The sequence below is a fragment of the Homo sapiens genome, chromosome X (genome assembly GCF_000001405.40).
Source record: "Homo sapiens chromosome X, GRCh38.p14 Primary Assembly".
Taxonomy (NCBI): domain Eukaryota; kingdom Metazoa; phylum Chordata; class Mammalia; order Primates; family Hominidae; genus Homo; species Homo sapiens.
Window position 1 is genome coordinate 72,573,482 of NC_000023.11, and position 288,358 is coordinate 72,861,839.

The 288,358-nt window shown below is 40.3% G+C and overlaps 4 protein-coding genes, 2 long non-coding RNA genes, 1 other non-coding gene and 3 pseudogenes across 22 annotated transcripts, besides 6 other annotated features; 4 read left to right on the forward strand and 6 right to left on the reverse strand.

Annotated features, from left to right (window-relative positions):
* On the reverse strand, positions 5,333-140,825 carry PHKA1 (phosphorylase kinase regulatory subunit alpha 1). Of its 8 annotated transcripts, none has more exons than XM_047442160.1 (33): positions 140,570-140,825; positions 140,322-140,460; positions 139,298-139,456; positions 131,717-131,764; positions 122,227-122,395; positions 111,017-111,099; positions 102,589-102,669; positions 93,894-93,992; positions 92,670-92,816; positions 84,107-84,160; positions 82,639-82,761; positions 79,954-80,049; positions 79,063-79,170; positions 76,909-76,987; positions 70,881-71,015; positions 62,796-62,905; positions 61,674-61,818; positions 53,490-53,568; positions 49,628-49,794; positions 47,244-47,420; positions 45,733-45,824; positions 45,229-45,368; positions 37,547-37,703; positions 36,143-36,222; positions 32,060-32,138; positions 31,790-31,919; positions 29,638-29,739; positions 28,677-28,792; positions 28,510-28,548; positions 19,623-19,793; positions 10,768-10,821; positions 8,917-9,117; positions 5,333-7,694 (listed from the first exon to the last, which is right to left on the reverse strand). In XM_047442160.1, the coding sequence occupies exons 2-33, from the start codon at positions 140,397-140,399 to the stop codon at positions 7,521-7,523; spliced, it is 3,672 nt and encodes a 1,223-aa protein (XP_047298116.1). In that variant the 5' UTR covers positions 140,400-140,460; positions 140,570-140,825; the 3' UTR covers positions 5,333-7,520. The 8 variants fall into 8 exon arrangements, with proteins under 8 accessions (XP_047298116.1, NP_001417997.1, NP_001427716.1 ...); NM_001431068.1 differs by adding an exon at positions 26,335-26,385 and having other exon boundaries at positions 140,322-140,825; NM_001440787.1 differs by lacking the exon at positions 28,510-28,548.
* On the forward strand, positions 86,976-88,256 carry MATR3P1 (MATR3 pseudogene 1; annotated as a pseudogene).
* Positions 115,468-138,867, forward strand: PHKA1-AS1 (PHKA1 antisense RNA 1). Its single transcript, NR_110391.1, has 5 exons — positions 115,468-115,521; positions 123,678-123,717; positions 134,368-134,435; positions 135,950-135,994; positions 138,476-138,867. It is a non-coding gene; the product is annotated as a PHKA1 antisense RNA 1 (long non-coding RNA).
* Positions 140,129-141,113: an enhancer, noted in NCBI's record as "H3K27ac-H3K4me1 hESC enhancer chrX:71933452-71934442 (GRCh37/hg19 assembly coordinates)". NCBI's record gives its function as "activates a minimal SCP1, AML or CMV promoter by ChIP-STARR-seq in primed H9 embryonic stem cells {active_cell/tissue: H9 hESC(primed)}" and the evidence as "EXISTENCE:reporter gene assay evidence [ECO:0000049][PMID:30033119]".
* Positions 140,806-140,955: a silencer, noted in NCBI's record as "silent region_20904". NCBI's record gives its function as "represses an Ori minimal core promoter by ATAC-STARR-seq in GM12878 lymphoblastoid cells {active_cell/tissue: GM12878}" and the evidence as "EXISTENCE:reporter gene assay evidence [ECO:0000049][PMID:35858748]".
* Positions 141,114-142,102: an enhancer, noted in NCBI's record as "H3K27ac-H3K4me1 hESC enhancer chrX:71934443-71935431 (GRCh37/hg19 assembly coordinates)". NCBI's record gives its function as "activates a minimal SCP1, AML or CMV promoter by ChIP-STARR-seq in primed H9 embryonic stem cells {active_cell/tissue: H9 hESC(primed)}" and the evidence as "EXISTENCE:reporter gene assay evidence [ECO:0000049][PMID:30033119]".
* On the reverse strand, positions 152,641-152,856 carry LOC124905290 (small nucleolar RNA U3). Its single transcript, XR_007068448.1, has one exon. It is a non-coding gene; the product is annotated as a small nucleolar RNA U3 (small nucleolar RNA).
* On the reverse strand, positions 154,300-155,353 carry CAPZA1P3 (CAPZA1 pseudogene 3; annotated as a pseudogene).
* Positions 158,932-159,431: an enhancer, noted in NCBI's record as "H3K27ac hESC enhancer chrX:71952237-71952736 (GRCh37/hg19 assembly coordinates)". NCBI's record gives its function as "activates a minimal SCP1, AML or CMV promoter by ChIP-STARR-seq in primed H9 embryonic stem cells {active_cell/tissue: H9 hESC(primed)}" and the evidence as "EXISTENCE:reporter gene assay evidence [ECO:0000049][PMID:30033119]".
* Positions 159,550-160,326: an enhancer, noted in NCBI's record as "OCT4-NANOG-H3K27ac hESC enhancer chrX:71952855-71953631 (GRCh37/hg19 assembly coordinates)". NCBI's record gives its function as "activates a minimal SCP1, AML or CMV promoter by ChIP-STARR-seq in naive H9 embryonic stem cells {active_cell/tissue: H9 hESC(naive)}" and the evidence as "EXISTENCE:reporter gene assay evidence [ECO:0000049][PMID:30033119]".
* RNU1-112P (RNA, U1 small nuclear 112, pseudogene) lies at positions 167,225-167,388 on the reverse strand (annotated as a pseudogene).
* DMRTC1B (DMRT like family C1B) lies at positions 203,409-275,322 on the forward strand. 7 transcript variants are annotated; one of them, NR_170369.1, is made up of 8 exons: positions 203,409-203,767; positions 217,200-217,387; positions 217,553-217,681; positions 271,561-271,718; positions 272,018-272,076; positions 272,391-272,524; positions 273,649-273,796; positions 274,782-275,322. NR_170369.1 is itself a non-coding variant. In NM_001386972.1 (7 exons), the coding sequence occupies exons 2-7, from the start codon at positions 271,655-271,657 to the stop codon at positions 274,892-274,894; spliced, it is 579 nt and encodes a 192-aa protein (NP_001373901.1). In that variant the 5' UTR covers positions 203,409-203,767; positions 271,561-271,654; the 3' UTR covers positions 274,895-275,322. The 7 variants fall into 7 exon arrangements, 5 of the variants coding, with proteins under 5 accessions (NP_001373901.1, XP_047298375.1, NP_001074320.1 ...); NM_001386972.1 differs by lacking the exons at positions 217,200-217,387; positions 217,553-217,681 and adding an exon at positions 273,404-273,464; XM_047442419.1 differs by lacking the exon at positions 203,409-203,767 and adding an exon at positions 273,404-273,464 and having other exon boundaries at positions 215,917-217,681.
* Positions 203,592-205,614, forward strand: FAM226B (family with sequence similarity 226 member B). The gene has a single exon (NR_026594.1). It is a non-coding gene; the product is annotated as a family with sequence similarity 226 member B (long non-coding RNA).
* On the reverse strand, positions 208,384-209,179 carry FAM236B (family with sequence similarity 236 member B). Of its 2 annotated transcripts, none has more exons than NM_001348073.1 (3): positions 209,044-209,179; positions 208,691-208,854; positions 208,384-208,536 (listed from the first exon to the last, which is right to left on the reverse strand). In NM_001348073.1, the coding sequence occupies exons 1-3, from the start codon at positions 209,077-209,079 to the stop codon at positions 208,509-208,511; spliced, it is 228 nt and encodes a 75-aa protein (NP_001335002.1). In that variant the 5' UTR covers positions 209,080-209,179; the 3' UTR covers positions 208,384-208,508. The 2 variants fall into 2 exon arrangements, with proteins under 2 accessions (NP_001335002.1, NP_001335001.1); NM_001348072.1 differs by having other exon boundaries at positions 208,691-208,866.
* Positions 233,944-234,729, reverse strand: FAM236D (family with sequence similarity 236 member D). 2 transcript variants are annotated; one of them, NM_001348202.1, is made up of 3 exons: positions 234,594-234,729; positions 234,249-234,412; positions 233,944-234,094 (listed from the first exon to the last, which is right to left on the reverse strand). In NM_001348202.1, exons 1-3 carry the CDS (start codon positions 234,627-234,629, stop codon positions 234,067-234,069), a joined length of 228 nt encoding a protein of 75 aa, NP_001335131.1. In that variant the 5' UTR covers positions 234,630-234,729; the 3' UTR covers positions 233,944-234,066. The 2 variants fall into 2 exon arrangements, with proteins under 2 accessions (NP_001335131.1, NP_001335132.1); NM_001348203.1 differs by having other exon boundaries at positions 234,249-234,424.
* Positions 234,040-234,540: an enhancer, noted in NCBI's record as "H3K4me1 hESC enhancer chrX:72027355-72027855 (GRCh37/hg19 assembly coordinates)". NCBI's record gives its function as "activates a minimal SCP1, AML or CMV promoter by ChIP-STARR-seq in primed H9 embryonic stem cells {active_cell/tissue: H9 hESC(primed)}" and the evidence as "EXISTENCE:reporter gene assay evidence [ECO:0000049][PMID:30033119]".
* Positions 275,323-288,358: the final 13,036 nt, after the last annotated feature.

The window sequence follows — 288,358 nt, forward strand, 5'->3', positions numbered from 1 at the left end:
CATTTCTTTTCATCATTAACTATCCATGTCCACATGAGAGTTAACAATCTCAATAATTTACTCTGGCAAATCTGATAGTACTTTCCCAAGAGACTGGCTGGTGCAGTGGAAATTGCTTGGTAGATTCCGATCAAGCAATGATGTCAAATGTAACTCCTTGAACATTCATGTGGTAGGAAGGTTGCAAGCAGTGGTGTTTGGAAACTGCAGCTCTTCTCCTCCTACCTCCTCTTGTTTCTGCAGCTAAACATAGATTAGGGAAATATTTTAGGTTTGGTGTGAGGGTCCAGTTTAAGACTATCTGAGGCGGTTTTAGAATTACCATCAGCATTTGGAGGTTCCTGGAGGCCCCTATGATCTGATACAAGCTGGCCAGTGCTCAGGATCTTAATTCTCATGGCAACCTAAACTGACTGACTAACACCACTGGGACAACCTAATATCCTTACTATATTTAAAGTCTGGCTTGCTTTTTAGACTTTAAACATTTATTGAAGATTGTGACATGCACATTGGCCATATTATCTCATTTCATCCTTGCAACAGTCCTATAAAGGAGGTTGCAATACACCCATTTTACAGATGCAGTTTAGAGAAACAACATTCAAAATCACATACTTAACAAGCAGATAAGTAGGAATTCAAAATTAGGTCAGCCTGACACTGAAGCCTTTGAACATTCCCTTTATTATATAAACTTGATTCGTCCAGGATGACTTTGTGTTATGATATAACTTTGTTCACCCTCCATTTTGTATCCCTTCAATACTTATTCTGAAAATCTTGGGGGTGTTTTGGTGATGTGCTCTGTAACTAGAATGTAAGATCTTATGTTTCTTTAATTTATGTCTTCCCATAGTAACTAGTTAAAAGCTCTGCAGTCATTCATTCATCAAACATTTATCTGATATTAAGTGTACAGTACAGCTGAGGATTCAAAGGTAAATTATGATGTGATCTCTGCTCTCAAGGAATTTGCATTCTTTTTTTTTTTTTTTTTTTTTTTGAGACAGAGGAGTCTTGCTCTGTCGCCCAGGCTGGAGTGCCGTGGCGCGATCTCCTCTCGCTGCAAGCTCCGCCTCCCGGGTTCATGCCATTCTCCTGCCTCAGCCTGTCCAAGTAGCTGGGACTACAGGCGCCCGCCACCACGCCCAGCTAATTTTTTTATTTTTAGTAGAGACGGGGTTTCACCGTGGTCTCTATCTCCTGACCTCGTGATCCGCCCGCCTCGGCCTCCCAAAGTGCTGGGATTACAAGTGTGAGCCACCGCGCCCAGCCAGAATTTGCATTCTTATACAGAAGATGGGGCAAGTACACAAGAAACCAAAGGCAATGCAGAGTCAATGAATGTAGGATGCTTAGCCTACTTAATAAATAAGCATTAAGTACTAAATAACTGGCATTTAATAAATGGTAACTAGAATTCATCTTTGATGGCATTTGAGAGGGTCTTAGGAGGTGGGCAAGATTTTGCTTGGTGAAGATGGGAGCCAGGAGAGGGCATGCTGACTAGAATGAACAGCATAAACAGTAACACAAAAGGGAAAATTTCTAGTCGAGTTTAGCTAAAAGGGCCAGATCATGAAGAACATTGAATACCAGGCTAAAGAGAATAGACTACATTCTGTGGGAAATGGGAAAACATATTTAGACAGAAATAGTAAGGAAAAAAGATTTCTATAGCAGCAGTGTGTAGGAAAGATTAGTCATTAAAAGGCTAGGGGCAGTTAGAGTGCCACAATGGTCCAAATAAGAAGTGATAATGATTTTAAACTAGGGTGGGGGCAATGGGAACAAAGGAGAAATAATGTACAGGGTAGGTTCAACAGGACTTTTTTATTACTTGGATATTGGTGAGAGGGAGGAAGATGGAAAAGGGTTGCTGAAAACTCTTAAATGTAAACTCTGGGTAAAGAAAAGACTAGAGGTAGCAATATAAGAAAGAGGGCAATCGGGAGGAAGAACTCATACAGTAGGGCAGAATAGACATAGATTCTGATTTTAAAAGTGTTGAAAAGTGTTTCAGAAATTAGTGGGTTAAACAATTGCAGTGATACACACACACACACTTTTCCATATAAAGAGGAGAAAACTGAAGTCATAAGAGTGGCTGAGCTAGGCAAGGGATGTGGCTTTCTCCACTGGGATGCCTAACAGTCATATCCAACAACATTTTCAAAACCAAGCTCCCAATTTCCCCACCCAAGTTCTTTCCACTCCTTTTCTATCTTTCATAGCTCAGTAAAGATATCAACATCTATCCAGTTGCCTAAGTCAGAAACCTGGGAGTTATTTGTGTTTCTTCCTTTCCTTCACCTGCAGATCCAGTCCATCAGAAATTTCCATTGGTTCTATGTCCAAGACATGCCTTAAATACATTCACTTCTCTCACTCTGTACTGCCACCACTCTAGTCTGGATACTATTATCTCTCACTTAGACTTTCTGCAGTATCAACCTGGGCGTTGCTTCCATTCTTGCTGCCTTACAACCCATTATCTTTGCAGCCACCAGAGTGAACCTCCAAAAAAAAGTAAATCAGATCATGTCACAAAACCTGCCCCAGACTCTGGTGAAGACCTCTGAGCTAGGAAGAAGAGTGTCATTTTTGGAAATGCCTGTGTGTAAGAGTTTAGAGGAGAAAAAGATGTCAGAAAGAAGACAAGGAATGGTCAAAGACCCCTTTTTGTCATTAGAAATTCACTGGTGCCCTATGGAACAAAACAAAACAGGAGGTGGGGAGGAAGCCAGATTGTGGGGGTTTAAGAAGTGAAGCCAACACAGTTAAGTGTAGCTTCCTCTTTGAAAAAATGTGATTGTGAAAGGAAGGAGTTAGTCTAACAGCTTGAGGGGACGTCGGAGCCCAGAAATTTTTTTAAGATAAGAGAAAACTGCACATGTTTATAGACAGGAGAAGCTACAGGAGTTGACTGAAAGGTGAGATCATGATGACGGGCAACATAAGGAGAAATGAGACTTGTTCTGGGCCTTCAGGGATAGGCAGCGGAAAGAGGGCAGGAGATAGACTGGCCAACTGATACCCTAAATTCTGGACTCTTCTTGGATGACATGAAAAGGTATTGTTTCATGTGTCCTTTCTGATCTAGTAACAAATAGCTGAATGGCTCTAAACTGGAAACACTATCCAAGTACCCCATGCAATGTGGCAAGATGATTCAGCTATGGAGAAAGATAAATTGTTGCACAATGCTCTGGAATTGGCAACCTATTCCTGCAGCTAATCTCAAAGGGCGGCTAGACGCTTGCTCATGGTTAAGAAAGAGCACACATCATGCCACAGGTCCCTCACCTCAATTTTCCACATTCGTAACACCCATATGGTTCTTAAACTGGGAAGAAAACCCTTCTCAATGCACTTTATTTGCAGTTGGAGGACTTGAGGTCACAGGAAGTAGGTTGAATCTTGGCTTCAAAGCTTGCTAGGGTGGTGACCCAGGGCAAGTTACTTGACTCACTTTCCTCAATCATTATTGCTAAAAGTAACATTCGAACCGGTAAGTTCAGGTTGGGCTGTGCCATATTTTTTTGGTGCTTTCCCCTGCTTTTCCCCAGAAGGGGAGGCAAACACATTACAAGGGCACCACCCTTCAGTGAATGAGCAGAGTCTTCTCTGCTCATTTCACTATCTGTCCAGTGACACTTCAACTGTCTTCAACTGACCCTTGTCACACCACCCCCTTAATGTCATTTTCCTTGGAGAGTGTCATTGTTGAGAATGTGATCGCTAGCGTCAGACTGCATGGGTTCAACTTCCAGCTCTATCACTTATTAGATGATTGATTTGGGGCAATTTACTTAAACCCTCAGTGCCTCAGGTAGCTTACTTGTAAGATGGCAGTATCTATCTTACATGGCAATTGTGAAGATAAAATGGCTCACGCTAAGTGCCTATATAACAATGGCATTTGGTATGTGCTCAAATATTGGTTATTTAAGAGCCATTATGCCAAATATTTCTATATTTGGTGGGGAAGGGAGTTTCCCCCTACTGTCATCCTTACCCCCATACCACTACTGCACAAGTACTACTAGTGGTTTGAGAATAAGTTCTTGGTTTTTTGGCTTAGCCTTAAAAGAAATCACACATCTGCTAAATATAGGGTGACCATATCTTTCAAACTGAGACATTTTTTGAGAGTGACACAGTGCTATTGATAATTATGCCAGTAAAACAGGCATAAATGGGGGCTGCCCTGGACAAACCAACACCTGAGGTTACTCAAGTTAAAAAGGAAATGAATGTCTACCAAATATAAGAATAAAAATTGATGGCTGTATTTTTTTAAAATTAAATAAATAAAAAGGAAATGAAGACTACATGTGGAAAATAATCTCCACTGCATTAGTGCAGACACTAGGTACTTGGTAAGTAGAAAAAGGAATGGCAGAGGTTTTGCCAGCTGTGGTGAAGAACAACTTTTGCCCCACCAGTTGTGTAAGATTCCCAGAATGTAGTAAAATTTCATTAACCAGGATGGAACTGTAGAGACAATGTTCATCCTTGCTGGATAAATCCTGTTATAGAAAAGGCTAATGAATAGTATAAACAAACAAGATTCTGCCAAATATTTTTAATATTTAGAAAAACAAGTTGTTTTAAAATACCCTTCATTAGGGAAGAAGCACCATTTGTACACAATTGAAAGGCTGAGTAAAAATGTTTTACTCATTCATCAGAAAATGTTCCCTACAGGCCAGGCGCGGTGGCTCACGAGTGTAATCCCAGCACTTTGGGAGGCTGAGGCAGGCGGATCACCTGAGATCAGGAGTTTGAGACCAGACTGGCCAACATGGTGAAACCCCGTCTCTACTAGAAATACAAAAAAAATTAGCTGGGTGTGGTGGCGCATGCCTGTAATCCCAGCTACTCGGGAGGCTGAGACAGGAGAATCGCTTGAATCCGGGAGGCAGCGGTTGCAGTGAGCCGAGATCACCCCACTGCACTCCAGCCTGGGCGATAGAGCAAGACTCCGTCTTAAAAAAAAAAAAAAAGAAAAGAAAAGAAAAGAAAAGAAAAGAAAAGAAAAGAAAAGAAAAGAAAAGAAAAGAAAAGAAAATGTTCCCTACAGATGTCAATAAGCCCGCTTGAATTTAGTAAGCCTTGTTTGAGTGGGTATGTATTTGAATGATTAAACTGCATTTCTTTACATATATTATCTAACATATTATGAAATGTATAATATATTATATATGTATTAATATATTAATATTATTCTACTTCAACCCAATGAATGAGCTTTGACTGTACTGTATAATTAAGCAGAGTATGTAGAATAAAGCCATGAAATAAACTCCAATCACAAAAACACATGTGAAGTTTTGCACATTGGCACCAGACATGATTTAATTGGAAATTCTTATTATTTATTCTATTTTCAAAACATAAGTGCTTTTTTAAAAAAAGTCTAACATGTCTTTTTAGTACCACACACTTAAAATGAACAAAAAACAAGTCGAGTTTTCTTAAAAGTTGCTTTAAAAGTTAAATACCACTGTATGGGGACCATAATGACACAATTTCGTAAACTCAGAGAAATGCAGCCCTTCGAGTAAGTTCAGGCAAATGAGTGTGGGAAGGAGTGGATCTTTTGCCTGTGGCACTACAGATATACTCCCTGAGATTGGGGTACACTTACAACCAGTGAAAAGACAAATAGTTTCAGAACAGGTTGTAAACTTTCTTTAAAAGTGACCAGAAAATAATGTAGTCAGAAAGCTACTTACTGTGTGTTTCCATTTGCTCTGAGAGAAGTGCTGAAAAGGTTTGCTGTCCTCTCTTTGTTTCTACTATCTGTATTCTATCACCCTACTATATGCTTACTTATTCATTATATTCATAAGATTGTCACTGGTTCTGCAAGAATTGTTCAGAGAGTCTCTCATCCCCACCCTCACCATTCCCAATATTGGGGAAAAACTTTAGAAATCCAAGATAAAGGAGGGGGTTGAAGTAGGAAGTTATCTAAGTGCAAAAAGGGAAGTTAACAGAGTCTCTGCACAATTCAGAAGAAGGAGAGTTAGAAGAAACATTTGTCAAGCAAGGCTACCTACATATGGGATGAAGGAAGAGGACTGAAGCTATTCTTCCACCAATCTGTGTGTGTCAATCTGAGTCCACAGTCACATCCCTTCTCTCACATGCAACATTCTTACTCAGTCCATCAAATGTAGATACAGATTGATATACAGACACATCAAAACTGCTTACATTCAGAAAAATTCCCATGTATGCTTATACACACACACACACACACACACACATACACACACAAATATGTGTCTTTATAAGAAACAGACATATGCCCACAGATACCATGATATACAGGGATATGTACACTAGAATTAGGAAGTGAAAATATATATGAAAGAGTTTAAGAATAGATGGGGGGATAGGGTGTCAGGGAGTTGAGTTGGATGTAGTAGAAAGTAGGTGAGTGAGACAGAGACCAGGAGCACATGAAAAGAATGCTAAGTAGAGCACCTATAGACTGGACTGCTGTATTTATCTTTGCTGAATACAGACGCTTCAAATTATTGTCTGTGTTGTGTATTGGCCCATTTTTCAAAGGCAGGGATTAAGCGCATAAGGCTGTCTTCAGGGAACTAAGCCACCTCTGATTCCCTCTCTGTTCCCTATGTATAAGACATTGTCCAGGCATCGTCTCTTCTTTCCCTTCCTCTCTGGAATTGGGCTCCGGGCTCCATTTCTGGGTTATTCTGCATTTTCTGCTGCAAATACAACTCTGAGTACCAACAATCTTTATAAAATGTGATTTCAAGTGTTAGTTCAGAAATTCTTAAATATGCATGCTGTACTTGCATTTTTTTGATATTTCACCAAAGTGAGAGAGGCATTATGTGTGCAGACACAGAGAGGGCAACAGTAGAGACAATGATTCTACATAGAAACAATTTTAAATTATCACTCAGTGTGAAGCAACCTGTAAGTAAGGAAGAAAACCATGATCCAGTACTCTCTTTTCCTAAGAAAAGGCACGTAGAATAGGTAATTCTAATTTATAGCAGCATAAATATTTAACAATTTAGAGTTTACTCATTTGAAATAATGTCCCAAAGTACCCACCACTCATATACACAATAAAATCACAAAAAAGAAAAACCAAGCTTTAGGAATAAGTTATTATTAACACTTGCTCCCCAAACAGGAGTTAGAAAACTATATTGGTAACAGATCTAGAGAATAAAAACACATGCAAACTTTTATGAATGATGAAAGAAATAAAGCCAATCATGACAGGCCTGGCTGAGTGTTCATTATACTCATAAGATTGTCACTGGTTCTGCAAGGTGAGCCTCCAGGTAAGTGTTCACTTCTTCTACAGTAGTTAGTTTATCGAAAAAGTTCTCTCTTCTTGGGAAGGATGGGACAGAAAGGGGCAGGGTTGGAGTGATTAGGCAATAACATTTTAGTTCCATGCACAATCAACCGAGGCAGGGACCAGCTGTCAAAAGGCTCCCAGAAGCCAGGAACCAAAGCCCTCATTGCATGGCACAGATGCTGTGGGGCAGGAACTCCTGCACGTAGGTGGCGGCTGCCTTGGAGAGGTAGGTCATGGTGCCAAACCTGCCACTGGGTGCACTGTCATACAGAAGAGTACAGATGCCAGATGCGGGATCCTTTGCCAACATGGTATCATCTGCGCCAAGGGTTTTCTGTTTGGTTTTTAAGGGTAGAAGAACATAGGGGAAAGGAAAAATTACCAATCTTACTAAGTAAAGTCCTGATTAGCATAATTCAGAACCTCCTCCCCAACACCAATTAGTTGGGCCCTAGACTGTTTATCCAGGAAGAAATAGGTTTATGGACAAAAGGGTGAATATGAGTTTGTATGCAGGCATTTTTCACTAGGTCCCCAAATCATGTAAATTATTTAAAAATTATTAATTGTTTAGAATTTTCCCCATTATGATCAATTTCTAAAAGTTAAATATAATCATTCATCTATTGAGTCATACCTATTAATAGACAAATGTTAACACAAATCACCGTAGTAGAGCTTTGGTCTGACTCCTTCTAGTACTACTAATTTCAGCTTGTATTCTTTTATCCTGCATTTGATCATGATTTCTTTCTAAGGCGACTTAATTCAAATAGACTAAGTTTTCTGAGGCTAGAGGTCTATGCCTAAAAGGGAACACATTTTTAGATACATGGACTGACAGCAATCCATAATTTTTAAAATTAGAATCTTCTTAGAAAGCCCTGGATATTTTTCTTTTGCATCTCCTCCCAGTGGCTAACAGAATGAAAACAGCTATTATATGTTTTGAAAATTTTTTTACTGCCAACAGTGCCTGTCCTTCACTTATGTGCTCCTACTGTTAATACGGGCAACATTTGGGACACTTTCAATAGTTTGTATTTTTGAATGTGGATAATTTCCTGGAAGAAGATTTATTAAGAAAATAAGAAAAATGTAGGAGTAAAAGTTTCACTTTCTTATTTTCCTATAGGTGAATAGCAAAAGCAAAGTAAAACTAAAACCAAATCTCTTTTCCTCAATAGTTCAGAAAGGATATGCCATCCAATAGTTTCTTATTAAGTCCTTAAAGCTACAAAAAGCACTGTGATCAGAAATTTGAAATATGATGCTAATGGTATGCTTCAGGGCCTTTCAGGGAAAAGCATAAAGCCTCCTGAGTTCCAGGCAACTTTACCCTCTAACACAAACCAAAAACACATGGTGAAAGACAGAGGTCTTCCTGCGGCCTACTTCTTTTGCAAACAGAGCTCAGAGCCGCTACAAAGGGGGCCCAAAAAAGAAGTATGAGGAAGAGGGCACAAGAAAGTGACCGTGGCTCCTCAAAGACCTCTGAATGTCATCAGGTTGGAGTAAAAACATTTCTCTATTGAGAAAACAACAGGTTTGCCTACCTGTTCTTGAAGGAACAAGTCATTGGCAATATGCACTATTTTTTCCACAGCAATGATGCTTCCGATGCTATGAATTTCAATATCTGCCAGCATGGTGAGGACAAGGATGGCTTCAACCAGCAGCTGACGGTACTCTGGCTGAGGTACACGATTCAGGACAGACTCCACATGAACAGAGAATTTAATCTCACCTGGAGTCATCTGTGATAGAGAAAAAGAAAATCACTTCCTAAGAGTCCATCATCCAAGAAACATCAATCACCTGCTCTGAAAGGCAGTAAAAACACTGTAGCCATGAGCATTGATTCAGCCCCCTTCAAAATAACTGAGTGAGTAAACTGCTTCAATCTTTTTGGAGGGCAATCTGGCAACGCATAACAAGAGCTATAAGAGTGTCCATGCCCTCTAACCCATAATCCTATTTCTGAGAGTTCATCCTAAGATAGTAATTCAAAAGAGGAAGAAAGCTCCATATAGAAGAGTACTTATAGTAGCTTTAGTCACAAGTGTAAAACTAGAGGTAACCTAAACATGGGAACGGCATATCATGGCATAGCAACTTCATGAGTTTTTACATGACTGTTTATTAAAATCTGATCACTGTAAATAAAGGAAAAACTGAGGTAAAACTTAAAATTGTATGTATAATACATAAAAATTAGAATTATGTAAAACATCCATATACTATTAGATTAAAAAGGGCATTAAGAAATGTAAAGTTATTTTGGGGTGAAGGGGATTGAGAAGTATACTTTGGTAAACTTGTATTGAGTATATCCTCTAGGGAGGCAATGTAGATTTGGAGTATAAAGACTTGGGTTCAAGTCTTATCTTTGTTACTTACTAGTTATACAACCTTAGACAATTAATCTCTAAATTTGTTTCCTTATCCATAAATTAGGAATGATAATTCCTTCTTTACCTATTTTACATAATGGTGTTTAAGGCCAAATTTAAAAATGTAAAAATAATGTTTGAAGACTCTTAAAGGTACTATTCAGGTATGTATTATTAATTATATGAACATTTCACTCTTGCGTAAAGGTAGAGAAAAGACAAATGGGGGACATGGCATTCTTGATTAGAGAAAAGGCCTGTAGGCAATAGTGAAGCCCTGAAGCATAACATTAGCTTTCTGTACCTGTCCCCCAAGATGCTATCTGAAACAACCCCAGCATTTTTGAGAACTTTCTACTATTGAATCTTACTACTTCAATCATGCTAACACTAGCTCCTTTGTTGACTCTGTGTAAAAGCTAGTTTTTATAATTTCTGTGTAGTTTGGACAAAAAGGAAAATATAAAAGCATCTGATAATCTATGTCTGTGGTTCATGGTAATATTTTCCAACCACGGTTATATATTAGAATCATTCTATAGATTAAAAAAAATACAGATGCTCACGTCCCATCCCTGGAGATTCTAATCCACTAAATTGGAAATTGGAACCCGGGTTACCCCAACATATAGTTGTAGCTAACAACCACTGGTTTATGTTCTAATGGTCTACAAACATCCTACTAGAGAAAGGTAGGAATGTGAAGGACGGGAGACATGAGAAGTCATGCATTCATAGATTTTGATCCCTCTGCCTTGTCTAACCCTCACAACGCTCACATAAGCCGGCCTAACTTAATCAACCATTAAAAGAATTTGTCTTCATATAAAGTAATCCATACTTATTCTATAATATTCTCTTTCCATTAAAAAAATTGTCTTTTCTTCAAATGCATTTCATGTTCAGTTGATTTATAAAAGCATGGATCTGTCACTTTGAAAAGTAAGTGATCACTGGGATACTTTAGCCAGCAAAGTTATCAGTCACATAAATGTGCAAGAAAGAGACTCTTACCTCTCTAGTGGTAGAGGAAGGAAGGACAAACCCTTCAACAGAAAGTCCGTGACACTGCAAAACAGAAAAAAAACCATATCACCAAAAACCATATCACCAAGGATAGACAAACAACGGGGAGGCTATGAGGAGACGCTGTATTTCTAAGTGTGCCTCATGTGGTATATGCTGAGTAATCACAGACTAGCAAGGGGCTCTGCAGTCCAAGTGCCCTTGCCATGGAGTTGTGATGCCTAAGTGCCAAGATGCAGGATTGGACTATAGGAGACCTAAGGTTCATCCTCTACTTAGGGAAATGGAATGAGTAGGAAAGCTCTATCTTTTGGGATAGACTAGTCCCAAATATTCAGAGACTATCTGGAAAGATATCATACTAGGTCGCACGGCCATCACAAACAGGCCTTAGAAAAAATTTTAGGCCATAGGAAAAAACTCAAGACATGCATTTATTTATTTACTTATATTTTAGTGAGCAAAAGTTTTCCTTTTTTTTTTAACACTTGTTTTTTTTTTATTATTATACTTTAAGTTCTAGGGTACATGTGCACAACGTGCAGGTTTGTTACATATGTATACATGTGCCATGTGGGTGTGCTGTACCCGTTAACTCGTCATTTACATTAGGTATATCTCCTAATGCTCTCCCTCCCCCCTCCCCCCACCCCATGACAGGCCCCAGTGTGTGATGTTCCCCATCCTGTGTCCAAGTGTTCCCATTGTTCAATTCCCACCTATGAGTGAGAACACGCGGTGTTTGGTTTTCTGTCCTTGCGATAGTTTGGTGAGCACAAGTTTTATTTACACACTGTATCCATAAGCAGATGCATATATTCTTATACAAGTAATTTCCAAAAATGTGTAAGAAATTACTATCATTTGTTAATAAACCAAAACACATATTAAAATCAAGGGATTTTAGATACTTCATTTTGTGGTGTTCTAAGTACAAATGGTGCACACCTGATTTGAAACATATAAAAAGTATAAACTACAGCAGTCCAAAATGCAAGTATTAATTTCATGGCACTCCAACAGCTATAAAATTTTTTTAACTCAAAATGTATGCTTTTCACAAAATTCTATAAGAATTTTTCATCTGTGGATGTAGAGTTTGGATCACTTTTCAGAAATGGCAAGTGTGCAATTTTGCCATGTTATGATTGATTAATAAAAAAGATGTTTATAAAAAACCTTGGGTCTCCATTTCAAGATGGCCAAATAGGAACAGCTCCAGTCTGCAGCTCCCAGTGTGATCAATGCAGAAGACAGGTGATTTTTGCATTTCCAACTGAGGTACCTGGTTCATCTCATTAGGACTGGTTGGACAGTGGGTGCAGCCCACGGAGGGCAAGCCAAAACAGGGTGGGGCATCACCTCACCCGGGAAGCGCAAGGGGTTGGGGGATTTCCCTTTCCTAGCCAAGGGAAGCCGTGACAGACTGTACTTGGAAAATAGAGACACTCCCGCCCAAATACTGCACTTTTCCAGTGGTCTTAGCAAATAGCACACCAGGAGATTATATCCCATGCCTGGCTCACCAGGTCCCATGCCCACAGAGCCTTGCCCACTGCTAGCACAGCAGTCTGAGATCGAACTGCAAGGCAGCAGCCTGGCTGGTGGAGGGGTGTCCGCCATTGCTGAGGCGTGAGTAGGTAAACAAAGCTGCCTGGGAAGCTTGAACTGGGTAGAGCCCACCTCAGCTCAGCAAGGCCTGTTGCCTCTGTACATTCCACCTCTAGCGGGAGGGCATAGCTGAACAAAAGGCAGCAGAAACTTATGCAGACTTGAACGTCCCTGTCTGACAGCTCTCAAGAGAGCAGTGGTTCTCCCAGCACAGTGTTTGAGCTCTGAGAAAGGACAGACTGCCTCCTCTAGTGGGTCCCTGACCCTCGTGTAGCTTAACTGGGAGACACCTCCTACTAGGGGCTGAATGACACCACATACAGGCAGGGGCCCCCTGAGACGAAGCTTCCAGAGGAAGGATCAGGCAGAAGTATTTGCTGTTCTGCAGCCTCTGCTGGTGATAACCAGGCAAAGAGGGTCTGGAGGGGACCTCCAGCAAACTCCAACAGACCTGCAGCTGAGAGACCTGACTGCAAGAAGGAAAACTAACAAACAGAAAGGAATAGCATCAACATCAACAGAAAGGACATCCACACCAAAACCCCATCTGTAGGTCACCAACATCAAAGACCAAAGGTAGATAAAACCATAAAGATGGGGAGAAACCAGAGCAGAAAAGCTGAAAATTCTAAAACCCAGAGCGCCTCTTCTCCTCCAAAGGATCACAGCTCCTCACCAACAACGGAACAAAGCTGGATGGAGAATGACTTTGACAAGCTGACAGAAGTAGGCTTCAGAAGGTTGGTAACAACAAACTTCTCTGAGCTAAAGGAGGATGTTTGAACCCATCACAAGGAAGGTAAAAACCTTGAAAAAAGATTAGATGAATGGCTAACTAGAATAAACAGTGGAGAGAAGACCTTAAGTGACCTGATGGAGCTGCAAACCACGGCACAAGAACTACGTGACGCACGCACAAGCTTCAGTAACCAACTCAATCAAGCGGAAGAAAGGATATCAGTGACTGAAGACTGAATTAATGAAATAAAGCGAGAAGAGAAGTGTAGACAAAAAAGGGTAAAAAGAAACGAACAAAGCCTCCAAGAAATATGGGACTATGTGAAAAGACCAAACGTACGTCTGATTGGTGTACCTGAAAGTGACGGGGAGAATGGAACCAAGGTGGAAAACACTCTGCAGGATACTATCCAGGAGAACTTCCCCAAACTAGCAAGGCAGGCCAACATTCAAATTCAGGAAATAAAGAGAACAACACAAAGATACTTCTCAAAAAGAGCAACACCAAGACACATAATTGTCAGATTCACCCAGGTTGAAATGAAGGAAAAAAATATTAAGGGCAGCCAGAGAGAAAGGATGGGTTACCCACAAAGGGAAGCCCATCAAACTAAGAGCTGATCTCTCGGCAGAAACTCTACAAGCCAGAAGAGAGTGGGGGCCGATATTCAACATTCTTAAAGAAAAGAAATTTCAACGCAGAATTTCATATCCAGCCAAACTAAGCTTCATAAGTGAAGGAGAAATAAAATCCTTTAGAGACAAGCAAATGCTGAGAGATTCTGTCACCACCAGGCCTGCCTTACAAGAGCTCCTGAAGGAAGCAATAAACATGGAAAGGAACAACCGGTACCAGCCACTGCAAAAACATGCCAAATTGTAAAGACTATCAATGCTAAGAAGAAACTGCATCAACTAACGAGCAAAATCACTAGCTAACATCGTAATGACAGGATCAAATTTACACATAACAATATTAACCTTAATGTGAATGGGCTAAATGCTGCAATTAAAAGACACAGACTGGCAAAATGGATAAAGAGTCAAGACCCATCAGTGTGCTGTATTCAGGAGACCCATCTCTTGTGCAGAGACACACATAGGCTCAAAATAAAGGGATAGAAGAAGATCTCCCAAGCAAATGGAAAGCAAAAAAAAGCAGGGTTTTGCAATCCTAGTCTCTGATAAAACAGACTTTAAAGCAACAAAGATCAAAAAAGACAAAGAAGGCCATTCCATAATGGTAAAGGGATCAATTCAACAAGAAGAGCTAACTATCCTAATATATATGCACCCAATACAGGAGCACTCAGATTCATAAAGCAAGTCCTTAGAGACCTAGAAAGAGACTCAGACTCCCACACAATAATAATGGCAGACTTTAACACCCCATGTCAATATTAGACAGATCAATGAGACAGAAGGTTAACAAGGATATCCAGGACTTGAACTCAGCTCTGCACCAAGCACACCTAATAGACATCTACAGAACTCTCCACCCCAAACCAACGGAATATACATTCTTGTCAGCACCACATGGCACTTATTCTAAAATTGACCATATAGTTGGAAGTAAAGCACTTCTCAGCAAATGTAAAACAGAAATCACAACAAACTGTCTCTCAGACCACAGTGCAATCAAATTAGAACTCAGGATTAATAAACTAACTCAATACTGCACAACTACATGGAAACTGAACAACCTGCTCCTGAATGAATACTGGGTACATAACGAAATGACGGCAGAAATGAAGGTGTTCTTTGAAACCAATGAGAACAAAGACACAACATACCAGAATCTCTCGGACATTGAAAGCAGTGTGTAGAGGGAAATTTATAGCACTAAATGCCCACAAGAGAAAGCAGGAAAGATCTAAAATTGACACCCTAATATCACAATTAAAAGAACTAGAGAAACAAGAGCAAACAAATGCAAAAGCTAGCAGAAGGTAAGAAATAACTAAGATCAGAGCAGAATTGAAGGAGACAGAGACACAAAAAACCCTTCAAAAGATCAATGAATCCAGGAGCTGGTTTTTTGAAAAGATCAAAAAAATTGATAGACTGCTAGCTACACTAACAAAGAAGAAAAGAGAGAAGAATCAAATAGACACAATAAAAAATGATAAAGGGGATATCACCACCAATCCCACAGAAATACAAAATACCATCAGAGAATACTATAAACACCTCTATGCAAATAAACTAGAAAATCTAGAAGAAATGGATAAATTCCTGGACACACACACCCTCTCAAGACTAAACCAGGAAGAAACTGAATCTCTGAATAGACCAATAACAGGTTCTGAAATTGAGGCAATAATTAATAGCCTACCAACCAAAAAAAAGTCCAGGACCAGAGGGATTCACAGCCGAATTCTACCAGAGGTACAGAGAGGAGCTGGTACCATTCCTTCTGAAACTATTCCAATCAATAGAAAGACGGAATCCTCTCTAATTCAGTTTATGAGGCCAGCATCAGCCTGATACCAAAGCCTGGCAGAGACACAACAAAAAAAGAGAATGTTAGACCAATATCCCTGATGAACATCAATGGGAAAATCCTCAGTAAAATACTGGCAAACCGAATCCAGTAGCACATCAAAAAGCTTATCAACCATGATCGAGTCGGCTTCATCCCTGGGATGCAAGGCTGCTTCAACATATGCAAATCAATAAAAGTAATCCATCACATAAACAGAACCATCGACAAAAACCACATGATTAACTCAATAGATGCAGAAAAGGCCTTCAACAAAATTCAAAAGCCCTTCATGCTAAAAACTCTCAATAAATTAGGTATTGATGGAACATATCTCAAAATAATAAGAGCTATTTAAGACAAACCCACAGCCAACATCATACTGAATGGGCAAAAATTGGAAGCATTGCCTTTGAAAACTGGCACAAGACAGGGATGCCCTCTCTCACTATTCCTATTCAACATAGTGTTGGAAGTTCTGGACAGGGCAATCAGACAAGAGGAAGAAATAAAGGGTATTCAATTAGGAAAAGAGGAAGTCAAATTGTCCCTGTTTGCACATGACATGATTGTATATTTAGAAAACCCCATCGTCTCAGCCCAAAATCTCCTTAAGCTAATAAGCAACTTCAGCAAAGTCTCAGGATACAAAATCAATGTGCAAAATTCACAAGCATTCCTATATACTAATAATAAACAGAGATCCAAATCATGAGTGAACTCCCATTCACAATTGCTTCAAAGAGAATAAAATACCTAAGAATCCAACGTACAAGGGATGTGAAGGACCTCTTCAAGGAGAACTACAAACCACTGCTCAAGGAAATAAGAGAGGACACAAACAAATGGAAGAACATTCCATGCTCATGGATAGGAAGAACCAATATCATGAAAATGGCCATACTGCTCAAGATAATTTATAGATTCAATGCCATCCCCATCAAGCTACCAATGACTTTCTTCACAGAATTGGAAAAAAACTACTTTAAAGTTCATATGGAACCAAAAAAGAGCCCGCATTGCCAAGTCAATCCTAAGAAAAAGAAGAAAGCTGGAGGCATCACGCTACCTGACATCAAACTATACTACAAGGCTACAGTAACCAAAACAGCATGGTACTGGTACCAAAACAGAGATATAGACCAATGGGACAGAAGAGAGGCCTCAGAAATAACACTACACACCTACAACCATCTCATCTTTGACAAACCTGACAAAAACAAGAAATGGGGAAAGGATTCCCTATTTAATAAATGGTGCTGGGAAAACTGGCTAGCCATATGTAGAAAGCTGAAACTGGATCCCTTCTTTACACCTCATACAAAAATTAATTCAAGATGGATTAAAGACTTAAATGTTAGACCTAAAACCATAAAAGCCCTAGAAGAAAACCTAGGCAATAGGCATGTGCAAGGACTTCATCACTAAAACACCAAAAGCAATTGCAACAAAAGCCTAAATAGACAAATGGGATCTAATTAAACTAAAGAGCTTATGCATAGCAGAGGAAACTACCATCAGAGTGCACAGGCAACCTACAGAATGGGAGAAAATTTTTGCAATCTACCCATCTGACAAAGGGCTAATATCCAGAATCTACAAATAATTTAAACAAATTTACAAGAAAAAATGAAACAACCCCATCAAAAAGTGGGCAAAGGATATGAACAGACACTTCTCAAAAGAAGACATTTATGCAGGCAACAGACATGTGAAAAAATGCTCATCATAACTGGTCATCAGAGAAATGCAAATCAAAACCACAATGAGATACCATCTCACACCAGTTAGAATGGTGATCATTAAAAAGTCAGGAAACAACAAATGCTGGAGAGGATGTGGATAAATAGGAACGCTTTTACACTGTTGGTGGGAGTGTAAACTAGTTCAACCATTGTGGAAGACAGTGTGGTGATTCCTCAAGGATCTAGAACTAGAAATACCATTCGACCCAGCAATCCCATTACTAGGTATATACCCAAAGTATTATAAATCATGCTACTATAAAGATACATGCACATGTATGTTTATTGCGGCACTATTCACAATAGCAAAGACTTGGGACCAATGCAAATGCCCATCAATGATAGACTGGATTAAGAAAATGTGGCACATATATACCATGGAATACTATGCAGCCATAAAAAAGCATGAGTTCATGTCCTTTGCAGGGACATAGACGAAGCTGGAGACCATCATTCTGAGCAAACTATCACAAGGACAGAAAACCAAACACCACATGTTCTCAGTCATAGGTGGGAACTGAACAATGAGAACACTTGGTCACAGGGTGGGGAACATCACACACCAGGTCTGTCATGGGGTGGGGGGCGAGGGGAGGGATAGCATTGGGAGAAATACCTAATGTAAATGACGGGTTGATGGGTGCAGTGGGCCAGCATGGCACATGTATACCTATGTAACGAGCTTGCACATTGTGCTCATGTACCCTAGAACTTAAAGTATAATTAAAAAAAAAGAAAAAAAAACCTTTACAGAATTTAAAGAGTATTCACACAAATCAAATTTGTCATTCCTAGCACACCAATAGTTTTAGAATTTTAAAGTCATTTATAGAACTGGCTATTGTTCCATATTACAGTATTCAACAAAGCTATCTGTTACTGGGTATAACTCTAAATATCTTTATAACAAAGCTTTCAGAAATGCCAATTTTAATTACTGTACACTGCATGTTGTATATGAGAGATATTGGTTTATGAATGATTTAAAACAATATATTTTCATTTAAATTTTAAGTGCTTTTCTTTGAACATAAAGTCTTAATTTGAAAATGAAATCAAGACATGCATTTATCGGACATGTACTGTTACTACATTTGCTAGCTAAGCATCCCATCCCTTCATAAATACTCATACCCTGTTCTTGTTTTTACACAGTACTTATCATCTTTTAACATTCTAGATACTTTGCTTATTTACTGTTTATTATTTATAATTTGTTCCTCCCTAGTAGAATATAAGTTCAAGGAGAATGAAGATTATTATCTGTTTTGTTCTTTGCTGTATGAGCACATAGAACATTGCCATAATCCATGCATAACTGAAGAGATAAAATAATATTTGTCACCATTGTGCTATAGAAGTTAGCTGCAAAAAAAGCAAGTTATCAGTACTCTTTAAAGGAAGATTGCCAGAGCCCATAGTCTGAGGAACCAACTTTTACCTTTCCAAAAGATCACCTGATTCTGTCCTTGGAAGAATATCCATGCCCAAAGGGGAAAAAACATAACTGAAGGGTTTTAAGTCCTGGATGAAGTGATCTTCAGGTCCTTATTAAAGCCAGTGATGCAGAAAGTGGCACCTAAGAGACTATGAATGAGACCTATGCTGAGCATAATAGTGTTCTTGGCCCTCTAAAACTGTCACCACCATAATAGTGTGGCATGCCCTTAAATTTCTTTGGCCAAATAGGCCTTCAAAAGAAAAATAAATATTGGTCACATCAAAGAGTCTCCGAACTATTACCATCATTATGACTTTGCATTTATTTAGTAGTTTTCATCCAAGAAAAAATATAGGTAATAACTCCTAACACAAACTCCCCAAGTACTGCATTTGTTTTACTCTACTGATACTTGGTTTTACTCTACTGATACATTTGTTTTACTCTACTGATAGCACGTTGCTACAAATAACATTTACAACCCTCCACAGCTACAAAGAAAGTTAGCTCTTTAGTAACAAATTCGTTTGATTAGCAGCAAATGTATCACAATGTCCAACTATGGCCAGAAGCAGAGAGGTGATGATTTTAAAAGTCTAATTTAGAAACAAGACTATGGCAACAATAATAGAAAGAGACTAAATTATTAATAATGCCACAATAACAAATCAACTGTTTCATTTTTATGTTTTCTTCTTGGTTTTGTCTATCTGAGTTATGACTTTTACATAATTGCAGTGATTATATTAGTCATGTCATATCTCTGCCAAGGAGACTGAGAATTTCAAGGGGCAAAAATGAGACATCAACAATGTATTATGCTCACCTTCTGCAAAACTTTCCATACTTTCTGATAAAATCCAACTGGAACTCTATTCAGTGCCCCATCCAGCCTTCTTCGGCGTTGCCATTGACCTTGACGACTATCTTTAGATGACTGCTGATCATATGCACTAGGAAAGGACCCACTACTTGGAGTCATAGAGGTTCCAGGTGACTTGGAAGAGGAGAGGAAAGAACATAAATCAAAAGTTATCTCTGTTTCTATGATGAAGTCTTTGAACTTTTTTTTTTTTTGAGATGGAGTCTCGCTCTGTCGCCCAGGCTGGAGTGCAGTGGCGTGGCGCAATCTCGGCTCACTGCAAGCTCTGCCTCCCGGGTTCATGCCATTCTCCTGCCTCAGCCTCCCGAGTAGCTAGGACTACAGGCGCCTGCCACCATGCTCGGCTAACTTTTTGTATTTTTAGTAGAGACGGGGTTTCACCATGTTAGCCAGGATGGTCTTGATCTCCTGACCTCATGATCCACCCGCCTGGGCCTCCCAAAGTGCTGGGATTACAGGCGTGAGCCACCACACCCGGCCCAAGTCTTTGAACTTTATAGTGAACAATAAACCTACTCTGCAGAATTATAAACCAAATATTAAGTGAAGCAGCCAAGACAAAGAGGTTATAGTGAAGCTAGTAGACTTATATGTAGCTAGCAGTGCTGTACGCTGGTACAATCCTTTTTGAAAGCAATCTGGTGATACATGAGAAAAGTCATAAAAATACTGATGATTTGGGACATTCTTAGCTGTCTCTTGACCTGATTATCTCTGTTAAACTTCTAGCTCGTCCATGGTTTAGTTTGTTGCCCTCATGGGCCATAAGATGAGCCATAATAAATTTAAAATTGAAATCATACGAAGTATGTTCTCTAACCACAACAGAAGTCAGTAATCGAAATAAATTAAGGAAATTTACAAATGTGGAAATTAACACACTTCTAAATAATAAATGCATTAAGGAAAAAAATCACTAGCAAAATTAGAAAATAATGAAATGAATGAAAACGAAAGCACAACATAGCAAAACTTATGGGATGCAGCTAAAACAGCACTTAACGAACAATTTATGTTATAAATGCCTATATTAAAGAAAGGATAAATGTCTCAAATCAATAAACAAACTTTCCATTTGAAGACAATAAAGAAAGAAGAGCAAGCTAAATTGAAAGCAAGCAGAAGGAAGGAAATAATAAGGATTAGAGTGGAAAGAAATGAAATAGAGACTAGAAACACAATAGGGAAAGCATATGAATCCCCAATTTTTTCCTATGAAAATATCAACAAAATAGACAAATCATTAGATAGAAAGACCAAGAAAAAAAGGGGAAATAAAGACCTCAATTCTGACCTTCAGAAAGAAAAAGGATTATAAGGGCATACCATCCGCAGCCATATGCGGACAAATTACATAATCTCAATGAAACAGACAAATTCCTAGAAAGACACAAACTACCCAAACCAACTCATAAAGAAAGATAACATCTTAATAGAACTATTACAAACAAATATATCAAATTAGTAAGTACAAAACTTCCTTCAAAGTATGGGTTCTTGGCTCGTGGTGCATGGGCATATGGCTTGTGCCTGTATTCCCAGCTACTCGGGAGGCTGAGGCGGAAGGATTGCATGAGCCCCGGAGTTTGAGACCACCTTGGGTGATATCGTTAGACTCTGTCTCAAACGAACAAACAAACAAATAAACAAACGTTCCCACATAGTAGTAAAGCCCATGCACAGATGGATTAACTGGTTAATTCTACAAAACATTTAAAGAGGAATTATTACTAGCTCTTCACAATCTCTTCCAGAAAAGAGAAGGGAACACTTCCCAAGTCATTCTATGAGGCCAATATTACCCAGATACCAAAATCAGACAAAGATGTCACCAGAAAACTACAGTCCAATATCCTTTATGAATATAGATGCGAAAATCCTCCAGGAAATACTAGAAAACCAAATTCAGTGATATACTAAAAGGATTATACAACATGAAGTGGGACTGATTCCAGAAATTCAAGGCTGTTTTAACATCTGAACATCAATTAATGTAATACACTACATCAACAGAATAAAAGATAAAAAACGCATCATCTTAATAGATACAGAAAAAAACACATAACAAAATTCGACACACCTTCATGATAAAAACACTCAACAAACTAGGAACAGAAGGGAACCTCCTCAATCTAATAAAAGTTTAGATTTTTTTCCTACAACAACCCACAGCTAACATCATAATGAGTGGTTGAAGACTGAAGGCTTCCCCCCGAAGATCAGAACAAGACAAGAATGTCCACTCTTATCACTTGTATTCAACATTTTATGGGGGGCCTGAACCAGGGAGATTAAGTAAGAAAAGAAATAAAAGGCATCCAGATTGGAAAAGAAGAGGTAAAAACTATTTGCAGATGACATGATCTTGTATATAGAAATTCTAAGGAATTCACTAACAAGCAACTACAACTAATAAATGAGTTCAGTGAAGTTTCATGATATAAGATCAATAACAAAAATCAATTAAATTTTACTTGAGTAGACATTTCACCAAAGATGATATACAAATAGCCACCACACACATGTAAAGATGCTCAACATCACTAATCATCATGGAAATGCGGATCAAACCACAATGAGCTATCACCTCACACCTGTTAGGATGACCGTGGTTAAAAAAACACCCAAAGATAACAGGTATTGGTGAGAATGTGAAGACATTAGGACCCTTGTACACTGTTGCTGGGAATGTAAAATGCTGCAGCCGCTATGGAACACATTATGGAGGTTCCTCAAAAATTAAAAATAGAACTACCATATGATTCAGCAATCCCACTTCTGGATATTTATCCAAAAGAATTGAAGTCAGAATCTTGAAGAGATATTTGCATGCCCATGTTCAAATGCAGCATTATTCACAATAGTCAAGATATGAAAACAACCTAAATATATATTAACAACTGAATGGCAAAAGAAAATCTGGTAATACATAAAATGGAATATTATTCAGACTTTAAAAACGAAGGAAATTTTGCAAAATATGACAGTGTCGATGAACCTGCAGGATACTATGCTATGAGAAATAAGCCAGTCACAGAAGAACAAATTCTGTATGATTCCAGTTATGTAATGTATCTGAAACAGCCAAACTCATAGAAGCAGAGAGTAGAACGGTAGTTGTCAGGGGCTGGGTAGAGGGGAAAATGGGAACTTGCTATTCAATGGGTATAAAGTTTCAGTTATGTAAGATGAAAACGTTCTAGAGATCTACTGTACAACATCAAGCCTATAGTTAATGATACTATATTGTACACTTAAAAATTTTTTAAAGGATAGATCTCATGTTAAATGTCTTACTATAATAAAAAAATTAGTTGTATTTGTAAACAGCAGCAATGAACAATATTAAAATAAAATTAAGAAAACAATTCCATTAAAAAATAACGTTAAGAATAACAAAATATGTAGGAATAAATTTAACAAAAGAAGTCCAAAACAAATACTCTGAAAACTATAAAACATGTTGAAAAAAATTAAAGACCTAAATAAATTGAAATATAGTTCCATATTCATGGGTCAGAAGACTTAACATCATTAAGATGGCAATATTTCAAAAACTGATGTACAGACTGAACACAATCTCTATCAACATACCAGCTGGGATCTTTGCAGAAACTGACAAGCTGATCCTAACATTCATATTTAAAAAGAAGACTGAAGTTGGAGAGCTCACACTTCCTGATTTCAAAATTTACTCTAAAGCTATCAAAACTACAAAACTATCAAAACTGTGTCATATTGGTATAGGATGGACATATAGATCGATGGAATAGAACAGGGAGTTCAAAAATAAACCATTATATTTTGGTCAATTAATTTTCAACAAGGACGCCAAGATAATTAAATGAGGGAAAAATAGCCTTTTCAACAAATGGTGCTGGAACAGTGACATCCACATGCAAAAGAATGAAGTTGAACTCTACCTTATACCACACACAAAAATTAAGCCCATTGTGCAGAAAAGAGTTAAGACAGTAGGCCAGAACTGCTATTCTTGGAAAGGCTTGCTTACAAGGTTGGCCCTTGGCTGGCATTTAGAAACTTAGAAACTTGGATTCTGGGAGAGTTCTCACCATTCCCAGAACTAATAACAGTGGCTTACCATGCCTAAACTGTACAAACGCTATGGTTTATGTTGAACGTTTGCTTTCTTTCTGGGAGTCCAGAGTTTTGATACACGCCAGACAGAGGCTGTTTACGTGACCAGCCCTCAACAAGAACAATGGGTGCTGAGTCTTTATTAGGTTCCTTGGTTGGCAATGACATCTTGTCACAACTCATTGCAGGGTGACTCTACTGACAGAGTACTCTGGAAGCTTGTGTCTGTTTTCCCTAGACTTTGACCAATGACTCTTTTAAATTTTTTTTAACTTTTGTAGGTACATAGTAGGTTTATATATTTATGAGGTATATGAGACATTTTGTTACAGGCATACAATGCATAATAACCACATCAGGGTAAATGGGGTATCCATTATCTCAAGCAATTATCCTTCCTTTGTGTTACAAACAATCCAATTATACTTTTTATTATTTTAAAATGTACAATAAATTATTGTTGACTGTAGTTACACTGTGCCCAATGCATCTTGTACCCTTTAGGTGTAATAAACCGTAGCAGTGAGTATGACTATATGCTGAGATCTATGAGTCTTCCTAGTGAATCATTAAATCTGAGGGTGATCTTGGGGATCCCTCCATACATAATCATAGACCTAAATAAAACAGCTAACTCTATAAAACCCTTAGAACACAAATAGGAATAAATCTTTGTGACCTTGGGTTAGGCAAAGCCTTCTTAGATATGACACCAAAAACATCATGATTAACAAAAGAAAAAATAGACAAATTGGACTTTGTGGAAATCAAAAATTTTTGTTGTTTGAAGAATACTTAATGGTATTGAGTGAAAAGACAACCCACAGGATGGGAGAAATATTTGCAAATTTTATATCTTAAAAGGGACTTGTATCCAGAATATATAAAGAATCCTTGCAACTCAACAATAAAAAGACAAAAAAAATTAAAATAGGTACAAATGTGAATTGACATTTCTCTAAAGAAGATAAACAAATGGCCATTGGGCACATGAAAAGACACTCAGTATCATTAGCTATTAGGGCAATGCAAATCAAAACCACTACGAGATACCAGTTCACACCCATCAGGATGGCTATAATAAAAAAGACAATTGTAAGGGTTGGTGAAGATGTAAAGAAATTGGAACTCTCATACTCTGCTGGTGGGAATGTAAAATGGTGCAGCCCTTTTGGACATGTCTGGCAGTTCTTCAGAATGCGACACATAGTTACCATATGACCCAGGACTTCCACTCCTAGATATATATCCAAGAGAAGTGAAAACATATGTCCATACAAAAACTTGTGCATGAAGGTTCATTGTAGAATTATTCATAGCAGCCAAAAAGTGGAAACAATCCAGGTGTCCATCAACTGATGAATGGATAAATAAAATGTGGTACATTAATTTAGTAGGATATTATTCAGCAATGAAAAAAATAAACTTTTGATACATGCTAAAACATAATGAACTTTGAAAAACTTATACTAAGTAAAGGATAAAATACATTGGGCAAAGTGGTTAACAGTTTAAATTCAGAAATAAATATAAGATAGAAGATAATAGAAATATTTTCTGAGAAAATAACTTCTCACGTTTTAATTTGGGCCAAATGCCTAAATCACCAACCAATGCAATGTAAAAAAGAAAAGAGCCCCCAAACATTTCTACTGGCAAGTGACTATCGCACTGATCTATTGAGTAGATGAACTGCCATTTAATTATCTTCATTGTCTTGTTTATACCACCAAGATCCTAGGCTGTTGATTGTGAGGTCAAACCAGAAAGGGTATAGATCTGATAAAGTACAATTCAGACTGTTTTCCAAAGCCAAATATCAATCATTTTGAGTTTTTAAATTTTCTTCTATACCCCTGTCCTATGTTAGTGTGGATATGATAGAGTTGGCCAAGTCTTATTAGTTCATTACAGGGTATTTGATTTAGGTTAACCTAAATACTAATATTGTTTCGAATAATTTTCCATTTTTTGTTTGGTAATTGTCTAGCCTAAATCTCTTCAGCTTGAGAAATCTGAAATCATAGGCCATTATGAGTCTTTGATTTAAACCAAATAAATTTAATTAGAGGTCAGTCCTCCTAAATTGTAAGCTTCACGAGGGCAAAGACCACATCCATTTTGTTCACAGTGCCTGGCACAAAACTGGCACTCAATTAATATTTACTAAATGAATTCATAATCAGAAGAAAAGCTAACCCAGTGGCTTTCAAACTTAAAAATGCATCAGAATCATCTAAATAAAACAGATTACTGGGCCTCATCCGCAGTCTTTCTGACTCTGTGTACTTAGGGTGGGACCAAGAATTTATACTTAACCAATACTTAGCAAATTGAATTTTGTTTTCTGAAATCGCAAAGAGGTTGGAGTTGAACTCCCTTCCCTATGTTATTGGAAAATAAATGAAAAGATTCACCCCCATATATGAAATTGCTTTATACTTATTTTAATTCTTGATTAATTTTTTTTTTAATCAACCAGTATATGTCATGATTTATATAAGAGCATATTCAAAGCACATGTGAATGGCATATACGAGAAGATCACAGCAGTTACCATAAAAGACGGTGACATCAAATCTATACCCAGGGGATGACCACCATTGGACTATGAGAACAAATTGAGAAAATAAAATTTTAAAAGATATGAGGCCAGGAAACAATTATTTGTACTTTTAAGTCACTAGTGGAGTAAAAATACAGACTATTTCAGTATGTAGTCAGCACATAATCATTAAAAAGCTGATGAAATAGCTTTACCCTAGAAGCCATGGTGAAGGGAAAAGAAATAAAAATACCCTTATAATTTTTTTTTTCATAATCAGAAAAGAGGGCATTCTTGAGTGATAGGGAAAAAATGGCTTAGAACAATACAAAATACCAGACAGGCAGGTGAGGATGGAAGTTAATATTTAGAAATAAGAAAGTAATGCAAATTTAGGACTCTCAATCCTCTAAATTATAGTCCTAGTGATTTTGGCTCCCTTGAAAACCTATAGGTAGTGAATGTTTAGAAAAAACTTAAATGATGTAGCTGGGTAGATCAAGTCTCAACATCATATTAATGTAGCTGGGAACATGTACTTCAAGTTGTAAATATATAATGAACTTATAAGTAATACTGAGTGACTATCAACAATTATAAAATGTTTATCCAATAACTCTCAACCAAATCAAAGATTATTTACAGATAATGCCAATGTAACTAACTATTCAGTACTGAATGTAGTTCTTTCACGTTTCAAATAGGAAAATATTCAGATTATTCAAATTATTCGAGAAAACTGTAAAGTGAATACAAGGCCCTTTCTTACTCCATTTTCATACTTATTCTTGCATAAATATAAATGCCATAGGGTATTTGATGAGTGTACTCAAGTTACCTCAAATTAAGCTTCAAGCACTGGCTCATTGTCTTCCTAAATGGTTTCTAATTCCTTTTAAAAAAACCAAATAGCAAGGTGGTGGCATGCCTTAGTCCCAGCCACTCTGGTGACTGAGGTAGGAGGATTGCGTGAATCCAGGATTTTGTGCCTGTTAATAGCCACTGCACTCCAGCCTGGACAACATAGTGAGACCCCAGTGCTAAAAAGCTAAAAAAAAGAAACGAAAACTAAAAACAAAACTCCAAATTTCCATTTCACCACTCCTCTTCTGGGGGTTTCAATACTGCAAGCTATCATAATTCTATTCTGAAAACAGGAGTAGTTTTAAGCTTTTCATAAAATGTGCTTCTAGGAGAGGCCAAATCAGTAATTTCTCAACTTGGAGATCTTGAAACCACATGACTTCCTAGAGTTTTAAAAAGAAGCTATGGAAGCTTTTGTTAACTATTTCCTTGTATAAAGCAACCGCTCTCTATTCTCACCTGCAGGAAAAATTAAGAGGCTACAACATGGTATTTAGTGACTCCCACTATCTCCCAGACTGATTTAGATGTTTCTCCCTCTGTGTCCACAGCACCTTTTCTACATCTTGTTAAAGAAAAAATTATTCAATGATACTTGTTAAAGCACGGTAAGGAAGACTTTATTCAGGACCATTGTTAATAGGTACAGAACCATTGCAATGAGGTCTTGCAGTAAGGGAGAGAGATTGGGCTCCCCTCTGAATACAACATAATCAAGTGGGAATTTATAGCCAAGTGGTGGAAAATTACTAAGAGGGAAACATCAGAGGTAGGGAGGATTCTGGCTAAACCATCTTAACAGGATTTTTGCTGAAGACAGGCCAGGGTGATTGGACATCACCTGGGGGTGGTAGAAGATGAGGAGCCTGATCAGATGTCAAGGATGATAAGATATCGAGGATAGGAGTTTCTGGCTAAACTGACTTAGCAGGGTTCTCTTGCTAAAGCTGGATTTTACAAGGAAGTGCACAAATGGGCCTAGGAAAAGGTTGAGAAGCCCACCTAAACTCTGGCCAAGCAAAGACTCTTTGCTTGAAGTCTAAGTCTTGTTTTATAAAGAAAATTAATTCCAAAATTACATCAGTCCTAATAAGAGAAACTTCAATTTCTTATTATCAGATGCAAGTTACTTTCCTTCTAAAATTAACAAAGTACTTTGGTCCAGAAAAAGGAAAGCTATCTGCAAAATGACTGTTATAAAGGCGATTCAAACAATCTACTCCATGACTTGTTATCTTATTTGTAAAAAGGCCATGAGCTCATGCATGTTATACAGAACTAAAGGTAAGTTAAACCATGTTAAATGATCCCTAGTTGTTTCACCTGACTCTCAGCTGAGATTGACAGTCTACGAAATTCCACCTGAAACATAAATGGCTCAAATTAAACTCAGAATGTGAAACAAAATAAATGACCCAACAAAGTCTGATTCCAAAAGAATGTTCTGAAACATGGCAATATCCCAGCTAATCTCCCAGGTAGTATCTTACCTGCTTTATCTCACTTTTTAACTGCATGATCCCAGTTCGTTCTGTTTTGGTTGCTCCAACAGCACCAATCTCGTGGATAGAAATAGCAGGACTGACATTTGAATCAGTGGGACGAACTATGTAGTATGAGAGATTACAGAGAAAGAGAGAGGATAATAAGGTTCAATTTCTTCCCCATCACATTTAAAAAAAACTTTCATATATATCCTTATTTTTAACTTAATTTAAAAACTATAACCTTGCTATTTGAAATGTGGTCCATGGACCAACAGCATCAGTACCACCTACAAGTTTGTTAGTAGAATCTCAGGTCCCACCCCAGATCTACTGAATCAAAATGTGCATTTTAGCAAGATACCCTTCTTGAAACGCACTGCTTTTCAACTTTCTTTTACCACTCTAAGGTCTGACATCCATCCATCTGACCATATATATCTACTTACCCTAACCTTGAAAGTTGAGCATGAGAGATGACCACTTTTCATTTGCTCTGCTGCTTTAGGTACGCAATGCCAAATCCAACCAAAACCACAAATGTAGGTGGACTATTAATTTGTGAGTTTAAAGTTGAAGGGTTACATTAGAAGTACTGTAAGCAGCTATACACATAATACAATACTGTAAGAGCTACTGAATTATTGCCAATTAGAATACAAGAAAGTTTCAGATGATATGGGTTGCTAGTTGTCCTAAAGTGGAGGCTTAAGATAATGTGAGGGAATGCATTAAACAGTTAAAAATGAAACATGATAGTAATCAATCCACTTAGTTGATATACCATTTAAGGAAAAATATAGTGGTTTCCAAATCTTGTTCCAGAAGACAGCTTGGTTTCTGTTTTATATATTGGAGTTTATTTATTTGGGGAAAAAGGTTTCTGTGATGAAGGAAAAACATTTTAAAACCAATGAGACACTTAAACCAAACAGTATGAAATGAAAATGCAGTTATTCAATCTCACCGCTTCGTTCCACTCCAAACTCCTTGCCGCTGAGAATGTGATGCAGGAGATTCTTCATGGCCGAAGGACTGAGATTCATCAGGCCCTCTGTGGCTTCCTCAGCTAGTCAGCAGAAATGTTAGAACAGAAGGACTTCTAATTTGCCTGCCATGCCCTCTCTATATTTTCTCTATTTCTTTTCTTGCTTAGAATTTCTGAGTCACTTGATTGGAAGAACAGAATTACAAAATAAATTGATAGCACCCTACTGCTTAGGTATTCTTACTTCCATAGATTCTTAATTATTTAAGGACTGACTATCCAGTTTGTGGATTAGCGAGGTAATTGATTTCTTCTTCACCCTGCTTCCAGACCATTAGGGTACTTAGTAAAATCTTTATTTGAAGGTGGGAAGAATGAAAGAAGAACAATGGAACTGGAGGCCATTCAGAGAAAGACAATGAATGTATATATGCAGATAAACTAAAATAATTAAAACTTCTCAGCCTGGAAATAATAGAGACTTAAAAGAGATAGATTTGAATCCATGAAATTATGAATATATGAGGATAACTTGAACATGTTAATCAGCATCACACATTTATTAAAAGTAGACTACATGCAGGTCATCATTTTAAGTAACATTTGTGCAAGCAGGTATGACGACATGATACCTAATCTTGAGTCTGACTATCTCTTTGGGAGTGATGGAACATGAAAACAAGATAAACAATAAAACATTGCATATTCTATGTGCCAAATGAGAGGTATAGACAATAATTGCCTTTGAAATCAATGGAGACATCAATCTCCAAGGACTGGAACTGACAAAATTAGTGGGAAGTACTGTGGGAGTAGAAGATAAAGGCCAGACTGTTGAGGGTATTAAACATCAGACCCAGGGATCTTGACTTTATCCTATAAGGAATAAAGAGCCATGGTTTTCATGAATCCACAGGAAAACAAGAAATATAACAGGCTAAATTAAGGAAAAGTGAATATTCAGGGGCTTATCCCTTATTGAGGTTTATTATTGAGCAATCACACTCTCTCGCAAAAAAAAAAACAACATTATACTATATAATGTTTATCTATAACAATGTACTGAACTAGAAATCATTTGCAATCAGGTGGACTCAGACTCAAATTCCACTATTTACTAGCTATGTTGCTTCGGGGAAGTTAGTTAACCTTCTTGAGTTTCAGTTTCTTTATTGGTAAAAGTGACACAATAATACCTTCTTCTCCAGAGGATTCTTGAAAGGATTAAATGACACAATATATGTAAACTTAAAGCAAAAAGCACAGTATCTGGCATATGGTAGGTATAAAACAATTGTTAGCTCTCTTCTGTCAAAGGGTTACTTAAATATAAATTATCTCATGTGTTTGAGTTAGGTTTGACTCAAATTGATAAATTTAGCTACTTGTTAACAGCTTGATTAAAAGTCTTTTGGGGGAAATTTAACAGAAAGAATGGCTAAAATTGAGTTTTACAACTTTGATTTTATTTTTCTATGCCATCCCTATCTGTATTATTTTGCAATTCTTGTTGAAATCAAACAAATACTAATGGAATAAGGAGTCATGTCATAGGGGTCCATTGTTCCCCTTCACACTTTATACCATTTTGCCCTACAGCTTTCACAGGCTCCAACTATTCTTCTAACTAAAACTTTTATCTTGCCAAATACACCTATAGTTAATTTCAAAGAGAGTCTTGTCAGATAGATGTTAATGAAAATGTCATCTTCCTTTATTCAGTCATGATGGTGACTAGACAGAATACTGACACCATGATCCACTGATGTAGTGACTCATTCTTGGTGTACAGACGCTCCACTGCCTAAATCTTAACCCAACTCTGTCTGTCACACTCAAATACTCTCCAGAGTTAGAGAAATGAAGTTAGCAACGAGTGATAAGTCAAGAGGGATTTGGAGTGAAGAGCCCACAGGAGATGGCATTCTGAAGCTGCGAACTGATACACAAATGTGTCATCATATCAGCTCCTTGACTTGCATAAATAGTGACCAACAGGGGAACAAGGTTGCCATATCCAGCTTCTGAGCTATGGATAAAAATGTTTTAGCTTTCTTTCTTTCCTTATTCCAAACTCTATAAACTTACATCAAAAGTGAATTCCACCTAAAATAGTTACTGAATTAAGTACCTGAGCATCGAAGGGAGTGGGCCAGTTCTGTTGCCATAACTTGTATGATCAGACCAATTCGAAGTCGAAACATTTCAGCAAAGAGGCCAGGCTGGGTTCGCATATACATGGCTAGATATACCATTATTTCCTGCACACAGAGTAGATATAGACAAAAATAATGGCCTAGGTCTCACAATGCCTATTTTGTTGTCTTTGGAAATTGCTAGATCAATTGAAAACAAACTTTAAAATATCAGTCACCAGATTAGCCTTTACAATTCTTCTCACCTGTGTAAGGATTGAAATGCTCATATCCCCTTCACTGGCTTCATCTATCAGCTGAGTGAGCGCCTCATAGGGCAGAGGTCTAAGGAAAAAGACAGCAAAGAAAGACAATATTCTACAACCACTTAATCTTAAATATGTTGAAAAAATGAAGAAGCTTTATCCAAGTCCAAGTCACTGCCTCAACATTTCATCATTACCAATAGCATTCTGATTCTTTCAAACTTCAAAGCTCATTCATTGCCTCCTGAAACCACTCTGGCCCATATCAACTTAGAGGAGCTCTGCTCTCTTCTCTCTAAATCTGGATTCTCTTCCTCCTTCAAAATTTATTTAAAACTCACACCATGATGTTCTTCTAGACTAGTCTTTCATAGTTAGCTTTGAACATTTGACAAGTAACTATTATGGCTACAAAGTACTAAATTAATTTTAAGCTGTGCTTTTTTTGTAATACACAATGTTTCTACATATTTACAGGGTACATGTGATGTTTTGTTACATACATAGGATGTGTAATGATCAAGTCAGGGTATTTACGGTATCCATCACCTTGAGCATTTACTATTTCTTTTGGCTGGGAACATTTCAAGTCCTCTCTTCTAGTTATTTTGAAATATACAATACATTGTTGTTAACAATAGTCACCCTACTCTGCTACTGAACATTAGAATGTATTCCTTCTTTAACCAACATCTCTTCAGCATCCCACCCCTACAATGGAATACTAGCTGTGCCTTTTTGAAGCCATTTTATTACTTTACAATCACAGTTGACAGAGTTGTTTGATTTTCTATAGTTTCAATTCACACACATGCACACACACACACACACACACACACGTATACACACATCCTCACACACTTCTGATTCTCCTGCTGACACAAAGCACTCTGGGGCATGAACCATGCCATCTTCTTTGGATTACCTACAGTGTCACAAAACTGATACAAAAAAGATTGTTTTTCCAGAAGCAAGATTTTATGGATTGAATTATGTCCTCTCCTCAAATTCTTTTCTTTAAATTTTTTTTTAATTTTTAATTTTTGTGGGTCTATAGTGGTGTATATATTTCTGGGGTACATGAGATTTTTGATACAGGCATTCAACATATAATAATCAAATCAGGGTAAATGGGGTATCCATCTCATCAAGCATTTATCTTTTGTGTTACAAACAATCCAATTACACCCTTTCAGTTATTTTAAAACGCACAATTAAATTATTTTGACCATAGTCTCCCTATTGTGCTATCAAATACAAGATCTTATTCATTCTCTCCAACTACTTTTTGTACCCATTAACCATCTCCACCCCCAACGCCCATAAACCCTGCTACCCTTCCCAGTCTTTTGGTAACCATCATTCTACTTTCTATCTCCATGAGTTCAATTGTTTTGATTTTTAGTTCCCACAAATCAGTGAGAACATGTGAACTTTGTCTTTCTGTGTCTGACTTATTTCACTTAACATAATGACCTCCAGTTCCATCCATGTTGTTACAAATGACAGGATCTCATTTTTTTTGTGTCTGAATAGTACTCCCTTGTGTATATGTACCATATTTTCTTGATCTATTCATCTACTGATGGACACTTAGGTTGCTTCCAAATCTTGGTTATTGTGAATACTGATGAAATAAACACAGGAGTGCAGATATCTCATCAATATACCGATTTCCTTTCTTTGGGTATATACCTAGCAGTGGGATTGCTGGATCATATGGCAGCTCTATTTTTAGCTTTTTTCAGGAACCTCCAAATTGTTCTTCATAGTAGTTGTACTAATTACATTCCTACCAACAATATATGAGGGTTCCCTTTTCTCCACATCCTTGCCAGCATTTGTTATTGCCTGTCTTTTGGATAAAAGCCATTTTAACTGGGGTGAGATGATACTTCACTGTAGTTTTGATTTGCATTTCTCTGATGATCAATGATGTTGAGCACCTTTTCATATGCCTGTTTGCCATTTGTATGTCTTCTTTTGAGAAATGTCTATTCAGACCATTTGCCCATTTTTAAAACAGACTATTAGATTTTTTTCCCTATAGAATTGTTTGAGCTCCTTATACATTCTGGTTATTAATCCCTTATCAGATAGGTAGTTGGTAAATATTTTCTCCCATTGCACCTTTCCAATTTGCTTTAAATGCTGAATGACTGACTGTAGAATGGTCGATGCTGAGTTCTTCGGCAATTTCTCATGCAGTTTTAAGAGGATCAGCTTCAACAACTGCTCTCAATTGGTCGTTGTCAACTTTCAATAGCAGGCCACTATGCTCCTCATCTTCAAGGCTCTCATCTCCTTTGCAAAACTTCTTGAACCACCACTGCACTGTACATTTGTTAGCAGTTCCTAGGCCAAATGCCAGGCCTGTAATCCGGGACCTCAAAAACCTGCTTGGTGCTCTACCCCACTGTGGCCAACCTGGTACCTAAGCTGCAAGAAAAAGTCCCCTTTACTCTTCCCTCTCCTTTTCTTAAGCAGAAGGAGTCTCTCCCTATACCCACCACGGCTGGGCATGTGTTTGGTCACACTTGGAACCAGAATGTCTGGTCACTGTGCTGATTGTTCAGGTCCCAAGGGCTGTTTAGTCAGCACGTGATAAATCCTGCCAAAACTGGGTACTTCTCTTCAAAGTAGCAGGTTCCCTTCTGGTGCAAGGTATGTGTCAAAATGTCATCCAGGAGCTACGGACTGGAATGGGAGTCTGATGCCTCTGCCTGGTGCCCTATCCTACTGTGGCTGAGCTGGTATCCAACTTGCAAGATAAAGTCCTCTTTACTATTTCCTCTCCTCTCCTCAGTGGAAGGAAGGATTCTCTCCCAGAGTTGCACTATCTGGAGTTGGAAGAGGGGTGGCACAAGCACTCCTTTGCCCACTCTAGCTGATGTCTCACTAGGCCGCATGCACCCCAAGTCCATTGGCTTCGAGTCCAGCATAGCACAAGGATTTGCCCAGGAATTGCAGTCCTTGTGGCCTAGACTGCTTTTTGAGTCTATTTAGTACCCAGAGCACTTTAAGCCCGCGGTGGTGAAGCTTGCTGGAACTTTTGTTTCTCTAAGCCTTCATATGGGAGCTTGAACTGGAACTCAAGGGTAACAGAAATCATGGACATAAACCAGGAAGGAAGGAGTATGCAGACATCAGCAAAAGTATCCCTTCTGTAGCCAATGTAGTAAAAAAAATTTTGTAAACAAAAAACATGCTCTGGATAGAGTTTAACCAGGAAAAAATGAGGGAGAAATATTGACAAAAGTTTTTTTTTAACTACATTGGCTACAGAAGTAGAACTGGCAAGCAGGGGGGAATACCCTTTTTAAAAATTACTCCTAGTAGAAAAACAGATTCTTCAGATCATTTATGAATGAAGTTAGAATCTCTCTAAAAATATTTCTTGGAGATACAGACTGTTTGCAAGATTTAAATTTTGGCACTGGTGTGATATGAAATTAAACACATTTACTGCAGATGAATTTTACTGGCATGGCCAATGGCAAAAGGAAGACTCATGTATAAAGACTGAATTTTCCATCCCAGCCCCATCACTTGACTTACATCTCCCTCCAGGCCAAGCCTATCTTAGGGTACTGTTTCCAATTGGAGGCTGTGGCAGACCTCAGACAGTGGCACTCTGATTACAGGGTTCCTGGAGGGGTGCTACCTCACATTGCTCTGTAAGTAACCATTTTTCCTCTTTGACTATGACCTCCATCCCCTTTATTCCCCATGAGCAGCATGGAGTTTCATGGTCAGCCCTGTGCTCTAGCCACTTTCTTTCACTTGCTCTTTCCAGAGTATGGCTGACATTTTGTGGTTGCTAATTCAGGGTACCCTGTTTGTTTTGTTTTTTGAATGGCAGGTATGGAAAATCCAACAAGTAAAAAGAGTTTGAGTACTACTCTGTGAGTTTTCTCCTTCATTTACTCTTGCCCTACCATTACCAACATTCTTCCACTAGGTGTCTCTGATAGAGGTGAACATATGTAGGACATTATCATCCACTGACAGATTAGGGCAAGGGAATTCTAAGTCCACACCACTCCTTCTCAGAGAAGCCTGACCAAACCCAGCCATACTCACGCAGAGATAGTCTTTTCTCGAGGTTCTGGAGGAAGTCCTACTGTCAAATGTTTCTGGTGGGAGAGAAGGTCTGTGCAGGCCTAACAAGAGATAGCATAATATTATCGTTTCTGTAACACCTCAGGTTTCCACAAACATTTCTCTTTTCAGCTGAAAAACCTTTGCTCCTCTTTAACATAATGACACACTGAACTCTCTTCCTCAGAAAATACCATGAAGATCAGAAAAGAAGGATTTCTAGGAAGAAACAATGAGGTCTTTTCATCTATCTCCTAGAAAGTAGGAACTTTTTTGTTTGGTTGGTTTATGGGGTTTTTTTCTTTCTTTTTAAAAAATTTGTTTAAATTTTTAAGTTTTCAATTTTTATGGATAAATAAGAGTTATACATATTTATGGAGTACATGTGATATTTTCATACAAGCATACAACATGTAATGATCAAACCTGGGTAATTGAGACATCCATCACCTCAATATTTATCATTTCTTTGTGTTGGCAAGATTCCAAATCTGCTCTTCTAGTTACTTTGAGATTTACAACAAATTATTGTAAACTATAGTCACCCTATTGTGACACCAAATACTAGATCTTATTCCTTCAATCTAGTTGTATTTTCATGCCCATTAACTAAACTTTCTCTATCCCCCACTCCCGACTACCCTTCCCAGCTTCTAGTATCCATCATTCTACTCTCTACCTCTATGAGATCAACTTTTTAAGCTCGCACATATGAGTGAGAACATGTGGTATTTGTCTTTCTGTGCCTGGGTTATTTCACCTAACATAGTGCCCTCCAGTTCCATTCATGTTACTGTAAATGACAGGGTTTTACTATTTTTGATGCAGAATAATATCCAATTGTGTATATATACCACATTTTCTTTATCTGCTCATCTTCTGATGGACATTTAGGTTTATTCCATACCTTTGCTATTGGGAATAGTGCTACAATAAACATGGGAGTTGTAGATATCTCTCCCATATACTGATTTCCTTTCTTTTTGATATATACCCAGCAGTTGGACTGCTGGATCCCATGGTAGTTCTACTTTTAGTTTTTTGATGAACCTCCATAGTGTTTTACATAAGTAGCTATACTAAGTTCCATTCCCACTAATGGTGTATGGATGTTTCCCTTTCTAGGAGGTAGGAACCTAGTGTAAATTCATTCTTAAGATATAGAATTCTTAATATCATTATAAAGATGTTATGGTTTATAACATTTTATAAATCTACAATTCTTACTTGTCATTCACAAACTAAAAGAACTGAATATCAAATTTTATGTGGAAAAGACATCTCAAATGGTTAGAGGCTATGGTTGTTTTAAAAAACAATTATAGAAACCAATTTTTAAAAAGCACGCTTATTTAGATTTGGTATAAATTCAAGAATTTATAGTACCTCATCAAGTGCTTCCACTTTCTTCCTTAAGATCCCAGAAATGTATCGGATCAGGCCCCAGTGACGAATTTCTCCCACTTTGCCATACAGCTCGGTAAGAAGCTCTCTCACTGTAGCACTCCGTTCATTATACAATTCAGTGTTCCAGTCAGGTCCTCTAGAATTTTAACGACAGGACTACATCAGTTTTAAGTAAAGCTTCTGGCAATCATCTTTTCTTTCAGTGTTATAATGAACATGCCTGTTTTTGATAGGTCTCTCTCACTAGGAAATCAATGTAATTTACTAAGAATCCTTATAAAACTATGATTAACAGTCAGCTCTGAAAGCCAGTACCTACACAAGAATAAGTCTTAGTTTTAGCTGTGCTTTTGACAAAATGCATTCTTTTACCCTATTCATGGGCTTCAATATAGTTGAAATTAAAGACAAAGATTTAACAAATGAATTATTTCAAAAATCACTGTAAGGAAAGTCATATGACAAATTACCAACTAGGAAAAAATGTTTGCAATTCATAGGATAATTTCCCTTATATATAAAGAACTCCAACATGTAGATTTAAAAAATTAAAAACAAAAGAAAATCTGGCAAAACAAATACTGCTGGCAAAACAAATACTGCTGGCAAAACAAATAGATGGCTTTTAAAGATAGGAAAAGGTGCTCAACCTCACTCCTAGAAAAACTTTAACTTAGCACTATACCAAGATAACATTTTTAACCTATCAGATTGTCAAAAGTCCCTAAAGTTGATAACACTATTTTGGTGAGGCTTTGAGAAAACAGGCACCATCAATATGCTGCTGATCGGAATAAAAATTGGACAATTCCTTTGGAGAGCTATTTGGAAATATATATCAGTATTGAAAATATTTAAAAACAGCCTGGCAATTCCTAACATGGTTAAATGCAGAATTACCATATAATCCAGCATTTCCACTACTAGTTATACAGTCAATAGAAATAAAAACATATGTCCACATTAACTTGTACATGAATGTTTATACCAGCATTATTCATAATAGCCAAAAAGTAGAAAGAACCCAAATGTCCATCATCTGATGAATGGATAAATAAGATGTGTTATATTTATACAGGATATAATATCTGGCAATAAAAGAATGAAGTACTGATACATGTTACAACACGGATGAATCTTGAAAATATCATGTTAAATGAAAGAAGCCTGTCATAAAGGACCACATATTGCAAGACTCAATTTATATAAAATGTCCCAAGCAAACAAATCTATACAGACAGAATGTAGATTAGTGGCTGCCTAGGGCTGGGGGAATGGAGGGATTGGGGGTTGATGGATAAAGGAAGTGGGGCTTCTTTTTGGGGTAATGCAAATGTTCTAAAATGAGTAGTGGTGAAGAATGCACAACAATGTGAATACATTCAAAGCCATTTAATTGTACAGTTAAAAAATACCTATTTTTTGATCTATCAATTCGAGTTCTGGTTTACTTGCATGATAAATTTCACACACGTGAAATGCTGTATGCTATGAGGGTACTTGCCATAGCATTTTTGTGATTGTGAATTCTGGCAACAATTCAAATGTTCATCAATAAGAGGCTGGCTAAGTAAATTATGATATATTCAAATAATGGAATGACACAATTATTCAGAAAATATGAAGTAGATCTAGATTGTGGTAATATATTTTCAACAATAGCTGCAACAATTTCCTATCCAACCTACTCTTCTTACAATGTGACTCTCGCACTCCTCCCATGAAGAGATGAGTTCTGTGTTCCCTTCCCTTGAACCCAGGCATGCTTGTGATTAAGGCAAAAGTGACTTACCTAATTTCTGAGGCTAGGCTATACAAAGTAATAGAGCTCCCAGCTGGGACACTTACTAGTAGAACCTAGTCATCATGCTGTGAAGATGTGGAGAGACACATGAGGAGGTCATCTGTGGGTGTACCAGCTGTAGGTAACCTCAGCTGAGGTTCTAGCCAACAGCCAGTATCAACCCCTAGACATATGAGTGGGCAAGCATTGTGAAGATTCCAGCCCCAGAAATTGTTGACCAAAACTAAATGAGAGACCTCAGGTGAGAACTGCCTGGCTGAACACAGGCAAGTCCCAGAACTGTGAAAGATAATTTAAAAATTTTTAAATTTTTGTTATTTTAAGCTACTGAGTTTCAGAGTGATTTGTTATGAAGCAATAGATAATTGGAATATATATGTAGTTATCATCAAGATATATAGTTTTAGTGAAAGAAAGCAAGGTAGAGCTGTGTGTATACTATGCTACCTTTTGGATAAATAGGGGTAAAATTATCCCCATATATGTCTGTGTTTACCTACATATCCATAAATGTCCATGGGAGGATACACACACACACACACACACACACACACACAACACTGACTGCCCATGAGAAGGGGAACAGGGTATCTGGGGGAACAGAGATGGGAGAAAGACATTTTACCCTCTCACTGTATATTCTTTTGTACTTAAAAATTTTTGAACCATAGGAATATATCTATTCAATATATTAAATTAAAAAACATGAAATAAAATGTGCTATAGGAAGAGTCATTAATGGATGAAAAATATCAGTGAGCAAAAGTTTGAAGAGTAACCGTATATTTACGTAGTCTCAAAGTACATCTCTACAGGATACTTTTTTAATTACAAAAGATGACATAATAACTTTACAGTGTAGGTACATGGAAGAATCTACCTTAACCAAATGATCCAACCAAGCGATCAAAGTTTACAGTATCAGCAATGGGACTAATCAACACTATGATATGACACATGGAAAAGAACTTGGCATTACCTTAGTAATGTATAATCTGAATTTAATCATGACAAAACAACACATAAACTGAAATTGAGGGATATTCTGCAAAATAACTGGTTTGTATTCCTCACAAATGTTAACAACATGAAAAATGAAGACTCAGGAACTGTTCCAGATAAATGGAGACTCAAGACACCTGAGAACTCAATAAAATTCATGATTTTAGATGTTCTTTTCTATAAAGACACTATTGGGCTATATGACAAATCTTAATAGTATCTGTAGATAGTTAATAGTATTGGTTTAATGTTAAACAATTCCTTGACTTTGGCAATTATACTGTGCTTATGTAGGAGAGTTCATAATTTTTCAGAAATAAACACTGAATTATTTAGGGTTAGATGGGGATCGTGTCTGCCACTTACTCTCAAATGGTTCAGAAAAAAATAATATGCGTGTGTGATTGAGTATAGATGATGACATCAACGTGAAAGAGAGAGAGAGAGAGATTAAAAGCTCAGTGGAAACATCTGATGGATCTGAAGGAGGGCTATCCAGAATTTTTATTGTACTATCCTCACAACTTTTCTCCAAGTCTGACACTGTCAAATTTTAAAGATATGAAAAAAGTGCTATGAGATCTCAGAATCAGTGGAAGATTATTTTTACTATTACAGATTGGAGGAAGTTTCATGTGGGTGACAGATGACCTAGGCCTTGACAGAGAGAAATGCAAGAAGTAGAAATGGAGTGTGGTAAAGGAGAATATTCTAGGCAGAAGAAAAAATAAGAATCAAGGTATGAAGGTAGGCATGTAGAGGCTGTGCTTTGGGTATGATAAATAGACTGTTTTGGTGACAGCATTCACATTGTAAGGGAAGAGCAATGGTAAATAAAAGTTGAAAGTCAAATCATAGAGGATTTAGATTTGGCCAATGATTCCCTGTGGTAGTGTTGATGCTGTAGCGAGAGGCAGGGGATGGGGAGGAATTGAAGACAATGACACAATTTCAAGTCTGGGTTACTTGAAGGAATGATGATACCCAGAATAGAGTCAGGAAAGACAACAGCAGTAGGTTTGTAGTAAAGACAGTGAATTTGACTTTAGACATGTTCAATAGGAAGATATATATTTGAAAATAAATTCTACTCCAAATAAGACTATGTCACAACCTATTATAATAAAAATGTCAAAGATCAAAGACAAAGAGAGAATTCTGAAAGCAGTGAGAAAAAAGAAGCAAATAACATATAAGGGAATCTTAATAAGCCTAACGGCAGACTTCTCAGCAGAACCCTTATAGGCCAGGAGATAGTGAGATGAGGTATTCAACGTGCTGAAGGGAAAAAACTGCCAGCCAAGAATACTTCAGAAATGAAGAAGACATAGACTTTTCCAGACAAACAAAAGCTGAGGAAATATATAACCATCAGACCTGTTTTACAAGAAATGCTAAAGGGAGTTCTTCAAGATGAAAGAAAAAGACATTAATGAATAATATGAAAACATCTGAAGATATATGTCACTGAGTACACAGTCATATGAATACTCTATTAATCTAACGATGGTGTGTAAATTACTTACATCTTTAGTATGAAGGTTAAAAGACAAAACCATTAAAAATAGTAACTACAATAATTTGTTAGGGGATATGCAATATAAAAATTTTAAATTGTGACATCAAAAACTCAAAATGTTGGGAGGTTGAGTTAAAGAGATTTTTCTTCTCTTTTACTGTAATCATAGTTAAATTGTTAAGATTTTTTGTAAGCCTCATGGTAACCACAATGCAAAAACATATAATAGATATGCTAAAAATAAAAAGCAAAAAATCAAAACATATTATGAAGGAAAATCACTTAGCCATAAAGACAGATAGTAAGAGAGAAATAAAAAAGGAAGGAAGGAAGGAAAGAAGGAGGGGGGAAGGAAGGAAGGAAGGAAAGAAGGAGGGGGGGAAGGAAGGAAGGAAGGAAGGAAGGAAGGAAGGAAGGAAGGATTGATTCTACAAAACAACTGGAAAACAATTAATTAAATGGCAGTAGTAAGCCCTTACCTACCAATAATTACCTTTAATGTGAGTTGATTAAATTATCCCATTAAAAAGCAGAGTAGCTTAATGAATAAAAAAAGCCAAGAGCCAACTATATGCTGCTTAAAAGAGATTCACTCCACCTGTGAGGACATACATGGACTAAAAGTGAGCGGATGGAAAAAAGATATTCCATGCAAATGGAAAGCAAAAGACAACAGACGTAACTCTACTTGGATAAAACAGACTTTCAGGGCCAGGTGCTGTGGCTCACACCTGGAACTCCCAGCACTCTGGGAGGCTGAGGCAGAAGGATGGCTTGAGCCCAATAGTTTGAGACCAGCCTGGGCAACATGGCCAGACCCCAGCTCTGCAAAAAAAAATTAAAAATCAGCTGGCCATGGTGGCATGCACCTGTGGTCCCAGCTACTCAGGAAACTGAAGTTGGAGGGTCACTTGAGCCCAGGAGTTTGAGACTACAGTGAGCCATGTTCATGGCACTACACTCCAGCCTGGCTGACAGAGCAAGACTGTCTTAAAAAAATAGACTTTAAGTAAAACACTAAAAAGTGATATAGAAGGTCACCATATAATGATAAGGGGGATCAGTTAAGCAAGAGGATTCAACTATTGTAAATGTATATGCACCCAACATTGGAGCACCTAAGTATATAAAGCAAATATTAACATACCTAAAGGAAGAGATAGACTACAATACAATAATAGTACGGGCCTTCAACAGCCCATTTTCAGTAATGGACAGATCACATAGACAGAAAATCAACAAACAAACATTGGATTTAAACTGCACACTAGACCAAATGGACCTAATTGATATTTACAGAACATTCCATCCAAAAGCTACAGAATACACATTATTCTCAACTTTACATGGAACATTCTGCAGGGTAGATTATATACTAGGCTACAAACAAGTATTAATGAATTGAAGAAGATCAAAATCATATCAAGTATCTTTTCTGATCACAATGATATAAAACTAGAAATCAATAACAGGAGAAACCACAGAAACTTTACAAATACAAGGAAATTAAACATGCTCCTAAACAACCAAGGGGTCACTGAACAAATTAAGAAGGAAATTACAAAAATTTCTTTTGGCAAATGAAAAGGAAATGCAACATACCAAAAGATATGGGATACAGAAAATGCTATTCTAAGAGAGATGTTTATAGCAATGAATGCATATATCAAAAAGTATAAAGGTCTAAAATAAACAACATAATGTTACACCTAAAGTAACTAGAAAAACAAGAACAAACTAAACCCAAAATTAGTAAAAGGAAGAAACAATAAACATCAGAGTGGAAATAAATAAAACAGAGACTAAAAAAGCAATACAAATGATTAACAAAATGAGAAGTTGGTTTTTTTGAAAAGATAAACAAAAATCAACAAAGATTTGGCTAGACAAAGAAAAAAAGAAAGAATACCCAAATAAATAAAATGAGAGATGAAAAGGAGATATATAGCCTGGGTAACATAGTAAGACCTCATTTCTATAAATAATTAAAAAAACATTTAGCCGGACATGGTGGCACGCACCTGTGGTACCAGCTACTCAGGAGGCTGAGGTGGGAGGATCACTTGAGACTGGGCAGTGAAGGCTGCAGTGAGCCATGATGATGCCACTGCACTCCAGCCTGGGCAACAGAGCGAGACCTCACTTCAAAATCAAAAAAAGAAGATGAGATATAACTGATACCACAGAAATTAAAAGAATTGTTAGAAACTGTTATGAACAATTATATGCCAACAAGTAGGAAACCCTAGAAGAAACGGATAAATTTGTGAACACATACAATCTACCAAGATTGAAGTATGAAGAAACAGAAAATCTGAATAGATCAATAACAAAGGAGATTGAATCAGTAATAAAAAGTCTCCCATCAAAGGGAAGCCCAGGACCAGATGGTTTCACTGCTGAATTGTACCAAATATTTAGAGAACTAATACTAATTCTTTTCAAACTATTCCAAAAAATAAAAAAAATAAAAAAAAAAAAGGAAAAGGGGAGAGTTCTTCCGAACTCATTTTATGAGGCCAGCATTACCCTGATACCAAAACCAAACAAGGACACAACAAAAAAAGAAAACTAGAAGCCAGTGAGAATGCTCATCCTGTAATGATTATAAAACCCCCAATTTAGTCTCCTTTCCCTGGGCTCTCAAGCCTTTTTGGGAGCAAGCTGGGAACCTTCTTTGCTCTTCCTAGAAAGCCTTATTATGTGAGTAATAAATATTCCACACCTTCTTGGTATGTGTATGTCACCATCTATCTCAACATCCAAACCAAATTTAGGGGAAGAAAGTCCATCCTGCCTCTTCATGGTGACTACAACATGGAAAAGGAGGGAGAACAGATTATTTTTGTGTAAGCTTGTGGGGTTTAGGAGAGAGGAGTTCAATTTGGACATATTGAGTTTGTACTAATACAAAGTACCTAGCAGGATGCCTGACACATAGCAAACAAAAATGTTAGTTTCTTTCTCCTATAAACCTCTATATTCTTACTTTTCTTGAGTTAAAAACTTATCTGTACATTTGACCAAATAATGGAGGCTTAAAAATAACCTAATGACAGTAATATTTATCAGTTATTGATCACCCACCATGTGCCAGGCATTGTATTAGAGACTTCATGGATATTATATCTTAATCTTTACAATAACTCTATGAGGTATATATAATCCAAATTCTATAAATGAGGACAACTGAGGGTTTGAAGTCACATGATGGATAGGTTGTTAAACTATATTCAATTCCAGATCAGCGAAACTCCAAAAGCTGTGCTCTATTTATTATGCTATAATTCCTCTGATTATGAACATTAAACTAGATTGATAATATCCACCACTTACTTCATAGTATACAGCATATAGAGGATATCAGCTTGTTCCTGTAAGCTTGAGGTCTCCTTCAACTGTAAAACCAGTGCTTTAAAGTCCACCTCCCCAGACTGGTCTCTAGGAAGATGTATTTCTACACGAACAGAGGGAACCTTTAGTTTGAGAAATGATGACAAGAAATTAAGTTCACAAGTGCTCAACTTAAATAATGTCCTAGAATGAGTCATATTTTCACCTCTAAACCTTTTCCAAGGAATTCTTTAAATACTAATGAAAGGCAAAGCAAAAGTAATGAAACCTTCCAGATGTATAATACAGCAATCTAGTTTTCCCAAAGTCTGACCAGACAAACTTGCCCAATGTAAAAGTGAACTGAAAAGAACATGTATCTTCACCAGAATAGCATTTTGCGTACCACTAGTTAGTAACAAGAACCATAATGACTAGTCCTATTATTTCCCATAAAGATGGCAGTTTTTCAAAAAGCTAATAGAAATACCTCCTGCACAAATTTACCTGGTTCTCCTGTCGGGGATGAGGTGAATCAAGTAAGTTGAATGAAGGCCGGGAAGCCTGAAATAACTTCGTAGGAAGATACATGTGAACATCTGCAAAAATATGACATTTATGGGAAATATTAGGTAATTAGGAGACTAATAGAAATGCACAGTTGACTTCAACAATTAAGTCACATGTGAGTCAGTTCTTCATAGAACAAGAATGACAAATTTCTCCTTTCTTGGTAATATCAAAGAAAATAAATATGAATATAAGATAATTTAAATAATGTGCAATTAATAAGTATATTTTGAATTGAATTTCTAGAATTATAGCACTAGCTGGACATGTAAGATATTAAATTTACTAATGTGATTAATCCACGATGGTGCGTTCACTGATACTTTGATGGAATACGACATATAATAGAAAGAACTCAGTTGCATTTTCTATTTTCCGAACTTTTCTAGGTGAATATCTGGCTGCTAGTGGTTAAATTTCCCTAAGAATAAGTGAATGGATGATCCTATCTAGGGAATAAGAAAAATGTAGTTGCTGACCAACTTTGAGATATTCCTAAGATTTTTTACTTACAGTTCATTGTTGAAATACTTACCATCACTTCTAAGGAAAGATTTGTAATTTTCACCACTTTACAGATACAGAAAGAGAGATACAGAGCTCAAATAACTGTTCAAGCAAGTAAGTAGCAGAGCTGGGAATTAAGCCCAAGTTTTCTGGTTCACAATTGAGAAGTATAACAATAAATTTCATCTCTTCATATAAGCCCTTTCTCGAGGAAGCATACTCAGAGGGTATGCTGAGCTTTTCCCTATTATAAATGTTAAATGATTCCCAATGTTCATGTTTAATGTATTTGGTTAGTAATGGTCAATAAAGTTTTAGACAGCAAGAGCATGCATCTCAGTCATTCTCCTCATCTGTAAAATGTTAACATTCAGGTCTTCTAGGTGTGGCCAAGGAGCCCTTCTCTCCTTTCATATCCAGCTACTATAAAGACATTGAACACTCTTAGGAACTATGACTACTCCTGGCAATGTGTGGCAGAAGACACCCTCCACTGTGAATACAACTGAAGGAGGGTAGTGGCCATGGGGAGAAGAATGGCAAAGTTGTAAAGAATGAGTATTATATTTGACAAAACAGCTCTACATTGCTGGAACAACAAGAAAATTCCATAGAAGTAATTTTCCCAAAGGAAAAACCCTTTCTACCATTTCAAACTTTAATGTTATAGTTGAATATGCTCCATGTCTCTTGTTCTGCCTCTTCTTACCATGTTACCAGTTAAACCAGACTACATAGCACTACCTGCAGCATAACTATACACAATTCACTCATTTTACAAATATTTGAGTGTCTAATATGTTCTAGGTGCTGTCTGAGATGCGGGGGATAAAGCAGTGAAGAAAACTAAAGTTCCTGCTTACATTGTAATCAATGCCCGCCCCTATCCTGGGCTTCACGTCATCCTGTGCCTGACTCTGGTGAGTCACGGCATTACTCACTCTGTACATGCAGTTCCTTGGCCTTGGTCACCAAGGACATTAAGTCGCAGGTTGTTTGCACAGCAGCTTGGAACCGATCTAGCCCTCCCTTCTGTGAGGTAGGGGCTAGTTTAGGATGGGGAGCAGTGTGCGCCAAAAGGTGATCTAAATAACGAGCAACTTCATCACCACAGCGAGCTGCAAGGTTAGTGGGGGGAGGGGGAAGAGAAAAGAATGAAAATATTTTAGTTACTTTACAATCTACCCCAGCAAAGAGAATGATTGGCTCCTGTGCTCACAACACAGCACCAGAAGTAGGTTGTTTTTAGCTCATGGAGGAAAAGCTTGTGATCATGATATAACCTCATCACTTTAAGATCCAGTGACCATGGCCATTTACTAGGATCCACCTCCTCTTCAACTTGCTGAGACAAGGTCAGGGTTCTTGAAAGCAGTATGAGCTTGTTTTACATTGGAGCAAGCATTTAGCAATCTGTGTATTTGTGTGTGTGCATGTGATAGTAATGGTGGCAGGGATGGAGGAGGAACAGAACAGGGAGCTTCAGGTCACACTAATGTGAGGGGACTTTGGTGAGGAAGGGCCAGGAAAGGGCAAAAATCTTCTTAGTCACCTCGTTTGTTTACTCAGCAAATATTTGTTGGCTGCTATGTACCAGGCAGTGTACTAGGTGCTGACATTTCAGTGGTGAAGAGGATGGATATGGTCCCTATCTTCTTGGGCTCCCCTTCTCCCATATACCTTCTATAACATTATCTCTGAGTATGGGTAATGGAAAGAAAAACATACATATATCCTGTGGAAGCTTAATATTTCAGACTTTACATGAATATTCACAAGGTTTATAGTTAGAAAAACACACTATTCAGATCGATACCAAAGTCTGCTGTATCAGTCATGAGTCTTCTGGTTTTTGATGATATTTACTGATCTCTCCAGATGTCTTTCTGTGCTCTGATGTGACTAATGCGAACTAGTAGAGCTGTAAGAATGGAGCTCATATTCAGTGACATCCTAATGACAAAGATTGTAACCTTGAATACAATCTAGAGACTTGAGTGGAGGATTATGAAGAATATGGAGAGAAGCTCTTTACCCACAGAAGGGCTGGCAAGCAATAAATACATTCATTTTGAGAACACTGATGAGTAAACCCGGAACTAGGAAAGTGACTCAGAATGCCATAATGTCAAATTCAGTAACACGTATCATTAGAAATATATATTTTAGTAATCCAATGGAATGAGTACTACAGATAAAAATCACAACTACCCATAGAAGAGCAAACAATCTCAATATATGATCTTCTCATTTAATTTTCAAAGTATTTTATGCCAAGACATCATGACTTTTGTTATTACTGATAACAGTAAATAGCCTTGTATTTAATGTACTTTTCCAACAAAGAAATTCAACTGTTTTAGATCTTACAAAAACAAACACAGAATGAATGAAGTGGTGCTTAGTGAGTAAATGTCGGGCCCAAAAAAGAAAATAGTCCTTCTGACTGCTAATGTGTTGTCCTATTGTATGAGATTGTGCTGGCTGACCTCACTGAGGGCAGCAAATTTATTTTTTTCTTTTCTCCAACATACCACTCTTAAGATAAAGAAATTGGCTGCCTTAAGATACAGGCTAACAGTCAAATACCCAGACAATGAAAGCAGGCAAATCATATTTTAGAGGGCTAGACAAATAATTCTTTCTTATTGGCCCTTCTCTGTATGAAATTCAAGCAACATAATGCCTGCTCTGCCTAAGTCAGTATTTTAACACTGTAGGGTAGTGTTGCTCAGTCACTTTCAATGCATGCCCCTGCAATGCTTTCTCACTATATCACCTTTGTATTGCTAGAAGCCAATTAGAGTTTGACTTAGTTGTATTTGCCTAGTTTGTACTATGAAAATAACAGACATACTGAATAGGCTTTTTCAAACTACACAGACCTCCCCAGAGATTCCGATATGCTCCTCTAATATTATATGAAAAGGACTCTAATTAAATTTCATATTTTTATGCTTTTTAATGTCAAAAAGCAGTACTGTATATGTATTATTTTCCTACTTCATACTTGATTAATCATCTCTCACTCACCACTGCTTCTTCCCATGTCAAAATCACCAGCCACTTCAAATGCCTGGGAGAGGAATCTTCCCCAATCTTAGTAAGGGACTGTCCAACTCCATACTCCACAATTACCGCAGGAATATTAGACCAGAAACCAAAGGTAAGTAGAGGGAGGAAAAGTAAAGCCAAACAAAAGTAGAGATCTAGAGTGAGGATAGAACACTGTGAGACTGCTGGCAGCATAAATTATTAAGGATGGTGCTAAACAATATTTTGTAGTTTTGTCCAGCCAGGCCAGTGCTTTATGAAGCCTCCTTACCATGACTGGTTGAATCATAATCATTCATCCAGTTGCCAGATTCCAGGTAATCATAGTTGTCATCATAATCTTCACTGTACAGCTTACCCTCAGGTCCAGGGTCCATGAAGCTCAAGTGTGTGCAACAAGATGTTGTCAAAAACTCTGACAATTTACCTGTTTGAACCCTAAAAATTAGAGGAGGATAGAAAACAGAAAATCAGGGGTGATCCTTTTTAAACAACACAATCTTAGTGATAAAAGGACACCTAACATGTTTTGTTGGGGGATTACTAATGTGCATACATTAATATAAATTTTATAAAAATAAAATTTTACAGCACTCCTAGGCATGGTGTACATCTTAAATGGTTAGGGGACTGTATTAATAAAGGTTACAATTATGGATTAACAATCCACCAGCAGACCAGTTTTGCTCTCTTCTACTGCCATATATTACGTTGCTAACTATGCCAAACATCTGGTAAAAATTTGCATTGGCTACTGGAGAAGCCTGGAGAGAATGAAGATAAATCATCACAAACCCATCACTTCATTAAAAAAATACCCAAAGGTCATTTGAACATAAAGGATGGTACTTGACAATTCTGTAAATTATAGTAGACTGTAAGCCATATCGTCTCCTACTTATGAAGACAATTACAAAACCCAAAAGCAAAGTCAGCATTACCAAATTTCTAAAGAGGCCAACTTGAAGGGGCTATCAATGGCCACACCTTGGATAATTAAAATATTGAAATAATAACAGAAATGGATCATGGCATATTGAATAAAATAATAATCTATGAATCTGTGCTGATACTAAACTACAAAATAAAAGGGGGGAAGGGAAAGCTCTTTTTTTTAACATAAGAATTTCAACCAATAAATGTACACAGAATGATAGAAACACCATTTAATAACTCCAATAGTAATAAGTGAATTCACGCAAGGATCAACGGAAGCTAATACGATTTGATCAAAGACTGTTGGAGAAAGGATATGCAGAAACCTGGCAGATACCAGGTTGAACACTTTAACCAAGTGATCAAGGTTATCATCACCCAATAATGTCACAAACAAATCTCATGTGCCTCTGATATGATGCACTGAAAGAGACTGTAGTAAATTCTTATAATTGTATGTTTCCCTGGCATCTCTTTTGAATATAAGCTTAACTTTCTCATACCAGAAGCAGAGTTCAGGAATCTTTGACAGTTTCCAGTTCTACACCTCCCTCAGTTCCTCACTGTGGTCAGTCCACATATCTGCCTTATACAACTTCCTCCTGGTAACCACCTCCCTAAGGGACAGCTAAATATGATCTATTTGACTAGCCTCACTGATCCTCACATCCTACATGAACTATGCCAATATGCCACAGTGACCACCTCTCAGTCACAGTGTGACCTCCAGGAAGTCATGCCTACTTGCTTTAAACCCACCAATTAAAACTCCCCAAGGAATATCTGTTTGGATAATGCCCTGGACCTCAATAAAGGCATTGGCCCATGGGTCTCTCTTTTTCTCTCTCCACATGCTCCCTGACCTCAGTGTGTGTGGCCTCCAGGTATTCTGTGTACCTCACCTGCAGGACCTGTAAGTAATAAAATCTTTATTTCCATCTTGTGCCTCTCCTAACCATTGAAGGGGTGCTCTCCATCTTAAAGATCCTAACTTAAAACAAGGACCCAACATCACACAGGTAGTATTCCTGCCAAAAACATGTAGCCTGAATCTAATAATGAGAAACAACCAGCCAAATCCAAATTGTGAGATGTTCTGCAAAATAACTGACCTGCATTCTTCAAAAATGTAATGAAAACTCTCATGAAAGATTGACAAAAGGCTGGAGAACTCTTCTAGATTAAAAGATACCAAAGAGATATAACAACTAACTGCTAACATGTGATCTTTGATTGGATCCTGGATTGGTGGGAAAACAGCTATGATAAAACATTATTGGGATAATTGGGTAACTGTTCTTATTTCTCCTTCTACTTTATTTATTTATTTATTTCCAACTTTAATTTTAGGCTCAGGGGTACATGTGCAGATTTGTTACATGGGTAAACTGCATGTCACAGGGGTTTGGTGTACAAACTATTTCATCACCCATAGTAAGCACAGTATCCAATAGGTAGTTTGCAATCCTCACCTACCTCTCGCCCTCCATCCTCAAGAAGGTCCTGGTGTCTATTGTTTCCTTTTTTGTGTCCATGTCTACTCAATGTTTAGTTCCCACTTATAAGAGAGAACATGTGGTATGTGGTATTTGGTTTTCTGTTCCTGTGTTAATTTGCTTAGGATAATGGCCTCTATATGAATTCATGTTGCTGCAAAGGACATGATTTTGTTCTTTTTTATGGCACTGTAGTATTCCATGGTGCATTATATACCACATTTCCTTTAACAAGTCCACCATAGGTGGGCATCTAGGTTGATGCCCATCTTTATCTTTGCTATTGTGTCTAGTGCTGTGATGAACATATGCATGTGTCTCTATGGTATAATGATTTATATTCTTTTGGATATATATCCAGTAATGGGATTGCAGGGTAGAATGGTAGTTCTATTTTAAGTTGTTTGAGAAATCTCCAAACTGCTTTCCACAGTCTCCCAGGCTGGAGTGCAGTGGCACAATCCTGGCTCACTGCAACTTCCGCCTCCCAGGTTCAAGAGATTCTCATGTCTCAGCCTCCCAAGTAGCTAGGATTACAGGTATGCACCAACACGCCTGGCTAATTTTTGTATTTTTTGTAGAGAGAGGTTTTTGCCATGTTGGCCAGGCTGGTCTTGAACTCCTGGCTTCAAGTGATCTGCCCCCCTTGGCCTCCCAAACTAAGTGTGATGATTATATTATAGTTATATGTAAGAATGCACTTGTTCCTAGACAAAACAAAGAAAACTTAAGTATTTAGGGTTGAAGAGTTATGATGTCTATGGCTAATTATTTTAGCAAAAAAGCATGTGTGTACATGTGTGTATATATATGTATATATATATAAAACACATAGTATATGTAGTATGTACGTGTGTGTGTGTATATGCATATGTATGTGTATGGGAGGATGTAGGGAGGAAGAGAGAAAGGAAGGGGGGAAAGGCAGGAAGGGAGGGAAGGGAAGAAATAGAGAATGCACAGTGGGACAAAATGTTAATAACAGGTGAATCTTGAGAAAGGGTATATGGGTGTTCAGTAGTATTCTTGCAAATTTCTGTAAGCTGGAAATTTTTCAAAATAAAAACTTAAGTGGAAAAAGAAAAGAAAAGCAGCTGGAATCAAATAATCCAGTAGGCATTAAAAAAACAAAACAAAACAGGTTTTCTGATCCTTTGAGATCTAGGCAAAGAACAGGGTAGGAAAAACTTCCAACCTTCCTCTACAACATTAAATTCCTTGATTCAATCTATCAAACTCCTCTAAGTAGGATGGGATTATGTTATCGAAGATACAGTTAGCCCCCGCTTACTCCTGCAGGATATGTTCCAAGACCCCCTTGTGGATTCCTGAAACTGCAGATAGTACTGAACCTTATATATATACTGTGTTTTTTCTTATACATACATACCTATGATATAGTTTAATTTATAAATTAAGCATAGTAAGAGCTCAAAATAATAATGAAATAGAACAATTATAACAATATACTATAATAAAAGTTATGTGAACGTAGTCTCTCTCTCTGTCTCAAAATATCTTATTGTACTGTACTCACCTATTTGCAGACTACAGGTTGACCACGGGTAACTGAAATATCGGAGTCAAATTGTAGATAAGGGGGGACTATCATACACAGAAAGGCATCACAGGTATGCCACTACTATATCCAGCCCCTTAATTTCATTTCATTTCACTAAAGAGTGTATAGAGGTCACTTACCTTGCCCCACCAAAATACCCATCTTGCATTTTTCGGAGTGCTGCCAGGATACTTGAATTCAAGCTTGTTCCATCTTCATCTTGAAATGAACAGAATTTTAAAACAATCTTTGTGGTTTTAACTCTGAAGTAGGGAGAAATCTTGTAATTATTTCAAATCAACATTCTGGTGGTTACAATACAAATGAGACACTCCTCATTGACCATCCTGATTTTAACAATTCATCTGAGAGCCAACAACACTTAAGAATGGGTAAATGGTAAGGGATGATGACTGATAGATTTCCTCAAAGGCATTATCTTATTTGTCAGCATTATCTTATTTGTCAGAAGTACTTAGCACAGTGTCTGATGGCAGAACACTGAATGACTACTGAATGCTGATAATACCAGTAGCCACTACTTGTTGAATGTTATGTGCCAAGCACTGTGCTAAACATTTTATACACATTATCTCATATAAAGAACCTTGGCACATATGTCTGTGTATAGGCATAAAAAATATCTAGAAAGCTAACAATTACCTGATTTTATGTGGAAGTAATCATACTACATATACTCTTTCATGATCTGCTTTCTAACTTTACCTTTGTAATAGCTAAAAATAATTCTTACTAAATTTAGACTGTTTTATATTATAATCAACACTGTAATGAAGACCATTGTACCTACATCTTGATGCACTTATTCTATTATATCCTTAGGTTAAATTCTTACAAGTAGAACTATTAGGACAAATGAAACACTTACTAAGTAAATTTACAGAGACTGCCAAATTACCCACTATAAGAGTTGTGCCAATTATATTTCCACCAACAGTATAGAAAGACTTTTTCCTACACTTTTTTTTTTTTTTTTTTTTTTTTGAGACAGAGTCTCGCTCTGTTACCTAGGCTGGGGTGCAATGGCTTGATCTCGGCTCACTGCAAGCTCCGCCTCCCGGGTTCACGCCATTCTCCGGCCTCAGCCTCCCGAGTAGCTGGGACTACAGGCGCCCGCCACCACGCCTGGCTAATTTTTTGTATTTTTTTTGTTTTTTTTAGTAGAGACGGGGTTTCACTGTGTTAGCCAGGATGGTCTCAATCTCCTGATTTCGTGATCCACCTGCCTCGGCCTCCCACAGTGCTGGGATTACAGGCGTGAGCCACCGCGCCAGGCCTTTCCTACACTTTTAACAACAATGGGCAATAATCTTTTAAATTTTTCTTAATCTGATAGGTAAAACAAGAAGATATTGTTTTAATTTTATTGCCAATAAGATTATGCATATTTTCATGTATTTACTAAAAATCTGTATTTCTTTTATGAATTGCCTGATCATGTCCTTTTCCCATTTTTCCATTAGGTAGTTTATCTTTTTTCAATTGACTTTCAAGAGTTTTTCGTGTTTTGTGGATATTACCCTTTTCGCTCTCATATGTATGACAAATACTTTATCTAGTTTATTATTTTTCTTTCAACCGCATCCACAGTGCTTTTGATATAAAAGATTTCATTTTCATGTTTCAAAATCTGACAATATTTTATTTTTGTGTCTTGCAAAGGACAGCTCTCTTCAACCTAAGATAACAAAAATATTCCCATATATATATATATATATATTCCCATATAAATATATATATATATATTTTTTTTTTTCAAATGGAGTCTGCCTCTGTCATGCAGGCTGGAGTGCAGTGGTGCAATCTCGGCTCACTGCAACCTCCGCCTCCCGGGTTCAAGTGATTCTCCTGCCTCAGCCTCCCAAGTAACTGGGACTACAGGCGCGTGCCACCACACCTGGCTGTATTTTTAGTAGAGATGGGGTTTCACCATGTTGGCCAGGCTGCTCTCAAACTCCTGACCTCAAGTATCCTCCCGCCTCAGCCTCCCAAAGTGCTGGGATTATAGGTTTGAGCCACCCTGCCCAACCTCCCATATTTTTTTCTAAGACTCTCACAGGTTTATTGTTTATGTTTAGCTCTTTAATCTATTTAGAATGTATTTTTGCAAAAAAAGTAAAGTAGCAAGCCTAAATGAATTATTTTCCCAAATGTATTTATATTAAATTTTGTCTCTATTTGAAATTCTATCTTCATCATTGTTTTAATTACAATGGATCTTTCACTTTCTTTTTAAAAATCTGGTTATTCATTTACATTTTCTCTTACATATGAAATCAAGGTTCAGCTTGTTCATAAAAATTTATGTTTTTATTATTATTGGGAATTGCCTGAATTGATATAATGAAAGTGGGTAATTTCTCAATATTAACTATTTATGTCTAGGAACATGGTGTACCTCTCTACTAATTAAAATATTTTATTGTCTTCAATAGTTTTATAGTTTTTCTCATACACTTTTATAAGTGTTCCTATTCAGCTTATACTTGTATTCTTACTTTTCTAGAAAATCTGTCAATTTTATCTAGATGTACAAAATTGTAGTTGGTATTCTTTTACAGTGTTTAAAGTCTCCTCTATTTCTGTTGCTATATCTCCTTTGTCTTTCCTAACACTTTTACTACCTGTTTTTTTCTTTACTCTGAGTTCTACTTTACCAGATATTAATGTAGCTACTTCTGCTTTTTAAAATTAATGTTTACATGGTATATCTTTTTCCTTCCTTTTCTTTTCAGTCTACGTATATTGTGATATTTGAACTGATGTATTTAGGCTATTTAAAGTAATTATTGATATGTTAGGATTAAGTTTGCCATTTTATTGTTTTCTATTTGTACCTCTGTTCTTCATTTGTCTATTTTCTTCTTCCTGCCTTCTTATGGGTTACTTTTACATTTTTTAGAATGCCATTTTGATTTACCTATACTGGGTTTGACTGTTATCTCCTTCTATAGGTTTCTTAGTGGTTACTCCAGGCATTGTCTTATATATACAAACATGATGCATATATCACTCTTTACTAGTGTCAACATTATACCAATTAAAGTGATGTATAGAATCTTATCTCCCATTAAGGTCCTTACTTTTCCCCATTTATAATATACTTGCCTTGAATATTTCTTCTACATACTTTGAGAACTATATTAAGCAATGCTTATCAAGCATAATTTAGAAAATTGAAGTGGAAGGAGTTCGGGACCAGCCTGGCCAACATGGCGAAACCCCGTCTCTACTAAAAAAAATACAAAAACTTAGCCGGGCATGGTGGTGCATGCCTGTAATCCCAGCTACTGGGGAGGCTGAGGTAGGAGAATCACTTGAACCCGGAAGCTGGAGATTGCAGTGAGCTGAGATTGTGCCATTGCACTCCAGGCTGGGTGACAGAGAGAGACTCTGAAAAAGAAAAAGAAAAAGAAAAAGAAAAAGAAAAAGAGCGGGGGTGGGGGAGAGAGAGAGAGAGAGAGAGAGAGAAAGAAAGGGAAAATTGAAGTGGAGAAAGTCTATTGTATTTACTCATATTTTCACTCCTATTTTTATTTTTTCTTTTTGATGTTTCAAGATTCCATCTATTATTATTTCCTTTCTGTTTCAAGAACTTTCTTCAAACCATTCTTTTAGGGCAGATCTCCTGCTGACAAATTCACTTAGCTTTCCTACATCTGAGAATGTCTTTTTTCCTTTTATTCTTGAAGTACACTGGATAGGGCAAAATTCTTGGTTTAAAATTCTTTTTTTTTTCAGTACTTAAAAAATGTTGTGTCACTTCCCTCTGGTGTCCATGGTTTCTGATGATAAATTTGCTGTCATTCTGTTTGTTGCTTATAGAAATGGTATTGTTTCTTTCTGGCCACTTTCAAGATATTTCTTCTTTAATGTTCAAGAACTTTATTATTATGTGTTTTGACATGGATTTTACCATGTTTAAGATTTTCTCATTTTTTAAAAAATTTGTAGGTTTATGTCTTTTACCAATTTTTCAGTCATTATTAGTTGGAATGCTTTTTCTGATTTTCTCTCATACTTTTTCTCCTCTTTCTGAAACTTTTATAACATGAATGTTAGATCTTTTTAACGTGAATGTTAAAAAATGTTAAATCTTTTGTTATTAGTCCTACAGGTCTTTGAGGCTCTGTTCATATTTTTTCAGGTTTTTTTTTTTTTTTTTTTTTTTACTGTGTTGTTCAGAATGGGTGATTTCTACAGTTCTGTATTCAACTTCACTCTGTTGTCTCCATTCTGCTACTGGGCCTATCTAGTGAGTTGTCCATCTCAGTTATTATATTTTTCAGTCCTAAAACTTCCATTCAGTTCTTTGTATTTTCAGTTTCTTTGCTAAGACTTACATTCTACTTTGTCATTAGTTTCAAGTGTGATTGTAATTGTGTGTTAAAGTGTTTTTATGATAACTGTCTTAAAATCTTTGCATGATAACACCAACATTTGTTGATATCTGTTGATCACTGACACCACACTGGCTGAAGGGGGAGGAGCTCCTCTACTTTTGGGCGAGGATGAAAGTTTAAGCTCCCCACTAGCCCTTCTCTGATACTACTCCTAAGAGGGAGAGGGATGCCTCTTCAGAGCTGTGCAAGCGTGGAAGTCTAGAGTCCCCACTCAGTCTCTGCTGACAGGGGCATAAGTGGGGCCTAGTAAAATAGGGTCTAAAAGTTTTCTGTCTCTCTAGGTTGCTCCTTTCCTGTTCCTTCAGCTAGACAAAGCAGATTTTCCTTGGGTCTTTAAAAAAACCTGTTTTTCCTTTTTTTTTTTTCTTTTTGTATTTCTGAGATGTCAGCTTCTCTAGCTTCCAGTCCAGGACATATAAGGCCCAGGATATTTACTGCTCTGCTGTTCTTCAGGTCTTAAAGTCTCTAGCTGATCTGCCTGGTTTCCAACTTTCAGAGTTTTCTTATGTTTGTTTTATATATGTCAAGGATTTTTAGCTGCACTTAGCAGGAGGAATAGGGAGAAGTGAGTCTATGCCATCTTGTCTCAAAACTAAAAGTCACTTTTTAAAAGTAGAAGTATTTAAGGATATGAAATTTTCTAAATATGATTTTGACCAAATCTCATAAATTATAAGTAGTGGTATCATTTTTCATTTCTAAGAAGCATATAATTTCAAATTTGACTTTCTCTTTAATCTAATAATTATTTGGGAAAAAATATAATTCCTTTATAGTTAGATTCTTTTTAACTATTCTGTGTTAATTAGTTTTATGTCACGTATCTGGCAATATCGTTTGTATGATTTCTACTTTTTAACCATAAACATTCTTTGTGTGTTCTGCCTTTTTGGATACATAGTTATATATACACCCATAAATACAAAAATCAAGTTTGTTACTCCTCTATGTCTTTAATTATTTTGTATAATTGATCTGTGACATTCTGATAGAAGTATGTTGTTGTTTCCCATCATGAATATATAATAGTTTTGTGATATTGTCCCTAAGTTTTCTTAAATACTTGCTTTATACATTTAATTCACATTATTGAGTACATAAAATTTTATATATGTTATATCATGTTGGTGTACTATTTATCAATATAAAATATCCTTCTTATCCCATTTACTGATTTTTGCCTTGAATTTTATTTGCTATTTTTGATATTAATACTGCGACCACTGCTTTCTTGTCAGCATTTACATGATATATCTTTACATATTCTTTTCTTCCATCTTTTTTTATGATTTTATTTTAGGGATATCTATTGTAAATAGCATCCACCTGGATGCCATTTATGTATTATTTTTGCTCTTTTATGTATTACAGGAATCTTTGTCTGTAATATGAGAATTTAACTAATCCACATTTCAATGTGATCACTAATGTTTATTCTCTTTTCAGCAGCACAAAATTTTCACTGGCAAAAACACACTGTTGTTGGTAATGTTGCAGGGACTGAAAGATCTTGTTTGAGGCCTGGCTCTGTCACTTACTAGCTTTGTGACTTTGGATAATGAGTACCTGCCTGAATAAGAGTGTTGTAGAGATTTCAAAATAATTAATTGAAAACACTTAGCTCAGTGCCTGGCACAGAGAAAGTATTCAGTAAATATTACAGTTATTATTGCTATTGTTATTGTTGTTTTTGTTATGTGACCACATATCAAGTACCAAAAATGCTTGATTTAAGCCTAGATCTTTAGTTTTATTCTGCTTCCCAAGCTGTGGCTATGTATCTCATCCCAACTCTCAGGTATTTCAATTCTGAAATCTCTTTGTCACTACAAATTCATGTCCCTTTATAACTGGCTTCTTCATATAAAATGTCTCTGATTCTATCAATGCAGCAACATTTACCTAGTGCTATGATCTGAATGTGCCCCCAAATTCGTTTGTTGAAACTTAATCACCAATGTGATAGCATTAAGAAGTAGGCCATCTAGTGTGATTAAGTCATGAGTGTGCAGCCATCATGGATGGGATCGGGGCCCTTATAAAAGGGCTTAAGAGAGTGGGTTTGCTTCTTTTCTGTCCCTTCTACAATGTAAGAACACATGTGTGTCTGCTGCAGAGGATGAAGCAACAAGGCACCATCTTAGAAGGAGAGACTTCAGGTCCTTCCCAGACACCAAACCTGTCAGCACCTTGATCTTGGACTTCCTAGCTCCCAGAATAGTACAAAATAAAATTCTATTGTTTATAAATTACCAACTTTTTGGTATTTTGTTATAGCTATCTTAATTCATACCTTATATCTAGTTATCCAATATCTGAGTTGGGTGTTGCTTAAAATGACTCATATCTTTCTTTTTCATTCTACTTTTATTACCTCCAATCCAGTGTACTTTCTCTTCACCTCATATGTGGATTAGTTTCTTTGACATCAGTCTCTCCTCACTACAATGTGTACTGTCACCAATAGTCCCCAAACATCATTTTTATCATATTACTCCTTGCTCAAAACCTTTTGATAGTTTCAGACTTCTGAGAAAAATCTATATTAAATATCTTTGCTTATTTTCAAGGTCTTCATTATTGAACCCTACCTTACTTTTCCCATTTTGCTTATAATTATACTCCAACACACAAACTCCACTCTATTCAGGAGAACTTCATTCTCCTCTCACAGGTCAAGTTCATTCTTGCCTCTAGGGCTCACTCATGGTATTTTCCTCCTCACTTATAGTACCTTTCCTTCTGCTCTCCTGTCATCTGAATACTATCCATTCCAAAAAGCCTGGTTAAGTCCTACCTCAGTTGAGAAATTTTCTTTGTCAACTGGATCTCCTTCACTGTAAAATACTGACCTAATGGTTTAGTAATTCTTTATATATTGTCTTAAGTTGTTTCTATCATTCTTGCATATTAGCTTTTCGTCTCCAATTAGACTTTATACTTTCTGAAGACAATTCTGCAAATATAGTAGTTTTTAAATGGGTACTTGTGTTAACTGTCTTAAGTAATGAAGAAAGACAAAGAGAAGAAAGACTACCCTACTTCCTCAAATCCTGTGATATTGAAGCACTTTTGAGATGTGACCAAAATCCCTAACAGTCTGTCTGGATTTTGAATGATTAATAATAAGGGATTTTTCTTTAATGAAAAGGAATTCTATATACTTTGGCAGTACAAACAGGTCTTTGGAAGCAACAGGAGAAACACAGAAAGGAAGCAGTCGCTTCAGTATTGGCTCTAGTCCTCCAGGAACTGAGAGAATAATAAAGCCTTTCACCCAGTTTCAAGTAAGCAATGTCAGGAAATCCAGTCAAAAAAAAAAAAAAAAGAGGAAACGTAAGCCAAAAGCCTTTTGGCTTTTTCCCCTACTAGATTTTACAGCTTCCGTTAGGCTTTGGAAGAAGCAGCCTGGGAAATTATCTATAAAATCTTGATGTACCACTAGAGTAAGAAATATGCAGATACAGTATTACTGTCTTTAAAAATAATTGTATGAATAAAATTTCTGAAAATTGACCTAGAAACTAATTATCTAAAGTAACCACCAACCAAGTTTTAAATTATCCTCCACTACATTTTTTGAATTATAGCTCTCAAACTATCTGAAAACTATTCAATTATAGCTCTGAAATTACTCTTGTATGTTGATTTATGTATTACATATAGTCTGTCTTCACCTTCTAAAGCATAAGCTCCATGAGAACGGAAACCTCATCTGCCTTATTCACTCCATGTGTCCCCAGTGCTTAGAAAAGTGCTTGGCATAAAATAGGAGCCAATAAATACTGCTGAAAGAATAAATTATAAGAAGTAGCTCTCTAGAAACAACAAGATGTTGAAGGGCTAAATCTATGACTTATTTCCAAAATACATTCGTTCCTTGCCTCATGCAGCCCTTACCAAGCATGCTGTGTGAGATGGGGAAGGTGATGGTGGGCTGGCCTGTCATCCGCCAGCGGCTACAGAGGTAGGAGAGGTCTGTTCTAAGCATTTCCACTATCATCTTGTTGTCCAGAGCCAGGTAGAACTGTTGCTGGTCTATAAACTGAGACAAATAAAAATAATAGATTAGATTAATTTACTCTCACAATTATCAAGTAATATTTTAAACTACTCATATATTCAGAAGAGTATCCAAGATGTCACAGGGCAATGATACCCCCACATTTAATGTCTAATACATTCCAAAGTATCTGGGGTTAACTGGCACATATAATAATTTCTGACATTTTTACGGTATGCTGCAGTTTACGAAGTATTTTTAAGTATATAATTTTATTTAATCCTGTAACCCCCCAGTGAGGGCTTTTCTTCTTTTAATAGATGAAAAATAAGGCTAAGAGATGATACGTGGATTAGTGAAATCATATGGCTAGCAAATGACAAAGTCAGAAATAGAATCTATGATCCATTACTCTTTTGTTTATACCTACCTCAGCTGCACTATTTCAAATGTAAGATGACAAATGGGGAGTTTAAGCTTTCTTTCCAGAAAATAGTTTCTCCTCCCCATAAACACATACAATCAGGTTTGTTATTATCATGTAGCTAATAAACATCAGGCTAACAACGTGTTTAATAACAGCTAAAACAGTACCGACATTTTTGTTTAGAAGAGGATACTGAAGATTTCTATGAATGTAAAAAGGGCCCTTCCTCCAAACAAAGAAAACATAATTTAGTAGCTGAATAAAAAAGGTTGTATTTTGTTTATAAAGGACACATACAGTTTTATTTTTAACTTTTAAAAGTAAGGATTACTTTTATAAGTACTCTAGCATTTGTAAAATCCTTAGTTTCTGCAATACCCAGGGTTACTTTTGGCAGTTACAATCACTTAGTGAAACTCTGTGCTGGAAGTTCAATTCAGTTCAACTCTATAAATATTAACTGAGTAAGTTATGTGCAAGGCCTGGTGGAACTCTTTGACACTTATCCCAACTCCAGTAAATGCTTTATTTCTCCAATGATTTTCTTTTATTTCCATTCATCTCAATGCACATTCCAGTTTATTTCACCCACCTGTGGAGTGAAAGTAAAGATAGTTTTCCGAATGTCATAGAGTTTTGAAGTTCCAAGCACTCCCATGTGTCTGTAGGGTCGTCCACTGAGTTTCATTCTATTGTTGCATCCTGATACAGAATTGAGAAATGGTAAAAATATTTCTAGAGCACAAATCAAATCAGCAAACATTTTTACATATATATATATACACACACATACACAATGTATGTATATACATATAGACACACACACACATCCACTGTATTTCCTTGAATTTAAATTGTCTTCTTTTTACAGTTTAGCATTCTGAAATTGGAATCCAACCTATAATTGAGATCTATGTTAAATGTAGTTGAATTTCTTTTCGTCTTCCAAAAGGGAGTTATAAAATCAATACCTCTTACGATGAGAAAATAGTTTATTCACACACACATTTTTCTTTTATATCATAGGATAACACTGTTTATATTGTTCTGAAACTGTTTTACCCAAAACACGTATTAAATATGCTTTCATGTCAGTACTGACAGGACTACTACTTTTTTATTTTTTTGACTAGAACACATTTTTCTTGGGAATTTAATTTTTTTCATTTGCTTTACGTAAGTGTTATACTTATCAAATATGCCAGTTTTAGTGTTGCTTTACTCTTAGGGGGCTAGCATCAGAGAATTGTTAAAGCCTTGGTCATATTCCAGGGTCCATGCAGTAAAGCACACATTTTACCTGAGATTGATGTCACAACCAGGTTTTCCCACTACTCCTTACTTTTTGTTTCTATTTAATACTGCAAAATATACACAACATAAAATTTACCATTTACCATTTTAATAACCTTAAGTTCAGTGGCATTAAGTACATTTACATCATTGTGCAAACATCACCACCAACTATCTCCAAAACTCTTTCATCTTCCCAGACTGAAACTCTATTTATTGAACAGTAAGTAACTTTTCATGTCCTCTGCTTCCCAGCCTCTGGCAACCACTGTTCTACTTTGTATCTCTATGAATTCGGTATCTCATATAAATGGAATAATACAATATCTTTCCTTTTGTAACTAGCTTATTTCATTTAGCATAGTCTTCAAAGTTCATCTATGTGTAGCATATGTCAGAATCTCCTTCCTTTTTAAGGCTTAATAATATTCCATTTTGGGTATACATTTTGTGTATACATTGCATATTGTTTATCCATTCATTGATGGACATTTGGGTTGTTTCCACTTTTTGGCTATTGTGGGCAATGCTGCACATTGATGTAGAAAATGTTCAAGTTCCTATTTTTACTTCTTTTGGATATATACTCAGAAGTGTAATTGCTGGATTATATAGTAATTCTATGTTTAATTTGTTTGAGGGACTGCCATACTGTTTTCCATAGGGGCTGACACATTTTACATTCCCATCCACAGTACACAAGAGTTTTCATGTCTCCACATCCTCATGTTGGCTATTCAGGGTCCCTTGAGATTCCATATAAATTTTAGAACAATTTTTCTATTTTACAGAAATCATCATTTGGGCTCTTGATAGGGCTTGCATAGAATCTGTTGATAGCTTTGGGTTGTACTGGTATCTTAACAATATTATGTCTTCTAACCCACAAAGACAGCATGTCTTTCCATTTATTTGTCTCCTCTCTATTTCTTTTAGCAATGTTTTTCCATTTTCAGTGTACAAGTCTTTCACCTCTTTGGTTAAGCCTATTCTTAAGTATTTTATTCTTTTTGATGCTATTATAAATGGAACTGTTTTCTTAATTTCCTTGTCAAATTGTTCATTTTTAGTGTATAAAAATGTAACTGACTTTTGTGTGCTGATTCTGTATCCTATAAGTTTGCTGAATTTGTTTATTAGTTCTCACAGGTTTTTTTTGTTTTTGTTTTTGTTTTTTAAATAAAACCATGTCATGTGTGAATGGAGACCATTTTAATTTTTCTTTGCCAATTTGGATGTCTTTTATATCTTTTTCTTGTCTAACTGCTCTGGCTAGAACTTCCAATGATGGCCGACTGTGATGGTGTGTGCCTGTTGTCCCAGAGACTAAGGTGGGAGGATCCCTTGAGCGCAAGAGTTTGTGACCAGCCTGGGCAACACAGTGAGAGCTTCTCTCAAAAAAAAAAAAAAAAAAGCTATGTTGAATAGAAGTCTGGGTGTCTGTTTTATTTTTTTCTTTTGTCTTTTATTAATTTTATTAATTTACCAATTAATAACAAGTCATGGTTTTCTAAGTCATGTCTTCTTTTTTCAATGCTGAATACGGTGTATAAAGAATTGTAGAGGCTCTGGATGACATTATTTCCCTCCAGAGAAGATTCAGTTTATTTTAGTAGGCAGATACAGTATAAGCAGATCTTCTTAGCCCAATCAGGAATTAAGAAGATTGTGTTTTAGGATTTGTATTTGAGGCTTTCTAAGAACTCGTCTATTTATGGTTTTTCCTTACTCCTAAGGTGTAGTCCATTCTTTAGGGGTTTCAACTGAAAGCCCAAGGTGTTTATCACAGCCCCTTCCACATAGGAAGGTCCTGAAATGCAATTTTTGTCTCCGTAGAACAGTGAGACTTCCTGCTTAGTTTCTTGGCCCCTTACTTCATGCAAGCAAAACTTAAGAATCAGCAAATGCCTCAAAGGTAAACTGCACAGAGAATAGTGAGTTTATTCTTTGAGTGTCCCTTCTGTCCAAGGTTTTAGTTTCTCAAGTTCTGGCTGTTGTAATTACTCTCTGAAGCCTTCACTCACCTTCATTTTTAAAATTCAGCCATTCCAGTTATTGTTAGTATGACAGCCCAATACAAGCTATTTCATCACAGCTGGAAGCTGAAAGTCTACCTTTTTAGCTATGATACAATATACATAATTCTACCATTCTTGTTTATACACATTATAGTACTTCTAATTGTTGTTTTGCCACCACAGATTATAATGTAGTGAACATCCTTGAATATATGCCCTTGTGTACTTGTACGAATGTTATATAGGATAGATTCTGGGCTGGGTGCAGTGGTTCACGCCTGTAATTCCAGCACTTTGGGAAGGAGGCCAAGGTGGGCAGATCACAAGGTCAGGAGTTCGAGACCAGCCTGGCCAACATGGTGAAACCCCGTCTCTACTAAAAATACAAAAATTAGCCAGGCATGGTGGCAGGCACCTGTAATCCCAGCTACTTGGAAGGCTGAGGCAGGAGAATCAGCTGAACCTGGGAGGCGGTGGTTGCAGTGAGCCGAGATCGCGCCACTGCACTCCAGCCAGCCTGGGCAACAAGAGCAAGACTCCATCTTGGGGGGAGAAAAAGAAAAAGAAAAGGGTAGATTCCTAGAAGTAAGGTTGTTGGTCAAAGACATGTGCATTACATTTTTTTATAGGTAATGCCTACCTGCCTCTAATTTACACTACCAGGAGTGCTGAGAGTGTCCACATCTCCACATATTCATCAGCACTGGATATTGGCAATCTTACCTTTTTTTTGTAAAATTGATGGGCAAAAAATTACATAGCACTATTCTTTTATCTTACATTTTCACAATCATTGGTGAGGTTGAAACTATGATAACTTAAAAAATATAGTACTAGGAAAGAAGAAACAGTGATCAGCAGCACCAAAAAGTAAGATTAAAAGTATCCACACATGTGAGTGAGTATATGCATGTACAGTAAATTATAAAGGTGGAACTTCAAAACAACCTATATATGAACTATTCAATCAGTAGTGCTGGAACGATTGGTTACTTGGCAAAAAGTCAGATTTTTACCTCATTGGATAAACTAAAATTAATATTATAGCCTAAGACTTAAATGTAAAATTGTAACCATAAATAACAAAGAAAATGCAGTGAAAATGTATTTGACCTAGGGATGGGACTATCTTTCTAAGTGTAACAGCAAGGAAAGAATCCAAAAAAAGAGAAAATTTTACTACATAAAATATAAAACTTCTATACATGAAAAGCAGCACAAAATTAAAGGGCAAATAACAAAATAGCAAAATATTTCAATAACATGTGGAAGAGAAAGTGTCAGTATCCCTAATATATTTAAAAATACCTCATGGAAATCAGTAAGAAATCAACAAGTATCCAGTAGAAAAATGGCAAAAGAATATAAGGAGACGATTTGCAAAATTAACAGAAAAAGGCTATTTATGAAAATAACTTTTGAAGAAATTACGTTAATACAGCTATCAAACTGGATTGTAGGTGGCTACTTACCAAAATGTAACAGAGTTTATCATATACTGTTATTTTTCAAGAAAAACAGAATGCAAAATCCATTCTTAATGATATCATTTTTCTAAAAACATGTTTGTACTTATTTTATTTAAAATGATTGGAAACAAATATGCCAAAATAAAAGGTGGCTTCCTCTGAGTGGTGGAATTACAGGCGATTGTTATCTTTTTCCTTTGTGCTTGTCTGTTTTCCAGTTCCCTGCAGTCAATGCATACATACCAATTTGTAATCAGATAACTTACAACTTATGAAATTTGGAGAGAACCAGAATAGCATACCTATTCAGATAGAATTAGGAGATAAATTCATAATTCTTGAAGGACTGAAAAATATATCTGATAAAATGGATGTATCTAATATTTAAAGATTTGTACACAGGCAAGAAAATAATTATCTAAAAGAAAGTAACAGACTAGGAAATATATATAAGTCTCACTGATAAAAGCTTACCATAAAATATAAATAATTGATAAATATATACAGAAATGTGCAGACCCTATTAGATAAGCAAGCAATTGTAGACACATAGTTTCAAAAAAAGAGGTAAAGCAAAAATAGAAAAACGTACAGGTCCCTGGGAATTAAAGATAGAAAATTAAAATAATTTATACATACTAAAACCTACTTATCTAACAAAAATAAATAAAACTCCAATGTTAGTGGGGTAGTAAAAAAGAAAGGTATATTTTATATCTTAGTTATGTCACTATGAATTAGTTCGTCTTTGTAAATAATCATCTGGCAACATGTAACAAGAGCTAAAAAGCTGTTCACAAGCTTATCCAGAATCCCTTTACTGAGAATATACAATTAAGAAAACAGTGGTCTATACAAAGGCATTTATAGAAGGATAAAAATTCTTGAAAATATTCAGCTAATAATCAGGAAACAATTACTTTGATTTGATGAAATACTATATAGCTATTTCAATATGTGGAAATGCATCACGAGAGAATAAGTGAAAACAAACAGAACACAAGTGAATATAGGCATGTTAAAGATAACTATTAAAATGTATCTATATGCACTAAGATTAGAAAAGAATTAGCATTACATAAAGATTTGAACTTAATATTTTAAGTTCTTACTTTCACAAAGTTGATTAATCTCATAATTTAAAAAAATAAAAAAAATGTTTTGGAACTGACAATGAAATACTGAGCATTTGAGGGGAGAAAGAGAACTCCGTTTAGTTAACATATATAAACAAATACACCTGTTAAAGAAATAGCCCTTTTTCCTTCATGGAATTATGGTTGTCATTTGACGTACCCTTAGGGCAATTTTTTTATTGTGAAACTGTTGCAATAATAGAATTTTGAATAGTCACTCATCTGACTGATAAGTCATCAGATGTTGCCTCATCTATCACGCTTTTCCTGACTTCCCCAGGCAAATCTATCCCCTTTCTTCTGTGTTTTATATGTAACACCGTGGTCATAGCATTTATAAGATTGTACTGTGATTATTTAGTTGCATGGCTATGTCTTCCATAGCATCTAGCCCAGTGCCTGGTACATAATAAGTGAGCAATAAATGCTTATCAATGAATGAATGAAGCAAATGAAAGAACGTATCAGGAAGATAAATGTCCACTTGTCACTTGAGTCCTTGGAATGTTTGATCATCATTAAGTTTTTATTTCCTTTGGCTAGAAAATAAGAACTTAGTAAGAGGCCCAAGATGGAGTCTAGGTTTTGAAAAAGTAAATAGTAAGGAGATTGCTTCTATTTGTTGGAGAGACCTGATGTGAGGCAGGCAGATTCCATAAATGATGGCCCAGAGCTTAGAAGTTACCTGTTTCCCAGTAAGATATGCCGATTTAGAATAATAGATGCAATGAGGCAATGGGTAAAATTAACCTATTAACTTTTGAGTGAGAGCCAGAGAGAATCAGGTCAAAATCACCAACAGGACTTGCATAAACCCATTACTGCAGAGACTTCTAAGAGTTACAAAGAAGGTGACTGTAAGATCAACTAGTACTCAAGTGGGTAAGATGTTGGCTAAATAGGGAAATACCTTCCTTATCTCAAGGGATTTAGTGCTAGTGGACTAGTATCTGGAGACTAGAAGTGCATTATAGGTCTGGGGTGACAGGGAATGGCCAAAAAAAATAAAAACAGGAAGCAGGTTCTGGGAAGGGGTGAGGTATGTAACCCACCTAGCAAAGCATCCACCCAAATCAGCCTCAGAAGTTTCAGGAGCCTTGACTTGGTATTTACCTCAGTTAGGGTTGAGTAAATAGAGGGAACCAGGAGTATTTTATAATATTCAAGCTAATTTGTGGCTAGATTTTAGAAATTTATTAGGATCTGAGACATATTCAACAAATTTGTTAATTTCTTTGTGTATATATTTTAGTTTTTCATTATCTTTTTAAAGCAAAGTTTCTTTAGAAAATTCTAATCATGTTATATTTGAATTTTTAGGAAAGGGACATTCCTACATCATAGCTAAGATGGAAGAAAGAAATCCATATACTCCTAAAGCCAGAAGCCATGTTAATAGCTCCGGAATGCAAGGAGTTCAAGCCTTGTTGGCATTAAATATATGTTCCTAGAGACAGACAAAAGTCAGCTCTGACTCTTGGTCCTTTCCTCCTTGGTTGATTCCCTCTCAATTTAGACAAAGAAATTAAGTGACTGGAGTTACGTGCCAGAGAAAAGGGAAGGAGACTGGTTTTAAGCTGGGAATACTTGCCTTAACTGTAATTACTAACATACCATTCTTGGGTGATAAAAAAGTACACATACACACATACACGCACACACACACACGCGCGCACACACATATACAAACTAACTTCTGGGTTTGTAAGTGGCAATCCACTACCTAAGATCCAATCTTTTACAAATCTACTCCCTTGTGGTTTAAGATTGTATTACTTTTCTATTGGTTCTATAACAAATTACCACAAACTTGGTGGCTTAAAACAACACAGATTTATACTTCTACAGTTCTTGGCATCATGAGTCCAAAATGAGCATTATGGGACTAAAATCAAAACCAAAGTGTCAGCAGGGTTGATTCCTTCTGGAGGCTCCAGGGAAGAATCTATTCCTTGCCTCTTCCAGCTTCTAGATGATGTGGGCATTCCTTGGCTCATAGCCTTATCACTATAATCTCTTGCTTCTGTTGTCACATCTCCTACTTTTATAGTCTGGTCTTCCTCTGATTCCTTTTATAAGGACACTTGTGATTACATTTAGGGACCACCTGGGTAATCCAGGATAAGCTCCCTATCTCAAATGAGTCCATTTGGCCATATAAGTTAAGGTTTATAGGTTCCAGGAATTAGGACTTGTATATCTTTGGGGAGTCATTATTCAGTCTTCCACAAGAGTAGTTTAGAATTTCTTTTAGATAACAATATAGTAATTTGTTTAATGCAAAAAATCTATCACTAAGTTTAATATGTGAATTAATTAAAAAAATAAGTACTAATTAAAAATAAGTATTATATTAAGGAATCTTTTATATTATCAACTAGTTCATTAAATGACAAAGTATAAAAGACCTAAAAACAAGTTCCTTGGCTATCATTCCATATAAAATAAGCAAGTATTTGAAAAAGAGGTATAGGCTCCAAGAAAGGAGAGAACATGTTATTTAAGCACACACTTGGAATAAAGATACAATATTGGCTGATAATAGTCATGCCTTATGTACCCAAAGGGTTCATAAAACACACCTAAAATTATCAGGCCTGCTCAGAATAGAGAAGGTAAGAAAATTGGATTCTAGAGACTCTAAATTCCTTCTCAGATCCAGCTTAATAAAGCAATACACAATCATGAAGAAGAAAAAAGGATGGAAACCAGCCTATAATGAATAATGCTTTGATTCTAGCAGGCTAGCCAATCTCCTTACCTAGGCTGGAATAAATGTGGCTGAGAATACGAGCTGGTTGTACTCTGATGGGGTATACCTCAGCAATGGTCTCCACGTAAATTCCCTTGTCCTTCAAAATGGTCTTGATTTCTTCTGTTTCAGCTAGAATGGAGACTAGAGGAGACAAAGAAGATGAGGTCAACAGAAAATTTTATTTCAATAGCAACTTAACAATCTCTCAAGTTATATAATTTCTTTTAAAGAGAAAAAAAGGAAATGGGAGGAAATGAACAGTTATTGAGGAACTTTGATAAAATAAGTATCATGCTAAATAATATTATCTAAAAGGAAAAGGAAAATGAAAAGATCTCAAGACTAGAGCATTAGATTTTGCTTTTTGCCTAAATACTTATGTGCTCCTAGAGAATACCACACTCTTTTTATATCTAAGATTCCATGTTTAAATGGGAGAAAAATCCATCATGAGATTTGGTATAGCTTTGGTAAAAACTGATTCCCCGAGTTCTTTTGTATCAGTAAACCTAAGGTCAGAGCCAGGTATGTGGGGGTAATAAAGAACACCCTAATGACAAGAGTTGCCTATAGCTAGAGAATGATAGAAGGCATGGTGAATTGGGGATAACAATTTGAGTCATCAACATATAGAAGGTATTATAGTTGAAACTGTGTGTTTTTTAGGCAGCAGGTAGCGGGTGCTGGGGAGAGATGGGGGATGAAACTTCTCTAGATTCAGAGCCTGACAAGCCTGGACAGCTCTCTTTTCTTCCTCTTATACTCCTGTCACTGAAGTAGGAAGCCCAACTACAAGAGAGGAGGCTAGGCCAGCTTCCTGATTCTTTTTTCACTTTCGCTATATGGAACAGACACCTGGCTGGGGGCCAGTAATCCAATTGAGGCTTTAGCTGTCTTGACACTAAGCAACTGTGGCAAATGTGCCCTCTACTCCTGCTCCTCTAGTGCTGGTAGATGTGATGGATTGTTCACAGGAAAAAGAATGCACTGCTTGGCTTACCATTATTTTCTACATTGAGTTTTTGAAGCAAAGGCTTAGTTAACAAAGTGCTACTTTGCCTTCCTTTGCCATTATCCTTTGTGTATTTTTCTATCTTGGGAACCTCATGCTAATGGGCTGCTGTTGTCTGGGCCAGGATAGCAGGATATGTTGATCACAGAGTCCCCTGGACATAACACCATCTTGATTACTTCTAACTGAAAACATGAAAATAAAAGAGATTCTTCAGGGAAAAATATGCAGAGGAAGAATGATAGGGGGCTGAGGACAGTCCAGGAAAAAACATTTGGCAATTCATTCATTCATTAGTAAACATTTATTAAGTACCTCAATGGATGAGGTGCTATGCTAGTCACTAGGGATACAGAAATGGATAAATTAGTCTTTCCCTCAAGGAGCTCACAGTGTAACCGAAGTGGCATACACATGGATTGTAAAATGACCTGCTAGGTAAATAGAGATAAGTGCACAAAACTTTATGAGACCATCCAGGAGTGACACCTAGGTAGTGTGGGGTTGGGAGGAGTAGTATCAGGAAAGGCTTCTGCAAAGTGTTGATGCCTAAACTGAGTTTGAAATAATGAATAAGTTAGCTAGGAGAAACAAGGGATTAGGAAGGATATAGCCCTTCTAGGAAGAGAGTCCAGAATGAACTTATCAAGCACAGAGATGAAAAACAGCATGGCTGCATGTATAGAGGGAGGTGGGAAGAACCACATACACTTCAATATTGCTGTAGCATAATATACCTTGCATAGTGGCAAAAGAAATGGATCTGGAAAGATAGACAGGAGTTAGAGCATCGTGAAGGGCATATGCATCACTTGAAGGATTTTGTATTTCATCTTTGGGCCATGCTTTCCAAACTGCTTTCTACTGAGCCTTAGGATTCTTCATGGGAATTGGTTGTAAGAGTAGAGGGGACTGAAAGACAGTCAAGTGAACAATACTCTGGGGCCCCAGGAGTACCTTCAACCCAAGCAACTCATTTTTTTGTTTTATAAAATATTTAGAAAATTCTTATTTAGTGCCTCTTATGTGCTAGGCACTGCCATATGTTAAGGACATGATCCCTACATGGAAAAAATGAGACGGCTATAGAGTCCTCCTAGAGGCCTGAATAGAAGTTAACCTGCAACAGGATATGGTAAAGGTAAGGAAGAAATTGTTCCAGACAGAAGAAATAGCATGGGCAAAGGCTCAAGGGAACAGAAAACAAGGCAGAGCTAGGAATTATAAAAAGCCCTTTATAACAGGAACATGTAGCATAAAGGGGCAGTGATAAAAAATGAAGCTGGAGATGGGGTCGGGGCTAGATCTAAAGGGTCTTGTAAGTCATATTAAGGAGACTGCCAATGGGAAGCCCTTGTAGAGGCATAATCAGAGGAATACCATATTAATACCTGTACCTTAAAAATAGTACATTCAGATTGACAGAGAATAAACTGATAGACTGTAGTAAGACAGAGAGACCAGCTAAAAAGTTACTACAGGGCCAGGCGCTGTGGCTTACACCTGTAATCACAGCACTTTGGGAGGCAGAGGTGGGTGGATCACCTGAAGTCAGGAGTTCGAGACCAGCCTGGCCAACATGGTGAAACCTCATTTCTACTAAAAATAAAAAAAATTAGCCAGGTGTGGAGGTGCGTGCCTGTAATCCCAGCTACTCCGGAGGCTGAGGCAGGAGAATTGCTTGAACCCAGGAGGCAGAGGTTGCAGTGAGCTGAGATTGCGCCACTGCACTCCAGCCTAGGCGACAGAGTGACTCCATCTCAAAAAAAAAAAAAAAGTTACTACAGTAATGCAAGGAAGAGATGTTGACTACCTCCATTAGGATCAAGATATTGGTACTGGAGAAAACTGGATGGATCTCAGAATTATTTAGGAAATAAAGCAGCCAGAACTTGTTAACTGTTGAATGTAGGAGATGAGAGAGAGGATTCCCTAGGTATTTACTTGTGTAACTGGGAGGATGGTGTGTCATTTAATGACACAGGCATATAGGAGGAAAAGCAGGTATGGGTGATGTAGTACTAGGAGGGTATAGCTGAATAATTTTAGACATGTTGAATAAATTTACAGGGCAAGTGAGACACCCAAGTGAGGCTACCTTAAAGGAAGCTGATACAGATTCAGGAGTCATTAGCATAGAAAGAGATGAGATGGGTCAAGGAGAATACATAGAGAAAAGGAGAAGCGGACTTAGAATATAACCTTGGAAAATGCCAACATAAAAGACATGGGCAAATGAAGAAAAGCTGGGGGTGAAGTGGAGGAGTTCTTACATCATGGCTTGTATTTCATCTATGGTATAGGAGGTGAGATCATCTTCTGAGAGTGAGGGAAGAAGTAAGAAGGTGGAAAGAGGGAAAAGGGAAGAAGGAAAAGGTTGGAATAGGAGGAGGCTGAGGAACAGAAAGAAATATTTATATAAGCAAGAGCAGTGGGCTAAGGACAGAATTCTCATAAATACTAATAGTTAGGGGGCAAAGAAGAAGAGGAAGACCAGAATGAGAAAGAAATGTGCTTAATCTAGGTTGAAGGAAATTCAAGAGAGTATGGCATCATAGAAGACATGGGATACAGATTAAATACTCCAGTAAGATACAGATTAAAAAGTACCTACCAAATTTGGCAATACAAAGGTCACTGGTAACTTAAGCAAGATCATTTTCATAGTAGTAAGCCAGACTACAAAATACTGCAGAATAAAGGGAAGATAAAAAAGTGGAAGTTTGGATGAGAAAGAAAGAAGCTATATAGTGTAACTAGAGGGAGATGAACATGTCAGTAGACTAAACAAAATAGAACCAACAGAATGGGAGAGTTTGAGGATTCCAGGAAAGAGTAAGTTTCTAGAGAATGCTGGGGAAGAAGATAATGATCAAACATCAGAAGGAAGACTTGTCCTTGAATAGGAGAAGAAACCCTTTTCCTGAGATTGCAGAAAATGAGGCAAGGATAGGTAAGACTGTAGGGGTGGGGAGGGCTGAGACACTGACAAAGATCAGAATATTGTCAGGCATGAAGCAGCAGGCCAAGAATTAGGCTGAAAAAAAGAGGTGGGGATTGAAAACAGAGAAGGTGTGGAATAGTGGTTGAGAAGTATGAAAATGCTGACTAACAAGAACAAGGATGAACAGGAGGCACTGTAAACCTAGCTGAGTTGGAGACCACGATTTCCAGTGCCACCACTCTGCTCATTTGTGTCTTTTTTTTTCCCCAATAGCTTTTTAGCAGGCCAGGTAAAGGATCAGAAAATGCAGACTGTAACACTGACCTGGGGCTGTGATTTTTCGAGTGGTTCTAATAGAAATTATGGTGCATTGGTGACTGGGAGATTTAGATGAACAACCATGAGGTAGAGAAGGGTAAACTAGGGGAAAATAGAAACAAGGGTAAAGGGAAGAAAAAGAAACTTGAAATAATGTTATGACTATGATCACAGAGTAGAATATTGGAATTTCAGGTATCTGAAGTGAAAGAGCCTTAAAGTTTGGTCCTTTGAGTGAATGGCTAAAAGTATAGGTAGAAGGAAAGGTCACTAGAGTTATGGATATCTAGAACTTTGAGACTGAAGTGTTAGACTGCACTGACGTCAATGCTAAAATCTAGTTCTATGGCAGGATTTGGAGAGGAAGAGGAAGGCTGTAGCCAGGCCTCAAAGTCTTCAAAGAATGAATTAGAGCAACCAGGAGATCAACATAGACAGGTGGAATAAACCTCAAAGGAGAACAAGATCTCTCATGGGAAGGGAAGAGTAATGACTTTTATATAATGTTTGCTATATACATTGATAAGCAAGAACTACCTGTATGACCACATGGGATGCCAAGTATAAGAAAATTTAGAAAACACACGAGATTATTTTCCATATAGAACCAACCCCAAAGTCAAGTGATTGGAGACATCTCAAAGGAGTTTCACAACACCACATTGGATTGTGATGTTAGAGAGTAAAAACTTACCTCAAGTCTTCTACCCTAAGAGACTAGAATAATGGTGATATCATTGAGAGAAATAAGGAAGGTAGAACGATTTGCATTTCTTAGGAGAGGAAAAGGATGGGATGGAGACAAAAGAGGTCAGTTTTGTGTTTGAAATGTAAATGGCACAGAAGTTTTATAGATATTGGGACTAGAATTCTTAACATGTTTATAGAACTCAGCCTAGAGTTCTGCAGAAAGTAGATGCCCCAAATTTAAGTAAATTGTTAGGAATAAAAACAAAAGTTTGGAGTATTCTCCAAAGAGGTAATAGTTGGGGCCATGGAAGCAAATTTACTATGAAGGAGGCAGGCTTAGCTACCTAATACAGAGTGTAAATACAGAAAGACAAGAGTATAAGACTAAGTGCAGCCGGGCGCAGTGGCTCGCGCCTGTAATCCCAGTACTTTGGGAGGCCGAGACAGGCAGATCACGAGGTCAGGAGTTCGAGACCAGCCTGACCAACATGGTGAAACCCCGTCTCTACTAAAAATACAAAAATTAGCTAGGCGTGGTGGTGCGCGACTGTGATCCCAGATACTCAGGAGGCTGAAGCAAGAGAATTGCTTGAACCCAGGAGGTGGAGGTTGCAGTGAGCCGAGATTGCCCCATTGCACTCCAGCCTGGGTGACAGAAAGAGACTCCCTCTCAAAAAAAAAAAAAAATACTAAGCGCAGAACCATTAGAAGGATATATAAAGAAAGAAGTACAGTAGAAATAGCACAGAAGGAGTGGTCAGAGAAAAAGCAGAGATAACCAGGAGGCTAAAATGTTATGACAATGAAAAGAAAATAATTTCCAGATATAAGGAGTGGTTAAGGGTGTCAAATAATATTTTGGAGTCATCTGACATAGAACATCATTCATTTGTTTATTATTAAGATAACCAGCATTTTGAAACCAAACCGAACAAAGTTCATTGTATACATTTTGAAGCCTAATAAAGTGCAACATATAGAATAAAGTCATAATTTACTAGCCTAAAGATCTCTGCCCATAACCAGACCTTTAATATAAAGTTTCTTCCACTGGGAATAAGAATACATACCTTGAACCACAACATCGGGCTTCGGTACAGTAGAAAACCTGCGATTCAGGGGATCAATTTCTCCAGGGGCTAAAAATCCCTAAAGAAAAACCATAAAAAGACAGATTATTAAGTCTCAAAAGAGAAACTAATACTTGAGGGAAAACAACATCCCTATGCCCATAACCTTGCACCATAACATTCAAGAGACAGGTGTAGAAAGGAAACAAATGCCTTCACTGTATGAAAATGTTTGAATTCCCAAATTCACACCACAATTCCTTTTATCCAGAGTTAATTGCTATTGGCTGCCACAAATGCTTTTTTAGGTAGGGTATAAATATGTAGGGTATAATTTGTTTTCTTTTTTTGAGACAGGGTCTTTCTCTGTCACCCAGGCTGGAGTGCAGTGGTGCAATCATGGCTCACTGCAGCTTCAACCTCCTGGGCTCAAGTGATCCTCCCACCTCAGCCTCCCAAGTAGCTAGGACCACAGGCGTGTGCCACCACGCCTGGCTAATTAGTTTATTCATGGAGACAAGGTCTCACTTATGTTGCCCAGGCTGGTCTCCTGGACTCAAGCAATCCTCCCGCTTTGGCCTCCCAAAGTGGTGGGATTATAAGCATGAGCCACTGCACCCAGCTGGGTATAAATTATAAATAAACAAAGTTTTCTGGTTATTCCTCTATCTTCTCTGGATATACATATGATTAGATGATTAGATCACACAGCTTATCAGTAATTTAAGCCATTAGTCCTGCTGTATTCTCATTTGTTCATGTATCTACTATGCCTTCTGCACATCAGAAATCTTTTGACTTGAGTTTCTGCCCTTTATGAAATGGGATGAACTCACCTATTTTTTCCTTAAGAATACAAATCACTGGCCGGGCGCAGTGGCTCACGCCTGTAATCCCAGCACTTTGGGAGGCTGAGGAGGGCGGATCACCTGAGGTTGGGCTTTCGAGACCAGCCTGACCAACATGGAGAAACCCCATCTCTACTAAAAATACAAAATTAGCCAGGCATGGTGGTGCGTGCCTGTAATCCTAGCTACTTGGGAGGCCAAGGCAGGAGAATCATTTGAACCCGGGAGGCGGAGGTTGTGGTGAGCCGAGATCGTGCCATTGCACTCCAGCCTGGGCAACAAGAGTGAAACTCTGTCTCAAAAAGTAAAATAAAATAAAATAAATTTTAAAAAAAGAAAAAAAAAGAATACCAATCACTGTGGTATTCTTTTTATCAATGCCTTTACTTTATTTTAATTGAATGAGAGAGTCACCAGGTAAGGATTACTTAAACAAACCATTCTGCCCACTTTTGCTAGACTCATTTAGTAATGTCGACTAAGAGTAATCAAACAGCCATGGCCACAGCCACACAAGGAAAATGAACAAAACAGCTGCAAAAATCAGTGGTTATACATAAACAGGTCAAAGAGTCTGACTCAGATAGGATAGTTAAGTCCCACTCTTGATCCTCTAGGAGCCTGGGTTATATCTTATCAAAATAACATAGAGTGGGGAAGTAGACTTGCCAGATGATATGAAAAACTTCTGAGAAACAGAATGCCTCTGTGCAGGCTCAAAATGTCACAAAGAAGGTGGACACAAAGTCAGAAACTCCCAAATGCCTCATTAAGGGCAATCTCAACAGAATCTGATATAAGGAACATTTAGAGAGACCCTTAACAAAATACAAACAAACATAAAAACCCAAGCAAAGAAAAAAAAAGTCATGATGTTCCTAGTCACTTATCATGGCACCTAAAAATATCAGTTAATTTAGTTAAAGAATGAAACATGTTGCTTGGAAGCATTAGCACTTAATCCATTATCAGTAATTAACTAGCTAAGCACAAATGCATCTGTTAGTCACCAGGCAGGGCACTGAGGGAAGTTTTGAAAGGGATAGATCTGGGGCCTGAGCAGTTCCAAATACAGTGCCAAAGTAGGGAGCCCCGGGCAGCAGGAGGGACATGGTTGCCAGGCAGCAAGAGCTTTTTGTGAGGGTTGGCCATGCTCCCTACTCTGAAGACCTGGAGGAAAACTATAATTAAGGCAAAGTGCAAAAGGCAGAAGACATCCTTCAGATTTAATGAGCTACTTAAAAATCTGATTATTATGGTGACTTAAGGCAGAAAAAAGTGGGACAGCCTTGAAGATTCCTCTTACCTCTGCCATCAAGCTTCCTAAAATGTATAGAGACTGACCCCACATGTGAGGCAATTTCCCCATGGGGACTCGGTCCACAGTGTGAGGATTCTGATATTCTTCATCGACCTAAAAGAAAAGATGAAGAGGCCAGATGAGGAATAATAGAAGGTTTAAGATACTGGATAATAAAAAGGTGGACTGGATTGTAATTTATACCCTATGTAGCTACATATGCAATGCACTGAAAAGTGAAGCACTATCACTATAATCTAGGGCAGTGCTCCCCAACTGTGATGTGCATACAGATCACCTGAGGATCTTGTTAAAATGCAGATTCTGATTGAGTGGGTATGAGGTAGGGCCTGAAATCTATTTCTAACAAGCTCTCAGGTGGTGCTGCTGATGTTGCTGGGAGCTTATTCTACTCATTCTCACCGGAATGGAAGACTATTCTCTTCCATGTCTAATGCTCTTTTGCAGTGGAGAAGAGGAACAATGTTACACCCGACTGGCATTTTGGGAAAATGACAGTCTGAAAACAAGACATATTCATTTTCCAAGACTGATCTATTAAAACAATCCGGGATTACTGGCCTAAAAATAGAGAATACCAAATCTTGAGAGTCCACACAGAACATCATCCTAGTTTTTCCTAGTGATCTCTACATCATTCTCAAGATTAAGGTTTGGTCTTGTCCTTGTCTGACTGTGCAACAGTACCATCATTGAGACTGCTTTAAAATTTTATTTTTGAAGAAATAAAATCATACTTATGTTGTCCTGTACCTAAAGACAAGCTTTCAGAACAACAAAATAAGATTAAAAATTATTTGACTCAAATGAGGTAGTCTGATCAAGGTACTGCTCCTCTTCTCTATCAGCTACATGTTATGGCACTGTCTGACTCACCCTGTCAGGAGGAACACTGTACAGCTCTGGCAGAAGTGGGACTCCATTTTTGCCCTTGATGAGGACTGCTTCAAGAGCCTCTTTATATTCTTGAACCTGCAGATAAAAGAAAGGCAGGAAAAAAAGACTTACAGAGAGTCCCTTTGGGGACCCAGGAGAAGGTTGCAGCCAAAGAAGGTCCTATTGCAAAGGAGCTTATTCACCCAGTAAAATAGAAAGGAAAGGGTATTTACTAAATGCTTGTTATAGGCCAAATATTATGCTAGGAGTTTTGCATACTTTAATGCATTTAACTTTAAAAACTATCCTAGGAGCTATGTGTAATTAAGGCCTTTTTACAGGGAAATTATCTCAAAGAGGTTGTAAATTTGTGGAAGATCAGAGCAAGTACACAGTTGAGTCCAGGGTGTAGCCATGGCAGTCTGCTTCCAAAGGCCTGTCTTGTTCCACTATGTATATCTTAAGTATAGCTTCTAGATTTGAGGATGTATTGTCTTAAAACTGCATTTCTACCTGCCAAATTAGGTTCTATTATGGTCAAGTTTATGTTCTGTGCTTAACCATTTGCTAAAGCTTAGCAATATATAAAATGTAAAAAAAAAAACAAAACCCAAAACTGTAATTTATGATGAAAAAAAAAAATAGTTCTGCTATAACACTTTCTTTGTAAACAAATTTGTTCCAATGCTTCTGATATATTAGGGAAAAATTTGAGTATAACATGAATTTCATGTTTGGTTATGCACAATTTCATACTGAGAATGTACTCAGCTGAACTGGGCCATGTAAGAATACACAAAACACACATGCATATATCTCAGGAGAATGATGAACTGTACCTATTCACATCTGTTTTTACTACTTTCTGTCCAATTTCAGATAACACTCCTTTCACCACTACTGAACTTACAAGCTGCAATCCTCTGATGGCCACCCTGGATATGCAACCACATGCCTTGCCCTCTCTTCAGTTTTCTACCTCTTTCCTCTCAGCCTTTTAAAAAAATTTTCCTCTCTGTTTTATGCTCTTTTTCTCTGTTTTCTCTCACTCTTTTTAATCCCTCTTTTGTTCTCTTCCTCTTGCACATTATGTAGTGGGCATGAGAGCCAGGTGGGTGAGCTGGTGAGAACTTGGGTACACACTTGCACAAGCAAACTTTGGGTCTTTTTTAAGGTGAAAGTACGGTAACTATTGTGGTATTTATGTATTTCTTAACTATTTACCATGTATAAAGCCATGATACTATTATTTTTATTAGGTTCCTATCATTTTGTATGTGTTACATTTTATGTGCTGCACTCCTTACCCCATTTTCTCATAAGCCCTGTAGTTTTTATTTCTTAAATATGCATAGCATGGTGATTTTTTTTTTTTTTTTTTGAGACGGAGTCTCGCTCTGTCGCCCAGGCTGGAGTGCAGTGGCGCAATCTCGGCTCACTGCAAGCTCCGCCTCCCGGGTTCACGCCATTCTCCTGCCTCAGCCTCCCAAGTAGCTGGGACTACAGGCGCCCGCCACTACGCCCGGCTAATTTTTTGTATTTTTAGTAGAGACGGGGTTTCACCGTTTTAGCCGGGATGGTCTCGATCTCCTGACCTCGTGATCCGCCCGCCTCGGCCTCCCAAAGTGCTGGGATTACAGGCGTGAGCCACCGCGCCCGGCCAGCATGGTGATTTTTAAAGAATGCATATGGCCTGGGTGTGGTGGCTCATGCCTGTAATCCCAGCACTTTGAGAGGCTGAGGCAGGAGGGATAGCTTGAGCCCAGGAGTTTGAGACCAGCCTGGGCAACACAGCGAGGCCCGTCTCTACAAAAAACAAACAAACAAAAATAGCTGAATGTGGTGGCATATGCCTATAGTCCCAGTGACTCAGGGGGCTGAGGTGGGAGGACTGCTTGAGCCCAGGAGATCGAAGCTGCAGTGAGCCATGATCACGCCACTGCACTACAGTCTGGGCAACAGAGTGAGAGACCCTGTCTTAAAAATGACAACAAAAAAAGATTGCATACGTATCATTATAGCAGAACTGACTGTACGTTGCATTTACAATATGTCTTTATCTGTGAAATTCAAATACTTTTAGGAATATATTCTTTAATGAATGGGGAAAAACTATTTTCATTATGTATAGAGAAACTGAAGAAGTCAATGATAATAGTTGGGCACTCAATGGTCAGGAGTGAAACCAAAAATTTTTTTTTTTTTTGAGACGGAGTCTCGCTCTGTCGCCCAGGCTGGAGTGCAGTGGCGCGATCTTGGCTCACTGCAGGCTCCGCCTCCCAGGTTCACGCCATTCTCCTGCCTCAGCCTCCCGAGTAGCTGGGACTACAGGCGCCTGCCACCACGCCCAGCTAATTTTTTGTATTTTTAGTAGAGACGGGGTTTCACTGTTAGCCAGGATGGTCTTGATCTCCTGACCTCGTGATCCGCCCGCCTCGGCCTCCCAAAGTGCTGGGATTACAGGCGTGAGCCACCACACGCGGCCGAAACCAAAATTTTTTTAAAAAGAAGAAAAAAATAATCCAGGTCTTTTTACTCTTAGTGCCCTCAACTAGTAGCCTGTAGGGAACAACTGTCTCTCCCCTATTAGGAAGACTTCCAACTGGACACAGGGTTGGTATACTATTAGCTGTAAGAAGATATAACAAAAACATTCTGCTGAAAACTCTTTCCCCAGCTTATTACCTGTTCTGCATTGCCACTGAAGACCCCATCAAGAATAAAGTATGTCCAGAACAATGGCCATTCACACTCAATGTTTTCAAATAGCTTCAGCTCAGCTGGTTCATAGTACAGACGATTGGGATCCTAGTAAAAACACAATAAAGTCTGTCATCACTCAGAGGTTAGATGTATATCTTTAGCTCAGAGGTATTATAATACGGGTTTTCATTACTGATTGTTTTAGAGAAGGTGTTCAGGAAGCAGAGCATGTACATACTCCCTTCCCTTAGCAAGTACTCTATGATGCGACTTCTAACTAGCGGAATTGGGATAGCAATGATATCACAAGAGGGTGTATGAAGAAATAAGATTGGTTTGCAATAAAGTTCAGTTTGGTTTTATATTTGTTAAGTTTTTTGTAATAATAGGACATACAAGTAGAAATGTTTAGAAGGGCAACTAGAGATGAGGGTTTGGGAATCATTTTCCTAGAGGTGACATATGAAGTACAAGTTACAGATGAGCTTTGTGAAATAGCACTAAATGAAATGAGCAAACTGCTCAAGAATGGAATCTTGGTAAACCCTCAGAGTGGGGCAAGGGAATAACAGAAAGAGAAGAATCAGGATAATCTAGTGGGAAAATTAAAATAGGAAAAGAATTTCAAGAGAATTTAGGGCTAGGTAAAAAGTGAGGTACCATAGAGAAGTCAAGGAGAATAAGGATTCAGAAAAGGCTATTGGATTGGTCATTTAAGAGCTTATGATGATGTTTCAGAACATATAATTTTAGTACACTGATAGGGGAAGAAGTCAAATTCAAGGCTAAAAAATAAAGTGGAAGAGGAAGTAGACCAGAAGAGTTTGAGCTCGATGATTTAAAAAAATCCATAATGTCTCTCAAACATCAAATCTAAGCTTTAAACAATGTTTCCATTACCAGTGAAAGTGCTTCATATTGACTGTTCAATCCCTTTAATGATACTGAATTTTTCTCATTGATATTTCCAAGGTGAACTTTTGACTAGTTGAATAAAGGGAACGTAAACTTTTCAAAATCAAGTACTGTTTAGAACTAACCAACTACAAGAGGTGGAATGTGGGGCCAGAAAGATCTACTGATGGAAAGATTTTTCCCTTTGTAATTGTTAAATATTTTGGGAGAGATACTTTGAGACAATGCAAATACTATTTCTGTATAAGCTTTCATCCACTGATTTTACCATGTATCTGTAGTTCTTTCCCGAAACTAACCAATGCAAGAGGTGGAAGGACTACACCTTCCTCTATTTTACTTAATCCAGAAAGGCCTACAAACTGAGAACTTGGCAGCTAAGCCAAGTTCAACAAATATAGCAAACATCAGTTATCATTATCCTACTTAGTGATCTCTATAAGTACCATCAGTGAGGTAAATATTTTCTCTGAATGAGGCTGCAGGTAGAAGTGGCCATTCTACCTTGGATTCATTTTGGAGAAAAGAAACCTACCTCTTTAGGAGTTTTATATCCATCTCGTAGAAAGCGACAGCAACCATAACGACCCTGGGAATACAAAGAAAAAAGGTCAGCAGCTTGTACACTGGTACGGCCATGTAATTAATCAGAAATACATCCTTGCAACATCTATATGTACCACCAACCTATCACCGATAAAGGCATAATGCTTAAAACCAAAAAACCTATAATAATATAATAATGCTTAAAACCAAAAAATCAATCCAGCAGCAGAAACAGATTTCAGCAATGTGATTTCAAGTGAAGGCAAAGTGACAGGCTCTTCACTAAAGCAGTGTTCCTAACAGTATCCTCTCCATGGCTATCCACCTAGGGTAAGTCTGACAGCATAATTACTAATCTATGTGGTCCTGTTCATAAGACACATACAGCTCATAAGTCATAAGACTCCATAAGCTTTTTAAAAAAACACATATTTTTTACATTTTGAGATAATTTTAGATTTACAGAAGAGTTGCAAAAACAGTACAGAGAATCCCAGTATTCCTGTCAACCACCATTCCGTTATAGTCACATCTTATATAACCATAGAAATCTGCCAAAACTAAAAAATTAACCTTGGTGGCTGGGTGTAGTGGCTCATGCCTGTAACCCCAGCACTTTGGGAGGCTGAGGCGGGAGGCACCTGAGGTCAGGAGTTCGAGACCAGCCTGGCCAATGTGGTGAAACCTTGTCTTTACAAAAAAATACAAAAATTAGCCAGGCGTGGTGGCACGTGACCGTAGTCCCAGTTATTCAAGAGGCTGAGGTGGGAGAATCGCTTGAACCTGGGAGACACAGGTTGCAGTGAGCCGAGATCCTGCCACTGCACTCCAGCCTGGGTGACAAAGTGAGACTTTGTTTCAAAAAAAAAAAAAAAAAAAACTTTGGTACGATACTATTAACCAAAGCCCATAACTTATTTGGATTTCATCAGTTGTCCTTTTTTCTGTTCTAGGACCCAATTCAGGATCCCATATTGCATTCAGTCATCATGTCTCCTTAGTGTCCTCCAATCTATGACAGTTCCTCAGTCCTTCCTTGTTTTTAATGACCTTGACACTTCTGAAGAGTGTTCATCAGTTATTTTGTAGAATGCCCCTCGATTTGGTTTTGTTTGATGTTTTCTCATGATCAGAGTACGGTTATGCATATTGGGAAGGATACCACAGAAGTGATGTGCCCTTCTCAGTGCATTGTATGAGAGAGTACATGATGTCAATGTGTCCTATTACTGGTGATGTTAACCCTGATCACTTGGTTAAAGTGGTGTCTGCTGAATTTCTCCACTGTAATTTTCCATTTGTAACTATTAAATATTTTGGGGGAGATACTGTGAGACTATTCGAACACCTTCGTTATGCTTAAGCTTTTGTCTACTGGTTTTAGCATCCATCAGTAGATTTCTCCTGAAATAATTGTTATTCTTGTGTTTGTCTAATGGCAATTTTGTATTTCCTTTATTCCTTTAGCATTTATTAATTGACATTCTCCTATTAGGGAGATCTGTCTTCTTTCCTATTTATTCATTTTTCAGTTATTTATTTATATCAGTATGGACTTATGGACATTTCATTTATTCTCTGGGTTATAATCCAATACTATGATAGTTATTTTATTGTTCAAATTTTTTCTGCTTTGGCCATTAGAAGCACTTTTCAGATGGTTCCTGTGTTCCTTTGACATGTTCCATACTTTTCTGAGTACCTCTTTATTTTCTAGAACCATATGAAACTCCAGGCTCCCCTTGTATCCTCCCTGCCCCAGTCAAATCAACCACTTCTCCAAGGAGCCCTAAGTCCTTTCATTGAGAATGACATTTAGAAACCAACATTTGGACACTAGGTGTACTCATTGCCTCTGGGCCCTCTCAGTGGACAAAGTTAGGAAACACATATAGGAAGACACACATCCCTATATTAAACACACACAGACACACAGACACACACACATACACACTTCATACTGATACTACCTTCTCCAATCCAACATCACAAGGTTCATTCTAGGCTTTTCCCATTCCCTATGTGTAACAGTGAGAAACCTAGGTCTCATTACCCACTATATCTACTACATATTTACTTATTTGGTCAACCTTACTGTACAGATAAAGTAGTTTCAGAATTGCCAACCAGTACCCCTTTGAGAAACAAATTTATCAACTAGAGCAGGGGTTGGCAAACTTTTTCATAGAGGACCAGGTAGTGAATATTTTAGATTGTGCAGACCATACAGCATCTGTTGCAATTACTCAGATCTGCTGTTGTACCTTGAAAGCAGCCATGGACAATATGTAAATACACCATGGTTGTGTTCCAATAAAACTCTATTTATAACAACAGATGGCCAGCCCACAGGCTGTAATTTGCTAACCCCTGAACTAGAGTACAGTGTGTGTATACAGTTATTTTTGTCTTTAGGTTAGGCTTGCAGTATCTAGTCAAAACACTGTTTTCCAAGACTTAGGTCAGCTCCTTTCTTTTCCATACCTTTTAGTGTGGTTACTTGATTCATTTGTAATGTAATTAGACTCATTTTTCAGTCTGAATTCCATCTTTCTTGACACACCCTGGTTGATTCTTTAAATTTACTTCTTGTGGCATACAATTCCTTAGCTTTTGACAAACATATAGTCATGTGTCCACCAGCATAAGTCCATAGAGAACCATTCCATCACCCTCAAAATTCTCTAGTGCTGTATCTTTATAGACAATCTGTCCTCCCAACTTCTGGCAACTACTGATCTGTTTTCCTCCCTATAGTTTTGCCTTTTCCAGAGTGTCATGTAAATGGAATCATGTAGTATGTAGTCTTTGAGGTTTGGCTTTTTTTCACTTAGTAAAATGCATCTAAGAATCAACATAAGTGAAAATGCAGATGGCCAAAGTGATGAGAACAAGGAGGACTATACAATCCCAGATGAGTATAGAATTGGACCATAACAGCCCAATGTTCCTGTTGGTATAGACTATGTAATACCTAAAACAGGGCTTTATGGTAAGCTATGTTCACTCTTTTATACAAAAGAAGTTGCAAAGAATACTCATTGCAGCAGCCTTCCTCATTATGAGAAATTAAATAAATTTCTGAATAAATTGGCAGAAGAATGCAGACAGAAGAAGGCAACTTAAGATGTGCAAGAAGATTTAAGGGTTTCAAAGAAAATAATGGTTCTTTGTGTTTAATGTTAAACTTTTTTAAATACAATACTGACAGAAGAAAACTATTGTACTCTTTTGTTTTGGTGGAGAAATAATGTCTGTTCATGTGTTAAGTGTTATAGCAAAAAAATACATACGATTAATGAATAGTTGTTTTATAGAAGTAATTTGTAGAGATTGACTTCGTAAGCTACTTAAGACAACTTGCACCACTAAGAAAAAAATGCAGAACCATTTGGGAAAATGAAATTTAGCAGTTCCAAGCTTCAAAGAAATGTCAGTATTTGATTCCATTTAATAAAGAACAAAACCAATAGTATTTTTATTACTTTCATCTGAAACATTCCATGTTTTAATCTGAGCCTTGCAAACTTTTCATTTGGAGTTTGACCCTTTTTTGGTTGCATTTCATTTTTGGAGAACTTCATTAAAATGAGATTGGCAATTCAAATGCAGGTGCAGTTTTCTGTAAATGTCATGCTGTTGTTTAGGTAATAAGAAATATTAAGTAATTGGCTTTAGGTTTTGTATTTTTTTCCCTGAGTTCCTGCTAGATTTTATATTCTAGTAGTCAATATTTTCAGTGAAACGTAAAAATATTCCCATTCTCTTTGACCAGTACTAATTTTTGAGATCTTATTGCTTGTCACTTGAATCCTGTAATCGTCATACATCTCTGGTGTAAGCAACATTTGATTTTTGAAGTGTGTAGACCACCTCTTCATATTTTCAAGATGTAATTTTATATTTCTGCATCTTAAAAACAGTTTGGCCATAATCCTAGATGCACGCTTCTAATTCATGTACCTGCACATGTGACCTTTGTGAACAGAAATGTGCATGTATAATCTGTGTTTACTTGTAACTTTCTGGTTATATACTGCTTGTATCTGTGGATTGAAGTTACTGAAGTGAATACCAATTAAAAAAAAACAAAAAAAAAACCCTAGGCCATGTTCATTGGTTACACATGTTTGGAATGTACTGACAAAAAAAAAAAAAAAAAAAGAATCAACATAGAGCACGATGGCTGACTAGAGGTGCCTGGTGCTTGTCTTCCCCACAAAAAAGGACCAAAACAACTAATAAACAACTAAAATTCAAGTGGAGTGTCTGAGGGAGAGCACTGTGGTGTAGCAAGTGACTGGCAGCAAGAACCCTGTGAAGTAGAAAAGCCCAGGATGGCAGCATAGAGAGGAGAGCGAGGCACCCTGGCTCTGCTGCCCCATCTCCCCTATTGGGATTGGCTCAGAGACAGGAGGGACTTCCCCTTGCAGGGAAAAGGTAAGCAAAAGGCTCCCACCGTCCCTCATTGCCAGCCCAGACACCTGCAGTCCTTACTATAGGAGAATCCTACAGTCCTCCCAAGTGCTGAGCCCAGTTTGGGGAGCTGCCTAGAATTCACACAACTATATTACTCCAGAGTACAAGTACATGTTGTGCACTTCCTATTTCTCATGACCAAAGCTGCTGCAGTACAGTGCCATCTTGAAACTGGAGCTACTGCAGGAGTGCAGTAGTTGGCCCCCCTACTCTGGGGGCCAGTAGCCATTGTACCTCTCCAACCTTGACTCTTTGCCATCATTTCACCAACCCCACACAGGTGGCTGCAGTGCCATGACCTCAGCTGCTCGAAGCCTGGCCCCAGGAATGGCCATGACTCTGGTCCTGCATAGTAGAAAGCCAACCCTGGACCAGCCTGACGGAGAAACAGCCTGATGGACCCATGTCCCTGGGCAGAGAAACAGCCCAGTGGCTCCACCCCTGGCAAGCCAGTTCCCAAGTCCCACGCCCCCAGGCACAGAAATAGCCCAGCAGCCCTGCCCCTGGTTGGCAAACCAGTCTCTGAACCAGCTGACCTGCCATGTGCCTATGACCTTGGCTAGAAAAACAGTCTGGCAGCCCTTCTCCTCATGCATGTCTACACCCCAGGCCCGGAAATCAGTCTGTTCAGGAGCCCACCCCTAGCAAAGCTACCCACCACACTCACAACTCCTGCAGCCTAGGCCATTGAGGTACTCACAAACATCTATTATGTGGATTACAGCTCAAGAAACTGCACAGAGACTATAATAACTGTGTCCACCTAGAACCAAAGCCAGTGTATCCTACCTAAACCAACACCTTAGGACCCATCTCCAGGAAAGTCTTTCCCTATCAAAGCTGCTCCATAAATTGGAAGAGGTACCTGCTCCACCAGATGTGCATATATCAATTCAGGGACACAAGAAACATGAAAAGGCAAGGAAACATGACACATCCAAAGGGACGTAATAATTATCTAGTAACAGACCTCAAAGAAAAGGAAATTTATGAAATGTTATAAAAGAAACTCAAAATTATGATCTTAAGGAAACCCAGCAAGATATAAAAGAATAAAGATAGATAATAAAATCAGGAAAACAATTCATGATCTGATGAGAAATTCAACAGATATTATTTAAAAAACAAACTTTAACGCAGAAGAATTCAATTAATGAAATAAAAAACACAATCAAGAGCTTCAACAGATGAGATCAAGCAGAAGAATTTCTGAACTTGGAGGCAGATCTTTTGAAATAAACCAGGCATACAAAAAAAAAACGAATAAAAAAGAATGAAACAAGCCTATAGGACTTGCAGAACACCATAAAGCAAACAAATAATCACATTATGGAAGTTTTAGAAAGACAAGAGATGGGAAAATGTGCAGAAAACCTATCTGATGAAATAATAGCTGAAAAATTCCCAATTCTTGGGAAAAATATGGATATCCAGATCCAGGAAACTCAAAGTTCCCAAATAGATTCAAACCAAAAAATGTTCTCTCAAAGGTGCATTATAGTCAAAATGTCAAAAGTCAAAGACAAAGAGAAAATTTTAAAAACAGCAAGAGAAAAGCATAAAGTTACATATAAGGGAATCTTCATTAGACTAGCAACAGATTTCTCAATAGTAATCTCACAGGCTGGAAGAGAATGAGATGATATATTCTAAGAGCTGAAAAAAAAAAAAAAAAACCTGTCAGGCAAGAACACTATACCCAGAATTAGACCAGCCTTACAAGAAATGCCTAAGGGAGTTCTACAACTGGAAGTGAACATATGATAACTATCATCATGAAAACATGCAAAAGTATAAAACTCACTAGTACATACAGAAAGGAGCACATACAGAAAGGGCACATACAGAAAGGAGAAAGAGAAAGAGAAAGAGAAAGAGAAAGGAATCAAGCCTTATCACTACAGAAAACCACCAAACTGTAAAGATAAACAATAAGAGAGGAAGAAAGGAACAAAGGATATACAAAACAACCAGAAAACAATTAACAAAATAACAGGAGAAAGTCCTCATTTATCAATAATAACCTTGAATGTAAATAGATTAAATTTCTCAATTTAGATGTAGATTGGCTGAATGGATAACAAGACTCACATGATACCTACAAGAAAGTCACTTCACCTGTAAAGACACACATAGACTAAACTGGAAGGAATGGAAAAAGATGTTCCATGCAAATACAAACCAAAAGCAAGCAGGAGTAGCTATACTTATATCAGATAAAATAGGCTTTAAGTTGAAAGTAAAAAGAGACAAAGAAGGTCATTATATAATAATAAAAGCATCAATTCAGCAAGAGGTTATAATAATTGTAAATATATATGCACCTAACATTGCAGCATTCAGATATATAAACCAAATATTATTAGATCTAAAAGGAGAGTTAGACTCCAGTACAATAATAGTGGGAGACTTCAACATTCTACTCTTAGCATTAGATAGATCATTTATACAGAAAATCAACAAAGAAATACCAGATTTAAACTACATTATAGACCAAATGGACCTAACAGACATTTACAGGGCATTTCATCCAACAGGTACAGAAAATACATTAGCACATGGAACATTCTCCAGGATTGATCATATGTTAGGTGATAAAACATGTCTCAACAAACTTTAAAAAATTGAAATCATTATCAATTATCTTTTCTGACTGCAATGAAAACTAGAAATCAATAACAAGAGAAACTTTTGAAACTGTACAAATACACAGAAATTAAACAACATGCTCCTCAATGACCAACGAGTCAATGAAGAAATTAAGAAAGAAATTTTAAAATTTCTTAAAATAAACGAAAATGGAAACATAACATCCCAAAACCTGTGGGATACAGCAAAAGCAGTACTAAGAAGGAAGTTTATGGCAATAAATGCCTACATCAAAATAGTAGAAAGATTTGAAATAAACAACCTAATGATGAACCTCAAGGAATTAGAAAAGAACAAACAGAACCCAAAATTAATAGAAGGAAAGAAATAACAAAGACCAAACAAGAAATAAGTGAAATTAAGGCCAAAAAATACAAAAGATCAACAAAATGAAAAGTTTTTTAAATAAACAAAATTGGCAAACCATTAGCCAGACTAAGAATAAAAGACCCAAGTAAATAAAATAAGAAATAAAAAAGAGACATTATAACCGATACCACAGAAATACAAAGGATTATTAGAGACTATTATCAAAAAGTATATGCCAAGAAATTGGAAACTCTAGAGAAAACAGATACATTTCTGGACACATACAACCTACCAAGATTGAACCAAGAAGAAATAGAAAACCTGAAAAGACAAATAACGAGTAATGGGACTGAATCAGTAATAAAATGTACTCCGATGAAGAAAAGTCCAGGAATGGATGGCTTTATTGCTGAGTTCTACCAAACTTTTAAAGAGCTAAAACCAAACTACTCCAGTAAATTGAAGGGGAGGGAATTCTTCCAAACTCACTACAAGGCCAGCAGTACCCTGAAACCAAAACTGACGAGGACACAAGAACAACAAAAAACCCATGGGCCAATATCCCTGATGAACATAGATGCAAAAATCCTCAACAAAATACTGTCAAAACAAATCCAACAGCACATCAAAAAGATTATACACCATGATTAAATCTGATCAAGTTGGTACCTTGTATCTTTTTATTGTTGAGCAGTATTCTACTGCATGAATATAGTGTAATTTGTTTATCCCTTCCTCTGTTGAAGGTTTTTTCCAGTTTTTGGCAATTATGAATAAAGCTGCTGTAAACATTTGTGTGCAGATTTTTTTGTGAGCATAAGTTTTCATTTCTGTAGGGTAGATTTCTAGGATGACATAGTTGGGTTATAAGGCAGGTGTATGATTAAATTTATAAGAAACTGCCAAACTGTTTTCTAAAGTGGGTGTACCACCCTGCATTGCTACCAGGAACGGCTGTAGAAGCTTTAACACTTTTAAAAGAAACTATAAAGACAACTCAGAAAACTTAAAGGTTTCTTGAAATCACAGACACAGGTCATACTTAAGGCCCCCAAAGGCACAATTTATCCTTAAAGTCACAGCCTTAAAGAAAACAAAGGTACATAGGGACATACCTGAAGCTTGGTGATGATTTCCTGTTTTGTGAGCTCCACCAACTGGCTATCCTCTACTGCAAAGGCAGGGAAGGAAACCACTGAGAGTAGACTAGCATCAACCTCTTTTGATGTTGAAGCACGGGGCAGTAGTGAATTTAGGATAGACTAAGAGAAAAGAAGTTAAGTTTATATAAAAGGATGTATTTCTTCTCCCTTTACCCCAATATCTTATCAACACACATGATATCACTTTTGAATATGTTTGACAAAATAGAAAAGAACATTCTTTATCTATTTTAAGTAGGTTAGTAAATACCTTAGCATTGTAAAACTAATAGCTTTAGTTTCAAAAGATTTATGTAGAAGAGGACCATTCACAAGAAAATCTAGACATTATTCAATAGTTAGAACTTAGAAAACCAGCAATTTCTGAAAATCATCCCTTGTCTTAATTCTGCTCTCAATACTTCCCTATCCTGATTCTTAACCAGTTACTCACAGATAAGGAATATTCTAACATTATTATACCACCCACAGTCCTGTTGCTCCATTAGCAACTACTTAAGAATAAAGTCAAGAGAAAACACAGCTGCTAAGAAGCAGGATAGGGAAGGCTCAGCTCCTCTACTTCTGACCCACTTTTTTCCTCTGGGAAATTTTGTGTTTTTAAAATTGGAGATGAGTTTATATTCAATAGGACCCTATGGTATCTAATCAGGGTTTGAAGGAAAGGAGAAAATTCCTCATGCCAATGAGAAAAACCTTAATCTTTCAATATGGAGAGTAATCCTAAACAAAACTGAAAATACATATTTGCCACTTAAAGTCTAATCTCCAAATATCTAAGCCTAGAGCCAACCAGGAACAAGAGAATGTTTCAGAAACACTAACAAGAATACTACAAATCCATCATCTCTGGTTTTCTTTATATATTTAGAAAAGGAGATACTCAGAAAGAGAGACCATATCCCTTTGATATGATAGTGGTGGATAATTCCACATAGTATGGTGGGATCCCTTTATAACCTTTGGCTAGAGAACAGGACTATGATCTATTTTATAGCCCATGCTATATTTGGCTTATCTCAGTATAGTATGCTTGTTAAATATATTTTTGGTACATGGTAATTAATCAGATGATGCACTGTCTCTCATTCAGCTATCCTTAATCTAAAGCTCATGCTTAAATCTGAGTCTGGGCAAGAATAAAATTTGCTATTTCCATTTTCCATAATATTTTACCTGGCAGTGCTGTACTTCATCAGCCAGGACATGGATAACTGATTGAGGCCCACCTTTCACACCAAACAGATCCAGTTCATCTAATGCTTCCAGGGCTGCCTGTGAGGAACAAGAAAGAAATGGACAAGTTTAGCATTAGAAAGATATATATTTCTTCTCCCTATATCCCAGTATCTTATCAACACACATGATGTCACTTTTGAATATGTCTGACAGAATATATAATACAAAAACATTATTTATTCCCAGGGCATTCTGAGTTTTTCTTTGTCTCCCATATTGTCTCAGAGAAAGTTAAAAAGGAGTCTGTAGCACTATCAAGTATCATACTTAACCATCATTGTACTCTCTCCTTCTATGAGTTCAACTTCTTTAGATTCCACATATAAATGAGATATTATGTTTTTTAAAATAGAATTTATTTATTTATTTCTTACTTTTCTAAATATATTTTTGATCATAAAAGTAAAACACACTCCTTATAGAATACTTTGAAAACACAGTAAAGTACAGAGAGGGCAAGAAAATCACCCAAAACAACCACTTTTAACATTTTTGACATGTTTTTTATTAGTTTTTTCTATGTCTATTTGTGTACAGTTGAGATCACATCTGGTATCCTACTTTTTACAATTAATAATATAGTGTAAGTATTTTTCCACATTACAAACACTATTTTGACATACTATTATCTCATATGGCTATAATAAAGTATATTTAGCCATTTACCAATTCTTGGAAATTTAGGTCGCCTTTAATTTTGTGCTATTAGAAATAGAACTTTGATAAACATCTCTTGCTAAATTATAAATTCCTTGAGGTCGGGGATTATGTCTTCACTAATATCTAGCACAAACCATGGCATACGGTAGGCTCTCAATAATGACTGTCAAGCTAATAAAATAACTCTTTGTATTCATTTTGAGTTATTTTGTAAGCATCAATTCCCTGAAGTAGAATCATTGGGTAAAAGAGTATGAATAATTTTTAAGACATAATGCTAAATTGCTTTTCTTGCAAGTTGTACCAACATAGCTATCACTAGCAGTATATGACAATACCTTCCTTAATGCAAACAATGTATTATCTTAAACATTTTTTCCTAATGTGATTAAAAAATGGTATATCTGTTGCATTCATATGCATTAAATTGTTAACAAGATTGAATATTATTTCTAGTATTTATTAGTTATCTGTAATTCCTCAATTAAAGGGCAGACTTGACCTAGTCTTGGGGGTAGAAGCCAGTTTTGAAAGTCTTCCCTGAAGAAATGACACCTAAACTGAGACCTATAGGGTAAGTAGAAGTTGGCCAGGCACAAAATACTCATTAATTACTGCCTTACTATTCTACTCCTTACCCTCACCAAACTCATGTCCTTCTCACATATAAATACATTCATTCTAACCCCATAGCCTCAAAGTCTTAATTCATTCCAGCACCAAGGATAAGACTCAAAAGTCCAAAATCTCATCCGTGAGTCTGAAATCAAAACAAGTTATCAACTTTCAAGATACAATGGTGGTACAGGCATAAGACAGACAGAGATATTCCCATTCTAAAAGAGAGAAACAGGCAAAAAGAAAGCAGTAACAGGCTTAAAGCAAGTCTTAAACCCAGCATAGCAGACATTAAATGTGAAAGCTGAAGAATAATCCCTTTTGACTCTGCGCGCAGGTTGGGATTGGGTCTCTAAGGCCTCAGGCAGCCCTGCCCCTGTGGCTTTGATGGGTACAGCACAGGTGGCTGCTTCTATGGGTTGCAGTCTGGTATCTGAAGCTTTCTCAGGCAGACCTTGCATGCTGCCAGTGACTCCACAGTTCTGGCATCCCAGTGGTGGTCCTGCCCTAGTGGGAACTCTCTGTGGAAGCTGCAACCCCATGTTTCTGCTTCAGTGTTGCTCTAGCGGGGGCTCTCTGTTGTGGTTCCACCCCTGTGACAAGTCTCTGCCTGGGCCCAGAAGCTGTTTTTCTTTTTTTTTGTTGTTGTTGTTGTTGTTGTTTTTAATTTTATTACTATTATACTTTAAGTTTTAGGGTACATGTGCACAACATGCAGGTTAGTTACATATGTATACATGTGCCATGTTGGTGTGCTGCACCCAGTAACTTGTCATTTAGCATTAGGTATATCTCCTAATGCTATCCCTCCCCCCTCCCCCCACCCCACAACAGGCCCCGGTGTATGATGTTCCCCTTCCTGTGTCCATGTGTTCTCATTGTTCAATTCCCACCTATGAGTGAGAATATGCGGTGTTTGGTTTTTTGTCTCTGTGATAGTTTGCTGAGAATGATGGTTTCCAGTTTCATCCATGTCCCTACAAAGGACATGAACTCATCATTTTTTATGGCTGCATAGTATTCCATGGTGTATATGTGCCACATTTTCTTAATCCAGACTATCATTGTTGGACATGTGGGTTGGTTCCAAGTCTTTGCTATTGTGAATAGTGCGGCTATAAACATACGGGTGCACGTGTCTTTATAGCAGCATGATTTATAATCCTTTGGGTATATACCCAGTAATGGGATGGCTGGGTCAAATGGTATTTCTAGTTCTAGATCCCTGAGGAATCGCCACACTGACTTCCACAATGGTTGAACTAGTTTACAGTCCCACCAACAGTGTAAAAGTGTTCCTATTTCTCCACATCCTCTCCAGCTCCTGTTGTTTCCTAACTTTTTAATGATCACCGTTCTAACTGGCGTGAGATGGTATCTCGTTGTGGTTTTGATTTGCATTTCTCTGATGGCCAGTGATGATGAGCATTTTTTCATGTTTTTTGGTGGCATAAATGTCTTCTTTTGAGAAGTGTCTGTTCATATCCTTTGCCCACTTTTTGATGGGGTTGTTTTTTTCTTGTAAATTTCTTTGAGTTCATTGTAGATTCTGGATATTAGCCCTTTGTCAGATGAGTAGGTTGCAAAAATTTTCTCCCATTCTATAGGTTGCCTGTTCACTCTGATGGTAGTTTCTTTTGCTGTACAGAAGCTCTTTAGTTTAATTAGATCCCATTTGTCAATTTTGGCTTTTGTTGCCATTGCTTTTGGTGTTTTAGACGTGAAGGATAGCTTACCAACCAAAAAAAGTCCAGGACCAGATGGATCCACAGCAGAATTCTACCAGAGGTACAAAGAGGAGCTGGTACCATTCCTTCTGAAACTATTCCAACCAATAGAAAAAGAGGGAATCCTCCCTAACTCATTTTATGAGGCCAGAATCATCCTGATACCAAAGCCTGGCAGAGACACAACCAAAAAAGAGAATTTTAGACCAATATCCCTGATGAACATCGATGCAAAAATCCTCAATAAAATACTGGTAAACCAAATCCAGCAGCACATCAAAAAGCTTATCCACCATGATCAAGTGGGCTTCATCCCTGGGATGCAAGGCTGGTTCAATATACGCAAATCAATAAACGCAATCCAGCATATAAACAGAACCAAAGACAAAAACCGCATGATTATCTCAATAGATGCAGAAAGGGCCTTTGACAAAATTCAACAACGCTTCATGCTAAAAACTCTCAATAAATTAGGTATCGATGGGACGTATCTCAAAATAATAAGAGCTATCTATGACAAACCCACAGCCAGTATCATACTGAATGGGCAAAAACAGGAAGCATTCCCTTTGAAAACTGGAACAAGACAGGGATGCCCTCTCTGACCACTCCTATTCAACATAGTGTTGGAAGTTCTGGCCAGGGCAATCAGGCAGGAGAAGGAAATAAAGGGTATTCAATTAGGAAAAGAGGAAGTCAAATTGTCCCTGTTTGCAGATGACATGATTGTATATCTAGAAAACCCCATTGTCTCAGCCCAAAATCTCCTCAAGCTGATAAGCAACTTCAGCAAAGTCTCAGGATAGAAAATCAATGTACAAAAATCACAAGCATTCTTATACACCAATAACAGACAAACAGAGAGCCAAATCATGAGTGAACTCCCATTCACAATTGCTTCAAAGAGAATAAAATACCTAGGAATCCAACTTACAAGGGATGTGAAGGACCTCTTCAAGGAGAACTACAAACCACTACTCAATGAAATAAAAGAGGACACAAACAAATGGAAGAACATTCCATGCTCATGGGTAGGAAGAATCAATATCGTGAAAATGGCCATACTGCCCAAAGTAATTTATAGATTCAATGCCATCCCCATCAAGCTACCAATGACTTTCTTCACAGAATTGGAAAAAACTACTTTAAAGTTCATACGGAACCAAAAAAGAGCCCGCGTCGCCAAGTCAATCCTAAGCCAAAAGAACAAAGCTGGAGGCATCACGCTACCTGACTTCAAACTATACTACAAGGCTACAGTAACCAAAACAGCATGGTACTGGTACCAAAACAGAGATATAGACCGATGGAACAGAACAGAGCCCTCAGAAATAATGCTGCATATCTACAACTATCTGATCTTTGACAAACCTGACAAAAACAAGCAATGGGGAAAGGATTCCCTATTTAATAAATGGTGCTGGGAAAACTGGCTAGCCATATGTAGAAAGCTGAAACTGGATCCCTTCCTTACACCTTATACAAAAATTAATTCAAAATGGATTAAAGACTTAAATGTTAGACCTAAAACCATAAAAACCCTAGAAGAAAACCTAGGCAATACCATTCAGAACAGAAGCTGTTTTATATATCCTTTGAGATCCAGGTGGAAACTGTCATGCTTCTGCAGCTCTTGCATTCTGTGGGCCTGCAGAATTAACACCACATGGATACCTTCAAGGTTTATCACTTGGACCTTTTGGAGTAGTGGCATGAGCTGAGTGAACACTGAAGCAGGGGTGCCGGGAGTACAGTTCCAAGGCAGTCCTGGGCACAGCCCATAAAGAACACCCCAGGCCTGTCCCCTGAAACTATTCTGCCCTCCTAGGCCTTTGGACCTGTGATGGAAAAGGCAGCATCTAAGATCTCTGAAATGCCTTGGGGTCTTTCCTCCATTGTCTTGAGGAATAGCACCTGGCTCCCGTTCATCATGCTGATAAAGTCCAATGTCAAGGGGCCCCATCTGGTGAGGGCTTCTGGCGGGTAGAAACTCTGCAGAGTCCCAAGGTGGAATGGGGTATCAGATGATGAGGGGGCCTGAGTGTGCTAGCTCAAGTGTCTCTTCCTTTTCTTATAAAGCCACCAGTCCCATTCCCATGATAACTCACTAATCCATTAATCCATGAATTGATTAATGCATTCATGATGGAAGAACCCTTATGATCCAGTCACGGCTTAAAGGCTCCACCTCTCAATACTGCTACATTGGTAATTAAGTTTCAATACGAATTTTGGTGAGGGGGGACCACAAACATTCAAGTCATAGCAATTACAAAGGGAAAATAGAAAATTTACAGTGGAGAAACCTGGCAGATACCACCTTAATGAAGTCATAAAAGATAACATCAACAGTAATGGGACAAATTCACATCATGTGCTTCCTGATGATAAACTAAGGACACAGCATCACCTCTGTGGTATTCTTGCCAAAAACACATAACCTGAACCTATATCGTGAGGAAATATCACACAAAATCAAATCGAGGAACATTCTGTAAAATAACTGGCCTATGCTCTTCAAAAATGCTAAGGTCATGAAAGACAAGTAAGGACTGAGGCACTGTTTCAGACGGAAGAAGCCTAAAGAGACATTACAATTAAATGTAATATGTTATCTTAGACTGGATCCTGGATCAAAAGGATTTTTTTTTTTTGCTATAAATCACATTATTGGGACAACTAAATAAATTTGAATGGGCTATATCAATTAGGTGGCAGTATAATGCCAGTGTTCATTTCCTGATTTTGATGCTTGTATCATGGTTATAAAAGAGTCCTTGAGGAAATTCACACTGAAATATTTAGGAGTAATGGGGCATCATGTCTGCAATGTACTCTCTACTGGTTCAGAAAAAAACAATTGTGTGTTTGTGTGTTTGTTTTGTTTAATCAGAGAAAAAGATAAAGCAAATATTAACAAGTAGGGAACTTGAGTGAAGGGTACTATATAGGAATTCTTTGTACAATTATTATAACTTTCCTCTAAGTCACAAATGATTACAAAATAAAAAGTAAAAAAGTTTAAATGGTAAAAAACTTTAAATCAAATATACAAAAATATTGATAATATCCAGGTAGTGAGAGTTTGAGAAAAGTGGCAAAAAAGCTCTATATGTAAATTTGTAATAATAAGTACCAGTGCAAAAAGAAACAAGTTGTAATAACATGTTCTCAATATTTGTTTCCAAAGGTATTTCTCTGTCAAACACTTTCATTCACTGAAAGAAACAGCATATGATTAAAAAAAAAAGAAAAGAAAAATGACATCTATGGTACATAATGACGTATATCTATCATATGAGGATGGGAAATGTAAACTAGTGGAAATATTTTTGAAGGGCAATTTATTTTTTTTTTCATTTGAAATTTTTTTTTATTATACTTTAAGTTTTAGGGTACATGTACACAACGTGCAGGTTTGTTACATATGTATACATGTGCCATATTGGTGTGCTGCACACATTAACTCGTCATTTAACATTAGGTATATCTCCTAATGCTATCCCTCCCCCCTCCCCCCACCCCACAACAGGCCCCGGTGTGTGATGTTCCCCCTTCCTGTGTCCATGTGTTCTCATTGTTCAATTCCCACCTATGAGTGAGAGCATGTGGTGTTTGGATTTTTGTCCTTGGGATAGTTTGCTGAGAATGATGGTTTCCAGCTTCATCCATGTCCCCACAAAGGACATGAACTCATCATTTTTTATGGCTGCATAGTATTCCATGGTGTATATGTGCCACATTTTCTTAAGCCAGTCTATCATTGTTGGACATGTGGGTTGGTTCCAAGTCTTTGCTATTGTGAATAGTGCCACAATAAACATATGTGTGCATGTGTCTTTATAGCAGCATGATTTATAATCCTTTGGGTATATACCCAGTAATGGGATGGCTGGGTCAAATGGTATTTCTAGTTCTAGATCCCTGAGGAATCGCCACACTGACTTCCACAATGGTTGAACTAGTTTACAGTCCCACCAACAGTGTAAAAGTGTTCCTATTTGTCCACATCCTCTCCAGCACCTGTTGTTTCCTGACTTTTTAATGATCGCCATTCTAACTGGTGTGAGATGGTATCTCACTATGGTTTTGATTTGCATTTCTCTGATGGCCAGTGATGATGAGCATTTTTTCATGTGTCTTTTGGATGCATAAATGTCTTCTTTTGAGAAGTGTCTGTTCATATCTGAAGGGCAATTTAAAAGTATACATCCCTTAACCTAAGGGTTCCACTTTGAGGAATTTTTCCTATAAAAATATTTGTGTAAATTTACCTGGATGTATGTACAAGGATCTTCACTAAAGCATTATCTAGAATGTTAAAAAATAAAGACAATTCTGTCAATGGAGCAATTATTAAATACTGTATAGCAGCTGAAAAGAATGAACTAAATTTGTCTGTGTGAAATGACATAGAAGGATGTTTGGTTATGTTGTTCAGTGCACTATGAGATTGTTAGGCTGGGTGCAGTGGCTCATGCCTGTAATCCCAGCACTTTGGGAGGCCAAGGCAGATGGATCACCTGAGGTCAGGAGTTCGAGACCAGCCTCGTCAACATGGCAAAACCCTGTCTCTACTAAAAAAAAAAAAAAAAATTAGCTGGGCATGGTGGCAGATGCCTGTAGTCCCAGCTACTCGGGAGGCTGAAGCAGGAGAATCTCTTGAACCCAGGAGGTGGAGGTTGCAGTGAGCCAAGATCGTGCCACTGCACTCCAGCCTGGGCAGCAGGGTGAGACTCCGTCTCAAAAAATAATAATAATAATAATAAATAAATAAATAAATAAATAAAATAAAAATAAATAAAATAAAAAAATGGAATAAAATTCTATTGTGACTCCCTTTGTCCTCTCTGTTCCATGCAATATTTTTTACTTTGAATTCTACTTCACTTGACATTCACAGTCACCCTAGCTCATTTTATGCTTGTCAGACTGTATTTTGCTCATCCTTCTGTTTTTAACCTTTCTGTATCATTTTGTTATATTAGAGCTCTTATAGACAGCATATATTGGATTTCCTTTTATTTTTTAAAATCAATCTATATCTTTGCATATTAGTAGGACAGACTAAATCATGCATATTTCTCATAATGGATATGTTTGATCTTATTCCTGCTATCTTATTGTATGTCTTCTTGCTGTTTCCAGAGAAGACAATAGTGGGTAGGATGAAAAAGTAGAGCCAAGTTGAATAGTAATGCTGCTGCTGCTAATGATGATGATGATGATGATGATTTGGGGGATGGAGGAAAATAAAGAGGATAGAGGATTGAAAGATGATTCCTTGATATAAAGCTTGGTCAACTGGTAAACGAAAGGAATAAAAGCCTTCTTTTGCTTGTTTTTGTAATGGTAGAGATGATAAGTTTAGTTTAAGTCCTTTCAAGTCCTTATGGCATATAATATAAGTAGAGACATGCCACAAAAGCAGTTGGATATCAAATCTGCAGCTTATGAAAGTTTTCATCTACATATCCATGGTTCTACAGGAGAATCTGAATGTTGCCTGTGGTTTAAAATAATAATTAATTTGATTATGGTCCACAGTCACATTAAGTTTTATCTGTGACAAAGGGATACCAGACTTCCTCATCCCATACTTAGTACAAACAGGAAAGGAAAATTACCTTTGCCATTCCAACTGAACTGGCATTCAACTCTGAGATCCCTTGGTTGGTCTTGTCTCCACGTTCCCATATCCCGAAGTCCTGGCATAAAATAACCAATATACAATTAGCAAGTCATAACTACTAAATACTTCCTAGATGCAGGAAGTGTTTACCCTTGAATAAAAGACACTAGGAGTAACTAATTTGCCATATATATATATATATACCCACAATGCTTATTAAGGAGATGCTAATGTGTGGGGTGGCCCCTGCAGCTACTTTGCCAATAGCTTTAAATTCTACTGGGGCCTCCAAGCCATTGGAAGACTCCTCAACAGTTAATCAGGAGGGCTAAGAACTATAACTCTGTCTATCTGGAGAGGTGTTTCTCAAAATTTTTCATTAAAGCAAATACCCAGTAGATCTGCAAGATGGAGCCTAAATAGCAGCCCAATATTTTATTGTAAACATTCATTCTAATTTTACTCTCTATTGGTACTGACAACGTACCATGCACTAATTTACGCATTTTACATTATCTTTCTTAATCCTTACATTTTATAGATGATGAAACTGATGATGCAAAGAGAAGTTAAGTGACTCACTCAAAGTCACACAGTTAATAAGTGACAGAGCCAGGATTAGAATCCAAGGAATCTCACTCCAAAGCCTACCCTCTTAGCCAGAGCTCTATAAATCCCCTGAATCATATAGCCTTTAAAATTACTTTTAAAAACTTTTTATTTTGGAATAACTTTAGACTTATACAAAAGTTGCAAAAACACTACAAGGAGTTCCCATATGCCTTTCACTTAGCTTCCCCTGATGTTAACGTCTAACATAACCACAGTGTAATAGTTAAAGCTAAGAAATTAAAATTGGCACAATACTATTAACCAAACTATGGACTTTATTTGGATTTTACCACTTTTTCCACCAATGGCCTTTTTACATTCCAGGATCCAATCCAGAATTTCATGCTGCATTTGTCATGTTTCTTTAAGTCTCTTCTAATCAGTGACAGTTCCTCAAGTCTTGTCTTTTGTGACCTTGACACTCTTTGAAGATTAGTGATCAGGTATTTAGTAGATTTTCCTCAATTTGGGTTTGCTTAATGTTTTCTCATTAGACTAGACTGAGATTATGCATTTTAGGCAAGAATATGTATTACAGACATTATGCTGTGTCCTTCTCAGTGCATCATAGCAGGGATATACAATGCTGATACGTCTTATTACTGGTGATATTAACCCTCATCACTTGGTTAACGTGATGTCTGCTGGGTTTCTCAATTCCACTGTTACTATTTTTTTGTTTGTAATTAATAAATATCTTGAGAGAGATACTTTAGGAATATGCAAATACCTTGTTTCTCTCAAACATTAACCCACTAATTCAGCAACCACTGATGGATCTTGCCAGAAACAATTATTACAGTGGTGCTTTAATGGTGATTTTCCAGTTCTCTTCATTACTCCTACAGCCACTAGTTGCAACTCTTCTCTAAGGAAGAGCTGTCCTTTCTCTCCCATTTATTTATTTATTTATTCAGTTATTTATATTACTATGAACTTACAGATATTTAGGTTTTTCTCTGGCTTATAATAAAACACTATCACCATTTATTTTGTTGTTCAAACTGTTCCAGCTTTGGCCATTGGGTATTCTTTCAGGTTGGCTCCTGTGACCTTTTGACATGCCTATTCCTTTTTGAGCATGGCTGAACATGGTAGGTCCTGCCTGCAATCCCAGCAATTTAGGAGGCTGAGGTGGGAGGATCACTTGAGCCCAGGAGTTCGAGACCAGCCTGGGCAACACAGTGAGACCCGGTTTCTACAATTTTTTTTAATTAGTCAGGCATGATGGTGCTTCTATAGTTCCAACTACTAGGGAGGATGAAGTGGCAAGATAGCTTGAGTCCAGGAGGTTGAAGCTGAAGTAAGCCATGATTGCGCCACTGAATCCTAGTGTGGGTGACAAAGAGAGGCCCTGTCTCAAAACAAAACATAACAAAATAAAACACTCCCTTTTTGAACGTTTCTTCACTTTTTGGCACTGTAAGATGCTCCAATCTTATCTCATATTTTCCCCGCCATAGCCCTGGAATCAACCACTTTCATAAGAAGTCCTGGTTTACTTGATCAGAAAATGAGAGTCAGAATCCAAGACCTGGGCACTGGGTACACTCATTGTCACTGAGGTGTCATTGCTTCTAGGCCCTCTCATTAAATGGAACTTGGAAACAGACATGTGCAAATGTGTATGTGCATACACACAAACACACACCCTCCCACACACATCTGTATCTCTGTATCTACCTTTAATTACTTTTCATGCCAAATCTCTGAGTTAAAGTGAAGTTTCAGGAAGGTAAGCCATGTTTAACCCATGACTGGCCTTATCTGTCCCCCAATCCAGCTCCATTCTAGTTTGTGCAGCAAAGGTTAGAGTATGAGAATACAGAAATATCAATAATTCTACTGTTATAATCATTGGATATAATGGAGAGGCCAAAGAACCCTAACTTCCGCACTGAACCACAGCAGGCCTGTGGTGTCAGAAGCAAAGCCATCAGTCAACAAATAATGTCTGCTTGCATAAAATTATCTATGTTAGGTTTGTGCTTCTGGTGAATATGAAGTCACAGGTTCCAGATTTACCTTCCCACCTGCAACAACTAAAAAACTATTTATAACATAATGGTTTTCAATACAATGAACACTACACAATGAAGGACAGTGATTTCTGAGAAAGGGCAGCAAATAGGATGAGTCCTATGACTGTCCCAGCTTACTGTTGTAAGAGTTTGCAGGCCACTATACAGGAAGGAGAAAACTAAACAGAGCCTGGCAGACTCCCTGAGTTGAGGAAATGGCGCTAAGTACAGATACACCAAGGTAACCATAATTTGCAGGACAGACTAACGGAGAAGAGAAAGCTACACAGAAAACCACAGAAATCTGCAGAGGGTCCCCCTCAAATATTCAGCAGAATAATGAAGAATGCATGTAAGTGAGAAAACTACTTGAGGCTAGGGAAAGAACCACCCAAAGAATTAAAGGGAAAAAATACCTAGTGCTCACACAGGACAAGAAATAGTGCCTGTTTCAACTAGCCAGACTAGAAAACTTCATAATTCAGGGGGCATGGGGTAGAGTATTCAGAAGTGTCTTACCTATGTAGTGGAGAATAACTAGCCCCAGACTAGACATGACTCTGGTCCCACAAAACACATTTTAAAAGTAATAATGGATTAAACTGTTTTCAACTAAATTAACTAGGTCCCTGAACAAAGCTCGGGAATATTTACAGGAATACAACAATATCTAGGATGCAACATGATAAGATTCATGATGTCTTTCATCCAGTAAAAAATTACTAGGCATGCCAAGAAGCAGGAAAATATAGCCCATAATGAGACAAATCAATCAACTGAAACCAACCTGGAACTGACACAGATGTTAGAATACTCAGACAAGGACATTAAAGCATGTATTATAACTATATTCCATACATTCAGAAAGCTTAGTAGATACATGGAATATAGAAAAATAGACTCAAATTCAACTTTTAGCGATAAAACTGTATCTGACCTGAAAAATACATTGGGTGGGATTAGTGACAAATTAGACATTGTAAATAAAAAGATTAGTGAAGTCGAAGGCATAGTAATAGAAGCTATCCAAAATGAAACACAGAGGGAAAAAAGAATTAAAAAACTAAACAGTACATCTGTGAGCTGTGGGACAACATCACACAGCCTAATACACATGTTATTGAATACTCGAAGGAAGGGGGGGAACATAAAAACAATATGAAGAAATAATTGCTGAAAACTTTTGATGAAAGCGATATATGCACAGATCTATGGAGCTAAATGGACCCTAAATAGAAGAAACGTGAAGAAAATGACACCAAGGGATATCATAATCGAAGTGTTTAAAGTCAGTAATAAAAGAAACTTTTTTTTTTTTTTTGAGACAGAGTCTCACTCTTGTTGCCCAGGCTGGAGTGCAATGGTGTGATCATCTTGGCTCACCGCAACCTCTACCTCCGGGGTTCAAGCGATTCTCCTGCCTCAGCCTCCCAAGTACCTGGGATTACAGGCACACGCCACCACGCCCAGCTAATTTTGTATTTTTAGTAGAGACAAGGTTTCTCCATGTTGGTCAGGCTGGTCTCAAACTCCCAACCTCAGGTGATCCACCCACCTCGGCCTCCCAAAGTGCTGGGATTACAGGCATGAGCCACCATGCCCAGCCATAAAAGAAACTTTTAAAAGCAGACAGCAGAAAAAGGCACATTCATGTAGCGGAACAAACATAAGGTTGACAACAAATTTGTCATCAGAAACAATACAGGCAAGAAGAAAGTGGAACAACATTTTTATAGTACTGAAAGACAAAAACATCTGCCATCATAAAATTCTAAACCTAGTGAAAATATTTTTCAAATATGAAGATGAAATAAAGATTTCTTCAGGCATACAAAAGCTGAAATAGTTCATCACTAGAAGAATGAAGAAATGTTAAAGAAAGTTTTTCGAGGGAGCCCGTCTGGCCATGGTGGCCGCGGCTGGTGGTTGGCGCGCTGCGCTGCGGCCCGGGGCAGTGCGGAGCCAGGACAGTCGCGGCGCTGACGCCCGCGGGCCCCAGCTGCAGATATGAAGCGGAGCCGCTGCCGCGACCGACCGCAGCCGCCGCCGCCCGACCGCCGGGAGGATGGAGTTCAGCGGGCAGCGGAGCTGTCTCAGTCTTTGCCGCCGCGCCGGCGAGCGCCGCCCGGGAGGCAGCGGCTGGAGGAGCGGACGGGCCCCGCGGGGCCCGAGGGCAAGGAGCAGCCGCCTGCCTTGGCCTCCCAAAGTGCCGAGATTGCAGCCTCTGCCCGGCTGCCACCCCGTCTGGGAAGTGAGGAGTGTCTCTGCCTGGCCGCCCATCGTCTGGGATGTGAGGAGCCCCTCTGCCTGGCTGCCCAGTCTGGAAAGTGAGGAGCGTCTCCGCCCGGCCGCCATCCCATCTAGGAAGTGAGGAGCGCCTCTTCCCAGCCGCCATCACATCTAGGAAGTGAGGAGCGTCTCTGCCCGGCCGCCCATCGTCTGAGATGTGGGGAGCGCCTCTGCCCCGCCGCCCCATCTGGGATGTGAGGAGCGCCTCTGCCCGGCCAAGACCCCGTCTGGGAGGTGAGGAGCGTCTCTGCCTGGCCGCCCCGTCTGAGAAGTGAGGAGACCCTCTGCCTGGCAACCACCCCGTCTGAGAAGTGAGGAGCCCCTCCGCCCGGCAGCTGCCCCGTCTGAGAAGTGAGGAGCCTCTCCGCCCGGCAGCCACCCCATCTGGGAGGGAGGTGGGGGGGGGTCAGCCCCCCGCCCGGCCAGCCGCCCCATCCGGGAGGGAGGTGGGGGGGTCAGCCCCCCCGCCCGGCCAGCCGTGCCATCCGGGAGGGAGGTGGGGGGGTCAGCCCCCCGCCTGGCCAGCCGTGCCATCCGGGAGGGAGGTGGGGGGGTCAGCCCCCCGCCCGGCCAGCCGCCCCGTCCGGGAGGTGAGGGGCGCCTCTGCCCGGCCGCCCCTACTGGGAAGTGAGGAGCCCCTCAGCCCGGCCAGCCACCCCGTCCGGGAGGGAGATGGGGGGGTCAGCCCCCCACCTGGCCAGCCGCCCCGTCCGGGAGGGAGGTGGGGGGGTCAGCCCTCCGCCCGGCCAGCCGCCCCATCTGGGAGGTGAGGGGCGCCTCTGCCCAGCCGCCCCTACTGGGAAGTGAGGAGCCCCTCTGCCCGGCCAGCCGCCCCGTCCGGGAGGGAGGTGGGGGGGTCAGCCCCCCGCCCGGCCAGCTGCCCTGTCCGGGAGGGAGGTTGAGGGGGGGGTCGGCCCCCCTGCCCGGCCAGCCACCCCGTCCGGGAGGTGAGGGGCGCCTCTGCCCGGCCGCCCCTACTGGGAAGTGAGGAGCCCCTCTGCCCGGCCAGCCGCCCCGTCCGGGAGGGAGGTGGGGGGGTCGGCCCCCCGCCCGGCCAGCCGCCCCGTCCGGGAGGGAGGTGGGGGGGGTCGGCCCCCCGCCCGGCCAGCCGCCCCGTCCGGGAGGTGAGGGGCGCCTCTGCCCGGCCGCCCCTACTGGGAAGTGAGGAGCCCCTCTGCCCGGCCAGCCGCCCCGTCCGGGAGGGAGGTGGGGGGGTCAGCCGCCCCGTCCGGGAGGGAGGTTGGGGGGTCAGCCCCCCGCCCGGCCAGCCGCCCCGTCCGGGAGGGAGGTGGGGGGGGTCAGCCCCCCTGCCCAGCCAGCCGCCCCGTCCGGGAGGGAGGTGGGGGGGTCAGCCCCCTGCCCGGCCAGCCGCCCCGTCCGGGAGGTGAGGGGCGCCTCTGCCCGGCCACCACCCCGTCTGGGAGGTGTGCCCAACAGCTCATTGAGAACGGGCCAGGATGACAATGGCGGCTTTGTGGAATAGAAAGGCGGGAAAGGTGGGGAAAAGATTGAGAAATCGGATGGTTGCCGTGTCTGTGTGGAGAGAAGTAGACATGGGAGACTTTTCATTTTGTTCTGCACTAAGAAAAATTCCTCTGCCTTGGGATCCTGTTGATCTGTGACCTTACCCCCAACCCTGTGCTCTCTGAAACATGTGCTGTGTCCACTCAGGGTTAAATGGATTAAGGGCGGTGCAAGATGTGCTTTGTTAAACAGATGCTTGAAGGCAGCATGCTCGTTAAGAGTCATCACCAATCCCTAATCTCAAGTAATCAGGGACACAAACACTGCGGAAGGCCGCAGGGTCCTCTGCCTAGGAAAACCAGAGACCTTTGTTCACTTGTTTATCTGCTGACCTTCCCTCCACTATTGTCCCATGACCCTGCCAAATCCCCCTCTGTGAGAAACACCCAAGAATTATCAATAAAAAAATAAATTAAAAAAAAAAAAAAAAAAAAAAAAGAAAGTTTTTCAGGCAGAAGGAAATAATGCCAGTTGGAAATCTGAATCTACATGAAGAAAAGAAGTACACCAGAAATGGTAAATGAATTTCTAATTTTTATTTAAATATACTTAAAAGATAACTGTCCAATTAACAGAAATAAAAAATAATGTGTTGGTCACAAAGGAGGAGGGTGGTTAGTAAGAAGTGGAAAACAGGCCAGGTGTGGTGGCTCATGCCTGTAATCCTAGCACTTTGAGAGGCCTAGGAGGGTGAATTGCTTGAGTCAAGGAGTTTGAGACCTGCCTGGGCAACATAGCGAAACCTCGTCTCTATAAAAAATACAAAAATTAGCTGGATGTGGTGGCGTATACCTTTAGTCACAACTACTCAGGAGGCTGAGGTGGGAGGATCACCTGAGCCTGGGAGTTTGAGGCTGCAGTGAGCCTCGATCATGCCACTGCACTTCAGCCTGGGCAACAGACAAAAACAGAAACAGAAATGGAAACACAGATTCAACAAATAATAACAACTTTTGTATTTTTATGGAGGTATAAATGATATACAAAGAACTGCACATATTTAAAGTGTACAACTTGATTAATTTTGATATGTTTTCATGCGTGAAACTATCATCATAATAATGAATATTTGTAAAATTTCCAAAAGTCTCCTCATACTCTTCTGTAATTTATCTCTCCCTCTGCTCCTCTCCTGAGGCAATCATGGATCTGCTTTCTGTCACTATAGATTTCTAGAATTTTATGTGAGTAGAATCATACAGTCTGTACATTTTTTGTCTAACTTCTTTCACTAAGCATAATGCCTTTGAGATTCACCCACTGATGCATGAATCAACAGTTCATTCCTTTTTATTGATGAGTAGTATTCTATTTTATGGATATACCACAGTTTGTTTATCCATTTACTTGTTGATAGATATTTGGGTTATTTCCAGTTTTGGAGATTATGAATAAAGCTTCAATGAACAACAAAGAAAAGTTGTCTATGTTAGACTGAAGAAGAAAAAAATCGCATTCCTGTATAGTGTCTAACTTAACATTTTATACAGAGAAGATGTTAAATATATTATGATTTAACAGAAACCTACCTCATATGGTAGTTGTAAGGAAAAATAACTTATTTGCATTGTAAGCACTGAATCAACACCTACAGATAATATTACAAACATGACTAAATTTTATTTCTAAGTAGCTAACTGACCCACAATACAACCTAGCTATCTTGCTCTTAAGAACTTAAATCATTAAAATAAGACCACAATTTAGCCCAGATTGCCAAATACATACCATGAGATATCACAGAGTTTGAAAGGAATGAAAGTATAGCATCCTGACCCTCTTGTCTCTGTAACCCCCTTGAAGAGAAGACACAGGATGACAGGTCTTAATAAAGAAAGAGGCTAAAGACAATTTCTGCCAGAAGCCTTTTAGGTTGGTTCACTATGAGCAGTAGCATTAAGAAAACAACTGAGTTGCCCAGTATTTAGAAAACAAAAACATCATATGTCTAAAATCCATTCTAAAATCAGTACTTACAGCAGTTTTATATGCAGCTTCAATGTAAAACACAAGGTTCTGTATGAAATTGACTTCATCTAGGCTGTGGATGATATGGAGTCCTGAGGAAAGAGGGAATAAAGATACAGAACTGGTCAATTATCACTATAAGCTTTATAGGCAGCCATAGTGACTAACTGATCTCACTAATCCCAAGCAATCCTACTCCTGCCTAGGAACAATGGAAGGCACTTTGATCTTAAACTATAAAAACAAGACCACAAACAAGTCCTAGGCTAGTCTCCAACTAAGCGAGATATAAGCATATTTCAACATGGAAGAATTTTAACTGTTATTTACAGATTTTACCAAAAAGTAAAATCTGATTCTATAGGTAACTAATTTATAATATGCTTAAATGTACAAACCTAAGCACTTGGGGAATAAAAGACAAATATTTCAAAACTGAGCTGGAAGGGGTCTAAATACTAAGCAAGAAATAGATAAAATTATGATTTTAAAAAGGACTTAAATTGCATTTTTAAGTAAAAATGATAATTATTCTAAATGTAAGCCATACAAAGATATTATAACTTACACACAGAATGTTTTACATGAATTATCCATTTAATTTTTCAACAACCACCCTAAGAGGTAAGCACCTCTATTTTCTCCATGAGGCTTAAAGGAGTTAAAAATTTTCCTAAGGTCATGTAACTAACAAATAGTGGAACCGGGACTCAATTGACTGTTGATTTCAGTTTCATTTCAGAGAATGCTGAATGCAGTTTCATTAGGAGGTAAGATGCTATACTGCCTCCTAATATGTATAATATGATCCATTTTTGCTTAAAAACTCCTCTCTTTATATCTCCCCCCTCAAACATACAGAACTACACAAATATATAACCAGGAGGATGTTAGTTAATAGCAGTTATCTTTGGTGGTGAGATTCAAGGTAGTTTTATTTTATCTTTTCTGGACATTTTTGCAATTTTACAGTATTCTACAAGAAACAGGTGCTACTTTTGTAATTTTTTGTAATTTAAAGTTATATTAAAAAGCAAAATCATAATAAATCAGAAAACTGCAGGATATATTTCATAAAATTTTATACAAAATTACTTAATCCTGAGCACTAAAAGTTTTTATACACCTAAAATTTACTAAGCAGTTAACTTTTAATATACCTCTTTTATAACAATAAATATTACTGTTTACATATGAAAGACTTGGTTTGGACTATTTGATTCTAAACTAAGAAATCATTTCAGAATTTAAAAATCAGGAAGCTAATTTTTCCTTTCTGGTCTATAACAAACAGGAGGAAAAAGTGAACATCAGGTTAGCTATAGAGACTAAACTTTTAAGCTTCTCATATTTACTTGGTGGAGGCTATTCTATTTAAACAAAACATTTTTTGTTCGCATTTGTCACAAAAACAGATGTGTTGGTTTAATGGAAATGAGTACATGTGCCAGCTATGTAGTTGTGTTAGCCAGAAAAAGCCAAGAAATTCTAGTTTGCTGAACAGTGGGCATATCTAGAGCAATTAGATCTAGATGAAAAAAACTTCCTTAAAAGGACTTGAGAATGGAAAAAGTCCTCTCACATTCTTAGAAGCATGATGTAAAATGATTGTCAAATGTTTCTTAATGTCAGCTTTCAAATGAACTCCACTGTGAATATCCTGAACACCCATTCCAGTTCAGAAAGAATTCTAAGACCTAACACGCCCTTCGTAAGTCAGCACTTAGTAATACTCTTTCATGAAAAAAATCAAACTGTGCCGAAGGATAACCAGTGAGTCTTCCTCCTACCCAGAACCACATCACCTTCACCACTGCCAAATCTCTCTGGAGAAACCTGTTTTACCAGTTTCTTCTGTATCCTTTCAGAGATATATTATGCATGTACAAACATTACACAAAGGGTAGTACTGTATATTATACTGCATTTTGCTTTTTCATATATAAGTAACTTGGAGATAATTTCAAATACATCTGTCTCATTTTTTTAATAGCTACAGAACATTTCACTGAACGGTTACTCATGTAACCAGTTCCCTACGGAAGGACATTTCGGTTGTATCAAATCTTTCCTCACTACAATGTTGCAATGAGTATTTGTGGAAATATATCTTTATGCACATGTGCCAGTATATCAGGGCAGATTCTTGGAATTGCTGACCCAAAGATGTATGCATATTATTTTCCAATGTTTTATTATGAACACTTTCAAACAAACAGAAAAATATGGAACAATTTTACAGAGGACCCCTGTATACTCACCATCTGAACTCCACCATTAACATTTTAGTATACTTTGTTCATCATATATCTATCCATCTTCCTTTTTGATACATTTCAGAGTAAGCTGCAGATATCCGTACACTTCCCTCTAAATACTTCATCATGTATATTAAATTTTGATAATCATCTCCAAGTTATTCTTCAAAGAAATTCTACAGTTTATATACCAACACTGACTGCCTGTTTCCCTACATCTTTGCAAACACAGGCTTTAAAAAAAATTTTTAATCTTTGTCTCACTTTAGTGGATAAGAAATAGAAGCCCCTTGTAGTTTAATTTCCAGTTTTTTATTATGAGTAAGGTTGTAAATCTTTTGATATATTTATAAGCTATCTGTGTTTCATATTTCTTTTCCTATGAACTGTTTGGTCATGTCCTTCAGATTTTTACTGAATTGCTGGTCTTCCTGGTACATACATATACCAGTCTTTGCATATGTATGGTCTTAGTATATATATATAAAATGGCATATGTATGGTCTTGGTATATACATATATATACATGCACCATCTGTATAATATTAAGCCTCATTCTCTGTCATTTTTAAAAACTTTATTGAGATACATAAAAAGTATGCATTGTAAGTATATATTGCCAGAAAGACTGGCAATTCAATAGAAATCAGAGGCTGAGAGAAGGCAGAAGTATGAAACTGGCCTTATTCATCTCTTAGATTTGTATCACAGCCATACCATACAAATGCCACATATTTCTACCACTTATGTCCTTTTGCTCATAATCTCCATTCATATGGCCTTCCCTTCCTTCCCATATCTTGAAATCTCACTGTTCTTTCAAGTTCCAGCTCAAATGCTATCTCCTCTGTGATGCTGTCATTGCTTCCCCTTTTCTGTGGTTCACACAAACATACTGTGTGTGTGTGTTTGTGTGTGTGTATTTGCTCAGCATTAAACTTTAAAAAAAACTTCTTTCTCTATTATTGATATTTTAACAAATATTAAGGAAATTAGTCCGTTGCACATCATATGTGTTGCAAGTATTTTTGCTAGTTTGTTGGAATTTGGACTTGTTTATAGTATTTTTTTATTATCAGAAACTTTTTTTTTTTTTTTGAGACAGAGTCTCGCTCTGTTGCCCAGGCTGGAGTGCTGTGGCATGATCCTGGCTTACTGCAACCTCTGCCTCCTAGGTTCATGTGATTCTCCTGTCTCAGCCTCCTGAGTAGCTGGGATTACAGGCACCCACCACCATGCCCGGCTAATTTTTTTGTATGTTTAGTAAAGAAGGGGTTTCACCATGTTGGCCAGGCTGGTCTTGAACTCCTGACCTTGTGATCCGCCCGCCTAAGCCTCCCAAAGTGCTGGGATTACAGGTTTGAGCCACTGCGCCTGGCCACATCTAAATCTTTGATCTATTAACATATATTTTAAATCATGGAACTGTGTAACTTTATAATTAAAAAGAACTATATGATTGGTATTATCAGATTGCAAACTCCTCCTGATCCATGGCTCTGTCAAAATAGCATCCATAGCACAGGGAAGCTGCAGAAGCAAAGTGGCAAAGTGTGTTTTTTCTTGCAATCGTAATGACACTAACTTCTTGGAAAGACGCCGGTAAAGAGAAGAGATGATAGTGACATGGGACATCAGCTTCATAGCTTTATCTTGTCATCTTTGTGTGACAATGCGATTGAGCAGAGACAGAGAAGGCAAAAGTATGAAACTGGTATTATTCATCTGTTAGACTTGCATCACAGCTATATCATACAAATGCCAGACATTTCTACCATTTATGTCCTTTTGCTTGTTATATTCTCCATTTAAATGGCCTTCTTCTCTCCAGATCTTGAAATCCTACTGTTCTTTCAAGGCTCAGCTCAAATGCTATGTCCTCTGTGATGCTATCATTGATTCTCCTATTTTGTGATTCACAGAATTTTGTTTTTCTTACTTTTATGAACTTATTTTTTTACTCTGTATTATAGACAAATGTGTACTTGAATTTTAAGGAAAGAACTACATCTTATTTATATCTGCATCTTCTAAAATTATCTCACATAGCCACTAAAAGTATCTCACGTAGTATTCTGAACGGTATTAAATAGCATTGAACAGTAGATGTTTGAAAATTTATTAAGTGATTTTAAACACCTCTGTTAACCACAGGAAAGGGATCAGCCTCTTGAGGAAAGGTCATAAATGGAGGACCTCTGGATCCTGTGCCTCCTGTAGAGCCCAGACACTGCTTGTCGAACAAAGAATGCAGAGGTGAGTACACATAAAATGAGATAGGGCTGGATTAGACCAAAGGTGACTATATAAAGAATACTAAGGCATACAGGGCTCCAGAAATGGAGCTAAATCAGTGGTCTATTGCACTTATATTCTGCACTCATCTGTATAACATTAAGCCTCTTTCTCTCATTTTTAGAAACAACCTTATTGAGATATGTAAAAAGCATGCATAAGAAGTATATATTCAACGGTTTTTAGTGTATGCACAGTTATGCGACCATCACCACAATCAATTTTAGAACACTGTCATCACTCCAAAAGAAACCTTGTGCCCCTTAGCAGTCACTCCCCACTTCCCTTCTACAGTTGCCCCCCAGCCTAAGTAATCACTAATCTACTTCTTGTCTCTATGATTTGCCTTAGTTGACATTCATATAAATGGAATCATACAATATGTGGCCTTTTATGTCTGGGTTCTTTCACTTAGCATAATATTTTCAAGGTTTGTCAGTGTTGTGGCATGTACCTGTAATTCATTTTTTATTGCCCAAAATATTCCATCTTGAGAGGTAGCAGTAACATGAAAAAAAATTTAAAAATTCCATTGTGCAGATGTATCATATTTTATTTATCCAATTATCAGTTGATAAACATTTGGGTTATTTTCATTTATGGCTATCATAAGTAATGCTGCTATAAACATTAATGTATAAGCTTTTGAGTGAACATATGTTTTCATTTCTCTTGGGTATATATATACTTAGGAGTGAAACTGCTAGATCATATGGTATCTCTTTTTTAAGCCTTTTAAGGAACTACCAGACTCTTTTCCAAGGCAGCCGCACCATTTTACATTTCCACCAGCAGTGTATGAGGGTTCCAATTTCTCCACATCCTCAGCAACACTTATTATCTGTCTTTTTGATTACAGTCATCCTGATGGGTGTGAAGTGGTATCTCATTGTGGTTTGGACCTATATTTCTTTCAAAATTAATGATGTTCACTATCCTTTCATGTACTTATTGGTTATCTGAACATCTTTTTGGAGGAATGTCAATTCTGATTCTTTGACCATTTTTAATTAGGTTATTTATCTTTTATATTAAGTTCTGCGAGTTCTTTTAGATACAGGTACCTTATCAGATATATGACTTGTGAATATTTTCTTCTATACTATTGGTTGCTTTTTTAGTTTCTTGATGGGGTCCTTTGAAGCACAAAAGTTCTTAATTTTGATACATTCCAGTTTATCTATTTTTTCTTCAGTAGCTTATGCTTTTCGTGCCATATCTAAGAGGCTTTTTCTTAACCCAAGGCCAGAAACATTTACTCCTGTATTTTTCTCTAAGTGTTTGTTATGTATTGAATTGTGTCCTCCCCCCAAAAATTTGTATATTGAAGCCCTAACCCCTAATATGACTATATTTGGAGATAGGGACTTCAAGGAGATAATTAAGAAGATAAATGAGGTCATGAGGGTGGCCCTAACCCAATAGGGCTGCCGTCCTTATAAGAAGAGGAAGACACACCAGGAGTGCACACACATAGAGAAAAGGCCATGTAAAAACACAGAAAGGGTAGCCATCTGAAAGGCAAGATGAGGCCTCACCAGAAACCAACCCTACCAGCCTTGCTCTTGGACTTCCAGCCTCCAGAACTGTGAGAAAATAAATTTCTGTTGTTTAAGCCACCTATTCTGTGGTATTCTGTTGTGGCAGACTAATATAGTGTTTTAGTTTTCCTTCTTACATTTAGGCCTACAATTTATTTTGAGTTAATTTTTTAAATTTAATTTCTTTTTTTGTTTGTTTGTTTGAGATGGAGTCTCATTCTGTTGCCCAGGCTGGAGTGCAATGGCGTGATCTTGGCTCACTGCAACCTCCGCCTCCCGGGTTCAAGCGATTCTCCTGCCTCAGCCTCCTGAGTAGTTGGGATTACAGGAACACACCACCACGCCTGGCTAATTTTTGTATTCTTAGTAGAGACGGGGTTTTGCCATGTTGGCCAGGCTGGTCTCAAACTCCTGACTTTAAGTGATCCTGCCACCTCAGCCTCCCAAAGTGCTGGGATTACAGGCATGGGCCACCGCGCCCAGCCTTGAGTTAATTTTTATATATGGTGTGAGGAAGAAGTCCAATTTCATTCTTTTGCATGTGGACATACAGTTGTCCCAGCACCATTTGTTGAAGAGACTATTCTTTCCCCATTGAATTATCTTGGCACCTTTGTCAAAAATCAACTGAGCATAAAGTGATGGCTTATTTCTAACCTCTCAATTCTATTCCAAAGAGCTACATGTCTATAGTTATGCCAGTACCTGTACTGTTTTAATTAATATAGCTTTGTAGTAAGTTTTGAAATTAGGAAATTTGAGTCCTTCAACTTTCTTCTTTTTTAAGATTGTTTTAGCTCTTCTGGGTCCTTTAAATTTCCATATAAATTTTAGAAACAGCCTGTCAATTTCTGCAAAGTCAGTTGATGTTAAATCTGTAGATTAATTTGGGAAATGTTGCCACATTAACAATAAATCTTCTGATCCTTGAATATAGATGTCTTTCCATTTATTTAGATATTTACTTTCTTTCAACAATGTTTCATATCTTTCAAAGTACAAATTTTATATTTCTTCTGTTAAATTTATTCCTCATTATTTCATTTTTGATCCTATTGTAATAGAAATTATTTTTAAATTTCATTTTGGTTATTCACTGCTACTGTTTAGAAACATAACTCATTTTTGCATTTTTATCTTGTACGTTGTTACCTTGCTGAACTTTGTTTATTCTAGAGTTTTAATGAATTCCTTAGGATTTCTCTATGTAAGAACGTATCATCTGCAAATGGAGATAATTATACTCCTTCATTTATTTGATGCCTTTTATTTCTTTTTATTGGCTATTTGCCCTTGCTAAACTGCCAGTACAATTTTAGATACTGGTGGCAAGAGTTGATGTCCTTGTCTTATTCTGATCTATGGGGAAAAGCATTCATTCTTTCACCATCAAATGTCATGTTAGCTGTGGATTTTCAAAGATGCCATTTATCAGGTTGAAAAAATTCTCCTCTATTCCTTATTTGGTAAGTATTTATCATGATAAGGTGTTGAATTTGTCAAATGTTTTTCTGTGTCTACTGAGACAATAATATATCTTTGTCCTTTATTCCACTGACATGATGTATTGCATTAATTTTCAGATAATAAAACAACCTTGCATTCCTGGAATATATATGGTTTGGTCAAGGTATATAAACTTGTTAATATATTGCTGGATTCAGTTACCTAGTATTTTGTTTATTTTTATGTCTATATTAATAAGAGATATTGATCTATAATTGTACTTTGTTGTGATATCTTTGTCTGGTTTTAGCATCAGAGTAATGGCTTCACAGAATGAGGTTGCAAGTGTCACCTCTTCTATTTTTGGAAGTGTTTGTAAATAATTGGTGTTCACTCTTCTTTATTTGGTAGATTTATCAGTAAAGCTATCTGCACCCGGGCTTACTTCTCTGTGGAAAGATTTTATATTACTAATTCTCTTCGATTGTAGTAAGTCTACTCAGATTTCCTTTGCTTCTTGAGTCAGATTCAGTAGTTTATCTTTCAAGAAATTTTCCCATTTCATCAAAATTATCTAATTTTTGGTAACCAGTTGTCCATAGTATTCCCCTTTAGTTCTTTATATTTTTGTAAGGTTGTAGTGATGTCCCCTCTTTTATTCCTAGTTTTAGTAATTTGAGTATCCTCTCTTTTTCTCTTGGTCAATGTAGCTAAAGATTTATCAATTTTGTTGATCTTTTTAAAGAATGAACTTTTGGTTTTGTTGATTTTCTCTATTGTTTTTTCCATTTTCTGTTTCATTAATTTCTGCTGTAATGTTTATTACTTCATCCTTTCTCTTTGCTTTGGGTTTAGTTTGCTTGTCTTTTTCCAGTGCCTTAAGGTGGGAGGTTAGGTTACTGATTTTTCTTTCTTTTTTTTTTTTTTACATTGGTGTTTACAGGTATAAACTTCCCTCTAAGCACTGTTTTCTCTGCTTCCTATAAGTTTTGGTATGTTGTATTTTCTTTTTCATTTAGCTCAAAGTATTTTCTCAATTTGACTCATTGGTCATTTAGGTGTGTATTGCTTAATTTCCATATATTTGTGAGATTCCTAGGTTTCTTTCTGTTCCTAATTTCATTCCATTTTGGTCATAGAACATACTTTGTGTGATTTTGAAATCTTTCAAATTTATTGAGGCTAGTTTTATGGTATACCATATAATCTATCCTGAAAAATGTTCCATGTGCCATTGAGCTAGTATATGGTTTAGCTTCTTGCTCTTATTGAGCTACTAGCCTCCTCTTAATTGCTTAGAACCCAAATCTCCATTGTTTTTTGAGATTGCCTTTAGGCTTTAACTTTTCCACACTCTGTTAAATAAAGTCAATTCCTTTGGGAAAAGCTACAGAGCTTTGTGTCCTTACAGCCTGCCTCTCTCCCCAGCAAAATTTCCGTGCCAGTGCTCCAGAGCTAGTGGTGAGAACAGTGGCCCACTTCTTTTGGAGTGACACCCCTGCTTTACAAATTGAGTGCTGGGAAGGGATGGTAGCCTTTGATCTTCTTAGTTTGCCCCTCCCAGTGGGGAACCTCCACCCTAATAGTGAAGTGGGCCAAGGTTAATCAGGGCCTAGCATTCTCACCCTGCCTTTTCCTGGGGAGGAGGGGAACTCCAGGCCTGTCAGCTATTCTTGCCTGAACTAGCTTTTGCAACATGGAGCTGGAGAGGATGTATCTCCTTACCTCCCTCAGAGAGATACAGTGTCCCTAAACTGGGAACTAGCTGGGGAGATTGTGCTCTTGGTTGTACCCGCCTTGAATATTGCTTCTGCCATGCTGAGGTGGGGTGGAGGGGGGAGTAGATTTAGACTCAAATGCCACACTCCCTCACTGCTTTTACCAATACTTGGTAGATTTCCTGGAGTAAATGTTTCTCTACCTGCTGTATGTCCTTCAGACAATTTCCAATAATGTAGTGGCTGGTTTTTAAAAAATAATTTTCAACATTTATGGTTGTTTTGCTGGGGGAGGTTCCATGGAGCCCCTCCTGCCCCCATTCTGTAAGTTGCAGTCAAGTTCTGTCTAAGCCTCTCTTTTAACCAAGGTGGAGATTTGTGTATTCAAAAATGTGTAGAGCATTGCTAAATACTCTGTGAAGATCTTGCATACTACCACTTAAATCTCACATATGCCCTTTCATTCTCAAGGTAACTGCCTTACATAAATTCTGAATCAATCTTGCCTTAAAGTATTTCACTAACTTCCTAACTAGTCTGCCATCTTAACCTTCTTTCCTATCCAATCTATCTTCCTGCTACTGAAGTGAATCATCTGAAACTTCCTTGATTATTTACCTTGAATGACTCGCTACTGATGATGGCCTAAACTGCAAACTATATGGCATGGTACACAGGCCCTCGAATAGCTAGTCCCAACCTTCTAGTTTCACAGTTTGTCATTTTTCCAGATGCATGTTATACTCTAACCATAGAAGATATCCAGCCTTACCTTGATGGGCAGTACCTTTCAAATTTCCATGTTATATTCATGCTATTCCCTTCCCTTCTCTGATTTGTAAATTTCTACTTATTCCTCAAAGGCCTGATCAAATAATATCTACCTTATTCCAAGTACCTATCAAACTCTGCTGATTGAGCTGAAAATCAAATGTTAAGTCAGGAATCAATAAACATTTGTTGAATGAATGGCTATGTCTCCTATAAGCCTCTTTGATACATTTCTGCTTGCATTCTGGACTCAAAATGAAAAACTACAAGAGATATTCAGACATTGTTGCTTTGTAGACATAACTCCAGAATTGGTATTAAAGTATTATTAGAAATAGAGTTATAGTTGTCATTCTATTTAAATAAATTAAACCTAAAAATACATTTATTCAGGAAGAAACCTCCCCTACAACAGGAGGACATATCTGGGTAGCCAGTTCATACTTTTAAGAAAAGGCTATTCAGCTTCTGAGCTGTGTGTTTTAGAGGAAATAAAGGAAAGGTTTATCATCAAATATTTATTTCTATTAAAAAAGGAGAAGAAGAGTATTTTGAGGGAATTCCCACCCTGGATGCCCTTAGTACCAAGGATCTCAATAACCGGGTTGGAAGATGAAGAAATTAAAATGTCAAAAATATGGTATTTTGAGAAGTACATTAGTTTAGGAAGCTCTGGCAAAGGTCCCATTACTTTTATAAACTAGGTATAATCGGATACATTGCCCTCCCCCAATTTAGGAAAAATAAAAGGAAATTAAGTTGTTTCTTACATTTCCCTTTCTCAGGTAAAGCATCCAAAATTAATAAATTGAGAACCATCTGAAAAGGATATAGTATTCAATAATTAAAAAATTTGGATTCTGATTCCTAAGTTAATTTTCTTAATATAATTTAGATGCCTATAGACAGATGCCTTGTTTATAATATATTCATAAAGAGTAGCATAAAGTAGGTGATTGAGTTTGTATTTATACTAACTGGCAGGCTTGTCAATGTACTGTAATGAGAACAAGCAATGAAACCTAGCCCTTCTTTGCCATCTCATGATATCTGAGAATTAATAAATAATAAAAAATACCTGTTTCATGAAGATCTACCCCAGCCTTCCCGGTTCTCAATTTAAAAGAATATTAATTAGTACCCCAGACTCCATGCTCAGGGGCTCCCAGCACTTCTCTCCTTGTACTGACCTGAGGCAGTCATTTGGGCTAAGAAGAGCAGGTACACAGAGGTAGCATCCAACTGCAGGTGTCCCCATTGATCATCACCCACTACAGTGGCACAGGTTTTGGTGTTGTACTTTGCATGGAGGCTATCCTTAGTACTCTGACTATATTTGAAGGATTCTACTTTATCCACCTGAAAAGAACAAAAACATTAAAAGAAGGATATACTGAAAAATCAACCCATATGCCACACTTCTGTAATACTCTAACATACATTATTGCAATGTGAAGATACACTATCTTCAGGCAATTGTGAATATTTAAAATACTCGTTACCTGTTTTTCCCTGCACTAATATAACTGGAAAGTCTGTTATTGTTGTTTTTCAATTTAGGTGATTTAATCAGAAAATAATACCAAATAGTCAAAAACAGCTCTTTCCTATTCATTGCCTCTTGTTTACTCTTCATATGGTTGCTTTGCCACACTGCACATTGTAGATAAACTGAGATTCAGAGTGCTTGAGTGAGAACAGCTTAGTAAGAGGTAACTGAATGTGAAAAGATACATTTGTTCCTGAAACTGAGGTAGAAATTTCGAAGTAAATTAGAATAAGAGGATATATTTTGAAGGAGTAATGAAAAGAGCTGCTGAGAGACACATAGAGTGAGGGAGTAAAGGTATGACAGTCTGAAAGGAAAATATCTTGGGCCCCTTCAAGCTAAGAATTGCTCAGGGAAAATCTGCCTCCCATTCTATTCAAAGTCATCCCTCTGCTCACAGAGACAGATGCATATTCTGATTGCCTCCTTTGGAAAGACTTACCAAAAACTCAAGAGAATGCAACCATCTGTCTCTCACCAACCTGTGACCTGGAAGCCCCCAGTTGTGGGGCGTTGCTTTGAGTTGTCTCAGCTTTTCTGAACTAATGTACTTCTTACATATATTGATTGATGTCTCATGTCTCTCAAAAATGTATAAAACCAAGCTGTGCCCCAACTATTTTGGGCACAGGTCCTCAGGACCTCCTGAAGCTGTGTCATGGGCGCATCTTCAACTTTGGCAAAATAAACTTGCTAAATTAACTGAGACCTGTCTCAGATTTTCAGGGTTCACATTTTGGTAACCTCAAGGTGGGGTGGATTCTGAGTGGAGATGCCCCTGACCTTTGACAAATCTCCTGTTGGTGCTTGGTACCAGCATGAGCTAACTTGATGGCTCAAACCAACAGGACAATTTGCTGAGGCCTGAGAGCACCCCCTCAACAGAATCCCTGATCTCTCAAAATTTGGTTGAGATCTAAAGCTTATTTTGCTGTTACAACTCCTCTTTTTTTGGAGTTTTACTTGCTTCCAACACAAGGAAAGCAAGTTTTCCTGCCTCCATGTCGATGGAAGGCAGGTAACTCCTTTATGGAGTTTGAACACGCTTCTAACGGGGAAGATGAGTTTTGTTTTTGTTTTTCCTGTTTCTAGGACCGTAGAGAGCAGTCTACAGCCTGAGACCCATCATTATGTAAGAAACTGGTTTGGGATTCTGTCTTGAAAATTCTTTTTAAATGACTGAAGTTAGCATTAACAACCAGCTGGTGTTAAATTCTGCTTACACTTAGAGTGCTCAGAAATCATAGAATTTGTGTGATGATTGTTAGTTTAGCAGCATTTTGTCCTAGCTGAAATACAGTAATAAGATTTTAAAAGATTTTTTTTAAAAGAGCTCAATGGTTAAAAGTCGGCTTAATTAAAAGGTTAACATCCAAGATGTGTGTGTATATGTGTGCATGTGGGCATGTTTGTATTTAAAAGGCCTTCATGTTTTGAGGTTGATTTTCTTTGAGAAAAAAAAACAAGGTCTCCTAAGACCTTGTCTTTTTTTTGAGCAAAAGTTTTTTTTTTTTTCTTCTCAGTTGACTGAATTCTGTTTTCACCTGATTTTTTGACTAAAATAGTTATCGCAACAGAGGCTACACTTGGGTTTTTAAGGAAGACACTCAGAAATGTCTTTGTTTAAAAAAATTTTGGCCGGGTGCGGTGGCTCACGCCTGTAATACCAGCACTTTGGGAGACGGAGGCGGGTGGATCACGAGGTCAGGAGATCGAGACCATCCTGGCTAACACGGTGAAACCCTGTCTCTACTAAAAATACAAAAACTTAGCCGGGCATGGTGGCGGGTGCCTGTAGTCCCAGCTACTCGGGAGGCTGAGGCAGGAGAATGGCGTGAACCTGGGAGGTGGAGGTTACAATGAGCCGAGACTGCGCCACTGCACTCCAGCCTGGGTGACAGAGCGAGACTCTGTCTCAAAAAAAAAAAAATTTTTTTTAAGTGCACTGTAAAAGCATCTCCCTGTAGTTCTGCACCACCAGACCTTTCTCTCTGTACATTATGATGTAAATTTTGCTATTTGATTTCACCTGAACTGTTTCCTTCAATGTGCAAATTTAAAGCTGTTTAGCTGACAACTGTGTAGGGTTGTGAAACAGGTTATCAAGAATATGAAAATCTAAGAAAAAAAAAAGAGGGGGTCTTTATAAATCCATTGGCATGCCTAATGTGTCCTTATATGTAATTATGTGTTGTGTACACACTGTTTCACTACTAAACATATATAAGAGATCTAATTAATTGGCTTAAAGAAAAATAAAAGCATTTAAATCAGATACTAAAAAAGAATTGTCAAATGCTTTTTGAAGTTTATGTAACTTAAGTAAAATCTGTAATAAATAAGCTAGTTTTAAAATTATTTGGTAAAGTAACATTAGAAATGTCTTAAGATTTGCCAGTATACATTCTTTTGTTTTACATTTATGAATCAAGCAATTTCATACTTATCCCTGCCAAATACTATCAGGTGTCAAAATTTGGCATAGGGGTTACAAACTATAAGCCCAGCCCAAAACAGAACGATTCTTTGCTTGTGTAATTTTTAATAAATAAGACATTGATATGGGCTTAATGAAAATAGCTGCATCTTGAATTTAGTAATATTACCGTAACTTCGAATCTTGTGGCTTTAGGCAGTATGCACAGACAATAAGGAGGTTTGTTTTGGGAAAGGACTGTTATTCTCTTTGTTTCAAAGCTAATCTATAAGCTAAATTCCTCCCAAAGTTAGTTTGGCCTATGCCCAGGAGTGAACAAGGACGGCTTGGGGCTAAGAGCAAGATGGAGTCAGTTAGGTCAAATCTTTTTTCACTGTCTCAGTCATAATTTTCAATGGCAGTTTCATAACTTTAAATCACGACTATCACAGTTTTCATAAATAATCAGGGTAAAACAATTAAAATAATTACGTAAATGTAATAGGATAAGTACTTGCAGAAAAACTGGTCATAATTTAGGATATAAAGTTATATTAAATAATAGATATTTAATTATTTGGGTATTTTCCAATAAATATATATTGTAGGAAAACATTCTTGCTAAAAAATAAAAGGTGAACAAGTTTTGTCTAATTCAAAGCTTATTTAAAGGTTATGTATAAAACAAGGTAAAAACAACCAGGAAACAAAAGGAGATGTAAAGAAAGTTATAAGAATAAAGAGGCCAGGCGCAGTGGCTCATGCCTGTAATACCAGCACTCTGGGAGGCCGAGGCAGGTGGAGGGGGTCAAGAGATTGAGACCATCCTGGCCAACATGGTGAAACCCTGTCTCTACTAAAAATACAAAAAAAAATTAGCTGGGTGTGGTGGCGTGCTTGCCTGTAGTCCCAGCTACTCAGGAGGCTGAGGCAGGAGAATTGCTTGAACCCAGGAGGTGGAGGTTGCAGTGAGCCGAGATCGCGCCACTGCACTCTAGCCTGGCCACAGAGCAAGACTCCATCTCAAAAAAAAAAAAAAAAAAAAAAAAAGAGGGATGTTCAGGACAAACCAGAAAGTCCAAATATTATTATTAAGTTTTGGTTTTGCTTAGGAAAAAAACTGAGATTAACAAAAAAAAATTTTTTTAAACTAAGGTTATTACATCCATGTATCTTCCTATATGGGCTTTTAAAGTCCTTGTGACATTGAGTTAGAGGGCTTTAACTCCTGGGTCTAAAAAGGACATCAAGTCCTGCTAAATCTTAAACACTAACAGCAATTAAAGCCTCATCTTCAGGCCCCATGGAAGATGCCAATCAAAATAAGCTGCATTCCTGAAATACAGGGCAAAAAACAATTAAAGCTATTTGATTCCTCATGAGCCAGGGACTATCGTGGAAGAAGACAGTGCACAGATTGTAAAGGCCAATTTTTAAAGATAAAATAAGTTCAGTTTCTCTATAAATTAATCATTAGTATGAAAGGCACACTGATGCAAAACCAGTATATGGACCCCTGTGTCAGATTAACAGGTTTTTCTTAAAGCATTAACCAACTCCACCAACTCCTTAATAAAGGTTATAAAAGCCTTATGGAAGTTATATTTTATAATCAAGGTTAAACTTTATAGATTGTTTACAAAATTTTGAAAAACAAATGTAATTGGCTTCATGCTGTTTTTATTAGGGCTTCTTGTTTAGAAAATTAAGTCTCTTCTCTCAAAGAATTAAGGTTTTCACTTTTTTTGAAGTCCTTGAATTATCACTTTGGTTAAACAATGACCTGTAATATTCTTTTGTAATATCAAGCATTTCAAACTTTTATATTTGACAAATTTTCCAAAATCAAATTATAAATTATGTCTTTTTCTAACCTAATTAATCCTTTAAGACATTAGGTTCCCTGAAGTCCAAAAATGTCATAATTTGGCTTATTTGGTATAAAAATTATACAGGAAGCACTGTCAAATATGAAATGTTGTTTGGTTTTCTTTGGGCTGTATTTGTATAAATATGTTATTGGTATGTGTTCCAAAATTATGAGAAACTCCTGAAATTCTGATATAACTTAGTGTACATTATCAGTAATATTCCTAATTGTTATGTTAAAATTATTGTGTGCCACAGAGGTAACAAATTTCTTTGTCAATTATGTCTTTTGATTATGGCTGCCTTAAAACTTTTTTTTCATCCATGGACAATTGTTGTCTTGTTTTGGTCCTTTTTAGAAGACGGTTTTATAATCAGCTATAAAATTCCAATAGGTGCTCTTAAATGCAGGTTTCTGATAACTTTTGAAGATTGTGACATCAGAATAGAGGAAAAATTTCCAGGACTCATGGAGAACTAAAATGTTCATGAATATCAAGCAGAACAAGAAATAACTGCATGGACTGAACTAATTTTTTGGACTTTTTGCTTAAAATGTTTGCTGATCCTTTGTTTTGTTTTTCAGATACTTAAAACTTTTCTTTTGAGCTACTGACAGCTTTTAACAATTTAGTATACTGCCATAAAAAAGATTTGGAGCATATTTATTTCTCTCTACCTGATTTTCTCTAGAATTTGGAAACTATTTGTGAGTATTCTTAACTTATGGCAATACAGTTATTTGCGTAAGTGCAATAAGAATCTGTTTTCATTTGTAACGGGACACAGTTGGAGAAACTGGTAATTTTACCAAGGCTTTGACTGGAATGGTGTGCTTTCCTTTAAAGAATCAAACTTGACTTGTGAAGCCAATAAAGCCCTTGGAAAAACTGGCCTCATATTTCATGTACACAGACCACATATAGGGTTTCTGACCCTTGGTAAGTAAAGAATGTCACTTTCCGACAGGCACAGAAGCCTCAGGTTTATCTTGGAACCCCAAGAGGAGGAGAAATTCAAACAACTCATAGATATTTGATGGCATAAATTCATGGCTGGGCTCGGCTTTCAAGAAGTCTTAACTAATGGCTGGGTGTGGTGGCTCACGCCTATAATCACAGCATTTTGGGAGGCTGAGGCAGGTGGATCATGAGGTCAGGAGTTCGAGACCAGCCTGGCCAACATGGTGAAACACCGTCCCTACTAAAAATACAAAAATTAGCCGGGCACAGTGGTGGGCGCCTGTAACCCCAGCTCCTCGGGAGGCTGAGGCAGGAGAATCACTTGAACCCAGGAGGTGGAGATTGCAGTGAGCTGAGATCGTGCCACTGCACTCTAGCCTGGGTGACAGAGCAAGACTCCATCTCAAGAAAAAAATCTTATCTGAGATTCCTCCTATGGAACAAAATTCCATCAAAGCCCATTTAAAAGCCTATGTAAAAAATAATTATTCTTGCTGCACTGTATACAAATAATTAGGCCAAGTATAATAAGCAAACCAGTCCTACCATGATTTGTCTTTAGTAAAAGGGGAAACCGGAGAGAGAAAAAATTATATTTCAAAACGATAGGACACCCATTGTTAGATTCTAGTCTTGCCTAATTTTTGTTTCAATTTTTATTAGTTTCTACAGTTTGGATGGAATTCTAATTTTTTTTGGCTACAAGTCTTCAAAATAATGTTTTCAACTTTTTCCTTCCTTTTTTTCCCCCATTTTTCCTAATTTGGAGTCCCTGAAAACTCAGCTGTGCTTTCTTAAAACCCTGGGAACTGAAGCCAGACAACTCAAACTTCAGAAAAAAATAACAGTAATTGGCCAGCACGGTGGGTTATGCCTGTAATCCCAGCACTTTGGGAGGCCGAGGCTGGTGGATCACTTGAGGTCAGGAGTTTGAGACCAGCCTGGCCAACATGGTGAAACCCCATATCTACTAAAAACATACAAAAATTAGCCGAGTGTGGTGGCGCACATCTGTAATCCCAGCTACTCAGGAGGCTAAGGCAGGAGGATCACTTGAACCCGGGAGGCGGAGGTTGCAGTGAGCCGAGATCACACCACTGCACTCCAGCCTGGGTGACAGAAAGAGGCTTCATCTCAAAAAACAACAGTAACCTATTTACATTCATAAGCCACTTTCATACCTGCCTAATAATGTATGGACTTCAGAGTAATAGGGCCTATACTGATTTTTCCAGGATTGTTCTTTTGTTTGTTATTGTTTTTTCTCCCTTACCTCCCCCCATTTTCTCTTCACAGGATATGAGACTTCACAACCTGCTAAAAATGAGCTTTTGGGACCTACCCATCTAGAAATAAACTGTCCTACTCATGAGAGATCAGGCGAAACCTGAGATCAGAGATTCATTTTCTTGTAAAATGCTTTCTCCAAAAGATTTGAAAAAACAAAGGTGGGGGGATGTGAAAGGAAAATAACTTGGGCCCCTACAAGCTGGGAACTGGTCAGGGAAAATCCGCCTCCCATTCTATTCAAAGTCATCCCTCTGATCACAGAGATAGATGCATATTCTGATTGCCTCCTTTGGAAAGACTTATCAGAAACTCAAGAGAATGCAACCATCTGTCTCTTACCTACCTGTGACCTGGAAGCCCATAGTGGAGGGAGGCCTTGCTTTCAGTTGTCTCACCCTTTCTGGATGGAACTAATATACTATACTTCTTACATATATTGATTGATGTCTCATGTCTCCCTAAAATGTATAAAACTAAGTTGTGCCCCAATCACCCTGGGCACATGTCTTCAAGACCTCCTGAGGCTGTGTCATGGGTGGGTCCTCAACCTTGGCAAAATAAACTTTCTAAATTAACTGAGATCTGTCTCAGATTTCCTGGGTTCAAAACAGAAAGCTAAAACTAGAAGTCAGAAGGGAAATATTGTGCAAAGGACAACTGAAAGACTTAGTTCCTGAAATTTAAATTTGATAATTAATGCCTCTGATGTATGACAGTAACCGTTATACCTTAAATTTGGTTCCTGAAATTAGTGACCTTAAACCTATTTGGTAAGGTAAAAAGTTCAAATATTGGCCAGGCAAGGTGGCTCATGCCTATAATCCTGGCATTTTAGGAGGCCAAGGTGGGAGGATCGCTTGAGCCCAGGAGTTTGAGACCAGCCTGGGCAACATAGTGAGATTCCATCCCTACAAAAAAAAATTTTTAATTAGCAAGGCATGGTGGTGCACACCTGTAGTCCCAGTGATGCGGGAGGCTGAGGTGGGGGGATCACTTGAGCCCAGAGGCCAAGGCTGCAGTGAGTGAGCTATGATCATATCACTGCACTCCAGCCTGAGCGACAAAGTGAGACCCCTATCTAAAAAGAAAAAAACGAAAGTGCAAATATCTAAAATACAAAATAAAGTAGCAAAGACTTTCTATCTATCATATATTTCTATGTACTACTTTCTATCTACTATATATTTCCTTCTACTATAGACTTCTGTGCCTGTAGGCAGTCACTTTAGCAATCCGGGCCTCAATTTCTTCTTCTAATAAAACACAATCTTGATCTTCAGAAAAGACAGGTAAGATTGAGTGTGGGCAAAATGCTTTAAGATCTCCTAGGATAAAACAATTTTTTAAAGTAAAAACACTCTTGTATGCAAAAATATCACAAACAAGCCTCAAAAATAAATGATAGACTGCTAAAAAATTCGCAATGCATATGACAAAGGACTAATGTCTATAATGTACAATAACTTTTCAACAGGCAGGAAAGAGAACCTAGATGATAGGCAAAGGACTTAGCAGACAATTCATCCATGAGGAAATGCAAATTTTCAATCTACACATAAAAGGATGCTCAACTTCACTGGAGGTCAGGAAAATGCAAATTACTGCAAGGAGATGCAAATTCAAGGTTTCTTATCTCCAATCTTAAAATCTGAAACACTTTGAAAAGGCTTTTCCCCTAAATTTTGCATTAAAATTCATTTGTTGGCAACACCAGATTCAAATTAAGTCTTTATTTATTCTACTTAGTATGAAATTGCATGTTTCCCTACAGAGATATTAATGTTTCTGATTATAGAGTGCTGTTCTAGACCCGCAGAAGGCATAAGGTAATATATGGTGTATATATACCATACACCATATAATTAAAGGTTGGCAGGAGTATGCACTGTACTGCCTTTTTAAAATCTGAAAAACTTTAAATTCTAAAGTTGATGGCCCCAAGGGTTTCAAATGAGGGTTTTGTGTATGTGCATGTGTGTGTGTGTGTGTGCATTTTGTTTACTTGTTTTTGAGACTGGGTTTCAGGCTGGAGTGCAGTGGCACCATCTTGGCTCACTGCAGCCTTGACCTCCCAGGCTCAAGTGATCCTCCCACTTCACCCCCGCTAACCCCAAGTAGCTGGGACTACAGGAACACACAACCATGCGCGGCTAATTTTTATATTTTTTGTAGAGACAACGCTTCGCCATGTTGCCCAGGCTGGTCTCGAACTTATGGACTCAAGCAATCCATCCGCCTTGGCCTCCCAGAATGCCGGGATTACAGGCATGAGCCACCAGTGCCTGGTCAAATGAGGGTTTTTAAACCTGTATCATCTTTTCACCCTACATACACAATTGCATGTACAGTAATGATGAAACACATTGAAAATCATTTGTAGAGGGTCAAAAAAGACTGGAAAGAAACATTCCAGTGGTAATTACATTGTGAGATTATGGGTGACATTATCCCTCTCCAATTTTCAAAATTTTCTAAAATTAGTGTGTACTATTTGTGAAACTGAAAGAAAATATAAGCTATAAACATTCCCTAAAGGGTAGAGATACTATTACAATGTGCTTTTATTAGAGAGGAAGGTGTTATCAATACCATACCTGTCTGATCATGCAGTGCAGTAGTCCTCTCATCAGCTTCACTACACTCTGCAGAAATAAATGGAAACAAGACAGTTATAAACATCCCTAGATACAGGAACACTTACTCAGCAACTGCAGATGGTACATGACCTTTTGAGAACAAGTAACCCTATCCTGTGTTCCTATTTACATGACATTTACTTTATTGGTACACAGAAGAGCAGATTACAGCTAAAAGTGGAATCAAAAGCTACACTTTATGATTCCTTCAAGTCAAAAAAATCATCCAAGCTTCAACTGGTTTATGTAAAAATAAGCCAACCATCCTATTAGAGGACATTCCACCTGGAGAAAGGGGCAAGTCAGCTCAAAAATCCTAAGGCTCTGAGGATATTCTAAAATACATCCTATGGCCTAGAAAGACTTCACTACAACATTGCTTTCATTTTTTCTAAGCTAGCCAAGACTTATCTTCAAGAGTCCACAGAAATATTTATCTGGACATGTCCTCTAAAGAATAAAGTGAATTTTAATAAAGAATAAGTATAAAGGGGATCTGTTCATTTGACTCAACCCGTTTTCCTTGAAAGAAAGTCACAAATTCTTAAGTTTCAAGTCATCACTATTTCTCTTACTGGGGCTTGATAATTTAAAGTAGTTTGTTTTCCAATCATAACATCTCAAAATTCTGATCACCAACTATATACTACATGACACTAAAGGGCCCATCAATCGTGGCATGGGTAGAAATGTGTTTTGGAAGAACATAGCACTGAACAGTTTCTCTATTTCTCCAAAAAGCTTTCTGTTTCACAGTCCAAAAGAAATCCAACCAGGTTACTCCAGGGTATGCTGGCTCAGAGGTAACTTCAGGACACCTCTGAAAACTAATCTACTTGGAAGCCACATGATTCTGTTATTTCTTCAAAACATATTCAAATGGGACTACAAGCAATAGTCATGATAAGGATAAGTACCTATTAAGTTCCAACTCTTTATGAAGCCTTTTATTGAGGGAAAAATAAGAATAAAAATGGTTTCTGTGGGAGAGTCCCCTTTCTTAAGTCATTTCTGTCTATAAATGGTCCCCTCCCCTTACAGATCAAAAGAAGAAATTTTAAAAAGAGAGAAAGAATAGGCAGTGCATGATCTTGTCACATTTTAAAGCCTGAAACATTTATTATAAAGCAAGGAAACTTACTGTAACCCCTACAAGAAGACATCTATATGACTTTGATGCTAATGAAAGAGTCCATCTCTTTAATATACCTGTTATGGAAAGTATTTAACACAACCTCTTCTGTGGGGAAACTTTATTCAATTCTGATACATGTCACCACATACTCAAAGGTTTCTACCATATTCTGTCTTTTCTAAAAGTCAATGAATTAGAATGGGAAGCAGAGGGAGGGGCTTGAATAGTCTTGTCTTTATATCAATGGCCTAAAGGAACTCATTTTAAAAAAACATATTAAGGGCCTCTAGTCGACCAATATAGAACTCAGCATTTATACTATTCTGTAAGAATCCTGGGCTCATGTCATTGGCTTCTTCACTATTTTACTGCCTTAGTCATCTTTTCTCTTGCAAACCCATCAACTCCCTTTACCCTCTAGCCCCACTACTCCCATCTAAATTTTCTTTAAACAGCAAATCTGGGGAATCAAGGACTCAGTGGAGGATCTCAATTAGTGGCCATTGTCAGCCATTTCTATCCTCAAGTTCTAATTTCCAAGGCAAGATAAAATTAGTAGGAAGTATCGGGAGGTAGGAATGATGGGAGGTATCTGTACTCTGTGTTCCCCAAACTAACTGTTTTCTGATCCAGGTGTGCTAGATGGCATTAATTATACATGTACATTCATACATCAGGGCTTCTACCCCATACCAAGTGACTCTCCCTCTTGCCTATTCTTTTTGACGACATAAATCAATATATATCTGTGAACTGACTTTATAAGAATATATAACTACACAACCATATCTGTGTACCTCTTTCTCTCTACCCCCAGGTATATGTGCAATCAGATATTTATTGAACCTCTATCAGGTTTTGTAGAACATAAAGAAAAGGGAAATGGGACAGATATGTTTTAAAAACTAACTACAGCATAGTCTACCCAGCATTTCCTAATTATCCTTTAAAACCCAACTCCTCTCTGAAGTCTTCCTTGCCTCGTCCCAAAGAAGTTTAGACATTCCCACCTCTGTGTGTTCCCACAGAGCTTAGTAGTTATCTCAAATATATAAATCAGTACCTATAGTACCTATCTTAATGTACTGTAACTACTTGCTTATATATCTGTCTCCCCCATCAGACAATGAACTCCCTGAGAAAAAGGGGCAGAGGCCAGGTTCAGAAAAAGACCTTCAAGTCAATGGACGAAGGAAGTTGAATTAAAAAACAAACTCATGTCTGCAAGTAACTCTCAAAAGGCTTATCAAAAAATCGTGTGTGTGTGTGTGTGTGTGTGTGTGTGTGTGTGTGGAGGGGTGGGTACGCAAATATGACAAAGTGTTAACAACTAGCGAATTTAGATAGAGTATATGCAAATATGTTTATTTTACTATTCTTGCAACTTTCCTGTAAGTTTGAAATTTTCCATAAAAAAAAGTTGAGGGTTACATATAAACATTTTGTACCATTTTCTTTTTAACATCTATTATAGGGCCTGGCACATGATGATTACACAGTCTTTTAAATTTAAAAAAATGAAGATGTTGAATGGCACAGATGGTAAGTGATCTAGAAGTTCCAAGAAAGGAGTCCTGAGAAAGAAGTGATCACTGTACAAGTGAGTGGTCTGTGAGGAAGGACAGGGACCACAGAAAAAGTGGGATTGGTGCTAGGCTTTCAAAGGATATTAGTTTAGATTGAAAGGGAATAGGCAGGTAGAAGAAGAAGCCCATAAAAATTTTTGCAGGTGGCAATGTCTATGGCTCCCACGGAGGCAAAAATTCAAACAATACTGATTCCGAAGTCATAAGACCCAGGTTGCATTCATGGTACCATCAAATTCCAGCTTCATCTCTGGGCCTCAGTCCCTTCACTTGGAAATTGAGGATAATACTTGATTCACAGGGTATTGTGAGAATAAAATACTGGTAATTATGGGGAAGTGTGTTGTACAATGGAAAGTATTTATACAAATGTTAGGTATTTTTATTAAGGGATTAGAGGAGTAATAAAGACATCAGCCTGGCTGGAACTGGGGGTATAATGGAGGGCACCAGCGTGATATAATATTGAAAAAAATAAGCTGGGACCAACCCATAGAGGGCCTTGTCTATCAATCCAAAATGTTTCGACTTTACTTGTGGAGAAATGAGGGCCACAGAAAGATTGTCGAGGATGGAAATAACATAATTTAAATGTGGTTTTCACAGAAGTGTTAGGAAATAAGGGCTTAGACTAAGGTTGAGGCAGAAGGGAAGAGAAAAGAGGGGATAGATTCAAGAGAAATTATATGAATCAACAGACTGGTGTGCATGCATCAAAAGGTAAGAGGGAGAAGTCAAAAATCATTCTAAGGTTAAGTAGCACACTTCAAGCACTGTTTTATAGAGTGCTAGTCTAAGAGATTCTGGAAAGGCTATAAAATTCACTCCCATCTTAGACAAAATATGCACATTAGTACATCAAAGGCTCTGAGAAATTATGGAGTAAAGACACATGCTCTTTAACATAGTCCCAAACTTAGTTGGCCTAGTATTCCACAGAACATACTATGGGAAATACTCCAAGTAATATTGCCTGGGTGGTTGGTAGAATGGAGACAGTAATAACAGAAAAAGAGATTGTTGATGAGTTTCCATTGTTTTGTAGTTTGTTTTTAGTTGGAAAGGTGGGGTTTCAGACACATTGAGTTTGAGGAGCCACAGTATATGCAGATGAAACTGATGAGGTGACAAATGAAAACCTAGGTTTAAAATTGAAGTGAGGTCAGAGATGAAGACTCAGAAGTCATTCTCATAAAGGTAATAGTTAAAGTCATGAGAAAAAATGAATGACCACACAAAAAGAACAAAACTTAGCACAAAGAACTGGAGTGAGGCCCAGAGATGAAGCTGAAATTTGATGGTACCATGAATGCAAAGAGATATCCCTATTTGTGTGCCTATATTTCTATGGGTATGAGACTGTATCTATATACCTTAGAGAAAGACATTTGTAAAAACATACATGTGCATAATTCTACTCTCAATCTAGGATGCAGTAGTTGCCTAAACCCTTGTCCTCTTTTCTTCCAGAATTCTCTTCAATTCTCTGACATTATTTCTCAGAAAGAAACCAAGGTAAGAATTGGAAGGAAGGGTAGAAATAATTAACAATCAATGTTTTGGGAAAATCCACACAGTAATAGAAAGTTGCAGTAGGTGGGAATTTAATCTATGAATTTATTGGATTTAATCTATGTTCATATTTTGCCATAACTAGTCATTCTTCACACTGGCTATACATTAAAATCACCCGGGTAGTTTTTTAAAAATATTGATGCTACTGAGCTCCACTTCCAGAGATTCATATTTAAATTGTTCTAAGCTGTGGTGTACTAAGGGTATTTCTTAAAAGATTCCTGGCCGGGTATGGTGGCTCACACCTGTAATCCCAGCACTTTGGGAGGCTGAGGTGGGTGAATCATTTGAGATCAGGAGTTCCAGACCAACCTGGTCAACATGGTGAAACCCCATCTCTACTAAAAATACAAAAAAATTAGCCGGGTGTGGTGGTGCACGCCTGTGATCCCAGCTACTGTGAGGCTGAGGCAGGAGAATCGCTTGAACCTGGGAGATGGAGATCGCAGTGAGCCGAGATCGCACCGCCGCACTCCAACCTGGGCAATAGAGCAAGACTTAGTCTTCAAAAAAAAAAAAAAAAAAAAAAAGCTTCTCAAAGTACAGTCAGAGTTTGGAACCACTCATCTAGATCAGGGACAAATCTAGCCCATTGCTATTTTTATGAATTAAGTTTTATTCAAACATAACTATACTCATTCTTTATATACAGGGGACCCCTGAACAACATAAGTTTGAACTGTGCAGGTCCACTTATATGTGGCTTTTTTCCAACCAAACACGGATCAAAAATACAGGATTCAGGGGTGAGAAACCCATGTATATGGAAGGCTGACTTTTCTTATAGATGGGTTCCACAGAGCTGACTGCAGAATTTGAGTATGCAGAGATTTGGTTATAAGCAGCCTGTACTGGAATCCATCCTGCACATATACTGAGGGATGACTGCATTGTCTCTGGCTGCATTTGCACCACAATCACAGAGCTGAGTAGTTAGATAGAGACCACATGTGACCTACAACCCTAATGACAAAAAAAGATATGATTTTCTGGTCCTTGATTAACACTGAATCAGGTTTGAGAAAAAAATTGAGACCTAATAATAAAAACCTGTTGCAATTAATAAGGAAAGTTCATATAAATTTAAAAATTCCCACAAAATCTTTTCTTTTTGAAAGATGTTTCCCATTGCTATAATGTTTTGAAACATTCCTAATTACTATTAAGGTGGTATGAAAGGTATTTTTTGGCTATGTGAAAAATTATTTAATGGAATATTAAAATTTTAGAATGGGCAATTCAATGTTTCCCTACTATTCCCCCTTCCTCTGTTAAATTCTTTATTTTTTATTTTTTATTTTTTTATTTTTTTTTTTATTTTTATTTTTATTTTTTATTTTTTTTGAGACGGAGTCTCGCTCTGTCGCCCAGGCTGGAGTGCAGTGGCGCGATCTCGGCTCACTGCAAGCTCCGCCTCCCGGGTTCACGCCATTCTCCTGCCTCAGCCTCCCGAGTAGCTGGGACTACAGGCGCCCGCTACCACGCCCGGCTAATTTTTTGTATTTTTAGTAGAGACGGGGTTTCACCGTGTTAGCCAGGATGGTCTCGATCTCCTGACCTCGTGATCCGCCCGCCTCGGCCTCCCAAAGTGCTGGGATTACAGGCGTGAGCCACCGCGCCCGGCCTGTTAAATTCTTTATAACTGGGCCAAATAAGAAAAAGTGTTAACATTACAGGGAGATAACAGATTTCTTCTAATAGAATTGAAAAAATTGGTCAAATTGTACCAGATATGAAATTCCAATTCTACTGATATTAATTTCTAGTAAAAATAGCAACAAACAAAACACTGAGCTCAAACTAGAAAACGTTGAGTAGGATGTAGGATTTGGGGGAGGGGAGTGGGCAGGATTACAGGTGAATTTTTTTAAACACTCTTCTATATTTTCCAAATTTCTACAATGGTATTTTTATAAAAGTCATAAAAGGCTGGGCGCGGTGGCTCACGCCTGTAATCCTAGCGCTTTGGGAGGCCGAGGCGGGCAGATCACAAGGTCAGGAGATTGAGACCATCCTGGCTAACATGGTGAAACCCCGTCTCTACTAAAAATACAAAAAATTAGCCAGGCGTGGTGGCACGCGCATGTAGTCCCAGCTACTCGGGAGGCTGAGGCAGGAGAATCGCTTGAACACAGGAGGTGGAGGTTGCAGTGAGCTGAGATCGTGCCACTGCACTCCAGCCTGGGGACAGAGTGAGACTCCGTCTCAACAACAACAAAAAAAGTCATAAAAATAATGATCTGTACTACCTGGTGTGGAGCAAAAACTTGAATAATTTTTTTTTTTTTGGTGGACCTATGTATCTCTCAATAATGGCTTGAAAGAACAACAAATGCCTGCTGTTGCTAAGGACAACACAGTGCAACCCCACATTATATTGATACTCGTAAAATAACCAAATATCAATATTCTGATTTATAGATGAAGACTGGAGCTCAGATTGCCTAAGTCTTGGAGAGACCACTGGAGAAAATGGCTGGTATAGAGAGAATTTTTCCCACTAATGGAAATGAATGCACATGCATCTTATAACTGACAACAGAGTACTTCAACTCCCACCATAGCCCAGAATATTGTTTTCTTAATATTATTTTCTTGGTCGTTGAAGAGGATGCAGCTACCTTTGCGTCTCAACAGTTCTATAAAGGATGCTGGTTTACTGAGGGGAAGTGCCTTAAAAGTTGGCTTAAAGGCATCTGCTGACTCTGACCTCATTTTGCCCAGGAGTTGGGGGAGGGAGGAAGCAACAGGCTCTGAAACAGTGGCCACAGCTATAAAAATCAACAGATAAAGTCTTTACTGTGTCTAGTCCAGAAGGTTTGCTGATTCATGTCATTTACCCTCATACAAACACCACAATTTTTAAAAATGAAATAAAATAGTAGATACCTGCTCCCAAACATTTTCTCAATGAGAATAAATACAGTGGTGACTACAAGATAGATTAACTTAGAGAGTCATGCATTTTAGGAAAGATCCCAGGATAGGATTTTCCACTGTAACAGAACAGACTGTTCCCTCTCCCTCAAATCAGCAAGTTTCAAGTTTCCACTGCAAGAATACCACTTCAGTACAATACAGGAAAGCTTTCTGGAATATAATTTCAGAAAGATGATGAAAGAGGGAAAGGCAAAATACAGTTCTCTTAGCTTTTGGTGGGTTTCACTTCCTTCAGTCCCCACTCTGCCCCCAACCCCCAATCACACATAGCTCCAGATCTCTTTGTATTTTTATTTTGAGTACCTGCTCCAATTCATAGGCCTTTGCCTTATCCTCATCCCGGTCTGCATTCTTCCGATAGGCCAGGCCCAAACCCCACACAGCCAAGATGCTGTACACATTATCTCGGACCCAAGCATCTTTCTGATCATAGCTGGCTGGAAGCAAGCCAGTCACTGGATTCTGCAAGGTCAAGAAAAAGAGGGCAGGAAGGTAACCATAGGTGTTAACATCAGGAAACAGAATCTTCCAAATGGGTTTTTTAGGGACTTTGGTCTTTCTTCTACTTCTCCACTCTTGAGTTTTATAACCTCCTCTTCTTCTGACCTATTGCAGGCAAATGCTATCTTCCCACCTTCCCAAGCTTTACTGAGCTATATTCAACACATTAAAAATTGTGTATATTTAGGGAGTACAACATGATGATTTATGTATTCATTGGAAAATTACCAAAATGACGTTTATTAACACATCTATTACCTCACAGCTACCTTTTTTTTTGGTGTGGTGAGAATACTTAAGATCTACTCTCTTAGTAAATTTCAAGTATACAGTACAGTATGATTAACTACAGTCACCATGCTGCTGTACATCAGATCCCCAGAACTTACTCATCTTATAACTGAAACTTTGTGCCCTTTGCAAATACTATCTTGAATAAGGGGTAAGCGGTGGCTGAAGCCTTTCGAGTCTGAAATGTGGGTATTATTAAAGGCACAATTAAAGGTATTATTAAGTGCATTTATAATGGGTATTATTAAAAGAAAGTTTTACCTTTCTAGTTAGAATGAACTAGCGAACTAGCAATGAAAAACCAGCAGAAAAAATATATAATTAACAGGGGCGGGAGAACCTGCTACAGACAGATACAGATACACACACAAACACACACGCGGAGTTCATGCAAGGTCTCCGTCACACACACACACACACACACACACACACACCCACACACGCACGCACGCACGGAGTTCATCCAAGGTCTCCGTCCAAGCTATGACAAGCTACATCCTCGCTCGGTGATTACGAGAGACACCCCTGCAGTTACCTGATGGCACAGGATGGTCTGTTGCACCAGTCGAGCGTAGCCGTCCAGCCGGACCCCGGAGTTACTCCGGCTCCTCATGGCGACACGTTACTAATTGTCCTCTGAGAAATAGCCCGGGTGCCACCGGAGCCTTCGGTCCCTAAGGAACAAGTATCCAACGCTGCTCCACCCTCGTGGTGGGACGCCTGAACACCAGGCCCCGCAGAGCCCTCCCACCGCTCAGGCCTGGCGCCGCGGATTCCGCGTACCTCTCCGGACTCCGGCGGCCTCAGGGGCCCACCACGCGCCAGCGCTAGCACTGGCTTCCCGCGGTCTAGAGCCCCGCCGCAGCGCCCCAGGCGCCGCTCCTGCCCCCTTAGTCCAGTCCGGCCTCCGCGTGTGACTCCTGCATCCTCCCCTCAACCCCGGGAGACCGCCGCGGCCCACAGCCTCCCGCCCGGCCGCCGCCAACAGGTCAACGACCGCTGCGCCGCCTCCACCTTGCGGGAGACGCGAGCGGGAGGCGGGGCGGGCGCGACTGGTTCTGGCAGCTGCGCGCTGCGACCCCGGGGCTCGCCCGCCCCGGGGCCGAGAATGTGTCACCGTAGGCAATGTGCTTTCCGAGGTTTATTTTCGAAACACCTCAGATCACTATTTCAGTTTTCCACACTTGCTGTGCACACAGGATGTTGGGGAGGCTCTCCTTCGTTCTACAGGACTAGTTTTATAAAGGAACCTACAGTGAACTTCAAAACTGAAAGACACGCTTGTGTTCCAGGTCTGAAGACTTGGATTTCTGGGTCTTTATTGTATTTTAGATTTTGACTTTAAAAGCTCAGATTACACGCCTCACTTCCAGCCAGACCAACCAAACAGGAACTCCCTAGGGTACTTTACTCCTTAGTAACTGGCGAGTCTGCGGGCTTGGGAGGGAGGAGGCAGTGGTGCACTCTGAGGAAGCCAGTGCGGGGAACAGCTGGGAGCTGGCAGCCCCAGAAGGCGGCGTTGGCAGGACTCGAGCTGGAAGAGATCCTATAACTGCTTTGGATGGCTCCCTCGTGCGCACGTAGGTCACAAGGCTGAGGCAACAAATATTCAGCTGAAAATAAAGTGGAGAAGGAAGGCTGCGTAAGAAGCTTGGAGGCCGGGCGCGGTGGCTCACTCCTGTAATCCCAGCACTTTGGGAGGCTGAGGAGGGCAGATCACCTGAAGTCAAGAGTCCGAGACCAGCCTGGCCAACATGGCGGAACCCCATCTCTACTAAAAATACAAAATTAGCCCGGCATGGTGGCGCGCGCCTGTAATCCCAGCTACTCGGGAGGCTGAGGCGGGAAAATCGCTTGAACCCAGGAGGCAGAGGTTGCAGTGAGCCAAGATCGTGCCACTGCACTCTAGCCCAGGCGACAGAGTAAGACTCCGTCTCAAAAAAAATAAAATAAAAATAAAATAATAAAAGCAGCTTGTAGTGGCCGGGTGCGGTGGCTCACGCCTGTAATCCCAGCACTTTGGGAGCCTGAAGTGGGCGGATCACTTGAGGTCAGGAGTTCAAGACCAGCCTGGCCAACATGGAGGAAACCCCCCCCCCCGCTTCCCCCGCCGCCGATACAAATACAAAAATTAGCCGGGCGTGGTGGGGCGCTCCTGTAGTCCCAGCTACTCGGGAAGCTGAGGCAGGATAATCGCTTGAACCCTGGAAGTGGAGGTTGCAGTGAGCCAAGATCGCGTCACTGCACTCCAGCCTGGGAGACAAGAGCGAAACTCCGTTTCAAAAAAAGAAAAAAAAAAGGCAGCAGCTTGCAGATAACGCTGCTTACTGGCCTCGTGGAATCAGTCTGCAACCCTTGGGGCGGCCCGGCTTGGACCCCAGTGCCTTTGCTCCGTTCATCTCCGGCTCCTCCCTCCATCCCCCACCTGTTGCTCTCTGCTTATTCAAACCTTGCAAACCTTTCAAGGCTCTGCTTAAGTACCACCTATTCCCTGAATCGCGGGATAAGAAAATTAGACCGATTGACTTCAAGTTCTAAACCTTCCTTAGCCACCTCATCCAGGCCACGGTGACTTTGCATTTTCGTTTATCTTTTTATTTCTCTCCTCATAAGCTCCCTCCATTCCACCCCAAAACCTCCGCCCAATTTAGCATAGAGGCAGGCACCTAGGAGATGACTAGTAATTTGGTAATGATGATGAGGAAGGAGGGAATGTTTAAGAACTCAAATATGGGACTTTCAGGTTCAACAGCCAGTGATATAGTTAGATATCGTGACACACTTAGAGTTCTCAAGGAGATGCTTTCCATTGCAGTGATTCGCCACGCAAATGCAATGACTGGCAAATAACAAGCCACTTCAAAATCTAGGTGCACAGTGGAAGAAAAAGTCTCTCCATGGAAAGCAAGTGCATCTTGGACTTGCATCTTTTTTTATTTTTATTTTTTGAGGCGGAGTCTCGCTCTGTCGGTCAGGCTGGAGTGCAGTGACGCGATCTCCGCTCACTGCAACATCCACTTCCCGGGTTCAAACTATTCTCTCCTGCCTCAGCCTCCCGAATAGCTGGGATTACAGGCGCCTGCCACCACTCCCGGCTAATTTTTGTATTTTTAGTAGAGACGGGGTTTCACCATGTTGGCCAGGCTGGTCTCGAACTTGAACTAGCATCTGGATCATCCCTGCTCTGCCCCTAACTCGCTGACATCTTCCCCTCAGCTGTAGCCTCAGAAGCCGTTTCTCCACCCTTGTGCCTCCTTCAAGCTAGAGCCTCTCTTTTTCTTCGCTTCACCATGATTTAAACATGTTTATGAAACATTAAATATTTATATTTATGTTAAATCTTAAATATATTTATATTAAATATTAAAGTAATACACACTAAATAAAACATGGAAAGTATAGAAAAGTAAAACAAAGAAAATACTAAAATCACCCATAATTCCTTCGCACAAACACCTGTTAATATTTTAATTTATTTTTCCAGCTCTTTTATTTCTTCTGCATAGACCTTCCCCACTCCCCTTCAAGCTATTTAGAAGTTTGAGTAGATTAGGTATGGCAAAGGTAGGGTGTCACTACAAAAGACTACTGGCTGGCTATCAAGAGGTCTTGCTGGATGGCATTGCCTTGGTGCTTTTTCAACCTCGGTCCAGGCTGGACTTTGAGTCTTGCAGTCTCGGAAACTGGATCTGTTCAGTGTCCCAGAACCAGTCAGAGTCAGGAGGCTGACTCGTGCTGATTACCTCACGGGAGCCTGATGTATGAAAACCAGGATGCTGTTTGATAATGAGAAATAGAACTATGACACCGTTTATATTGGCCTGACCACCACATTCCCTCCCTTTAATAATGTGCAGCCTCACTACATACCAGGTGCTGTTTGCTTTGTACACTAACTCTATGAAGTAGGCACTATTGCTAATCCCATTGGAAAGATGGAGAAACTGACAAGTCTGCTGTGTCCATGTTGGCCTCACTGATTCTCTCTTTTCTCCACTTCCATGGCTTACTGGCACATTCTTTCCTTACATATGTCAAAATCATCAAACGACTTATAGACAAGACTTGCCAGTGGAAGGCATTATGTTTCATGAAGGTGATTTTTCTCTTTGATTCATTGTACATTCACTTTATAGTGTGACTCTCAAATAAAATTGTATTTCCAAGTTCCTGAGACAATTTTCTTGTTGCTCCCTTATATTACTGAAATTTTTTCATCATACCAATTTCTTAAAATTCATAAAGTTTAAAACTTCACATTATAAGCATTTTGCATTTTACATTAATGTCTGTACTAATCTTCCTTCTAGTAGATGTTCTACAGTTTGCTTATTCTCATCATAATTAAAAATAATTCATTATTTAATGTCTTGAAAAAAATAGTCCATACACTATTTCCTTTTCATTATTTCCCATTCACTTTGTTTAAGAATTATTTTTTTAAGATTTTTTTTAAGATTATACAGGTAACATATGAATGCATTCTCAATGAAAAATTTTGAAATATTGAAGATTAGACTAAAGTTCCGTATGTCTATCACCCTCCGTCACAGTCCCCTTTATCTCCCTTCCCAAAGGTAACCACTGCTATTGGGTTGGTTTGTATCCTTCTTGATTTCTTTCTATGGATTTACATATATATGTAGAACTGCATATGAAATATGTAGTGTTGTTTTCTGTGTATTCATTTAATATGAACTGTATTATACTGTACCTACATTTTGCATATTTCTTTATTCACTCAAAATTATACCATGAAGATCTAGTCCTGTTATTACATAGAGTTACCTCATAAACTATGATTTATATAGGCATTCCTTTATTGATAAGCATTTAGTTTGTTTCCCCATTAGAACTCCTGAAAACAGTACTTCAGTGAGCATACATATATGTCTTCTTGTGAATGCATAGAGGTGTTTTGGAAATGTGCATTTTAAATTTTGATATAAATATAGGGCATCTTTTAATTTTTATTTTCTTGAATATGAATGTCATTGATCACTTTTAATGTTTATTTTAGTTTAATTTATGTTTATTTATTTATTTAGTTCATTTTATTTCTTCTTCTGGTTAAAAACTGTTACCAGAAAGGGGTCTCAATACAGACTCCAAGAGGGAGTTCTCAGATCTCGTGCAGGAATTCAAGGTGAGTCACACAGCACAGTGAAGGAAGCAAGTTTACTAGAAACTGCTCTGTTACAGAGTAGGATGTCCTCAGAAAGCAGGCAGATGAACGCACTGTCTTTGTCTTAAGTTTTTCTTATGTAGCAGTCTTGTCCACGTAAAGACTAAACCAAGCTGTGTCTATGTGAGAGTGAGCAGACAGCATGGCAAAATTTATTGTTTTATTGATTTAAAGAAAACTATCCTTGACATTTTAGTGTGTGAAGACATCAAAGCATAACTATAATTATCTTGAAAATGTGTATTGTTATGGGTGTTGGGACATTGAGACTTTCCACTGTTATAGGAGTGTCCCCTTGTAGGTGTCTTTAGGTTGTTTCCTCAGCTGTAAATATATTATGAATGTGGGTCGTGACTGGCAAGGAATGGGCCTTGTTCATCTCAAGATGAACCTGAACTTAAAATGGTGTTACTCTGGCTCTCCTAGGCTCTCGCTTCCCTAACAGAACTGCTCATATACTTGGTCATTTTTCTATTGGGTTGCTTGTCTTTTTCTTTTTGAGTTACAGCAATTTTTACAACTTATATATTCTGGACTTTAACCTTTTCTCTAAAATAAATGTAAAAGAGATACCGCACATGTTTTCCCATAAGTGGTTTGTCTATTAACATTATTTATGATGCCTTTTTTCATATAGCTTTTATTTTGAATGAAGTCAAATTGATGAATCTTTTCCCTTTTGTCTTAAATTAAAAGGCCTTTGGAGTGGGTTGAACAGTGCCCTCCACCCCCACAAAAGATATGTCCACCTAGAACCTGCCAATGCGATATTATTTGGAAAAAGAGTCTTTGCAGCTGTAGTTAAGGATCTGGAGATGAAATCCAGTCAGACTTTCCAACCGGGCCCTAAATCTAATGATGAGCATCCTTATAGGAAGAGGACAGGGCACACAAGAAGAAGGTAGTGATGTGAAGACCCAGGTGGAGATGGGAGTGATGCATTTACTAGCCAAAGAACACCAAGGATTGCCAGCAGCCACCAGGAGCTAGAAAAAAGGCATGGAATGGATTGACCCTCAGTGCTTTCAGAAGGAACCAATCCTGCTGACACCTTGATTTAGGACTTCTGGCCACCAGACTGTGAGAGAATAATTTTCTGTTGTAAGCCACCCAGTTTGTGGTAATGTGTTGCAGCAGCCCTAAGAAATGAATAAAGTCAACCCTGTCTCTACTAAAAGTACAAAAATTAGCCGGGCATGGTGGCGCACATCTGTAATCCCAGCTACTCTGGAGACTGAGGAACAAGAATCGCTTGAACCCGGGAGGCGGAGGTTGCAGTGAATCGAGATCATGCCACTGCACTCCAGCCTGGGTGATAGAGTGAGATTCTCTCTCTCTCTCTAAATAAATAAATAAATAAAAGTCTTCTTGCCCCCAAGATCATCAATAAATGATCATTTATCTAATACGTTTATTGTTGTGCTTTTTATCTGTAACTTTTAATTCTTCTGTATTTTTCTAAATGGGTCTAGGCATAAATTTGGCTTAATATTTTCCTAAATGGTTAGCCAGTTATGCTAACACCATTTATTTATTTATTTATTTATTTATTTATTTATTTATTTATTTATTTTTTGAGACGGAGTCTCGCTCTGTCACCCAGGCTGGAGTGCAGTGGCGCGATCTCAGCTCACTGCAAGCTCCGCCTCCCGGGTTCACGCCATTCTCCTGCCTCAGTCTCCCGAATAGCTGGGACTACAGGCACCGGACACCACGCCCGGCTATTTTTTGTATTTTTAGTGGAGACGGGGTTTCACTGTGTTAGCCAGGATGGTCTCAATCTCCTGACCTCGCGATCCGCCCGCCTCGGCCTCCCAAAGTGCTGGGATTACAGGCCTGAGCCACCGTGCCCGGCCGCTAACACCATTTATTGAGTAATTCTTTTCCCTTGATTTGAAATGCTGCTTTGAGCATACCCATGATTCTGTTCCATCAATCTGTTTTTCTATTCCTTCACCAATATTGTACTACCTTGGAATTTTAGAATCATCGGGTCAGGTTCTACGGAAATTATTTTTTGGGGAGCCAGGGTCTCACTCTGTCACCCAGGCTGGAGTGCAGTGGCACAATTATAGCTCACTGCAGCCTTGAACTCTTGGGCTCAAGCAATCCTCCGTCTCAGCCTCTCAAGTATCTAGGACTACAGGTGCATGACACCATGCTCCATTAATTTTTTAATTTTCTTGTAGAGGTGGGGTGTATATTGTGCAGGCAGGTCTTGAACTCCTGGCCTCAAGTGATCTCCCTCCTAGGCCTTTCAGAGTGCTGAGATTACAGGTGTAAAGCCACCATGTCCAGTTGAAAATTCTGATTTTTATTCTGATTGCATTGAATTTGTAGATTTGTTTGGGGAGAATTGACATATTGACAGTGTTTTGCTTTCCTGTCTACAAAAAAATGCACATTTATTTATTTGGAGCTTCTTTTATTTCTTTCGGTAAACTTTATATTTTTCTTCATGAAAGTCTTGCATTTTTTGGTTAAGTTTATTTCTTGGTATTTTTTCCGCTGTTATATTTTAATTGATTATTATTATGTATAGGGAAATGATTTTTGTATGTTTACTTTATATCCACTCTCTATTAAACTCTTACATTAAATCCAGTGGTTTGAGGGTAATATTTTTTGGTTTTCTAGATAGACAGTCATATGATTTGCTAAGAGTAACAGTTGTGCTTTTGTCTTTCAAATCTTAATGACCCTTATAGTGGGGATAGTGGTTATCACTTCTTGCTCCTGACTTTAATGGGACTAGGTGTAATATTTCACAATTAAATAAGTCTGCAGTAGGTTTCCAAAAGACACCGTTATCACATTAAAATAGTTTCTTTTTCTCCTTGGCTTCCTAAAACTTTATTATTAACATCATTTTGAAAGAATGTTGAATTTTATTGGATTCTTTTTCTGCATGCATTGAAAAAACTATACGGTTTTATTCCTTTACTTGGCTAATGTGTGAATTACATCAGTACCTTTCCTTATTTTTATTCCTAAGCTAAACCACATTTGATCACGATAAACACACTAGATTTAATACACACTAGATGCAATTTAGTAATATTTTATTTATAATTTTCAAACCTTTGTTTTTAAATTATGTCAGCCTATAGCCTTCTATTTTTACCAGTCCTTGTTTCATTTCAGTATCAAAATTATGCCTGGCTGTAAAATGGCTTTGGTAGTTTCCCATCTTTTTCTTTGGAACTGTTCAGATGAAATGAAAATTATGTGTTACTTTCAGTCTTGGTGAAACTTACCTGGTAGAACTCACTCACTTGCTGCCTTTTTGAGAACAGTTAGATTTTTGAAAATCATTTCAATTTCTTCTCTGGTTATTGCAAAGAACAATGCAATAGAGAGTCGAGGTTATTATCAAGATTTTCCACTTCTTGGGCCAGTTTTGATAATTAATATTTTCCTAGAAGCGTGCCAATTTAAGTTGGCTCAGGGCTTCTCAATCTCAGAATTATTGACATTTTGGGCTGGCTAATTCTTGGTTGTGGGAGGCTGTCCTGTGCATTCTAGAATGTTTAGCAACATCCTTGACCTCTACCAACTAGATGTCAGTAGCACCCTGCCCCACCCCCCTCCCCTGCCCCCTGCCATTTGTGACAATGAAAATGCCTCCAGATATCGCAAAGTATTCTCTGGAGGTCAAAATTTGTCAGTATAAAGTTGTGCAAGGTTTTGCATGTAATTCTTAAGTCGCTTCTAAATCTGAATCACGTCCCCTTTTGTATTCTTGATGTATTTCATTTGTGCCTTCTCTCTTTTTTTATAAGATGAACATACCAAGAAATTTGTCTATTTTATTAGTCTTTTCCCAGACCAGCTCTTAATATTACTGATCAATTATATCCTCATTTTTGTATTCCTTTGTGACCTAACAAGTAGAAAATTTTAAAAAATATTTCATTACAAAAATAGAATGTACAATACAGTGAACCCTACCACCTTGCTTCAACAATTGTCAGCTCATGTCCAATCTTGTTTCCTTCATCCATACCTTCTCACCCTCTCCTTTCCCATATTATTCTGAAGCAAATCCCAGATTGTGTATTCTTCCAAATGTAAATATTATGTACCTACAAAATTAAGAAAGCTTTATTAAATATAACCATGCACCCATGATTACACCTAAAATACAATTTCTTAATATTATCAAATATCCTTTCTTTGTTCAAATTTCCCGACTGTTTCATAAATGCTTGTGTATGTGCATGTGTGTGTGTGTGTGTGTGTGTGTGTGTGTGTGTGTGAGAGAGAGAGAGAGAGAGAGAGAGAGAGAGAGAGAGAGAGAGATAGAGAGGTTTATAGATTGTCAGAATCAAGAGCCAATAAGGTCCATGCATCACATTTGATTGACATGCTTCTTAAGGCTTTAAGTCTTTTGAGCCATAGGGGTTCCTTCTTATTTTTCCTTTTTTTCCTAGGAATGTGATGAATACATCAAGTTGTTTGTCCTGTAGGGTTTCCCCAGTTGAACTTTGTGGATTTCATTTCTATGGTACCATTTAACACTTTCTCTGTCTTCTGTATTTCCTACAAATTGGTGCTTGACCTTAGAGGCTTAATCAGATTCAGGTTCAATTACCTTGGCTAGACTGCTCATAGGGTATATGGAGTTCTCCCATCTGGAGACACATAATATCTGGTTGTCCTTTAACGGCTACATCCCTTAATTCATTATGAGTTGCAGAATAGTGATATCCTATCATTCTATATTCATTTATTAGCTGACTTTTTTTAAATAAAGAAAACTTCCCTTCATCTGCTATTTGGAACCTACCAGTACAGTTTGCATAGGACAGGCAGGATAAATGCTTGCCTCTTTCCCTTTATTTATTGGTTTCCAAAATAATGAGTTGGTTCCCTATCATCTTTCAAATGTGACCAATTTTTTCCCAGTATTATCATAAGCATATAGGTGTAAACATTTGATGTATTTCAATCCATTACAGTTATTCTCCTTATTGATGCTCAAATTGTCCAGTGGGACTTTGGCCCCTGGGAGCCTCTACACCCTGGCTACTGTGTCCTTTTGACAGAACCTTATTGGTCTGTGATAGCCTCCTTGCTTTCTGAGACTCCAAGATGTTGGAGGCTCTACTTGTCCATTTCCTGCCCCCAGACTAGACATCAGCATTTCTCCTAGGATCCCTGGTTCCTTTTATTGTGAAATGGTGTTTGGAAATAAAAATCTGGGCCCTGGTCATTATGATCTTTCCAATCAAGATTCAAGATTAAAGAATTTTTACTTCAACTCAACAATCTGCATCGTCTTTCTCCCACAAATAAAATCCTGGTTCTCAAGACAACAACATACAATCTGTTATCATCTCACTCATCTGTGTTATCCTACCATATACAGATAACAGTTTCAGAGTAACAATACCAGCTATGCCACCAAAAATGTGATTACTACAAAGAGTTTAAGATTCTTTTGCAGATATTTTTGTCCCTACCTTAAGATGTATCCTGTTAGGATATACATCAACGTTGTTGTGTTTTAAAGTTACTTTATGTGTGATTATGTTAGCTTCTGGATACACAGGTTCATTTGTTTCATTTTGCTTTTGACTTAATATTTTTTATTTTTAATTTTTGTGGTTACATAGTAGGTGTATACATTTATGGGATATATGAGATATTGTGATACAGGCATACAATGTATAATAATCATATCAGGATCAATGGGGTATACGTCACCTCCAGCATTTATCTTTTGTGCTACAAGTAATCCAATTACATTCTTTTAGTTATTTTAAAATGTACAATTAAATTAACTATAGTCACTCTGTTGTGCTATCAAATACTAAATCGTATTTATCCTTCCTATTGTTTTAGAATTGCTTTTCTACAAAGTTATGTTAAAATTGTGTAATATACTTACATGGTTCCAAAGTCAACTCTACAGAAGGAGGTATACTAAAAGAAGACTAGCTTTTCTCCCTGCTTTTTTATGCTAGTTGTTCCCACCCCCTATAGGTAATCACTTTTCTTTATATTGTGGCTTATCTTTCCCTTTTAAATACAAATATATATTATATTTTTAAACACAAATATATATAAAGGAAGATATAGAATTATATATATATATAGATATACACACACATTTATTTATTTATTTCTCTTCCCTTATGTAGCTGGTATAATATTATACACACTTTTATCCACCCTGCTTCCTTCAAAATAAGCAACACATCTTGGACATCACTCCCTCAGAGAACGTAGAGATATTCTTTATTCCTTTTCAAAACTGCATCGTACCTCATTTTGTGGACATACCAGACCTCTATTAAGAGAACATTTGAGTTGTTTCTAGTCTTTTGCTGTTATAAATAATGCTGCAGCAAATAGCCATGTGCATATGTATTCTGATAATTGCCTTTTAGTTGATGGATCCCATATGTTTAAATGTATTGATTGCCATATTTGGAGAGGTTTTCTACCATCTCGTTTTGTATTATCTTTTTTACCATTTTTTAAAACTTTCTTTTTCCTTTCCTTCCTTCTGTAGGATTGATAATGCTTTCTATATTCCCTTTTGTTCCCTACACTGGCTTAGAAACTACAGTTTGCATTGCTGTTGTTTTGGTGGTTGCCCTTGTTTTTAATATGTACACTTAACTGTAACGTTTTAATACATGTAACATATGTTTTAATGCTTTAATACATGTAACATAGTTCAGTATTTCTATTCTTTCGAACATGACAAAGTTTTTTGCATTCTTTAAGGACTCATTGAACAACCCCTCTTTCTTCAGCTAGTTATCGTTGCCTAAAATGTCCGTTTCATCTTTAATTTTAGCTCACCTTTTCTTGAATAAGTAATACATTCATATGGTTCAAAAACTGAAACAACAATGAAAGTTATAGGGTGAAAAGTCTTGCTCCTATTCCTCTCCTGTCTTTCCAATTCATCCTACCTTCCCCCAATCAGTTAATCCCTGTAAATGCATATTTTTTTCAGGGTTTTTTGTTTTGTTTTGTTTTGTTTTGTTTTTGAGACAGAGTCTCGCTGTTGGCCAGGCTGGAGGGCAGTGGCACGATCTCGGCTCGCCGCAACCTCTGCCTCTCGGGTTCAAGCAATTCTTCTGCCTCAGCCTCCCAAGTAGCTGGGACTACAGGCACGTACCACCACGCCTAGGTTTTTTTTTTTTTATTTTATTTTTAGTAGAGACGGGGTTTCACCGTGTTAGCCAGGATGTTCAGGATGTTCTCAATCTCCCAACCTCATGATCTGCCTGCCTTGGGCTCTCAAAGTGCTGGGATTACAGGCGAGAGCCACCGTGCCCAGCCTCAGGGTTCTTTATGTAACATATACATTCTTATTTTACCTCCTTTCTTACATAGTGTATTATACTGTGTTTGGCACCTTGATTTTTCTACTCTTAGCAATACATCTTGGAGATCTTTTCATATTGGTACAAATAAAGTTTCCTCATTCTTTTATATGTCATAGTATTTCACTGTATGAATGATTCTTAAATTATCTAACCGGTATGCTGTTAAGAGATACTTGCATCATTTCCAATCTTTTGCTGTTATAAAAAAGCTGAAATTAAGAACACTGTACATATTTTATATGTGTTCAGATATATTGGCAAACACTCAAAAATTGAATTGCTGGTTCTATGGAAAATTATGTATTTGTAATTTTTTAAATACCACTCAGACTGCGTTTTCTACCTCTTAGTCTCCTGATGGAAAAGAAGAACGATTATCAGTGGCAAATGGCAGTTTCAGCGAAGCAACACCAACAGCCGGCTTCACACTCACTAGAGAATGCTGTGCCTCCTCCTTGTGGTTTCTGGCACCCTACACATTCAGAGAAACTACTCTAGTAATGAACTATAGAAATTACCCCTGAAAGTATAGCCCTTATTCTTAGTTTTGATAGATAATGCCAAATTGCCCTTTATTGGAGTTTATACTACCCATTAGGAATGTATGAGAGTGTTTACTTTTCCACAGCTTTGGTAATAAAACGAGTTATTAATTTTGGGGGTGGTTGCCAATCTTTGTATTTTGCTTCTTTCTTTCTTTCTTTCTTTCTTTCTTTCTTTCTTTCTTTCTTTCTTTCTTTCTTCTAACAACATGGGTACATTTCTGTTAGACTACCTGATACAGAAGATAGCGTGGTATGGATGCATAGCATGAATAACAAATGATACCAATGCACTTTATTTGAAATAAACAAAAATGCTTACACAGCTCAATGGGCCACTTGGAAACAAACTGTTGCTTGACTGTGTTACTGAGCAAAAACAAAGTCAAAGCACAAACACCCTTATTTTTTGACATGTATTTGGAGATAGGTAGGAAGACACTACCTGGTTCTTTAAAAAACTGTTCTTTCCTTAAGGCCTGGTCATAGAAGTGTAAAGAATGTAAATGAACTTGCCATTACCAATTATCATATCATATCTATGTCGGCTGTGTATTCTGAGATCACACACAAACCTGTGTATAACCAGTATACCTGGGAAGAGCTGCTATACCACAGTTATACTTGAGTTCTTGCCAGGCGGGACAGAGGAAGAGTAATCTGGAGTAAGTTTTACATCCTGTTTAGAATAAATCACTAGTATTCCCTTAAATGACAGGTTAGAATAGAAAGATGCTACCTGGAAGTTATCCTTTTTACTTTGGTTCGTTTTTAGTTTTTGTTTATGATTTACATAGTTGCTTGATTCATTTGCTTATAGCACAATCCTGCCACAAAGTATAAAAGGGCAGGATACTTATTATTTCTTCAACATCTGCATTTTTCAAGTTTTTAAAAACGAATGGATAAAACTCTGCTAAAAATGCAGATGTCTATAACTTCAATGGTATTAGATGGGAAGGAGACAATGAGGGAAGGGAAAAAAAAGCAAACATGTTCATGTGCAAGGAATGTGGTTAAAGCCTTTGGATTTAAAAACATGTTTCTCAGAAAAGCTGTCACTTCCTTTGTCCTCCAAAAAAGGACTTGAAAAGTTCCAATCCAAGCTTTGGAAAACTACAGTTATGAGATGCTATAAATGTTCAAAGCAGTCAGAAGGAGAAGGATGAATGTGTCTTTTATTTAGCTATAGTTCATAGCGTAGCCTCTTTAGCTGTTGGTGGATCAGTAAAAACCACTGAATTACCAGAAGTGCTTGAAAGGATAGGGGTAGAAAGTAATGAACATAATATCTTATGCAAATCAGTAACAGGGTTTCATGGCCCAGGAAAACTTTCTGAAAAGTAAAATGACTCTAAAATAGATCTCCTCTCCAACATTAAGTGTAGCAGAATTAACGACAACCAAAAAAGATTTACATGTAGATCTAGTGATAATAGAAAATTACAAGGCAGAGAGCTTAAAAGAATCAAGACCATGCTATAGATTCTACAGTATTCTATGAAGCTAGAAAACCTGTTAAATTTGAAAGCCCTAGCAAAATATCACTCTTGTTTATAAATCACTTATTTATCGTATGACCACATGTTGAATCCTTGTCTTTCCTCATACTGAAGAATTCTACATTCAGCCTTTAAGCATTCTGCATTTCTTTGCCAATCTGGTAGATGAGTATCTTGTTCCAGTCGATTTTCCTGCGGGTAACTGGAAGCTGCCGGCGCAAGGCCTGGAATGTGGTATCTGACATTGTTTGATAGTTTTCACTGGTTGCTGTCTGATGGTCATTTTCTGCATTCCCTATGATTTTAATAAACTCCTTGGCAGTTTGGACTTCATTCGAAACAGTTAGTGAATCCTGTACATCTTTATGACTAACCGACTGAACATTGCCATATTCATAATAGTGAATCTTAAGCACTCCAGCCACCTGGGCTGTAGGAGGTATGATGATGACCTTCCACTCCAATGACCACTTCAGAATTTTTAAGGATGAAACTGGTGGCTTTCAATGCATGCAGGAATAGTCTGTTGCCCATCTATAGTTTTAACATAAACAGTACAGAAGCCGCTGGAATAATGATCTTTCACATAGGCTTTTAAAGCAGGGTCACAGGATTCTCTCCAAGACTTCAGACCTCCATCTACTTCCTGTGGCTGGGGGTCACTTGCTTTTTTCCATACGTGATCAAATTTAAAGGAAATTTTGTTTCTTGGATCTAGAAATCTGCTATTACCTAGGTTAGAGTGCTCTGCAATTAAGACCTGATCTTCATATCCTTCTCTGTCTTCACAGACGTGAACTGATCCATGTTATGCTGGGCAAATGCATGTGCTGCCCCTTCGCTGAGGAGAGTGTCATTATTAAGTATTAAACATCATTGAATACTCATTAAATTCCCATGGGGGAGCATGAGTGATGAATTTAGCAGCTATACACACCTTCTTCTCATCCAACACTCAGTCCTCAATGTCGGCCATCTTGGGCTGCTCTCTGCATTTTTCTTATTATGAGGATGAGCGTCTTTGGGGGCCATTTATATTTTCCTTTTCTACCTTTTGTCTGTTCATGAGGCTTGCCCATTTTTCTACTGGGCTGCTGGTCTTTTATCTAATTCTAGAGCATCTTTTATGGCATTTGAATCTTGAATCGTGGTTAGGAAGGCTTTCCCTGAAACTCAGGTTAGAAAGGAATTCTTTCATGTTTCCTTTGAATGCTCTTTATTATTATTTTTTACATTTAAATAATTGATTCCTCTCTGGTTTATCCTGATGTACAGTGTGAAGCATGAATCTACTTTATTTTTTTCAGATGGCTACCTAGTTGTCACAACAGTTTGCTGAATTGTTCACCTTTTCTCCAACCAATTTAAGATGACATCTTCATCATATCCCAAACTTCAATATTTATTTGTTTTTACTTATGGATATTCTATTCTGTTAATTGGTCTGTATTTCTAGTTATGTGACACTACCCTTTGCTTTTAATTATCAAAGCTTTAAAATGTTTTTCATCCTTTGTTTTCTCCCCTTTATTCTCAATGTAGTGTATTAGGTTAATGAATAACACAGTAATGTAATAATAATTATTATTAACACAAGAGCAATAATAGAATGACGTTCTTGGTCAGGTGCTTGTCATTTATTTTTTAATTTTTTTTTTAAGTTTTTTTTTTTTTTTTTTTTGAGGCGGAGTCTCGCTCTGTCGCCCAGGCTGGAGTGCAGTGGTGTGATTTCGGCTCACTGCAAGCTCTGCCTCCCGGGTTCACGCCATTCTCCTGCCTCAGCTTCCGGAGTAGTTGGGACTACAGGTGCCCGCCACCTCGCCTGGCTAATTTTTTGTGTTTTTAGTAGAGACGGGGTTTCACCGTGTTAGCCAGGATGGTCTCCATTTCCTGACCTAGTGATCCGTCCGCCTCGGCCTCCCAAAGTGCTGGGATTACAGGCTTGAGCCACCATGCCCGGCCTTATTTTTAAATTTTTTTTATTTCCAACTTTTATTTTAAGTTCAGGGGCACATGTGCAGGATGTGCAGGTTTGTTACATAGGTAAACATGTGTTACATAGGTAAACACGGTGGTCTGCTGCACAGATCATCCCATCACCCAGGTATGAAGCCCAACATCAACTAGCTATTCTTCCTGATCCTCTCCCTCCTCCCACCTCCCACCCTCCAACACACCCCAGTGTGTGTTGTTCCCCCTGTCATGTGTCCATGTGTTCTCATCATTTAGCACCTACGTATAAGTGAAAACACACTTTAAAACGTTTTAATGTCTGTCGTTTTACAGTTTAAATGTCTGTAAAACTACAGACATTAAAACGTTCTTCTTTTTCAGGATTTCCTGGTCATTTATGCTTATTTGTTTCTTATATAAACTTAAAATGAGCTTGTCTAATGAAAAAAACGTCTGTGTTGATATTTTCATTGGTATTATGTTCAATTGACAAATCACTACATCATACAGGGTAGCGATAAAGCTCAGAAACATAGGCAATTACCCATAGTAATGATTTGTTGGCATTACATTATAATGCATGATATTAATATAGTTTGGGGGCTTGTCCCCTCCAATTCTTGGGTTGAAATATAATCCCCAGTGTTGGAAGTGAGCCTGGTGGGTGGTGTTTGGGTCATGGGGGCGTATCCCTCATGAATGGCTTGGTGCCCTCCCTATGGTAATGAATGGATTCTCCCTTGGTAGTTCACACCATAGCTGGTTGTTAAGAAGAGCGGAACCTCCACTGTCTGTCTTGCTGCTTCTCTCACTAGGTGATGCATCTGCTCCCCCTTCACCTTCAACCATGATTGTAAGTGTCAGGCCTCTGAGCCCAAGCCAAGCCATCGCATCCCCTGTGACTTGCACGTATACATCCAGATGGCCTAAAGTAACTGAAGATCCACAAAAGAAGTAAAAACAGCCTTAACTGATGACATTCCACCATTGTGATTTGTTCCTGCCCCACCCTAACTGATCAATGTACCTCGTAATCTCCCCCACCCTTAAGAAGGTGCTTTGTAATCTCCCCCACCCTTAAGAAGGTTCTTTGTAATTCTTCCCACCCTTGAGAATGTACTTTGTCAGATCCACCCTGCCCGCAAAACATTGCTCTTAACTTCACCACCTAACCCAAAACCTGTAAGAACTAATGATAATCCATCTCCCTTCGCTGACTCTCTTTTCGGACTCAGCCCACCTGCACCCAGGTGAAATAAACAGCTTTATTGCTCACACAAAGCCTGTTTGGTGGTCTCTTCACACAGACGCGCATGAAAGTAAGCTTCCTGAGGCTCTCACCAGAAGCCAAACAGATGTGGATGCCATGCTTGTACAGCCTGCAGAACCGTGAGCCAATAAACCTTTTTTCTTTATAAATTGCCCATACTCCAGGCATTCCTTTCTAGCAATGCGAATGGGCTAACACAGATATGTTCAATGTTTATTTCTCCTTGGTATTGTGTAGTTCAATGTCCTATGCAGAAATTACAATAACACAGTGTGTTAATGTGGCATTTCCTGCAATCCTTACACAATAATCTGTGATGCATTGCCTCAGGTGTTTTATGTCTGATTTTCACCAAATAAACCTATTCCTTTAATATACCTGAGCAAAGGTAATCAAGGTGGTTCAATCTGCTATATATAGTAATATTATATGTATATACCATATAAAATATTTTTTTCAAATTGATACTTTCTGAAAAACTAGAAAAGACCAAGATACTGCCACAGATCAGAAGAGACTAAGGAGCTAAGGACAACCAATATGCAGCAGAGAACCCTGGACTGGACTGCAAAACAGGAAAAGAACTTTTTAAAAAAAATGGTGAAATCCAAATAAAGTCTGGGATTTTGTTCAAAGTAAGGTACCAATGTTGGTTTCTTAATTTTTGATAAATATGCTACTGTGATGTAAGATGATGGCATTAAGAGAAACTGAAACTGGATAAGGAGTATAAGACAGTTCTCTGTACCCTTTGCTACTTTTCTGTGAATCTGAAATTATTCCAAAATAAAAAGTTTATTTTTAAAGAAACGATGTTGCTAGATGTTCTGAACACCTTGTATTGTAATGCTGTGTTTATCTTCCTCACTAGACTGTGAATACCACCAGAGCATGGACCATTCAGTACTACCCCTGGGCCCATCAGTAGTTAGTTATTGTGGATAACCTTAAGATGATGAAGACAAGCCAACAAGACATTGAGAGGTTCTGAAAAAGCACCACCTTGGTGTCTTCCCTACTTTACATTACAAACCATTCAATTTAATAAAACCAAATGTGTTGCTAGTAAACATTTGTATTTTCTGTATCTTCCATCCAGGCAGATTCAGAGAAAAAAATATATTTAGGAAACCTGCCCTAAAAAGCCGACAACCACCTCTTTTCTCCACCTGTTGGCCTTCTCTATTCATTTAAAAAAATACTCTTTCTCCTTGTCCCAAAGTTTTTCTCACAGCAGTTTTGGAGAAGTGGAATGAACAGTAGGCTTGGAGTTGGGAACTGGGTTCTCATCTGGACTCTCACTTTCTGGCTGTGTAACCTTGGGTAAGTTACCTAATCTCTCTAAGCCTGTTTTTCCACCTTCCTAACAGGACTAAATGAGAATGCACTAAGTCTAAGATACTAGGCTGCTTTCTGCGCTTTGTGAGTGTGTGATTTTTTTTTTTTCTGGCAATCTTGCTCTTTCTCAAGGGTTCCTGGGTGAATGGCACCGCTCCCTACCCACTTACCCAAACCAGAACCTGAGTCATTTGTGACACCTTCGTCTCTTTAACACTGCCTTCCTACATGTCAAAATTGTCATTAAGTCCTATAGATTCTATTTCCTAAATATTTATCTGAGTCACCTTCCCATCTTGATCCCCATGGTCACTGGCTGAGTTTCTCCACAGACAATTGTTAACAGCCTCTAAACTAGTCTCTTTGCCTTCAGATTTGTTCCTTATTTTTCATACCACTGCCTAATTGATCTTTTAAATCCAAATCTGGCTCGGTTACTCCCTAACATAAAATTTTCCTGTGGATTCTCATAGCCTTTAGGGTAAATCCAAAATGTCTAGTGTGACATTGTGATCCAGGCTGCGAGTATCCATCTGTTGCTTTCCTTTCCAGTCCCTGCTATATTCTTATGCTTTAGCTGTTTTCAATTATTTGCAGTTGCCGGAAATCACTGTGCATTCTCTCACAATTATGCTACCCCTTCTGTCTGAAAGATCTCCCTTCACCCATTTTTTACAATTTGCTAAGCTAGTGGTCAGTTCCCGTTTCTCATTTTATTTGACCTATTGGCAGCGTTTGACTCACTTAATTGCTCCCTCTTTGATTTTTCTTCACTCTGTGTGGGGAAAAGAAAGAGAGATCAGATTGTTACTGTGTCTGTGTAGAAAGAACTAGACATAAGAGACTCCATTTTGTTCTGTACTAAGAAAAATTCTTCTGCCTTGAGATGCTGTTAATCTGTCACCCTACCCCCAACCCTGTGCTCCCTGAAACATGTGCTGTGTCAACTCAGGGTTAAATGATTAAGGGCTGTGCAGGATGTGCTTTGTTAAACAGATGCTTGAAGGCAGCATGCTCTTTAAGAGTCATCACCACTCCCTAATCTCAAGTACCCAGAGACACAAAACACTGCGGAAGGCCGCAGGGACCTCTGCCTAGGAAAGCCAGGTATTGTCCAAGGTTTCTCCCCATGTGATAGTCTGAAATATGGCCTCGTGGGAAGGGAAAGACCTGACTGTCCCCCAGCCCGACACCCGTAAAGGGTCTGTGCTGAGGAGGATTAGTAAAAGAGGAAGGAATGCCTCTTTGCAGTTGAGATAAGAGGAAGGCATCTGTCTCCTGCTCGTCCCTGGGCAATGGAATGTCTCAGTGTAAAGCCCGATTGTATATTCCATCTACTGAGATGGGGAAAACTGCCTTAGGGCTGGAGGTGGGACATACTGGTAGCAATACTGCTCTTTAAGGCATTGAGATGTTTATGTATATGCACATCAAAAGCACAGCACTTTTTTCTTTACCTTGTTTATGATGCAGAGACATTTGTTCATGTGTTTACCTGCTGACCTTCTCTCCACTATTATCCTATTGTCCTGCCACATCCCTCTCTCCGGGAAATGCCCGATAATGATCAATAAATACTAAGGGAACTCAGAGGCTGGTGCCAGCGCGGGTCCTCCGTATGCTGAACGCCGGTACCCTGGGCCCATTTTTCTTTCTCTATACTTTGTCTCTGTGTCTCTTTCTTTTCCAAGTCCCTCGTTCCACCTAACGAGAAATGCCCACAGGTGTGGAGGGGCAACCCATCCCTTCAAGTCAGCTTTCAGAATACCAAACATTCCTAGTTTTCCTTCTATTCCACATCAGTTGCTCTTTCTTATTCTGCTGATCCCTTCCCTCCTTCCCAATCTACTGATACTGAAATGCCCCAGGGCTTACTCCTTGAATCGCCTTTTACTACTCTAACTAGAACAATCATTTGCTTGGTGCTCTCATTCAGTCTCAGGCTTTAGATACCATCCATACGACAATGACTCCCAAATGCATTACTCCAGAACAGACGTATCCCTTGAACTCCAGGTTTATATATTCAACTTCCTACTCATCTTTTCTTGAATGTCAAATAGACATCTCAAAGTGCTGGGATTACAGGCGTGAGCTACCAGGCCCGACATCTCAAATTTAGTGTGGTCAAAATTAAATTCCTGATCTATCCCCTCCAAAACGACTCTGTCCACAGTGTTCCCATCTAAGTTGATGGAAACTCTATTCTTCCAGTAATTAAAGCCAAAATCCTTGGAGTCATTCTTAACTCCTCTCTTTCTTTCCCACGCATTTGCAAACTCTTAGGGAGTCCGACTGGTTCTAACCTCAAAATATATCCAGAAGGCTACCATTTTTCATGACCTCTGCTGATATCACCTTGGTTTGAACCAATGTCATCTCTCACTTACATTACTGCAAAAGCCTCTTAAGTGGTTTTCCTGATTCTGTGCTTGTTTCTTTCCCCAAAGCCTGTCTTCAACACAGCAGTCGGAGCGATAAGATATGACATCATATTATATTAAAACATTAGCTAATACAGCATTTCTCTTATCAAAATCCTGCATGACCCCTCACCCATAGACAGAGTAAAGCACACAATTATTATATATCTTTAAATTTTTTTTTCTTTCCAACTTTTATTTTAGGTTCAAGGGGTATATATGCACGTTTGTTACATGGATATATTGCATAATGCTGAGGTTTGGGTTTCTCTTGAACCCATCACTCATATTGTGAACATATTGCACAATTGGTAGTTTTTCAACCCTTGCCCCACTTCCTCCCTACCCCCTTTTTGGAGTCCCCACTGTCTATTGTTTTCATCTTTGTGTACATGTCTACCCATTGTTTAGCTCCCACTTATAAATGAGAACATGCAGTATTTGATTTTCTGTTGTTGCGTTAATTCACTTAGGATAATGGCCTTCGGAGGCATTCATGTTGCTGCAAAGGACATAATCTCATTACTTTTATGGCCGCATAGTATTCCGTGATGTATATGTATCACATTTTCTTTATCTAATCCACCATTGATAGGCACCTAGTTTGATTCCATGACTTTGCTATTGTCAATAGTGCTGCGATGAGCATACAAGTGTAGGTGTCTTTTCATGTAATGATTTCTTCTTTTGCTTTGGGTAGATGTCCAGGAATGGGATTGCTGGGTCTAATGGTAGTTCTACTCTTAGTTCTTTGAGGAATCTCCAAACTGCTTTTCACAGTGGCTGAACTAACTTAAATTCCCACCAATGATCTATGAGCATTTCCTTTTCTCCTCAGCCTTGCCAGCATCTGTTATTTTTAGTCTTTTTAATAAGAGCCATTCTGACTTATGCGAGATGTCATCTCATTGTGGTTTTGGTTTGCATTTCTCTGATGATTAGTGATGCTGAGCATTTTTTTCATATTTTTTTTGGCCACTTGTTTGCTTTTTTGAAAAGTGTCTGTTCATGTCCTTTGCCCACATTGTAATGGGACTGTTTTTTTCTCACTGCTTTGTTTAAGTTCCTTATGGATTCTGGATATTAGTCCTTTGTCAGATGCACAGATTGCAAATATTTTCTTCCATTCTGTAGGTTTTCTGTTTATTCTGTTGATGGTTTTGCTACGCAGAGGCTCTTTGACTTAATTAGGTTCCACTTGTCAATTTTTGTTTTTGTTGCATTTGCTTCTGAGGTCTTAGTCATGAGTTCTTTACCCAGACCAATGTCCAGAAGAATTTTCCTAGGTTTTCTTCTAATATTTTTATAGTTTGAGGTCTTACATTTAAATGTTAAATCCGTCTAGACTTAATTTTTGTATATAGTGAGAGGTAGGGGTCCAGGTTCATTCTTCTGCATGTAGCTAGCTAGCTATCCCAGCACCACTATTTGAATAGGGTGTCCTTTCCCCATGGTTTATTTTTGTCAACTTTGTCAAAGATCAGTTGGGTGTAGGTGTGTGGCTTTGTTTTGGGGTTCTGTATTCTGTTCCATTGTTCTATGTGTCCATTTTTGCACCAATACCATGCTGCTTTGGTTACTGTAGCCTTGTAGGATAGTTTCAAGTCTGGTAATGTGATGCCTCCAGCTTTATTCTTTCAGAATCGGTTTGGCTATTCTGGCTCTTTCTCTGGTTCCATATACATTGTAGAATAGGTTTTTTTCTAATTCTGTGGAGAATGACATTGGTAACTTGATAGGAATTGTGTTGAATCTATAGATTGCTTTGGGTGGTGTGGCCGTTTTAATGATATTGATTCCTCCAAACAGTTTTTCCATTTGTTTGCATTGTCTGTGATTTCTTTTATCCGTGTTTTTTAGTTCTCTTTGTACAGACCTCTCACCTCCTTCATTAGATGTATTTCTAGGTGTTTGGTTTTTCATGGCTGTTGTAAATGAAATTGCCTTCTTCATCAGCATACTTTTCCTCTTAGCTCTGTAACCTCACCTCCTGTTCTATCCCTCATTCACTCGGCTCCAGCGTTAATGACCTTGCTGTTTCTCCAACATGTCAACCGCATGTCTGCTTTAGGGCCTTTCTTTAATTCTTTGCCCTTCCTGGAGCACTATTCCCCAGATATTCATTTGGCTAGTTTCCTCACCTACTTCCAGTCTCTACTCAACTTCCACCATCTCAAGGAGGTCAACCATGATCACCGTATTTAATACCGCAGCCTGACTACCTTTTCCCAAGTATTCTCTATCTCTACTAAACTTTTTCTTTTTTCTTTCATAGCACCTATCACCTTACAACATACAATATATATTTTACTTATGTAAGTTATTTTTTACTGTGTATCTCCCTCTGCTAAAATATAATCCTCAACCAACAAGAGCAGGGATCTTGGTCTGTTGCGTTCAGTGATATGTCACAAGCGCCTAGAAAAAGTACCTGGTACATGGTAGGGATTTAGGAAGTACTTGTTGACTTTAAATGTCTAGCTTGGTGTGATCCTTCCAGATGTTTTTCTATGAATTTATATATGTATACGCAAACCTAGAAAAAATAATAATAGCAATGGGGTGAGTTTTTATATCTCATACATGAACTTCAAGACAACTCAGGTGTTGCCTCCTACCAACCTGCTCCTAAAATTCCTCTCACTCACAACACCTAGTGCACTGTATTGTAGTTGTCTAATTACTTCTCTGTCTCCCTTACTAGACTGTGGGCTCCTTGAGGGCAGGAACCATGGTTTTTCCATCTCTATATCTCCAGGAATGGCTCATAGTGGCATATCATACACGTTGAATGGATACATTTATGAATAAATGACTCCTTGCCTGGAAGAAGGGTAATTCCACTTCCTTGATATTGTGGTCCTCTATTTTAGAGCTGTGTCTTACTCTAAGCAAGCTCAATATATAAGATATATTAAAACTCAGCTTTACTCAAAAGATGTAATTGTTTGCTTTGAAACTGTAAAGTAGTTAATTTACAAAATTCTTCACGGGAGGATTCTTTTTTTCTAAATAGCAATGGCCTTTAGTGCAGAAGAACAGAAGGTTGCCATAATAAGACCAAACCATCCTCCCTTCATCCCAAGATTGGTGCTTGGCAGAGGCATGAATGTTAGCATGTCTGAAGGTAAGTTTGTCTGCCTGATGTCATCCTCAAAATGCTAGAAATGCAGGCAACCCCTACCTCAACATCCCAGTTTCTGGTAATAACATGTTATGAAGAAGGGGAAGGTAACTAAAATTTACTTAGATTCTATTATGTACTAGATATGTTCCACATGTTAGTCTTATTTAATCCTGAAAAATAACTCTTGGAGGAAGACAATGCTGTTGCTATCTTATCAATGAGGTTGCTAAGCTCAGAGTGGTACATTGCCTATGATCACACAGAACCAAATAAAGGCAAACTATAGACTTAATATTAAGTGTGTTTGTCCCAGTCAATTCCTATATTTCAGACTCACTATTCAAACAGTGTTGTCAAGCTTGAGGTATGACCTAAAGCAGCACAGTGTTGAGAGTCCTGTTCTAGACATAGATTGGTCAGTAAGATAGGAACATAAATGTAGGCCGAAGATTTTCACCGGGATGGGTGGATTGGAAGGAAGTTATTGGTGAGAAATATTCAGTATGCTGGCAGAGTGGGAAAGAAAGGTTGTGAGGGTAAAGTTGTAACCCAAGAAGCAGAGGTGGGAGACAGGAAATGTAGCAGCCGCCTCAGAGGCAGCTGTCATGATGGTACTTAAAGAAGATTGCTGCCAAGTGTTATTTATGAATTGTGGCTTAGGGTTTCCCAGTGCCGTCCTGGGTTTTGTGATGTTCTAAAAGACAGCAGTAAGGGAGGTGCGGGGCATGGATTGTTCCTCCTGTAGTCCTGGATTTTTTTTTCTGTTTCCCTTTTGGAAGATTTTTAATTTCTAAAAAATTTTGTAGAGACAGCGTTTTGCTATGTTGTCCAGGCTGGTCTCAAACCCCTGGCCTCAAGTGATCCTCCCGCCTCAGCATCCCAAGTACATGGGATTACAGGCATGAACTACTGCATCAGGCCTTGGAAAATGTTATTGTAGTAAAATATATGTAGCATAGAATTTGCAATCTTAACCCTTTTTAAGTGTACAATTCAGTGGCATTAATTACATTGGCAACATTGTGACACCATCACCACTACTTCCAAACGTTAAATGGAAACTCTGTACCCATTGGTCAATAACCCTCCATTCCCTCCTCCCTTTAGCCCCTGATAACCTCTAATCTACTTGATGTCTCTATGAATTTTCCTATTCTAGGTATTTCATATAAGTGGAACCATACAATATTTTTCCTTTTGTGTCTGGCTTATTTCACTTAGTAAGTTTTTCAGGTTCATCCATGTTGTAGCACATATCAGAACTTCATTTCTTTCCACAGCTGAATAATATTCCATTGCATACACATGCTGTATTTCATTTGTCCATTAAACTGCTGATGGACCCTTTGGTTGTTTCCAACTCTTGGCTATAGTGCATACTGTTGCAATGAACATTAGCATGAAACTGACTGTCTCAGATTCTATTTTCAATTATTTTGGGTATATTTCCCTAGGAGTGGAATTGCTAGGTCATAAGGCATCCTATGTTTAACTCTTAAAATTTATTTCTAATTGATATAATAGCCATGTATGTTTATGTGGTACAATATAACGTTTTGATCTTTGTATACATTATGAAAAGAGCTCTTTGAGGGACCGCAAGCTTTTCCACAGAGGTGCACCATTTTACATTCCCATCTGCAATGTGCAAGAATTTCAACTTCTTTACATCCTTACCAATGCTTCTTATTTGCTTCAAGAAAAGTTTTTTTTTTAATTATAGATGTGTATGTAAAGTGTTAATGGTGGTATCTCATTGTAGTTTCCATTTGCATTTCTCTGATGACTAATGATATTGAGCATCATCTCATGGGCTTAGTGGGAGAAATGTCTCTTAAGTCATTTGCTCATTTAAAAAATTAATTAGGTTGCTTTTCTTTTTTGTGTTGAGCTATAGGAATTCTTTACATATTCTGAATAGTAAACCATTGTCAGATACGTAATTTGCAACTATTTTCTATCATTCTATAGAATGTTTTCTTTTTTTACTTTATACTGTTCTTTATGCATGAGCATTTTCAATTTTGATGAAATCTAATTGATCTATCATTTTTCTTTTGTTGCTCATGATTTTGGTGTCATATCTAAGAATCCATTGCCTAATCCAAGGGTATAAAAGTTTACCGCTGTGTTTTCTTTAAAGAGTTTTTTGTTATTAGCATTTGTATTTAAGTCATTGACTGATTTTGGGTAATTTTTTTGTATACAGGATGAAGTAGAGGCCCAAATTCATTCTTTTCAATGTAATTCTGGCTTCGTAGAATGATTCAAGAAGTATGTGATCCTGTTTACATACTTCTATATAATTCCATATGGTTTCATATAGGGATTCATTAGTGAAACCATCTATGATTGAGGTTTTCTTTCTTTCTTAAGAAAGTGTTTAATTGCCAATTAAATTTCTTTACTAGATAAAGGGTTATTCAGATGATCTCCTTCTGGGATGAGCCTTGGTAGTTTGTGACTTTTAAGGAATTGCCCCATTTCATCTCAGTTATTGAATCCGTTGACATAAAATTGTTCAAATTTCTCCATTTTAATAAACATAGGATCTATAGGGATGCCATCTCTCTTTTTTCCTAGTATTGGTAGTTTGTCTCTTCAGTCTTTTTTTTTTTTTTTTCTTGATCCATCTGGCTAGAGGTTTATAAACTTTATCGCTCTTCTGAAAGAACCAGATTTGGGGTTCATTGATTTTCTTTATTGTTTTTCTGCTTTGTATTACGTTGACTTCTTTGTTTTTATTTTATCAGGGAAAGTGCGAACTCAGTCCCCCATGTACACAAATTATGCAGTCGAGTCTCCCCTGTTTGTGGAAATATCGGGTGTCAGCACACTCAGGGTGCAATAGATGAGCCTCAATCTAGGAAAACCACCTTTGTGCTCATGGTATCTCCCCTGACAGGTGAGGATGTATTATTTCTACTCTGACACTTACCATTACCTTTGTTCTGTTTAATTTAATTTGTTTTCCTTTTTCTCATTTATTAACATGTTTTCTGAGCTCATTGACTTGAGACCTTTCTTCATAGAGGTGTTTTTACTGCTACGAAATTTCCCGAGTCATTTTTTTTTTTTAACCAGCCTCTCACAAATTTTGATATGTTGTGTTTTCCTTTTCAGTCAGTTCAAAACACTTTCTAATTTTCATTATGATTTCTTATTTGATTCATAGGGTAATTGAAAGCACATTATTTGGTTCCCAAATATTTGTAGATTTTCTGAATAACGCTCTCGTTAATTTCTAACTTAATTTTATTGTATGTGGTTGAAGAACACACTTTGTGTTACTGGAATTGTCTAAAATGTACTGAGACTTGTTTTATGGCACGGAATACAGTCTCTCTTGGTAAATGTTCCACATACACTTGAAAATAATGCATAGTCTTCTGTTGTGGGGTGGAGGGTTCTACATGTGACAATTAGGTCAAGTTGGTAATAGTGATGCTCGAGTCTTCTATATTGTCATTGACTTTCTGTCTGCTTGTTTCACCAGCAATATATTGAGGGGCATTGAAATCTTTGTCGAGAATTGTTGATGCAGCTATTTCTCTGTGTAGGTCTATTCATTTTTGCTTCATGCATCTTGAAGCTCTGTTTTTAGGTGCACAAACACAGAATTGTTATCTACTCATCATAAATTCACTGAGTTGTCATTATGACATGGTCTTCTTTATCAATGGTAATATTCTTTGTTCTGAAGTCTACTGTGTCTGATATCAATGTAACAACTACGTCTTTATTGTGATTAGTCTTAGCTTGGTATACTGCCCCCACCTTTATGTTTACGCTATGTTGTGTCTTTATATTTAAAGTGGGTTTATTATAGGCAATATAGAGTTGAGTCTTGCTTTCTTATCCAGTCTGGTGGTTTTTGTCTCTTAATTGGCATGTTGGGACCATTTATATTCAATGTAATTATTGATATGGTTAGGTTTAAATTTACCATCTTGTGTTATGTTTTCTATTGGCTTCATGAATTTGCTCCCCTTTCCTTCTTTTTGGCCTTCATTTTTGAAAGACATTTTCACTGGGCATAGCATTCTAGGTTAGCAGTATTTTTCATTTAGTACTTCAAAAATGTTGCTCCAGTGTCTTCTCACTTGCATTTTTTTCTGATGAGAAATCTGCTGTCATCCTCATTTCAGTCCCTTTGTATGCAACGTGTGGCCTCTCCATCTTTCCTGACTGCTCTTCAGGTTTTTTTCTTCCTCTCTGGTTTTGTAAAATGTTATTGTGATGTGCCTTAGTGTAGCTTTCTCTACGTTTCTTGTGCCTGGTGTGTGTTCAGCTTCTTGGATGTGTGGGCTAAAAGTTTTTATCAATTATGGGTAGATTTCAGCAGCTATTTATTCAAATATATTTTTTCTGTCCCTCCCTCCTTTATTTTCTCTCTTTCAGGGCCAACAATTGCACATATATTTGGCTGTGTGACATTGTCCTATAGTTCTCTGTTGCTCTGTTCATTTTTCTTACATTTTTTTCTTTGTACAGCTTATATTCCCATGTCTTTAAGTTCACTAATCTTTTTTCCTGCAATGTCTCATACACTGTTAATCCCATCCAGTGCATTTTCCATCATAGATATAGTAGTGCCCATCTCCAGAAGTTTGATTTGCATTTTTTCTGTATCTTCCATGTCTTGACTTGACTTTGAGCATATGAACTACAGTTATTATAACTTTTAATATTCTTCTCTTCTAATTTAAGCATCTTTGTCAATTCTGGGTCATTTTCAGTTGACTGATTTTTCTCCTTGTTATTGTCATGTTTTCTTGGTTCTTCATTTGTTTGCTAGGTTTTAACTGGATGCCAAGACATGATGAGTTTTAGCTTGTTGAGTGCCGAATATTTTTGTAATCTCATAATTTTTCCTGAGCTTTGTTCTGGGATGCAGTTAAGTCGCTTGTAGTTTCATACTTTGGGGTCTTGCTTTTAAGCTTTGTTAGATGATACCAAAGCTGTGTTTAGTCTAGGACCCATTACTCTCCACTAGTTAGGTAAATCTCTTTTCAGCACTTTGTATATTGCTCAGAGAATTGAGAGACTTTCCAGTCTGATAGTTGAGAATAGGCATTATTGCTAGTCTTGTGAAAGTACCAGGTACTGTTCCCTCTAATTCTTTTGCATGGCTCTTTCTTATCCGGGGCAGTTTTCTTACATGCTTATGTTGATCAGTACTATGAGAGGCTTTAAGTAGCAATGAATCAGGTGTCTATTTCTCGAGATCATCATCATATTAGCTAACTTTTATTAAACACTTTTTATACAGAACATAATCTGTAGTTAGACTGGGGTTAATCCCTTCTGTTCCTTCTGTTGTCGGACGAGCTGTTGATGAGCAGGCCTGTGCTAAGCATGCTAGTTTATTTAATATATTAATCCAATGAAGAGAGTGCTGTTATTATTATTCTCATTTACAGATAAGGAAACTGAGGTACAGAGAGTTTAAGTAACTTGCTCAAGGACACACGCAGATAGTAAGTGGTAAACTGAAATTTGAACCTAGATGGTTTGACTTCAGAGATTGAATTTAACTTGTAAATCATCATGTGCTAGGATGATCGGAAATACAATCAGGATGCAAGCTGATGATAAGCCTGCCATTTCATATCTCCCCCACAGCAGCCAATCAGCCTCTAATACACGAACAAGTCCCTCCCTCTAAGCTAAGGGCAAGGAAGTGGGGGTGGCAGATGGGAGGAAGGAAAGAGAAGGTATGTATAATTATTGTGTTGTCACAAATTGCCATTATCCTGTTTGTCCCCAGAGCCCCTTAGCCTCCCAGTTTTGAGGTGGTACCCAATTCTTTGGAACAAATATGGGAGCCTGGTGCCAATGTTGCTGCCCTGCCAGTAAGGGTGCTGACAAGGTCTCTTGTGCAAGAAGCAAAGACCTCCAAGGGATAGTAACAGCTTTGTCTGGGGCCACCAGTACTGGCCTTACACATTTGGGGATGGAGTTTAGGGCCTGTTTTCTCTTGTTCCATGTATCTCATTTAATGAAAAACAGCTTCCTTTTCCATCTCTGTATCCACATGCTGCAGTGGACTATAATGCCTAAGAAGTTCCTCTCCTCAGCTATCACATGTCCCAGAAAATGTGCTCACATTCTGCTCTCCCTTCCCACATCCAGCCAGACACTTCCCCTCTGAGGTCTGTCTTCTGATTTGATTTATTTTCTCGTAAGTATTCTATACTTTCTCCCCAACCAGGTAAAAAGCCTTTCTAATCCTCTCGAGGTTACATCTTCCTTGTTCCCTTCGTGGAATGACAAATTGGCTCTTGCAAACATTTAACTGGAGCACTCTGGCAAATGCTCTTGTTCTTGATTCCAGACATCCTCCAAATGAGAATGATCTATGTATATGGTGCCTTCCTAAGATATATCAGGAACAGTATGGCAATAGGAACACAAGATAGAGTTTGTGCCTCCGTGTCTGTGAAATACTGCCCTAGGAACTGTCTGCTTCTTTTGCAGAGAACACTATCACAATTTTTCACTGACACTTACTCCTGAACCCTGAGCATTGGCCACTGCTACTTCCACCTGCCTCTAATCAGTAGGCTGCCAGCACCTTCCAGAACATTGGTGTACCAGCACAGACCAATTTTAATCAGAGTCTCCTCTGTTTGGTATCTTTAGACCAGCAGATGCCACCAAGCCTCATTTCTCTGTCAATCTCAATACTGCCCCAAATGCAGGAACTTCTGGCTATTATTTTCTTGTTTCCTCTCTATGTCTGACTCTGCCCAACTCTTTTCTTGAATGCACTCTGGCTTTTTGTTTCATACTTTAAATAAATCTCCCCTATATCCTCCCACTTTGTTTTCAGTGTTCACTCCAGCTCCTTTTCTTAATTGTAGCAATACAAGAGAACTAGGTATCATTCCTTATTTTTACCTAGTTCACCTAAAGACACCACTGCCCCACAGCATTTTTCACTAGATGATTCTCTTATTGTCATACCCCAAACACCATATAGACCTGGGGGCAGAGACCTCATTGTCTTCATTCCCTGGATTAATACAACATAGCAGTTAAGAGCTCCAGCTCTACAGTAGCAGCTCAGCTTCCAGTTCGAATCCTGGTGTTTCTTCCACTTACTAGCTGTGTGACCTTGGGCAAGTGAATTCACCTTTCTAAGCCTGTTTTCTTATTTATAAATAAAGATAATAAGCCCTTTCTACTATGATTGTTGTGAGGATCAAGCTTAAATGATGTAACAGGGCTGGGCGTGGTGGCTCAGGCTTGTAATCCCAGCACTTTGGGAAGCTGAGGCACGAGGATCATTTGAGCACAGGAGTTCAAGACCGTCCTGGGCAACACAGCAAGACCCCGTCTCTACTAAAAATAAAAAAATAGCTGGGCATGGTGACGCGTGCCCGCAGTCCCACCTACCCAGGAGGCTGAGACACGAGGATAGCTTGAGTGCAGGAGTTTGAGGCTGCAATGAGCTATGATCATGCCACTTCACTCCAGCCTGGGTGACAGAGCAAGACCCTGTCTCAAAAAAAGAAAACAATGAGGTAACATTTAAAGTGTCTAGTATTGATCCTACCAGAGGAGAACCTCCACACAAGTATTATCATTATTGTTGTTACTTTCAGATTATGACTCCCTCACCCTCTTAGAAAAGCCCTTCCTCCTCTGAAGTTTGACTCAAGACAGCTACCGAGAGCCTAAATAGAATATAACCAGAGAACTGTAGCACGATGCAGAAGACAGAAGAGGGAATGCGGTTAGAGCTTCCAGAACATGTAACAGAAAAACATATCCAAGTTTCTCTCTTCTTGAGCACCACCATGTGGTACAACTAGACATGTAGGACCACAACTTTGGGAAGAGGCTGGCGTTGGAGGAAGCGACTTGGAAGGCTTCTGCTGAAAAGTAGTAAGAGAAGCCATGAGCGTGGATGAGACAAACAAGGGAGGAAGAGTAGGAAGAAAACAGGGCAATGGCAGAAAATTGGAGTAATAGGCGTCTAGACTGCCTTCAAAATAAAATGTCACCTTAACAGACATCTGGTGACTATGGATCCCATAGGAAATAAGACAGTGTGTAAAGATAAGTGAGCATGTGCACGGGCCAAGGAATAGAGCAGGACAACCTGAGTTACTTCTCCTTCTCTCCCTCCCTCCCCTCTTCTTTTCTCTCTCCCTCCTCATTTTCTCAATGTTCCCCTTTCTCCCCCTTTTATTCTTATTCATCCATCCATCCATCCGTCCATGGAGCCATCCATGATACATCCATTCACCACTGGAACTGGGGACAAAAAATAAATAAGCCACAGGCCCTGTTCTAACAAAGGTCACAGTCTGTGGGATGGGGTAGGGTGGAGGCAATTAAGCAGATCTTTATAATATGTCAGTGCTCACGACCCAACAATCACCAGGAGCACGCCTGTAGTCGAACAAATTTGGGTTTATTGCTTGTTGTATTAAGGGAGAATGCACCCCATGGGAAACTGCGGAGCAACTCAGCAGGAGGGCATTAGAAAGGACTTACAGGATTTGGGCAAACTTTGCATTAGATACTTCTAAGGAGCAGAGGCAATCCTATGATTGGGTATCTTAATAAATCTTATCTAGAATGAGGGAAGAATAAATGATGCCTAGGGCTGTAAGTGGTAAAGAAGCAGCAGTTACCAACAGTGTATAGGCGTTCCTTTTTCACTGCAGCCTCGCCACCATCTATCGTTTTTGGACAGTTTAGTAATAGCCATTCTGACTGGTGTGAGATGATGTCTCATGGTGGTTTTGATTTGCATTTCTCAGATGATTAGTGATGCTGAGCATGTTTTCATGTTTGTTGGCCGCTTATACATCTTCCTTTGAGAAGTGTCTGTTCATGTCCTTTGCCTGTTTTTTTTTTTTTTAAATGGGGCTATTTGTGTTTTACTTGTTGATTTGTTTAAGTTCCCTATAGATTCTGGATATTAGGCCGTTGTCACATGCATTGTTTGCTAATATCTTCTCTCATTCTGTAGGCTGTCTGTTTACTCTGGTGCTGGCTTCTTTTGCTGTGTAGAAGCTCTTCAGTTTAATTCGGTCTTGGGGTGTCAATTTTTGTTTTTGTTGCAATTAAATCTGGAGACTTAGTCAAAAATTCTTTGCCAAGGCTGATGTCCAGAAGAGTGTTTCCTAAGTTGTCCTCCAGGATTCTTATGGTTTGGGGTGTTACATTTGAATCTTTGATCCACCTTGTGTTTATTTTTGTATGTGGTGAAAAGTGGGGGGGTCCAGATTCAATTTTCTGCAAGTGGCTAGCCAGTTATCCCACCATCATTTATTGAATAGGGAGTCGAGTCCTTTCCTCATTGCATGTGTTTGCCAGCCTTGTCAAAGTTCAGATGGTTGTAGGTGTGCAGCTCTATTTCTGAGTTTTCCATTCTGTTCCATTGGTCTATGTGTCTTTTTTTTTTTTTTATCAGTATCAAGCTGTTTTGGTTCCTGTGGCTTTATAGTGTAGTTACAGAGGTAACCCCATCAGGCTAGCAGCAGTCCTATCAGCAGAAACCTTACAAGCCAGAAAAGATTGGGGGTCTAATTTCAGTGTCCTTACTGAAAAGAAGTTCCAGCCAAGAATTCCACATGCTGCCAAACAAAGCTTCATAAGTGAAGGAGAAATAAAATCCTTCTCGGACAAGCAAATGCTGAGGGAATACATTTCCACTAGGCCAGCATTACAAGAGGTTCTTAAGGGAGTGCTAAACATGGAATCAAAATAATGACACCTGCTACCACAAAAGCACCCTTAAGCACATAGCACACAGGCAGTATAAAGCAACTACGCAGTCAAGTCCACATAACAACCACCAGGCATCATGATGACAGGATCAAAATCCCGTATATGAATACTAACCTTGAATGTAAATGGGCTAAACACCCCACTGAAAAGGCACAGAGTGGCAGGCTGGACAAAAGGACAAGACCCAACCATCTGCTGCCTTCAAGAGACCCATCTCACATGCAACGACACCCACAGGCTCAAAGTAAAAGGGTGGAGGAAGATCTACCATGCAAATGGAAAACAAAAAGGAACATGAGTCCCTCTTCTTATTTCAGATAAAACAGACTTTAAACCAATAGAAATTAAGAAGGACAATGAAGGGCATTACAAACAATAACAATCCAACAGGAAGCCTTAGCTATCTTAAATATATATGCACTCAACATTGGAGAGCCCAGATGCATAAAATGAGTTCTTCTTGACCTATCAGAAGACTTAGACAACCACACAATAGTAGTGGGAGTGTTCAACACCCCACTGACAGCATTAGACAGATTACTGAGGCAGAACACTAACCAAGAAACCCTGGACTTAAACTTGACACTCGACCATTTGGACCTAATAGACATCTACGAAACACTCCACCCAACAACCACAGAATCCACATTCTTCTCATGTGCACACAGAATATATTCTAAGATCAACCACATGGTCAGTCATAAAGCAAGTCTCAATAAATTAAAAAAAATTTAAATCATACCAAGTGTACTCTTGGACCACAGTACAATAAAAATAGAAATCAGTATCAAGGAGATCTCTCAAAACTACACAGTAGCATTTTAGATGCTAGACATGATATGTTGACAAACTGCAACACAGGCAGTTAACAAAAATGAAATGATTATTAGCCCTTGCTGCAGATCTCCAAGCCAAGGGTGTCTAGGTTATAAAGCCTAGGCAATGAAAGCATGTCCCAGAATCCAGCTGGGTCTGCCTTAGAGATCCAGATGAGTTTATTTTCTTTTAATATACCGTAAACTGTTCTACTTGCCGTGTAATATTTACACAGGTGCAGCGAGATGTATTTACTCTAACATGAGCTCTCCTTTGGATAGCTAAGAGGAAACCAAGGGCTATGCAATTGTCCATGAGAACTCTAGCTAACAGATTTAGAGTAGTTTTTGGAGGGCATCCAGAGTAGAAATTGTTCCATTTGTGACTTCTTCCAGGTCCAGAGAAAAATTCTGCACCACCTCTTCTAGTCGTATTATTTCTGCTGTGCGAATTGTAGCCAGCATAGTATGCAAAAAGAGGGAGTCAGTTATCTCTTCTGGGAATTCTCCCAAGTAGTTTGTGCTCACCTCACCTTGAAGGTTTCTGGGCTTCTTCCCCATGCAAACATGGAGAGGTACTAGTTCTAAATATCTCAATTCTCTGTCAATCATCCAGATTCTCCAGGCTGATTTAGTGGCAGAAGAGGGTAAGCCTGATGTCCACTTAAGTAGTATCCAGGTGGGATACAGGCTGCATTGGGAGTATGACTATAACTTGGCCCATCATGAGTAAGCCCATTTTTCTTTTCTTTTTTGAGACAGAGTCTTGCTCTGTCACCCAGGCTGGAGTGCAGTGGCACGATCTCAGCTCACTGCAAGCTCCGCCTCCTGGGTTCACACCATTCTCCTGCCTCAGCCTCCCGAGTAGCTGGAGCTACAGGGGCCCGCCACCACGCCCGGCTAATTTTTTCTATTTTTTAGTAGAGACGGGGTTTCACCGTGTTAGCCAGGATGGTCTCAATCTCCTGACCTCGTGATCCACCTGCCTCAGCCTCCCAAAGTGCTGGGATTACAGGCGTGAGCCACCGCTCCCAGCCAGAGTAAGCCCATTTTTTGTCACTTAGGGGGGTAAATTCCTTGAGTGGAGCCAAATAGTTCCTGCAAAGCAGCTGCAGTGTCTTTGAATGGAACAAATATTTATTCCCATTCCTGAGGGTCTAGGTTTCTGTGTAACGTTGTAATGACCTCAGTAGAAGCATTTTATTGATGTGAAGTCAAAGTCTGTTTTTCTCACAAGACTAGAATTTGGAGAGGAAATTGTAAGTACCAGAAGGAGTCTGCAAAAGGAAACCTACTTTTTTTGGTCAATTTAATTTATTTATTTACTTTTTTTTTTTTTTTTTTTAACACTGAGTCTCACTGTTGCCTAGGCTGGAGTGCAGTGGTGCAATCTCTGCTCACTGCAACCTCTGTCTCCCAGATTCAAGTGATTCTCCTGTCTCAGCCTCCGGAGTAGCTGGGATTACAGGCACCCACCACCACAACTGGCTAATTTTTATATTTTTAATAGAGACGGGGTTTTGCCATCTTGGCCAGTCTGGTCTCGAACTCCTGACCTCAGGTTATCTGCCTGCCTCGGCCTCCCAAAGTGCTGGGATTACAGGTGTGAGCCACCATGCCTGGCCTTATTTATTTATCTATTTTTTATTATATTTTAAGTTCTAGGGTACATGTGCACAACGTACAGGTTTGTTACATAGGTATACATGTGCCATGTTGGTTTGCCGCACCCATCAACTCGTCATTTACATTAGATATTACTCTTAATGCTATCCCTCCCCCATCCCTCCACCCCCTGACAGGCCCTGGTGTGTGATGTTCCCTGCCCTGTGTCCACGTGTTCTCATTGTTCAACTCCCACCTGTGAGTAAGAACATGTGGTGTTTGGTTTTCTGTCTTTGTGATAGTTTGCTGAGAATGATGGTTTCCAGCTTCATCCATGTCACTGCACAGGACGTGAACTCATCCTTTTTTATGGCTGCATAGTATTCTGTGGTCTATATGTGCCACATTTTCCTAATCCAGTCTATCATTGTTGGACATTTGGGTTGGTTCCAAGTCTTTACTATTGTGAATAGTGCCACAATAAACATACGTGAACATACGTCTTTATAAGTAGCATGATTTATAATCCTTTGGGTATATACCCAGTAATGGGATCGCTGGGTCAAGATCGCTAGTTCTAGATCCTTGAGGAATCGCCACACTGTCTTCCACAATGGTTGAACTAATTTACACTCCCGCAAACAGCGTAAAAGCATTCCTATTTCTCCACATCATCTCCAGCATCTGTTGTTTCCTGACATTTTAATGACCGCCATTCTAACTGGTGTGACATGGTATCTCACTGTGGTTTTGAGTTGCATTTCTCTGACGACCAGTGATGATGAGCATTTTTTCATATGTCTGTTGGCTGCATACATGTCTTCTTTTGAGAAGTGTCTGTTCATATCTTTTGCCCACTTTTTGATGGGGTTGTTTGGTCTTTTTCTTATAAATTTGTTTAAGTTCTTTGTAGATTCTGGATGTTAGCCTTTTGTCAGATGGGTAGATTGCAAAGATTTTCTCCCATTCTTTAGGTTGCCTGTTCACTCTGATGGTAGTTTCTTTTGTTGTGCAGAAACCCTTTAGTTTAATTAGATCCCATTTGTCAATTTTGGCTTTTGTTGCCATTGCTTTTGGTGTTGTAGTCATGAAGTCTTTGCCCATGCCTATGTTCTGAAGGGTATTGCCTAGGTTTTCTTCTAGGGTTTCTATGGTGTTAGGTCTTACATTTAAGTCTTTAATCCATCTTGAGTTAATTTTTGTATAAGGTGTAAGGAAGGGATCCAGTTTCAGCTTTCTACATATGGCTAGCCAGTTTTCCCAGCACCATTTATTAAATAGGCTATCCTTTCCCCATTGCTTGTTTTTGTCAGGTTTGTAAAAGATTAGATGGTTGTAGATGTGTGATGTTGTTTCTGAGGTCTCTGTCCCGTTCCATTGGTCTGTTTATCTGTTTTGGTACCATGCTGTTTTGGTTACTGTAGCCTTGTAGTATAGTTTGAAGTCAGGTAGTGTGATGCCTCCAGCTTTGTTCTTTTTGCTTAGGATTTTCTTGGCTATGCGGGATCATTTTTCGTTCCATATGAACTTTAATGTATTTTTTTCTAATTCTGTGAAGAAAATCAGTGGTAGCTTGATGGGGATAGCATTGAATCTACAAATTACCTTGGGCAGTATGGCCATTTTCACCATATTGATTCTTCCTATCCTTGAGCATGGAATGTTCTTCCATTTCTTTGTGTCCTCTTTTATTTTGTTGAGAAGTGGTTTGTAGTTCTCCTTGAAGAGGTCCTTCACATCCTTGTGAGTTGCATTCCTAGGTATTTTGTTCTCTTTGTAGTAATTGTGAATGGGAGTTCACTCATGATTTGGCTCTCTGTTTGTCCATTAGTGGTGTATAGGAATGCCTGTGACTTTTGCACATTGATTTTGTATCCTGAGACTTTGCTGAAGTTGTTTATCAGCTTAAGGAGGTTTTGGACTGAGATGATGGGATTTTCTAAATATACAATCATGTCATCTGCAAACTGAGACAATTTGACTTTCTCTTTTCCTAACTGAATACCTTTATTTCTTTCTCTTCCCTGATTGCCCTAGCCAGAACTTCCAACATTATGTTGAATAGGAGTGGTGAGAGAGGGCATCCCTGTCTTGTGCGAGTTTTCAAAGGGAATGCTTCCAGTTTTTGCCCATTCAGTATGATACTGGCTGTGGGTTTGTCATAAATAGCTCTTACTATTTTGAGATACGTTCCATGAATACCTAGTTTATTGAGAGTTTTTAGCATGAAGGGCTGTTGAATTCTGTCAAAGATGTTTTCTGCATCTATTGAGATAATAATGTGGTTTTTGTCGTTGGTTCTGTTTATGTGATGGATTACGTTTATTGATTTGCATAGGTTGAACCAGCCTCTTGGATCCCAGGGATGAAGCTGACTTGATCATGGTGGATAAGCTTTTTGATGTGCTGCTGGATTCAATTTGCCAGTATTTTACTGAGGATTTTCACACAGATGTTCATCAGGGATATTGGCCTAAGATTCTCTCTCTTTTTTTTTTTTTTTTTTGTTGTGTCTCTGCCAGGCTTTGGATCAGGATGATGCTGGCCTCATAAAATGAGTTAGGGAGGATTCCCTCTTTTTCTATTGATTGAAATAGTTTCAGAAGGAATGGTACCAGCTCCTCTTTTTACCTCTGGTAGAATTCGACTGTGAATCGTCTAGTCCTGGACTTTTTTTGGTTGGTAGGCTACTAATTATTGCCTCAATTTCAGAACCTGTTGTTGGTCTATTCAGGGATTCAACTGCTACCTGGTTTAGACTTGGGAGGGTGTATGTGTCCAGGAATTTATTCTTCTAGATTCCTAGTTTATTTGCATAGAGTTATTTATAGTATTTTCTGATTGTAGTTTGTATTTCTGTGGGATCCGTGGTGATATCCCCTTTATCATTTTTTATTGTGTCTATTTGATTCTTTATTTTTAAAGTTTATTTATTTAAAAATTAGAAAGATAAAAAAATTTATTGTTATTCATAGTACTTTTTATATCACCGCCCATTACACACACACACACACACACACACACACAAACTCACAGCAGAAAGAAACATTTCATAAAACAAATGTATCTTTTCCATTTGTGTAATATCCTGATCTGTTCTATTTTTTTTTAATTTTTTTTATTATACTTTAAGTTTTAGGGTACATGTGCACAACATACAGGTTTGTTCCATATGTATACATGTGCCATGTTGGTGTGCTGCACCCATTAACTCTTCATTTAACATTAGGTATATCTCCTAATGCTATCCCTCCCCCCTCCCCCCACCCCACAACAGTCCCTGGTGTGTGATGTTCCCCTTCCTGTGTCCATGTATTCTCATTGTTCAATTCTCACATATGAGTGAGAACATGTGGTGTTTGGTTTTTTGTCCTTGTGATAGTTTGCTGAGAATGATGGTTTCCAGCTTCATCCATGTCCGTACAAAGGACATGAACTCATCCTTTTTTATGGCTTCATAGTATTCCATGGTGTATATGTGCCACATTTTCTTAATCCCGTCTATCATTGTTGGACATTTGGGTTGGTTCCAAGTCTTTGCTATTGTGAATAGTGCTGCAACAAACACACGTGTGCATGTGTCTTTATAGCAGCATGTTTTATAATCCTTTTGGTATATACCCAGTAATGGGATGGCTGGGTCAAATGGTATTTCTAGCTCTAGATCCCTGAGGAATCACCACACTGACTTCCACAATGGTTGAACTAGTTTACATTCCCACCAACAGTGTAAAAGTGTTCCTATTTCTCCACATCCTCTCCAGCACCTGTTGTTTCCTGACTTTTCAATGATCGTCATTCTAACTGGTGTGAGATGGTATCTCATTGTGGTTTTGATTTGCATTTCTCTGATGGCCAGTGATGATGAGCATTTTTTCATGTGTCTGTTGGCTGCATAAATGTCTTCTTTTGAGAAGTGTCTGTTCATATCCTTCACCCACTTTTTGATGGGGTTGCTTGTTTTTTTCTTGTAAATTTGTTTGAGTTCATTGTAGATTCTGGATATTAGCCCTTTGTCAGATGGGTAGATTGCAAAAATTTTCTCCCACTCTGTAGGTTGCCTGTTCACTCTGATGGTAGTTTCTTTTGCTGCGCAGAAGCTCTTTAGTTTAATTAGATCCCATTTGTCAATTTTGGCTTTTGTTGCCATTGTTTTTGGTGTTTTAGATATGAAGTCCTTGCCCATGCTTATGTCCTGAATGGTATTGCCTAGGTTTTCTTCTAGGGCTTTTATGGTTTTAGGTCTAACATTTAAGTCTTTAATCTTCTCTCTTTTCTTCTTTATGAGTTTTGCTAGTGGTCTATGTATTTTGTTGATCTTTTCAAAAAACCAGCTCCTGGATTCTTTGATTTTTTTTTTGAAGGGATTTTGTGTCTCTATCTCCTTCAATTCTTCTCTGATCTTACTTATTTCTTACCTTCTGCTGGCTTTTGAATTTGTTTGCTCTTGCTTCTCTAGATCTTTTAATCCTGATGTTAGGGTGTTGATTTTAGATCTTTCCTCCTTTCCCTTGAGGGTATTTAGTGCTATAAATTTCCCTCTACGCACTGCTTTAAATGTGTCCCAGAGATTCTGGTATGTTGTGTCTTTGTTCTCATTGGTTTCAAAGAACACCTTTATTTCTGTCTTCATTGCGTTATTTTACCCCCAGTAGTCACTCAGGAGTAGGTTGTTCAGTTTCCATGTAGTTGTGTGGTTTTGAGTGAGTTTATTTATTTTTTTTTTTACGTTGACATTAATTTTTTTTATTATGCATTAAGTTCTAGGGTACCTGTGCAGAACATGCAGGTTTGTTACATATGTATACATGTGCCATGTTGGTGTGCTGCACCCATTAACTCGTCATTTTACAGTAGGTATATCTCCTAATGCTTTCCCTCCCCACTTCCCCCACCCCACAACAGGCCCTGGTGTGTGATGTTCCCCTTCCTGTGTCCAAGTGTTCTGATTGTTCAGTTCCCACCTATGAGTGAGAACATGTGGTGTTTGGTTTTTTGCTCTTGCGATAGTTTGCTGAGAATGACGGCTTCCAGCTTCATCCATGTCCCTGCAAAGGACATGAACTCATCCTTTTTTATGGCTGCATAGTATTCCATGGTGTATATGTGCCACATTTTCTTAATCCAGTCGATCATTGATAGACATTTGGGTTGGTTCCAAGTCTTTGCTATTGTGAATAGTGCCGCAATAAACATACGTGTGCATGTGCATTTATGGCAGCATGATTTATAATCCTTTGGGTATATTCCCAGTAATGGGATGGCTGGGTCAAATGGTATTTCTAGCTCTAGATCCTTGAGGAGTCGCCACACTGTCTTCCACAATGGTTGAGCTAGTTTACAGTCCCACCAACAGTGTAAAAGTGTTCCTGTTTCTCCACATCCTCTCCAGCACCTGTTGTTTCCTGACGTTTTAATGATTGCCATTCTAACTGGTGTGAGATGGTATCTCATTGTGGTTTTGATTTGCATTTCTCTGATGGCCAGTGATGATAAGCATTTTTTCATGTGTCTGTTGGCTGCATAAATGTCTTCTTTTGAGAAGTGTCTGTTCATATCCTTCACCCACTTTTTGATGGGGTTGTTTGTTTTTTTCTTGTAAATTTGTTTGAGTTCATTGTAGATTCTGGATATTAGCCCTTTGTCAGATGGGTAGATTGCAAAAATTTTCTCCCATTCTGTAGGTTGCCTGTTCACTCTGATGGTAGTTTCTTTTGCTGTGCAGAAGCTCTTTAGTTTAATTAGATCCCATTTGTCAATTTTTGCTTTTGTTGCCATTGCTTTTGGTGTTTTAGCATTTTTTTTTTTTTACTTTAGAACGATTTATTTGGAAACCATTTTCAGAATGTTTTAGAGTGAAAAGTAGTCAGTTAGGTTCTCAATACAATGTATCAGATTAAATGCACTAAATCCCTAAATTTGATAAAGACAATAGGGGGGAAACTCCAGTAACAGAAAGCATTGAGGAGGCTGTGTCTAAGGGACTTTTTGAGTGATGTAAGAGAGAAATAAAGGCAAAGTTGAAAATAACTCAATATGTGAGAAGACAGGAATGGAAGTTTGCTGGAAGGTGTTAAGGAGAGAAATGAGTTTAGTTTCTAAATTCTAAGGCATTGTATGGAAACTTCCAGCAGGTAGTTAGAATTCAGGTCTGAGAATTGAGTGAGAGGTGAGAATTGAATCAATGGGAGCTTGACAGGGAGAGTAAGGAATTAGACAAAGATGGGAAGAGGCCAAACAGAAAACTTCAGGTGGCATCTACTTTCTATGAAGAAACCTGACTAAAATAAGGAAAGTGACTGAGCCAGCAGAGGAGGAGAAAGACAACTGACGTCAGAGGAGCTGGATGAGCATTCCAGGACGAGGCTCCAAGGTAAAGCATGTGGTAACTGCACAAACGTCAAGTAGAATGAAGAATGAGGAAATGCCTGTAATAAAACAGGCATTTGAGGGTATCTGGTGACGTTTCAGAGCCCTAGACTCTTCTTCTGTGTATGGTAGCATCTAGATTTCCACTTTGACAAAAGCAGTGGCTACTTCTTTCAACACTGTTATGGACTGAATTGTGTCACCCAAAATTCATATGTCGAGCCCTAATGCGATGGTATTTGTTGATGAGACCTTTGGGAGGTAATTAGGGTTACATAGGGACATAAGGGTAGGGCCCTAATTTAATGGGATTAGTGCCCTCATAAGGAGAAGGAGCACAAATCAGCTCTCTCTTTCAACGCAGTCACATAGAAAAGTCATGTGAGCACACAGTGAGAAGGCGGCCATCTGCAAGCCAGAAAGAGAGCCCTTACTATAAACCAGCAATGATGGCACCTTGACCTTAAGATTTGTAGCCTCCAGAACTGTGAAAAATGAATGTCAATTGTTTAAGGCACCCAGTCTGGAATATTTTGGTATGGCAAGCAAAAGACTGATACAATAACCAATAAAGCAACAAAGTTTGATTTGCCAGTTCTGGAAAATGCCCCCCTCAGGAATACTTAGACCTCGGTTCTATCCCTGGATCCTAACTAACTCAAAACTACTGGATTAGTAACTTAACCTCTCTGAGCTTCAGTTGCAGAATCCAGAGAAAGAGGACACTGAAGTAAACCATCTCAGAGGTTCTTTTGAACTTTTCTGGTGTATTTTTCCAAGAAGCAATTTCAATATTGGAATGTTGGTAAATGTTGTCAAGCCCCCAAATAGCAACCACATCATCTCCATTACTAGAGATAGGTGGTCAGAAAATGGGCCTAGAGGGCATTTTAAATACTTTTCTACTACAAAGATTCTTTGCTGTTTAACAAGGTTGTTGGCAGCCCCTGAGATGGTATAGTCAAGAAAAGACCTGGCAGGAAAGAAGTGCCATTCAGAGAAAACACCACTGATTTTTAAAATGTGAATTGCAGGCTTCTCCTCCCCTTTCCTTTATCAACTGTGATTAGGCTGTACTTTGCTCGAGTTTACAATAATGATACTTTTACACTCAGCACTGTGCATTCTGAAGAGTGGGCCTAAAAGTACTTTACCATCTCATAGAGAAGAGTTCTTTCCTAGCAGGGTGTATTGCCAAGCCCTCTCTGCTTTGTCCTTCCCTCCATGGTTTGTTAACCAGCAGGAATGCTTTTTTTTATTATTATACTTTAAGTTTTAGGGCACATGTGCACAATGTACCGGTTAGTTACATATGTATACCTGTGCAATGCTGGTGTGCTGCACCCATTAACTCGTCATTTAGCATTAGGTATATCTCCTAATTGTTTTAGCAGTCTTATACACCAATAACAGACAAACAGAGAGCCAAATCATGAGTGAACTCCCGTTCACAATTGCTTCAAAGAGAATAAAATACCTAGGAATCCAACTTAACAAGGGATGTGAAGGACCTCTTCAAGGACAACTACATACCACTGCTCAAGGAAATATGAGAGGACACAAGCAAATGGAAGAGCATTCCATGCTCATGGATAGGAAGAATCAATATCGTGAAAATGGCCATACTGCCCAAGGTAATTTATAGATTCAATGTCATCCCCATCAAGCTACCAATGACTTTCTTCACAGAATTGGAAAAAACTACTTTAAAATTCATGTGGAACCAAAAAAGAGCCCGCATTTCCAAGACAATCCTAAGCCAAAAGAACAAAGCTGGAGGCATCACGCTACCTGACTTAAGTGAGTTTGTTAATCCCGAGTTCTAATTTGATTGCACTGTGGTCTGAGAGACTGTTTGTGGTGATTTCTGTTCTTTTACATTTGCTGAGGAGTGCTTTACTTCCAATTATGTGGGTCAATTCTGGAATAAGTGCGATGTGGTGCTGAGAAGAATGTATATTCTGTTGATTTGGTGTGGAGACTTCAGTAGATGTCTATTAAGTCCACTTGGTCCAGAAGTGAGTTCAAGTCCTGGATATCCTTGTTAACCTTCAGTCTTGTTGTTCTGTCTAATATTGACAGGGGGGTGTTAAAGTTTCCCATTATTATTGTGTGGGAGTCTAAGTCTCTTTGTAGGTCTCACTTGCTCTATGAATCTGGGTGCTCCTGTACTGGGTGCTTATATATTTAGGATAGTTAGCTCTTCTTGTTTAATTGATCCCTTTACCATTATGGAATGGCCTTCTTTGTCTTTTTTGATCTTTGTTGCTTTAAAGTCTGTTTTATCAGAGACTAGGATTGCAACCCCTACTTTTTTTTGCTTTGCATTTGCTTGGTAGATCTTCCTCCATCCCTTTATTTTGAGCCTTTATGTGTCTTTGCACATGAGATGGGTCTCCTGAATAGAGCACACCAATGGATCTTGACTCTTTATCCAATTTGCCAGTCTGTATCTGTTAATTGGGGCATTTAGCCCATTTACATTTAAGCTAAATATTGTTATGTGTGGATTTGATCCTGTCATTATGATGTTAGCTGGTTATGTTGCCCGTTAATTGATGCAGTTTCTTCATAGCTTTGATGGTCTCTACAATTTGGCATGTTTTTGCAGTGGCTGATACCGGTTGTTCCTTTCCATGTTTAGTGCTTCCTTCCGGAGCTCTTGTAAGGCAGGCCTGGTGGTGACAGAATCTCCCAGCATTTGCTTGTCTGTAAGAGATTTTATTTTTCCTTCACGTATGAAGCTTAATTTGGCTGGATGTGAGATTCTGGGTTGAAAATTCTTTTCTTTAAAAAAGTTGAACATTGGCCCCCACTCTCTTCTGGCTTGTAGGGTTTCTGCCAAGAGAGCCACTGTTAGTCTGACCAGCTTCCCTTTGTGGGTAACCTGACCTTTCTCTCTGGTTGCCCTTAACATATTTTCCTTCATTTCAACCTGGGTGAGTCTGACAATCATGTGTCTTGGGGTTGCTCTTCTCAAGGAGTATCTCTGTGGTGTTCTCTGTATTTCCTGAATTTGAATGTTGGCCTGCCTTGCTAGGTTAGGGAAGCTCTCCTGGATAATATCCTGAAGAGTGTTTTCTAACTTGGTTTCATTCTCCCCATCCCTTTCCGGTACACGAATCAAATGTAGATTTGGTCTTTTCACATAGTCTCATTATTTCTTGGAGGCTTTGTTCTTTTGTTTTCACTCTTTCTTCTCTAATCTTGTCTTCTCTCTTTATTTCAATAATTTGATGTTCAATCACTGATATCCTTTCTTCCACTTGATTGAATCGGTTATTGAAGCTTGTAAATGCATCACAAAGTTCTCGTGCCATGGTTTTCAGCTCCATCAGGTCATCTAAGCTCTTCTCTACACTGTTTATTCTAGTTTAGCCATCCGACTAACCTTTTTTCAAGGTTTTTAGCTTCCTTGTGATAGGCTAGAACATGCTCCTTTAGCTCAGAGAAGTTTGTTGTTACTGACCTTCTGAAGCCTACTTCTGTCAACTTGTTAAACTCATTCTCCATCCAGTTTTGTTCTGCTGCTGGCGAGGAGCTGCAATCCTTTAGAGGAGAAGAGGCACTCTGGTGTTTGGAATTTTCAGCTTTTCCGTTCTGGTTTCTCCCCATCTTTGTGGTTTTATCTACCTTTGGTCTTTGATGTTGGTGACCTACAGATGGGATCTTGGTGTGGATGTCCTTTTTGTTGATGTTGTTGCTATTCCTTTCTGTTTGTTACCTTTCCTTTGAACAGTCAGACTCCTCAGCTGCAGGTCTACTGGAGTTTGCTGGAGGTCCACTCCAGACCCTGTTTGCCTAGGTATCACCAGGGGAGACTGCAGAACAGCAAATATTGCTGCCTGATCCTTCCTCTGGAAGCTTCGTCCTAGAAGAGCACCTGCCTGCTTGAGGTGTCTGTTGGCCCCTACTGGGAGGTGTTTCCCAGTCAGGCTACACAGGGGTCAGGGACCAGCTTGAGGAGGCAGTCTGTCCATTCTTGGAGCTTGAATGCCATGCTGAGATAACCACTCCTCTCTTCAGAGCTGTCTGACAGGGATGTTTAAGTCCGCAGAAGCTGTCTGCTGCCTTTTGTTCAGATATGCCCTGCCCCCAGAGGTGGAATCTATAAAGACAGTAGGCCTTGCTGAGCTGCAGTGGGCTCCACACAGTTTGTGATTCCCAGCTGCTTTGTTTACACGGTAAGCTACTCAAGGCTCAGCAGTGGTGGACGCCTCTCCCCCCGTCAAGCTGCAGCATAGCAGGTTGATCTTAGACTGCTGGCGCTAGCAGTGAGCAAGGCTCCGTGGGCATGGGACCCACCGAGCCAGGCATGGGAGGGTATCTCCTGATCTGCCGGTTGCTGAGACCGTGGGAAAAGTGCAGTATTTGGTCAGGAGTGCACCGTTTCTCCATGTACGGTCTGTCATGGCTTCCTTTGGCTAGGAAAGGGAAATCCCCCGACCCCTTGTGCTTCCTGGGTGAGGCAACGCCCTGCCCTGCTTCAGTTCACCCCCAGTGGGCTATACCCACTGTTCAACCAGTCCCAATGAGATGAACCAGGCACCTCAGTTGGAAATGCAGAAATCACCCATCTTCTGCATCGATCTTGCTGGGAGCTGCAGACTGGAGCTGTTCCTATTAGGCCATCTTCCTAAGTCAGCATCTGTTTATTTATTTTCTAAGTCAGAGTTTCACTCTGTCACAGGCTGGTGTGCAGTGGCATGATCCCGGCTCACTGCAACCTCCGTCTCCCGGATTTAAGCAATTCTTGTGCCTCATGAGTAGCTGGGAATACAGGCAGGTGCCACCACACCGGGCTTATTTTTGTACTTTTGGTAGAGACAGGGTTTCACCATGTTGGCCAGACTGGTCTCAAACTGCTGAGCTCAAGAGATCTGCCTGACTCAGCCTCCTAAAGTGCTCGGATTACAGGCGTGAGCCACCGTGCCCAGCCCTACCTTTTGAACTGTTTAAAGGGATGGCTATTAAATTTTGGCCAGAAAGGAGAACAAGGGACTATAAATCCTAGAACCAGTGAACTTCAGAGCAATAGCTAGAGTCTGGGAAAAAGTACAAAAGAGTTTTGCTTTTTTCTTAAGTGGTAGAAGAAAACCATAGCGGGGGCAGAAAAAAGATAAAAAGATCATGTTAATGTTCCAGAGGGTGACACAACATGATAGGCCATAGGACAGGTGAAAAAAGTGCTGGGAAAAAAAATCAGAAAATTAACCTCGTTCTGCAGTTTTGGGCAGAAGTTGTCCACTTCCGAAGTAGGTGGTTCATTCTATAGTCTTGGACGGAATCTGTCCATTTTTGAAATCAGCTGTTTCTGAAGAATTTCTAAGAATCCTCAGTTTGAGGTTCCCTAATGGAATGGGCTTCCAGTAGTCGGGACAAAATGATGTATTTTTTTTCTAATTGGGAAGTATGATTCCCGGATCTATTCCGTGTTGTTTTATTGTTGTGTCAGTTATTAGCAGTGTCTGATGAGGTCTTTTTAATTGAGGTTCAAGGGCAGTTTTCCTTTTATGTCACTTCCAGAAGACTAAATCTCCCAGTTACAGATCTTACAGAAGCTTCTTAGCTGGGGTTTTGGAAATGAAGCTTGTACTTGGTGAAACACCTGGAAGCATCATATGATCTCTTGTATTCAGACACATTGACTGTAGTGTGGCAGAAAGTACGACTGGAAGCAATTTCCAAATGTGTGGGGCAGTCTGATAATTAACTCCAGAGTAGAGAACTTGCAGGTCCTGAGGGGGATTGATCTTATTGTCATCAAGGCCAGTGGAAATAGTTCGGTGCTTGGAAGTTTAAGGATACCTGAGAGCTTTGAAAATTCTAAGTTGAGAATTCCATTAGCTCTCTTTATTTTCTCTGCAGTCTGCGGATGATAAGGACAGTGGAGTTCTGAATAAAAGGTGTTAAATTATTCTTTAATAATACTTCTAGTGAAATATGTGTCCATGTTACTGAAGAGATAAGTTGGAATTCTCCAGTTTTTGAATATAAAGTAATTTTAAAAATCATGACGGCCATAGCTGTTCAACTAAGAGAGTGCACCCACCCTAAGAACGAAAACCAATAACCAGAACATATTTATGGACCGCTGCTGAAGGCACTTGTGGAAAATCCATTTGGAGGTGTTCAAAGAGGCCTTGAGCTTGTGGCTCTGTCCCATGTCTTGCCTGCATAGTCTTGCCAGGATTGTGTCTTCAGCTGGTAGATATGTATTGGAAATTTTCTTGGCAATATTCTTAAAATTACTCAACTAATATTGAATGCTTCAATATCATGGCCAACTTATCTCTGCAATTGTGAGAAATATCAGGAAGCATTTTTTGTTTAAACTCCACTTTTATTATGGCCATACCTCTGGATGCAAGTAAAAGATGTCAAGGTTTTAAGATTTATGTCCATTTTATAGGGCTTCCTGTAAGGAGAGAAAACAAAGTTTAGATATAGAGAAACATTTTGATAAACATACACACTAAAGAGAGTGACAGTGTGGCTGATTTGAGGACTTAAGCCCTAGACAATATTATCAAGCCACGCGAATAAAGAGCTGGGATGTATTAATCCAAGTGATGGAAATGAAGATGGGACTGACTCCTATATTAAACAAAATGATCTCTCATTTAGGCAGCCAGGAAAAACAATCTCCTCATGAAGATTGATTCACATTTTGTTTTGTTTTTAGGGTACCTGTCAAATGAAAAATCTGATTCGTGTCAAGATGTCCCAAAAAAGGCCATAGCAATTTTCAAATTGGCCCTAGTGAAATTGTGTCCGTTAGGGACAAGTACATACGCTAACATTATAATGAGAAAACATGAAGGAAACAGGTGTTTGTCCTGGAAGAAATGCAGTTTTAGATAGAATGACCCCATAAGAAACAGCAGTCTACAAGCATGGCGCTTTTGTAACTTAGTGTCTGTGGAATTTGGTGCAAGGCCAGTTGTCCCCCATCAGGGGCCAGACAATACCAGCTGTTTCTGGGCAAGTGAAACTGAACAAAGCAGTTTTGGCAAACTGACACAAACACAAGACTAAGGAAAAGGTCCTTAAAGTGTTTCGATATGGTGACCTGAGACAACATACGTCTGAAGAAAAACGGTCTTGGGAGATCGTCTGAGCTTCTCAGTCCAAGGGACTGGCTTGCAGACAGACTTACTGAGTTTATGCCTATCCTCCCCCACTCAGTAATCATTTTACAGACAAATGGCACTTAAGATACTAAACAAGCAGACAGACCATAAGAGCAGATTTAGAAGGCCAGAAAGCAACTGCACCAAGGAACAACACAAATCTGACCAGTGAATCAAACAAATCCCAAGAGACTGTATTCCTAGGAAACTGAAACAAACCCAATGATGGAGTGATTCAATAAACCCAACGATGAAGAGATTCAAAGCTTAATTCAGCATGAACTTTCTACCAGCCATGGGTAAGATGACACCTTGAACAGGTAGAGACAACAAGAGGTCTCAGATATGCACACTCTTATTGAGTTGACGATTCAGATCCAATACAGTGACAAGTTCAGCTGAATCCTGGCTGGAAACCCCGTTTGTGTAAATAACTTCCAGGCAACGACCAGCAGGATCTGATCAAAATATGAAAAATAGAACTACCATACAACCCAGCAATCCCACTGCTGGGTATCTATCCAAAGGAAAAGAAATCAGTACATCAAAGGAATACCTGCACTCACATGTTTATAGCAGCACTATTCACAATAGCCAAGATATGGAATCAATCTAAGTGCCCATCAGTGGATGAACGTATGGAGAAAATGTGGTATATACACACAATAGAATACTATCTGACCACAGAAAAAAATAAAATCACGTCATTTGCAGCAACATGAATGGAACTGGAAGTCATCATGTTAAGTGAAATAAGCCAGGTGCTGAAAGACAAATTTCACATGTTCTCACTTGCACATGGGAGCGAAAAAAGTTGATTTTAAGGACATAGAGGATAGACTGATAGATCCCAGAGACTGGGGAGATTGGGTAGGGTGGAAGGGGGTGTGAAGAGAGGTTGGTTATGGATACCATCACACAGTTAGAAGAATTAAGTTCTAATGTTTGGGTAGTGGATTAGGGCAACTATTCTTAAAACCAATACTGTTTACATTTCCAAGTAACTAGAAGAGAGGGGTTCAAATGATACCAACACATAAAACGATAAACACGCAAGGTGATGGGTACTCCAGTTACCCTGACTTGATCATTATACATTCTTTGCATGTAAAAAACACTCACATGTACCCACATGTATGTAAATTATTCCATGTCAGTAAAAGGGGAAGAAAAAGAAAATATAGGAGACAATCTTTGTGATAATAGATTAGGCAAAAAATTCTTATATCTGACACTAAAAGGATAAAGAAAGAAAAAACACCATAAAGAAAAAAACTGGTAAATTGGACTTTGTCAAAATTAAAAACTTTTGCTCTTGCAAAGACCCAAGTTAAGAGTGTGAAAAGACAAACCACAGACTGAGAAAAAAATATTTGCAAAGCTTATATTTGATAAAGCATTTGTGTTAAGAATATATAAAGAATTCTCTGCTGGGCACAGTGGCTCATGCTTGTAACCCCATTGCTTTGTGCGTTGCCTTTTTGATTTCTGTTTCAGCTATTTCATAATTGGTGTCTGAAATTGCTACTGATTTCTGTATGTCAATTTTGTATCTGCAACTTTACTGAATGTGTTGGATCAGTTCCAACGGTTTTCTGGTGGGGTTCTTCTGTTTTTTCTAGATATAAGATTATGTTGTCTGGAAGGAAGGATATTTTGACTTCCTTTTTTCCAGTTTGAAAGACTTTTATTTCATTTTCTTGCCTGATGGCTCTGGCTAGGACTTCCAGTACTGTGTTGAATAGAAGTGGTGAAAGTGGGGATCCTTGTCTTGTTCTAATTCTTAGTGGAAGGGCATTTAATTTTTCCCCACTTAGTATAATGTTAGCTATGAGTTTGTCACATATGGGCTTTATTATTTTAAGGTGTGGTCCTTCTATGCCTACTTTGTTGAGAGTTTTTTTTTTTTTTTTATCATGAAGCGGAGTTGAATTTTGTCAAATGTTTTTTTCTGTGTCTATTGAGATGATCACATGGTTTCTGTCCTTTATTCTGTTGATGTGATGTATCATGTTTATTGATTTCTGTATGTTGAACCATCCTTACATCACTGGAATAAATCACACTTGATCATGGTGTATTTTCTTTTTGATGTGCTGTTGGATTTGGCTTGCCAGTATTTTGCTGAGGATTTTTGCATCTAAGTTCATCAGGGATATCGGCCAGTAGTTTTCTTTTTTTGTTGTGTCCTTGTCTGGTTGGGGTATCAGGGTAATGCTAGCCTCATAGAATGGGTTAGGGAGAATTCGCTCCTCTTTAATTTTTTTGAATAGTTTGGGGAGGTGCCATTGTCTACCAAATTCAAACACAAAATAAAGCCTTTAAATGAAAGAGGCCCATAGGTGACAATAAGGATCCCTGACACCCAATTCGCCAAGATCTCAAACAGGCTCTCTGACACTAGAAACTGAGATTTAGGTTTCCTCGACCACTTAGTAGCAGGGAAAACTGTTTCAGAACTATAGGTCATCTACACTCTCACCACTTCTATTCAACATAGAACTGGAAGTCCTAGCCAGAGCAATCAGACAAGAGAAATAAATAAAGGGCATCAAAATCAGTAAAGAGGGAGTCAAACTGTCACTGTTTGTTGATGATATGATCGTATATCTGGAAAACCCTAAAGACTCCTCCAAAAAAGCTTCTGGAACTGATACACAAATTCAGCAAACTTTCAGGATACAAAATTAATGTACAAAAATCAGTAGCTCTGCTATACACCAACAGCAACCAAGCTGAGAATCAAATCAAGAACTCAACTCCTTTTACAATAGCTGAAAAAATAAAATAAAATAAAATAAAATAAAATAAAATAAAATAAAATAAAATAAAATACTTGGACTATACCTAACCAAGGAGGTGAAAGACCTTTACAAGGAAAACTACAAAACACTGCTGAAAGAAATCATAGATGACACCAACAAATGGAAACACATCCCATGCTCATGGATGGGTAGAATCAATATTGTGAAAATGACCACACTGCCAAAAGCAATCTACAAATTCCATGCAATTTCCATCAGAATACCACCATCATTCTTCACAGAACTAGAAAAGACAATCCTAAGATTCATATGGAACCAAAAAAGAGCCCGCATAGCCAAAGCAAGACTAAGCAAAAAGAACAAATCTGGAGGCATCACATTGCCGGACTTCAAACCATACTACAAGGCCATAGTCACCAAAACAGCATGGTACTGGTATAGAAATAGGCACACAGACCAATGGATCAGAATATAGAACCCAGAAATAAAGCCACATACTGACACCTAACTGATCTTTGACAAAGCAAACAAAAACTTGAAGTGGGGAAAGGACACCCTATTCAACAAAGGGTGCCGAGATAATTGACAAGCCACATGTAGAAGAATGAAACTGGATCCTCATCTCTCACCTTATACAAAAATCAACTCAAGGTGGATCAAGGACTTAAATCTAAGACCTGAAACTATGAAAATTCTAGAAGATAACATCGGAAAAACCCTTCTAGACATTGGCTTAGGCAAAGACTTCATGACCAAGAACTCAAAAGCAAATGCAACAAAAACAATGATAAATAGGTGGGACTTAATTAAACTAAAAAGTTTCTGCACAGCAAAAGGAATGGACAGCAGCATAAACAGGCAAGTCACAGAGTGGGAAAAAGTCTTCACAATCTATACATCCGAAAGAGGACTAATATCCAGAATCTACAAGGAACTGAAACAAATTATCAAGAAAAAGACAAACAATCCCATGAAAAAATGGGCAAAGGACATGAATAGACAATTCTCAAAGAAGATATACAAATGGCCAGCAAACATATGAAAAATGCTCAACATCACTAATGATCAGGGAAATGCAAATCAAAACCACAATGTGATACCACCTTACTCCTGCAAGAATGACCATAATCAAAAAATAATAGATGTTGGCGGGGATGTGGTGAAAAGGAAACACTCTTACACTGCTGGTGGGAATGTAAGCAAGTACAAAGCACTAGTGCGCAACTAGTACAAACCGTGGAAAAGAGAAGTGTGGAGATCCCTTAAAGAACTAAAAGTAGAACTACCATTTGATCCAGCAATCCCACTACTAGGTATCTACCCAGAGGAAAAGAAGTCATTATATGAAAAAGATACTTGCACTTGCATGTTTATAGCAGCAAATTTTGCAATTGCAAAAATATGGAACCAGCCCAAATGCCCATCAATCAGTGAGTGGGTAAAAAAATTGTGGTGTGTATATATACCATGGAATACCACTCAGCTGTAAAAAGGAATGACATAGTGGCATTTGCAGCAATCTGGATGGAATCGGAGACCATTACTCTAAGTGAAGTAACTCAGGAATGGAAAACCAAACATTGTATGTTGTCGCTCATAAATGGTTGCTAAGCTATGAGGATGCAAAGGCATAAGAATGATACGGTGGACTTTGGGGACTTGGGGGAAAAGGTTGGGAGGGGGTGAGGGATGAAAGACCACAAATTGGGTACAGTGTATACTGCTTGGGTGATGGGTGCACCAAAATCTCACAAGTCACCACTAAAGAACCTAGGTAACCAAACACCACCTTTTCCTGAAAACCGTATGGAAATAAAATGAAAATGAACTATAGGACGTCTAATAATGGGCCATTTAAATGGCCCACAAGTATCCTTTTCTGGGTCAAATGCTGGGCCATTGATTTTCTATGGCTCTCCCACTAAATGGCCTCTCTACTTTCCCCAATCTTTGTCAATGGAATCGATAGCTCCATATAATAGAGACTTGGCCATCTTTGGTGCCACCCTCCAGGGTCATATGGCCATATACAACCCTGGTGGTCCATTGGTTCCCTCATAATACTCAACACTTTCTGGCCTTACTCAACACAGGTTCTCTGGTCACTTGGATTCCTGGGGATCCTTCCAAATTCAAGCAGAGGATTCTTTTTCACCAAGGTGGATTATAGGCTATAGAAGCAAGGGTATGCCACCCCCTGCCAGCCCTCACCATTGAGACCATTATTCTGTGTGATTTTTACCATGGTCATAGCACCCATCAAATTCGCCAGCCTGATCATTTGCACTGATGCCCTGACTCAAAGGACAACAGGATGGGTCAAACTAAACACGGTTGTGTTAATTATTGGAGCCAAATGGACCCCAGTAATACTTTCCATATGGGTGAAATTTGTCAATCCCCACAAATATATGAATATATTTGGACTCCAAGTCATGGATTCCCAACTCTGATTCCCATTTCCTGAGCACAACCTCCATACTGCATTTCTGTGTCCTTTTTTTTTTTTTTTTTTACCCAAATGCAATCCACAAAGAGTTGACACCTGGACCCAAGGCAGGATAATACACTGGGATCCTCTGGCCATAGATGGAACAGTGAAATATCCAACATGACTTTTCTACTTTTTCTGGAAAGCAGGCACTACCACTTTCTAAGGCTTTCCACAGTTATGATGGATTTAAAGGTTAGCTAATTACAGGCCCTTCCCAACAGGAAATAAAAGTGTTGGCCTATAGACCCATGCCTACCACCATGTAGATCTTGCAGAAAGGAGAGAACGATGGCTATCACTGGCCTAGCTATGCCTGATATGGCTGGTGGCTTGGATCTGGGACACAGTTTCCCCTACTCAATGCCAGGCTACCAAGGCAGTATTGCACCCACAGTGTCATCTCTATCCGTAGTGTACAACTAGTCCTCTGCAAAACCATTGACTAGGCATATGAACAGTATCCAGACCAGCCATCAGGATGAATAAAAAATAATGTGGTCCTACACTGGTTGTGCTCCCTGGAGCTACCTTTAGCGTAGTTATGATGATAGACTTTCTGACCTTGACCTGTGCCTCCAAGTCCTGGATTTGGCTCAAGAGTCATACTGGCCCTGGGAGGCCATCGCCACATCCTGGATGATGACTACAGCCCAGCCAACCAAAGTATCTCAAAGGATGACCACAGTCCAAACAACCACCACCTTCTAGACTCCTGGGTTATAACCCTCTCCTTCCCCATCCTCCTCATTGTGTGCATAAAACCACACTTTTAAGACCAGCCTCACTAGAGTTTCCATACCCACCCTAGGAGAACAAAGCCCATTTCCACTAAGGCTAAAACCTTGTCCCCGTGTGCCTCCTGAGGCAAGGCTACTGCTTGAGGCTACCTACCCCCTGTGATAATCTGTGTGTATACATAGCTGAAGTTACATCCCAAAGGCTGGACCTCACACAATGCCAGGCCTGCTTCCTGCCCCCAGGAACAGACCCCCCCCTCTTATTTGCTGACCCAAAGCTCATGAAACAAACCCATAAAGCCATCCATAGCAAACGTTATCGTTTTAAGGCCGTGGGTTTCCCTCTATGCTGTCCAGGTCCAGATCAAGGGGATGCTGATGTATCAGGTCTGGTCCCAGGCCCATGATTGCAGGTCAGGCACCTATCCAAATGCATGTGCTCCTATTTGTTTGCCTATGCCCACACAGCATAAGCAGACATAATACCCCACATAATAAAGGAACCTCCAGGTAAACCTGAGAGTGGCATGTGCCAGTCTCCTAGATAACTCCCGCCTGCTAAGCTCACTCTTAGAAATCTCGCCTGCACATTGCTAACACTGCTCTTCCTCACTCCACTCACTCCTCAGCCGCCCCTGCACTCTGTGGGCTGTCAGAAATTGGTCCATTCCCCCTCCCCCGACACTATTAAAAACTCCTACAGGGGGGCTCCTTATCCTGTATATATTTCCAGGTGCTCCACTCCCTCCCCCACACCTCCCTCTCCCTTCCTCGGGGACGCCCCTCACTTTAACTACCCCCGGGTGACTAATACACCTTTGAAATACTTGAGATAATTGCTGGCTCTGGTGTGGAGTGTGTTGACACTGATACCTTTAAAAGGAGGGGAGCAGCAGACCTGGCAGCTAGCCAGGTCATCGGGCTGTACCACCGTCAATAGGAGAATAAACACACTGTGATGTACTCGTACAATGGAATACTACTCAGCAATAAAAACTAACAGACTGTCAATGCACACAACAACAAGGATGAATCTCAAAAAACGTTAAGTTGAGCAAAAGAAGCCTGAAAAAAATGAGCACTGTGGCTCAGTTTCTATAAAGTTGCGGAAGAGGCAAAATTAATCTGCGGTGATAGAAATCAGAAAAGGGGTTGCCGCTGGAGGGATGGGTGGATACTGACTGACTGCGAAGCAACGCAAGGGAACTTTCTGGGGCGATTGAAGTCGTCTCTATTCTGATCTGTGTGACAGTTACCAAAGTGAATGCATTGGACAAAAATCAGCCATCTCTATACTTAACCATTTGGATTTGTGCATTTTTGTGCATGTAATTTATGCTCCCAATTTAAAGTGCTGCCAGTATAAGAAAAGGAATAAAACAAAAAAAAAATTGCTACCCCAACTTTCTTTTTGTTTTATATTGTTTTCCACACTTTTGTTCTCAATCTTTCTGTTTTTTATTTTTATTTTTTATTTTTTTGATGTAAACGTGTTTCTTGGTTCTCATTTTAAAAATCCAACCTGAGGGTCTCTTTTAATTGGTGAATGTAGCAGATTCACAATTACATTTACTGTAATTATTTTGCATTAAGACTTACTCACGCTGTGTTATTAGGCCATATATGAACAACCCATAGCCCAACAGCCTGAGATCTATTTGGAAGCTTCAATGAACAGAGCTGGGATGGAACTATATGGGTGACCCTTGTTTCCTGACCAGGGTCAAACTGAACTTGCCAGTTGAGAATTTTCTTATGGACGGAACAGAATAGGACATGCAGCTAATCTTACGCATTTCTGAATAGTAAGAACTCAGAGGGGAACTTGCCATGATGTAAATTATGTGTATGATAAAGATATCCTAATTAGAACAGTGTTGTGCTGGCTCTTGAGATAAATAGGTCAACAGAAAAGAACACAAAACCCAGAGACAGACCTTTGCATGTAGGGAATTTGATAAGTTTAACATTTGTTGGCACTGCAAGTCAGTGTTGCAATGATGGACATTTGATAGAAAGTACGTACTTCCAACCCCCCAAATAGAAAGCCCCACTCCAAAGGTGACCACTCTTAGGCCGGGCGCGGTGGCTCACGCCTGTAATCCCAGCTCTCAGGGAGGCAAGAGGCGGGAGGATAGCTTGAGCCCAGGAGTTCGAGACCTGCCTGGGCAATATAGCGAGACCCCATTCTCCAGAAAAAGGAAAAAAACAAAAAACAAAAAACAAAAGACAAAAAAAAAAAAAATAAGCGTAGCAAAGGTGACCACACTTAAAAGGTTGATGCGTATCCTTTTAGACCTGTTCTATGCTTTTACACTAGTGTATTTTTACCCACAGAAATGTATGATTGAGTTTTGCTTTGTCTGACTAAATGATGACAATCCTATATATTGTTCCTCAACATTTTAAAACTCAAGAATAGATGTTTTTTCACGTCATACCTGTAAATCTTCCTTAATCTTTCAACTTACACATGGTAGTTAGTCACAGTGTAGTTTTTAAAAGCATTCTCTTATTGATGAATATTTCTGTTATTTTCAATTTTGGTAACCATTATATACAAGACAGCAATGACAATTCTTGCACACATCTCCTTGTGCATAGGATTGGGTGGTTCTCTAGGATTAGGGTTGCCAGAGTTAGCAAATAAAAGTACAGGAAACCCAGTTACATTTGAATTTCTTAGCATTTAGTAAGTGTTTTAGTGTAAGAATGCCTCAAATATTGCATACAGGACACACTTACACTAAAAAAGTATTTGCTGTGGATCTGAAATTCAAGCTTAACTGGGAGTCCATTATTTTATTTGGTACCAATATGAAGGATGAATACCTATAAGTGAATTTTTGTTGTTGAGTGTATACGCATTTAAAATTTTACAGCTGATTGACAGTCTTTACAATTGTGTTTTGCCATATTTGATATGAATCTACTTAAAAATGGATTTGCTGTATGTTGGGTAAATAATTGTATCTCTTTGTCGTTTTATGAGTATTTCCCTGATTGTTGGTGGGATCAAAGAATTTTTTTTTTTTTTTCGATTCCCCTGCCTCAGCCCCCTGAGTGGCTGGGATTACAGGCGCGCACCACCACGCCTGACTAATTTTTGTATTTTCAGTCAAGGCAGGGTTTCACCCTGTTGGCCAGGCTGGTCTCGAACTCCTGACCCCAAGAGATCTGCCCTCCTCAGCCTCCCAAAGTGCTGGGATTACAGTTGTGAGCCACTGTGCCCGGCCTGAAGATTTTGTTTTTTTTTTTTTTATTATTATACTATAAGTTCTGGGGTACATGTGCACAACATGCAGGTTTGTTGGCCATCTGAATTTCTGACTCTGGGGAGTAGGTCCATAAGTTTTGCCCGTTTTCTACCTTTTCTTTACTTTTTTAGAGCGGGCCAGTGTGAGCAGTGTGTGGGGCGGTAAAGGGAGGCAGGGCATAGGCCTATGCTGCTGCAGAGAGAAGCAGAGAGAGAGCATGAGGAGAAGGAAGCTTGAATGCGTCACTCAGCCTGAGTATGCCTAGCAAGCACACTGCTCTCAGCTTGGGTCATCCTCTGGTGGCCCCTCTTCAAAAGTGTAAAGCATTTTGGCCTTGGCTTTTCCCCTTTCCTTGGCCTGCAGAGGCCCTCTCAGGTCTGTCTGTGGACAGAGTAGTGGATTGGATAGCTTTTTGAGGAGGTTGGGTGACTTTGTCGTGGGGAGAACAGAGAACAGTTGTGAACAAATACTACAGTGGGGAGCGTTCCAGGGAACAGAGCTCTCCTTCACCTCACAGGCTAAAACCCTCCACATGGCCAGCAGTTGGGTTCAGCGGGCAATGTAGAGAGGATTCTATAGTACTTACAGTATCTTAATGAGAGTCTGCAGCCAAAGACTCACCAAGGACAGTTTTAAAGAAATCTGTATGATTCCCACTACTGTGTGTTGCAATGATTTCTTTTTTCTTTTCTTTCTTTCTTTCTTTTTTTTTTTTTGAGACAGAATCTCTCTCTGTCACCAGGCTGGAGTGTGCAGCGGCACGATCTCAGCTCACTGCAACCTCTGCCTCCCAGGTTCAAGCGATCCTCCTGCCTCAGCCTCCCGAGTAGCTGGGACTACGGGCACACGCTACCACGCCCAGCTAATTTTTGTATCTTTAGTAGAGACGGGGTTTCACCACGTTGGCCAGGATGGTCTTGATCTCCTGAACTCGTGATCCGCGTGCCTCGGCCTCCCAAAGTGCTGGGATTACAGGCGAGAGCCACTGTGCCCTGCTCATTGCAATGATTTCTAATGCATATCTCTTGTTTGTGTTGTCTGCATTTTTCCAGGCTTCTTTAAATATAAAAAGCCCTTATGGAAGCAAAACCATGTGAATAATTTGATCGATAATGACAAGACGTTTGATGAAATTTAAAGTACATTTGCAAACAAGAAGAAGAAGAGGAAGAAGATGAAGGAGGAGGAGGAGGAGTCGGCGGCGAAGGTGAAGAAGAAAAGAAAGCCTGCTAGAAAGTTTGGTTTAGAGGGAAACATCTCCAGGTTGATAAGTGGTATGTGAGTCGGGGCCCAACCAGGAGACGGAAACCGTGCAGGTTATTTGGACAGAGCACAGTGAGTAGAAAACATGGCTAAGTGGTAGAAGGGGGTTACCTCCTAAAAGGCACAAAAGAGAACTTTAAGGGGTCCAGGAGTAGCAGTTGCAAAAGAGCAGCTACTACCTCTAGGATGAGGAATAGCAGGCAATAAAGGAGTAGGAGAGTTCACCGTTCCTCCCGAGCTGAGAATCAGACCTCTTTGAAGAGGATGTAGCTGCCAAAAGAACTTGCAGCCTGCCAGTGGTGTCGAAACTTACCAGAGAGTGTGGGCCTTTGCTGGTCTGTAGAAGAGACCACCAAGGCAGGAAGGTGGTGGGTGGTGGTGGTGCATGGGAAGGCTGGAGCTGCTCAGAGGCAACTGATAGTGGGGAAATCATGGTCTGGAGGTGCAGCTGGAGCTTGTCTGCACTGGTCTCTGACCTCCTTCAGTGAATATCATCAAACGGGAGACTGCTACTAGCAGGAGGGACGAATTTTCCTGCTGGGATTCGTAGGGTCACCCCCAGTGCTCTCTATGGCCAGAGCCTAACATTCTGTTAGCTGGCATAGGAGAAAGACTCACAAGGATCATCTCTAGTGTGACAAAGCAGGGCAAAGAAGGAGTAACTTGGACCTGACAGACAACACGTTGATAAATGTCACAATCGGTATCCAAAACCAACAACATATTTAGCCCCAAATGAACGGAGTCCTTCCCGTTAAGAGTGGGAACAAGGACAACAAAAAAGTTTCACATCACCGCTATTAGCTAACAGGGTACCACGGTCCTAGTCAATGTAATAAGAAAAGGGAAAATGAATACTGTATTAATAATATGCAGAGACTGTGATTGCCTACCTAGAAAACGCGCGAGAATCCACTGAAAAAGCATTCTAATTAAGGAGAGGGGATATTAAGATGGCCGTATGCCCCAAAGTATACAAAACCAGTAGGCTTCCTATATGTCAGAAATAAGTAATTAGAAGACATAATGGGAAATACACAATTCATAGCAGCAATGAAACTAAAAAGACTGCCATGGACAAACTTAAGAATTATGCAAAAGCTATATAAAGCAAACTAAAAGGTGATTGAAGTACCCTGATTAAAGAGCAGAATCAATGGAAGAACATGAAGAACATGCTATATTTTGTGGCTGAGGACCCTCCATCTTCTCATGTTAATGAGATGTTAATTATTCTCATAGTAAACTATAAGTCCTAAGAAATTCTAGTTAAAATTCAAGCCAGGGAATTTTTTTTAACTTGAAAACTTTGATTTTGAAGTTCTTACAGATGACGACATTTTCCAAAATATTTTGAAGAAATTTTGTAAAAGAAGAATAGTGAGGGGGGAGTTAGTTCTACTCACACAAAAACAATTTCTAAATCTTTATAGCAGAATTAGCAACAACAGAATTTAGATCAATGGAAGAAATTTGAAGTGCAAGCGTGGACATTATATGGAAATTTAGTACGTGTTATTTCGAGGTATAACAATTGCTGTATAAAAGTCGACCGTAATCCCAGCACTTTGGGAGGCCGATGAGGGCGGGCCTGAGGTCAGGAGTTCAAGACCAGCGTGGCCAACATGGCAAAACCCCGTCTCTACTAAAAGTACAAATATTAGCCGGGCGTGGTGGCGGGCGCCTGTAATCCCAGCTACTCAGGAGGCTGAGGCAGGAGAAGCTTGAACCCAGGAGGCGGAGGTTGCAGTGAGCCAAGATCGCACCACTGCACTCCAGCCTGGGTGACAAGAGCGAGACTCCGTCTCAATAGCAGCAATAACAACAACAACAACGACGACGACGACGACGTCGACCGTTTTGTTATGTGTGAGGAGGCTATACTGGTTACTGTCTAGAAAGGTTAGGATGAAAGAAAGGAATGCTAAGTTGTACCACGATACAATAAGAGAATGCACTTGCTAGGGTGGAGGAGTCTTCTTGCTATTTATTTGCAGGCTTCCTAGGGGCTGACCTCAAAGCAGGAGTCGATTTAAGGTCCCCGAATCGCAGATGAGAGGTGAAATGGGAGAGAGCGCTCTGTAGAGAAAGGATGAGGCGCAGTGACATGAGAGTAAGAGAGGCAAGAAGAGGATGTCATTATGGGAATGGTGGTTTGCAAAGTTAGATTACAATTAACAATAACTTTCCAGACTGTGTAGGAGAGAAAGAATACGCAAGAGAACTGATGTTGTGCACCCCAGATCCACTGATCATAAAGAAAAGGAAACACATCTTCAGTTCTCCATGGAGGTCACTTGTTTCCCGGGTCCTTCCTCCACATCTAGATGACCACACAGGGTGCAAGCAATGTAGATGCGATGTACACTATAATAATGAAACGAACGCAAAGGAAAACTCACTAAGTGCTTACTCTAGGCCAGGCACTGAGCAAAGCAACTTCAGGTAGATGATCTGAAGAGGAAGCTGCAGAGGCAGCCGCTGGACAGAAATGCCTACGCTCTTAGGAGCCTTCTCCACAGGAGAGAAGGAGGGATACGAAGATAATCCAGAATGATCGGATTCATCACAACAACAGGTAACAGTTATTAAGCGCTTACACTGGGCCTGGCTTTTAGGCTTATGGTCTCTTTCAAGCCTCACATGAGCAGCCCCACCTCTGGGAGCAGCGCCCCCGCATCCCTCAGGCTGTAGCCTGCGGTACTGTTTTCTGCCAGAAGAGGCACTGCGGGGCGGCGCCCGCCCATTCCCACAGCTCCGGGAAGACCCGGGCGGCGGAGGCTTAGCCCCCTCCCCTCCCGCTTCTTCCTCCTCCTCCTCCTCCTCCTCCTCCTCCTCCTCCTCCTCCTCCTCCTCCTGCTCCTCCTCCTCCTGCTCCTCCTCCTCCTCCTCCTCCTCCTCCTCCTTCTCCTCCTCCTCCCGGTCTGAGGGCGGCGGTCTCCGACTCAAGACCCTGGGGCTCCGGGTCTTCTTAGCAGCCGCCGCAGCAGCCGCGGCGACGTCACTGTCCTCTCGGCCTGGCACACAGCGCTCCGGCCGCCGAATGCCCGTGGACGCGCATCTCTTCCCAGAGTTCCTGCTTCCTGGGCCAGCCAAAGCCGCAGGTGAGAACGTCCGCGGTAGAGGTGACACCCAGGGCCTGCGGGTCTCAGAGGCCCGGTGGCCTGCTCCTCTCCTCCTTGCCCAAGAAACCCCCACGGGGGCGCCTGCAGCGGGGACACCAAGTGCTCCCCGGAGCCCTGGGAGCACTTCTTCTGAGGCATGGAGCCCCTGCTCAGGTGCTTCTGAAAGTTCCTTTGTGGACCCCAGAAACCCCTAGGCAACTGTCTGCCCCGCCCCGCGCCCCCGCCGCCCCCCGCCCCCGCAGTACCCCTCCGGCCCCCGACATCCCTGATGCGCATGCCCAGGGGCCCTGTGAGCTAGAAAGTAGCTGAGCTGGTGCAGTACCTGCTGGTTAAGAACCGGAAGACGGTGGCGATCAAAAGGGCAGACATGCTGAAGTATGTCATCAAAAGGTACAGGAGCTTCCTCCCTGAGATTTTCAAGAAAGCCTCTGACCTCCCCGAGTTAGTCTTTGGGTTCTATCTGAAGGAACTTGATCCAGCAGAGCACTCCTATGTCTTGATCAGAAAAATCGATCCTGCCCTGGTTTGGGGCCTGACAGGCGACCAGGGCACACCAAAGACCCGGCTCCTGATGATTACTCTGGACTCGATCTTCATGCAGGCCAGCTGTGTCCCCGAGGAGGTGGTCTGGGAGGTGTTGAGGGTGTTGGAGGCACATTTCGTCTAAAAAGCATTTCGTCTTTGGGGAGTCCATGAAGCTCATCACCAAAGCTAGTGTGCAGCAGGAGTATCTGGTGCACAAATAGGTGTCCCACAGCAATCCCACGCTCTAGGTATTCTTGTGGGGGCTCTCAAAGGAAACAAGACAGATGGAAGTCCCGGAGTTTGTGGCCAAAGTGAATGACACCCACCCCAGTTCCTTTCCGTGGCAGTAAATGAGGCATTGAGAGAAGAGGAGGAGATACCCCGTGCCCGAGATGGCAGCTGCCGTTGGTGACGTGACAAGTGCCAGTGTTAGTGCCAGTTCCAGTTCCAGGGCCTATGCCATGGCTGAAGCAAGCATCAGCACCAGCACCAATGCAAGTGCCAGTTGCCAGTGCCAGGGCTAGAGCCATGGCTGGAGCAAGTATCAGTACCTGGGACAGTGCCAGTGTGGTTGCAATCTCAGGCTAGTGTCAGGGACTCCTCCTGCCAGCAGTGAAGGCTGGGGCTGAGTCTTCACTTTGTTTTGCTGTGGGTAGTCAAAAGGGCCCCACAGCAGTGGGTGCTGGGGTCCTGACTTTTCAAGAGTCGAGGGGTAGAGTGGGGTTAGGGAGAACCTGCCGCCCATGGTATCTGTGTTCCAGTTCTATTTGTCTTTCTCAGTGATTTAGCTTTCAATTTGCATACTGCAAAGTTTTGTTTGCCTTAATTAACTTTCTTTTATAATGATGATCATTTTACAGGAAATAAACTGGTTAAAACTACATGATGACAGAATTATATCAGAGTTGAAACAAACGCCATACCTAAGCATTTTTTTCAAAATCCTTTGTTCCATAGACACTTGATTGAGTACTTAAGTTGAACATCTAGGTCTATGAATGACGTTGGTCAAATGTTTTATTGTTCTCTGTTTCGGTTTTAGCAGGAGAGATTTGCTGTTTCATAAAAGAAATTGGGAGAGTATATCATTTTATGCCTGTAACTTATTATAGCATTGGAATAAGCTGTTCTTTGGAGGTTTGAGAGACTTTACCAGTACAATCATTCCCCCCCTCCCCCAAATATAAAAAGATAAAATAAAAAGCCGGTCAGTGTCTGTTGCACAAAATTACAACCGCTCTCTGCTTGTATTTGCCTAGTTCTCCAGAATGTAGGGAAAAATAAAAATTCAATGAATTAGACACCTTGCTCATCGACTCATTTATTCAACATACATTTACTGACTACCTACTATATGTGAGGCACTGTGCCGGGCGCTGGAGATAGAGGAATGCACCAGACTCAGCCTCTGCCCCACATCTGAGAGTCTAGATGGGGCTGTCATGTAAGTAAATCAGCCAGATGTGGCAGTTTGATGTATTAATTGCCGGGATGAGGATAAGGACCAGGTGGTATGGGAGCCCGGAGGAGAGACACTTAACCCTGGGTGGTGGATGTCTGGGAACAAGGAAGGCTTCCTTGTAGTGAGATGCCATCTGAGATCTGAAGCACTGAAGGAGTAGTAAGTGCAGTGTGTCCCCGAGGCAGGGTATTGTGGGCATCGGGAGCATTCCATGTTCTTCAGTGGAACTGGAAGGTTAGAATTTGGGGAGACTGGGGAGAGATGATCTGGGGGTGGGGACCTGTACAGGAGCCAGGATCCTCAGTTGGTGGACTTCACAGCTGAGAGATTAAAAAATAATAGTAATAAAGTAAACGTGTAGTGGAAAGTGACTCTTTGGAAAGCAGCTGCTCTTGGCTCTTGGATGAGCCAGAGAAAAGACTCCACCTGTGGCATGCCTAGAAGCTGTCCTGGCCTCCTGTCCCTGTGCAGTTTCTACAGTGCACACAGCAGGTGCTTTACATTCAGCATCCGTAAGGAGTGATGGGCAAGGGGGTAAGTGTTGCACTCACCGGAGCTGATTCCCAGAAGCTACTGAGCAGATGTTCGCCCCTGAAGCCTGGGAGAGACAGAGCTCAGTGGGTTATATGACTACGGTTAGTTGTTGTTGTTGTTTTAAGAAACAAAGGCCTAGATGTTAGAATGGATAAGTTATCCTGTTTATACAGAGGGAAAACTGTTTGTAGGGGTGAGAGATAAGTCTAGACTAGCCTGGAGCGAAGCCAGGAAGAGCCTTGATGGCTCAAACCTGATTTGGCTGGCCCAGGAAGCTATGGAGGTTTCCTGAGCAGGGAAGGATCTGATGAAGGCCAAACCCTACCAAAATTACAGTGGCCAGCACCAGCGTGGTTTTCAAAGGACCAGTATTCTCCATGCCTTAGAATGGTCCTGGTGGGTATAGTGATCATAATAACTAGCCTAAAATTATCTTCAGTTCTTAGAGATTGACATGCATGTTTTACATCCCTGCCCGTTGGCCTTGCAAAGCCTTTTTGTGCCCTTCGTCACAAACACTGTGGGATCCTGGCACCAGTTCTCTCAGGGCCTACCCTAGGATATGTAGGATCCAGAGAATATTACACTGTAACCCCTCACTTGCATTCCTCTGCTGGCGTCAAGGAAAGGCTGGAGGTGGTGGTGGTGGTGGGGTGGTGCAGTGGGGGTGGGGGTATCATAATGTGAAAACATGCAATCTGAGGTGAATGGGGAAAGGGTTTTGGAAGGGCTCTGTCTTAGTTTGGGGTGGGGATAGTTGGAGCTGATTATGTGTACCTCAATCTGAGGCCTTTCCTCAAAATCCCGAGCCGCCTGCTCTCCATTTGAAGCCAATAAACATTGTCAGTTATGAAGGGTATATGCATTTGGGCAGGGAGAGATGATATTTTTTCTGCATTGTTACACTGAATTGCCCTCCTCAAGGCCATAGCAAGATACCTGTGGAAAAAGCATTGTCTATAGGTCACAGTCCTAACAGGTACTTAGGAAGAAGCAATGCTGTCCCATGACTATAACCACATACATGAGTCCAGATACGTATGTATGTCTTAAGCTCCTCTCCATCTCCAACAGCCAACCCTATCCCGATTAAATATCTTTCTCAAGAGGTGTAAAAAGATATTGACCCATAAAACCACCAAACACTTCCAGATTTATGTCAGTCTTAATGAGAGAGAAGCAAGAGAATGTGCCAGCAGGGAGGATGGGTCAGCCTCCTGTGGGAGTGGGTCCTCGAGAGTGTTGCTGTCCCCTGGGCATGCTGAGACACTAGAGCTGCCCAGCCTGCAAAGCTGAGGACCCCACTCTGGGAGCACCCGTGGGACTCAGCTCCTCATTCAGAAAGTGAACAGATCAATGTAATTTGACGTGGGCCTCTGTGAGGTCCTCCCACCCATTACTGTGTGTCTGAAAGGCCCGCCGTCTCTCCATTGACCTTGGTGATTGCTTGTGTTGCAATTTCTAACAGGTTAAAGGAACAAGTATGCTCCAACCCCCTTTGTAGAATTCTCCTGCTGATACTGTGTTGCAGCACATATCAAGGTCACCTCAGGAAGGCAAAAGAAAGAAAAAATGAAGCCCTCCTCTTATGAAAACGAGCAACGCGTAGGTGGAGACGAGGTCGTCTGTTGGAAGGGCTCTCTCTCTTGCGGTGGGGTAGGGGGGCCTGGGAGCTCTTTGTCAGTTTAGGGGTTAATGCCTTTTCTGAGATCCACAGATTCTTCCTCCACATGACCCTCCCGCCTCTGCATATAAACACTGCCCAGTTTTCCTCCGATATGAAGACCGTGCGCATTGCTGGGGGAAGAGAGATGTTATTCCGTCGTCATTCCTGCATGTAAGTGCCTCACCAGGGTCCGAGCTGCCAGCTGTGGAAAACTCACCATTGATTGGCCACAGCCCATCGCCACCAGGACCCAGGAACAAGCAGCGCTGCCTCGAGGAGGAGGGCGGACAGCCTAACAGGGCTCAGGAAGATGCTAGCTCTCTCCCTCCACAACCCCACCACCACCAAAGCTGACCACTCCCACTTCACCCGACGTGTTGAAAGTTACATCAAATGCCACAAAGCAAAAACAGTCAAGCGTGCCAGCATTTATTTCAGGCCTGGTGACTGGGACACTGCGGCGAGCAGGGGCATGGAGCAGCAGAAGGGGCTTGGTCACCGTTCATGGCTCTGTGTCTGTGGCTCCGGTGGTCTCAGATTCCGAGTGCCCGGTATCCTCCCCTAGGGAGGAAAGCAGAGTGACAAGTGGACCCTCGGGAGCCCTGGGGATTTCTGGCTTGGCCTGAGGTTCTCTTGGTGGAACAGGAAGGGGAGGCGGATGGGCTTGGTGGCGAGCAGTGAGAGAGGCAGAGGCGTGCTCCGAAGGAGCTCTCACCTGAAACACTTGGTGAAACATGCCAGGGCTCTCTGGAACCGGCTCCTCCAAGACCCTCGCAGAAGAGCAGGTTCCCTGGGCAAGCCTGTGCCACCGGATGGGTCCTCCGTGGCGTCAGACACAGCCACCCATTCCTCAGGGTCGTTTTGCAGCCCTTTCACATTCTGAAAGACAGACTAAATAGCCAGATCCTAATGCTCCCTCCCATCCCTGGCTTCCTTCACCCCACCCAGCAACTATTGTGTGTGTCTCTGGCCCTCTTGCAGGGGCTGGGGATGCAGCAGTGACCTGCACAGACCAAAGCCCAACCTCCTAGGGGACATTCCAGGACAATGGAGGGAAGCCAGACTCACCAGGTCAGCAGGTGGAAGGAAGGGAGTGAAGATCATGCTTCCAGGAGTGTGTGATGTGCCGGTAGGGACCGACAGGACTTCGTTGAAGACACCGGCGAAGCTCGTCACTCTGCCGGGTGCAAAGAGGCCGAGGGCCTGCCCCCTCCACGCCCCATTCAGCCCCTCTGCCCCTGCCCCATCGTCCCTCCCTCCTACAGCCTTGTGCTCCAGCAGGGGATACATTTCTGGTATGTCACATTCCGTCTGTTCCTGTGTTTCTTACTCCCACTCCTCCAATCTTTCTTTCCTTTGTTTCTTCCTCCTGGCCCTCCCAGCAGGCTCGAGTCACGCTTCTGCTTGCTGAGCAGAACAGCCCCGAGGGTCCTCCTCGAGAGAACATGATGTGTAGAGGTCTTCTACAGGTAGCTCATTTTATTTGGCCATGAATGGTTCATTGCATGCCAAGGTCACACATGGTCCTAGTTTGCCATGAGTGGGACCATTCCGGTTTTAAAACTTAAAGGCCCCTGTCCCGGGAAAGCTCTCAGTCCCAGGGAAACTGGAACTACTTCATTCATGTGGACACTATTGTCACATTACTGTGCACTGTTTTTCTCACATTTAACAGTTGGACCTTGTAGATGAAATTGTAAGAGTGATCCTGATACCTAAGAAGTAGACATTTATGAGTAATCGATGTGTATTGAAGGCTCTGTATATCTTCATAGTGTGGAGGTAAATGCAGCATTATGTGTTTGCCCCTGAATACATATCCACTAAAAGCCTATGATTGGACCTCAGCCATCACATCTGCTCTTGGGGTGTCACACCAGAGTTCTAGATGGACCCAGAATTGCAGAGAGACAAGGTCAGGGGAAGGAGCCGGGAAAGAGGTTAACAAGACCACAGATGCTGCAGATGGGACTCACACGAAGATGTCCTTCCCACCAGCCAGGCCATCGCTGGCTTTGTAAGGTAATGAGATTAGCAACATTAGAGGTGCTGAAACACAGCCTGAGTGGTCACTTGTACCGTATGCTGCAGAGAGGAGGGTTCAAATGGTTTCAGACAGCCCTGTGATTCATAGGATTCGTGTGCAAATCAGAGGTAAAGAGCCCTTAGCTTTCATGTAAATACGTAATTCCCTCTGACGTGTACAAAAATTCTCCTCAAAATCTTGTGAATTTCCAGGCAAGTGTTGTGAAATACTTAGAAACTCCTCCAAGAAGTGAGCAGGTCTCATTGTCTGTCCTATCTCCCTTTTCTCTCCTTGAATCTACTCCAGTTAGGCTTTCTCCTACACCACTCCACTGAAACTTAGGAGTTAATTGAACATGAACCAATGAACAAGTGAAAGTAATGTTTCTTATAGTTGTATATGACTAGCTATGTGATTAAAATGACCAAACCGGCAAGTTGTATTTAAATGCTTAATAAAAGCTAGGTTTAAATTGTTAACTTAAAAAATGAATAGAAATGAAGACCCAAGTAACTACACTGTCATCTCCCAGCACAACTTTCATTCTCATATAAAGAAACTCATTTTCTAAGTAGGAAGGTTGTTCCAAACTGCTGGAAATTCCCAGGAAGAAAGGCCCAGGTTTTATGGAGCTTCCACCTGTTTCCTTGTAGACGCAGCCAACTGCCACCAGGTGGCAGAACAAGATGAGAAAACCGTGCCCCACGGAGTCCCTGAGCCCCTGCTGCTGCAGTTTTTGAGTGAGTTTTCTCAGGGGCTGGAATCACTCCTGGGGAACCATCCCAAGGTTCTGCCCTCTTAAGCTATTCCAGGGTGCACCCAGGGCCTGGTCCAGGGTTTCTGACGTCTATGATGACGCTTAAGGCAGTGACATCGATCAGCCGGGCCTCTGGGCTAGGAGACCCAGTTCACCTCCTCATTAGTAACCCTGGGATGTGGTAGTAGGTGGCTTTAGGCAGGATGAGGGGCCAGTTGTATCTGTCAGTATGTCAGGGTAGTGACATCTGTGATTCTGCAGGGACATTTGAACAGCAGGGAATCAGAAACGCCAGAAAGTGAGGGTCCGCAACACAAAACCTTGCCAACTGCTGTGGACTGAATTGCGTTCCCCCGCCCTGCAATTAATATATTGAAGCCCCGACCCCTAATGGGACTGTATCTGGAGCTAGAGGCTTTAGGAGGCAATTAAGGTTAAATGAGGTCATAAGGGTGGAGCCCTGCTCCTACAGGATTAGTGTCCTTATGAGAAGAGACGCCACAGAGCTCATTGTATCTGTCAGTATCTCGAGGTAGTGACAACTGTGCTTCTGCAGGGACATTTGGGTAGCAGGGAGGTCTCTTCTTCTCTGCACTGCATGCACCCAGGAAAGGCCATGTGACGTCTTAGCAAGAAGGAGGCAAACCATGAGGAGAGCCTTCAGCAGAAACCAAATCGGCCAGCACCTTGATCTTGGACTTCCCAGCTGGCAGAACTGTGAGAAAATAAATGTCTGTTGTTTAAGTCACCCAGCCTGTGGTATTTTGTTATGGCAGCCCGAGCGGACTAATACACCAACCTAGCGGTTTTTCAAAGAAAGGAGTCCCGGGCTGGCCCAGGAGGCCAGGCTGCTCAGTCCCCGAAGCCTGATGGCAGGTGAGGTGGACAACCCTGTTGTCCCGCCCAGTAACATTTCCTTTTTTTTTTCTGAATCTCCTTTGAGAAAATAAGCTGCCTCTGTGCAACTGCCTTGAATGGACCCAGAGTTCTGCAAAGAGTCAGGGAAGGGCTGTGAGTGATGGTGATAAGACCCGCCCCGCACCACCCTGTGGATGGATGGGATTTATATCGAGAAAGGCTACGAGGTCAGCCCCTCGTAGCTTTATACCATGTCTCCCTCAGCTGAGATTAAACAAGTGTGTAGGGATTCAAGAAAAAGTTGATTTTTTAATTTGGAGTGGTTGTTACAGGGAGTAGGGGTCAACTGGATTTTGCCAGCCCTGAGATTGAACTGGATAAATTACAGGTAAATTATATGTGTGAAAGCACTGGGTACATGAGAGGATCTCAATACAATTTCGTTGACTTGCACGCAAGTTTCGCAGAAGCTCCTGCAAGAGGCGAAGTGATTCTTATTATGACAAATAATAACAGTTTCTTTTTATTAAAGACCTAGTAAGTACAGGTATATCACCTGTTTACAATACTGTCTTATTTATGCAAATAATCCTCGTGTATGAAAACAATACAGACAAAACAATAGTCTCCCTTGTCCACCCCTCTCCGTCACCAGCCCCCTCAGCAATGGTTTAATGTGTTTCCTCAAAAATTCCTCAATCGATGCATTTACATACACATACATGCACTAATAGAAACATACGCTTGTCTTTTATGGGGCCATAAGATACAGACTGGCTCAGGATGCACGTATTGTGTGGCACTTGATTTTTGCATTTTACAGCAAGTCTGGGTGAACTTCTCCTGTCAGTTCATGGAGAACTGTCTCATCATTTTTAACTTCTGCATAGTGTTCTAAGTGATATGCCATAATTCTTTAACTACTTCCATACACAAGGACCTTCACATTTTTTTCCTCAACTTTTAAAGTTCTCAAAAGTTTTTCCAATATCTTTGTTTGCAGAGGATGTGTCGCTCTAGAAGAGATACACATAAATAGAATTTTGGCACAAAACCCTACAAATATTTCAACACTGAGTAGCCGTTGATAAATGGATCTGAAAAGAGGTGGCAGCAATTTATTCTCTCAGGAGCAGTGTAGGATAGTGTTCATTGTCCTTCACCGTCGCTCTTGATGTTATTCATCCCTTTAACTATTTGCTAATCTGGTGGTTGATATATAAAAGGTTTTGAGACAAAGCCTTCCTTACAGAATCTGTGAAGGTCCAGGGCTGGTCATGCCTGCAAGCCCATACTCAGATGTCGCCTCCAGTGGGCTGGGTGGGGAGAGGCTGAGAAAGGCACAACAGAGTACAACAGAGAGTGACAGGAGGAAGTTTCGGGGTCCATGAGAAGGCTCAGACAGGGCACCCACTCAGCCTTGGGGATGTTAATGGAGTCAGTGGAGGTTTCCCAGAGGATTAGGTGCCTGAAAGGCGTGAGGAAAGAAATTAGACAGGGAAAGGGAGAGGAGGAACAGCACTTGAAGCACAAAGACCAGGCCACTGAGGTGATTTTGGAAACTGCAAATAAGCAGACCCAGTTTCTATTCTGTGCACTTGTAGCAGTCAAGGTTGGCTACCATGAAACGGTGCTGGATCAGAAACGTGTGTCCCAGTGGAGACTCTGAGTTCCTCTGCTGCAGTTCTCTAGAATGAGGGTGCTCAATCAGGGGCTAGCCTGAGTTCCAAGGTCCAGCCCTTGAGGATCTTCTGGGTTGCATCCAGGCCCTGGCCTAGAGTTTCTGAAGTCTGTCATGGGACATAAGATAGTGATACATATATATATAGTCTCCTAAGGACCTAGCCTGGGAGACTCTAGTCAGCTGCCCACCCATTCTGTAGCTCTGGGGTATGAAAAGAAGCAATTTTAGGCAGGGTGAGATGCCAATGGTGTCATGCAGTATCTTAGGGGGTAGTGAGGGTATCCTTAGAGGATACTGAAAATACTTGCAATGGGGCTCATGGGAGGCATAATAGCCCCCAGGGCAGCAGTGCCATCAGGGGACTTGCAACTAGGCAGCTGGCTGACACAGCAGGTAGCTGTGAATGTAGTAGTCCCCTAAGCCACGGGGTCACTAAATGTGTGAGAAGAACAAGAATTTGGAGGTCATTTAGCCAAAGATTTCAGTATGTCAATAGGGCAATGGAAGCTCAAGAAGGTATAGCAACTTGCTCAACACAGAGAGAAAATGTATCACTATGGTGAGACAGTGAAGGGAGGACACTGTGACTAACACTGACAGATGAAACCTGTCTTCCCCTGAACCTGAGAGGTTCTAGAAATCAAGAGCCTGTGCAAATGGGTCATCACAGCAAACAGCTTGAGGAGGTTCATGGCAGCCAGGTCCCAATCAGCAGCAGTGTTGTGCCTCTGAGGATATAATGTGTGAGGCTGTGTTGGTGTGTGAATCAGCCTCTGGTGGGTGGTGAACAGGGGGCTCCAGGCTGGCGTTCGCTCTCTCTCTCTCTCTCTTTCTCTCTCTCTCTCTCTCTCTCTGTCTCTCTCTCTCTCTCTCTCTGTGTGTGTGTGTGTGTGTGTGTGTGTGTGTGTGTTTTAGAGGTGAGGTCCCCTTGACACCAAGCCCTGCTCTATTAAATCCCCTATGACTACTTGGGTTTTGACTGCTGTTTTCCAAGTTATGGCCCCTCGTAACCCACTGGATTGGTTGGACGGTGGTATCGTTGCAGACAAGGGTCCTCCCTCTGAGCCCAAGGGAAGGAAGGAGGGAACAAGGTGGCCTCAAATCTTGTCCCCTGGGCCTGAGCCTCTTAAGCTACAGTGGCAGCTTCATCCATATCTGTGTCCCACACAGTCTCATATCCCTTGCCCTACCCACATTCAGCCAGCCCAGATTCATTTCTGGACTGGAGAAAAGGCCTCAGCACCTCCAGGAAGACAGCTCTGAGTCCAGACATTGAAAACATCTGGTTCCTGCTGAGCAGGAGGCTCTGGGCTCCAAGCTAGAGGAAATAAAAGGAATACTTCTCACCCTTATCCCAGATCAGAGAGTCCAGGCACAGCAAAGCTCTGGTGGACACATGCTCATTGATTTGTTTTCTTCAATAAAGGTTTATTGGTGCCGTGCTGTAGGTAAAGCCCTGTGTCCAGGTACTGGCTGTTCCAGGACTAACAAGGCAGAGCTCATGCTCCAGAGATGAGAACCTGGGTGAGGACAGTCATGCAAATTAAGCTGCCAGAGGGGGCAGTCTAGCATGAGAAATGCTATGATAGAGAAGAGTACACAGTATGTTTGTGTGTTAGTCAAATATTTCATCATATAGATAGGGAAATGGAAGCCCAGAAAGGTATAGCAACTTCCTCAAGGTAACACAGAGAGAAAATGTATCACTATGGTGAGACAGTCAAGTGAGGAGACTGTGATTGGGACTGGCATGGTGGAGGGGAGACATGTTACCAAGGGAAGAAGGACGTGTTCTTTTTGAGGGTAGGAACATCAGAGATCAAAAGGACAAGTGACAGGCTGAGCAAGGAAATGGTGGCTCCAGAGGAGAGCCATAATGCAAAGGCCCTGAGGCAGGGCAGAATTAACAGCTATTTTCGGGGGTACTGAAGGCAAATTTTAGCCACGCTGTGGAGAGAGACGAGGCTGTAGGAGAGGAGCAGAGTTGAGATGTCCAGATGGAAAGTCTGAGGGATGAGAGACAATGTCCTGGATAGAAAGGGGCTCTCACAGAATCATCTCATTTGGATCTGGATGGTATAGAAGGAAGTCTCCATTGCTGGTCCAGGATGAGTCCTGGGCTCCCGTCCCTGTGCAGTTTTCTACAGTGCATACACTGGGCCTTCTAAACACACCAACTCTAAAGCGCAATGGTGAGGTCAGAGTGATGCCCACCCAAGCTGTTCCCTAGAAGCCAGTGATCGGATACCATCCTGTGTGGCTGGGGAAGCTGGCAAACAGTGCATAATGAGGACATTGATATGGGTTCATCTAGAATAAAACCAGGATGACATAAAGAAGGGCTGGGTTTCTAGTAGGGGTCAAATGAGTGTGAAGAGGCAGAATTGTGGGGTAAAGATATTGGAATCAGGCCTCGGCGAGAGGGGAAGGCAGAGAGAGAGAGAAAGTGAGGAGAGGGAGAGGAAGGGAGTGACGGAGGGAGGGAGGGAGGAAGGGATGGATGGGGGCAGGGAGGAAGAGAGGAATCTAGGGAGGGAGGGAGGGAGGAGAGCATTTGGTCCTTTGCATAAGGGATATGGCCTATGAGCTGCAGCCTGCTGGGGCTGCCTCCCTCACACCAGAATTTTTGGAAAAGTATCCACTGTGATGGGCCTCTCTTCCTGGAGAACAGACGCCTTTGTCCTACTTGCTAGGAAGATATTTTTCCTGCACTGTTTTTGGGTTTTGGTTTTTGTTTTTTGGCACTGGAATGACCCGGAGTCACCCGGGAGCTCCCAAGAGGAGGATGCAGGGTCCCAGGTCAACTATATTACTACTCATGGCTGCCACTTACTGAGGGCCTAATACACATCAGACACTCTGTCGTGTGGATTACATAAGCTGACACTTATCTTTCCAACGGTCCTGCAAGTTCAATGTCAGTCAAATTTTACAGGGTGTAATCTGGAGCCGGAGACTTCAAGATACTTGTCCAAGGTCACACAGATATTTACTGACAAAGCTGGGACTTGACCCCAGGTCTGACTAAAACGTGGGCGCACCATGCACCACCCTGGCACCTGAGAACCCCTCCCAGCCTTAATGGAGCCTTCTGTGTCTTGCACCCAGTCCCTAGCCCCCAGATATTCCTGCTGTCTTAATTGTTATTGATTGCTGCATAAAAAACTACCCCAAGCATATCAAGTTAAAATGATAAGCAGTTTTTCTCTGAGAGTTCTGTAGATCAGGGATCCGGGTATGGCTTAACTGGATCCTCTACTTCCCAGTCTCTCACAAGGCTGCCAGCCCAGGGACAACAGTCTCATCTGTAGGCCTGACTGGGGAAGGATTGACTTCCAAGCTCACTCATGCGGCTGTTGGCAGGATCCAGTTCCTCATCTGTAGGCTCAGCTGGGGAAAGATAGACTTCCAAGCTCACTCATGTGATTGTTGGCAGGCTCTAGTGGGTCGCTGGCCTGAGGGCCTCAGTTCCTCTATGGCTGTTGGCCAGAGACTTTCATCAGCTCCTCGCCAGCTGGCCTTCTCCATCTGGGCAAACACGCGTGCAGGAAGAGCCTGAGGGAGAGAATGAATGCCAGCAGGTCAGAAGTCACAGTCTTGTTATAGCCTAAGCATGGAAATGACACGCCATCACCTTTGCCAAATTTTGTTGGTTAGAAGCAAGCCACTAGGTCCAGCCCACCCTCAAGGGGAGGGAATTCCATAGGAGCATGGGTGCCAGGAAGGGGGATCCTTGGAAGCCATTCTGGAAGGCTGCCCACCACACCTGCTCCTGCACCCACCTCAGTATAGTGAGCCCCTTTGGGTATCAACCACCTTGACGGAGCAAATGGTTGATGGGCCACCTTGGACTGTGCTATGTGGCCTGCATCTATCTGATCCCACCTCTCTTCCAGCAGGCCCAGGACTCGAGTCTGCCTGGCCTTGCCTTCCTCCCCAAACCTACCAGCTACTCCTGGCCACTGAGCCCATGAGATGTCACAGCAGCTGAAAAGGGACCTGCTCCCTGTGACTGAAGCACACACCCATCACTCGGGTGGGACTGGGACCCAGGATGGTGCTCCAGGCCTCTCCTGGTAAAACAGAGGTGAAGGGCTCAGCTCTCCCACTGAGACAGGGCCCACCTCAGGAGAACACGGGTACAGGTGGGAGAGGGCTGGGTCCAGAGTTATCTGTGAAAGCTGCAGAGATGTTCTTGCTTTTACCCTCTGGGTTGGGATTCTGGGTAGAATCCCCCCAAGTTCTCCAGCAGGCATCACAGAAACATCTCTAAGGCAACGTGGGAGCACCCATGCCAGAGAAGGAGCTGCTCTGAAGCTGCGTGGAGACCCAGAAGTGTTCAGACGCCTAAGATGGGGGACCTACTCTAGGGAGGAGAGGAGTGAGTATAGATTGGGGATGGTTTGTGTGTCTCCAAAATGTATTTAACTCAAAAGCAGAGAGAGATGTGAAGCACATATAGCAAAGCATTTTTAAGTAGGGATGGTGGCTGCTGTATTCTTCTCTCTGTTTTTCTGTAGGTTTGAAATATTTCAGTAGTACAATACTCTAAAAGTAGAAAACAGAAGAGAAGGAGGGGGCTCTCAGGACCCCTGGACTCCACATTTCCCAGGCGTGTCTCAGAGCCAAATGCGTCAAGCTGGGGGGTGGCATTGTGAACTTGTGAGTTTCCTAGGAACCCAGTGGTTCCATTAGGCTGTGGGGATCGGGACTGCAGGTGGCTGGACTCCCATGGCAGAACCTTAGCCAGGAGCAGAGCCATCCCGGAGAAGCCTGGGCTTTTTCCAGTTCTGGGAAGCATCCACCAGACTCAGCTCTTCCCACTGCTGCTATTTTCTTGCAATATATATCAGGGGCAGCTTACAAAGAGACACGGTGTCATAATAAGAGACAAACAACCTGAGGTGATGGATATGAGGCCATGTGCTGGAGGGGCTCTCTCCAAGGTTGAGGTGGGGGTTGTTGTGGTCAGATTATAACTTAATGCCTCTGAAGCCTTTCCTGTGGATTCTGTGACATCTTCTCTCCTTCTGACCTCACCTCCCTGTCCCTCAACCTACAGCCCTCCTCTCCGGCCCAAGGGCTATCACTCAGTCAGTGCCCATCAGCCACCCTATATGAAGTGTTTGAAACCAGTAGCATGTTTACTGTCCATCAACCATTGTGCTATTGCAAAAGTGACTGGGGGACATGCAGTACTGCTCCAAGGTACGAGGACAGTAACCCATTTGGCTAGGTACCCCGTGCCTAACTCTCTCTCCACAGCGACCCCCTTCCCTGCCACCTTCACCGAAAGAGGCAAACCATAAATCACAGGAGGTGGATATTCATGTGGAGAGGGACATCAAATATCATAACACCAAAAGAGTCAAGTGTGCCAGTATGTATTTCAGGCCCACTGGGGTGAGCAGGGGCATGGAGCAGCCGAAGGGGCGTGGTCACCGTTCACGGCTCTGTGTCTGCGGCCCCCGTGGTCTCAGTTTCCGAGTGTCCGGTATCCTCCCCTAGGGAGGAAAACAGAGTGACAATTGGACCCTTGGGAGCCCTGGGGATTCTGGCCTGGCCTGAGGTTCTCTTGGTGGGCTTGGCGGTGAGCAGTGAGAGAGGCAGAGGCTCTCACCTGAAGCACTTGGTGAAACATGTCAGGGCTCCCTGGAACCAGCTCCTCCAACACCCTCTCAGAAGAGCAGGTTCCCTGGGCAAGCCTGGTCCTCTATGGTGTTGGCAAAATAAACCAAGGGCATAGTGTCTTTAGCTGAGCCAGTTCCGTTCAGGAAAATAGGGAAAAATCATTCTAGCCAGCACTAACATTGCTTCCTTCATTCGTCGGGTGTTCGCTGGGGGCCTGTTTTGTGTACACCAGGATCAGTTGCAGGTACTGGGGATACAGCAATGAACTCTAGAGATCTAGATCCCAGCTCTCCTGGGGCTGACTATCTGCCACGCTGGAGGGAAATCAGGCTCACCAGGTCCTCAAGAGTTTGCTCTTCCTTGGGAAGGCTAAAAACTGCAGCTGCCCACCTTGCAAAGCTGAGAGCACCAGTCTGGGGGATGCGGCTTTCTCCATACAGTCAGATCAGGACTCAGCAGCAGCAGGAATGCCAGTGAAGTTCATGTTTTCTGAGAAGTGCGATGTACATGTGGTGTCTGAAAGGACTTATTGTCAGAGGCCGGCAGAACTCTTCATTGTGCTGGGCCTCTGGCTCAGGGCCTGTCCCCCCCTGTGAAAATCCATCCCCGTGTCCCTGGCCTGGATCTTCACCCTCCCCTCCTGTAGATGAGTATGCTCTTTTCAAGCAGTTGATGATACATTCTCGTAAACTCCCTCACGTGCTGAGATGCCTCATTGACTAGTATCATCGCTTCCCTTTCCTCTCTCCCGACTCCCCCTTGAACCCACTCTAATCAGCTTCCAGCCCCACAACGCGACTCTCATGTAGATGATTAAATGACGAATTGAAAGTGATGGTTTCTGATTTTCACATTACTCTACTTATATAAGCCTAAAGACTTAAGGGAAGATCTATTTCTGCATTGTTATCTTTAAGGTTTACTGAAATTCAAACCGGGGTACTTGCCAATTATATTTTTCCCCCCACCAGCTCCATCTTCATGTCAAGAAACTCAGTGAGTAGACAACCCTGAAACTACCCCTAAATTCCCAGTGAGCCGAACCCCAGCATTGCTGGGGATCCACAATCAAACTCCAGGTTTCTCTTCTGTGCATTAGTGGAAGCCAACGTAGGGTGCTTGAGGGAAGCATGGATGTAGAAAACTGTGTCTCACGGAGCCCTGAGATTTTTAGCTATAATTTTTGAGTCAGGCTGCTCAGTCAAGGCTCAGGCTCAGCCTACGGGAGCCTTCCAAGGTCCTGGCCTTGAGGATGCCCAGGGGTCTGTCAAGGGCTTGACAGAACCCTTTTAGGACCCTGTGATGGGCCTTGAGACAGTGGCATCTGAGCCCCCAGGGCTCTGGTCTAGGAAGCATCAGTTTTCCCACCCTACTTCTAGTTATGATTGGTGTCAGGAGGAAGAAAGAATTTGGGGATGCACCATAGGGTAAATATATTAAAACTGTTTAATCCCTGACAAATGGCACTCCAAATGTGGAGTGCACATTTGGCGCGTAGCGTGAATCTGTGCCAATTCACACTACCAGCGTCAGAACCTCAGTATATGATACCCGATTGGTATCATTATAATTTTAAGTGTTTGTCAGGTTGCAGTTTGAAAAGTGGAATCTCACTGTTATCTTAATTCCATTATGACTTGTGATGTGGAGCTCCTATTCCTTTCATAGTGGCCATTTGTATTTCTATAAATGGCCTGCTCAGATTGTTTGTTAGCTCTTCTATTGTTGTTTGTTCTCGCATGTGTTTCTTGAGTTGTCTCATCAGAGCTCTCTGTATATTGCAAATGTGATTATTTAGTCTGTTATAATTGAAGAAGATGTTTGCTCCCTGTCTCTCACTTGTGTTTGCATTTTGTTTCCTGTGTCTTCTTGCATGGACACTTTTCATTTGGGGTGTTCATACAGACTGCTTTATTCAGGCCTCACCACAACCATGTGAGGTTGTTCGTATTTACCTCAGTTTTCTTTTTGTTTGGTTGGTTTTATTTACATTTAATAAATGCTCATTGAGTTAGGTGTCAGAGGTACTCTGCACACTGGGGATAGAATCACCATAGTTCCATGCGCCAAGATCACACTGAGGGCTGGCGGCACAGTAATGAGCTGTACCCTTACAGAGCTTTCCACCTGTAAGAGTTTCGGGCACACTCTTAAGCTTCTTTTTCTTTTCATTCATGATTTAAAAATGCATTACTTACACATAATTGTACATATTTATGGGGTACCGTGTGATGTTTCAACCCCTGTATACATTGTATAATCTTCAAGTCAGGGTAATTACCATATTCATCACTTTAAACATTTATCATCTCTTTGCAGTGTTAACATTTAAAATCTTCTAGATTTAAAATCTTGAAGTATACACTACATTGGTATTTTCTATACTCGCTCTACTGTGTAATAGAACACCAGAACTCGTTCTTTATGTCTAACCGTAACTTTTTACATTTTTGCCAACCTCTCCCGTTGCCCCACACCCCCTTCCCTCCCCAGCTTCTGGTAACCACTACTCTAGTTTCTGCTTCTGTGAAATCAACTTTTTAAGATTCCACATCTGAGTGAGGTGATGTGGTGTTTGTCTTTCTGTGCCTGGCTTATTTCACTTAACATAATGTCCTCCAGGTTCACCCATGTTGCCTCAAATGACAGGATTTCATTTTGTTTTATGGCTGGATGGTATTCCATTGTATATACAAGCCACATTTTTCTTTATCCATTCATCTGTAGATGGGCATTTAGGTTGATTCCATATCTTGGCTATTGTGAATATTGCTGCAACGAACACGGGAGTGCAGATGTCTCGTCAACGTGATGATTTCCTTTTCTTTCGCTATATACCCAGTAACGAGATTGCTGAATCACACAGCAGTTCTATTTTCAATTTTTTGAGGAATCTTCATACTGTTTTCCATAATGACTGTAGTAATTTTCATTCCCACCAACAGTGCATAAGTGTTCCTCTTTCTCAACATCCTCTCCAGCATTTGCTACTTTTTGTCTTTTTGATAATAGCCATTCTAACTGGGGCGAAGTGATATCACATCGCGGTTTAGATTTGCATTTCACCGATGATTGGTGATGTTGACTGTTTTCATATATCCGTTGGCCATTTGCACATCTTCTTTTGAGAAAGGTCTATTCAGGCATTTTTCCCAATTTTTAATTGAATTATTATGAATTTTGCTATTGTTTGGGCTCCTTATATATTCTGGATATTAACCCCTTGTCAGATGCATAGTTTGAAAATACTATTTCTCTCATTCTGTAAGCTGTCTCTTTACTCTACTGATTGTTTCTTTTGCTGTGCAGATGCTTTATAGTCTGATATAATCCTATTGGTCTATTTGTGTTTTTGTTGCCTATGCTTTCGAGGCCTTACTGAAGAAAAGAATCGTTGCCCAGTTCAATTTCGTGAAACGTTTCCCCTATGTTTTCTTCTAGAAGTTTCACAGTTTCAGGTCTGACATTGCAGTCTTTAAGTCATTTTGATTTGACTTTTGTATATGGTGAGAGATAGGGGTCTGGTTTCATTCTTCTGATTGTGAACGTACAGTTTGTCCAGCACCATTTATTGGGGAGACTGTCCTATCCTCCATGTATGTTCTTGGCTCCTTTGTAGAAAATCAGTTGGCTGTTAATGCTTGGATTTATATCTGGGTTCCCTATAATGTTTTATTGGTCTATGTATCTGATTTTATGTCAGTGCCCTGTTGTATTGGTTGCTTTTGTATATTTCGAGGTCAGGTAGTGTGTTGTCTCCAGCTTTGTTCTTCCTGCTTGGGATTGGTTTGGCTATCAGCATCTTTTGTGGCTCCATACAAATCTAGGATTTTTTTTTTCTATCCGGACTGTCATTGGTATTTTGACAGGGATGTCAAATGTCGAACATGGAGATCACTTTGGTTAATATGGACATTGTAACAATATTAATTCGTCCATGAATGTGGGATCTCTTTCCATTTATTTGTGTGCTCTTCAGTTTCTTTTATCAGTGTTCTACAGTTTTCACTGTAGAGATCTTTCATCTCCTAGCTTAAGTTTATTGCTAGGATTTTATTTTTTATTTTTTTGTGGCTATTGTAAATGGAATTACTTTCTTGATTTCTTTTTCAGATAGTTTGCTATTGGCAAACAGACATGCTACTGATTCCTGTATGCTGATTTTATATTCTGCAACTTTACCGAATTCACTTATTAGTTCTAATAGTTACTTGGTGCAGTCTTTAGGGTTTTCTCTATATAAGACCATGTCGTCTGTAAACAGGGACAATTTGACTTCCTCCTTTCAGGTTGGATGCTGTTACGGTTTGGCTGTGTCCCCGCCCAGATCTCATCTTGAACTGTTGCCCCCATAATTGCCATGTGTTGTGGGAGGGACCTGGTGGGAGATAATAAAATCTTGGGGGCGGTTTCCCCCATACTGTTCTCGCGGTAGTGAATAAGTCTCACGAGACCTGTTGGTTTTATAAGGTGTTTCCCCGTTTGTTTGGCTCTCATTTTCTCTCTTGCCTGCCGACATGTAAGATGTGCCTTTTGCCTTCCATCATGATTGTGAGGACTCCCTAGCCACGTGCAACTGTGAGTCCATTAAGCCTCTTTTTAAAAAATAAATTACCCACTCTCGGGTATGTCTTTATCAGCAGCGTGAGAACAGACTAATACAGGCGCTCTTTATTTCTTTCTCTTGCCTAATTGCTCCGGCTAGAACTTTCAATACTAAGTTGAATTTAAGCAGTGAAAGTGAGCATTCTTTTCTTGTTACAAATCTTAGAGAAAAAGCGTCCAACTTTTTCCTATTCAGTATGATATTAGCTTTCGGTTTATCATATGCGGCCTTTATTTTGTTGAGGTATGTTTTTTACCTCTTTGCCCACTTTGCTGGGAGTTTCTATCATGAAGGGATGTTGACATTTTTTGAATGCTTCTCAGCATCTATCGAAATGAGCATATGGATTTTGTCCTTTGTTCTGTTGATGTGAGGCATCACTTTTATTACATTGCACATATATTGAACCAACCTTGCATCCCTGGGATGAATCCCACTTGATCATGATGGATGATGTTTTTAATGTGTTGCTGGTGTTTGGTTGAGGGTTTTCGCATCCATGCTTACTAGGGATATTGGTCTTTAGCTTTGTTGTTTTGTCGTGTCCTCGTCTGGCTTTGGAATTACAGTAATGCTGGCCTCGTAAAATGTGTTTGAAGCTATTCCCTCCTCTTCATTTATTTGCTTGTTTGTTTGTTTGTTTGTTTTTAAGCCTTTGAGAAGAATTGGTACCAGTTCTTTACATGTTTGGTAGAATTCACCAGCAAATCCATCAGGTCCTGGACTTTTCTTTGATGGGAGAGTGTTTACTCCTGCTTCAATGTCATTATTCCTTATTGTTTCTGTTCAGGTTTTCTATTTCTTTGTGATGCAATCTTGGTAGCTTGTATGTGTTCAGGAACTTATCTGTTTCTTCTAGATTTTGAATTTCTTGGCAGATGGTTGTTCATGATAGTCTCTTATCATCATCTCCACCGCTGTTGTGCCAGTTGTAATGTTTCCTTTTTTTATCTCTGTTTTTATTTGAATCTTCTCTCTGTTTTCCTTAGTTAGTCTAGCTAAAGATTTGTCAATTTCTTTATCTTTTAAAAGGCTAACTCTTTGTTTTTTGATTTTTAAGTTGTTTTTAAAAAATCTCTATTTTGTTTATTTCTGCCCTGATCTTTGTTATTTCTTTTCTTCTGCCAACTTTGGGTTTTTTTTTTTTTTGTTGTTGTTGTTCTTTTTCTAGTTTCTTGGGGCGTAACATTAGGTTGTTTATTTGAGATATTTCCACTTCTGTTACACAGGCATTTATTGCTATAAACTTTCCTCTTAGAACTGCATTTGCTGTATCCCATAGGATTTGGTATGTTGTGTTTCCATTTTCATCTGTCTCAAGGAATCTTTAAATTTCCTTTTTCCTTTTTAATTCCTTCATTGACCCATCCATTGTTCAGGAGCATGTTGTTTCATTTCCACGACTTTGCCCAGTTTTCAATATTCCCTCTGTTATTGATTACTTCATTGTGGTCAGAAAGTACTCAATGTGATTTTGATTTTTAAAAGTTTGTTAAGACTTGCTTTGTGAACTAACGTATGGTCTATTCTGAGGAATGTTTCATGTGCTGTTGAGAAAAAATATGTATTCTGTGGCTTTTGGATGGAATGATCTGTAAATATCTGTTAGGTCCATGGGGTCTAGAGTGCAGTTTAATGCCGACATTAATTTTCTGTTTGGTTAATTTTCTGTTTGGATGATCTGTCCACTGCTGAAAGTGGGGTATTAAAGTCCCTCACTATTATTGTATTATGGTCAATCTCTCCTTTCAGGTCTTTTAATATTTGCTTTACATATTTGGATGCCCTGGTGTTGGGTGCATATATTTATAACAATTATAAGTATTTATATATATTTACTATATATATATTTACAAAATATGTATATTTACAATGGTTAGAATATACGTATTTAACAATTAAATATATATTACAATATATATTACAGTTGTTAAAATATATATATTTTGTAATATATATTACTATATATACAATTGTTACAAAAACATATGTATATATATACACACACATATATTTACAATTGTTATATCCTTTTGCTTTATTGACCTGTTTAACATCATATAATGGCCTTCTTTGTCTTTTTCTTTTTATGGTTCTTGACATAAAGTCTATTTTATCTGATCTAAGTAGAGGTACTCCCACTCTGTTTTGGGTTCCATTTGCATGGAATGTCTGTTTCCAACCCTTTGCTTTCAGTCTGTGTGTGTCTTTGTCGGTGAAGTGAGTTTCTTCTAGACAGTATTTAGTTGGGGCTTGTGTTTTTAGCCACTCTATGTCTTTTAATTGGAGAACTTAGTCCATTTACATTCAAGTTTATCATTGACAGGTAAAAGTTTAACACTACCATTTTGTTACCTGTTTTCTGTTTTTTGTTTTTTGTTTTTTTTTTTGGTAGATCTGTTCTTCCTTTGTTTTGCTCTTACTGTCTTCTTTTGCTGTTATGTATTTTTCTCTAGTAGTAAATCTTGATTCCTTCCTATTTATATTTTAGTGTCCCTATTATAGGTTTTTGCTTCGTGGTTACCATGATGAGATGTATAAAATATGTCTTATAATTACAACAGGTTATTTTAAACAGATAGCAGTTTAACTTTAATCACAGGAAAAACGAACAAAAACAAACTCTACACTTTAACTCATCCCTCCCTCCACACTTTGACTTTCTGATGTTTTAAGTTACATCTTTTTGTATTCTTATCTCTTAACCAATTGTTGTAGTTATTACTGTTTTGAACAGTTTTGTCTTTTAGGTTTCATACTTAAGATATATTTGGCAACCCGCGATGACAATATTATAGCATTGTAAATCTGTCTGCTTTCTTACTATTACCTGTGAGTTTTATACCTTCGGATATTTTTTTGTTACATGTTAGTGTTCTTTTCTTTCAGACTGAAGAAACCCCGTTAGCATCTCTTGTAAGACAGGTGTTGTGTTGATGATTTTTCTCACGTTTTTTCTTTTCTTTCTTTTCTTTTTGTTTCAGCAAGTCTTTTTCTTTCTTTTTTGCTGGAAGGATAGCTTTGCTGAATATGGTATTCTTGACTGACAGTTTTTTTCCTCTTCATCACGTTGAATGTATCATTCCTCCCTTCCCTGGCCTGCAGGGTCTCTGGTGAGAAATCCACTGAAAGCTGTATTGGTGACCCATTGAGTGTGATATGTTGTTTTTGTTGTTTTTCTCTTGATGCTTTGAGCATTTTTCTTTGCCTCTGATTTGTTTAAATAATTTGAATATGGTGTGCCTTGGGGAATTTGTCTTTGGGTTGAATTTTATTTGTCACCTCTGAGCTTCCTGTGCCTGAATGCTATGATCTTTCTCCAGATTTGGGAAATTTCAGCCGTTATTTTTCTAAATATGCTTTCTAGACCTTGTATTTTTTTTTGTCTTCTTCAGCAATTTCTATTATGCAGAGTCTAATTTTCTTGATGATGTCTTATAATTCTTAAAGGCCTTCTTCCCTCTTTTAAAATGCTTTTGTCTTTTTCCTCCTCTATATATGTTCTGTCTTGGAGCTTACAGATTCTTTCCCCTGTTTGGTCAACTCTGCTGTTAAACCTTTCTAATGAGGTTTTCAGTTCAGTCACTGTATTCTCTATTTTAGGACTTCTGGTTTTTTTTTTTTTTTTTTTTAATTGTTTTTATTTCTTTGTCAAATTTTTTGTTTTGTTCCTGGATTGTTATTCAAATTTTATTTAGTTTGTTATCCATATTGTCATGTAATTCCCCAAACTTCTTTAGGATTATTCTGAATTGTCTGTCAGACATTCCATAGATCTTCAGTTTTTCTGGGTCTGTTACTGGAGTTTGGTTGGTTTCTTTTGGCGTGTCACATTTTGTGAGTTTTCACAATCCTTGTCTCTTTATGTTGATGTCTGTGTGTTTAAGGAGATGCTCACCTCTTCCAGGTTTTGCAGCTGCTCCTTGGTGGTGTCAAACCTTTACTACTTAATATTGGAACTTAATCCCTGGCCAGCTGTTGCTTTCAGTCTGGAAAAGACTTACTGTGAGCACCAGAACTTAAATGCTCCACTTAACTATGTTGCTGCCCTGCCACTGTTTCTTGGTCTGGGGAAGACTTAAGCGAACACTGGCCCATTATTGCCAACCTTTTAGTTCTTTCCAGGTCAAGGGAAGGCTCCATGTGATCACATGGGCTTAGTGAGAAATCTGGCCAGGGATCTGGGCCTTCCTGTGTGTTGCGCCCCCAGCAGTGCTGTGGTTCTGGCCAGTCTCCTCAGCATTGGCATGCCCACTGATCGTGGCACAGAGCAGCTGCCAAGATCCACGTGAGAGTTGCTGTGATCAGTGCACCCACTTTCTGTTCCCAATTCACCCCAGGTGTTTCAGCTCTCTTCTGGAACTCTGAAGGGTACCCGTGGGATAGGGCTGGAGGGGACTTCCCATGAAGATTCCCAGACTGATGGGGAGGTCACATGTCCACTTCCAGTTCCCTCCTTCCACCTCAGAAATTGTGGGTCTAGAGAAATTCTCTGTGAGTAGCATTATGCTGGTTTGGGGGAGGAGGTGGCACAGTCTAACGTGACTGTTGTTCCTCTTACTGGTTGTGGCTTTTCTCAGTTTTGTCATCCCAGGAAGTTTCCTTGCTTCTCCCCCAAGTTCTAGTGAAACCAGGGTGGTATTCTTGCCTTTGATTAATTTGTAGTTGTACTTTTGTGGGGAGAGTGGTACTGTGGGATCATCTGTTCAGCCTTCTTGCTGACGTCGCTCCTCCTATTTACCCCAGCGCTCAAATGCAGAAAGCGAGGCTAAGAAAAGGTGCAGGGATTTGTCCCTAGATTCTAATCCAAGATCCCGACCTATGTGTGCCTAACTGGAAAGCTATGCAGTGACGTGGGCCCATGGCAGGCTATAGGCCAACATTAAAGCCCCATTCATACTGGCCTCCTCCTAGACACAGAGGGAACACAGCATGTAGCAGAAGAAGCCCTCTTTTGTCCTCAGAGGTGTGTGCCTACTTCAAAGCACACAAGACAAGGAATGGCAGAAGAAGGGGCATAATAATGGGCCTGCTGGACAGGACACTTGTAGTGAGGGTTGGGAGATCTGGGGGCCAGGACAAGACCCACCACTAACTGTGACTTTGTCTAAGCAACTGGCTCTCTCCTGGCCACTTCTCTAATAACCAGATAACAGTTCTGAGCCACCATTGCAAGTGTCGGAAAGGTGGGTTTTTTGACCCCAGCTGGGATAAAAGGAAAGGGGGTGAGACATACCTCCAGCAATCATTTCAGCAGCCCATAGCTCTTATCAATGCAACCTCTCAGGCTTAGCAGCTATTGCTAGTATCATCATGATTTGCATGTAAATGACTGCTGCTGGATGATGATCTGGGGACAAATGGCATCCAGAGCTTATCCCAAAGGGCCTGATCTCAAGGAACCTGATGGATGTTGCCTCTAGGCCTGGTACAACACCAGCTGCTCTGTGGAGGGGGCATCCCAAGTAATCTTCACAACCCCTCTGTGAGACGCTTTCTTTCCCGCTCCCACAAAGAGTAATAGCGTCGGTCCTTCTCAACCACCCAGGACTGCTGTGAGGAGTAATGAGAAAGCTCCCAACAGCCCTGGAAGATATTAGAAAGTGAGATACACCTGCTATGTACCCACAACAACAGCAACAACAAAAAAACAAGAACATGAGGAACATGATGCAAGTCCAACAGATTACTCATCCAGGCAATTGCAGAAAACATACCAGAGCTGTGTATTATGAGACAAATGGTCACCGACATTACTACTAATCATTAAATGCCCACTGATGATACTATTCCCAGTGGAGTTACAAATGCCACCCAAAGAATCCATAGCTCCTGTCCTCTCGGTAGATATGGGAAGTCACTGTTACTGGGGACCAGGTTTTGCCTGGCATGCCCCCACACGTTTTACCCCATCTAGTTCTCACAGCAAGTAAATAAGACAAGTCTAGCTCCTACCTCTGGGAGGAGGCTGTTCACCCTCCCCTCACAATCCCCAGAGGACGCTGATGGATAAGTAAACCAAGACCAAAGCCTCCTAACCCATGCTCCATGGTGTGTGCCAATGGTTTATGATGTCTCTGCACTACAGGTCTTGTCCACCCTTAAGTGGCCAATTAGGGCCTGGGACAGCCTGCAAATATTACCCAACATGGTTGAGCACCACCAGTTTTGAGCCTCACCTTTACACCATACACCAAAACATACATGTGTTATCGTGTATGTAAACAAACTCCAAACCAAGCCGAAACAAGAACAGGATGTGTATAAATTTCCTGAATGGGGTAGAATTCTGGTTATTTCCTGTGTAATTGCCAAGTATGTTCAACGTAGCTTCTCAGCAACCCATCAGCTATATGAATCTTAGCAGAACCGAAGACTAGACCCGATTTCTTCAGCCTTTCACTGAATTCTCCTCCTCCGCCTGTGATCCCTATCTGGGTCAATGGTACCCCAGGGCCACAAGTCACTCAAGCCAGAAACCTGGGTGTCATCCTTGGCCCCTTGCCTCTGGACCTTGCCCCAGGCCCACCTCCAGCCTAACACAGCACCGTTCTATCTATCCTATGAAAAGCATCTCTCAAGTAATGCCACTTCCCTCCAAACCCTCCTCCACTAATTTTCCCCACAAACTTTAAAACCCACGAGTGAGTGAGTGCATTTTCTTTGGGCACAATTTCTCCCTATGCCCATCTATTTTCTGTGATTGAGACTAGAGGTGTCTAAAGATGGCCAGTGAATGAATAAAATTGACTGGCAGGGTCACAGAAACAAGCAAAGCCCACGTTGACCCTCACTGGCATGATCTCATTACACTTCCTCATGCTGGAGTCCCAGGAAAGCCAAGTCTCTCTTTGTAATCAGTGCAGTGAGGATGGGTCAGCCTTTTATGAGAGTGGTCTTGGAGCGTGTGCTCCCCCTTGGGATGGCTTAAAGGTTGAGCTGCCCACCCTGTGATGCTGCGGGCACCACTCTGGGGGTTCCAGCGAGATGCAGCTTTCCCCCTACAGGAAATAAACCAGATGAATGTGATTTGATATGACCAATGTGAGGTCCCATCACTCATTAGTATGTGTCTGGAAGGCCCACGGTTAGGCTCCATCTTCTGTAGGACACCAGCAGTCTTCCGACTGTTCTCAGGAGTACTCTGGCAGTCTGTAGAATTACCTCAGGTGACCATGGGGAGCACTGGAGGAGGGGCACGACAGATGCAGTTTTTTCCCCATTACGTCGCACCATCATTTTACCAGTCAAAACAAGTCCCCAGTGGGTGCAGTGTGGGAGGAGATTGGGCACTGTGTGGTGGGAACTGTCTCCAAGCACCCTGTTACCGGGGAACCCTGACTCCATGAATGTTTTAGCTTTGCTGCATGTGGGACTGCAAGTACAGTGTCCCCATCACCAAGAGCATGGGCTGTAACTCACAGTTCAATAGGACCCCCTAGATTTGTAGTTGGTGACAGTGGCTCTTAGGCTGCATTGCTGTAATGGAAGGATCCTTGCCTCAGATCAACCAGGCACTGTATCATGGCTCCCTCTTGTGCTGGCGATGCAACCTCAGAATGGTGATCACACCACTCACCTTGATCCGGATGGTGGAATAATAAAACAAAAACATGTGACGCTCCTGTAACACAGCAGGCTGTGTAACATTTCATGGAGCTAAGTACAAATGTTGCTGCCTCTGTAAGGCTGCCCAGGATTCACGGGAACATAGCACCAGAGAGATTGAGGACAGGTGGGGCAGAAAAACAAGCTTAATCTCTTGCTCACTCGCACAGTCCAATGGTCTTCTGTTCACCAGAAGTGCTGGGTGAGCCTGGAGCCGTGGAATTTCTGACCCCACACCTTCTTCTGAGGCACTGTCGACTTTACTTTACCGACCTACCTGAGACGTCTCTCAGGCACGGGGATTGTGAGGTGATGTAAACGCGGGTCGGGGGGAGGTGTAAGCAAAGGAGAAGAACTCATAACTCGGTCACGGTCATATTTCAGAAACGAAGGTGTAAAGCTGACGACCCATGCCTTCCCCTATTGCTGACCTGTCTTTCCCCATTCCTGCATGTGATTGCCCTGCATGCTCAAATGGTTCATCATGCAATGGGTAATGGGCCTGCTCTTGAGATGCATGAGCATCTGTTTTGTGTCGCTGTAACAGAATACATGAGACTGCGTGATTTATAAATAAAAAAATATTTATTTAGCTCATGGTTCTGCAGGCTGGGAAGTTGAAGGGCATGGCCCTAGCTTCAGGCGAGGGCTTGTGTGCTGTGTCATAATGTGGTGAGGAAGGTCAAGGGGGAAGTGGACACATGCAATGAGAGAAAACCTGAGGGGCATCCTGGCTGTATAGCAACCTACTATCTTGGGCACTTTGTCCATTCCTGCGAGCACTAATCCAGTCTCGCCAGAGCAAGAACTCACTCACTACTGTGAGGAGAGCACCAAGACACCTACAAGGACAAAGGTGGAGCCCTCGTGACCCAAACAACCGTGCACTAAGCCTCACCTCCCAGCACCACCACCTTGGGGACCAAATTTCAACATGAGTGGAATCTCCTGTGTATACGGGGCTGGCAGAGGAAAGCATTTTCTGCTGTGAGGCTGCAGAGTCCACTGGCCTGCGCAATGGGGAAGGCAGGGAAGTCCTCATGGTCCATCCAACCCAAGAGGGCCTGAGGTGGACGATGGCAACTGGAGGTCGAATCAGCAGTGGAGGTGTTCCTTTCAGGAGATGATGCGTAGTGCTGTGGCTGTGTGTGGGAGTCAGTCAGCATCTGGTGGGTAGTGGGCATATGGTTCTGGGCAAAGCAGACTTGGACAATGTTAGGATCAGATTGGAGAGCCCTGGAGAGAGTGTGGTGCTGGGGAGAAGGGCTCCTTGTTGCTGAGTCTGGCTACCTTTAAATCCCATCTCTGCCACTTGGGTTTCAAGAGTGACTGCCAAGTTGTGCCCTATCCACCAGATTTCCCCACATCATTTCTTGTTTCAACAAGTATTTGCATCCTAAATACACACATACAAGCACAAGCATGCCCATGCACATGTATGCACAGACTCTCCCTGACACTCCCTTACCAGTGCAATGACTGAGCTCATGGTTATGACAGCAGCTATGAAGGAACGAACACCCAACAAGCCCCCAGCCCTAGGGAGTTGGAACGCTGCTCCTCTTTTGGACTAAACATGGGGTTTAGGGCTAAACCCCATGATGTCAAGTCCTAGCCCCTTTTGGAGAAGCAGCAACATGGAGCTGAACTTCCCCCACTGAGTTAGGGCCCAGCTCAGGAGGACAGAGCCATTGTGGGGAGATAGGTGGTACCTGTGCCATCGAAAAAGCTGCAGAGACATGGGATCTAAAGAACTCCATCACTCCATAATTAACAGCTCTGTCTGTTCAGTACCTATGGGTCTCACCGTGGCTGTTCCCCAGGAATATAGGAAAAGGGCTGTGGGACTTCCAAATGCTGTCGCCTACCTGAACCTTACCCCATCTGGATTTCATTTGAGCTTAAAGGCCCTGGACCTCTGAAGAACCAGAGGGTGAGTAATTCACCCAGCAGGCCCTAAGAAAGCATTTTTTTTTTTTCCTCCCCTGGCTTTGCACAGGGGACTGCATGAGACGGGGGAGGGGGAGAGAGAATTTTGGTGTTCCTGTGTCCTAGTTAGGCTTCTTGATGCTAAAGAGCACATCCAATATCCTTGTCCATTTACTTTGGTGACCCCTGGTGCTGCAGTTTCTAACAGGGCCTCCTCCATGGTTGTTAGTTAACAGGGACAATTATGCTCCAACCGCCCCCCTTTCAGAATTCTCCTGCTGATACTGTGTTGCAACACATATCAAGGTCACCTTAGGAAGGCAAAAGAAAAAAAATAAAGTCCTCATCTTATGGAAAGGAACAATGCATAGTTGGAGACAAGGCCGTCTGTTGGAAGGGGTCTCTGTCTTGTGGTGGAGTAGGCGGGGCTTGGGAGCTCTTTGTCAGTACAGGGGTTAACGCCTTTTCTGAGGTCCACAGATTCTTCCTCCACATGACCCTCTCGCCTCCGCATATAAACACCGCCCAGTTTTCCTCAGATATGAAGACTGTGTGCATTGCTGGGGGTAAGAGAGATGTTATTCCGTCCTCATTCCTGCATGTGAGATGTTATTCCGTCCTCATTCCTGCATGTAAGTGCCCCGCCAGGGTCAGAGCTGAGAGCCGTGGAAAACTCACCGTTGATTGGCTACAGCCCATCGCCACCAGGACCTAGTAACAAGCAGCGCTGCCTCGAGGAGGAGGGCAGACAGCCTAACAGGGCTAAGGAAGATGCTAGCTCTCTCCCTTCACAACCCCACCACCACCAAAGCTGACCACCCCCAGTTCAGCCGACGTGTTGAAAGTTACATCAAATGCCACAAAGCAAAAACAGTCAAGCGTGCCAGCATTTATTTCAGGCCCGGTGACCGGGACACTGGGGCGAGCAGGGGCATGGAGCATCAGAGGGGGCTCGGTCACCGTTCACGCCTGTGTCTGTGGCTCCGGTGGTCTCAGATTCCGAGTGCCCGGTATCCTCCCCTAGGGAGGAAAGCGAGTGACAAGTGGACCCTCGGGAGCCCTGGGGATTTCTGACTTGGCCTGAGGTTCTCTTGGTGGAACAGGAAGGGGAGGCGGATGGGCTTGGTGGCGAGCCAGTGAGACAGGCAGAGGCTGGCTCCGAAGGAGCTCTCGCCTGAAGCACTTGATGAAACATGCCAGGGCCCTCTGGAACCGGCTCCTCCAAGACCCTCGCAGAAGAGCAGGTTCCCTGGGCAAGCCTGTGCCACTGGATGGGTCCTCCGCGGTGTCAGATACAGCAACCAATTCCTCAGGGTCTTTTTGCGGCCCTTTCACATTCTGAAAGACAGACTAAATAACTGGATCCTAATGATCCCTCCCATCCCTGGCTTCCGTTACGCAACTGTTGTGTGCATCTCCGGCCCTCTTCCATGGGTGAGGGATGCAGCAGTGACCTGCGCAGACCAAAGCCCAGCCTCCTAGGGGACATTCCAGGACAACGGAGGGAAGCCAGACTCACCAGGTCAGCAGGTGGAAGGAAGGGAGTGAAGATCATGCTTCCAGGAGTGTGTGATGTGCCGGTAGGGACCAACAGGACTTCAATGAAGACACCGGCGAAGCTCGTCACTCTGCCCGGTGCAAAGAGGCCGAGGGCCTGCCCCCTCCACGCCCCATTCAGCCCCTCTGCCCCTGCCCCATCGTCCCTCCCCCCCTACAGCCTGGTGCTCCAGCAGGGGATACATTTCTGGCATGTCGCATTCCATTTGTTTCTGTATCTCTTACTCCCAGTCCTCCAATCTTTCTTTCCTTTGCTGCTGCTTCCTGGCCCTCTCAGCAGGCTCGAGCCACGTTTCTCCTTGCCGAGCAGAAAAAGCAGAGGTCTTCAAGCTGGTGATGAGTCATCATTTGGTGGGGATGCCACAGACCCGAGTGTCCATGTGGGTGCTCTCCTGCCTTTGATTCACAGGATTATGTACATGGATGCCCTGGGCAGGTGTATGAGTCCAAATGAGTCGTCACAGCAAGGAGCGTGAGCTGGGTAATGGTATCCAGAGTCCAAATCAACAGCAGTTTTCTTTTCAGAGGTTTACGTGAGACTCCACGTCTATGTACCAGTCAGTATCAGGTGGTTTAGGGCCTGGAGGGCTTGGAAAATGTGAGAGAGAGGGAGAGGTGAAGGGCCTGGGCTGGGGTGAGTTGAAAGTAGAACAGCCGACCAGCCTGGGCAGCATAGGGAGACCCCACCCCCACAGAAAATTTCAAAAGTAGCCTGGCATGGTGGCACACACCTCTAGCCCCACCTACTCAGGAGGCTGAGGGGGGAGGATTGCTTGAGCCTGGGAGGCGGAGGCTGCAATGAGCCGTGATGGCACCACTCCACTGCACTCCAGGCTGGGAGACAGAAGGAGACTCTGTCTCAAAAACAAACTGACAAATCAAACAAACAAACAAAAGAAAGTAGAAGAGCAGAGGTGAAAGCTCCTTGTTGCCTAGTCTTGCTATGTCAAAATCAGGCTTTGACATTTGAGTTACAAGCAATGCTGCCAAGTTATGCCCCCCGTTTGCTAACCAGGTCTGTGCGGTCCGCACCGCTGACTTCACAGGAGCTCCCTGCAAACAGTATCCTGAAGGGAAAGTGGAAGTAGGTGGCCTCAGAGTCTTTCTTTGGCTTTTGAAACAATAGTGCTGTTTAGGAAAGCATCTCTTACATAATCCTGAGGCTACAGAGTTGATCTCTGTGAGCCTATCATGGGCCGTGCCCTGAATGAGGCTCTGCTTCAAGCTCTTCTGTGAGGGAGAAACCGAGAGAGGCATGAATGTAACAGAGAGTGATGGAGGGACGTTTATGGGGCTACGGGAGGACTGAGGAGGCGGGCAGTCACTCAGCCTTGGGAATTGGAACGGAGTCAGTGAAGAGTTCCCAGAGGAGGCGTGCCTGAAAGGAGGGACAAAAGAAATTGGCCAAGAAATAGAGAAAAGGGAGAGCATCACAAGTAGAAGCCCAAGACAATACCGTGAGGTTTTGCAACTGAAAATATGTAGGCCTGGTTTTCTGTTCTAGGGTTTAATAGAAGTCAAAGTCAGTCACGAGGTTCCAGTACAGGAACCTGAAAAGCTGTGCCTCACAGAGACACTGAACCCTGGTTTTTGAGAACCCAAAGGGTATATTTTTAATAGAATTTTGATATATATTGATTTAATAGAATTTGATAATAGAATTTTGATCAATAGCAGTCCATTGATCATTTTTCCAGTGTGATTCATGCTTTCATGTGTCCTACCCTAAGATATCGTTGCCTAGCCTCACAACAGAGATTTTCTCTTCTGATGTTTGTAGGTTTTAATATTTTGCAATTTACACTTAGATCTAGGATTTATTTTGAATTAATGCCTGCATGAAGTGTGAATAATGTCGGGATGAATGGTGAGATATTGAAGTTGTTTGGGTCTTCCGTAAAGAGATCTACTTTTTCCAGCACTATTAGTTAATTGTCAGCTAATTTAATTATCTTTGAGCCTTTATTAGAAATCAACTTACTATATATATGTAAGTCTATTTCTAGCCCTTCTTCTATTTCATCCAATGATCCCTATGTGAATTCTTAAGGTCATACCAGGCTGTCATGATTACCATGTCTTTATATTAAGTCAGAGACTTTGGTGATGTGAGTCCTTCATGCTTGTTCTTTTCCAAATGGCTTTGGATCTTCTATGTCATTTGCATTTATATATAACTTTTGAGAAACAGTTCTTCACTTTAATTATGATTATGGTGAGCCTATAGATCCATTACTTGAGAATTGGCATCTTAACCTGAGTCTTCTGATCAACGAACATTATATATCTCTGTTTATTTAGGTCTCCACTTTCTCTCGCCAGTATTTTATAGTGGTCTGCATACAGGTCTTTCACATATTACATTAAAATTCTCAATAGATACCTCATTTATTTTGCTGTAATTATAAATGACATTTTAAATAATGTCATCTCCAATTATTTGTTCCCAGTATGTTGAAACACAGTGGGTTTTTGTATGTTGAGTTTCTGTCTTGTAACTTTGTTATGTGACTTGTTAGGTCTAGGAGATGTTTATCCCCACATTCCTTAGTATTTTGTATGTAGACTATCATGCTATTTGTAAATGGAGAGGTTTTTTTTATTCCTTCCTATTCAATCTGTATGCCTTTTACTTATTTTCCTTGGCTCATTGCACTAGCTGGGACCTCAAGGATAATTGTATACGCATAGTAAGAGTCTGCCTTATTTTTAATCTTATGGGAGAAGCATTCAGTATTTCACCATTAGGCATGGTGCCAGCTGCAGGTTTTTTGTAGGAGTACTTTATTAGGTTGAGGACGTTGCTTTATGTACTTATCAAGTGGTTTGGGTTTTTTGGTCATGAATGGGTGTTTTATGTTATCAAATTACTTTTCTGTTATATATCTGGATAATAAATGCTCTTTTCTTTTATTCCATTAATATGGTGAAATATAGTCACGGATTTTTAATGGTAAAATGACCTTACATTCCCAGGACAGACTGTGCTTGGTAATAGATTATTTTTTTTTCATATATTATTGGATTCAAGTTGCTAAAATTTTATCAAGGAGTTTTGTAACTATGTTCATTAGGAACACTGGTTTGTAGTTCCTTTTTTTCTTCTGGTATCTTTTTTCTATTTTTTTTTTTTAAATAAAAGTAATGCTGCCATCATAAAATGAACTGGAAAGTGTTCCCTCCTGTATTTTCTAAAAGTGTTCTTTTGGGACTACTACTATGTTTTCTTTAAATGTATGACACTGCTAACCAGTAAATCTATTGAAGACTGAAGTTTTCTTTATGATTTACAAATACGGTTTTAAAAAGTCTCCACATAACCATTCTTTTAACCTTAACAAGGTCTTTAGGGATGATTACCAATTAATTATATGTAGTTATTAGAAGAGTGTGCTTAAAAAATTTTCCTCAGCTTTTAAATGTCTTATTTTCTTTCTTCTTTTCTTTAATTTTTATTTTTCTTTATTTCTTCTAAAACAATTAACGGGATACATGTGCAGAACGTGCGGGTTTGTTACATAAGTATACGTGTGCCATGGTGGTTTGCTGCACCTATTGACCCATCCTCTAAGTTGCCTCCCCTCATCCCCTACCCCCCAACAGCTCCTGGTGTGTGTCCTTCCCCTCTCTGTGTCCATGTATTCTCATTGTTCAACTCCCACTTCTGAGTGAGAACGTGCGGTGTTTGGTTTTCTGTTCCTGTGTTAGTTTGCTGAGAATGATGGTTTCCAGCTTCATCCATGTCCCTGCAAAGGACATGATCCCATTCCTTTTTATGGCTACGTAGTATTCCATGGTGTATATGTACCACATTTTCTTTATCCAGTTTATCATTGATGGACATTTGGGTTGGTTCCAAGTCTTTGCTATTGTAAATAGTGCCTGCAATAAACGTACATGTGCATGTATCTTTATAGTAGAATGATTTATATTCCTTTGGGTATATACCCATTAATGGGATTGCTGGGTCAAATGGTATTTCTGGTTCTAGATCCTTGAGGAATCACCACACTGGCTTCCACGATGGTTGAACTAATTTACGTTCCCACCGACAGCGTAAAAGCGTTCCCATTTCTCCACAGCCTTGCCAGCATCTATCGTTTCTTGACATTTTTAATAATCGCCATTCTGACTGGCATAAGTTGGTATCTCATTGTGGTTTTGATTTGCATTTCTCTGATGATGAGTGATGTTGAGCTTTTTTTCATATGTTTGTTGGCCATGTAAATGTCTTCTTTTGAGAAGTGTCTGTTCATATCCTTTGTCCACTTTTTGATGGGATTGTTTGTTTTTTTTTTTCTTGTAAATTTGTTTAAGTGTCCTGTAAATTCTGGATATTAGCCCTTTGTTAGATGGGTAGATTGCAATGATTTTCTCCCGTTCTGTAGGTTGCCTGTTCATTCTGATGCTTGTTTCTTTTGCTGTGCAGAAGCTCTTTAGTTTAATTAGATTCCATTTGTCAATTTTGGTTTTTGTTGCAATTGCTTTTGGCGTTTTCGTCATGAAGTCTTTGCCCATTCCTATGTCCCGAATAGTATTGCCTAGGTTTTCTTCTAGGGTTTTTATGGTTTTGGGTTTTACATTTAAGTCTTTAATCCACCTTGAGTTAATTTTTGTATAAGGTCTGAGGAAGGGGTCCAGTTTCTGTTTTCTGCGTATGGCTAGCCAGTTTTCCCAGCACCATTTATTTAATAGGAGATCCTTTCCCCTTGTTTTTGTCAGGTTTTTCGAAGATCAGATGGTTGTAGATGTGTGGTGTTATTTCTGCGGTCTCTATTCTGTTCCATTGGTCCATATGTCTGTTTTGGTACCAGTACCATGCTGTTTTGGTTACTGTAGACTTGTAGTATAGTTTGAAGTCAGGTAGCGTGATGCCCCCAGTTTTGTTCTTCTTGCTTAGGATTGTCTTCGCTATATGGGGTCTTCTTTGATTCCATATGAAACTTAAAGTAGTTTTTCTTCTAGTTCTGTGAAGAAAGTCAATGGTCTTGATGGGAATAGCATTGAATCTATAAATTACTTTGGGCAGTATGGCCATTTTCACGATATTGATTCTTCCTATTCATGAGCATGGAATGTTCTTCCATTTGTGTCCTCTCTTATTTCCTTGAGCAGTGGTTTGTAGTTCTCCTTGAAGAGGTCCTTCACATCCCTTGTGAGTTGTATTCCTAGGTATTTTATTTTCTTTGTAGCAAAGAAGAAATCATGGGAATTCACTCATGATTTGGCTCTCTGCTTGTCTATTATTGGTGTATAGGAATGCTTGCGATTTTTGCACATTGATCTTTGTATCCTGAGACTTTGCTGAAGTTGCTTACCAGCTGAAGGAGATTTTGGGCTGAGACGATGGAGTTGTCTATATATACTGTCATGACATCTGCAAACAGAGACAATTTGAGTTACTCTCTTCTTATTTGAATACGCTTTATTTCTTTCCCTTGCCTGATTGTCCCGGCCAGAACTTCCAATTCTATGTTGAATAGGAGTGATGAGAGAGGGCATCCTTGTCTTGTGCCGGTTTTCAAAGGGAATGTTTCCGTGTTTGTCATAAATAGCTCTTATTATTTTGAGATATGTTCCATCAATACCTAGTTTATCGAGGGTTTTTAGCATGAAGGGGTGTTGAATTTTATTGGAGGTCTTTTCTGCGACTATTGAGATAATCATGTGGTTTTTGTCATTGGTTCTGTCTATGTGATGGATTACGGTTACTGATTTGCGTATGTTGAAGTAGCCTTGCATCCCAGGGATGAGGCCGACTTGATCGTGGTGGATGAGCTTTCTGATGTGCTGCGGGATTCGGTTTGGCAGTATTTTATTGAGGGCTTTTGTGTGGACGTTCATCAGGGATATTGGCCTGAAATTTTCTTTATTTGTTGTGTCTCTTCCAAGTTTTGGAATCAGGATGATGCTGGCCTCATAAAATGAGTTAGGGAGGAGTCCCTCTTTTTCTATCGTTTGAAATACTTTCAGAAGGAATGGTACCAGCTCCTCTTTGTACCTCTGGTAGAATTTGGCTGTGAATCCGTCTGGTCCTGGGCTTTTGTTGGTCAGTAGGCTATTAGTTACTGCCTCAATTGTAATTTTCCTTTTAATGTGGTGCATCACATTAATTAATTTGCACGTGTTGAACCATCCTTGCTTGCTTCCCAGAAATAGATCCTGCTTAGTCATGGTGAACGATCCTTTTAATGTGCTCCTGAGTTTGGTTTGCTCGTATTTTGTTGAGAATTTCTGCCTCTATGTTCATCAGAGATATTGTCCTCCTGCTTCCTTTTCTTGAAGTGTTTTCATCAGGCTTTGGTATCAGGGTGACCCTGGCCTCATAGAACGAACTTGACAGCATTCTCTCTTCTTCAAGCTTTGGGAAGCGTTTGAGAAGGTTTGGGGTTAATTTTCTTTAAATGCTTGGTAGAACTCACCAGGGAAGCCATCTGGTCCTTAGCTTTTCTTTAATGGGAAGTTTTTGATTACTGATCCAATCTCCTTACTCCTTATTGTTCTGTACAGATTTTCTGTTTTTTTTAATGATGCAGGCTTGGTTGGTTGTATGCATCTATGAATTTATCCACTTCTGGGCTGACCCATTTATTGCTGCGTAATTGTTCACAGTTGTCTCTTATGGTTCTTTTTATATTTCTGGCATCAATTGTAAAGTCTCTTCTTTCATTTCTGATTTTATTTCCCTGATTCTTCTCTCTTTTCTTCTCATTTAGTCTGGCTAAAGGTTTGTTAATTTTGTTTATCTTTTCAAAAAACCAACTCTTATTTTCACTGATTATTTTCCTGTGGTCTTCTATTCCCTATTTTTTTTTATTTCTGCTCTAATTTTTTATTATTTCATTCTTTCTGCTAACTTTGGAGTTAGTTTGTTCTTCTTTTCCTAGTTCCTGGAGATAAAAAGTAAATTTAGTCCAGGCGCCGTGACTCACGCCTGTAATTCCAGCACTCTGGGAGGCCGAGGCGGGTGGATCACGAGGTGAGGAGATTGAGACCATCCTGGCCAGCATGGTGAAACCCCGTCTCTACTAAAATACAAAAAATTAGCCGGGCGTGGGCGCCTGCAGTCCCAGCTACTCGGGAGGCTGAGGCAGGAGAATGGCTTGAACCCAGGAGGCAGAGGTTGCAGTAAGCTGAGATTGCGCCACTGCACTCCAGCCTGGAAACAGAGCGAGACTCCGTCTCAGAATAAAATAATAAATAAATAAATAAAATAAAAATTAAAATAAAAAATAAATTTAATGGACATCAATATATTTTGTTTAAATCTATGTACTTGCTGTTTGTTTTCTATTTTCCCATTTGTTCTTTACTCCTCTCGTCCATTTTTTTTCATCTCATCACATTTTGGTTGGGCGTTTTAGGATTCCATTTGTCTTCACTACTGTCTTATTAGCTGTATCTATTTCAATTTATTTAAATGGTTGCTCAACTTACCACACTCTATCTTCAAGTAATACTATAGCATTTCACATACAGTGCTTCAATCTCACTGGAGTATACCTTATTTTTCTCCTCTTTTTTTTTTTTTTTGCAGTGCTATTGTTACGCATTTTATTTCTACATATGCTATAACATATGTATGTTATAAACATCATTCCGCTTTCAAGTTAGTTATAAACTGTCAGTTGTCATTTATATATATATTTTTTTAAATGAGGAAAAAAGCTATCTTTCATATATAGCCATAGGTTTCATTCATTCCTCTTGGTCAATCCTAGTTTCCACGTGGTATCATTTTACTTCTGCCTATATTTACTTCTGCCTGTATTTTTTTGGGGGGAGAAATGGCTGTTCACATCTTTTGCCCATTTCTCAATGAGGTTATATGTTTTATTATTAATTTCTAAAACTAATTTCTGTAATCTAGATACAAGTCACTTATAAGTTATATGATTTGCAAATACTTTCTCCCATTCTGGGGCTTCTTTTTTCACATTCTTGATGGTATTATTAATTGCAGCAAAAAGTTTTTAATTTTAATGAAAGTCCTGTTTATCCTATCCCATTGTAGTTTTGGTTTGCATTTCTCTGATGATCAATGATGTTGAGTACCTTTCCGTATGTCTGTTTGCCATATATGTGTCTTCTTTTGAGACGTGTCTATTCAGATCCTTTGCCTATTTTTTAATCGGATTATTACATTTTTTCCCTATAGAGTTGTTTGAGCTCCTTATGTATTGTGGTTATTAATCTCTTGTCAGACAGGTAGTTTGCAAATATTTTCTCCCATTCTGTGGGTTTGCCTCTTTACTTTGTTGATGAACAAAGGATTCCACTTGAGACTCCTAGTTTCATTGATTTTGCCCCCATGGTTTTCTATTCTCTATTTTGTTTTCAATGTTGACGGTTTCCTTTGCTGTGGCAGAAGCTTTTCAACTTGATGTGATCCCATTGGTCTATTTTTTTTTCTTGCTTTGGTTGCCTGTGTGTGCGGGGTATTACTCAAGAAATCTTTGCCCAGTGCAATATACTGGAGAGTTTCCCCTAATGTTTTCTTTTAGTAGTTTCATAGTTTGAAGTCTTAGATTTAAGTCTGTAATCTATTTTAATTTGATTTTTGTGTAAGTTGAAAGATAGAGGTCCAGTTTCATGCTTCTGCATGTGAATATCCAGTTTTCCCAGCACCATTTATTGAAGAGACTCTTTTCTCTAGTGCATGTTTTTGGCACCTTTGTGGAAAATGAGTTCACTGCAGGTGTGTGGATTTGTTTCTGGGCTCTCTATTCTGTTCCATTGATCTATGTGTCTGTTTCTATGCCAGTACCGTGCCTTTTTGGTTACTATAGCTCTGTAGTATAATTTGAAGTCAGGTAATATGATTCCTCCAGTTTTGTTCTTTTTGCTCAGGATAGCCTTTGCTCTTCTTTTGGCAATCTGTAGATTGTTTTGGATAGTATGAATATTTTAACAATAATAATTCTTCCAATCAATGAACATGGAATAGCTTTTCATATTTTTGCAATCCCCTTCAATTTCTTTCATCAGTGTTTTACAGCGTTCCTTGTAGAGATTTTCACTTCCTTTGTTAATTCCTAGGTATTTTATTTTATTGATAGCTATTGTAAATGGGATTACTTTATTGATTTCTTTTCCAGATTGTTCACAGTTGGTAGTGATTTTCGTATGTTGATTTTGTATCCTGGGACTTTACTGAATTCGTTTATCAGTGCTAATAGTTTTTTGGTGGGGTCTTTAGGTTTTTCCAAACATAAGATTATGTCATATGCAAACAAGGATAATTTGGCTTTTTCCTCTGTAATTTTGACACCCTTTATTTCTTTCTCTTGTCTGACTGCTCTAGCTAGAACTTCCTGTACTATGTTGAATAACAGTGGTGAAAGTGGGCATCCTTGTCATGTTCCAGATCTTAGAGGAAAGGCTTTCAGTTTTTGCCCATTCAGTATGATACTAGCTGTGGGTGTGTCATATATGACTTTTATTATGCTGAGGTTTGTTCCTTCTATACTCAGTTTCTGCAGAGTTTTTATAATGAAGGGATGTTGAATTTTATCAAATGCTTTCTCAGCATCCTTTGAAATTATCATATGTTTTTGTCCCTCATTCTGTTAATATGATACATCACATTGACTGATTTGCATATGTCGAATCATCCTTCCATCTCTGGGATAAATCCCATTTGGTCATGATGAATTATCTTTTTAATGTGTTGGTGAATTCGGTTTGTGAGTGAGTATTTTGTTGAGGATTTTTGCATCAATGTTCATCAGGGATATTGGCCTATAGTTTTCTGCGTGTGTGTATGTGTGTGTGTGTGTGTGTGTGTGTGTGTGTGTGTGTGTGTCTTTGTCTGGTTTTGGTATCAGGAAAACACTCATAGAATGAGTTCAGAAGTATTCCCTCCTCCTCTACCTTTTGAAGTACTTTGAGTAGGATTGGTATTTGTTCTTCTTTAAATGTTTGGCGCAATTCAGCAGTGAAGCCATTGGGTACCAGGCTTTACTTTGCTGGGAGACTTTAATTATGGCTTCCATCTCATTACTTGTTATTGTTCTGTTCAGGTTTTAAATTTCCTCATGGTTCCATCTTTGTAGGTTGTATGTGTGTATGAACTTATCCATTTCTTCAAGGTTTTCAAATCTACAGGCATATAGTTGCTCACAGTAGCCTCTAACGATCCTTTGAATTTCTGCACTATCAGTTGTAATGTCTCCCTTATCATCCCTGATTTTATTTATTTGGTTCTTTTCTTTTATTTCTCATTTATTCTGGCTAAAAGTGGGTCCATTTGGTTTCTCTTTTGAAAAAACCAACTTTTCATTTCATTGATCTTGTGCATTGTTTTCTTCGTTTAGATTTTATGTATTTCTGCTCTGATCTTTATTATTTCTTTTCTTCTATTAATTTTGAGATTGGTTTGCTCTTGCTTTTCTAGTTTCTTAAGATGCACTGTTAGGTTGTTAGGTTGTTTACCTGAAGTTTTTCTACTTTTTTGATATAGGGGCTTATAACTGTTAAGCTTCCCGCTTAGTATTGCTTTTGCTGCAACCCACAGGTTTTGGCAGTTTGTGTTTCCACTATCATTTGTTTTAAGACATTTTTCAATTTCCTTCTTAATTTTTTCATTGACCCACTGCTCATTCAGGAACACATTCTTTAAATTGCACATTTTTGTATAGTTCCCAAAATTTCCCTTGTTATTGGTTTCAAGTTTTATTCCATTTTGGTCACAGAAGATACTTGATATTATTTCAATTTTTTGAATGTTTTAAGATTTGTCTTGTGGCCTAACATGCGGCATATCCTTGAGAACTTATCCACGTGCTGAGGAGAATGATGTGTATTCTACAGCTGTTGGAGGAAATGTTCTGTAAATACCTGTTAGGTCCATTTGGTGTATCGTGCAGAGCAAGTCCGATATTTCTTTGTTGAGTTTCTGTCTGGATGATCTGTTCAACGCTCAAAATGGGGTGTTGACGTCTCCAACTATTGTTTGTCTTTCAACACTGTAAGTCTTTTAGTTTGTTTCCACGATGCTTCGTGGTTTTGCAGAGTATAAGTTTTGCACTTTCTGTTAGGTTTATTCCCATGTATTTTATTATTTCTGCTGCTATTGCAAATGGAATTGTTTTCTTAATTTTGTATTCAATGTCCTTTTTGCTACTCTATAGGAATAGAAATTATTTTCGTGTATTGACGTTGTATTCCTTCACTTTGCCAAATTCAGTATTTGTCTTTAAAGTCTTTTAGTGGATTCCTTAAGATTCTATAATTACAAGATGATGCCGTATGCTAATAGAGGTAGTTTTATGTCTTCATTTCCCATCTTTTTGAAAACCAGGTACCATGGCCACAACCCTCAATACATTGTTGAGTAGTAGTGGCTACATCAGGCATCCTTGTGCTGTTTCAGACATTAAGGGTAAAAGATTCGGTCTTCTGCCATTAAATATGATGTTACCTGTGGGTGTTCTTTATCATAGGTGCTCTTTATCAGTTTGAGGAAAATTCCCTTCTATTCCCAGTTTTTTTTTTCTTGAGTGTATTTCTTATGACAGGCTGTTGAACTTTTTCAAATGCTTCTTCTGCATAAATTGAGATGAATACGTGTTTTTTGAATGATTATCTGTTCATATGATAAAATCCATTTATTGATGTGTAGCTGTTAAAGCAACCTTATGTGCCTGAGATAAATGCCACTTGGTCACCGAGTATAAATATTTTTGTATGTTGCTGGATTTGGTTTGCTAATATTTTGTTGGGGATTTTTTCTGTCCTATTCATAGTTTTGCTTTTGAGTCTATATATGATTTTGTTGCCAGGCTTATGAGTTATGAAGTTTTCCCTCCTCTTCTATTTTTTTGGAAGAACTGTTGAAGAATTGCTATTAATTCTTATTTACATATTTAGTAGAATTAACCATTGAAGCCATCTGAGCCTGATCTTTTTTTCTGGGTAGTTTTTTTGCTTTTTGTTTTTTGTTTTTAATTACTATTTCATTCTGTTTCATTTTCATAGATCTATTTAACTTGTGTATTTCTCCTCCAGCCAGTTTGCATGGTATATGTATACCTAGAAATTCATCCATTTCATCTAAGCCATCAAATCTATTGGCATACAATTGTTCATATTATTTCTTTATAATTCTTTATTTTTCCATAATGTAGATAGCAGTGTCTCCTCTTTCTTTCTTGATTTCAGCGAATAGAACCTCCTCACTTTTCTCTTGATCAATCTGGCTTACAGTTTGTCAATTTTGTTGACTTCTTCAAGGAATCAGATTTTTGTTTCATTGGTTTATCTCTGTTATTTTTCCACTCTTCATTTCATTAATTCATGCTCTAATCAGTGTCCACTTTTCTCTTCGATTTGCTTAGGTTTAGTTTGCTCTTTTTCCCAGGGTCTCAATGCGGAGGGTAAGGTTATTGACCCGAGATATTTCTTTTTTTTTTTTTTTTTTTTTTGAGACGGAGTCTCGCTGTCGCCCAGGCTGGAGTGCAGTGGCGCAATCTCGGCCCACTGCAGGCTCCGCCCCCTGGGGTTCACGCCATTCTCCTGCCTCAGCCTCCCGAGTAGCTGGGACTACAGGCGCCCGCCACCTCGCCCGGCTAATTTTTTGTATTTTTAGTAGAGACGGGGTTTCACCGTGTTAGCCAGGATGGTCTCGATCTCCTGACCTCGTGATCCACCCGCCTCGGCCTCCCAACCGAGATGTTTCTTATTTTTTTTTAGTATCAGCATTTAGAGCTATACATTTTCTTCTAAGCACTGCTTAACTGCATCCCAAAAGTTTGACATGCTGAGTCTTCATTTTCATATATCTCAAAAAGTATTTTCTAGTTTCCCTTTTGATTTCTTCTCTGACCCTTGATTATTTAGGAGTTTGTTGATTTCTTTATGCTCATGTATTTCCCACTAATGTATGTTTTATTGATGTATAACTTCATTCCATTGTGGTTTGGGGGCCTACTTTATATTATTTCTGTCCTTTTACATTTATTAAGGTGTTTTATAGCCCACCGTATGGTCTATCCTGGAGAACATTTCAGGTGTACTTGAGAAGAACATATATTCTGATGTTGTTGGGTGTAGTGTTCTATAAATGTCTGTTAGGACCATTTGATTTATTGCTTTTTCAAATCTAGTATATCCTTGTTGGTATTCTGACTAGCTTTTCTATTCATTATTGAAAGCAAGGTATTGAAGTCTCAAACAATGATTGCTGAATTATCTATTCCCCTTTTCATTTCTGTCAGCATTTACTTCAGGTATTTTGGTGTTCTGTTGTGCAGTGCAAATATATTTATAATTTATATATCTTCCTCTTCACACTTTTATAATTGTAGAATGTTCATGTTTTATCTCTAGTCATAGTTTGTGTTTTAAACTCTATTTTTTCTGGGGTTGACAAAACTACTCCAGCTCTCTTGCGGTTGCTGTTTTCAGTGTATTTATTTTCTCAACCTTTTACATTCTAACTATTTGTGCCTTTGAATCCGAAGTGTGTGTCTTGTAGACAGCATCTAGTTCAACCATGTTTTTATTACATCCTGCCAATATCTGCTTTAAAATACATTTGTATTGTTCAGTCTATTCACACTGAACTTAATGTAATTACTTAATGTAATTACTGTTGGGGTAGAATTTATGCCTGCCGTTTTTTGTATTTTCTTTCTCATGTCTTACTGTTCCTCTGTCCCTGCACTGACGTATTCTTTTCTGCTAAACAGATATTTTCTCATATACTCTATTCATTTACCTGTTGTTTCTTTATTGTATTTTTGGGTTGTTTTCTTAGTGGTTGCCCCACAGATTACAGATCACATTTTAACTCAAAAGAATCTAGTTCAGATTGATACCACCTTAATTTCAATATTACACAAAACTGTGACCCTATAAAGCTCAAGAGTCTCTTCTCCTTTGTGCTACTATTGTCATAAAATTACTTCTTTATACCTGTGATGCCCATCTAGATAGTTCTATAATGATTGCTTTATGCAACAATTGTCCTTTAAATCAGGTAAAAGAAGGGAAGAGTTACAAACAACAATACATTCGTACAGTCTTTTATCAATGCTGTTGTAGTTAGTTACCTTTAATGGTGTTCTTATTTATTCATCGGGATTTGAGTTACTGTCTACTGTCTTTTCCAGATTTCCCTTTAATATTTTTTTGTAAGGGAAGTCTGCTGATGATACATTGACTCAGCTTTTCTTTATCAGGGGATAGCTTTACTTCATCATCATTTTTGAGGGAGAGTATTTCTGGATGGAACATTCTTGGTTAACTGTTTGTTGTTGTTGTTGTTGTTTTCATTAACCCCTTTGACTGTGACTTCTCACTACCTTTTGGTCCCCTTGGTTTCTGATAAGAACTCGGTTGTTAATCTTACTGGGGATCCCTTGTGTGTGGTGAGCTGTTTTTCTTTGCTGCTTTCCACATTCTCTCATTGTCTTTGATTTTCAACAGTTTGGCTAAGATGTGCCTCGGTGAAGATTTTCTTGAATTCATCCTCTTTGGAGTTTCTGTGGTTCTCATTTGTGTCCATTAATAATTTGAATCAAACTTGGGGAGTTTGGGCCATTATTGTTTCAAATGTTCTCTCTTTCTCGAGTTCCCATTTCTGTTGAGCCCCTCTAGTGAGTTTTTCGCTGTAGTTATTGTACATTTCCACTTCAGAATTTCTGCTTGGGTGTTTTAAAAACACTAATTTATATTCTGTGATGATTTCTCTATTTGTTGAGACATCATTCTCATACTTCTCTTTAATTCTTTTCACATGGTTTCCTTTAGTTGTTTGAACATATTCACAATAGCTGATTTGAAGTCTTTTTCTAGTAAGTCCAATGTCTGAGCTTCTCTCTGCGTGTTCCATACTCTCCTGTTTCTTTGCACGTCTCGTAAGTTTTTTGTTGAAAACTGGACACTTTAACTAATAGAACGTGGCAACGCTGAAATTCAGACTCTCCCTTCTTTCAAGGTATTGTTGTTGTTGTTTGGTGCTATTAATCCTGCTGTCACTTGTTTGTTTAGTGACTTTTCTGAACTACTTCTGTAAAGTCTGTATCCTCTGTTATGTGTGGCTACTGAATGCCCTGCTTGGTTGGCTTAGTGGTGACCTGGTGATTGGACAGAGATGTCTTTATATGCCTGGAAAAGGTAAGTTTCCCAGTCATTGCCATGGGGCTCTGTGGATATGTTGGACATGCCTTCAACTCGCAGCCAGGCAATTGACAACTCTTTCACAGAGCCTCAAAATAAACCAGAGTTGGCCGTTTAGGCACCTTTTGGGTCTTTGCAGACCATGTCATAGTCCTAGGTGAGTGTCTGGCCTTCTAGATTCCCAGGAATAGGTAATCGCTTTTAAAAGTCCCAATGGACACCTCGTTACCTAGATTTCCTTTTAAGGTATCGGTTAGCCTATTGTGTGCCCCAAGTGTTATCCATTGCCTGAGGCAGCTGCAATATTGAGCAATTGCCTCCAAATATTTTTCACAAATGCATCCAGGGAAAAAGGCGTTTCAAACTGGGCACACTCTGAGTCAGTCCAAATAAAGACAGCCATGTAAGTAGGGCCTTCCCGGGAACTACCAGACAGATCAAATAATGACAATTCTCGGGAATGCGGCTTTGCAGGAGCTCCAACCCTGTTCTGTTCCCTCTGGTGGCTGCCAGGCTGCTGGTTTTCACCATGATTGCAGGCTGTTGGTATTCAAGGCTACCATGGAGCTGCATAAAGGGCCATGAGGATAGGGCTAGTTGAAATGTCACATAGTTCACTGTTCCTAAAAAGATTCTGCTGTTTTTCTTGAATAAACACGCCCAAGGTTGCCCCTCAGCTTTAGGTGAATTTGCAGGTTTCCGAAAACATTCATTTTGACAATTTTTGCCAGTTTTCTCATTGCATTTACGAAGGGGAGAATTTTTAGAGGTCCTTACGTTGCTGATGTTGCTGACTCTCTGCACGAGTTTTCATTATACCTATCCATGAGGGTGTCTGTTGTTAGGTGGTCCCTCTGTGCTCGGAACTTACGTATCTCTCAATAATCACTTTACGGGTTACCGACCATGTGAAAGGGACCACAACCGGAGCTCTAGAAGCAAAGATGTATAGCTCACCACCTTTGATCTCAAAGTTGTCATTCTCAAGTAGATTCCATTTAACCAAAACATTTAAAGCCTTATGATCACCAAGCCTGCATCTGGTCACCAAATTATTTCTTAATTCAGTAAGATGGGGGCAGGGATGGAGGATCAAGGATGTGGGCTGTTTTTGGCCACCGTGTCTTAAATATAACCAGGCTTTTACCTGCATATTTGGCAGCAGCCTGGCTAGTATCTCTTGTCACAACAGGTTTTATTCCTAGCCACTTCAGAAGTGGCTGGGAGCCTCAGGGAGTAAGAGTGCAGATGAGGTGCTGCAGAGATGTCCCATATGAAGAGCTAGAAACTGAAATTTATTTCAACAACTGGGCTTGGTTTTGAATAACTCCTTAGCACCAATCTAGGATTTCCCACTGAAATGGCTTGATTTATATCGATGCAGCCCACCACCTGGGCAGTTATTAATAGGCCTTTAGGTAGAAAGCAGCAGGGACCCAAGAGACTGCTCTTTACACCACAGCGTGGAAACATAACTCCATCCCTCTCCTTTTGAATCAACCTCTGCATATCAACAAACATCACATGGTCATTGATCGAGGATCCCGTTAGTAACCTAAGACTTGAGTTTACATAGAATAACCTGTCTCTGAAACCCTTTGAACTGAAGCTGCTAACTTACTCACAACCTGTTTGTTGAGGGCGTGACTTCTCAAAGTATTCTGGTGCCTTGGATAAATATGTCTGTAAAGTTGCCAAGAGCCTTCAAATGACAGTATAATGTTTAAGAGTCAGACAAATTTTACTCTGAATCCAGGCTCTGCCACTTTCTTTCCCGTGACCATGGATAAATGACTTAGCTTCCCTCAACCTCAGATTCCTAACTTGCAAAACTGAGGATAAGACTAAAGGGATTGTAGGAATTAAAGATGACAATACGTGTAAAGCATGTGGTGCACTATCCGGCAGCCAGCTAATGCTTCAAAAAATATTAGGTTTAGTTACTATTGAGCAACGTCTTTTTTTATTTTCATTTTTATTTTTATTTTTATTTTTATTATACTTTAAGTTCTGGGGTACATGTACAGAACGTGCAGGTTTGTTACATAGGTATACATGTGCCATGGTGGTTTTATGCACCCATCAACCCGTCATCTACATTAGGTATTTCTCCTAATGCTATCCCTCCCCCAGCCCCCCACCCCCGGACAGGACCCGGTGTGTTATGTTCCCCTCCCTGTGTCCATGTGTTCTCATTGTTCAACTCCCACTTATCAGTGAGAACATGTGGTGTTTGATTCTCCGCTCTTGTGTTAGTTTGCTGAGAATGATGGCTTCCAGCTTCATCCATGTCCCTGCAAAGGACATTAACTCACCCTTTTTTACGGCTGCATAGTATTCCACGGTGTACGTGTGCCACATTTTCTTCTTTATCCAGTCTATCATTGATGGGCATTTGGGTTGGTTCCAAGTCTTTGCTATTGTGAACAGTGCCGCAATAAACATACGTGTACATGTGTCTTTATAGTGGAATGACTTATAATCCTTCGGGTGTACACCCAGTAATGGCATTGCTGGGCCAAATGGTATTTCTAGTTCTAAATCCTTGAGGCATCACCACACTTTCTTCCGTTTGAACTAATTCACACTCCCACCAACAGTGTAAAAGCGTTCCTGTTTCTCCACATCCTCTCCAGCATCTGACGTTTCCTGACTTTTTAATGACTGCCGTTCTAACTGGTGTCAGATGGTATCTCACTGTGGTTTTGATTTGCATTTCTCTAATGATCGGTGATGATGAGCATTTTTTTCATATGTTTGTTGGCTGCATAAATGTTTTCTTTTGAGAAGTGTCTGTTCATATCCTTTGCCCACTTTTTGATGGGGAAGTTTGTTTTTTTCCTTGTGAATTTGTTTAACTTATTTGTAGATCCTGGATATTAGCCCTTTGTCAGATGGATAGAGTGCAAAAATTTTCTCCCTTTCTGTAGGTTGCCTGTTCCCTCTGATGATAGTTCCTTTTGCTGTGCAGAAGCTCTTTCATTTAATTAGATCCCATTTGTCAATTTTGGCTTTTGTTGCCATTGCTTTTGCTGTTTTAGTCGTGAGATCTTTGCCCATGCCTATGTCCTGAATGGTATTGCCTAGGTTTTCTTCTAGGATTTTTATGGTTTTAGGTCTTATGTTTAACTTTTTAATCCATCTTGAGTTAATTTTTGTATAAGGTGTAAGGAAGGGATCCAGTTTCAGCTTTCTGCATATGGCTAGCCAATTTTCCCAACACCATTTATTAAATAGGGAATCTTTTCTCCATTGCTTGTTTTTGTCAGGGTTGTCAGAGATCAGGTGGTTGTAGATGCGTGGTGTTATTTTGGAGGCCTCTGTTCTGTTCCATTGTTCTATATATCTGTTTTGCTACCAGTACCTCGCTGTTTTGGTTACTGTAGCCTTGTAATGTAGTTTGAAGTCAGGTAGCCTGATGCCTCCAGCTTTGTTCTTTTGGCTTAGGATTGTCTTGGCTATGTGGCCTCTTTTTTGGTTCCACATGAGCTTTAAAGTAGTTTTTTCCAATTCTGTGAAGAAAGTCAATGGGGATAGCATTGAATCTATAAATTACTTTGGGCAGTATGGCCATTTTCACAATATTGATTCTTCCTATCCATGAACATGGAATGCTCTTCCATGTGTTTGTGTCCTCTTTTAATGCCTTGAGCAGTGGTTTGTAGTTCTCCTTGAAGAGGTCCTTCGTATCCCTTGTCAGTTGTATTCCTGGGTATTTTATTCTCTTAGTAGCAGTTGTGAATGGGAGTTCACTCATGATTTGGCTCTCTGTTTGTCTGTTACGGGTGTGTAGGAATGCTTGTGATTTTTTGACCTTGATTTCGTATCCTGAGATTTTGCTGAAGTTGCTTATCAGCTGAAGGAGATTTTGGGCTGAGACGATGGGGTTTTCTAAATATACAGTCATGTCATCTGCAAGCAGAGACAATTTGACTTCCTCTTTTCCTAATTGAATACCCTTTATTTCTTTCTCTTGCCTGATTTCCCTGGCCAGATCTTCCAATACTATGTTGAATAGGAGTGGTGAGAGAGGGCATCCTTGTCATTCAAAGGGAATGCTTCCAGTTTTTGCCCATTCAGTATGATATTGGCTGTGGGTTTCTCATAAATAACTCTTATTATTTTGAGATACGTTCCATGAATACCTAGTTTATTGAGAGTTTTTAGCATGAAGGGCTGTTGAATTTTGTTGAAGACCTTTTCTGCATCTGTTGAGATAATCATGTGGTTTTTGTCATTGGTTCTGCTTATGTGACGGATTACGTTTATTGATTTGTGTATGTTGAAGCAGCCTTCCATCCCAGGGATGGAGCCGACTTGATCGTGATGGATAAGCTTTTTGATGTGCTGCTGTATTTGGTTTAGCCAGTATTTTGTTGAGGATTTTCGCATCGATTTTCGTCAGGGATATTGGCCTGAAATTTCCTTTTTTTGTTGTGTCTCTGCCAGGTTTTGGTATCAGGATGATGCTGGCCTCATAAAATGAGTTCAGGAGGTTTCCCTCTTTTTCTATTGTTTGGATTCGTTTCAGAAGGAATGGTACCAGCTCCTCTTTGTACCTCTGGTAGAATTCGGCTGTGAATCCGTCTGGTCCTGGACATGTTTTGGTTGGTAGGCTATTAATTACTGCCTCAATTTCAGAACTTGTTATTGGTCTATTCAGGGATTTGACTTCTTCCTGATTTAGTCTTGGGAGGGTGTATGTGTCCAGGAATTTATCGATTTCTTCGAGATTTTCTAGTTTATTTGCATAGAGGTGTCTATAGTATTCTCTGGTGGTAGTTTGTATTTCTGTGGGATCGGTGGTGACGTCCCCTTTATCATTTTTTATTGCGTCTGTTTGATTCTTCTCTCTTTTCTTCTTTATTAGTCTGGCTAGCGGTCTACCTATTTTGTTGATCTTTTCAAAAAACCAGCTCCTGGATTCATTGATTTTTTGAAGGGTTTTTTGTGTCTCTCTCTCTCCTTCAGTTCTGCTTTGATCTTAGTTATTTCTTATCTTCTGCTAGCTTTTGAATTTGTTTGCTCTTGCTTCTCTAGTTCTTTTAATTGTGACGTTACAGTGTCGATTTTAGATCTTTCCTGCTTTCTCTTGTGGGCATTTAGTGCTATGAATTTCCCTCTACACACTGCTTTGAATGCGTCCCAGAGATTCTGGTACGTGGTGTCTTTGTTCTCATCGGTTTCAAAGAACATCTTTATTTCTGCCTTCATTTCGTTATTTAGCCAGTAGTCATTCGGGAACAGGTTGTTCAGTTTCCATGTAGTTGTGCGGTTTTGAGTGAGTTTCTTAATTCTGAGTTCAATTTCATTGCACTGCGGTCTGAGAGACAGTTTGTTATGATTTCCATTTTTTCGTTTGCATTTGCTGAGGAGTGTTTTACTTCCAATTGTGTGGTCAGTTTTAGAATAAGTGCGATGGGGTGCTGAGAGGAATGTATATTCCGTTGACTTGGGGTGGAGAGTTCTGTAGATGTCCGTTAGGTCTGCTTCACCCACTATTATTGTGTGCGAGTCTAAGTCTCTTTGTAGGTCTCTAAGGACTTGCCTTATGAGGCTGGGTGCTCCGGTATTGGGTGCATATGCATTTAGGATAGTTAGCTCTTCCTGTTGCATTGATCCCTTTACCATTATGTAATGCCCTTCTTTGTCTCTTTTGATCCTCGTTGATTTAAAGTCTGCTTCATCAGAGACTAGGATTGCAACCCCTGCTTTTCTTTGCTTTCCATTTGCTTGGTAAATCTTCCTCCATCCCTTTGTTTTGAGCCTATGTGTGTCTTTGCCCGTGAGATGGGTCTCCTGAATACAGCACACCGATGGGTCCTGACTCTTTATCCAATTTGCCAGTCTGTGTCTTTTAAGTGGGGCACTTAGCCCGTTTACATTTAAGGTTAATGTTGTTATGTGTGAATTCGTTCCTGTCAATATGATGCTAGCTGGTTATTTTGCCTGTTACTTGATGCAGTTTCTTCATAGCGTCGATGGTCTTTACAATTTGGCATGTTTTTGCAGTGGCTGATACCGGTTGTTCCTTTCCGTATTGAGTGCTTCCCTCAGGAGCTCTTGTAAGGCAGGCCTGGTGGTGACCAAATCTCTCAGCATTTGCTTGTCTGTAAAGGATTTTATTTCTCCTTCACTTATGAAGCTTAGTTTGGCTGGATATGAAATTCTGGGTTGAAAATCCTTTTCTGTAAGAATGTTGAATATTGAGCCCCACTCTCTTCTGGCTTGTAGGATTTCTTCAGAGAGATCCGCTGTTAGTCTGATGGGATTCCCTTTGTGGGTAACCCGGCCTTTCTCTCTGGCTGTGCTTTAACATTTTTTTCCTTCATTTCAACCTTGGTGAATCTGACGATTATGTGTCTTGGGTTTGCTCTTCTTGAGGAATATCTTTGTGGTGTTCTCTGTATTTCCCGAATTTGAATGTTGGCCTGTCTTGCTAGGTTGGGGAAGTTCTCTTGGATAATATCCTGAAGAGTGTCTTCCAACTTGGTTCCATTCTCCCCGTCACCTTCAGGTACACCAATCAAACGTAGGTTTGGTCTTTTCACATAGTCCCATATTTCTTGGAGACTTTGTTCGTTTCTTTTCACCCTTTTTTCTCTAATCTTGTCTTCTCGCTTTATTTCATTGAGTTGATCTTCAATCTCTGATATCCTTTCTTCCACTTGATTGATTCGGCTATTGATACTTGTGTATGCTTCACGAAGTTCTCGTGCTGTTTTTTTCAGCTCCATCAGGTCATCCATGTTCTTCTCTAAACTGGTTATCCTAGTTAGCAATTCATCGAACCCTTTTTCAAGGTCCTTAGCTTCCTTGCGTTGGGTTAGAACGTGCTCCTTTAGCTTGGAGGAGTTTGTTATTACCCACCTTCTGAAGCCTACTTCGGTCAATTAGTCAAACTCATTCTCCGTCCAGTTTTGTTCCCTTGATGGTGAGGAGTTGTGATCCTTTGGAGGAGAAGAGGTGTTCTGGTTTTTGGAATTTTCAGCCTTTTTGCGCTGGTTTCTCCACATCTTCGTGGATTTATCTACCTTTGGTCTTTGATGTTGGTGACCTTCGGATGGGGTCTCTGAGTGGACGTCCTTTTTGTTGATGTTGATACCGTTCCTTTCTGTTTGTTAGTTTTCCTTCTAACAGTCAGGCCTCTCTGCTGCAGGTCTGCTGGAGTTTGCTGGAGGTCCACTACAGACCCTGTTTGCCTGGGTATCACCAACGGAAGCTGCAGAACAGCAAAGATTGCTGCCTGGTCCTTCCTCTGGAAGCTTCGTCCCAGAGGGGCACCCCCCACATGCCAGCCAGAGCTCTCCTGTATGAGGTGTCTGTTGGACCCTACTGGGAGGTGTCTCCCAGTCAGGATACATGGGGGTCAGGGACCCACTTGAGGAGGCAGTCCTTCCCTTATCACAGCCTGAACACTGTGCTGGAAGAACTGCTGCTCTCTTCAAAGCTGTCAGGCAGGGACGTTTAAGTCTGCTGAAGCTGTGCCCACAGCCGCCCCTTCCCCCAGGTGCTCTGTCCCAGGGAGATGGGGGTTTTATCTGAAAGTCCCTGCCTGGGGATGCTGCCTTTTTTTCAGAGATGCCCTGCTTAGAGAGGAGGAATCTAGAGAGGCAGTCATCCTTGCTGAGCTGCGGTGGACTCCGCCCAGTTCAAACTTCCCAGAGGCTTTGTTTACACAGTGAGGGTAAAACCGCCTACTCAAGCCTCGGCAGTGGCGGATGCTCCTCCCCCCACCAAGCTCGAGCATCCCAGGTCGACCTCAGACTGCTGTGCTAGCAGCGAGAATTTCAAGCCAGTGGATCTTAGCTTGCGGGGCTCCGTGGGGGTGGGACCCGCTGAGCCAGGCGCTGGAGAGAATCTCCTGGTCTGCCGGTTGTGAAGACCATGCGAAAAGTGCAGTATCTGGGCTGGAATGTACTGTTCCTCCCGGTACAGTCTATCACAGCTTCCCTTGGCTAGGAAAGGGAAATCCCCTGACCCCTTGTGCTTCCTGGGTGAGGCGACACCCCACCCTGCTCTGGCTTGCCCTCCGTGGGCTGCACGCACTGTCCATCCAGTACCAACGAGATGAACTGGATACTTCAGTTAGAAATGCAGAAATCGCCCGCCTTCTGCGTCGATCTCACTGGGAGCTGCAGACCGGAGCTGTTCCTATTTGGCCATTTTGCCAGCTCTACCTGTGAGCAACCTCTTAATGCCATAAACACCCAGTCTGTTTTAGTGACCCAAATTAAGAGATTTGGAATCCAGTTGCCTCACCTGACCAACAGTGAGCTGCTTTTCCCCTGTGTTTCCACGGACGTAAAGTGGCCAGGGAGAGAGATCCTTCATGTTCATGACTCTCCCTGATATGCTTAGTGATGCTAGGTGACAACACAATCAATTCTCCTCAAATTAATGCACTTACATAATGGCCAATTTGCCACATTTACTGAATTTCCTGATTGTCATTTTAACAGCTTTCACAGGAGTACTAATTTTTGGTTATTAAAGATGAAATATACCTTTCTGAATATTAACTCAGTGGAGGTGGACATACCTTAGGAACTGGGGAAAAATCCAGAATTAAAGACTGAAAATTTTCTGAATTATTATTTTTTCAATCCAAAATCTGGCAGTTTGCATATGATAGAGTTCCTTAAATATTCTTGATATACGTGGGAGTCTTTCAAATACCATTAAAAAAAATCTATTCAACATACGTGCTTTTTTTTTTTCTTAGTGTTCTCTTGCATTTTTTTCAATGGCTTTATCAGACAGAATTGCTTATTTTGATTGGGAATAAAGATGGTTGACCAAATGCAGCTGGGATGTGCCTCTTCCCCAGAGAGGAAGCAAAATATTAAGTAAATCTGCACACTTCAAACACATCTTTTGAGAGAAAACATGGGAATTCAATAAAGGGGCAATGGAAGACACTGTGGTGGAAGAGGGAGGAAGCAGGACTGCCTGTTTGGTATTGCTGGGTGCCACGACTGGCCCCTGGACACAGACTGGACCCGAGGAAGTGGTGAGTGAAGGAACCCTAAGGCACCACATTCCTGCTGTGGACCTCTGAGATCCTAGACACAGGAGTTCCCTTTGGGCTGGCAGGCAGAGCTACAGGGAGAAGATGCAGAGGCACTGCTTGAACCTGTGTGGAGCCCAAAAGGCTTCAGTGTGCTGGGCAGCTGCAGCAAAACATGGCTCTAGGTGCCCACCCCCAAGGCTCCGTGTCCTGCCCTAAGCAGCTGCAGCTCCTACTGTCTGCTGGGCCGGGAGATAGCGGAGTCCAGGCGTGCTCATGTGCCCAACACAGGCCCCGCTGCCATTGCCCTGGGACCAAGGTGCATCTGAGCCACATGCCCCCGTGTTTGCCCCTCCTTCCCAAGACTGCCTGCCTGGCTATTTCTGTGGTGGTGGGGGTTGGGGAGGGCAGGAGGGGAGGGGGAGGGGGAGGGGGTGGGGGAAGAGGAGGAAATTCTTCCTAATTCATTCTATAAGGCCAGCATTACCCTGATGCCCAGACCAGACAAAGACACAGTGAAAAAGAGGAAGCTGCCGGCCAGTGTCCCTGATGAACACAGGTGCAAAAATCTTCAACAAAATACTAACAAACTGAATCCAACAGCACATCAAAAAGATAATACACCACGATCAATTGGGATCTATCCCAGAAATGCAAGGATGGTTCAACACACACGAATCAATAATCTGTCTCATCAACAGAACAAAGATTGAAAATGATATGATCAGCTCAGTAGATGCAGAAAAAGTGTTGGACAAAATGCAGCGTCACTTCATGATAAAAGCTCTCAACAAATTAGGTACAAATGGAATATACCTCAACATAATAAAAGGCTGTATATATAACTAACCCACATCATACTGAATGGAGAAAAGCTGAAAGCCTTTTCTCTAAGAACAGGAACAAGAGAAGGAGGCCCACTCTCACCACTCTTATTTAACATAGTACTGAACGTCCTACCAGAGCAATTAGGCACCAGAAGGAAATAAATGACATACAAATGGAAAGAAAGGACGTCAAATTGCACCCCTTCACAGATGACATGATCGGATAGATGGAAAAACCTAAAGACTCCCCGAAAACTCTTAGAACTGATAAACAAATTCAATAGAGTTGCAGGATACAAAATCTACGTACGAAAATCAGTAGTGCTTCTATGCACCAATAATGAACTAGCAGAAAAGGAAATCAAGAGAGTAACCCCTGCAGCCATAAGAAAGAATGAGTTCATGTCCTTTGCGGGGACATGGATGAAGCTGGAAGCCATCATTCTCAGCAAACTAACACAGGAACAGAAAACCAAACGCCGCATGTTCTCACTCATAGGTGGGAGCTGAACGATGAGAACACATGGACGCAGGGAGGGGAACATCACACACTGGGGCCTGTTGGGGGTGGGGGGCAAGGGGAAGGAGGGCATTAGGACAAATACCTAATGCATGCGGGGCTTAAAACCTAGATGACGGGTTGATAGGTGCAGCAAACCACCATGGCACATGTATACTTATGTAACAAACCTGCACGTTCTGCACATGTATCTCTGAACTTAAAGTAAAATTAAAAAAAAAAAAAAAAGGGCAACCCCATTTACAGTAGCTACAAAAAAAAAAAAAGTATCTAGGAATAAATGTGACCAAGGATGTGATAGATCTCCACAATGAAAACTTCAAGACACTGATAAAAAAAATTGAAGACCACACAAAATAATGGCAAGGCATTCCATGCCTATGGATTAGAAGAATGAAAATTGCTTAAATGACCATATTACCCAAAACAATCTACAGATTCAATGCAATCCCACCCAAAATACCAACGATATTTTTTACGGAAATAGAAAAAAATATCCTAAAATTCATATGGGACCCCAAGAGACCTCAAATAAACGAAGAAATCCTGAGGGGTTGGGGGAAGCAAACAAACAAAGCTGGAGGCATCACTCTGCCTGACTTCAAAATATACTATAAGGCTATAGTAACCAAGACACCGTGATATTGTTATAGAAACTTAAAGGCTTAAATGGAAGACTTGAAACTATAAAAATAACAAAGGAGAAAAGCTTCAGGGCATTGTTCTAGTAGGGCAAATATTTTATGGGTAAGACTACAAAAGCACAGGCAGCAAAAGCAAAAATACGCAAATGGGACCATATAAAACTAAAAAGCTTCTGTACAGCAAAGGAAACAATCAATAGAGTGAGGAGACAACCTGTAGAATGGGAGAAAATACTTACAAACTAATCGTCCGATAAGAGACTGATATCCAGAATACACTAGACGTTCAAAGAACTCAACAGCAAAACTCCCCCAAATAACACTATTAAAAATGAGCGAAGGATCGGAATAGACATTTCTCAAAAGAAGACATACAAGTCGCCAAGAAGTTTATGGAAGATTGCTCAACCTCACTAATCATCAGGGAAATGCAAGTCCAAACTACCGTGAGATATCCTCTCACCCCAGTTAGAATGGCCATTATGAAAAGGACAAAAAGATAAGTTTTGGCGAGGATGTGAAGAAAGGGGAGTTCTTACACATTGTTGGTCTGAGTGTAAATTAGTGCAGACATCATGGAAAACAGTACGGAGGTTTCTCAAAAAACTAAAAACAGAGCTACCATATGATCCAACAGTCCCTCAACTGAGTATTTATCCAAAAGAAAGGAAGTCGGTATATCAAAGAAAGATTTGCTTCCCCACGTTTATTGCAGCACTATTCACAATAGCTAAGATACGGAATCAACCTAAGTGTCCGTCGACATGAATGGATAAAGAAAATGTGGTATCTATGCACAATAGAACATTATTCGGCTACCAGAAAGAATGAAGTCCTGTCATTCGAGGCAACATGAATGAACCTGGAGGATTTTATGTTAAGTGACACAAGGTAGGCACAGAAAGACACAAATACCACACGTTCTCACTCATATGTGGAAGCTGAAGGAAACTGGGCTCATAGAAGTAGAGAGTAGAATTGTGGTTACTAGAGGCTGGGAAGTATAGAGGGGAGGGGAGGATAGAGAGAGGTTGGCTAATGGATACAATATTACAGATCGATAGGAGGAATAAGTTCTAGTGTTCTATAGCACTGTAGGTTGAATACAGTTAACAGTATCGTATAGTATATGCTAAGAAAAAGCTGGAAGAGGGGATTTTGAATGTTTCCAGCACAAAGGAATGATAAATGTTTGAGGTGATGGATACCCTAATTACTCTGGTATAGTCATTACACATTGAATGGATGTATCAAAATATCACTCTGTACCTCGTAAATATGCACAACTACTATGTGTCAACTAAAAAATAAAAGAAAAAAAAGGAAGACAAATACCACATGATCTCACTCATGTGGAATCTTAAAAAGTTGATCTAATAGAAGCAGAGAGTAGAATGATGGTTGCCAGAGGCTGGGGGTGACGGGGCTTGGGGGGGATACGGCAAGGGAAGATGTTGGTCAAAGAGTACAAAGTTCCAGTTAGACAGGAGCAAGAAGCTTTAGTGATCTATTGCACAGCATTTCTAGTTAAAAATAATGTATTACGTATTTTGAAACTGCTAAAAGAGTAGATTGTAAATGTTCTCGCCACAAAAGAATGATAGGTAGGTGAGGAGATGGATATGCTAATTAGCTTAGTTTAATCATTCCGCATTGTATACATATATCAAAACATCGTATTGTACCCCACAAATATATATAATTATTTTTTGCTTTTTTAAATAAAATAAATTTATAGAGACCGCTGCTTCTGGAAAGATGGAAAGATGGTGTAGTTGTACATTTCCCTATTCTTCCCACTAAGTACAACTTAAAATTCTAGACACTATATATAAAACAAACATAAGGCTGGAAGTGGAGAGAAGAAAGTAGACCAACTGGGGACCTCAGAACGACATGGTGGTGAGTTCCTTGGGTTTTGTTTTTGCCTGATATATCCCAAACTTGGAGCTGAAGAAACCAGCTACTAGGGAATGCCAAAATGCACAGGCAAAACGAAACAAAACTAAACAAAACAGGTGAAGAAACAAAGAAATAAACCTACAAAAGCCTGTTCTGCCTAGCCTAAGGATCAGAAAAGAGGCAGCCAAACAAGACAGAAAATATTTTTCACAATAACTGCTCTACTCCAGTCGAACACCTCAGAAAACTCTGTGGCCCCTTCCCCACTCATGCCAGCAAAGATCTAGTGGGGAGCGTAGACTTCCACATTCATTTCCATGGGCAGAGACGAGGGCCCCTTTGCGCTATCATATCACCAGGATTATGTGGAGATCTCCAACATATACTCCCACCAGGCCATAAGGAGACACCCCTCTTTGTCCCTGCTGGGATGATGTCAGGATTTTCACCACCACTCAGTGTTAAGGATGCCACTCAATCCATGGGCTAAAGAGAAAATCTTCCAGATGTAAACTAGGAGAGCCATTATGGAAAACAGTGTGAAGGTTCCTCATAAAGTTAAAATAGAACTACCATATGACCTAGCCTCCCCACTTCTGGGACTATATTCAAAAGCTATGAAATCAGCATGTCAGAGAGATATCTGCACTCCCATCTTCACTGCATCACTATTCACAATAGCCAAGACTTACAATGAACCTAAGTGTTCATCAGCGGATTAACGAATAAAGAAAAGTGTGGTCTATATACACAATGGAATACTGTTCTGCCATGTAAAAGAAGGAAATCATGGCGTTTCCAACAACACGTGGCATTTCCATGTGTGGAAGGTGAAAAAGTCGATCTTTTAGAGGTAGCGAGTGGAATGGTGGTTACCAGAGGCTGGAGTTTGGGGGAGTGGGGGAGATGTTGACCAAAGGGTACAAACTTTCAGCTAGACAGGAGGAATAATTTCAAAAGATCTATTCTACACCGTGGTGACTATGGTTAATAACAATATGCTGTATACTTGAAATTTGCTGAGAGTAGTTTTTAGGTGTTCTCACCACACACAAAAAATGGTAAGTATGTGAGGTAATGCATATGATAATTACCTTGATTTAGCCATTTCACAGTGTATACTTATTATCAAAACATCATGTTGTACACCACAAATATATACAATTTTTATTGGCCAATTTAAATAAAAAGAATACTGAAGACTAAATCTTCCAGGACTTCAGAAAGTGAATTGAACTGAATGGAAATGATTATAAAACATGTCAACATCTGTGGTGCAAAGCTAAAGCATTGTTGAAAGGAAAATTTATGCCATTAAGTGCTTCCATTAGACAAATGGAAAATTATCAAAGCAGTAATCTATGATGTCACTACACTAAACTAGAAAAAGAGGAGCAAAAGAAGCAGAAGGAAGGAAATGTGAAAGATAGGTAAAATAATCAATGAAATGGAAACCTGAAAAATAATAGAGAAAATCAATAAATAAAAACCGAGGTCTTTAAGAAGACCAACAAAACATACAAAACTCAACAAAGACTGACAAAATAAGCCTATGATGATTCACTGCCTCTGTGCATATTTACTGAATGACTTTAATAACTATAGTTATGAAACTTTTCATATAGTTGACTTTAGGAAGCTAAGCCCTTATGTTTTCAATATGAATCATACAATGGAAAGAAGAAATAAAAGAAACATCAGACTCTTGACTTAAATCACAACAAAATTTGATTTTTGAACTAACAGCCAGATCCCTGCCTTTCACCATAGAAACTAGTTTCTGCGATGTCTTTCACAATTAACTCGATTTCCTTTCTAAGAGGTAGACATGATACCCAAATAACTGCACTATGAGTTCAATTTTTCATGCTACGAGCGTGTCTTTGCAAATTGGAAAGTTCTTGGAGACAAAATTTCCCATGATTCATGTAATGCTAAAAGTAAGGTAGTTGAAATTTTTCAGACTTTGAATCAATTATTCTTCCATACTGTTAGAAAGGTCTTGTATTACATGGACATTTGAGTGGCGACTTAGGTGAAGGCCTTCTGCGTTCTGTAAAATATTATATATGTGGTCTCATAATTTTCTATTATGCGTTATGTAACTGAAATAACAATACCTTTTTATGAGGTCTCCACCAAAAATGTGTGTGTGTGTGTGTCTGTGTGTGTGTATTCTACAAGATCCGAGCCATTTTTTAGTTGGCCAAATTAATAACCTCAGATCCTCTTAATAATTATCATAAACTGCCTTTTTTGCTATTGCTGACCAATTAATTCTAATTTCAGGCAACGAATTTTGTCAATCTGATTAGACTGTTAGAGGGAAAATTCTTATCAAATTCATCATGTATTTGCTTACATTTCTCTTAATATTGTCCAGTTTATTCTCTTTACATTTCTTTCAACAAAACGAATAAACAGCTTGTGCTCTGTCTCTGCCACAGCAAATGCAACATCGACAACAACGAGGTGGGGGAGGGGGTGAGATGAGCTTTTTTACATCAAAATGCCCATCCATAAAAGCAGAAATGAATTATAGAATTAGAGAAATCACCACTTTTTAACCAACAAAGTAATAATCAAATCGGGCAGGAGCCCTGAATGAATACTAAGGCCAAGAGGTAAAATTCTGTTGGAGAGCAGAATATCCGCATGTCATCGAAATATCCTGACAGACTACTTATTAATCACAAAGGGAGAGAAGTACCTTCCCAGTGTAGTACTCTGTCTGAAAAATACCTTAGTTAAAGTGATAAAACTGATGAATACAAACAGCATCACCGATAACTAGAGAAACTGGCGTTAGGAGCCTCCAGATGTGACATAATGTGAACTGCTCATCACCTTCTTAATATTCGTACCCAAAGTGTCAAACATAAATATAAACAAGAGGCAAATATCAGGCCAGCCCGTATTGTGGGACACTTTACGAGACAACAGGCCTCGGCTCTGGAAAAAATGTCATCGTCATGGAAGGTTTAAAAAATTGTTTGGGGGTACTGTTTGCAATTAGAGGACACTAAAGAGACATGACAACTGTGTGCAGTGTACCATGCTTGACTGGATTGTTGATCCCCCAAAACGTCTTTCAAAAGGATATTATTGGGACATTTGGTGAAATTTAAATATGAACTGTATGTGAACTTGGATAGTATTACCCCTTCATTGTTACATTTCTTCAATGTGATAATGGCACTGCGGTTTCATAGGAGTACATTCTAGTGTTTAGGAGGTGCATGCTGAAGTAACTGGGTGAAGTGTTTGGAACTGCTACGTGGTTAGGCAAGAAAAAAAATTACTGAGAGATAAAGCAATGAGACAACGTGAATCTAGGCATCAGATTGTTCACTGTATTACCCCCTCAGCTTTGTGTATTTTCAAAATAAAACGTTGAGGAAAATAGATTCCTCATATTTAGAGTTACGCACTGAAATGTTTACAAATCAAATAAGATACATTAAGATATCCACGTATGATTTTTGTACTTTTTTGATTTCTGATATTTGCTTGAAAATAATCTGGAGGAGGGGGAGAGGAGAGGATATGTATGAAATGTGATTGGCCATGAGTCGTTAATGGTTGCAGTTGGGAGATGGATATTTGGAGGTTCCTTATGTTATCCTCTCTTGTGCTGTCGTTCTCAAAATGTGGTCCCCTACCAGCAGTGTTAGCATCACCAGGGAACTTGTTTGCTAAGCAAACTCGGCCGAGCCTGGTGGCTCACGCCTGTAATCCCAGCACTTTGGGAGGCCCAGGCGGGTGGATCACCTGAGGTCAGGAGTTCGAGACCAGCCTGACCAACACGGAGAAACCCCGTCTCTACTGAAAATACAAAATTAACCGGGCGTGGTGGTGAATGCCTGTAATCCCAGCTACTCGGGAGGCTGAGGCAGGAGAATGTCTTGAACCCGGGTGGCGGAGTTTGCGGTGAGCCGAGATCGCGCCATTGCACTGAAACCTGGGCAACAAGAGCGAAACTCCGTCAAAAAAAAAAAAAAAAAGAAAGAAAGAAAAGAGAAAAAGCAAAGCAAAGCAAAGAGAAAAAGCAAAGCAAAGCAAAGCAAAGCAAAGCAAAGCAAAGCAAAGCAAAGCAAAGCAAAGCAAACTCTGGGTCCCACCCCAGATCTTGTCGTCTGAGAATACAGATACGGAGCTCAGAAATCTTTGTTTTATCAAGCCCTCTGGGTGATTCTGATGCAAGCTAGTGTTTTAGGACCACTGCTCTAATGTACCATACACAAAAAAATTAATACACCATAGCTAAGTTACATTTACTATGGGAGAGGAAAGCTGGTTTGACATTAGCAAAGCTGTAACTGGAAGGGGACCCGAGAGAGGTTTGTGTGTTGCTCATATATTTTGTTGCCTGTTCTAGATACTAATTGCATGCGTATATTTAATTTTTGAAAACTCATTAAGAGGCCTGGCTTGGTGGCTCACACCTGTAATCCCAGCACTTTTGTCGGGCGGACTGCTTGGGCCCAGGAGTTCACGATAGCCTGGGCAACATGGAGAAACCCCGTCTCTACAAAATATACGAAAATTAGCTGGGGATGGTCGTGTGCCTGTAGTCCCAGGAGTTCACGATAGCCTGGGCAACATGGAGAAACCCCGTCTCTACAAAATATACGAAAATTAGCTGGGGATGGTCGTGTGCCTGTAGTCCCAGGTACTTGAGAGGCTGAGGCAGGAGGATTGCTTGAGCCCAGGAGGTGGAGGTTGCAGTGAGCCAAGATCACGACACTGCACTTCAGCAGCCTGGGTGACAGAGTGAGGGGCTGCTTTTTTGTTTCTTCTTTGTTTACAAATCAAATAAAGAAAGCAGCCCAAGGAAGGAAGGAAGGAAGGAAGGAAGGAAGGGTGGGAGGGAGGGAAGGAGGGAGGGAGGAAGGAAGGAAGGAGAAAGAGAAAGAGAGAGAGAAAGGGAGAAAGAAAGGGTAAGAAAGAAAGAAAGGAAAAGAAAGAAAGAGATAGAAAACTGATTAAGATATACATTTATGATTTTTTAACCTTTTGGATTATAAGTTAAACTTGGCTGAAGGTTTTGGAAAAAACCTGGGAAGTTACCTAGGCTGGGTATTCTAGAGATAATGGATTCTCCCATAACTGATCCATAGATTCAGTGAAAATGCAGTCCAAATCTGTTACAACCGAGTTTTTGGGAAACTTGAAATTGCATGCTAATTTATGCAGAAGGACAAAAGGCCTAAGACATTCGGGGGTGGAGGTGGTGTGGTGTAGGGAGAGAGGAAGAAGAAAGGAAGGAAGGAAGGAGGAAAGGAAAGAACGGAAAGGAAAGGAAGGGAAGGGAAGGGAAGGGAAGGGAAGGGAAAGGAAAGCAAAGAAAAGGAAACGAAAAGTTAAGGAAAACACAAGGAAACAATATTAATATGGAAATGCTGGCAGCATTCCTTTTAAAATCCGGAACAACCCAAAGAAGCCCAATTTTGCTGTCGCTATTAGATCTGGTACTAAATTTCCTAGCCAGCGCTGTTAAAAAACAAACAGCCAACCAACCAAAAAAAAAAAAAAAAAAACAAACAAACAAAAAACCCCCATAACTTCAATTCTATTTCTACTATGCATAAACTCACAGATAATCCCAGAACGCCTACTATAGAGTTTAGCATGTTGACAGACTTTAAGATCAAGTCACGTTTTTAAAAGTTAAAGGCATTTCTGTAAATTCGATCCAAATAGAAATTGTCCTTTTAAACAGACATCAAGTACAAGAACAGCAACAATCTACAGTATCTTGGAATAAATACAATAAATGATGTGCAAGATCTAAATATACAAAAGATGAAACTAAAAACTGAACTGAAAGATTAAAACATTAAGGACGCACATAAGTGGAGACATCCCAAGTTGGTGAACAGGAAGGCTGAGTATTCTACAGATAGTAGATTCTCCCCCTAACTGATCCATAGATTCAGTGAAAATGCAATCCAAAGCTGTTACGACTGAGTCTGGGGAGACTTGACATTGCATACTAATTCGTGCGGAAGGACAAGAAGGCAAAGAATGGCAAAGAATAGCAAAGATGTGTTTGGAGATGATGAACACCATGCAGGGACTTGCCCTAGCAGATGTCAAGATGTATTGCGAAGTGAAAAAATTTAAGACAATTTAGTAGTGGTACAGGAATAGACACATTTATCTGTGGAACATAACAGGGAGTTCATAAACAGAGACACACAAATATGGACGAAAGTGTCTCCAAGCATTGTTCCCTGGGGGTTGCAAAGTCACCACTGATTGGGAATCCGCGGCATGGAAATATGGATGGATCTTTAATCACATGCTGAATTTTTAAAAGGTAAATTACAAAATACCAAGTACATGAGTTATAAATGCATGCACACCAAATATTTCACACCCAAAGGGAGACTAATCTGGGAAACAAGCCCTGGGGAGCATAAAGCTCAACGATCACTTCACGATTTCTTGACTGACCTAGTACAGGGAGCGGGAGAAGCTACGGGGAGGTGATGGGGGCGTGGCCTCAGAACGTGAGCGTCAAGAGATCTCGAGGTTCATTGGTCGCCAGCCACAGCGGCGGGAGGTCGAAGGCAGCGCAAGAGCTCATTGGCCTTTGTGGCAAGAGCGGGAAGGGAAGCAGAAGCTGGATCTTCCCTCAGACCGTCTGACTGGTTCTGACTTGCCGGAGGCTGAGGCAACCACAGGCTGACATCAGAATTAGGTCCTCGTTCTCCACGCCTCTTATTTCCTCCCACCCTCCTGAGCCAGATTCCCAACCCCTTCCCCTCTCTGCTACCTCAGCAGGGAACCCCCAACTGCTCCTGATGTCCCATCGCGCCCTCAGCTCTCCCGGAATCCCTTTCGGGAGGACTCCTTGCTCCAGCCCCCTGAGCCCTGGCCTTTGGCCAATGAGGCAGGGCTCATGGGATTGCTTTTGATTCGGAGGTCCGGGAGGGAGTGGATGATTGGGCTTCCTGAGGAAGTGGTGCGCTCCAGGGTGGTGGGACTGCGTGTGTGGGGTGGGGTGGGGGTGGGGGGAAATGGTGTGCTCAAGCACAATTGTTGAAGTGTGGAGAGGATTATGGAAGATTTTGGGGAGGCTGTGGAGGGAATGTGTGGGTTTTCATGAAAGCAGAAAAGGTGTGTGAGTCCAAGAGAAACACTACTGCACTGAGGAGTTCCCTACTGGCTAGATCAGAACCTGACACTTCATAGGAGGCTCAACAGGTACCTGCTGAATGAAGAATCAAGGGAATCGGCCGGGCCCGGTGGCTCACGCCTGTAATCCCAGCACCTTGGGAGGCCGAGGCAGGTGGATCAGCCTGGCCAACATGTGAAACCCCGTCTCTATTAAAAAATACAAAAAATGGCGGGGCGCGGTGGCTCACGCCTGTAATCCCAGCACTTTGGGAGGCCGAGGCGGGCGGATCACGAGGTCAGGAGATCGAGACCATCCTGGCTAACACGGCGAAACCCCGTCTCTACTAAAAGTACAAAAAAATTAGCCGGGCGTGATGGCGGGCGCCTGTAGTCCCAGCTACGCGGGAGGCTGAGGCAGGAGAATGGCGTGAACCCGGGAGGCGGAGCTTGCAGTGAGCCGAGATTGCGCCACTGCACTCCCGCCTGGGCGACAGAGCGAGACTCCGTCTAAAAAAAAAAAAAATACAAAAAATTAGCCAGGCGTGGTGGCAGGCACCTGTAATCCCAGCTACTCGTGAGGATGAGGCAGGAGAATCACTTGAACCCGGGAGGCAGAGGTTGCAGTGAGCCGAGATCACACCATTGCCCTCCAGCCTGGGTAACGAGTGAAACTCCGTCTCAAAAAAAAAAAAAAAAAAAAAGGCCGGGGGGGATGCATGAAGGGATGAATGAAATTAGTAACTGAAAGAGGGCCAGGGATCCAGGAGAACAATATGATTTCATGGGATACAAGAGGGAAATCAGCTCAAAGGGGGAGCAAGGGAATAATTAAGTGTAAGGTGGAGTACAAGAAAAAAATCAGCATGAACCAGCATGAAATGTGAGGGGAAAATTGAATATAGGGCATAGAAGAGACTGACAATGGAATTGAGTGCTGGTGGCACAAAATCCTGTGCGGGGAGTGAATGAATGCAGGAGGTTCTGAAGAGAATTGGTGAAGTGGATGCCAGGAATAATACTTGGGTTTGGCAGAGTGCAGGATGATACACAAGAAGGGCGTGTAGTAATGGTGGAAGAGGGCAGGGGAGTGCATGTGCATGCCTGAAAGTGGGGTCTATGGTGAAGTGACGGTAAGCAAGGAGAATAATGACTGCATTGAATGGGTATGGGATCCATTCCAAGAGTTTCTTGGGAGGGGGCTATGTGTGAGTGGGGCTTCTGGGAAGGAGGCAACATCAGCAAGGGGGTTGCAGTGAAGGTTGGCGAAAACCATGGGAGAAGAAGGGGAGGGAAGGCAATCTGATTCCAGCGGTGAGAAGGATGGAGAAGGAGCATTGAGCCACCTCAGATAGGGTTTTCCAAGGGCAGAGGAAGTACGTTGGGGGTAGGGGATCACGTGGCCATTCTGACCTCCGCTCCTGACCCTAGAAGCATGGATCCCGTGTGTCTGAACCTCCATTTCCCTATGGATGTACTGAGGACAAATAAATACCCGCTGCACCCTGCTGCCCCTCTGACTCTGAATGCACCACAGGGCGTCAGACTGGAGCCCCATGGGGGACTGAACTTGGCCCCAGAAGAGCTATAGGTTGCTGTGACCGCTGCCACAACCATTTGGGTATCACTGCCCAAATCAGGGGCCACAAGCATTTCTGCCTCTTCCAGGCCTGCGAGTGTCACAATTGTGCCCTCTTCTCATGAGTATGGTGTCTGAGATGCGGAGGGGCCAGACCTCCTCTAAATGGGACTAATCTTAGCCCTGCTATCCTTTGCTTCAGAGAACGCCTCAGGGTCTTGCCTGCTGTGAGTGCCTTGAAGAGGGAGCAGCGGGCACGATCAAAGAGACACCTGGCTCAAGGACCAATAAGGAGTATGGCTGCCCCTCCCAAAGCTCCCATCCGTGTCAGGAATTTGACCATCAGAGCAGGAGCCCTCAGTGAGTGTTTCTGGCAAGGGAGGGAGCCAGAGTTTGGGTGGAGGAAGCATGAGTGGTTCTGTCACCAGTCCTGTCACAGAATTGCAGTGCGACCTGGGGCAAATTGCTCCCTGGACCTTAGTGTGCCCAGGTGCAAAATGTCACCAATGTTGTCTACCAAGTGTTTGTAGGAAGGAGAGAGCTGGGGGACAGGGCAATCGAAGAGCTCCATGGTGAGATGAGACCTGCGACTGGAGGTGGGGTGAAGTGGGGTGGGGTTGGGGGAAAGACTCACCAAAGCTGTTCCTGGTCTTTCACAGCTGGGAAGGAGAACAACATGCTGCAGCCCGAGACCCACATCTTCACAGCCCCCGAGGAGGTAAGGAGAGTCGGTGACCAGTCGGGCAGGCTCCCACCCAGCCACTGTCCAGACATCTTTCACCGTGTCCCAAGGACATGGGTTTCATCTCCAATCCTATCACCAGCTCACCATGTGACCTTGGGAAATATCACTTCTCCTCCCTGGGCCTCAATTTCCCCAGTTGCAAAATGAAAGGCAAGACTGGCTGGTCTTCAAGGTCTTCGGAGCTCTGACATTCTAGGCTCCTATCCTCATCCTAAAACATGTCCACACCTCCTCTCTCCATGGCTGGCCTGGTACCTGACTGCAACCTGTGCTCTCTGCCCCTGCAGGGGAGCTCCCAAGGGGCTCTGCTGCTTGGCCAGGCCCCAGAACCTTTGTCTCTGCCCTGTACTCCAGTGACCTTGGAGCAGCAACTGGTTTCTCCTTCTGGGGATCCCCACAGGGCCCCTGCCCTGCCCAGCATGTGAGTAGCGTGAGGACCATGGAGCAGGTTGTGTCTTGTGTGCCTAACCTTGTCCTTGATGCCGTGGGAGATGGAGGAGGAAGAGGGGGAGGAGGAGGAGGAGGTGGTGGAGGGGGAGGAGGAGCAGGAGGAGGAGGAGGAGGAGGAGGGAGAGGAGGAGGAGGAGAAGAAGGAGGAGGGCAAGGCAGCATCTAATACTAACGGGCGAGGACAGGGCTCTCCTAGCTTTGCTATTTTCTATTTGTGAGACTTTGGACAAGTGACTTTATGTGTCTGAACCTCCATTTCCCTATGGATGTACTGAGGACAATATTCTATACCCATAGCATTGAAAAGGGAACGGGCACAAGGCCTGCCACATAGTAGGGCTTCAACAAATGGGGGTTGTTATGCCACATGAAACAGGTGGATGGGATAGAAGGTCCTGCTGAAAGGTGGGGTCCGTGCTGGCGAGGGCCACAGAGGCCCAGGGCAAAGCCCAGAGGCCATTAGAGAAAGCTTCCTGGAGACCCTTCAAGACCCATGGGGACTGGGCAATATGGAAGTGAGAACCAGTCCCTGAAGAGGGACAGTAATCACATCTCTCCAGGTGTTTTGCAAATTAAAGCACGGACACCTGTAATTTCCCATGATTTTCACCATTGCCCTGGGAGGAAAGAGCTGGTAGGAATAAGCGTCCCTGTCAGGAAAAAGAGGTATGGAAAAGAAACCTGGCCAAGCAGGAGAAGGGACTTGCCCCAGCCACAATGACTAATGGTCCAGCAGGCATTGGGATTCTCACATCCAGATACTGCAAAATCCTGCCCCTCTTTCTGTCTACTGGTAGTATGTGTCCGCCAGCGGATTTAATCCCCTGGCCTCTCCTTTCCTTGTTTCTAGATGCTCAACTCTGATCCTCCAGCCCTGTGCCACCCTTGACCCTCTTCTACTGCAGCCACAGGTCCTGGGAAAGTAGTGGGGTCCAGAACCCTGGGAGGGGCGGAGTTTAGTGGATGGGAAGAGCAGAAGGCCTTGGTGGGGGTGGGGGAGGAGGTTGAGGGAACAGGGGGCTGAAGGGGCACTTGTCGTATTGGGAAGAGGTGTAGTTTCCCAGTGCCTATTCTCTCATGCACTTTCCTTTCCAGGTCCCCAAAGTCTCTGACCAGGCTTTGGTTTCTGCCCACTCAGAGTGGCAGCGGAAGCTGGAGGCCGCTGAGGCTCTGCTGACTCTGAGAAACTCTGCCCAGGCCCCTCCTGACTCCATCTCCCTGCACCAGCCTTGCAACCCACCAGGTAGCCTGCTCCCTGAAAGGAGAATACAGGGTGGGAATAGCTGGGGAATGGGGGTCGTTGTGGTAAGCAGGTTCTAACTGAAAAATCAGAGTCAGTAAGTTGAATCTCCTTGGGGCCAGGCACCCAAGCTCCTCAGTATGACTCCCGAGATGGTAGTTGAGGGCTGTTTATTGAATCTTCGGTTTATTGAGCTTTGTGTGCAACAGCAAGCGTTCAGTGCCCTGATGTCAAGAAAGAAGGAAGCTGAGGCCCTGAGAGTGGCAGGGACTTGCCCTCTCTGATATGCATGCAGCATATCAAGTGGAAGAACCGGCCCTCTTGACTTTCAGCCCAGGGTCTATGCTCAGCCGCCTGTGGCCTACTGTGGTCTGGGGAGGACATACAGAGGTGATAAAGGGCTTGGTCTGGAAGGAGGTCTGGTCTCTGCCTTCCGGGAGCTTCCAGTCTAGATGTGGAGCCTGGATGCCCTTGCAAGCTGTGTTTTGTGGCCAAATTTTAACGATGTGCCCAGAGAGGAGGGGCTGGAGGAGCTCCGAGGGGGGATAAACAACTGGGGAGGCTGGGAGGGAAGGCTAGGCATTCCCAGATCCAAATGGTGAATGGAGCATGGTGTGTCAGTGAAGAAACACCCCTGGAGGGACTGCTGGAACAGAAAGGGATGAGGCTGGAGAGGATACCAATCACAGAGGTCTGACAGGTCAGGCTTAGGAGGCTGGACCAGCAACTGTGGGTAGTGAGGAGCCAGGGAACGTTTTCTGAGCTAGGGAGAACAATTTCAGAGACCCTGAGCTTGACAAAAAGAGTTGTGGTGGCTTTGATGGAAGGATTGGGGGAGGCAAGATGGGAGATGGGGAAATCAGAGAGGAAGAGGTCTATGCAACAGTCCAGGTGACAAATCTTTGGTTGGGTGGGACGCATAAAAACAGTAGATCTGGAAGGGGATGTGGATGTGACCTGGCTCTGGCCCCTTCCTTTCTGTCCACAGCTCCTGCTGGAGATAAAGGATTCCAGCCTCCCAGCCCCTCTCTCCGCCCCAGGCCAGCCAGCTCCATCTCGCTGCCTATTGGACATCTGGGATGCATCTCCCTCTTGAGCTAGGAACCCAGAGGAGGAGGCCTCAATAGAGCACTGCCTATTTGGTATCCAGTTTCTGAATGTGCAAAATGGTTAACGTCCAAAACGCTTAACGTCTTTTTTTAAAGCCTTCAGGTGTTTTATAAGCTTTTTATTATATGGGGCAACTCCTTGGCTGAGGGTGGATATTCTTGTACCTCTGTCCCTTACTCTTTTGGATGCTGGGGCCTTTTTCTGTCTCATAAAGACAGGATTGTGCAATCTAAGTTGATCAGTCTCTCAGTGGGGTTCTGTGTGAGTTCATATGCCAGAGTTTTTATTCGTCTTGTGATTGCTGACATACCTGTGCACTCATGTGTATACCCCTGCATGTGGAAACATGAAGATGTTTTCACTTTGTGTCTAGGTTTATGTACGTGAACAAATAATAAACCGTTGTTGTTATAAGGCACTGTGATATACGGGTTGTTTGTTACCACAGTATAACCCAGACTATCGCGACTCTAACCGATTTGTTCAATTCATGTTTCAAAGTGAGAATCACCTTATCCAATAACTGGGATTTCCTAACATGGCTAGATAAGAAAATGGTAGAGGAAAAAGAGTAGGGTATGTATTCATTGAGCAAGGAAGTACCTACCCTCTGCCTGGCATAGACTGTTTCCAGTTGCCCAGAGGGCCGTAAGTGGCAATGCCTGTAGGATCAAGCAGATCATGTAAATGAGTAGAGCAGGCCCGATGGCCTCTGGCCAAACTGACAGTGTATGCTCTGCGTAAGTGGGCAGCTGCTGCTTGGCTCCAGGCAATTGTTGCCATGCAGGGATAGCGACTCATGGTGGCCAAATTGACTGTTTTTTCAAGAGAAGATGGAATTCTAGATTTCTACATAAAATCACTCAACTTTAAACGTTGGCTCGGGTTTCTTCTTTAAGCCCTATATCTGGGCCAAACCAAACTTCCTTGAAGGACAGTTTTGGCCAAGGGAAATGCCAGTTTTGTTCTAGACCAATGTGAATTTTACAGTGGGGGAAACTGAGGCCAATCAGGACAAGAAGAATCAAACAGGAGAAATGAGTTAGACTCAGACCCTGTTTTTGAAGGACCCATGAAATATGAGGAAGCATCACTACCTTTTATTTATTCTGTGCACACCGCACTAAGCACATACAGCCTCACGGCAACTTTGCAAGCTGAGCATTATTATTGCCATTTTGCCTATGAGGAAACACACTCAAAGAATGAAAGTGACTTGCAGAAGTGGTTTGGGGGAAATTTTAAGCCAAAGATCAGCGAACACTCCCTTGTCTTTATCAGGCCCTAAATCAGCGAATAATTCGATTTTTAAATAAAGCATTGAATAAAAGGTTCAAAACTCAAAGCAACAAACATCAGTCAGAGGGTTTTTCCAAAATAGTCCCTTTATTTCTTACTCAAGGTAACAACAATATGTAGTAATCGATCAGATCTTTCTTACCTGCACTGGTTTCCCAGTCCTCTGCTGATATTCTAAACAAATGAAGACCTGGAGACCCCCCACCAGGCAGAAAGAAAGCTCAATTGGACATGCCTGGATATGGGCCCTTTTCCATGCTATTATCTCCCTCCTTTCTTCCCTCCCAGTACTTTACCCAAGACAATTGATTCGGATGACATCCAATTACAACTTGTCCTTTCTTTTTTGAGACCCCGAGAAGTCAGGATTCTTATATTCTTGATCTGATGGCAGAGAAACAAACGTGCAAAGTCACTCAGACTCGGAGCAAGACTAGACTGAAGTCCAGCTCACACCTTCCTTCTTCCCTGATTTGTTACTCGAACAAATGATCCCAAAGCCCCTCCTTTCCTAGTGATGGATGAACAAGTCCACATATTTCTGGAGGAATGAAGCGGTAGTACCTGGAAGAGGACTAAGATCCTGCTATGAAATCGTGTCCTAGGCACACCACAGTCCCACAGTTGACTTGGGTGAAAGAGGAGGCATATTTTGGTTAAAGGATGTGGCATGAGAAGAGGGAGGAAAAACAGAAATAAAGTGATGGGCATTGGGGGAAGCAGTGAGGCCCTTTTCCCTGTCCCCTTTTATTTTCCTGATGCCCCCCTCCCCCCATACACACACACACTTTTTCTAAAGTCTCATAATGGTGTATTTTTGGCATCTTAGGACATCTTTGTGAATGTTAAATATCAAACCTTTTTCGTGTACTTCCCTTAGCCGTGTACTACCCCTGTTCATAGATTTAAAACATGGCTGTGTAGAGCACTGTGAGTTATGTCTTGACTCGTGTATGTCACATAACAGCATTGGTTAGATCTGAGCATACCCATCACATCAGAGCTTCTGTAGAGTGGATCAATTTCAACCATTAGTGTGCAGGTACAGGTTTAGCAACTGGCTCTCAGGGGAAAGGAAGGTTGGGGGAAATGCCCTGGGTTGTTGCATTTGCCGAATGCAAGATATCAAAGTGATGTCAGTGAACGCAGAGTTGGGAAGAGATGTATTTTTACCATTCGGATACCATAAATGTAAATAACCACAAGAACACAGATAACAGTACAACGTAGAAAAATAATTAGGGATTGATATTTTTTAGCATATATTATGTTTGTTTTCAATATAATTGATGTGATTGTTAGTTTATATAATGTAGTTTTTAATAATGGCTGTATTTAACAACTGGCTCACAAAATTCTTGAAAATCTTATGGTTGGCTCTTATGTTCTGGTAAGAGCCAGCTCCAGCACTCCGCCACTTTCAACCCTTGCCCAGAAAGACAGCTTTTCCAAAGTAGGTTCCGCTAACACTGCAGGGCCATAAAGGGCTGCTACTGCTGGTTTCTGATCAAGAACAGCCTAAAATGTATGGGAAAGTATTATTTTTAAATTAAAAAATGGAAAGACCTGGGACAAATATTGAGCGGAATAAACAGTCAAAACCATTTATGTGGGAATGCGCATTCTTGGAGGGGGCCAAAGTCGGGTAGAGGTGAGTGGTAGGGATCTCAGAATTGGCAAAACCCATCCATACACGGTTATATTCAACAGATTTCTCTTTTCTTTTTTGTCAACAGATTTCTTAAAGGCTAGAGAAATGGGGGCAACCGGTATTACCTGGCCATTGGACCTGTATCTCTCTTTAGAGAGACTGACATTCATTACACTCTCGCCTCCTGCTTAGATAAATGCTGCATAAGCTGTTAATACATAAACTTCTCCACCTCGCCTTTTTTAAAAACTTAAAAACACATCCTTGAGGCTACCTGATCGCCAAGCTGAGAACAGTGTTATTTCAGTGAATGGATGTACTGACCACACTATTATGCATCTTGTGAAGCATTTAAAGTCACACATATAAGAAAAATTTCTATAAATGCCACTTGTTCCCCACGTTGAGAACTGTGTTATTTCAGTGAGTAGATGTGTTAGCTACAATGTAATGCATGTACTGAAGTGGTTAAAGACACATGAATAAACAAAGTTACTAAAAGTGAAAAAAGAGAAATCCTTGAGGCCGGCGTGGTGGCTCACGCCTGTAATCCCAACATTTTGGGAGGCCGAGGCAGGTGGATCACTTGAGGTCAGGAGTTTGGGACCAGTCTGGCCAACATGGTAAAACCCCGTCTCTACTAAAAATACAAAAATTAGTCAGGCGTGGTAGTGGGTGCCTGTAATCCCAGCTACTCAGGAGGCTGAGGCAGGAGAATTGTTTGAACCCGGGAGGCAGAGGCCGCAGCGAACTAAGATCGCGTCACTGCTCTCCAGCCTGGGCGACAGAGCGAGACTCCACCTCAGAAAAAAAAAAGATATCCTTGAGATCACTCCACAGTCCTCCCTGCAGACATCCCTCACTCCTCACGACAACTAGAGGGTACTCCATTGTGTGGACCTACCATAGTGTGGTCAACTGGTCTTCTATTGATGGACACTCTGGTTGTTTCTATTCTTGCTATTATTTTATTTTATTTTTTCTTTTAGTAGAAACGGGGTTTCACCATGCTAGCCAGGCTGGTCTCGAACTCCTGACCTCAGGTGATCCACCTGCCTCGGCCTCCCAAAGTGCTGGGATTACAGGCGTGAGCCACCGCACCTGGCTCTCGCTATTATTTTAAATATGGCTGCAATGGATAGGCTCCTGACATAATCTTTAGCAATTTTTATATCACTACATCTTTGGGATTGATCCCTAGATGTACCATTGCTGCTTAAAAGGTGAAAACACAAGGTATCTTGCTCATTACTGTCAAATACCTCTTCAAGAAGGATGGACCATTTGCCTTTTCCCCATCAATATCGGAGAAAGAAAGTTTTCCCAGCATCTCACCAGTAGTATTGCCAGATTTTTGAATTTGCCCATCTGATAGGAGATAAATGATATATTAGTGCATACATTAGCTTGCGTTTCCCTTCACATGTGCAAGGCTGCACATCTTTTCCATACGGTTAAGAGAAATTCCTGTTTTCTTTATTCTTATGTACTTTTAGTTTATAGTTTTGGCCCAGTTAGTATAGGGGCCTTGGCATTTTCTCCTTTCCAAGAAAAGTTCTTTACGTCTTAGGGATATATTAGGACATTTACCTTTCCTTCTGATATAAGTCGTAAATCATTTTTCCTCTTTGTCATGTATCTTTTTACCTCATTGATGGTGTTTTGTTTCATTGTTTGCCATGCAAAAGCATTTTATGTTTCCTTAATAAACTTTATCAATATTTTGCCTTATATCTTTTGGGTTTTTAGTCATAGCTAGGAAAGATTTCCCACTCTAAATATAGAGCAGATTGTCTCCTGTCACACTGTAAACTCTGGTCCACTTGAAATGTATCCTCGTGTATGGTGTGAGGAAGAGATCCAGTTTTTCCAATACCACTTGTTAAAAAGTTCCCCCATGGGAGTGATATCAGCATGACAGCAGTCAAGAAAGCTACAGTCCCTCCTTCCCTGATAGAGACATTAACTTAACAACATTATATAAACCTAAATACCTCTGTGAGAATTGTAGAGATCACTGGACAAGCTACAGCACATTGGCCCTTGTAAAACCAAGAGGGGATTCCAGTGACAGGGGTAGGAAAATTCCCAGCATTCAGCATCCCCCTTGTGCCCCTCCCTCTACATGGTGTAGTGTGGAACACTAGGAAAAAAAAAATCACGAATTCTGGGCCCCTCCCTTGGGATAAAAACAAGAGAGTGGACCATGCATACAACGTTCTGGCTTGTTTGGGGGCTATTTGAGGGACTGGTTTCTGTCTTGCCTGACTTGGAAGGCTGAAGCAACCTGAGATAGAGTCTGGAAGCTCCTGAAAACGAAAGTGCACAGCAGGTAAGAGCTGCAGTTATGTAGGTAGATGCCAGGGGCAACAAGACATTACAAAAGGTTTGAGAGGTCCTAGAACCTCCAGCCAATTGGCGAAGGTCTTCCTATGCACCAAGCTGGTATGCAAAGACTGGGAGAGGTGATTGTTTCTTCAAATGCCCAAATCCGAACAAAAGATTTCAAGACATACAAATCAACTGGGGAAGATGGCCCAGTCACTGGAGCAAAACAACACTCCAGGAGCCAGCCCTAAATAAATGTAGACCTAAGAGCTGCCTGACAAAGAATTTAAAGTAATTGTCATAAAGATGTTCAATGAGCTAAAATAGAACACAGAGAGACAACTAAATGAAATCGGGAAAATGAAGCATGAACGAAATGAGAATATTGACAAAGAAATTAACACTATAACAAAGAACCACGCAGATTCTAGAGATGAAAAAATAATACAATAACTTAACTGCAAAATTCACTGGAGGTGTTCAATAGACCACTTGATAAGGCAGAAGAATTATCAAGCTTGGAGGCAGGTCATTTAAAATCATCATGTCAGAGGAGCAAAAGAATAAAAGAATGAAGAAAAGTGAAGATAGACTAGGGGACTTTTGGGACACCATCAAGTGAACTAGTATATGCATTATGGTAATCTCAGTAGGAGAAGACAGAAAGAGAGAGAGCTGATTTGAAGAAGTAATGGCTGAAAACTTCCTAAATCTGCGGAAAAAAAAAAATTGACACAAAGATCCAAGAAGCTCAAAAAATCCCACCAAGGTTAAATCCAAAGAGAACCACACATTATACTCAAACTGCCTAAAGACAAAGACAAAGAGAGAATCTCAACAGCAGCAAGAGACATTTGGTCACATACAAGGCTACTTTCATAATGTTATAAATGGATTTCTGAGAAGAAACTTTGCAGACCAGAAGCAAGTAGGATGATATAATCAAAGTGTTGATATTAAAAAAAGAAGAAGAAAGAAAGAAAGAAGGAAGGAAGGAAAAAAAGGAAGGAAGGAAGAAAGGAAGGAGGGAAGGAAAAAGAAAGAAAGAAAAAGAAAGAAAGGAAGAAGGAAGGAAGGAAGGAAAAGAAAGAAAGAGAGAGAGAAAGAAAGAAAGAAAGAAAGAAAGAAAGAAAGAAGGAAGGAAAGAAAAGAAAGGGAAAGAAAAGAAAACTGCCGACCCAGCTGTGCTGATGCACAACATTGAATTCTCCTTAAGCTCTGTAAGTCGTGGCAGGCTTCATCAGTGCAATGTTCACAGGGTAAGTCTTAAACTTTATAGAGGATGGCAGGTATATCAGTTATTTCTGATGTAAAAACATTCGTGTTTCTGACTTTGAATTGAGAGCTTTTAGGGGGAGCATAATGGCTAGTGTTGTCACTATCAAAAATCTAAAAAGAAAAACTGAGATCTTTTTAATCTTGGTTACAGCACTCATGGCATGAACCTTACTCCACATGGGTGTCTTTGTTTGGTGGTGTTTTTTTTGTTTTTTGTTTTTTGTTTTTCTTTCTTTTTTTTTCTTTTTCTTTTTTTTTGTTTTTGCGCTTCTGAGGCTGGATATGTATGTCTAGCTGAAGATTTGATGTGGTTCCTCCTTAAGCTGTGTGTCCTGTTAACAATAGGTACTGTACCGGGCTCCATGTGTCACTGGGGGTAGGACCTATATTTTTAATACTGTTCCTAACATTTCATTTTCTAGCGAGAAATCTTTGATTTCATTTTATTTTTTGTAATTCTAGACACTAGATTGTAGTTTAGCCATAACCGACGTTTTTAAAAAAGGGATATATTTTCTTGCACAGTTGTTCGAAAAAGAGACAAGTTTCAGTCCTCAGTGCTGTCTTTTGTTTTACAGGTACAAGTTTTCTAGCTCAGACAACTACCAAAAACTGTAGACTATTCGCGAGGTATTAACTCACAGACCCGCTGGGGGCAGGGGCTGTTTTCTAAGTTGTAGGCAGAGGGGGATTGGGATGGTACAGTATGCACAAACAGGTACTGAGCTGACAGACTGGAATTTTCTGTACTAAAATGTTACTTTGTATCAAAAGTTAAACAGACTTTAGTACAACAAATAAAGGTCAATTTCTGTAAAGAAAAAAAGAAAGAAAACTGTCAACCCGGAACACCGATTCTGGCAAAACAGTTCTTTAAAAGTGAAGGAGAAATTATGACATTCCCAGATAAACCAAAGCTAAGGGAGTCATTACCGCTAGACATGCTCCGTAGGAGATGCTAAAGGGAGTCCTTCAAGTTAAAAGGAAAGGGCCATAGACGGCAACATAAAGCCTTACGAAAATACGAATCTCTCCAGCCAAGGTAAATACATAGAAACACATAGTAACCTATAACACTGAAATTTTGGTGCAAGGAATTTAAATGACAAAAAAAAAAACCATAAACCATAGCTATAAATCTATGTGAATGGGTACAAAATATACAAAGATGTAATCTGTGACTCAACAACATAAATGGGGGTAGGGTGGGTATGGAGCTGCAAAGTCGTAGAGTTTTTCTATGCCATTTAAGTTCATTGTTATTAGTTTAAAATGGAGTCCTATGAATTTAATGTGTTTCATGTAATTGCTGTGGTAATGGCAAAGAACGTATCTATAGAGTATACACAAAAGAAAATGAGAAGAGATTCAAAGCATATCACTAGAAAAGTATCAATGAACCGATGTAAGGCAGTAGGCGAGGAAAGGAGGGACAAAAATAAGCTAGAGAGTGGAGCAAGATGGCAGAATAGAATCCTACACTGTTCACCGCCCCCCCGCCACCCCCAACAATTCCCGCAGGAACACCAGATTTTAACAACTATCTGCACACAGAAAAGCACAGTCACAAGGGCCAAAAATCAGGTGAGCAATCACAATGCCTGGTTTTAACTTTACACAGCTGAAAGAGGCATTGAAGAGAGGTAGAGAGACAGTCATGATTCGCGGATGCCACCCCTCCCAGCAGCGGCCATCTTCTCCTTCACTTTTAAATAACTGTTTTGCCAGAACCGTGTTCCGGGTTGGAGAGCCTGTACACTTGAGGGAGGGAGAGCCAGAGGCTGGGGGACTTCACATTGAACACAGTGCTACCCTGTCATAGCGGAGAGCAAAGCCTTGCTGGGCTCCGCCAGTGCTGGCGCATGGAGGGAGCATTTGGACCAGCCCTAGCCAGAGGGCAGTTGCCCATCCCAGCGGTCAGAACTTGAGTTTCTCGGCAAGCCTTGCCACCGCAGGACAAAGTGCTCTGGGGTCCTAGGTAAACTTGAAAGGCAGTCTAGGACACAAGGACTGCACTTCCTAGGCAACTCCTACTGCTGAGCTGGGCTCAGAGACAGAGGACTAAGGTAGAGACACAAGCCAGGGTGGCTAAGGGAGTGCTTGCCGCACCCCTCCCCAACCCCAGGCAGCACAGCTGGCAGCAATGTGAAAGTGACTTCTTCCTTCTGCTTAAGGAGAGGAAAGCAGAGAGTAAAGAGGAATCTGTCTTGCATCTTGGATACCAGCACAGCCACAGTAGGATAGGGCACTGGGCAGAGTTGTGAGGCCTCCATTCCAGGCCCTAGCTCGCAGACGTTTCTAGACACAGCCTGGGCCAAAAGGGAACACCCTGCCTTGAAGGGAAGGAACCAGTCTTGGCAGGATCTATCACCTGCTGACTAAAGAGCCCTTGGGAATTGTCTCTGTTTGCACGTGACGTGGTTGTATATTTAGAAAACCCCATCGTCTCAGCCCCAAATCTCCTTAAGCTGATAAGCAACTTCAGGAAAGTCGCAGGATACAAAATCAAAAATCACAGGCATTCCTATACATCAACAACAGACAAATAGAGAGCCAAATCATGAGTGAACTCCCATCCACAATTGCTACTAAGAGAATCAAATACCTAGGAATACAACTTACAAGGGATATGAAGGACCTCTTCAAGGAGAACTACAAACCACTGCTCAAGGAAATAAGAGAGGACACAAACACATGGAAGAACATTCCATGCTCATGGATAGGAAGAATCAGTATCGTGAAAACGGCCATACTGCCCAAAGTAATTTATAGATTCAATGCTATCCCCACTGGCTTTCTTCACAGAATTGGAAAAAAACTACTTTAAAGTTCATATGGAACCAAAAAAGAGCCCGCATTGCCAAGACAATCCTAAGCCAAAGGAACAAAGCTGGAGGCATCACGCTACCTGACTTCAAACTATACTACAAGGCTACAGTAACCAAAACAGCATGGCACTGGTACCAAAACAGAGATACAGACCAATGGAACAGAACAGAGGCCTCAGAAATAACACCACACATCTACAACCATCTCATCTTTGACAAACCTGACACAAACAAGCAATGGGGAAAGGATTCCCTATTTAATAAATGGTGTTGGGAAAACTGGCTAGCCATATGCGGAAAACTGAAACTTCCTTACACCTTATACAAAAATTAATTCAAGATGGATGAAAGGCTTAAACGTAAGACCTAAAATCATAAAAATCCTAGAAGAAAACCTAGGCAATACCATTCAGGGCATAGGCATGGGCAAAGACTTCATGTCTAAAACACCAAAAGCAATGGCAACAAAAGCCAAAATTGACAATTGGGATCTAATTAAATGAAAGAGCTTCTGCACAGCAAAATAAACTATCATCAGAGTTAACAGGCAACCTACAGAATGGGAGAAAATTTTTGCAATCTATCCATCTGACAAAGGGCTAATATCCAGGATCTACAAAGAACTTAAACAAATTTACAAGAAGAAAACAAAACTTCCCCATGAAAAAGTGGGCAAAGGATATGAACAGACACTTCTCAAAAGAAGACATTTATGCAGCCAACAACCTATGAAAACATGCTCATCATCACTGGTCATTAGAGAAATGCAAATCAAAACCACAATGAGATACTATCTCACGCCAGTTGTTAGAATGGCAATCATTAAAAAGTGAGGAAACAACAGATGCTGGAGAGGATGTGGAGAAATAGGAACGCTTTTACACTGTTGGTGGGAGTGTAAACTATTTCAACCATTGTGGAGGACAGTGTGGCGATTCCACAAGGATCTAGAACTAGAAATACCATTTGACCCAGCAATCCCATTACTGGGTATATACCCAAAGGGTTATAAATCATGCTGCTATAAAGACACACGCTGACGTATGCTTATTGTGGCACTATTCACAATAGCAAAGACTTGGAACCAACCCAAATGTCCATCAATGATAGACTGGATAAAGAAAATGTGGCACATATACACCATGGAATCCTATGCAGCCATAAGAAAAGGATGAGTTGATGTCCTTTGCAGGGACATGGATGAAGCTGGAAACCATCATTCTCAGCAAACTATCACAGGAACAGAAAACCAAACACCACATGTTCTCACTCAGAAGTGGGAGTTGAACAATGAAAACATACGGACACAGGGAGGGGAACATCACACACCAGGGCCTGTCGGCGGGTGGGGGGCTACGGGAGGGATAGCATTAGGAGAAATACCTAATGTAGGTGACAGGTTGATGGGTGCAGCAAACCACCATGGCATGTGTATACCTATGTAACAAAACTGCACGTTCTGCACACGTACCCCAGAACTTAAAGTATAATTTAAAAAAAAAATGAAAAAAGCCCTTGGGCCCTGAATAACCAGCAGCAATGCCAGGTACTATGCCACGGGCCTTGGGCTCTGAGATATGCTGACTTCAGGTGTGACCCAGCACATTCCCGGCTGTGGTGGCTATGGTGAAAGACTCCTTCTGTTTGAGAAAAGCAGAGGGGAAAATAAATGTGACTTGGTCTTGCTGTCTTAGGTACCAGCTCAGCCACACTGGGGTAGCGCACCACCAAGTTTGGGGAACGTCGGGTCCCCAAGTCCAGGCCTAGGCTCTTGGACAGCATTTCTGGACCTGCTCTGGGCCAGAGGGGAGCCCACTGCCCTAAAGGGTGAGTCCCTGTCCTGGCAGCATTCACTGCAAGCTGACTAAAGTGCCCTTGGGCTTTAAGTGAGCATCGATGGTGGCCTGGCAGAACCGAACCCCCTCCACCCCGCACGTCCATGCGCTGGTGATGGTTGCGGCCACAGGGAGAGGCTTCTCTTCCTGTGGAAAGGGGAGGGAAGAGCAGAAAGTATTTTGTCTTGTGGTTTTGGTACCAGCTTAGCCTCAGTAGAATAGGACATTAGGCAAATTCCTAAGGTTTTTGCCTCCAATCTCTGGTTCCCAGACAGTATCTCTGGACCTGCCCAGAGCCTGGGGGAACTCACCGCCCTGAAAGTAAGGACAGAAACCTGGCTTGCTTCAACACCTGCTGATCGTAGAGCCCTAGGTCCTACAGTGGACATAGGTGTTAGCCAGGTAGTGGATACAGTGGGCCTTGGGTGAGACCCAGTGCTGTGCAGCCTTCATGTCTGACACAGGGCAGTCCCAGCACGTTCTCCAGGTGCTGGAATAAGTGGAAAAGGCAACACATTGTCTGGCGGATTCTCTACCTCTCTGTGATCCTGGCCTGTCAGGGCCCTTAATAAAAGCAGGAAGCAGTGTGTAGATGAAGCTGCACCTGCTGACTCAGTTTCCTGAGTGAGCAAATTTCATCACTAAGCTAACCAAACCTGCATGCCTCCTCCCAGTAACAATGATTGGAATGATGTCAACTTCTTCCATCACAGGTCTATAATCTGTGATTGTCACCTTTTTTTGTCATATTAGCAGTTTTTGGTGACCGAAAAGCCCCAGTGAGATGAACCCGGTACCTCAGTTGGAAATGCAGAAATCACCCATCTTCTGCGTCGCTCATGCTGGGAGCTGTAGACTGGAGCTGTTCCTATTCGGCCATCTTGGAACCTCCCCCACTTTCATCCACGTCCATGTATTTCTTAGAAAGTCTCCACCAATCCCTAGAGATGTGCCTTCTGAGAAATACATGACTTTTAATGAGTTTCACAGATCTAGTCAATGGTCACTGCTTCCTGCTTTTATTAAGGGCCCTGACAGGCCAGGATCACAGAGAGGTAGAGAATCCGCCAGACAATGTGTTGCCTTTTCCACTTATTCCAGCACCTGGAGAACGTGCTGGGACTGCCCTGTGTCAGACATGAAGGCTGCACAGCACTGGGTCTCACCCAAGGCCCACTGTATCCACTACCTGGCTAACACCTATGTCCACTGTAGGACCTAGGGCTCTACGATCAGCAGGTGTTGAAGCAAGCCAGGTTTCTGTCCTTACTTTCAGGGCGGTGAGTTCCCCCAGGCTCTGGGCAGGTCCAGAGATACTGTCTGGGAACCAGAGATTGGAGGCAAAAACCTTAGGAATTTGCCTAATGTCCTATTCTACTGAGGCTAAGCTGGTACCAAAACCACAAGACAAAATACTTTCTGCTCTTCCCTCCCCTTTCCACAGGAAGAGAAGCCTCTCCCTGTGGCCGCAACCATCACCAGCGCATGGACGTGCGGGGTGGAGGGGGTTCGGTTCTGCCAGGCCACCATCGATGCTCACTTAAAGCCCAAGGGCACTTTAGTCAGCTTGCAGTGAATGCTGCCAGGACAGGGACTCACCCTTTAGGGCAGTGGGCTCCCCTCTGGCCCAGAGCAGGTCCAGAAATGCTGTCCAAGAGCCTAGGCCTGGACTTGGGGACCCGACGTTCCCCAAACTTGGTGGTGCGCTACCCCAGTGTGGCTGAGCTGGTACCTAAGACAGCAAGACCAAGTCACATTTATTTTCCCCTCTGCTTTTCTCAAACAGAAGGAGTCTTTCACCATAGCCACCACAGCCGGGAATGTGCTGGGTCACACCTGAAGTCAGCATATCTCAGAGCCCAAGGCCCGTGGCATAGTACCTGGCATTGCTGCTGGTTATTCAGGGCCCAAGGGCTTTTTTCATTTTTTTTTTAAATTATACTTTAAGTTCTGGGGTACGTGTGCAGAACGTGCAGTTTTGTTACATAGGTATACACATGCCATGGTGGTTTGCTGCACCCATCAACCTGTCACCTACATTAGGTATTTCTCCTAATGCTATCCCTCCCGTAGCCCCCCACCCGCCGACAGGCCCTGGTGTGTGATGTTCCCCTCCCTGTGTCCGTATGTTTTCATTGTTCAACTCCCACTTCTGAGTGAGAACATGTGGTGTTTGGTTTTCTGTTCCTGTGATAGTTTGCTGAGAATGATGGTTTCCAGCTTCATCCATGTCCCT

Bases quoted from the DNA above. Each gene is read 5' to 3' on its own strand.
- PHKA1 (NM_001431068.1), bottom strand. From the start codon at position 140,399: ATGAGGAGCCGGAGTAACTCCGGGGTCCGGCTGGACGGCTACGCTCGA. The intron at 49,795-53,489 runs GTAAGTGACCTC...TCTAATTTTTAG, and splicing joins GGGTATTTTGGTGGGGCAAG to GGTTCAAACAGGTAAATTGT. The intron at 28,793-29,637 runs GTGAGATTGAAT...CATACTACATAG, and splicing joins GTTTGGAGTGGAACGAAGCG to TTCGTCCCACTGATTCAAAT.
- FAM236B (NM_001348072.1), bottom strand. From the start codon at position 209,079: ATGATCTTCACTCCCTTCCTTCCACCTGCTGACCTG. The intron at 208,867-209,043 runs GTGAGTCTGGCT...CTGGCTATTTAG, and splicing joins TCCTTCCACCTGCTGACCTG to TCTGTCTTTCAGAATGTGAA. The intron at 208,537-208,690 runs GTGAGAGCTCCT...TTTCCTCCCTAG, and splicing joins TGTTTCACCAAGTGTTTCAG to GGGAGGATACCGGGCACTCG.
- FAM236D (NM_001348203.1), bottom strand. From the start codon at position 234,629: ATGATCTTCACTCCCTTCCTTCCACCTGCTGACCTG. The intron at 234,425-234,593 runs GTGAGTCTGGCT...CCAGTTATTTAG, and splicing joins TCCTTCCACCTGCTGACCTG to TCTGTCTTTCAGAATGTGAA. The intron at 234,095-234,248 runs GCGAGAGCTCCT...TTTCCTCCCTAG, and splicing joins TGTTTCATCAAGTGCTTCAG to GGGAGGATACCGGGCACTCG.
- DMRTC1B (NM_001386972.1), top strand. From the start codon at position 271,655: ATGGCTGCCCCTCCCAAAGCTCCCATCCGTGTCAGGAATTTGACCATC. The intron at 272,077-272,390 runs GTAAGGAGAGTC...CTGCCCCTGCAG, and splicing joins TCTTCACAGCCCCCGAGGAG to GGGAGCTCCCAAGGGGCTCT. The intron at 273,797-274,781 runs GTAGCCTGCTCC...TTCTGTCCACAG, and splicing joins CCAGCCTTGCAACCCACCAG to CTCCTGCTGGAGATAAAGGA.